The sequence below is a fragment of the Tenebrio molitor genome, chromosome 5, assembly GCF_963966145.1.
Source record: "Tenebrio molitor chromosome 5, icTenMoli1.1, whole genome shotgun sequence".
NCBI lineage: Eukaryota > Metazoa > Arthropoda > Insecta > Coleoptera > Tenebrionidae > Tenebrio > Tenebrio molitor.
Genome location: NC_091050.1, coordinates 16,865,892 through 17,153,114, shown reverse-complemented (window position 1 = coordinate 17,153,114; position 287,223 = coordinate 16,865,892). Strand labels below are relative to the sequence as shown.

The 287,223-nt window shown below is 34.1% G+C and overlaps 25 protein-coding genes and 7 long non-coding RNA genes across 49 annotated transcripts; 17 read left to right on the top strand and 15 right to left on the bottom strand.

Moving 5' to 3' along the window:
* Positions 1-263: 263 nt before the first annotated feature.
* Positions 264-1,529, bottom strand: LOC138131721 (uncharacterized). Its single transcript, XM_069048897.1, has 2 exons — positions 1,008-1,529; positions 264-945 (listed from the first exon to the last, which is right to left on the bottom strand). The coding sequence occupies exons 1-2, from the start codon at positions 1,452-1,454 to the stop codon at positions 298-300; spliced, it is 1,095 nt and encodes a 364-aa protein (XP_068904998.1). The 5' UTR covers positions 1,455-1,529; the 3' UTR covers positions 264-297.
* A 3,349-nt stretch (positions 1,530-4,878) lies between these two features.
* On the top strand, positions 4,879-5,214 carry LOC138130377 (uncharacterized). Its single transcript, XM_069046821.1, has one exon. It carries the CDS (start codon positions 4,879-4,881, stop codon positions 5,212-5,214), a length of 336 nt encoding a protein of 111 aa, XP_068902922.1.
* Positions 5,215-9,211: 3,997 nt separating this feature from the next.
* LOC138131365 (uncharacterized) lies at positions 9,212-9,951 on the top strand. Its single transcript, XR_011159794.1, has 2 exons — positions 9,212-9,625; positions 9,680-9,951. It is a non-coding gene; the product is annotated as an uncharacterized lncRNA (long non-coding RNA).
* Positions 9,952-12,388: 2,437 nt separating this feature from the next.
* Positions 12,389-14,347, bottom strand: LOC138131785 (uncharacterized). Its single transcript, XM_069048992.1, has 5 exons — positions 14,030-14,347; positions 13,675-13,959; positions 13,415-13,622; positions 13,002-13,360; positions 12,389-12,941 (listed from the first exon to the last, which is right to left on the bottom strand). The coding sequence occupies exons 1-5, from the start codon at positions 14,141-14,143 to the stop codon at positions 12,453-12,455; spliced, it is 1,455 nt and encodes a 484-aa protein (XP_068905093.1). The 5' UTR covers positions 14,144-14,347; the 3' UTR covers positions 12,389-12,452.
* A 5,586-nt stretch (positions 14,348-19,933) lies between these two features.
* LOC138130375 (odorant receptor 43a-like) lies at positions 19,934-22,922 on the top strand. The gene is made up of 5 exons (XM_069046820.1): positions 19,934-20,155; positions 20,203-20,699; positions 20,749-20,850; positions 20,906-21,008; positions 21,060-22,922. The coding sequence occupies exons 1-5, from the start codon at positions 19,934-19,936 to the stop codon at positions 21,228-21,230; spliced, it is 1,095 nt and encodes a 364-aa protein (XP_068902921.1). The 3' UTR covers positions 21,231-22,922.
* A 3,765-nt stretch (positions 22,923-26,687) lies between these two features.
* On the top strand, positions 26,688-27,786 carry LOC138131663 (odorant receptor 7a-like). The gene is made up of 5 exons (XM_069048808.1): positions 26,688-27,098; positions 27,144-27,245; positions 27,293-27,395; positions 27,449-27,607; positions 27,665-27,786. The coding sequence occupies exons 1-5, from the start codon at positions 26,728-26,730 to the stop codon at positions 27,713-27,715; spliced, it is 786 nt and encodes a 261-aa protein (XP_068904909.1). The 5' UTR covers positions 26,688-26,727; the 3' UTR covers positions 27,716-27,786.
* Positions 27,787-34,190: 6,404 nt separating this feature from the next.
* LOC138130372 (odorant receptor 82a-like) lies at positions 34,191-35,342 on the top strand. Its single transcript, XM_069046818.1, has 5 exons — positions 34,191-34,561; positions 34,611-34,712; positions 34,792-34,894; positions 34,945-35,103; positions 35,160-35,342. The coding sequence occupies exons 1-5, from the start codon at positions 34,191-34,193 to the stop codon at positions 35,208-35,210; spliced, it is 786 nt and encodes a 261-aa protein (XP_068902919.1). The 3' UTR covers positions 35,211-35,342.
* A 29,608-nt stretch (positions 35,343-64,950) lies between these two features.
* LOC138130117 (uncharacterized) lies at positions 64,951-66,954 on the top strand. Its single transcript, XR_011159498.1, has 4 exons — positions 64,951-65,424; positions 65,472-65,573; positions 66,644-66,746; positions 66,802-66,954. It is a non-coding gene; the product is annotated as an uncharacterized lncRNA (long non-coding RNA).
* A 1,789-nt stretch (positions 66,955-68,743) lies between these two features.
* Positions 68,744-70,467, top strand: LOC138131248 (uncharacterized). Of its 2 annotated transcripts, XR_011159743.1 has the most exons (5): positions 68,744-69,080; positions 69,248-69,437; positions 69,631-69,847; positions 69,904-70,124; positions 70,175-70,467. It is a non-coding gene; the product is annotated as an uncharacterized lncRNA (long non-coding RNA). The 2 variants fall into 2 exon arrangements; XR_011159742.1 differs by having other exon boundaries at positions 69,248-69,847.
* On the bottom strand, positions 70,136-71,092 carry LOC138131250 (uncharacterized). 2 transcript variants are annotated; one of them, XR_011159745.1, is made up of 2 exons: positions 71,070-71,092; positions 70,136-70,578 (listed from the first exon to the last, which is right to left on the bottom strand). It is a non-coding gene; the product is annotated as an uncharacterized lncRNA (long non-coding RNA). The 2 variants fall into 2 exon arrangements; XR_011159744.1 differs by lacking the exon at positions 71,070-71,092 and adding an exon at positions 70,732-71,062.
* A 3,891-nt stretch (positions 71,093-74,983) lies between these two features.
* Positions 74,984-75,871, top strand: LOC138130364 (odorant receptor 7a-like). The gene is made up of 5 exons (XM_069046808.1): positions 74,984-75,150; positions 75,198-75,299; positions 75,441-75,540; positions 75,596-75,754; positions 75,821-75,871. The coding sequence occupies exons 1-5, from the start codon at positions 74,984-74,986 to the stop codon at positions 75,869-75,871; spliced, it is 579 nt and encodes a 192-aa protein (XP_068902909.1).
* Positions 75,872-76,735: 864 nt separating this feature from the next.
* LOC138131778 (ATP-binding cassette subfamily C member 4-like) lies at positions 76,736-82,368 on the bottom strand. Its single transcript, XM_069048984.1, has 9 exons — positions 82,266-82,368; positions 81,993-82,211; positions 81,511-81,941; positions 81,309-81,465; positions 79,657-80,874; positions 79,271-79,607; positions 79,078-79,228; positions 78,803-79,033; positions 76,736-78,749 (listed from the first exon to the last, which is right to left on the bottom strand). The coding sequence occupies exons 1-9, from the start codon at positions 82,340-82,342 to the stop codon at positions 77,857-77,859; spliced, it is 3,714 nt and encodes a 1,237-aa protein (XP_068905085.1). The 5' UTR covers positions 82,343-82,368; the 3' UTR covers positions 76,736-77,856.
* Positions 82,369-95,734: 13,366 nt separating this feature from the next.
* Positions 95,735-96,978, top strand: LOC138130066 (uncharacterized). The gene is made up of 3 exons (XR_011159488.1): positions 95,735-96,253; positions 96,307-96,803; positions 96,852-96,978. It is a non-coding gene; the product is annotated as an uncharacterized lncRNA (long non-coding RNA).
* Positions 96,979-106,024: 9,046 nt separating this feature from the next.
* On the top strand, positions 106,025-106,482 carry LOC138130456 (uncharacterized). Its single transcript, XR_011159593.1, has 3 exons — positions 106,025-106,132; positions 106,188-106,346; positions 106,403-106,482. It is a non-coding gene; the product is annotated as an uncharacterized lncRNA (long non-coding RNA).
* Positions 106,483-126,180: 19,698 nt separating this feature from the next.
* Positions 126,181-127,664, bottom strand: LOC138131576 (brachyurin-like). Its single transcript, XM_069048650.1, has 6 exons — positions 127,527-127,664; positions 127,304-127,473; positions 127,078-127,244; positions 126,935-127,021; positions 126,747-126,886; positions 126,181-126,694 (listed from the first exon to the last, which is right to left on the bottom strand). The coding sequence occupies exons 1-6, from the start codon at positions 127,572-127,574 to the stop codon at positions 126,524-126,526; spliced, it is 783 nt and encodes a 260-aa protein (XP_068904751.1). The 5' UTR covers positions 127,575-127,664; the 3' UTR covers positions 126,181-126,523.
* LOC138131575 (brachyurin-like) lies at positions 127,574-128,937 on the bottom strand. The gene is made up of 7 exons (XM_069048649.1): positions 128,773-128,937; positions 128,685-128,718; positions 128,485-128,635; positions 128,271-128,437; positions 128,129-128,215; positions 127,937-128,076; positions 127,574-127,890 (listed from the first exon to the last, which is right to left on the bottom strand). The coding sequence occupies exons 1-7, from the start codon at positions 128,821-128,823 to the stop codon at positions 127,729-127,731; spliced, it is 792 nt and encodes a 263-aa protein (XP_068904750.1). The 5' UTR covers positions 128,824-128,937; the 3' UTR covers positions 127,574-127,728.
* A 5,176-nt stretch (positions 128,938-134,113) lies between these two features.
* On the bottom strand, positions 134,114-135,455 carry LOC138131008 (brachyurin-like). The gene is made up of 7 exons (XM_069047758.1): positions 135,307-135,455; positions 135,214-135,247; positions 135,016-135,166; positions 134,801-134,967; positions 134,659-134,745; positions 134,464-134,603; positions 134,114-134,417 (listed from the first exon to the last, which is right to left on the bottom strand). The coding sequence occupies exons 1-7, from the start codon at positions 135,355-135,357 to the stop codon at positions 134,256-134,258; spliced, it is 792 nt and encodes a 263-aa protein (XP_068903859.1). The 5' UTR covers positions 135,358-135,455; the 3' UTR covers positions 134,114-134,255.
* Positions 135,456-136,685: 1,230 nt separating this feature from the next.
* Positions 136,686-142,211, bottom strand: LOC138130362 (transmembrane protease serine 9-like). The gene is made up of 11 exons (XM_069046807.1): positions 142,051-142,211; positions 141,849-141,999; positions 141,546-141,799; positions 141,352-141,491; positions 141,131-141,299; positions 137,755-137,834; positions 137,670-137,697; positions 137,465-137,615; positions 137,161-137,411; positions 136,967-137,106; positions 136,686-136,915 (listed from the first exon to the last, which is right to left on the bottom strand). Exons 1-11 carry the CDS (start codon positions 142,130-142,132, stop codon positions 136,748-136,750), a joined length of 1,614 nt encoding a protein of 537 aa, XP_068902908.1. The 5' UTR covers positions 142,133-142,211; the 3' UTR covers positions 136,686-136,747.
* Positions 142,212-143,195: 984 nt separating this feature from the next.
* On the bottom strand, positions 143,196-144,496 carry LOC138131013 (brachyurin-like). Its single transcript, XM_069047764.1, has 6 exons — positions 144,346-144,496; positions 144,258-144,288; positions 144,055-144,205; positions 143,751-144,004; positions 143,560-143,699; positions 143,196-143,506 (listed from the first exon to the last, which is right to left on the bottom strand). The coding sequence occupies exons 1-6, from the start codon at positions 144,394-144,396 to the stop codon at positions 143,330-143,332; spliced, it is 804 nt and encodes a 267-aa protein (XP_068903865.1). The 5' UTR covers positions 144,397-144,496; the 3' UTR covers positions 143,196-143,329.
* A 15,368-nt stretch (positions 144,497-159,864) lies between these two features.
* LOC138132046 (uncharacterized) lies at positions 159,865-160,276 on the top strand. Its single transcript, XR_011159967.1, has 2 exons — positions 159,865-160,006; positions 160,065-160,276. It is a non-coding gene; the product is annotated as an uncharacterized lncRNA (long non-coding RNA).
* Positions 160,277-166,452: 6,176 nt separating this feature from the next.
* On the bottom strand, positions 166,453-167,767 carry LOC138131452 (uncharacterized). 3 transcript variants are annotated; one of them, XM_069048464.1, is made up of 3 exons: positions 167,693-167,767; positions 166,819-167,562; positions 166,453-166,735 (listed from the first exon to the last, which is right to left on the bottom strand). In XM_069048464.1, the coding sequence occupies exons 2-3, from the start codon at positions 167,530-167,532 to the stop codon at positions 166,544-166,546; spliced, it is 906 nt and encodes a 301-aa protein (XP_068904565.1). In that variant the 5' UTR covers positions 167,533-167,562; positions 167,693-167,767; the 3' UTR covers positions 166,453-166,543. The 3 variants fall into 3 exon arrangements, with proteins under 3 accessions (XP_068904565.1, XP_068904568.1, XP_068904566.1); XM_069048467.1 differs by having other exon boundaries at positions 167,731-167,758; XM_069048465.1 differs by lacking the exon at positions 167,693-167,767 and having other exon boundaries at positions 166,819-167,658.
* Positions 167,768-172,039: 4,272 nt separating this feature from the next.
* loaf (lost and found) lies at positions 172,040-178,563 on the top strand. The gene is made up of 7 exons (XM_069049674.1): positions 172,040-172,488; positions 174,486-174,709; positions 174,794-174,938; positions 175,864-175,986; positions 176,045-176,227; positions 176,489-176,756; positions 176,836-178,563. The coding sequence occupies exons 1-6, from the start codon at positions 172,380-172,382 to the stop codon at positions 176,665-176,667; spliced, it is 963 nt and encodes a 320-aa protein (XP_068905775.1). The 5' UTR covers positions 172,040-172,379; the 3' UTR covers positions 176,668-176,756; positions 176,836-178,563.
* Positions 178,564-178,708: 145 nt separating this feature from the next.
* On the top strand, positions 178,709-209,426 carry wb (wing blister). Of its 2 annotated transcripts, XM_069049672.1 has the most exons (31): positions 178,709-178,981; positions 182,491-182,810; positions 185,912-186,154; positions 186,860-187,114; positions 187,347-187,583; positions 187,655-187,954; positions 188,349-188,489; positions 188,543-189,504; positions 189,560-189,684; positions 189,739-189,908; positions 189,962-190,139; positions 200,266-200,372; positions 200,428-200,605; positions 200,657-200,796; positions 201,194-201,418; positions 201,484-201,666; positions 201,715-202,034; positions 202,609-202,861; positions 202,992-203,388; positions 203,442-204,623; positions 204,683-204,961; positions 205,018-205,223; positions 205,271-205,500; positions 205,551-205,769; positions 205,827-206,403; positions 206,458-206,846; positions 207,481-207,763; positions 207,819-208,112; positions 208,167-208,332; positions 208,392-208,751; positions 208,806-209,426. In XM_069049672.1, exons 1-31 carry the CDS (start codon positions 178,909-178,911, stop codon positions 208,943-208,945), a joined length of 9,132 nt encoding a protein of 3,043 aa, XP_068905773.1. In that variant the 5' UTR covers positions 178,709-178,908; the 3' UTR covers positions 208,946-209,426. The 2 variants fall into 2 exon arrangements, with proteins under 2 accessions (XP_068905773.1, XP_068905774.1); XM_069049673.1 differs by lacking the exons at positions 208,167-208,332; positions 208,392-208,751; positions 208,806-209,426 and having other exon boundaries at positions 207,803-207,997.
* A 1,354-nt stretch (positions 209,427-210,780) lies between these two features.
* Positions 210,781-215,112, top strand: Gcn5 (Gcn5 acetyltransferase). Of its 3 annotated transcripts, none has more exons than XM_069049409.1 (11): positions 210,781-210,929; positions 211,878-212,147; positions 212,205-212,298; positions 212,351-212,496; positions 212,549-213,131; positions 213,188-213,417; positions 213,675-213,883; positions 213,942-214,162; positions 214,218-214,454; positions 214,505-214,744; positions 214,804-215,112. In XM_069049409.1, exons 2-11 carry the CDS (start codon positions 211,902-211,904, stop codon positions 214,995-214,997), a joined length of 2,400 nt encoding a protein of 799 aa, XP_068905510.1. In that variant the 5' UTR covers positions 210,781-210,929; positions 211,878-211,901; the 3' UTR covers positions 214,998-215,112. The 3 variants fall into 3 exon arrangements, with proteins under 3 accessions (XP_068905510.1, XP_068905511.1, XP_068905512.1); XM_069049410.1 differs by having other exon boundaries at positions 210,797-210,929; positions 211,789-212,147; XM_069049411.1 differs by lacking the exon at positions 210,781-210,929 and having other exon boundaries at positions 211,786-212,147.
* LOC138132069 (serine/threonine-protein phosphatase 2A regulatory subunit B'' subunit beta-like) lies at positions 215,005-245,369 on the bottom strand. 7 transcript variants are annotated; one of them, XM_069049406.1, is made up of 12 exons: positions 233,725-234,060; positions 222,617-222,663; positions 221,331-221,624; positions 220,845-221,127; positions 217,941-218,543; positions 217,551-217,858; positions 217,076-217,497; positions 216,755-217,026; positions 216,509-216,697; positions 216,370-216,452; positions 216,243-216,267; positions 215,005-215,807 (listed from the first exon to the last, which is right to left on the bottom strand). In XM_069049406.1, the coding sequence occupies exons 3-12, from the start codon at positions 221,492-221,494 to the stop codon at positions 215,796-215,798; spliced, it is 2,361 nt and encodes a 786-aa protein (XP_068905507.1). In that variant the 5' UTR covers positions 221,495-221,624; positions 222,617-222,663; positions 233,725-234,060; the 3' UTR covers positions 215,005-215,795. The 7 variants fall into 7 exon arrangements, with proteins under 7 accessions (XP_068905507.1, XP_068905504.1, XP_068905503.1 ...); XM_069049403.1 differs by lacking the exons at positions 216,243-216,267; positions 233,725-234,060 and adding an exon at positions 245,345-245,369; XM_069049402.1 differs by lacking the exon at positions 216,243-216,267.
* Positions 243,641-254,823, top strand: LOC138132068 (ATP-binding cassette sub-family C member 4-like). 2 transcript variants are annotated; one of them, XM_069049399.1, is made up of 12 exons: positions 243,641-243,800; positions 244,731-244,992; positions 249,780-249,890; positions 250,002-250,347; positions 250,506-250,728; positions 250,782-251,077; positions 251,137-251,928; positions 251,980-252,129; positions 252,184-252,913; positions 252,963-253,193; positions 253,248-253,962; positions 254,026-254,823. In XM_069049399.1, the coding sequence occupies exons 2-12, from the start codon at positions 244,919-244,921 to the stop codon at positions 254,297-254,299; spliced, it is 3,942 nt and encodes a 1,313-aa protein (XP_068905500.1). In that variant the 5' UTR covers positions 243,641-243,800; positions 244,731-244,918; the 3' UTR covers positions 254,300-254,823. The 2 variants fall into 2 exon arrangements, with proteins under 2 accessions (XP_068905500.1, XP_068905502.1); XM_069049401.1 differs by lacking the exon at positions 243,641-243,800 and adding an exon at positions 243,862-243,909.
* Positions 254,824-258,123: 3,300 nt separating this feature from the next.
* On the top strand, positions 258,124-263,317 carry LOC138131991 (ATP-binding cassette sub-family C member 4-like). Its single transcript, XM_069049297.1, has 11 exons — positions 258,124-258,283; positions 258,348-258,801; positions 258,859-259,084; positions 259,145-260,202; positions 260,256-260,390; positions 260,451-260,641; positions 260,705-261,243; positions 261,296-261,526; positions 261,575-262,116; positions 262,170-262,330; positions 262,622-263,317. The coding sequence occupies exons 1-11, from the start codon at positions 258,210-258,212 to the stop codon at positions 262,878-262,880; spliced, it is 3,870 nt and encodes a 1,289-aa protein (XP_068905398.1). The 5' UTR covers positions 258,124-258,209; the 3' UTR covers positions 262,881-263,317.
* Taf6 (TBP-associated factor 6) lies at positions 263,198-265,608 on the bottom strand. The gene is made up of 6 exons (XM_069049304.1): positions 265,241-265,608; positions 264,959-265,189; positions 264,707-264,904; positions 264,477-264,656; positions 263,808-264,422; positions 263,198-263,706 (listed from the first exon to the last, which is right to left on the bottom strand). The coding sequence occupies exons 1-6, from the start codon at positions 265,481-265,483 to the stop codon at positions 263,353-263,355; spliced, it is 1,821 nt and encodes a 606-aa protein (XP_068905405.1). The 5' UTR covers positions 265,484-265,608; the 3' UTR covers positions 263,198-263,352.
* Positions 265,609-268,272: 2,664 nt separating this feature from the next.
* On the bottom strand, positions 268,273-271,095 carry Wdfy2 (WD repeat and FYVE domain containing 2). Its single transcript, XM_069049305.1, has 5 exons — positions 270,938-271,095; positions 270,540-270,887; positions 270,212-270,458; positions 268,620-268,951; positions 268,273-268,569 (listed from the first exon to the last, which is right to left on the bottom strand). The coding sequence occupies exons 1-5, from the start codon at positions 271,093-271,095 to the stop codon at positions 268,434-268,436; spliced, it is 1,221 nt and encodes a 406-aa protein (XP_068905406.1). The 3' UTR covers positions 268,273-268,433.
* Positions 271,096-271,220: 125 nt separating this feature from the next.
* Exo84 (exocyst 84) lies at positions 271,221-274,103 on the top strand. Its single transcript, XM_069049303.1, has 10 exons — positions 271,221-271,357; positions 271,406-271,561; positions 271,614-271,813; positions 271,868-272,164; positions 272,215-272,341; positions 272,392-272,910; positions 272,965-273,095; positions 273,147-273,369; positions 273,418-273,605; positions 273,818-274,103. Exons 1-10 carry the CDS (start codon positions 271,264-271,266, stop codon positions 274,013-274,015), a joined length of 2,133 nt encoding a protein of 710 aa, XP_068905404.1. The 5' UTR covers positions 271,221-271,263; the 3' UTR covers positions 274,016-274,103.
* Positions 273,997-275,029, bottom strand: LOC138131998 (sperm-associated antigen 7). Its single transcript, XM_069049306.1, has 5 exons — positions 274,889-275,029; positions 274,684-274,840; positions 274,465-274,636; positions 274,257-274,416; positions 273,997-274,209 (listed from the first exon to the last, which is right to left on the bottom strand). The coding sequence occupies exons 1-5, from the start codon at positions 274,965-274,967 to the stop codon at positions 274,094-274,096; spliced, it is 684 nt and encodes a 227-aa protein (XP_068905407.1). The 5' UTR covers positions 274,968-275,029; the 3' UTR covers positions 273,997-274,093.
* Positions 274,889-286,216, bottom strand: LOC138131994 (neprilysin-2-like). Of its 4 annotated transcripts, none has more exons than XM_069049299.1 (10): positions 280,830-280,989; positions 280,131-280,267; positions 279,287-279,858; positions 279,061-279,237; positions 278,784-279,001; positions 278,575-278,733; positions 278,283-278,523; positions 278,066-278,234; positions 277,753-278,003; positions 274,889-276,406 (listed from the first exon to the last, which is right to left on the bottom strand). In XM_069049299.1, exons 1-10 carry the CDS (start codon positions 280,928-280,930, stop codon positions 276,068-276,070), a joined length of 2,364 nt encoding a protein of 787 aa, XP_068905400.1. In that variant the 5' UTR covers positions 280,931-280,989; the 3' UTR covers positions 274,889-276,067. The 4 variants fall into 4 exon arrangements, with proteins under 4 accessions (XP_068905400.1, XP_068905402.1, XP_068905401.1 ...); XM_069049301.1 differs by lacking the exon at positions 280,830-280,989 and adding an exon at positions 285,919-286,207 and having other exon boundaries at positions 275,757-276,406; XM_069049300.1 differs by lacking the exons at positions 274,889-276,406; positions 280,830-280,989 and adding exons at positions 276,946-277,404; positions 285,919-286,216.
* Between the last annotated feature and the right edge of the window lie 1,007 nt (positions 286,217-287,223).

Sequence of the window (287,223 nt, the reverse complement as noted above, 5' to 3'; positions counted from 1 at the left end):
GTTTTTTGGGATTAATTTTTTGCAAATGTCATGTGCGCAGTAGTAAAATAACCGCAAACGCCCTTAGCGACTCTCGATTCCAGATTCACTAATATTCAAATAGTAAATTTTTTTATATTTCTGATTGCCTAAAATACTTTTTAAAATTTCATTAAAAAAGTTAACTATTTTTCATTGATTTAGTGTTAGAAGTGGTACTTTTTTCACTAAGTGAAAAAAAGTTTTGATGTCATCAACTTTTTTTAACTGCTTTGTTTTAATCCATGAATGAAGGAAATATATATTTTACAAAGGAACTTATTTATTAAAATGAAAATTAAAAGAACAATTCGAACAATTTGTAACGTTAAATCCAGCTTTCTTTAGTCCAGTCATTTGATTCATTTGAAAATTTGTCGATGATTCCATAGGTACTTGTTCGCTTGGCACTTGGTTAGAAATTTCATTGGAAGAAATTAGGTTGGCGAGCTTTATTTTATTTTCCGTCGAATCAGCAATGTAACCTTCAGCTATTGAGGACGTCTTCCAACCTCCATGCCGTTTGAGATTGGTGATATCTCCTCCAGCATCCACTAACAAGGTAGCCGACGTCCTTCGGAAGCTATGGCCAGTGTAAGCTTTTATGTCGGCCAACTGAAGGAATTTAGCAATTAACGAAGGCGTTTCTTCAATTTTGTTGATCCCGACAGGTTGTTTGATACACTTACCTTTTTGGTAATTTATGAAGAATCGTCGAGTTTCAGTGTTTAGTGGTCGAAGTGCGGCATATTTTCTGTAATATTTAATAAACTCCACATTGCTTATAACAAACCTGCGATCAGTTTTTGTTTTCGTATCCGGTACTTCCACAATTATCAAGTCTTCTTTTTCCTGGATGTTATCTATCGTCATTTTCGTTAGTTTCTCCCGTCGCATTGCTCCAGAAATTCCCATAATTAAAAGCACCTGCATTATAGAGACAACTGTCAGTACATACAAATTATACGAAATAAAAAATTTAATTATACCTTCATGAATAAGTACGTTTCGTCCTCTGCTTCCAGTAAAAATTTGTTAACCTCTTCCCTTGTAAACGTTTTGGACTTTTTCGGTTTATAATTGTCCGACATCCGTTTTAAAAATGGCACAAGTTTATTAAATTTGCTGATATCGATATTGTGTTTTATATTAATGGTGGCTTTTAACATCGAGTAGGTGGACCATAATGTTGAAGATTTCACAGTTTTGCTTTTTGCGACGAAGTATGCAAGGAGGATATTTTCATTCACTTTTCCTGGACACTTTTTTCCTTTACACCATTCCGAAAAGATGTGGTAGGTGTGCTCATACACTTCTTTGGACTTTTTAGGTAGAAGCCCGGCAATTGCGGCATTTGCAGCTTCAGTAATTTCAGGATCATCTGAATCACTCATTTTTATTGAAACTGACATAAAAAAGAAAATTTCAATAAACATACAACGTTTCCTTAGTTACCACAACTGGCCACCGCACTTGATCAAAATTATCTATGTCAAAATCGAAGCACATAAAATTACGGTTAAAATAGGTTTTGATTTATATGAAATTTAAAAAAAATTTATAGACAACTCGTGTTAGAGTGCTTTTTTTTCACGCGTGTGGATTATTCAACTCGTCTACGACTCGTTTAATAAACTTCCACACTTGTGAAAAAAAGTTGCACTTCTAACACTCGTTGTCTAAATAACTATTCCCTAAATTCGTCTTCAGCTCTCCGACTATAAAGGCTCCAAATCGTTTAAAATCTTTTCTGACAGTATCGAACAAAAATAGTAGTTTGTTTCACTAGCGTTTTAAACTGGTTCATTCATGCCATAAAGAGTCCAATTTACACACGAACTCGTTCAATAAACTAGGTACTATTATGTTCTCTTTAAAGAGCCCTATAGTAAATTCAAAAAACTCTTGGACTGTCAAAATTAAATTTTAACTAAAATGTTTGTTTTTACTGTACTTTGGTATAAAAAATTTTCGCTAGAGTGTACCCACGTCAAAATCTAGTTACAAATATATTTAGGTTATGTGTTCCTTTTTAATTATTGAACTAAAAAGGTTTTGAACACTTGAAGCGAAATGCAGAAACTAAAAGAACTGGAGCAATTTCATCAAGTTTATAAAAAACACAAAGAAAAACAGAAGGTGACACACGACAAAGTGAAAACAAATAACAAACTAAACAACCAAAATCGAAAATCGCTTCCCATACCTTATCTGAGTCAGATTCCGCTAAAGATATACAGGGTGGTCTCGATATAACCTGCCAAAAAAATTCTGGGTTATTAGAAGGATCTAACAAATCCAAAAAACCCCTTTTCATTAGGTCCAAAACAATGGGGATAAATTAAGTCCTATCCACACCCATTCGACGCTGCTGACCACAAAAATACGTACCTACTCAGGAATCAATTGTTGGTGTTTGTAAGGATGTCAGTATTTAAGCAACATAGGTACCTGAATCGTTTATGACAAATCTCAAATCTGACAAAATAAATCAAATTAATGACATTTATTGAAAACGCTGTACACTGTGTGCGTTAATTCACCAGCTTATTTAGGTACAAAAGCTGATTTTGTAGACTGAGATGAATGAGTAATAAATAAAGTGGTGTTCCTCAATGTGTATGTAAATAAATGTAGAGGTAGTGTGCGCAAAATTGCGGAAGAACTGTGTAATAAGAGTATCGTCTTAATTGTGATTAAATAGCCAAAATAATGTATTGAATAAATTTATTTACACTTTACATATTCGTACTATGGCGGACAATAAATTTAGGCCGGCCTGTCATTGAGTTGACATCAAAATGTGATGCTGGCATTATGTTCAACTAACCCCATTTTCGATTTTTGTCATTCTTGTCATCGTGACAGCGATAATCAAAATTAAAATTGGGAAAAGAAGCGTGCACCAGAGAGAAGTGCTACTACAAATCAGTTATGCTAGTGCGTCATGATCTGTAAGTTACGAAAAAGGCGAAGGAAACGCCAAACAGCTTGAAAACCTTCAGTTTAACAAACTGACACATCAGTCATAATGACAATAAATGGTCGCTTGCATTGACTTTTTTGAAATGTCAGAAATTTGCCGGCCTAAATTTATTGTCCGCCATAGTACTTTCAACTCTAACTGAGAATATCTACTAACTAATGAAAGGTAAACTAGACTAGAAAAATTATTTTATTATAAATGTTCTGTGTGCCTTCCGTTGGTTGGCATTTAAACACATTTGAGTACGTCGGTACCAATTTTCATAAACAGAATTCAGCATTTCTGGATTTTTACGAATCTGGTTCGGGGCGTCTGTTACGCGTTTCTGGAGTTGGCCTTTTGTATTTATTTCAACTTCTTATACCAAATCTTTCGTGTGGCCAAAAAATTAAAATCCAGAGGGGTTAAATGGAGGATTGGGGACGCCATCGTATTGGAATCAGTCAGAACCAACCTCACGTAAATGCAGATGTAGGCTATGTGCAGGTAGGCGGGGTCAGAGGTCTAGGAAACACCACCGCTCGCAGTGGCACTAGCAGGAACCACTGGTGCGCGCAATCGTTCAATAATGTTTTGTTCACAATTTCAACTTTTTTAAATCTAAATTCATTCCCAAACGAATAGAAATATTCTCGAGCAGCGGCTGCACTAAAAGACATTGAGTACTGCAAACAATAAGTCAGCCGTTTATTTTAACTACAATAACGTTTATAATTTGAAGTTAAGCTATCATAAGCAACAATTTTCCGTTAAGTATTATTTAAAGAATATGATAATTTTGTACACATAAGTCTTCACGATTTGTTCAATAATTAAAAACGTTATTTTGAAAGTGGCCAAAGTCCATTTCTTTATTGATAATGTCCGAAAGTGCGGATCTTTAAATTTCCGACGGCGGTGATGATGGTAATTTTAATTAATAAGTAGGAGTGCATACTATGTAACTAATATTTAAAAAGTAACTTTCGATTTTTTGGACACTTACTTTAGTTACGAAATCATTATGTTTAATTAATGCAGCGAAAAAAATGGAATTTTAACTTAAAATATTAAATTATAAAAATTATTACACCCCTGGGAATGACTAAAACAACAAGGCTGTAAAATTCAGAAAGTAAAGACGAATTTGGAAATAATGATTAATTAATTATTATTGTTATGTAATTTAAATACTTAGTTAGAAGACCCCTGAAATGCATAAATTGAGTATGGTTTTTCAATTTTAACCATTTTAAACCATGTCGAATGGGCTTGAGTTCTTTCAAATTTTATAACAAATCCAATTGGTAATTTTGAAAGTGGCTGGTTTAACTCCATTTGTGGTAAGAAAATACATATTATTCACTTAATAATTGCTATTATTCTAATAGCAATTGTAAATTTAACTCTCTTACATACACTTAAGCAGTGTGACACATTGGTATCCTATATGTATATTTTTCATTTTATTGAAATGCAAATTGTTAAATATCTCAATTTAAATATAAATATGGACTTAGGTCAATTCAAAATAATCGGCTCAATTAATTGCCTTGTTATTGTAAACCCAAAAAAGTTCTTAATTGTGCCCGGAACGTTGTGTACGTCGAAAAATTGTGCGCTTCAATTATATTTGTGTAAAAATAGTATATTAAAGTATAAGTGGATATTAAGGTCTTTAAAACACGCGCGATTTTTCGAGCAATTTAGATTTGGAACGTTTTTACAGTGATTTTTTAAATTTCATTTATGTTTTATTTAAAATCGAAAGATGTTCTATATTATACACGTGTACACAACGATTAATTGTTGTCTCACTTTACTGAAAAATGTAGAAGCACAATCTTTTATTACTTTATTTAAAGAAACAATAAAATAAACTCCTCACAACAGAAATGGATTTCTGGAGAAGATCAGGAGGAAGATCAAGAAGAGAACGAATAAGAAATGAGAGAATTAGACACATCATAAAGGTTAACACCACAATAGTGGAAGACATTATAACTAACCAACTGAGATGGTATGGGCATGTGGTACGAATGGAAAGGGAGAGACTTCCAAAACAAGTACTATTATGGACACCACAGGGTAGAAGAAGAAAAGGGAGGCCAAGACGAAGCTGGACAGAAGTCATACGAGAGGAGTTGAGACAAAGGGGACCCAACGAAGAACAATGTAAGGACATAAGACAGTGGAAAATGGATATCGGAAGACGCCGTAGAACGTTGTAAACCGAATATAAGTACATAATGTGTAAAGCCCGGATTCTAGGTTTTTTGCCTTTTTGAATCCTTATTAGGCCTAGTGAAATTTTTAGTATATCTATGCGTTTCATAAATTTTGCAGTTATTTGACACCCCTTTGTTTTTGCCTAAAATGCCTAAACTTAAATTTAACAACCTAAAATTATATTTATATAACCACACTTTTTATTATTTAATTTTTATTTTGCTTTGCTACAAGTTTTGTGTCCAAATTTATTCCAAAGTCGACAACATGCCGAAATCAGAAACAAATTTACATGATTATTTCCTTCATGTGTTTAGCAACCAACTGCGTGACAAATATTGACCAATCAAAACGAGAAAACAAAAAATAACCCGATAAAATTTCTCTAAAATGTACATGTGCAATAATCTGATAAAAAAAATGTCAGTACCTGTTTTTTTTTAATTATTTTGAATAAAAAAAGATTGGAAATAATGCGTTTGGTTTCATTTTATTCAGGAAATAATCAGCCGAATACCCCTCGTCCATAAATTATTCGGTCAGAAGACCAATTATTAGCAAATAAAAGCCCTCGACTTCGTCTCGTGCTCTTATTTGCTAATAATTGGTCTTCTGACCTCATTTACGGATGTTTTCGTTCATTAGCAAAAAAATTTACGCTAAAAAATTTTGCACTAGCGATATATGTAATATGTGATAAATTAATGTAATAAATAAACTTAATCAAACTTGAGTTTTTTCAAAAGAAAATTTACCTTTGAACTGATTTTTTTTTGTTTAAAAATAAAAAAAAATATTTTAGGTTAAAACCTATTAATGACCTTTTTTCAGTTTTTATAGACTATTTTCCAAAAATTTTGCACCTAAAACTCACCTTTTTGCTAATTTTTAACGACCTAAAATCCGGGCTTTAATAATGTGCATCAGATTCCTTTTACAAGAATCAGGGTTTTATTACGTTCTGACACGATCTTTCAGCTCAGATGCTGTAGAGGCTACTTTTTCACACGTAAGGCTAAGAAGTGGTTCTAATGATGCTACGGATGGTAGAACAGCTGAGTATGCAATGTGCCAAATTTTGCGCAGTGGCATTGTCAAAGCATCGAAATTCTCGAATAAGATAGAAAATATAAATTTCGTCAGTTCTGCAAGAATACAAAATTTAATTAGTAGACAGAACCAATAAATTTGAAGATTTGTTAATACCATTGGGAATACTAATTCAAATTCAAGCATTCCGTCAAATTACTTTCCCTGTCGAAAACAGATCGCTGCCATAATCCAAAAGATTTTACCGCTCTTGGAAGTCGAGAAAACTTGTCAACAGATTAGTAATATTTTGTATCCGCATGTGAAACAAAACCCAATGTTCTGATGTTCCATTCCCACAGATGCAGTCTATAACATTGTTGTAAAAGCCATAGTGAAGCCAGTTTTAGACAATAATATTTGTCTGGACACAATTGATACAACGTTCATAACAAGCCAATGAGCAGGAAAATTTTAAAGTTGTAATTGTTTTTATATTGTTTGTTTTGTGTTAAATTTCTGTTAATTTAGTTGAATTGAAATGGGCATCATTCAATAGAAGAAAAATAACTTTCTTTTTATTTGTAATTTTTTGTGTTTTTATTTGTTAATTTTTATGGACGGGTTGTAGGTAGATCTTGGAACTAAACGTTTTTCTTTATAAATGATAATACTTCAACAATGATTACGTTTTTGATGCCAAGAAGCCGCATTACCAATATTGTTGCTGTTATACTGGATTATGTACATACTTTTTTTTAAAGTACTGTTACGTTTTAAAAAATTCCTGATCACACCAAATTGAATAGTCCGCGCAAACCCAAACATTTCCCCCGACAACTCTTTGCGGAAAGCGCTCGCGCGTTCGAAAAGGAAATTTTTTTGCGTGGATTAACGAGGTACGCGAGTTTCCTCTAGCAAGCCGTGAGTAAAGAGGGTGAAGGTTGGTGCGCCCAAATAGGGGTGGCGTTTCCAGAGCAGTCACAGTCAAGTAGGAACCACCCCGCTCGTCACAGACGGATTTAAGAGACCGCGCCGCCAGGAAGTTCCCTTGTGGGACGAATTGCTCGCTGCGGATAAAAATCACTCTCCCCTTTCGGCCTGGTAAGAAATTTGGCTTAACATTTTCTCCCCTTTCGGGTGCAAGCGGTACCTCAGATTAAAACACACGTGTACGCGTACAGGTCGGCAATAAGCGATCGGTGGCAGCTCCACCCTTGTGACGAATCTCCACCAGGTCGCCAGAAATCTCTCGACTAACTAACTACGTGGACCTCTGGCCGTTTCAAGCCCTACATCATCGTCTGAGCAGGACCCGTACGAGGGAGGTTTCTCAGTCAAAAGGACGTACTCGAGAGCAACCCCGTCCTGTCGTCCTCGCCACCTCCAGAGGGACAGCATCCGCCAATAGAGAACCAACCATTTTTTTTTTACGGTCTTATGTCGGCGAGGTCTCGGCCCGCGATAAGACCGATCAACGAAGTTCTTATACCATCTTTCGACATTTTTTTTTTATTGTTTGTTCAAGATTGAATTACTTTTGTTTGAAAACTTTACCATTACTATTATTTAATATTTTCTATTGTAATTGTAGTTTCAATTTTTGTAGTTTTATTGTTAATAATTTTTATTTTTGTAAACTTTGTATATTTTAAGTTCATTATAGCGAGGTCTGGGGTAAGATTGGTATCATTCACCCTCTCCTTCTGTTTGCGTTCCAGCGGCGCCGTCTTCGGTCTAATTCCTGGTCACGACGCTAACACCGAAATCGTTATTTTATTCGGCCATAGGGCCGGATAGAAAAATATATACCTACTGTTGCATTCAGACTGTCCAATTTGCCATAACAAGATTACCTACCTATACGTCAACTTTTTTTAAATGCCGCCAATTTAAAATCACACTATTAATTATTTCTACATGTGTGTATAATTTTTCAAAAATTTCTGACAGTCACATCTGAACATTTTGACAATTAAATTTCAAAAATAATTAAGAAAAAATCTACTGGAGGTCACTATATGACCTCACGTCACACGAATGTCACAGAATCAATTTCTCATGTAAATTGGGACGGCCATAATCATAGGTTTAATAAAGCTGGCCATGCATGCACATAGCCTGTAGCTCCACAAAAGTACAACGGGACGGAAGGACTCCTTCAGGAAAACGCTCGCCATATGGTCGCCTTGCCGGTCTTGAATTATTACGTATTCCGCCATAGAGTAAATGAAAATCGGCGTATTCTTGTTTTGTGAATTTCATAACTTTTTGAAGGATTCGCAAATTTAAAATTAAACTTGACAAATGTCCTGTTATTACGACCCAAAAGACCCAGAAGGTCGGGCCGGTTCCTGCACCTCGCAGGGTGCGATGTCGCGCAGGACTGGTCACTCCTCGTTTCCGGTTATGAATGATCGAGTCGTGGTTCAGTGGGACCTACAGTGTGGCTCGAGGAAGGCCGTCCTGGTTTCCGGGGAATAATGGTGTCGCCGGCGGAGCTCCTCCGGAGTCGGGGAGTCGCTTCCTCCCTGGCCGGGCTTCACCGGGTTGGTGTCTCCACGAAGTGGTGTGGCTGGGCGGATGATGAAACGGTGAACAGGAAGAGTCCTGAGAAGTCGGGATGAGAATCCTGCTGGTCGCCTTGCTGAACAGTGAAAATTTTCTAGCTGCGAGAGCCGCCATCTTGGTTTTGAGGTCGTACTTACTTGCGACGCTAGTACCGCGATTTATCCGTCTTTTGACGATTCCGGTTCCGATCCCTAACTGGATCGCGAGCCTGTCCCTTCGCCGGTTAATTTTAATCGGTCCTTTGACCTTCGCCTCCGGGACGTTATTTCCTTGAACGCTTGGACACTAAGTTTTAACACGGCGAAACGGTACTATGTGCTGATCGGTGGACCTTTGCACGGAAAAGAGAACGAGTTCAAACTGTTGCAAGCAAGTAAAAATTTACCCTGACAAAAATATTTGAAGAATTATCCAGTACACAGTACACCACCGGACGTGGCTGAAACTGCACAAGAAGTTGTTTCAGACCTATTATCAGGATCAGTCACGGGAAATTTACGAGTGCGCTTACAACCTTTTTTGACATGGTGCAATGAAAAACAAGTGTAATCCTATTCGGAAAGTGTTTTATTAGCATATTTTTCCAATTTATCGACCAAAATTAAAAGCGTCCACCATTTATCTCAATATTCAATGGTCAAGACGACACTCAATCTAAAAAATGGAATAAATATAGAAAAAATGTCAAAATTACGTGCATCTTTAAAAAGGCAGAATGATGGTTATACACCGAAGAAATCAAGGGTTCTAACAAAAGAACAGGTTGACCGATTCTTGAATTTTGCTCCGGACAATAAATACTTAATGATGAAGGTATGTATGTCTCTAAATTAAAGAAATGATAATTATAGCTTGTTTTAATGTTAGGAGTTGCGGGTGCCTGTCGTTGCGATGAATTGGTTTATTTGAAAATTGATGACATTGAAGATATTAAGTCAGCTTGAACCTAGTACCAGTAACAGTACAAAAGAACCGATTGCTCCAGAAATGATCCAAGAGCCAAGTACCACGATGACCTATGCCAATATTAACAATACCAGTGAAAATCTTCCTGCTGTTGACAAATCGAGTTTGATTAATGTTTTCCAAAGTTGTTCGAACTGTACTTTTCATATTAATATTAAAAACTAGTAATTTTAGTTAGTTCATTTTATAGTCTAGTATTGGTACTTTTGCCTCCTAGTATTAAAAGTACTTTTAATACTAGGAGGCAAAAGTGTTGCCTTAGTAACACGCAACTGTTTTCTACAGTTACGAAAACATCAACTTTAGTGACCAAAAACGGTATTAAAAGTGGCCACTTTTAAGACGGTTGGAGAAAAACATTTTTTGTGTATGAGTTCTACTCATCGTCACCTATTGCTGGATTTCTTCTGGCAGGTTATATCGGGACCACCTGTATTTTGGGTGGAACATCTTTAATTGTATAATATTAACCAGTCAGGTTTAATTAGGTTTTCAATTTCATAATGCAAGATGCTGTTTCTCCACATAGTTGGGTTAAAATCAGAAACGTTTTTTGTTAAAGGTATGGCTTTATAATACAGGCTGATTCACGTAGCCCGTTCATTAGAAACTTTCTGATTTACCCAAATCACATTAATATGAAAATTGGTAGTTGACTACAATCGACTACTCCAAGTTCAAATAAAATATTTTCAAAATGGTGGCACTTCCAGAAATACCGGAAATCGACGACATCTTTATTTTTTTTAATAGAAAAGCCTTATTTTGACTTTTTTTTGCAAAAAAGGAAGGTTGCAGGGCTTCATTACAAAATTTATAACTCTTGAACCATCTGAAATAAATAATTGAATTCCTAAAGACCTGGCCGATCTTTTCCGCCATTAGTGAGATTTTTATATGTTACATACGCCTAATGGAATTTTTCAAAATTGCTAATAAAAAAATGTCGAAAACTTTATTTTTTTAAATGGCAATCACCATTTGTGACACTAGATATAAATATAAAATTTAATTCTAAGCCTACTTTTATTAACATTGTGTATGCCCATTCCTAGCCGTTTTGGGGTAATTTTTATTTTTTGAGTAAAATATTCTTTTTTTTATCAAACAATTGTTTTCTTTGAATTTTTATTCAAAAATCACATGCAATAAACAGTAGATAACAACGAAATCATAAAAACTAAGTAAACTAACAAAAAAATATTTTCAATAAAATCATTTTTTGTTCGACACTGTCAAAATTTGAGAATTTTCTTTTGTCTAATAGCTATTAAGACAACAAGTGTTTTATAGACGATTTAAAAATCGAGATCGTAGTTTAAATCAGAGCGACCGCAGGCAGCGAGGATTTAATAGATCGAGATTTTTGAACTATAAAACAAGCGTTGTCTTCTAGATTTTTTCTAACACTAACATCTTATCAGAAAATTTAGTAAATATTTTTTTTGTTAATTTGCTTATTTTTTATTGTTTTGTTGTTGTCTAATATTTATTGCAATGCTATTTTTGAATAAAAATTTAAATAAAACAATTGCTTATAAAAAAGAGTATTTTATTTAAAAAATTGACATTACGCCTAAACGGCTGCAAATAGGCATACATAATGTTAATAAAAGTGGCCTTAAAATTTAATTTTACATTTATATCTAGTATCAGAAATGCTAGTTGCTATTTAAAAAAATAAAGTTGTCGACATTAAAAAAATTGCAGTAGGCATATGAAACATAAAAAAATGTTGTTTTGCAAGTCAATAAAGTAAAAATAAATTATTTATTTCTGATGGTTCAGAAATTATAAATTTTTTAATGAAGCCCCGCAATCACACTTTTTTGCAAAAAAGATGACGTAGGTCAAAAACGATGACAGATAAGTATTGACAAAAAGACATACTAAACTCAAAAGTTAACGTAGAATCGAAATGTAAAGTCAAAATGGGGCCTTTCTGTTTCAAAAAATAAAGATGGCATGGATTTCCGGATTTCCGAAAGTGTCGCCATTTTGAAAATATTTCATTTGAACTAGGAGTAGTCGATTATAGTCAATTGCCAATTTTCATATTAATATGATTTTGAGAAATCAAAAAGTTTTTAATGAACGGGCTACGTGAATCAGCCTGTATAATAATTTACTCTCTTCTCTCGCGCCAATAGAACCATTCTTAATTCGTTTTGAACTTTCCATTTTAATCTTTTTACAAAACATACTTAAATAATTTTGCAATAAATAAAATTTTGCGGAAAAATACGAAACAAAAATAATGAGAAAAGAAATATTTATGGATCCTATGTTGTGTTTTATTTTTATTTTGTTTAATTTGGTTCTAACGAGAGGCCGTACCTTCGGAGGTTTTCATAAATAGAATTAAAACGATTGAGCACACTTCACTTAAATTTTATTTAACAAATAATCGAGTGTGGTGGTGTTTGGTCCCAACTAGGGCCCGGATTTTAGGCAATTAAAAAGTCGGAAATAGGTGCCTAAAATAGTCCCTTAAACTACTGCAAATAGTCCCTTAAAAACTGAAAATAAGCCATACTAGGTCCTTAAAGTTGTGGTTAATTAAATTAAAAAATGTGTTTTTAAAGTTTTAAGTAGGTACACACAACAAGATATTTACTAATTATTTTTTATTAATTAATATACAATACTACAAGTTTGTTAGTTATTTACATTGTTACGTATTTACATTGCATACAAGATATTGCTCTAAATTTTCTACTTTAAAACATTGTCGGTTATCCACCAAAATGGACTTATATTTTGAAAAACTTCTTTCTACCTCGCAAGAGGTAATGGGCGCAAATTTGTAATAAATTTCTTCCATTTTGGTGTCATGTTCCGGCACATCTTCACCTCTAAAAATTCTTGCCAATTCTAGAAGAAATTTGTATCCAGGATTTTTTTCAGTAACATCTTCAAGTTTTTTTAATGCTACTGCTGCTACAGGGCCTGGAGATTTTTTTAGGGAGGTAAATACGTTTTCAACAATTTTGATTGAATCGGTTAAAGGTAACCCATTTTTTTCCAATTGAGTAATACTTTCGCAGATTATTTTAAAATTACTGCGAACATAAATTAATTGGTTTTTTATTCCGGGTTTCTTCATTATAGACTGTGCTTTTTGAATAGCAACAGCAGAACTTCCATCAAAGGACATGACAACCTGTGAGTAGTTAAAAACAGTTTAACAATCAATTAATTTGCTTATCTTTTATATACTTACTTCTTTAATGGAATCAAAGTGTTCGCTGTAAAACATAGCAGCCTGAAGCCATGTTCCCCATCGTGTTAAAATTGGCTGTGGAGGCAGTGGCATTTCTTTTAGTTTTTCTTTGTACATTTCAACTCTCAAAGGTGCCTTAACGAAAATTTTTTTCACGTTCGAAATTAAATTATCCACATCTTCATATTGATAGCGAATTTTTTCAGCCACTAGATTTAAAGCATGCGCTAAGCATGTGACATGCACAATTTTTGGATAAAACACCTTAAGGTGTCTACCAGATTTTATCATATATGGTGCTCCATCCGTTACAAACAAAAGAAACTTTTCAGCAACAACTCTGGTACTCCACAAGATTTCTACGCATAGAAATTTTAAATCAAAATAAATTTAAAAAAGTGAAAAACCCTTACCTAAAGATTGATTTACGAATCTAGCTATTGTCTCATGATTTGTTCTTTCTAATTGTTTAGACGCCAAAAGATAAGATTTTCCAGGTTCATCTTCTGAAAGTTTCCCAACCAGACAATTCGCCACATATCGCCCAAGTGCATCTGTTGTTTCGTCAACTGAAACCCATATGTTAAAAGGATCCAGCTCATTCCGAATGCGGTCAATAGTCTAAAAGTGAAAATAATTTTAAATTAAATATTAAAAGATAGTATGTTCATACATCTTTGTAGCATTTTGGTAAATAATTTTTCCGTAAAGTAGACTCATCCGGAATTTTTCTACCACAATATTTTGTCAGAAAATTCTGAAACGCAGGATTTTGTAGTTTGTGCCATGGTATATTGGCAGCTAAAAAGACGTTACAAAGTTCCATATTGAATGTACTATTTGCCGATTCCTCCAAGTTCTGTGTCAGCAACGTTTGCCGAAGCGGTGTCATAATGTTCTCTTTATGGATGGCCGTTTGCTCATGCTGTTGCAAGTGACATTTTTTTTCGCATATAAACTACAAAAAATAAAATTTTCAAATAAGTAAAAAATATAAAATGACATATTTTTAATTATGCTTAACTTACCAGTTTACCACAAGCTTTACAAAACATTTCTCGGGTTGATTTTATTTCATATAAATCTTTCTTGCTTGTCCACTGTAATATTTTTTCGCGTAAACTAATTTTTTGTTTCGGCATTATGTTCACTTTAAACAGGTTCACAAGAAACACGACCACTGCACGGAGATAAAGTAAACGAGAAATGACAAATTTGTAATGCTTATATTTACGTCTCCCACCAAATTTCAGAGGAGATGGTTAATTTTATATTTCTTAAATTTTTAGAAAATGACACCCTTAAGGTTTCTCTTATTGTTTCACTTCGGGATTTTAATTTTCGTTTTTATGGCAAGGATCATTTTATAAACGTTAAAGCTTCTAACAATACCTAAGTATCAGAAAACATTAGACCGCGTATACCTGCACCCCTTCGAACAGAGGCAAACAGATAAACTCTGTAATTTATGCCAGTCCAGTCTAATGGTTTGTGGTACTTAGGTATTGTCGGAGTATTTACCGCTGACATCATGGTCCCAACCGTAAAAGCGAAAAAGTAATTCCTGTATTGTACTGCACTTTGTACATTTCAGTAATTACATCTCCTTAAATTTTAAAATCATAAAGCATTGTAAATTTTATTGAGGTACCACTTTTACATTTTCAATACCGTAAACTTCCCAGAATTCGAAAATTGGGAAAAAACCGCAAAAATTAAATTGATTTTTGGTCATTTTAGGCATGTTCAGGCAGTTAAAAGGTAAAATAGGTATTTAAAGGGCATTTTAGGCCGAATAGGCAGAATCAAATATGGCTCTAATTACTCTAATTAAGCCAGAAATCATTTATAGACAAGTTTCATACATGTGCCTTAAAAAATAAAAATAGTCCATTTTGCCTAAAATCCGGGCCCTACAGATTAGACAGTTCTACAAACCTTGAGTCTAAAGTCTGATGGCGCCATCTTGTGATGTAAATCGTAAGCATGTCAGTTATCGTTATAATAGATAACTTTTTTTTAGTTTAAACTTGTCGAGAGCACGTTTCCCCAGTCGTTAAATGCAAGAGATCACATACTTCGCGATAAAGGAATTAATACAAAATTCTAAAGAGTCACGTGGTCATCAGATACTCAGCGAAAATAATATAATCTTTACTTTAGAACGATAAAAAACTAAATGCTGTTTGACTAATTAAATCACGACTACAAATAATGTACCAGAGTTAGAGAAATAATTTACCTTGTAAATGTTAAGCACGTGGTCACAAAATGGCTGCTGGAAGTACTGAATGTACCTCCGGCTACTTTGGAGATCAAACCCTGAGTGAATCAAAAAAGCCCTGTTTTCCGTTTCGCATTCGATTTTATCATCTCTGGCGCACCCCGCGTTTAAATTTAGACTTTTGTTAGGACCAGACCGAATGTACATAATTTGTTGTTGAATTAGAACTCTGAAAAAGAACACTAAATTACTGACTCTATACAATAATAAAAATCAGCAACGAGAATTAGACAGAATTAAAATGAAACAAACATAATTAAAATGAAACAAACTAACATTATTTTGAAACCTAAATTGGGCTTGAAACGCTGTTACGCAAGTGCCATGTCATGCAACTAAATTCCGTTGTTCTGCTACTTCTAAAATATGTTCTACATTGGTTTGATTCCCCAAAACTGTTCTAATTAATAATTACTTCGTAATTTTGATTCTCTCTCTCTCACCCACACATCTGATTTCTACGACTACCTGGCTTTACCGTTAACCTGTTGTCTCTGTTTTTTCTACCGACTCCTTTCCTATTTTGCTTTGTTACTTTTCTAACTAAAAGTGCAGACGATCCTAGTTATTTTCTACGATAAAGCGCTCTGTTTCTAATTTACAATTCTCGCCCTTTAATTACAAATATGCCACAAATTTGAGAATGCTAAAAAAAGTAAATTATTAACCTAATGAACATTAATTTTGTGGTTATCTCAATTTGAAACCTGCTAACATCAAATTAATTAATTCAATTATCCCCTGATTTTAACTGGACCACCCAAATTGTCGAACATGTAAATTATTGCAACCCTTCCTTTCCCCTGAACACTTGTTTCCCTTGGGCTATGGTTTGCCCCGGAGGCGTACCTGCATTTTCAAAGAAAGGTTGGCAGATTTCACTTGAGGAGTGTGTTGCCACTCTTGTGGACAAAGCAACAATAAAATTTACAATTGACCAGCACTTCCGTCGCAAATGAACGGTATTTAAAATATTTCCTTGAAATTATTTTAAAATTAAAATTCTTAATTTATCGAACCTATTCGGACCGTTACAATATCGACCGGGCCATATGAAAATAACTAGTGATTTAACCAACCTAACAACTGCAATTTTGATTTTGACAGTCCAGATGTTTTTTGAATAGACTTTATACACCTAGCCTTTTGTTTGCAGTACTTGTATGCGCATTCATGTTTTCAATACATATTGATCACATACTACAGAATTTGATAAAACACGTGTATAGTACTATAATTTGTTTCAAAATCAAAAATCCACCAACAGTGCATTCTACCTCAAAAATACAACCGACAACGTCGCCGACTTTTGTTTTTAGTGTGTCTGAAAGTGTCAGAAAAAAGTGGGGTTACGAAAGAAAACTGTTGTTGTACATACAGCGTGATCAACAAGGACTGAAGCTGTTGGCAGCAAATGACAGCAAAATATTCCCAAAGTATGAAAATTTTTTGTGCGTCAGTGTTGGCACCCACTGCAAGTTGTGAATGTCAAAAAATTTAGGTTATACGTACAAAACGACCAGAAACAGTATAAAAAGTAATTAAAATAGCCGTACTTAATTAAATGGCCAACTGTTTCGATATTCATAAAAGCGACAGGCCGTGCCCGCATGCCCCCCCCCCCCCCCCCCCGAGAAACAGAAACATGATGCAGGGATTGGATGTGGGAAAATTTGTAAGGGTGGAACTTTAATTTCTTCTTTAAAATGGTTAGGCAACTTCCATATGACAAGCTTGTACAGTAAGGAAAAGGAATGACGGGATTTTTAATGGTAAGAATTATTAGGCCCTGCATTAAACGTGCCCAACAAAGAACTTTGGATGCGTGTGTTTTAAATAAGAATCACATCTGTTTGGAGTGAAAGCTTTCGCACTGACTTTCGAGGGTTTTGTTCCATTCTACCTCGAACATTCTCGACTACATCTTCTGTAAGTGTAGATGTTCTACCAGTAGCTTTTGCCTTTTTCACATCACTGATTTGTAGGTAACGTTGCACCAATCTCGTGCAATGCTGCCTAAAGGCAACTAAGGTATATAACAACTGGCTCGGGGAACATTTGTTGAAATTGGTGAAATGCGTCATCCGTGCTCCGTGGATTACTACCAACCGTTAGCAGCATCAAAATTTCCAGTCCGAAAGTACGCCATACCAATCAAAATGTCTTGTTCTAGTGTAAAAACCATTTTAATAAATAAATTAATACAAAAATTAGACTTGATTTTGAACTTTGAATTTGCCCGTCAAAATTGACAACTTAAAATGTAATGCTACCAATTTCACTGAAATTTTCATCATGTTGTCATTGTTGCCAACAGCTTCAGTCCTTGTTGATCACTCTGTATATAATAATTATTTTCTTTTTCATAAATAAACTAAACAGTTCAATGTCAAATTTTGGCGGGAGGTTGAACCAACCCAAAAAAAAAAAACTTTTTCTAGGGATTTCTATTTTCCTGCCAACATAATTCAACAAGTGGTGGATTTTTTATTTTGAAACAGATTATATAATGTATTCCAACTTTAAAAAAACGATGCTTGGCCATGACAATCGTGACAGATTTCATCCTGTATATCTGAAGAAAAGTTTGGTTAGGAATTTTGAAAATTTTGAAGGCACAATGTTGCCATACTTATGTTCCGCTTTTTTACGAATCGACTAGAGAACCAGAGTGTGTCCGAATTGTCGAAGTTGTACTGTACACAGTTTAAAATTTAATCGAATACAAATTCATTGTTCTCACATTGAAGATGTCCATCAATCTATTAATCGCATCGTTACTTACATCGGGCCTATCTCGTTTAAAATGTGTGTAGCACTTTAACACACTACGTTTTGTCTCAAAAGACACAACTTTTGGCATTATGCATTAGTAAACCCTTTAAATTATTACTTTGTGTTGTTTAATTTAAAATAAATTAGAAAAACGTCAAAATGACATTTATTGATGACTTTATTTATTTTTTGTTTTAGAATCATCTTGCAACATAGGATTTCAAATTTAGTTAAAAAAGGTTTACAACCAACATGATATGAAATATAACTACTACTTTCCTCAGTACTGCCAATTTAACAAAATTAAAGCATGGCACCCTATTGTTTTTTTAAAGATGGAATAGATTATAAGTGTATATACCATTCACGATTGTTTCAAATTCGGACTATCTACGAAAATCTGACATTTTAGATGGCAGTATTGTGATTTACTAAATTTTGTTTGAGCAAAGAGTGTGCTGTCATACAAATTTTCATTCGTGTGTGGACAAGACTTGTACTATTGGGGACAAATTACTTTGGTCGTCAAAGTCAGTTGACTGACACAAAGTTGTAAAGCAAGCATTAGGACGATTAACCTTATTTTTTACTACTGTCAACCACTGTCACTGTCAAACTCATCATTGCAAAATGTTAAATACCGAAAAATGGACAACTGAAGGAGATATTCCTAGGAGGAAAAATAGAAAAGGTTTCCACAAGGCAATTTGGCCCATGGACAATCCCCCAGAAACAAGGGAGATGATTCTAAATTTTTGAATGGTGGATGGTGCCATATTTTTGACAAGAGAAAAGTCAATAATTTGAAATTGTCATCACTATTGACTTGACGTTAATGCTTGGTTTACATTAATTTGTTTTGAAATGACAGAAGAATGACGACCAAAGTAACGGGTGACTATTAAAATTTTCACTTAGGGTTGGCTATGGATCATTCTTTGTTTTCCGTTGCACCTTAGACACTGACAAATTTGACATTTCAATAAATGTTTTTCTCTGAATTTGGTTATGTTTCAATTGTACTGACTGTCATTTGTCGTTCGTTCTTGCGTGTGTCTAAACTAACAGAAAAAATAAAAACTCGTTCAAAGCCAACTCCAAGTGAAAATTTTAATAGTCACCCGTTATTTTGTCCCCAATAGTATCTCATTCGAATTTACGCAAACAAGTTTGACAAACATGCTAGAAGGTGTGTGTTGCTGACAAACTTGTATCACATACTTGCATGCGCAAGCAAGTCCTGCAAACAAAACGCTAGATGTATAGGGCCCTTAACAAATACCAGTGTGTGGTAAAATATAATCGCCAATATAATTATTAGAAGCAACAATTTAAAATATCTTCACTCGCAATTCAATAAATGTTTTCTTACCGTTTGGCAAACACTCTTGTTCTATTCTAAGATTAGCAATCCAACACTAAGGACCGATTTCACCAACGCCAGTTAACGTTAACTGTAGGTTAAAATGCTTCGTTACTTTAGTTACCTATTGTTATAACAATGTTTTCGTATATTTTAATCTGTAGTGAAATTTAACTCACGTTGGTGAAACCGGCCCTGAGAATTCTAAATACTTAAATACATAAAATATTTATCAAAATTTTCCTTCCGTTTCGTTTGATCAACTTTTAATTACTTCTACAAATAGAATTTTAAAATATACCGCTTTTAGGCAGGTCAACAATTAAAAATTCAAATTTTAATTAATAACTATTTGATATAAAACTTGATTGAAACCAGACATAAGATAATTAATTTTTTATTCGTCATCTGCATTTAAAATTCTTTCATTTGTCTTAAAACCGGAGACGCTTTGTTCCTTGAGTCAGTCGAAAACCAATCAAAAAAACAACACATTGACAGAGAGCAACAATGAATACTAAACCTGAAAGAGATTATTTTCGGTTCACTCTCAACTGTTACGACCAGAGCGGTCTGAGAAAATCCAGCAAGTTTCTTCAAAAATTTGTATCACTCTACATTCTCTATCCGGTGATGTACATTTTGCTCTTCATGATAATATATAATTTTCGTTTCAAGCACAACATCGTAGAATTCGCTGAAGTGTTCGGCTCGGCTGCAGCTTATGCAAACGTAATTTCTCCAATTTATAACAATTTTTATTACATTTTAAATTTCAGCTCCTCTTTAGGAAAACACTTATTTTGGCACACGGCAAAACCATCGAAGAGATGATCAGTCACAGGTCAAGTTTTTGGGCATACGACTTATTCGGAAAAGCTGTGGGCGACAAGCTCCGAGACAAAATGAATTTTTGTTTCTCGTTTATTCAGTTGTTATTGGTCAGTTGTACTTTTTCTCTCGTTTCTCACGCCGTTGCACCACTTTTTGTTGAAAAATACTTATTACCTCATCCGTGCTGGATTCCCGGAAACAATTTTACCATGAGAGTTGTCCTCTACGTTGTGGAAACCGTATTGTTCATGGAAACAATCTTCATGCTGGCGATATTCGATGCATTTTATTTGCTCATGTGTACAAGTCTCAAGATACAATTCAAGCTTTTACGCAAAGCGGTGGAAACCATCAAAATTGGAACGAATCCTAGTGAAGACCACGAAAATAGTTGCTGGATGAAGTTAAAAGAATGCACAATTCATCACAAGTTCTTATTAGGGTAGGTTTCATTTTCTTCTCTAGTTCTGAAAAAAATTGGCTTGTTTTAGTATGCACCAGAAGTTGAATAAAATTTCTTCAGAATATTTTGTTTGCCAGTACTTTTTGACGATTTCAGAAACATGCATTCCCCTGTTTGTTATACTAGATGAGTTAGTGTATATACATTTTAGTTATGCTATCATGTCATTAACAAACCAATTTCAGAAATACCAGAATAGTACAAATATTAGAGCATTTATCTATTGCAGTAATCATAAACGTCGTATGTGCAATGTATTTTCTTCCCGCTGGGGAAATAGAAATTGAAGTAAATTTTATTAACTCATCTGATCTTTTTTAATACCATTGTACATTCCAGGCCAGTAATCTAGCTTCAGCAGTATATAACATCGATTGGTATAATACAAAAAACTTGAAAATTAGACGATTCATATTGTTTTGGTTGCAAAAGACTCAAACTGCAGTGGAGATGACAGGAGCAGGAATAGTAAAAGTAAATAGACCTGTATTGCTTCAGGTGAGAGTGTGAAATCAAATATAAATAATATGAAATTTTTTGATTTCACTTTCATTTTTTAGATCCTACGCATTGGATTTTCAGTAACAACTATGTTAAAAGGATTGAAATAAAATATTTTTACGCAGTTCTTCGAAACGCACGATTCAATGTTCACTACAGTATTGAGTGGTATTTATTGTTTTTCTTATTATTAAATGTGGGAATGATTTGATGTATTACACTGAATTATAAATACAGTAATAAATCGCAAGTAGCAAATAAATATCTTTGTCTACGACAGTACAATATGTTCTATTTGTCCCAACCATTTCAGACCGGTAATGATTTTCTTATGTGATAATAGAAACAAACTCTACAGACGACCATATCACATAATGCAATAGTAATATCTATTCATTTTCTTCAGTAACGTCAAAGACAGTTTTAAGTCAAATGGAAATATCCTGTCATTGTTCCACTTTCACCACTGTATGCCAACATACAGTATGGAGGTATCTCAGCTATTCCTTGAACTAGATGAAATTTAAAAACAACAAAAATCGAATACAAGAAACTGCATGAATTTATCTCTTTTAGTAGTTGTGAAAGAAGTAAATATGTATATGTCACAAAAATGGTGGAGGCGCCAGGAAATTTCATCTTAAAATTATGATGTCCCGATTATTCGTTGGACTGGGTGAAATCTAAAAACAAATTTTTTTTATAATTTAGACAAATTAAATACAAGACCTGCATGGTTTGGTGTCAATCAGTGAACAGATTTCTAGCAAATAATTGAATATATCAACTAAAAATCTATGGTCGGGTTACAAAATTATTTCAATTGAAATGACGATATCTCAGTCATTCTTCGAGCTAAATGGCATATAAAATGTTTGATAGAATTAGTTATGACAAATAAAATGCAAAATGTTGAGTGAATTTATCTCTTTAGCCGAGAAAACTGTAAATATATGTGTTGCACAAACAGTGGAGGGACCAAGACATTTATTTGATTTAAAATGACGATATCTCTGTCATTCTTTGTAAATCAACTCTAAAAGCAACGTTTGGTATGTTTCCTTGCGACAAAATGAATACAAAAAACCACTTGAATTTATCTCTTTCAGTAGTTGAGAAACATGTAAATATTGTTATGGTCTGAAGGGGTTCGATAAATTAAGAATTTTTAATTTTAAATAATTTCAAGGAAACGTCCGAAGAACCGTTCATTGGTGGCGCAAATTCTGGTCAGTTGTAAATGTTATGTGCCTTTGTCGGTACCGTAATCCTTAAAAGTGGTACTGCATTACTAAAGTGAAATCTACCGGCTTTCTTGGAAAACAGTACGCGTCCAGGACAAACCGTGGAAAACAATGACAATGTTAAAGGGATAATAGTTATTTACATTAGAGTACAGGAGGTGAATTTTCCGGCGCGACAACTAATTTCGGCCACGATGGCGCAGCCGACATTTGTATTAGACTTTTCGGCTGACCAAAATATTGAATTTTTTTTTAAATCAAGACTAATTTTATTGTAGAATTTGACATCGTCAATAAAGAATCGAATGCTGTGGAATCAATTCCTTGACGACGGTGACCGATCATTTGTTTTTTTCCTAGCAAATTATTTGGTGTGTTTATTAGGTTACATTTTCACAAAACAATTAGGACGCCGCATTGATATCTGACACTGACAGTTTTTAAATCCATGGCAATGTATGTATTTCGTTAAGCATAATTATGGAATATTCATTCAGTTACTTGTTATGGAATGAAAATACATGCAAAACACATAAGAAGGAAGTGTTTCAGAATAAATATTCAATCTCAAGAGTGAGAATTTTTACTTTCTATTATTAAAAATTATTTCGGAATTATTACATTCACTAACGGTCGTGGAGAAACCCTGCCGAGGATGAACAAGAAAAGAAAAGTATCAATTATTTTTCAAGCGTTAAAATACATATTCAAATTAGAATAACACATTAATACAAAATATAACAGAAGCATAGAAGTCCCATAATCCCACACACCTAGAAATTCAAAATCTATAAAAAAAAAAATCAAAAATAGAATAAGAGAAAAAAGGAAAATACACAGTTCGTTATAAAATATAAATAAGATTTATAGTAAATTCAAAAAACTCCTGGACTGTCAAAATTAAATTTTAAATAAAATGCTTGTTTTGATTGTACTTGTATACTGGGTGCCCCAAAATTCGCGGAACAACTTAGCAGTACGTTGTTAACTAGTCATTAAAATATCAGGTAAAAATTTAAAAAAAAATCAACCTTCTTTTTTGTAGAAATGCAAATATTTCATCCTTGTTGTATCCTTTATCCATAGAAATAAGAAAGAAAAATCGAAGCCATGTTGTCATACGTTATTTGAGGTAAAACCAACGTAAAATCACTTGTTAGAAATGCTGGAAATAATGAAGTAAATAATTGCAAACCTGATCACAATCCCTCAGAATTATTATGCCACTGGCTAGTAAAAGACAAATAGTAAAAATCTTTTTTGATATTTAAAATAAATGAGATCAAAGCTGCATCTTTTGAGCCCCCATATCTTCAAATCTATTAGGTATAGAACTTTTTAATTATTTTTCTCATTATTTTCTAATATGAGCTGACATTGCCCCATTGAGTTGTTTCACGAATTTTGGGGCACCCAGTATAAAAAAATTTCGCTAGAGTGTACCGACATCAAAATCTAGTTACAAAATATATTTAGGTTATGTTTTCATTTTTAATCATTGAACTAAAAATGTTTTGAATTATTTATTGCTTCGAACACTTGAAGTGAAATGCAGCAACTAAATGAATTAGAGCAATTTAATAATAGTATATTAAAACATGAATTTTATAAAAGTTATATTAAGACACGAGTCAGATTTGCAGCACGACTGCCGGCGGCAGGAGTGCCTGTAAATGACGAGTGCTTTTAAGTTTTATAAAACGAATTTTTTATGCTATTTTTTCTAATTTGCATATTAAATACATGTTTTTTTACAAATAAAATCATTCTATTTTTGACTAAACACAATTGTCATTTTTCCCAAGTAAAATTGCAATTAAAGATGAATTATACATAAACGCGGCAAATAGCAGAGAATACCAGAGTCAATTTGCTGCCGGCAATGTGTGTTATCAACTGAAAAAATGTCCTAGATTTCGGACGTGTTAATAGCTTATTAACGGATTCTAAACGGATGCGTTAACAGCTTTGTTAAAACAGCAAATTAGGAAAAGTTTATAAAAAACACGCGACAAACTGAAAACAGGTAACAAATTAAACAACAACCAAAATCATCCAAAATAAACTAATCTGTTTCATTTATTCAGAAGAAAATTATTTAACACTTGATTAACACTTATCTCTCCAAAATGTTGATTTCTGAATCACAAGAACGAACACCAATTCTTAGTTAACAATACTGGAGCGGCTTTGGCACAAATTTGTAATTTTTTCCCGTTATTATCACTTTTTTGTTTGTTCCTCATTATAATTTGTTATGGCACTCTTCTCTCGCACCAATAGAACTACCCTAGTTCGTTTTGAACTTTCCATTTTAACCTTTTTACAAAATACACTTAAATAATTTTGCAATTTATTTGACAATGTTAATTTTAACAAATGAATAGTTTAAAAAATTAAAAAATCATAGATAACAACTGGGCAATATGAAAATAACTACTAATTTAACCAACCTAACAACTGCAATTTTGATTCTGACAGTCCAGATATTTATTGAATGGACTTTACAATTTCAAACAATGCAATCTGAACAAAAGGTTAAAACACATTAAAAAAGCAGTATAAAAGTAAAAGGCCTGCAAGATCCACAGACTCTCCACCCATCTAGCATTCATCCCGGAAATAAATTCTCTTTGACAATTGTGAGATTACAAAATGAAGCCTAACACCACATAAAACAAAAACCTTTAATTATGCAAAAACCCTAGCTATAACTAACGAAGAACTGAATAAGTAACTCGATATTAATTGAAAGGAAACACACTCATCCTATATAACAGTATTACATGTCACCTGCAATGGAGCTAAAATGCAACAATAATAAAAATATCAAGTAAAATATAGTTAAACGCTACATTTTTCTTGAACATAGTTCATCATTGTTTAACGTTATCCACGACGACAAAATTGGAAAAAATCAGTTGGAAAAACCATCAACATCCGAAGAATGACAGTTAACACCACGCCACATGGCAGCATGATACCCGCGCCGATTGTTTACATATAACTTATATTCTTTTAGTAAAAAAAAAATAACTGAAAACCATTTAAATTTATTTTCCGTTGTTTTCCTTTTGATACCTTTAATACGAGTAACAACATCTATCTAATAACTATCTAACCAGTAATAAACTAAAATAAATTTTATCAGCAACAAAATTCTCTTCGATAATTGCTTTTTTAAAAGTAGTTCCAGTTAATTTGTAGATTTCTCCTCGTTCTGATATACATTGATTAGGAACTGCTCCACCTGACAAATTTGTTATTGTTTTTAATTTTAAATAAACCTCCTAAAATCAAAGAACATTTACGAAATTTGTAGTGGCAAGAAAAGGAAAATTTGCTTCCTCTAATTACAAAAATTATAACATCTTCTATAAACCTTACCGTAACACCAGTCCGGTGTATCTTTTCTTTTCCCGAAGTATCTTAACATATTAAAGTTATTGTTATTTTATTTTCCAACAAAAAACAACTGATCTAAAAATCAGTAGTCTGAAACACATGCTCCGTTGTCAAGCGACTAATTACTTGCTTGTATGAAATCATTAAATAATTGATTGCAAGTTCGAAACTTTACCTCTCAATTAACATTTAATAAGTGCGCGAGATGAAAGTCTTCAAAGTAAGTACAAATGGAATTATAAAACATCAAAAGCATTATTATGAGGCAATTTGTCACTAATTAAAAATTCAAATTTTAATTAATAGCCAAAAACAATAGTCTTTTGATAGGGGTCCTTACATCATTTTAAATTTTTTATTTAAGCTCATTTTAAATTCGATAGAGTCGCCACAAAAGCTAGTTTCTTACATTATCCTCGGTCATTCTGAGGGCTACATGTCCCTGGTAACTTAGTTGTTAAGTTGACGATGGCTGCCAATAATGGAAAAAATTATTTCCAATTGATTTTCCGTTTTTACAACAGAAGTGGCCTAAGAAAATCTAGCACCTTGCTCCAGAAACGCATTTCACTTTATATCCTTTATCCGTTGCTGATCATTTTTTATTTCATGGTAATATTCAATGTTCGTTACAAGCACAGTGACATATTTGACTTGGCTGAAGTGTTCATCTCAACGTCTACTTTTGGGCCTGTACCGCTCTTATTTGTGTAAATCTACTTATGCATTTTATTTTTTAGGTGCTCTTGAGGAAAACACTTCTTTTAGTACATGGTACTTCATTTGAAGAAATGATCGAAGAGTATTCTCACTTTTGGACGTATGATCTATTTGGAAAAAACAAATTTGAGAAAAAAATGGCTTTCTGCGTTTCAATAATAAAATTATTTATCGTTGGAGGAACTGTTTCTTGTGTCACACATTTTCTGATACCTTTTTTTGTTAAGGGATTCTTATTGCCACACGCTTGTTGGATTCCCGGAAACAATTTTGTTGCCAGAGTCATTCTTTACGGCTTGGAAGCTGTCTTCTACGCCGAAACAGTTTTTATAATAGTTGTTTTTGATGGATTTTATTTACTAATGTGCTGCAATCTTGAAATACAATTTGCTCTATTGTGTAAAGCAGTTCGTTCCATCCAGTTTGGGCCAAATGCAACAACAGCACATGAAGAAACTTGTTGGAAACAATTAAAACAATACAGCCAGTACCACAAATTTTTGCTAAAGTAAGATTTTCGCGTTTAAAATAAAATTTAACACACTTTTTTCAGTATACACAAGAAACTAAACAAAGTTTTCTCAGAGTTTTTTGTTGGCCAGTATTGTTTTACCATCGGAGGAGCTTGCATTTCTTTATTTGTCATCTTCAATGAGTAAGAAGCGTTCAGTTTTGATGCAAACGTTTCAAATCCGCTTTCAGATCTTCAAGTTTATCCCAGATTACTGAAAGTGTATTTGTTGTGATATTAATAAATGTCCTGGTTACGATAACGTTCATTCCGGCAGGAGAAGTTGAAATTGCAGTAAGTATTGTACGAAAAATTATTAATTATTTTTAAGAAAGTTTCCACTTCAGGCTGACAACTTGACTTTGGAAATTTACAACATAGACTGGTACAATACAAAAAATTTAAAAATTTGCAAATTTGTGCTTTTTTGGCTGACACAAAGTCAGACTCCCGTACAGATGTCAGGTGCGGGGATAGTAAAAATAAACAGGCATGTGTTGCTTCAAGTAAGATTGACTGATTATTATTATTTGGTTTAATCCTGTTGTAAAATATTATTATAGTTACAGCGATTCGGATTTTCTCTAACAACAATGTTAACAGGTTTAAAATAAGTTTTTGTGTTAGATATGAGCATTGAAGAAGATGATTTGTTTAAGAAAATAAATGTTACACCAACATTCAGTTTACTTAGTTTCACTTATAATTAGCTGAGATTCTAATGTATTTTATAGACTCAAAAATATATTTACATTTACGAGAGTTTTTTTAAATTTAAAATGGTGATTGTAAAAATTGATATAAAGTACCGTAAGAGAAAAAAAAATGCCATCAAGGATAGCTATGAAAAAGAAAGTAGGTACCCTGCCTTTGATTAAGAAATTCGTCATGCATTTGTGGAATCTTGAAATGAGTTATTTAAATAAACAATTATGCAGCTTACAGTGCACAAGCGCATTATGGACTGTCATAGCTATCCTTGATGACATTTTTTTTGCTCTTACGGTATAACTTTGGGAAAAATAATTTAAATAAAAATAAAAATTGTCATCACTATTAAAGAGTCCTAGGTTATTTGCAAATTTTTAACTAATTTTAAACTGGACTGTTTCTTTTTATGTACGAATTTATTAATCTTTTAATGAATTTCTAATTAATGTTTTTAATTTTAATTTAATTCAACCATTAAGATTGCAATTGAAGGTATTACAGACGAAGAAAAGTTGTAACAGACAAATAGCCTTACTTTAATTTGCCAATTTAAAATCCTAAACACGAATCAATTAATCCTCCTCTTCCTTTTCACCATAAATATGGTAGATCTATAATTTTTGTTATGAAGAGGTCATCCAAGTCGTCAAGTTGCCGGTAGTGGGTCGTACTCGTAGTACGCGTTCTGTGGTTGACGCTCTTACAATGCTGCCATCGATAATAATAATTAAGGTAACAGCGAATACCAGCAAGATACTAACAGAAATACAACACCAAGAAAGAACCGTTTTGTGAACTTGACGGCTTTACATATTTGGGATTCCTCAACTAAAGTGCTTCAAAGGGAGAATTTAACATTTTGAAAAGTGATATTGTAATGTGGGATCATCCTGATCACTTTTCTCCTAGGATGATATTTTTGCGAAACAATACGAAACAAGTAATAATATGTTGTCGCCCAGTTGTCGGCCTCAACTACGTTTCGGCCTTCAATCTCTGGGCTAGGCACAAAAAGACTCACTTCTACTCTTAATGATATAATATACTATTTTTAATCATTCTTTTAGTATTATTTATCTTTTGTGTCCTCGTCCGCCGTGCGACTCTTTTTCTATTTGGACTTTTCTTTTTTTTTTTTTGGGAAACGAGGTGAGGTCTGAGGGGACGCGGACGGTCCCACCGATCATGGACGGCGTAAAAAATTAGCGTCGTGGACGATATCGGACTTCGCTTTAGGTTCCCCCTTTTTTTTATTGTTTTCGAATTCAATCTCCTTTCAAGAGTTTTTCTATTTTTTATCGCGGCGAGGGCACAATCTTTCGTTTTCTAAATAAAAATTCAGTGTGAGAAACTTTTTTGTTTAAAGTTATCAGATTTGTATACCGGGTGTAGAATTGGTTTACGACACGTAGGATTTTACATGTAAAAATAAAGAGTTTCAATTATTGGCTCCCCTAACAATTTTATGGCAAAATAGTAAAAATGAAAGTTAGAGAGAATTAAAATTACTGTCTAATTTCAATCTTAGTTTTATTCTAACATCTTGTGGTACTGAAAGAAAGGCAAGAAAAGAGTTAACACAAAAATACTAAAAAGTACTACTAAGCAATATTTGCTTCAAATTTCCCAGACCGACCAATTTCAGCCATAGAAACAATTCGAAGAATTGGAGAAAAGTTTGAACATTTAATGGAAGATACCTTTTCATTCGTCCTGTAGTCCTGTACGAGTTCATTTGAAGGGCAGATCAAAAGAAAATTAAATAATAGTGACAAATAATTTTAGAAGTCAAATTTCATTGCTAGTACTGCTTTTTCTTTCTTGCTTTTCTTTCAGTACCACAAGATGTTAGAAAAAAACAAAGAGTGGAATTAGACAGTACTTTTAATTAGCTCTAACTTTCATTTTAACCATTTTGCCATAAAATTATTAGGGGAGCCAATAATTGGATCTCCTTATTTTTACATGTAAAATCCTGTGTCTCGTAAACCAATTCTACACCCGGTATGTGCAGGACTGAGTAATAGTTATTTATGTTACAAGTGTTGAAAACGATCCATTGCTTTACGAACGGTAATATGGCGTGAGACGCAGTCGAGCGCTGTATGTGAGTGAGTAAAGCAATGGAGTTTTCACAAGAGTACCATACAATATTTTTTGTGCTGCCTTTTGTAATAAAACATATTTTTGAATCATTAACATAATAAATATTATTTAAACAAAATTATGTTGGTATTCAATTTAGCACTAAATATGTCAAATGTCAATCTGTCAGTGCTCGAATTTCAAATTCAAACGCAACTTTATAGCTTGCAAGGTCACCAACCGAAATTTTTATAAATAAAGCCCCCAAACCTAAAATTAACACATTTTAGCATTTTTTAAATATTTACGAAGCACCTTTTGTTTTATAACATTAGAGACATAATTGTCTTTCAGTAATACTTGATTTGCCACAATTAGTTTATTTTTTCTTGCCTTAGATTTCTTGTTTGTCCATTGCAGCACTAGAGTTTTCTCATTTCCATTGCCGCACGCTAATCGTCCACTTAAAATGCCAATTGCAACTACGGCAGCACAAAAAATATATTTATTTCTGTTAAACGACTGGGAATTTTCCTTTCTACCGGTTATCACCACCCACCCCCACATTTTTGGTTGTACTCTCGAGCCATCTCCAGTGGATCTCAGCCCGAAGTCTGTCAAATCGTTATTTTGGGTTAATTTCGGCAAAGAAGAAAATAAATAACGTAACAGTACGCACTATACTATACAAAGCGATCAAAAAGAAAATAAAACAGAGCGAGCGGAATTCTATGCAAATAAGCGTTCAATGCATGGGCATAGACAATTTGTAGTCTCAAACTGTACTTATTAATAAATCATACCTCAAATCTATCAAGATTCAAGAATGGGTAATCTACCAGCTTTATTGCCAAACGCGATGCCATTGGCAAGCAGATTTTTGGCAGAAATGTCAAAGAAACGTCAACTGTTGGATTTCAGCAAAGTTTACAGATGTTTGATGTAACTGCAAGCAACAATTATCCCAGAATAAGTGGTAAAATGGATTTTATCATTGAAGAAAACATTATTATTAGAACGATACTTTCGAAACGGGGTGAATAGGCAACCAATAAAACCATTGTGCATGGCAAGTATATTTCTGCGTATATATTGGTTGACTACAATTTTTATAGCGTTGGAAATACAAGATTTATATAACATTTATCCCTTATTAAGTTCTAGTTAAATACATTTGAAAATTCCTCAAACAACCGAACATAATTTTGATAAATACTTTTTAAATGTTTTCTACTTAATGTTGCACCATTGCAAAGTTGTTAGATATCATCATTATATTCAGGAAAAAATCAACCTGACTACCATGACGTTAATTGACGTCTTTCTTCTGATGATAAAAATGATTTAAAAAAATAGATAATTAAGCAAATTAAGATAGAATTGTGTTGTTCTTAAGTATATGGCTATAGTATTTACAACTATCGAAAATAGTTATTTATTTAACGAGTTCTTGTGTAAATTGGGCTTTATTTGGTATGAGTGGGCCAGATTAAAACGCGAGTGAAACAAGTCCAATTTACACAAGAACAAGTTGAATACAACGTTTTTTTGTTCGACGACCACCTTAAAGGCTCCAAATCACTTAAAATCTTTAAAATTAACTTGACGTTTCGTTTTGACAAGTTGTCACATTTATCCAAAATCCGTTCACATAGGACAAAATTCTCAAATTCTGACAGTGTCGAACCAAAAAAAAATAATTAAAACACGTAGCACAGAGGCGTAGAAACTATTTCAATGAAAAAGAAGAAAAAGGTACAATAATTTATTAAACAAATTCACGAGAGGGGTATTTCTGAATTTCTTTTTACCGCAACCCATTATACACATTGCAACAATATCTTGATTTCAAATTTTGCAAATAATTATAACTGAATCCACGATGGCTCTTAGTTATGTCTCTTTGACGTTAAAGCAAAAAATTTTTGTCAATTCGAAAAATGTGTTTTTACAATAACGACGAAAAGACTGACATGCTCCTCATTTATGGAGAGTGTGGAAAGAATTCTGTCGCCGCTGCCGATGTTTAGAAGCCGATGGTAGACACTTCGAACACCTTTTACATTAACTTAATTTGTTAATTTATTTGTTGCATTTTGATTAAATACAGGTTATCTGCCAATCTGACATTTCTCACAAATCCAGCCAACTTACATTGATTTCTAATTTAAAAGAAATAACACATTTGATTTAGTAGTTACTGCCATTGGTATTGTTCGTTGCGCCAAAAGTACCCCTCTCGTGAATAACCCTGTAGCATTTCCTTGCCAAAAAGTTTGAAGCTAATTAGGGCCAATACTTTATGTTGGGACACCCTGTAAACGTGGTATGCTTAGTTTAAGTACTGTCAAGGGGAATCCAAAGTAGTAACTACTGAAATTTCCATGTGAGGCACTACTGTACTATTTTCTAATATTTTTGGATTTTTGTAAATTGTAGGAAAACTTCTTTCCAAAACTAAATTTAAGAAAATATATGTAATCATCAAATAGTATATTACACACTGAGGCGGAAAGTATTCCATTCCTGTCGAGAGAACATTAGTTTACAAGCAAATTATAATAATAAATAAAAATCAGCCTCCGTAATATTATCGTTCATTTCGATAAAATATTAACACTTAGCAGGCGCTGTACGATTGACATTGTATTAAGTTTTGGTTCACAAAAGTCACACCAAATTGACATTTGCTCAGATTTTTCAACAAACAAAATATGTGATAGTGAAATAGAATGTATTTCCCCCCCCCCCCAGAATTGCGGGAATCCGCAAAAAAATTAACATTCAATCTCTTACCTGTAAAAGCAAACTACGAGAGATTTTTCGCGACTGATGCGAAAGTAGTGCCCCCACAGACCCACAGACCAGACCTGACCAATTACGTCTCATTACTATTACTTACCGGTTGAAGTGTAGGCGTGTAATCACTCACTTTCCAACCTTTAAGGGGTTCGAAAAGCTGTACACTACTAACCGATTGCTGAATAAAACCTGACATAAAATGTACTGTTTAAAAAATTTAAATTACCTAAGGTCACTTTGAAATATTTACTCTACTTTTTAATGACATTAATGACAATTGTTTTGTTAGAGGTTGCTTGGATACGTTGTAATTGCTTGCATGTATTGCAATGTTTTTTTTTTAAATTGAACATAGGGTTAATACTGTTGATGTTCAGCGAAATAAAATCCTCACTGTAAGTATGTTAATATCAGATTCACCGTCATCATTGAAAAGTTACTTCTTGTTAGGTATCAAAATGGACCTAATTAAATACTACTAACAAAACTTTGTTGAAAAAACATTATTAAGCTTTTAACGAGGTTAACTACGCTCACCTGACCACAGTTAATTACACGCAAGGCAATTTTTATTAAACAAAGAAAAAAATAATAAGCTGATCACAACAAACCTTCTCTTAATACTGTTGCCCAATGATTTTTCCTTTCGAAAGTACTTTTTCAATACAAACAATTTTTAATAAATGGATTAATTTAAAAATCAGTTGTTTCGATATAAGCCAACCAATGACTTGCTTCTCTTAAATCTTTAAATATTTGATTACCTTACTTCTCAATTAACATTTAATAAGTGCTTTTGTGCCAGAGACGATTCTTCAAAGCCATGAACAAATGGAATTATAAAACGTCAGAATCATTGTTGCACGATAACTGATCAGCAATTAAAAATTCAAATTTTAATTAATAGCCAGTGCTTTGATAAATGGATCGAGACCCTTACATCATTTTTAATTTTTCATTTTGCCTCATTTTAAATTCTACTGCGTAACCATAAAAGCAACTTTCTTACCATCCTCTCAATCACTCTCAAGTATACAGTTATCCCGTTAGTAGTAATTTCTCTAATATATTAGATTACTCAATTTGCAATGGCAGTGCAAAATGGAAAAAATTATTTTCAGTTGTGTTTCTGCTTTTACAACTTGACTGGCTTAAGAAAGTCGAGCACTTTCCTTCAGAAATTTGTTTCAATGTGTATACTTTATCCGTTGCTGATGATATTTTATTTTATGGTAATATTTAATCTTCGCTACAAACACAGCGACATCTTTGACTTCGCTGAAGTCTTCAACTCTCTTTTTGCCTTTGGATATGTACAAGTTTTCTCAGTGTTTTATATACCTACTTACACACGTCATTTTTCAGTTGATCTGCAGGAAAACGCTTCTTTTGGTACATGGTTCTTTATTCGAGGAAATGATTGAAGAGTATTCCCAATTCTGGACATATGACTTATTTGGAACCTCTGCCAAATATTCATGTGAAAAAAATATGGCTTTATCGCTTTCAGCAATAAAATTATTCTTGATCGGAGGAGCTGTTTCTTCTGTAGTTCATTTTACTGCACCCTTTTACATAGAAGAATATTCATTGCCACACGCTTGTTGGATTCCTGGCAACAGTTTTGCTGCCAGAATTAGTCTCTACACTTTGGAAACTATTTTCTACATTGAAATAGTAGTTATAGTAGTTGCGTTTGATGGATTTTATTTACTTATGTGCAGTAATCTTAAAATACAATTTGCTCTGTTATGCAAAGCTGTTCGTTCGATCCAACTTGGGACTAATAATAATAAAGTGCATGAAGAAGTCTGCTGGAAAAACCTAAAAGAATTCTGCGAGTACCACGTATTCTTGCTATCGTAAGACATTTATTTTTTTTTCTAAATATTAATAGCAAATTCGTTTCAGCATGCACAAGAAACTAAACAAAGTTTTCTCAGAGTTCTTCGTTTGCCAGTACTTTTTTACCATCGGTGGAACTTGCATTTCTTTATTCGTCATCTTCGACAAGTAAGAATTGTCCAATTTTTGACTACCCACATACCACAACCAAAACGTAAATCCACGATTTGACCAAATCTTTTTTAAGATCCTCAAATATGACCCAACTAATAGAAAGCATATGCTTTGCAGCGTTATCATATACGTTAGTTACTATAACATTTATTCCAGCTGGTGAGATTGAAATAGAAGTGAGTTTTATCAAATATACGTTTTGCTTTTTGACTGCGACTTGTTTCAGGCTGACAATTTAACATTGGAAATTTACAACATAGACTGGTACAATACGAAAGATTTAAAAGTTTGGAAGTTTGTGCAATTTTGGCTGGCACAAAGTCAAACTCCTGTCCAAATGTCAGGTGCAGGAATAGTAAGAGTAAACAGACAAGTATTGCTTCAAGTAAGGTTATTTAATATAATTTTTATTTAATAAACACATTAATAATTATATTTTAGATACAGCGGCTGGGATTTTCTGTTGCAACAATGTTAACAGGATTACAATAAGTTTATAACATATTTGTTTTAGAACATAAAATAAGTGAGATCCAAGTTTTAAGCAGAAATATTTAAGTTACGTAGTTTCTCTTGTAGTTGTGTGTCTCAGTATGTAGTCTTTTATAGCCTAAAAAAAGCATTAAAATAATTTACAATTGTTCGGCTTTTTTCAATTAAAATCGTTGGGTCGTGCAAAAAATAGTATATGCACCTCAGGAGTGAATGATTTTTACCCTCAGTGCGTTGTAGAGCCCTCGGGCTATAAACTGCACCTCGGGTAAAAATCAAGCACTTCACTCCCTCGGTGCATAATCTACTACTATGTGCTTTGCAACACATAAAATTCTATATGAATTTATTTCGAACACAAAAGCTTTCGTCTAAAATTCTTTCTACATTGAACAATTGGGGAACGGAGTCTCGTCAAGATGCCCTTTAAAAGACAGTTTTAAGGGAATTTTTGTATATTATTGGTTTCTTGCAGGGAGGATGGTAAAATTAAAATAAAGCGTGTTTAATCATTTCATTTAACAACTCGTACAATAACAATAAGATTTCATGGTTAAAACAGGTATTAAAGTACCTGAATAAATTCAATGCTTTAAAATATACTGCACATAAGAAGTTAAATATATGACAATATGAGATATCATCAGAGGTTTGACGTTTAAAAAAAATACTTGCTGAAAACAATAACAACAACAAATTTTATAGTTATATAATTAATAGTATACTTAATCTAAATCAATGATAGGATGCAAAATAAAGTAATAGTGATAATTATTTTTCATGATACTGAAAGGTTTCGTCTTCCTTGACCTTTCCTTGATGAAACTTTCCTCCCTCATTTGGTGTATTGTTGGTTGCCGCATTCCCTCGGATGAAATTTTTGCGGAAAAATACGAAACAAAAATAATGAGAAAAGAAATATTTATGGATCCTACGTTGGGTGTTATTTTTCATTTTTGGTTAATTAGGTTCTAACGAGAGGCCGTACCTTCAGAAGGTTTTTCAAAAATGGAATTAAAACGATTGAGCACACTTCACTTAAATTTTATTTAACTAATAATCGAGTGTGGTGGTGTTTGGTCCCAACAAATGATAGCAATAAATAAATGAATTTAATAACAGAAGTTGGTGGAAATTTGACCCAATGAGATTTGACTCGCGGCCCTCGAATTGAGATCTGACTCATGAATAAATGACTAAGCTGGGCAATTATAGGAATAGCATTATACGAGCTTGAGATGCGAACTATGTGATCTGATTTAGATTTGACTTATTTCCCCAATTAAATTGAACCCGACACGATGCCCTGGAACCTCTCAGTCTAGACTGGTCTAATAAAGGGTAAAATAAAAGGGGCAAAGGTTCTAACTTACAAGGGTACCTCTCTTCACGTGTCAGCTGTACTTAAAGGGTCACTATCCATCTAAATTTGGCGATGGCTCTTTGTGCTCTACGCCGGACCAACAGCTAATTGAGAACGATGGACACTGGCGGCAGCTTCCCCCGACCGAGAGAAAGTCCCAAAGCGACGAATAATGAATTAAGATGTCCCTTTTTTTTACAATAACTTAAACTGGTCGAGAGCACGTTTCCCCAGTCGGTAAATGCAAGAAGGTCACATACTTCGCGATAAAGAATTTAATTCAAGATTCTAAAGAGTCACGTGGTCATCAAATGCTCAAAGAAAATAATATAATTTTTATTTTAACGCGATAGTGAACTAATGTGGTGTGAATTAATTAAACCGCGACTACAATTTAAGTACAAGAATTAGAAAAATAATTTACCTTGTAAATGTAAAGCGCGTGGTCACAAAATGGCTGCTGGAGGTAACGAACGTACCTCCGGCTACTTTTGGAGATCAAACCCCGAGTGAATCAAAAAGCCTTCTTTCCCGTCCCGCATTTGGTTTTATCATTTCTGGCGCACCCCACTTTCGCAACCCCTACTTGACCAAGTGACCAATCAGCTCGGTTCTACTTTACGCCGATCGCGGCACCTTTTCGATATCTCTAGAACTTTTGAAATTACAGTTTCCGTTTTTGCACCATTATTTTAAATCTTTAAATTTTGACTTTTGTTAGGACCAGACCGAATGTACAGTTGCGGCATATAAAAGCGACCACTAAATTGATATTTTTGTCATCTTTATAATTTTTGGTAATTCAGGCTTTTAAAATGAAAGATTCTTGGGTAACAAGAGACCCATACGTGTGGCACAACATAATACTGACGGATGATGTCAATTTGAAAAATAGTTTTTTATTATAACTCTATACAATAATAAACCTCAACATCAAGAAATAAACAGAATTAAAATGGAACAAACAGAATTAAAATGAAACAACAGAATTAAAATGGAACAAACAGAATTAAAATGAAACAAACAGAATTAAAATGAAACAAACAGAATAAAAATGAAACAAATTAACATTATTGTGAAACCTAAATTGGGCTTGAAACGCTGTTACGTAAGTGTCATGTCATGCAATTAAATTCCGTTGATCAGCTACTTCTAAAAATTGTTCTACATTGGTTTGATTTCCCAAAACTGTTCTAATTAATAATTAATTTGTAATTTTTCATTCTCTCTCTCTCTCTCTCACTCACACCTCTGATTGTGATGGTGACATACCTTTTCAGTTGCCTGTACACAAAATCTAGTTATAAGAACGTCAACAACAAAAGTGTGATTATATTAATATAGTTAATTCACCTCTTTCCAAACAATAATTAACAATATTCTGCTTCTCTCTGGCCGTTAACAGTATTCTTTTACATTCCAAATTTTCTTCTTGTGCAGCCACTTCGTGTAAGTAATATTGTGAATGAAAGAAACAGAATTTATTAAACTTAACTTCAAATTTGAAATTTCTAATTTTTGCACGTAAAAATTACTAGTCTCTGAACGACAGTGTGGCAACTTGCAAACACTTTGACAGTGCGGGAGTTTAGTAAATGGACAATAAAAGTGTAAACGATTCTAGTTATTTTCTCCGCTCTGTTTCTAATTTGCAATTCTCGCCCTTTAATTACAAATATGCCACAAATTTGAGAATGCTAAAAAAAGTAAATTAACCTAATGAACATTGATTTGGTGGTTCTCTCAATTTGAAACCTGCTAACATCAAATTCATTAATTCAATTATCCCCTGATTTTAACTGGACTCCCCAAATTGTCGAACGAATAAATTTTGCAATGTTTCTTTTCCTGGAGAGACTCATCAGAGTCAGACTTCTGAGCACGTCACATCCTTTCCATTCGACCCTGTAGCACGGCTTTGTACCTGGCAAGTCAACCACGGACGCTCTCACTAAGTTCCACAACCTCGCGACAACCTCCCAAAAGAAATATGTCATGGCCATCTTCGTGGACATTTCGGGGGCCTTCGACAACCTTTGGTGGCCGGCTCTGCTGGGGAGCTTGGCTGGAAGAAACATTCCGCACCACCTCCTGGCCATAATTAAGAGAGAAGAGTGTCCTACCTAACAGCGACAATCGAGACCAAGAAGGAGTGCACCAAGGGCTGCCCGCAGGGGTCAGTGCTGGGACCAACGCTGTGGAACACGGCCCTCGACTTCTTTCTCAACAGCCAACATCCACATGGAGTGGAACTCATTGCATATGCGGACGACGTCGTAGCCATCATTCAAGATGACTGCAGGGCGCACTGGAAAGCCCGAGCACAATCCTTCGTGGATGGGCTCTCAGGCTGGGCTAGACACAACAAGCTGACAATCTCTGCGCAGAAGAGGAAAATCATGGTCCTCAAGTCACCAAACAGGACACACAACAGGGACATCAGGCTACGGGTACAAGGCACAGTCCTGGGCGTAGTAAACTCAATCAGGTACCTAGGCATTCAAGTGGACTCTAAACTCACCTACAGCGCATACATTAACCAGATGTGCGAAAAGACCAGGAGAACAATGGCAGCCCTCAGGAGTAAGGTCAGGAATACGTGGCATATCCCAGTGTCGGAATCTGTCTACACCATCTATAAAAACGGGATTATACCCATTCTAAGCTACGGATCCGAGGTGTGGGCCCACAGGATTCACACCGAAAGAAATAAAAGAAAAATAAACTCACTCACGGGCAGCCTTGTAGGACTATCACGAGAAGTTACGCATCGGTATCAGCTGACGCGGCTGGTGTGCTGGTGGGCTTACCTCCCCTCGACCTAGAGATAAGCAGGATTAATTGCCTGAAGATACTGAAGAAGAAAAACTCGGCACCTTTCATGGACGAACACATCTCCAGGGGGGACTTTGACTCCCTTCGGCACATCAGGCAGTATCTGGAAATCAAAACCAGAGACATATAGCAGGCGAGATGGGAGCATTCCAGCAAAGGCCGCACTACGCACCAATTCATCCCGGAAGTTCCCGAATCACCCCTTTTGGAGCACAGGCACGACAGGTCACAAGTCCTGACGGGCCACGGCAACATGGGCTGCCACCTCCGAAAAATTGGTAAATCCCAAAGTAGTTTCTGTCCCGGATGCCAACAGCTGGATGACCCCATGCACCGGATTTATGAGTGCCCTGTTTTTGACGCAGCCTGAAGAACTCTGGCTGGTGAATGGGGTGAATGGCCAATAGCCCCCCATCTGATTCCTCTGTCCGATACTGCGACCATCGGGCGTTTCAGCCCTAACGAGTGAACGGAATGGTCCAATGACCGAAATCCCCTGAATTAAAACCACAGTCGCTTATACCCTTCATCTTAGAAGCCAATGCCCTAGTGTAAGTGATAAAACCTGAACGTTCTGTGAACGGATGTGTGGTGTAATAGGTGCGAAATGGGCGTGTTAGAAATCTAGTTGCATAGTATACTGTAGGGACAAACTGTTCTAAGTACATACAGGTAATCTTAAATTAGTTAGGCTTAGTCACAAGCAAGTCAAAATTGAAAATACCAATACTGTGAAATGTGTTACCGTGCGCCCAATTTGGCGCTTCTGTTTCGTGAAAATAATCGGTGCCGAGTGGCATATTCTTTTTTTTTTTGTTCTCGATGTTCTTAACTGGGAAGTTTTTGACGACGATCACCTTTTCAATGTTCACTCGTTCTTTCAGTTTGATGTTGAATGAGACAAGGCAGTTCCTTGAATGTTGTTCGTTCGTACTCATTTTGTTAATGCCTTCTTGGCAGCTGTTCGACTGCTGGTGGCTTCACTGTCCCTTAAATTTGACTTGTTGAAGTCCAGCTCGAGACCATGCCAAAGAATTTGACTATTTCAATGCAATGCACATTTTTTTGATTTTCCCAATTTAAGGAGGGTTGTACTTCTGTTTGAATTTCCCAAAACCTTTCAAATTGATATAAAACCTTTATTCATTCTCTGACAGTCACACATCCTATAAAACTAAGTGGTTTTGTTAATTTAACTAGTCTCGCTGTTTGACTTTAAATTTGAGCATAATCAAAAAGTTACTTAATCTTGTAATGATTTGAATACATTACTTTTTCCGCCAAATATTTGAACCTGCGCAAAACGGTAACAAATGTGGTCGTGATCGTCATCGAATCGGAGGAGCCCTACGTTGTGATTTTCTTTTGGCGGAAAAGGTTCGGAATGCAAACGGTGAGGGTTCCAGTTGGAAGAGTGCCGCAAATAAAACACACATGTGAGGGACGCAAAATACCTTTTATTAAAAATGTCTGTAATAACTTTGATTAAAAAGAAATTGAAACGAATACAAAGGACAGAAATTAAGTTTAACGAAGTACAAGAAATTAACTAGTTGATTACATCACAAAGATAAACGACAAGATGAATGCAACAATATTTAACATAACAGAAAAACGGACACATGACAGACAAAATGACAGTTTAAATCTTGCAAAACAAGTAAACAAATTATAAGGCAGTTATTACAGACAGGGACGGATGAAAAACCCTCTTCAAAAAAACCGTATCCCAGGTATTACTCATATTTTACAATTCGATTAATGACAAAAACAATGTTTAACTCGGAACTACGCGGTCAAGGTACGCCTTCGGGAACTTAGAGCTGGAGGTAACAAACTCTCGGCCGCGAGGGGACTCAGAAGAATAATCTGAATCGGCTTGAGACCAGCGACGTTTCTAGATACTCAGGTTAGTAATGAACGTCGGGCTATTTCACCGACCAAGAAATAGTGACAAAGCGCCTCGGGGTTGTACGATGAGCTTCCTAAGCCGCTTCGAGCAGAGCTTGCTCCACCTTCCCCAACCAACCGTTTACCGACAAAAACCTAAGATCTCTAGAACCGCGACGGAGGTTTCACGTCAGCATCCCAGAGCCGCATCGAGCAGGACTTAGGTCCGCCTCCGCTAACGGCCGTAACTTAACCGTGGCCTCCCCAGGAATTTACTAGACAACCCCACGACTTCCTGATTGAAACCTAACTCCCATTGTGGCGCACTTACAACATTTTACTTTAACTCTTCCGAAACCTAGCGGTGCTTAACAACAACATAAAGAAAGCCCGAGTTTAATTCAATCGAACAACGCGTAACATTAAACGATGCGAAAATTCAACACAAAAAAGCGCAACATTAAACAATGATCAAATAAACAAAACAAAACGCAACATTAAAACAGGATAACATAAGCCAAAAACAACAAACCACAACATTAAACAATGAGGAAATAAAAGAGAACAAAACGTGAAGTTAAATAACGATAAAATAGAACCACTTTATATGGCTCAAATATCAATAAACAACATAAATCACGAATACAATAATCGCTGGTAATGTTAAACAAAAAGATGGCGGGTCGAGTGCCGTTAAAATAAAATGTTAGTGAAAGAAACAAAATGGACGCTCGCGGTACGGACGACGGCTCCGAATTTCCGAAATTACAAGATTACAAAAAAATGAACCTCCCGGGAGAAAACTTAGGGATAACGCTTAAAATTAACAAATGGGCGCTTCTTAAAGAAACAGCATGCAACAAAATGAAATCTACAACATACCCTTACCACGTGGTCCTGGTGCCAAAACAAAACACAAAAAAAAGGCAACGAAAGTGGGATAAATTACCCAGGTGAATTAAAAACGTTGAATTCTTTACGGGGACACAAAATATCTACTCAGAACGGTAGTGGAATTGTTCAGGTTTAACTTACAAATTTGAGAAACTTGGATCGCTCTTCGCAAGGTGTGTTCGTTTCGAAAAATTAAACAAAAAGTGACCTACCCCCATCAACCACCCGCGCGAGCCCGTTTCACCCCCCGCTATATTTCCGCTCGCAGTTCCTAGTCTAGCCGCTAGTACCTTCACATTTGGCGTGCTGTTGTGGCGGTACCGGAAATTTAAATTTGAATTTTAAACTGGGTCACTACAATCTAATGAAAATTTGCTTGGTGATTCTCTTAATCTGCAAGTTGCTAACACCAAATGCATTCATTAAATTTTTCCCTGACTTAAAAAAGAATTTAAAAATGTCGAACACGTGTTTTACTGCAGCGTTTTTCCCAGTGAACATTATTACACTTGTACCTAGTTCATGTTCTCTTAATTCAGAGAGTTGTGGAGTCCCATAGTATACCTAACGCCAATCTAGTACTAACAGGCGTAAAAATATTCATAAGTAAATCAAATTAAATAACTTACCGTTTAGTCATCAAAGTAAAGTTCCGGGTGTAGTCCGTCAAATAAAATCACTTATAATTTGAAAGACATCACTACATCATAGATAAATTCTGAATGAATGGTGTGAAAATATAGTAGGTAGAAACAAAGATTTCCTTTCCTAGGCCTTTCCTTTCATTACTAAAATAAGAATGTAATGTAAAGACACTTTATCACGCTTCAAATTTTTCTCTTAGGAATGTGTTTTTTATTTGTATATTTATTATGAATAAAATGTATATTTATTATAAATAATATGTAATAACATACGAATTTTTTTCTCATTTAAGCCTAATAATTAAGTAAATGTATAATTGCCTGCCTACAATTAAAAAGAACAAAATATATCCGTCTAAAACGAAAAATTATAAATTTTTCAACAGAAACAATTCAATAGATATACCTATCAGTAGTATCGTTGCAAGTCGACTAATTACTTGCCTGTCTTAAATGATTAAATATTTGATTATAAGTCGAAAACCTTACTTCTCAATTAACATTTAATAAGTGCTCTAGTAAGAGAGAAAAGTCTTCAAAGCTGAGATCAAATAGAATTGTATAATCATTGATGTACGAAAATTAGTAAGAACTTAATTAAAAATTCAAATCTTAATTAATAGCCACTACTTTGATAAATGTATCCAGATCTTTATAATAATCTGAATTTTTCATTTTAGCTCGTTTTAAATTCTTTTTTTTTTTTCTAACTATAAAACAATTTTCTTAGGACCCTCTTAATCACACTCAAGTGTACAGTAGTCTCGCTAGTGACAAGACAATGGCCGCAAAAAATGGAAAAGATTATTTTCAATTAATTCTAGACTTTTACAACAGTAGTGGCCTGAAAAAATCTAGCACTCTTCTTAAGAAAGTTGTTTCGGTTTATGTACTGTATTCTTCGTTGGTAATATTCTACTTCATGGTAATATTTAATCTTCGCTACAAACACAGCGACATCTTTGACTTCGCTGACGTCTTCAACTCACTCTTTGGTTTCGGACATGTACATGGTTTCTCAGTGTTTTATGTACTTATACACGTCATTTTTCAGGTGATCTGCAGGAAAACGCTTCTTTTGCTACACGGTTCTTTATTCGAGGAGATAATGAAAGAGTATTCCCGGTTTTGGGGGTATGATTTATTTGGAACACCGACAAAAAACAAATTCGAAAAACAGATGGCTTTCTGTCTTTCGATAATAAAACTACTCTTAGCCGGAGGAGCTGTTTCTGTTGTCGTCCACTCTACCGCACCCATTTATACAGGACAATATTTGCCGCATCCTTGTTGGATTCCAGGAAATAATTTTATCGCCAGAGTTGTTCTTTACGGTTTGGAAGTTATTTTCTACGTGGAATTAGTTTTTTACATGGTTGTATTTGATGGTTTTTATTTACTTATGTGTAGTAATCTTCAAATACAATTTGCTCTGTTGGGCAAAGCAGTGCGTTCCATCCGACTTGGGGCTAATGCTACAAAAGCACACGAAGAAGTCTGCTGGAAAAAGCTAAAAGAGTTCTCTCAGTACCACAAATTCTTGCTAACGTAAGATTTCTCTGTTTTGTGAAAATATTAATATCAAATTCGTTTCAGCATGCACAAGAAATTTAACAGAGTTTTCTCAGAGTTCTTTGTCTGTCAGTATTTTTTCACCATCGGAGGGACTTGCATTTCTTTGTTCATCATCTTCGATAAGTAAGAATCGTCCAATACTAGACTAGCCACAGAACCGCTAATAAAATCAACAACTTGACAAAACATTTTTTAGATCCTCAAGCGTTACCCAAGTGATGGAAAGCATACTTTTTGTTACGTACACAAATATTTTAGTTAGTATAACGTTCATTCCAGCCGGTGAGATTGAAATAGAAGTGAGTATTTTAGAAGAAATTTTTTAAATACATATTCTATGGCAGTTTCATTTCAGGCTGACAATTTAACTTTGCAAATTTATAACATAGACTGGTACAATGCAAAAAATTTAAAAATCTGCAAATTTGTTCTATTCTGGTTGGCACAAAGTCAGACTCCTGTCCAAATGTCAGGCGCGGGATTAGTTAAAATCAACCGACAAGTGTTGCTTCAGGTAAGATGAGATAATAGACTTTTTATAACATACTTGTACAATAAATATATTTTAGATACAGCGACTTGGATACTCTGTTACTACATTTTTAACTGGATTCAAATAAGGTTTCAAATTTACTTTTGGCAACAGTGGGAAAATATGTTAACAACACCAACATCTGACGTATATACAGGGTCATTATAAATGATTGTCCCATATCAGTAGGCGTTGATAACGTAGTTGAATGTGCCCCAAGCCTCATAACATGAGTGAGGCTAGTATCGCCGATAGGTAGCGCTGTCTACAGTAGTGGAAATTGTCTACTAGTTTATCTAACGTTGCGAGGCTGGCGGCACATCGAAAATTTGTGTGGGTTTTCAACGCTAACTGCGATGGGACAATAATTTATAATGACCTGTAGCTTCCCTTGCAGTCGGCAACGTTTGTCAGATAGTAATGTATTGTACCATGCTATTACAATTTTTCGAATATTTATAGGTAAATCAATATAAACAATTATTAAGTTGATAATATTAACAATTAGAGTATATTTGATGATTTCTTTTATCGTATTGCTAATGTGTTAAAATTTACATTAAGATATTGTTCACTAAATTTAATAGTGCTTTTCTCAATGTTTGGAAAAATAGCTTTAAAGCATAATCATATGAAGAGTTTTCTTTACACTTGCATATACTCTGTGAAATTAATATCAATATTTCAATTATTTCATTTGATAATTTCTTTTATTCTATCATGTATAAATATACGATAACGAAAAGTGTGATCTTTATTGTATTGTTCACGGGAATCGCATTCGCATCGAAGCAACGATCTCAAAAACAATTTTAAAAGTGTAGTACAGAAGAAAAATGTGGCAGCGTAGCTGGTAGTAGAATCCGGAGCTTCCACTTTCCGGGCACCAGGCTGTCCAACAATACATGCTTAATTTCAGTACTAATCAATTCCACACATACGCACCCTACTACATCTCGCCCCCCCCCCCCCCTGATAACACAGCCGCCCCCGGCTTCCAACCACCTCCGCGAACACCGGTGTAAAACTATCAAATGGTTGATGGTTGTAGTGTATAGAAAAATGTGGCGACTGACGCGAGAATCGAACCCGGGCCTTCCACTTTCAGGATAGATGGTCTCACCATTGAGCTTACTCGACAACACACTCTGCAGCAGCTCCACCACAACAATTTATCGTTGTCCTTTGCAGACTCGACGTTGCAAAGGTTTCGCCAGAATTAAACATTTTTAGTAACTAAGATACGAGAATATCTATTGATAGTACCAACTGCACTACTAATTGAACAAAACTTAGTCATTCAGCTAATGCCTACGTCAAAAGACGCTCTCATTATATCAATGCATTTTTTTACCTTATTTCGGACTTGGCCGATTGGTTTCATTGTGGTATCAAGATATGGGATCACATTACTCACTTCAAAATTTAACTGCCCAATGTACATTTCTGAATGACACATTGAACACAAATTTGTTTCACTCTGCAACACTGCTTGAAAAAAGTCCTTGCAAAATTGATTAAAAGTAATTTCTATAAATATGACTGTATTTCGAAAAAAGAAAAAGAAGTAATGAAGAAACTTAAAGAGTACACTCGATATTACAAATTCTTGTTGAAGTAAGATTTTCGTATTTTTTAAAAAAATGCTTTCAAATGTTTTCAGAATGCATGAGAAGTTGAATAAATATTCAAGAACATTTTTCGTTTTTCACAATTTTCTTAGCATTGGATAAAGTTTCTGCTTTTATTTCTATCTAATTTGTCAAAAGATAGAAATTATTTTTTACAACCGAAATTTCTAAACTTTTTATTTTTTTGAAAGCTATTTTTAATCAAACAATAACGAAAACTATCGTTTATCTTTTCCCACTTTTCCTTGTTAACTACATATGTCAACAGTATTAAAATAGAATTATTGTGGAACACGAGAATCTAAATGTGAAATAAGTAGATATGTAATAAATTTGTAAGATTTTACCACCAATATTTAATTTAGGTTCTTTCATTTATAATAATTATTAACATAATATGTTTGACGGTTATATCATTAAAATTTGATAATTTCAATAATGCAAAATATATTGTTTTAATCATCTACAATGAATCTGCCGATCTGACACTAATCACAGGATGAAAGGATTAACGCATCGAAAGCACAACACTAGACAATTGCTTTGATGAAATTCCGACTTATCGCGGAATCAGGCGATTTAAAATCAAAGAAATTCCTTTTCCAGAGGATTTCCCTTGCCATTCAACGTGGAAACGCTGCAAGCATTCGGGGCACTTTTCCAGATTCCGCAATATTATCGGAAATTTTTGTATTATAAAACAAAAATGTTATGTAATTACGTTTTTCGTATCCCACCTCTACCCGGCGGCACGGCAATTTTGCCGGAGTACATACACTATTACGGATAATACTATCAAGTAATAGTGCAGTGCTTATCAACATAATTACCGGCGTCTCGCCTCCACATTTGGACTTTTTTGTGTTTTATGTTCTGTGTCAATGTTAAGGAATTTCCTCACGATGTGACATGAGTATAATAATATACCTTTTTGAATTTCAACCACCAATGTGTTCTCTAAGTCCAAAATTTTTAAATTTTTAAAAAGAGATTGCGGTACTATTCCTGTTGCTGAAATTATAAATGGTAAAATCGAAATTTTTTCTAAACACCAAAGATTTCTCATAGCAACGGATAGTTCTAAATATTTATTAATTTTTGTATTATATGTCTGTGTTATATTGTGTGAATTTGGAACAGCTATATCTAAAAGATATGCTTGCTTTTGTTGTTTATTTAAAATAATAATGTCTGGTCTGTTATGCTGAATGTGAATGTCAGTTAAAACTGTGCGATCAAAATATAATTTGTAATTGTCATTTTCTAAACAACTTTCTGGTTTATAAATGTAATGTGGGTGTGTATCCTTTAATAAATTGAATTTAACTGCTAAATTCATGTGTATAATTTTTGCAATATATCATGACGTTTTTTATATTCGCTTTGAGCCAAAACGGTGCAAGAAGAAATGATGTGTTCAATGGTTTCCCCTTCAGTTCCGCAAATCCTACATTTATCGATGATGTTATTAATATAAAGTTTCATAATTTGAATTAGTGAAAAAATAAATTGCTGACTTTGCTCAACCACCGGTTTTGCGCTTTGTTGGATGCGGTGACATCAACGTCTGAAGCTTTATCACGTCATATTTCCCAGAAACTTGTTGAATCGATGAAACAGGTGGGCTCATTCACAATTTATAACCATTGCTTCCATGGAAATCCCTCCGTTGATTTAGACGTGTTTATTAACTACCTCTAAGCATTCGAAGATTGTGCAAATGTCTCAGAAGCGAAATTATCAAAAGGACATGTTATATTACTAATGGATTTGTCTGCCATGTGGTGGAATAGTGTCAGAGACGGCATCGAAATAATAAATGGTGCGATCGATCGTTCACGTAACGCTTTCAACTAGAAGAAACCAGCATATAAAATTTCCCGCTTTTAAATAAAATTATTCATTATTAAAATAAAAAAAAGAACCTTACATCGAGGTTTTATCCCAAACAAGATGAGAATTAATAAAATCTCATTCATCTTTTGCATAAGATTTTTGGCATTAAAATATGAAAGGACATTTTTTATTCTAATACATACGTATAATACAAAACATTTTTACGATGATAAACTTAAAACTCTTGCTAATAAGTGAGACAGAGTAAAAAATGGATTAGTTGCACACATAATTGTTTATAAAATAAAATTATTGCGACAAAAATATGCTAGGTAGCATTAATTCTCTACTGTAATTACTAATTACGTAAAACTTGGACAACCAGCTAAAAGTGTTGCTATGTTGAGGTATGCTGATTTAGAGCTTTTTACAAATATTTCGTTAAAATAATTCAATACGATGATGAAAATGTGAATACAGCACTACCGAATATGTTACCAGAAATACATTTTTTGTACTCATAGCCTTGAAAGCAACGCTTCCAACATCCAACGCTCGCTCCGAAACGAGTGCTTCCCGGTCGACTCGAATGTAAAAATTGCAAAAAACACTGGCCCTTTGAGGCATTCAAAAAAAAATCTGTCTTGATAATAATAAAATTTAGTTCATAAAATACAACTTCCCTGGGTTTTCCTCCATTAAAAAATTACGGAAAGATTTATAATCGTTGAAAATTGTTCCTACAAAATTCACAAATTATTGCAAAAATTGAAATATCAAGTGAAGCAATTGTTTCCAATAACCAAAGATCACTGCCTACTTGGTTTTATGATCGTTTATGTTTAATGTATTGAAACAAAAAAATTTAATTTAATTTTCGTACAAAAAATATTGTACGAACCACTTGCGTGAAGACATCTTCCGTTCATTCGCGCATTAATTAAAGGCACTCGCTCCTTCGTCGCTCGTGCTTTAAAAAATGCGCTCATGCGGGAACATCGTCTTCCCGCACTTGGTTAGTAAATAACTATTGTATTTTCTTTATTTTTTTAGAATATTAAACTAAAGTTGGTAAAGTACAGTCTGAAATATAGTTGTCCAAACTGTAAACGAAAGTGTTGTAGAATAAAATCCCAACTTAGGACGTATAATATTGATTTACAAACAACTACAACTTAAATCGTAGGGCTCAAAATCATTTAAACAATTTGAGGCTTCGAAATACAACATGATGAAATTAATATTTTTGATATTTGAACTTGAAATAATAGTTATTTAAGATATAAGTGTAAAAAGTGATCCTTCATTGCACGAATGGGTTTAAAATACGACTGAGGTACGAGGGAGTATTTTAAAGGATGCGAGTGCAACAATAGTATATTAAAGAACGAGTTTTATAAGGGTTGATTTGGCGCACGAGTCCCAAGTGTAGAAAACGAACCGTAGGGGAGTTTTCTATGGGACGAGTGCGCCAATGCCCTTATAAAACGAGTTTTTTATGTTATTTTTTAGAATTTGCACCCTTATTTTAATTTTTAAATAAAAAAATTAAATTTTCAAATTCTAGGGAATTTTGTATTAATTGGTAATTCAAGGTAACGGATGCAACTACATCTGCAACAGATGTTAAAAAGTAGACTTTGAACATTAATATTGGAAGTTTTTTGGTGTAAATGACAATAATACACTGAAATATTGATAAAAATTTTCTTAGAGATCTATTAAACCACGAGTGCTTTAATAGATAGCCATAAACGACTCCAAATTGAATACAATAATAGACCTATTAGAGACGTAAATTCTAAAAAGGAACTTTTTACACGTATGTTTTACAACATTTTATCTACGATCATGAGATCATCGCACCTGTTTCAACATAAATTTGTGTAAAATAATTATTATTGGTTCAATATTTTATGAATAACCAAAGTCGTTTGAGAACCACGTCGTTTAGCAACCTACTTCTAAACAATGTTTCCAACAAATTGTATTGTTGTATTCTGACAGTTCTGTGCCATAAAAGCCTGCACTAAAAGTTTTATGGCTCGATTCCGTCAGTTCACTAAACGTCAACTTTAACAACGATTTTTAGTGCAAAAAGCGCCTACTTTTACACGATCGTAGATAAAGATTTTAAAAGGAAGTCAACATTTCCAAAATGCTAGTAATAATAATAGTATTTATAATTTCAGCAACGGGAATAGTACCGCAATCTCTTTTTAAAAATTTAAAAATTTTGGACTTAGAGAACACATTGGTGGTTGAAATTCAAAAAGGTATATTATTATACTCATGTCACATCGTGAGGAAATTCCTTAACATTGACACAGAACATAAAACACAAAAAAGTCAAAATGTGGAGGCAAGACGCCGGTAATTATGTTGATAAGCACTGCACTATTACTTGATAGTATTATCCGTAATAGTGTATGTACTATGGAGGACAATAAATTTAGGCCGGCCTGTCACTGGCGTGACATCAAAATGTGAAGCTGGCATTATGTTCAACTAACCCCATTTTCGATTTTTGTCATTCTTGTCATCGTGACAGCGATAATCAAAATTAAAATTGGGAAAAGAAACGTGCTCCACAGAGAAGTGCTACTACAAATCAGTTATGCTAGTGCGTCATGACCTGTAAGTTACGAAAAGGGCGAAGGAAATGCAAAATAGCTTGAAAACCTTCAGTTCGACAAACTAACACATCAGTCAAAATGACAATAAATGGTCGCTTGCATTGACTTTTTTGAAATGTCAGAAATTTGCCGGCCTAAATTTATTGTCCGCCATAGTACTCCGGCAAAATTGCCGTGCCGTCGGGTGGAGGTAGGATAGTGATTTAAAGGCCATTTAAAGGAAAAATTAAAAATATTATTTTATTATTTATTATACAGGCTTAGTCACACAAGAGTACAGAGTGATCAACAAGAATCCAAATCAGAGCAAAAGTTGCAAATTATAGGTCACGTCGTAGCAGAATCATACGCAAATAAGCGTTCAAAGCATGGCCGTAGACAATTTGTGGTCTCAAACGCTACTTTATAATAAATCATACCTCTTGAATTTTAGACGTTGGAATTATAATTGTGCATTTTATTATTATTATAAGATAACGGAAACAATTTATAAAATAAATAAGAGCAACATTTTACATTTGTAAGAGTAATTAAATTATCAGCTTTATTGCCTAATGCGACGCCACTGGTACGGAGATGTTTCGTTGAAATGTCACATTTCAAAATTCAAGGTTGTTGTTGTTGACAATTTAAGTGAATTAACCTAGAAAACAAATCTTCGATTTCGGCAATATTTCCAGACGTTTATTAAATTGTAACCAATAATTATCCCAGAATAAGTTGTAAAATGGGTTTTACCATTAAAGAGAAGGCATTTTTATTACATTATTTTCGAAAGAGGGTGAAACAAGACAGTGAAGACTGGCCTTACTTTGTACCCCCTTACACTGAAGAATTTCAAGCCAGATGTCCGAACCTGATGGTATTGGTTATCAACAAGTTTATCAATGTCTTAAAATTATAATGCCTAATTTTAGTGAATCATAATCCATCATTAGGAAGAAGTCAGGTCAATTTTGAAGGAGGATATTAATTTGTTTCCCTTGTGTGTTGCAAGAAATAAAACCCACACATTACCTTAAACAAATTTTCATCATAAATGAATTTTGGCAATCCATTTCACCTGACAGCTTCATAAGTGTTTTTGGAAAATATGAGAGGCGAGTTTGACTCTTTCTGGACCACAATGGAGAACATTTCGAGCAGTTTTTGTGAAAACTTATTTTTTGACCTTGGAGTAATTTAAATGTTTCAAACTGCTAGAAAAGATACGAGTAAGTTCTCAATTAACCAAAAATGTGAGAATAATAACTTTAACACTTTTCTTACAGAAAACAACAAAACAAAGAATTATGAAAAATAATTACTTTTAAAATTTTGTAACCAAAGATTACGTGCCTTATGAAGGAATTTTATGTAATTGTTTGTTTTTTCCTTAATCAGTAATAAATAATAATTAATAATAACTTTCTTTTAAATCCATTATTCCTGAATTACAAAAAATTTATAAAGGCAATTAATAATAGATTTGAGAGAGGTAGGCAACCAACAAAACGAGTGCACAGCAAGTATATGAAAGTGTCTGATTAGTTTACGACGTACGTTTCGATAAAATAAAAGATGAGGTAGAGCTCGTGCCAACTCTCATGATCGATGACGCAGAAATCAAAATGCGTACCGAAGCGGCTGTACCATTCGAACTAAAAACATCGGTACCATTTTGTCACTCTTTACAGATTTGTGAGCTAATTTATGTTGATATTTATTTGGTGAGAAGGCGACAAGTCCTTAGATGATGTCGGACATTCTAATCCAAATCCTTGAACAGTGTAAAATGCAAATTTGCCGCCACCCTGAAAATTTGAACTAAACGACCAACGTTTTTACGTTTCACTTATCAAAATTGGGCTCCGCCTTCGCGCAACTTTTGTGAAGGTCATCAATCATGACAGTTGGCACAAGCTCTAGCACTCTTGATTTGGTACATGCCTAACATGGAACCCAAATTATATTTTACAGGCATTGAAAACCACGGTGCCTGTGAAATATAATTTGTGTTGCATGTTAGGCTCGTACTCTTGCGTAAATAACCCTGTATTTTTGTAATTGAATACAACTTTTCTATAATGTCATAACAAACTGTAGTTACTCGGCAACTTGAAACATATAACTTGACGGGAGTTTGCATATTTCCAACAGTTTTCAATTTTAAAAATATTTAAATTTGCCAACAAATTTGTTCACAATAGGAGGATTTAGTAGGATGCTAATTTTATGACTGACGGGTGTCGAAAGGGTACCTACTACAATATTGATCCTAGAATTCTGAATACTTCTGCAACTTTAACTACACCTCGCCCAAAAATTGTATTACTACGAGTATCGAACACCCTCAAACTCAGTTTATTCCTTAATTTTATTGAACTTATTGATATTAAAATATTGAAATATCTTCTAACAAATAACCAGATGGTTCCATCTTACTAAGTGTTTTGATAATTAATTATTTCCCAAATTATTCCTTCTTCATATAAAAAAAAGTTTTAAATCACACGTAAATTATCGTTACTTTATTCTTTTACATTATTCAAATTTCACCTAAAAAATAAATAAAAACTAGAAATATGTGATTTTACTTACTTGTAAATTAAAAGCGTAATAAAAAATGTAATTATGTTTATTAAATTGTTTATCTTACAAAGAATACTTTTCTAGTGTAAATTTCTAACTATTATCCATAATCCCATCATCTCCGTTTGACATTTTCTTTGATTTTATTTAATTAACAAATTTATTTACAATATAATATGACAGTCAGTAGTTCATAACACATTCTCAGCTACAAGTGGACTAATTAGTTGCTTGTATCAGATCTTTAAATAATTAATTACAAGTTCGAAACCTTACCTCTCAATTAACATTTAATTATACTTTTCCCGAATGAAACTTCTTCAAAGACAAGAACAAATAGAATTATAAAACATCAAAATCATTGTATTAAGAGAATTGTCCATCAATTAAAAATTCAAATTTTAATTAATGGGTAGTGCTTTGCTTTGATAAGTAAATCGAAGTCTTTAACGATACTTTACATTTTTTATCTTTGCTCATTGTTAATTCCACAGATCCATTATAAAAGGAAGAGTGTTATGTTATCAATAATCATTTTGAAGTAGACACCTGACTTGACAACAAGTGACCCCCGTTTTACAACTTTGCAATGAGTGAAAATAATGTTTATTTTCAATTCATTTTCGACTCGTACAGCCGAACTGGCTTAAGACGTACAAGTACATTATTTTATAAATTCTTGTCACTTTACGTCCTTTTTCCCTTACTGCTTATTTTTTATTTCATGGTAATATTCAACCTTCACTACAATCTTAACAATATCTTCGACTTTGCTGAAATTTTTAGTTCAATTTCTGCCTTCGGAAATGTATAAGTATATTAACCCTTTATCGACTTAAATTAGTCATTTTATTTTTCAGCTGGTCATGAGGAAAACTATTATTTTAAAATATGGGTTTTTATGGGAAGAAATTTTTGAAGAACATTCACGCTTCTGGGCATACGATTTATTCGGAAATTATGCAGGAGACAAGTTTCGAAAAATTATGGACATCAGTGTTTCAATTATAAAAATGTTTTGGGGCGGCGCACTTGCTTCAACTCTGGTCCATTTTACGACACCATATTTTGATAAGACAATGTTATTACCACAAGCTTGTTGGATTCCCGGCAATAATTTTGTTGCGAGAGTTATTATCTACGCCTTGGAAGGTGTTTTCTACGTCGAAGTGATCTTTTTGATAGGAGTGTTTGATGGATTTTATTTATTGATGTGTATGAATCTCAAAATACAGTTTTCTCTATTGGCTGAAGCCGTTCATTCGGTTCAACTAGGAACAAATCCAACAAAATCTCATGAAGAAATCTGCTGGAGAAAACTCAGAGAGTACTGTCAATACCATAAATTCTTGTTGAAGTAAGATTTTTAAATTTGTTAAAATATTGTTTACAACATTTTTTTCAGAATGCATAAGAAGCTGAATAGAATTTTCTCAGAGTTCTTCGTTTGCCAGTATTTTCTTACTATGGCAGGAACTTGTCTTTCTTTATTTGTCATATTCGATGAGTAAGAATTATATTTTTTAAATTATTTGTCACCGTATCCAAATTTCTACACTTATTTTTATTGCCTTTTTGATGTTTTCTTATCACTTAAACTGAAAAGGTTGCACACTACTACTCAGTCAACAACAAGGACCAAATTTTTGGCTGAGTAATTTTTGTATTTTTTTTTTAGCTTAACAAGTTCCGCCCAAATCACAAAAAATATAGTTTATCTAGTACTCCTAAACACCTTGTTGATAATAACATATATTCCGGCTGGCGAAATAGAAATAGAGGTAACTATTGGACAAAGAGTCTTACTAAACAAAATTTTTCTAACAAATAATTCTACTCTAGGCAGATACTTTAACTTCAGAAATCTACAACCTAGATTGGTACAACGCAAGAAATTTAAAAATATCCAAATTTGTACTGTTTTGGATGACACAAGCTCAAATTCCTGTTCAACTGTCGGGTGCTGGATTAATAAAAATAAATAGATCTGTTATGCTTCAGGTGAGATTAAATAATAATTTCAGTATTTTTAAGAAAAGATACACAACTAATCCTAATTTTAGATACACCGAATTGGATATTCCGTTACAACAGCATTAACAGGATTAAAATAAAATTATTGTCGAACACAGCGTAATAAGTAAATATAATAGTATATTATTATTCGAGTTTAATAAGACGCTTTATTATCACATGAGTGTGTTTAAAGCACGACGAGCGTAGCGAGTAGTGCTTTAATGGAACGAATGTGTTAATACGTCTTATTAAACGAATGTAATATACTATTTTATCTACTTTGCTTTTCTAATTCCTGAATTTCAACTACTCAACTTTTCATATTAGACTTGGGACCTCCGCTAATGTTGGTAACTTTTCACAAAAATGTAAGGTTATACTTACTAAATTTACTTCGTAGCTTGACTAGTTACCTTGACGCCTGACGTCAAACGGCTGATGTTGCCAATATAACAAAAGCTAAAAGTTACCAAACAGTTTATTATTCATTATTAAACTGTTTTCGATATAATAATGAGCCCATTTGTAACGCAAAGTAGATAAAAATTAGAAATAAATGAATTTACAAAATTTAATGTAATAATGTCTCTACTATAACATATTTTATTATTATTGTTAAACATATTATACGGGGTCTTTCGGAACTCGCGTCCCAGAGAAAATGAGGAAATAGGTGATCGCATTCGGTAATTTTGCGTTACTAGGATTTCATTACAAAATCATCTTTAAAATATGTGAATCAATTGAGTTTTTGAAAGATGTCAGTAGCAAATTAAATTTGTAATAAAAAAGGCAAAACATTTATTTACTTGGTTACAATAATGTTATCCACCGCTGATTATTATTTAGGGATGATAATAAATTTTGGGGAATGTGGGTGTAACGCTAGGGAGGCAGCAAGAGTCTTCTCAGAACGTTTTCCGGGCAGAAATGCCCCAGATCATTAGCTATTTATGCACCAAGGGCGTTACAACGATGATTACGCCCGGAGAACGATGAATCCAGCTCGAGGTCTTTAGCCCGAGAGATGGATATCGTTCGATGGGCGTAATCATTCGGTGACGCCGTGGTGCATACAAGATTTTATTTTTCACTATACGTGTTCTACAAAAAAAAAAAAAAAATGGCATCATTGCAATTATGAATTGATGAGGGCGTTATGAATTCATTACGCCCGCTTATTCTTATTACGCCCTGTATTATTCCCCGGTTGTTATGGACATGTTTACGTATTTCGTATCCTAGGAGTTATCATGCAATTATACTAAAGTAAAAAATAAAATATTTGAGAGCCATTCTAAGTGCTTATTCACAATGGACATAAGACATAAGAAATACATAAGAGATCCCTAAGAATAATTTGTAAATTTGGGCAATTGGAAAATAATTTGTGTGTTCATATAACTCGAATATGATTCTTCATACCTTTTTGTACACAACAATAATGTTCACTGAGGTCACTTCTCATAAGTTACATAAAAATTAATAGTATATCCACTGCATGTATCATGAATTTCTTATGCCTTATGTTAAGCTTACGTCCATTGTGAATAAGCACTTAAAGCTCGAGAGACCGGTAATGTTATGCCAGATCGAAAAAACATTGTTGGTGCTCCCAGAATCGCACGTACAGTTGAGAATGAACAAGCTGTCTTAGATGCTTTTCAGGATGACGATACTAAAAGCATTAGTGAAGTTGCGCGCCTGTTAGACATTTCCGATGCTTCAGTCCATCGAATTTTGAAAACTAATCGACGACACCCTTATCATTACACTCGTGTACTGTACCTACAGCCAGAAGATCACCCTGCCAGACGAGCGTTCTGCATGTGGTTGCTAAACAAAGAGATACTCGAACCAAATTTTCTCTAATCGATTTTCAACAGACCAGATTATTACAACATTCATAATTGGCATATTTGGGCAGAGAAAAATCCACCGGCTACTTTTCCAAGGGCATTTCAACGTCGATATTCAGTGAATTTGTGGACTGGTCTATTCAGAGATCGTGTCGTATGTTCACAGAATCAATTAATTAATTTCTCGATAATTTTATCCTTCGTCTCTTGGTTGGACCTTCTGAATCTCCTGCACGTTTAACAGGACACATCTGAGCAGAATTTATAGACATGGAACTTTCCGAGTTATTGGAAGAGATACCAATCACTTTTCGTATCAACGACTGGTTCCAGCACGATGGGGTACCACCTCAGTTCAGTAGAGAAGTGTGTGAAATTTTAAATCAACAGTATCGTGACCGTTGGATAGGATGAGGTGGTCCACGACATTGGCCCGCTCGGTCCCCCGATTTAAATCTCCTTGATTTCTTTCTTTGGGGACATGCGAAAAACGTTGTCTACAGACAGCCCATTAACACAGAGGAGGAGTTGCTCCACAAATGATTGTGGACTCTAAATTGAGCCTGTTAAGGAGGGCACGATTATGTTTACAGATGAATGGACGACACTTTGAGCATTTGCTTTGATTAAATTAAATTAATTGATTAGAATTAGTTCCATGGGTGCTATCAAGGCGGTCTCTATTTTATGTGCCCTTCATAAGAAAGATGGAGGAACTAGACCGATCGCTATAGGAAGATTGACTTCAAAGCTAGCCTGTTTTCAAAGTCGGGAAATTGTAAATTCGTATCGAAACTTTGTGAATAACGACCAAAACCGTGGCAAAGTTCTTCTTAAATTAAATTTCAAAAACGCCTTTAACTCAATCGAATGGGACTGTATTCTAAAAGAAGTGCAATGTCATACCCCACTTCTTTACCCTTATCTTTATCAATGCTATAGGATTCCTTCAACTTTATTTTTCGGTGATCATTTAATTTCTTCTTCTGTTGGAGCCCAGCAAGGAGATGCTTGCGGTCCTATAATTTTTAGTCTTGCAATTCACCCAACTATTTTATCTTTGGACTCTCAACTGAATATATGGTATTTAGATGATGGAACCTTAGCTGATTACCCAGAAGTTTTGTCCGACTTTAAGAAAGTTATCAATTTATCCAGAAAAATTGGTCTTGAATTAAACTTTAACAAATCCGAATTCTTTTGCTGTTCTGGAGACACAGATTTAAAAGTCATAAAGGAATTTCAAAATTTAGCACCGTGTATTAAAATTTGTGACCGAGGAAGTTTATCTCTTTTAGGTTCTCCAATCTTTGACCAAGGTTTCAAAAACACATTTGAAAAAAGTATAATTACAGTTGAAAATCTTTTAAATAAAGCTGAACTTCTTAGCAGACACCTGGCTTATACTTTAATCAAGAACTGTCTTTTTCATAGCAAAATTTAATTTTTTATTAAGAACAACTCCATTTTGGAAATTTTCTAATTATGTTAATTCAATTGATTCTTCTTTAGAAAGAATACTTAATTTAAGTTTAACTTATTTACAAAGGTGTCAGTCCACTTTACCGATTAGATTTGGTGGACTGAGAATTCCCCGCATTTCCGATATTTGCCTCCCTCCTATCTTCAATTCATGGTGTTAAAAAGCTTGTTTCTCTATTATTAAATTCAAAGGTTAATGAGCTTATTATTCACCATTATGATGAAGCTTTAGCAGTCTGGGATGCAGAAAATAAGAACGAAAGACCAACAATCCCACAATTTTAGAAGAATTGGGATAATATCAATATCAAACGAATAATTGCAATGACTTAATCTTTAATTCACCTAGAGACTTGGCTCGTTTTAAGGCTTTGCAATGCAGAGAATCAGGATCTTGGTTACATACAATACCTTCTCCTAATATTGGTACTCTTTTAGATAACACTTCCTTCCAAGGTTGAATTGGTTTAAAATTGGGTTGTAATCTGTGTACACCTCATATTTACAAATGTGTAACGAAGTTACTAAGAAACGCTCCCGGTGGCGGAAAAATTCCGCTCTTTCGCCGAGCCGGTGCAGAAAATTAGCGCGGAACCAACTGCATGAACCGCGTCGACCGAATCCGCTCCGGAACCCGTGTTTCTTCCGGCCGACAGCACCCGGACTCCGCGCTGAGCCGAGCTCCCCCACCGCCCCAGCCGCGAGTCGCGGGCCGCGCGCAGTCCCACCGTGGCAATAAAAGGACCGCGCCGAGCCTGCAGAGCTCATTCCGATCCCGGTCCTCTTCCAGCTCCTAGCCTAGCTCCAGCACCGACTCCGACTCCGCTTCCGACCCAACCAACAACCCGCTTTCTCCGCTTTCCTGGCCCGTTCCCTCCCATTGCGAGGGAACCCCGGCTTTCCCGCTTTCTCCGCTTTCCTGGCCCGTTCCCTCCCATTGCGAGGGAACCCCGGCCTTCCCGCTTTCTCCTGGCGCGTTCCCTCCCATTGCGAGGGAACCCCGGCCTTCCCGCTTTTTCCTGGCCCGTTCCCTCCCATTGCGAGGGAACCCCGGCTTTCCCGCTTTCCCCGTCTTCCTGGCCCGTTCCCTCCCATTGCGAGGGAACCCCGGCCATCCCGGTCCCTTTCACCTTCCTTTCCCTCCGACCGGAGCAGGAAGAGGCCGCAGCGTCTAGGTCCGACCGGAAAGACCGAAGAGCCAGCAGAGTCCAGGTCCGACCGGAACAACAGTAAGTACGAGCCGCGCTCTCCTCCGACCCCCGCCCGGAGCACTCCTCCAGGTCACGGACACCGTCCCCGAAAGGTTCCGGCGCCACCAGGTACCTACGCCCCTTTTTGTACATAGTCTGAATAAAGGCCCCCCTTGTTGCGACACCTGTTTGTTTTATTACCCCTTTTCCGCGCCCTGACAGCCGACCCCCGGACACCGTACGCTCCGCAAAAGCTACCCCGGCCGTGTGGCGTCCCACCACAGCCGCAAAAAGGGACTGGCGCTCGAGGCATACCGCGACCGACCCGAACGGCGTCAAATCCCGTGACGTCACTGCCGCTAGTGAACGTCACAAATGGAACGCGAAAGTTGACGAAATTGGCATCCACGGTCTAAGTTGTTCAAAAGGCAGTGGATGATTTGTACAAAACTGCCTCTGATGAAAAAGTATCTGGTTACATAGGCAAAATTTCTGAGTTCGCTAGAGGAACAATTATAAATTATATATGGGGTCATTATAAATGTTTGTCACAACTAGTGGGCGTAGCGGCGCACCTAAAGCATAGCGCACAGCCACCTACGATGGGACAATTATTTATAATGACCCTGTATTATTGTAGGTTAATTGCGACCGCTCGTCACTAGGCGTGCTGTCGATGCAATAAAATCACCAATTTGACAGTGGGAGTTATCGAAGATTTGGGCTCTGTTAAGAAGAGACCGAAAAACTAAGCAATTGACTTGTGATCAGCGCAATGGAATTTTACTGTTCTTATTGCAACATTTATTTATTACAAATTATATTATTTATTATAAATTAATTAATTAATTTAAATTCCTTTATCGCAAAAAAAAAGAATTCTTTTGTTTTGTATACTATAATTTGGGACAGAGGAAGTACTATTTTTGTGTACGCTCCCAAAAATTGCTATTTTAATTTGAGTTCCTAAAATGAGTCTTTTCCGGACTCAATCCCAAAAAGTTGTCAATACAACTTTTCCGGATTATTTAGGTAAATAAAACATAATGGTTCAATACAACAATCTGGTTACTATGATGGCATAGTAATTAAAATTAAAAGTTGGCATGGTAATTTAAAGTTCACTCTTTTCGAGAAATATTTGCTCTGATCATATTAATCATACATAATAAAGGTTTGAATGTGTTTTTAGGAGCTTTAACAAAAAAAATGTTTGTAACACGTACCTAAAAAGTTTTTGCGGACTCATTTGCTCACAGCAACGATTCGTCCGCAAAAACAATGTTTTAGGTATCTACTTGTAACAATAATAACTATTCTTTTCCCTCTTTTTTTCGAATACTGCAGTACCTTCCCAACCGTTCCGTGTTTATTTCTTTCTTTCCAACAGTTGTTGGTGTTCTCTTCTCAGCTTACCAAAAGCACGTTTCTTCTTGTTTTTGCTTTTTTTTAAGTCATATTAAACGCATCTACGGTCTTCCAAAATAAGGAAAAAAATGCAGTGATTTGTAAAATTACCCGAACCTAATCAGAGTCCTAATCATACAGGCTGATTCACGTAGCCCGTTCGTTAGAAACTTTCTGTTTTCCCAAAATCGTATTAATATGAAAATTAGTAGCCGACTATAATCGACTGCTCCAAGTTCAAATGAAATATTTTCTAACTAAAATGGGGACACTCCTGTATTTTAGGTACTTGTAACAAAAATAACTATTTTCATTCAAACTTTTCCATTGAGCATGTTCAACTCGTAAGAAAACTGAAGGTTTACTAGCTCGTGAAAATGTATGAAAATCCATTCGCTATCGCTCGTGATTCACACATTTTTCACTCATTAGTAAACCTTCACTTTTCTTTACTTGTAAAACAATTTACTATTCCTATTTAGTTACAATTTAATATAAATAAAATAAAAATTCCCCTCAGACAACTTAACAATTTTTGCAATTTTCTTGGTTTTCTTTGATGTTGAAACATTTTAATTACTTTTTACTATTTGAGTGATTTATATGAAGGAAATAATGAAATCTCATGTTTCATTATCATTAGTCATTATTTTCTGGTGCACCTAGAATCTACATATTAAAACCATCCTAAAGTCTTAACTGTTTTTCACTCGCTATTAATTAAATAACTATTCTATTTTTCCTGTTGGTTGGTGGTTTATTAATGAGAACTTAAATTAAAAGTTACAACACTTAACCCACAATTAGTTTGAAAATTATCTAATTTCCGTCATTTTATTTACATACATAAGAACTTGATGTGTTTATTTACACATTATTAAAATTATTTGTATAGTCCTTCCTCAGTGTCTTATTATTTACTGAGAACATAATGTATGTTTTCACATGTGAGGGTACTCCAGTTTTGAATGGTTACTGTTTTGAACCATTTATTTATCCTCACACTGTTTCTCTCTTGGAACACGTTCTCTATTCGAATAGCATTTAATAATTTTTTTGTGCAACCGTATGCGAAACGAGCATTTCACGTACCTAAAACAGGCCGCAAAATCCAATTTCGGCCATTGCTCTTAACGACGGCCGTTAAAGTAAACCATTTTTATATCTATAGAATACCCGACGATTTGCAACATGTTTTGCACGAAGGTCTGCACATTTGCGGTATAATCTTACAAAATCATCTGGATTGGTGACAGTGAAAGTTGCCAGTTTTTGTGTCAGGAACAGTCACTATTAGTACAGAATTTTCATCCTGAATGTCATCAATAGACATTTTGGTTAATTCGTCTGGTTAATTCGCATGGCCCCTGATGATATTCCCATGATTAAAATAACCTAAAAAATGTGCAGATGAAATAACTTACCATATAAGAACTTAACATTTACTTATCTTCCACAATAAATAGTTTTCATCACTAGCTTTTTCTAAAAATAAATTGATCTGGTCTCGTGTCAATAACTTTTTCGCCTGATACCCAACTGATTTTGTTTTCAAAAAGGTACCAACTTTGGAAATTTCGTTACATTAATGCCTTCCTGTATGTTCAGCATGAGCTTCAACCTTAAACTTTTCAACATTTTTTATTTTTCCAGTAAATAAGCCAAAACATTTTCCGACAGTCCGACACCGTTTTCACATTCTTCTTGTTACACCAGTCTCTAAAGTCACTGTAATATTTTTCATACTGCAGTTTGGATTTTTCGGGTCTTAAATTAGACACCGCACAATTTATAATATTTTTTAACTCTGGAGCAGTACACGAAACTAGAACATCGTAATTTTCTTGCGACATTTTTACTATTTTTTTCAAAATGAATTGTTTTATTTATGTCATTTCTGCAGCGACATGCCGACATGTAAGCCGACTTTATATTAATTGACAGTGAAATAAATTTCACTTTATACATCTTGGCCGTGAAATCCTTTAACATCCTCGAGATTGTTAATTTTTATCTCGGTATGTTAAAGAACGATTGCGCGGCCTTGATATACTAATACCTTTTGTTTCTAAATTTAAATCTTTTCCTATTAAGTCTTTATAACATCTATAAAATAGAACGACAGATCACCTTCGCTATAATTTTCCTTGAAGTTCGGAACTTTGTACTTTAATACATTTTTCGTTATAAAAATGGATATTTGAATTTACCACCGAGAACAAAATTCTGCTTCTTTCATTGTTTAAAATTCTTACAAAAATATTTTGCATAAATACAGAGTGTAACAGAAATAAGTACATTAATTTTAACTGGTAATATAACTCATCAAGAGTAACAACTTTTCTAAATTTTTTTTTTTCGTAAACGTTCTCGTTAATGAGTTAAAATTGTTTAAAACTTTCCAAAAATTTCGCTACCCGCCACTGAAGACCAGAAGTGACTATAAATGTGACGATCGTTTCTAAGCATTTTTACGAAATCAAAATACTGCCCATTATCAAATCAGATGTGTGATTTTACTTACGGAACCAGTACAACAAATCCTTCACCACTATAAATTGCAAGAAGCACTAACCCAGTATAAGTATACCATTGTCATCATAGTCATTTTAAAATTTCTTTACCTAATTTAATTTATTCAACAAATACATAGATTTAAATCTTTAAAATACTTGACAACCTGTACATTGGAACAGGTGCTTAGCTACAAGTGGAATAATTACTTGCTTGTATCAGACCTTTAAATAATTAATTACAAGTTCGAAATATTACTTCTCAATTAACATTTAATTATACTTTCCCGAGAGTGGAATTTCTTCAAAGCCAAGAACAAATGGAATTATAAAATATCAAAATCATTGTACACGAGAATTGTCCAGCAATTAAAAATTCAAATTTTAATTAATAGGTGGTGGCTTTGATGAGTAAATCGAGGTCTTTAACGATACTTTAATTTTTTTAACTTTTCTCATTGTTAATTCGACAAATCGAGTACAAAAGCAAGAGTCTTACGTTGGCTGCAGTCATTCTAATGTAGAAACCTGACTTAATAACAAGTAACTCAGTTTTATTTACAACTTAGCAATGGTTGAAAATAATGATTATTTTCAATTCATTTTCGACTGGTACAGCCGAACTGGCTTAAGACGATCCAGCACATTTTTTTATAAATTAGTATCACTTTACATCCTATTTCCTGTACTACTTATTTTTTATTTCATGGTAATATTCAATCTTCACTACAATCACAACGATATCTTTGACTTTGCTGAAATTTTCAGTTCAATTTCTGCATTCGGAAACGTATAAGTATATTAACGCTTTAAGGACTTCTATAACACATTTCTATATTTTAGCTGGTCATGAGGAAAACCCTCATTTTAAAATATAGCTCTTTATGGGAAGAAATCTTTGAAGAACATTCACTATTTTGGACATACGATTTATTCGGGAATGATGCGGGAGACCAGTTCCGAAAAATAATGGATTTTAGTATTTCAATTATAAAAATGTTTTGGGGCGGCGGACTTGTTTCTACTCTTGTCCATTTGTTGACGCCATATTTTGATAAAACATTATTATTACCACACCCTTGTTGGATTCCCAGGAATAATTTTGTTTTGAGAGTCATTATCTACGCCTTGGAAGGTATTTTCTATACCGAAGTGATCTTTCTAATAGGAGTGTTTGATGGATTTTATTTACTGATGTGTAGTAATCTTAAAATACAATTTTCTTTGTTATCTAAAGCAGTTCATTCGGTGCAACTAGGAACAAATCCAACAAAGTCTCATGAAGAAGTTTGCTGGAAAAAACTCAAAGAGTACAGTCAATATCACAAATTCCTGTTGAGGTGAGATTTCTATTTTTGTAAAAATATTATTTCCAATTATTTTTCAGAATGCACAAGAAGCTGAATAAAATTTTCTCCGAGTTTTTCGTTTTTCAGTATTTTCTTACTATGGGAGGAACTTGCCTTTCTTTATTTGTCATATTTGATAAGTAAGTACATACTTACATATTTAGAACGTATCAATTATTTGCCTTAGCAAATTTCTACACTGAGTTTTTAATGTGGTTTAGGTGTTTCCTCGCAAGATGCAAACTGAAAATTTTTTTTTGTAATATCTAGTTGTTAAAGGTGGCGTTCCGGACTGTTTGTCACCATGTAAACAACCTCATAACGGCCGGAGTCCGTTATAGGTGTCCGTTATGAGCGGGAGCGGCCGTTATAAATGACTAAATAACTATAGCAACGTAAATCAAAACTTTATTTTTCAACTTTTTTTACAATTGGTACAATAATTAATGTTTAATGTTATGGGACACACCTTGAATTAATCGAAATCCGTATGCCACTAGCAGATGTAGACGAGATCGAAGATGATGCTTCAGAATTTTAACACCAACACAAGCGCGATTTTGTAGGGAATAACGATGACTTCACTTGCTCTGCGGCCATCCGGACATCGGGAATATCTTGATCGCGATTTTTTATTCATTTCAGTCGTTTATTTTCAACGGAAAGTTAAGTCTTGAACAAATCTGACAAACAGCAGCAAATGGAGACAAGATTGAAGATGATGCTTCACTAACACAAGCGCGATTTTGCAGGCAATAACGATGACCTCACTTCCGGACATCGGGAATATCTTGATTGCGATTTTTTATTGATTTCAGTCACTTATTTTCAACGGAAAGTTAAGCGTTGAACAAATCTGACAAACAACATTGAAACAATTTTTTTTCACAAACACCGGTTGACATGACGACGTCCTCCGCACACTTATTAATCATTCGGTTTTTTCGATGGCGTTGAAAAAAATGTTTTTCAAAAAGATAATTTTGAACGAATCGTAGAGATATTACAAAAACTATTGTACAATACACGTCCGTTAGGGCCTTTACAGCCTCGCCAGTATTATTCGACTCGCTCTGCGAGCTCGTCTCACAAAATTTCTGGCTCGGCAGTAAAGGCTATCCTAACGGACTTCTACTGTAAAATACTAGTACCCTACTATTCAATCAACACGAACCAAACATTTTGCAGAATGAAATGTTGATTTTTTTAGATTGACTAGTTCCGCCCAAATGGCAAAAAATATTATATATATTATACTTCTAAACTCCTTACTCATGATAACGTATGTTCCGGCTGGTGAGATTGAGATAGAGGTGACTCTTGGATATACAGTTCTCGGATTTTTTATAAACAATTGTCCTGTTCTAGGCTGATACGTTAACTGCAGAAATCTACAACCTAGATTGGTACAACGCAAGAGATTTAAAAATTTGCAAATTTGTGTTGTTTTGGCTGACACAAGCTCAAACTCCTGTACAAATGACGGGCGCTGGGATCGTAAAAGTCAACAGACCTGTCATGCTTCAGGTAAGATTTAATAATAATTTCTGAGTTTTGTAGTTCACTAGAAAATACACAACAAATCCTAATTCTAGATACATCGAATTGCATATTCTGTTTCAACAGCATTAACAGGGTTAAAATGAAGCACTTGTGGGACTCACCGAAATACATTTAATAATAAATCAATGCATTTGCAAAAAAAATGTAATAATGCCCTAATAATATATTTTTTGTATAGTTAATCATGTGTATATCGTAAAGCATTGTTAAGATCAATGTGATCTATAAATTGAAATATTTAAAATTGTAAATTTTCGTTATTGCTGTAAGAAGCATATGTACCAGTTACCAATAAGACGTAAGGATATATCACCACATTCCTTAAATGCATTAGAAAGTCACAAAGTACAGTCGACGACAGGAAAAGAAATTTAGCTAAAATTGAATTGAGTAAACCGGGCTTACTATGATAAATAAATAAATATTTTAATATAACCATGGAAAGAGTAAGCCGACTTACATTAGCGAAAAAACATTGTCTTACTTTTTTCTATCCGCGACTGTATATATTTCTTTTACTGAAGTGAAAACTTCTTTAGGCGCACCACGTACATTAATATTCCCGAGCAGTGAATTGATTTCATCCGTCACAGCGTCACATCTCACGCTCCGATATGAAAGGCTCCTTCGTGTGAGTTACGGAGAGCCGAGTTTAGCCGAGCGAGCGAGAAACAGTCAGCTGTGCGTCACTTCCAAATATTGGAGAAATTTGTGTAGCAAAATGAGAAGCGAAAAATGGACAAGTTATCATAATATAGTTTATTTTTTAATCAAAGAACCACAGCACCGCAATTTACACCCAAAAATAGAGCTGACAACATTGTACACTTTTGACATAGGGTGAAAAATCTCATCATATAAAATTGAGGTTATTAGAGATATTAGTAGCGCAGCATGTTAATAAAGTTAATAACAACTAATCTGAGAGTTTAATAAATGTCTTACTTTGCGGGGCATTTTTAATAACACGTTCAAATTTTAGCTGCGAGTTTGCGTACTTTCAAGGACATTAAAAATGACGACGTTGGCTGGTATAGCCAATAGATATCATTAAATTCCCTAAATTTAGTAAAATTTTATATTTACAAACCTAAATCAACAGGTCCTGGTTCTTTAATTAAAAAATAGACTATAGTTGCTATTTATATCTCAACTAATCAAAGTGTAAATGAAACCATCGAATTCATCCATGAAAATTTGCTCATTTATACAACAGCAGGGTCTGCTCTGCTCAATCGGAACTTACGAGTACATCAGTTACCTATGATTTTGACTTTGTCTTTAGAAAGTTGAGATTATTATTAGGTTCCAATCTTCTTTTTTTATATACCGACTTTTGTTTTAGTGTAGGTATTATGAATATCCTGTTCTCAGCACATTGTTTCCTGTAATCGGGTTTTTCCTGTAGGAAATATATTTATTTATTATTTCCCTCAACCACCCGGCGGCACGGCAATTTTGCTGGAGTACATACACTATTACGGATATTAACGGGTGACTATTAAAATTTTCACTTGGAGTTGGCTTTGAACGAGTTTTTATTTTTTCTGTTACTTTAGACACGCGCAAGAACGAAAGACAAATGTCAGTTAGTACAATTGAAACATAACCAAATTAAGAGAAAAAACATTTATTGAAATGTCAAACTTGTCAGTGTCTAAGGTGCAACGGAAAACAAAGAATGATCCATAGCCAACCCTAAGTGAAAATTTTAATAGTCACCCGTTACTATCAAGTAATAGTGGTCCTGGGGGCCTACCACCGACTCGTGTGAGATTTCTCACCGGTGAGTTTTGTCACCAAAATGACGTCATTTTAATGAAAAGTGCTAAAACCCTACTATTGACGCTGTGACTTTTCTCACCGGTGACAAAAGTCGAATGAAAACGCGTGAGATTTTTCGATCGCTTTATTATGAGTGGAATTATGGTGAGATTTGACATTTGAAGTGTGTTCAATTCAAATGAAGAATACTAGTTGGTTATAATGAATAATATATGAAATGTTTAATTAAACAAAGTGAATATTTAATATTTTTGGTTTATTATTATTAAATATCAGATAAAATTTGAAGAAAAACGCAGGTAGGTAACCAACCAAACGCTCTTTTTCTACATCTTGATGAGACTATTATTACTTGCACTGTTAATTCTACGTTTCTTTCTTTAACACACCCCATAGTGTGCCCAATAGTTTTTGTACTTGTAAATTGTAAAATATGCATTACAATATGCTTTGCGTGTTTTTTTAGGTTGAAGTGGACTCTGTGGATTATATTTGTTTGGAATTATTCATCTAAAAGTGAACCATCCCTCCATCTATGCCTCTATGGGCAGTAGATCTAGTTCTGGCGCGAAGTCGGTGGTAGGCAGCCCCCCTGCGCCCTGCGTGTGTTCTGCGGCCCTGCCCTCGCCCCTCGTTCCTAGATCCTCGTTCGCGGTGTGAGTACGCCGGACGCCGGTTGTCTCGCTTTTCGTTCGTTTTCAATTCTAATCCATTTCAATCCGTTTGTATTGTAATCAATGCTATCGTTACCTTTTGTAAATTCAGTTTGTCAACTTTGTGTGTTGTTAATCTAATTCTAAATGTTGACGTTATCCGTTCGTTTTTCTCTTCTTCACCCACGCGTTTCAGTTGTAGGTACAATTCGCAACAATATTCTTTGTGTTATTTTGCCAGTGGTCTGCAATCAAACTTGTGCATAAAATGGATGATTTAATGATGCTCAATTTAATTGAGAATTTGGAGAAGTAGATGTGTTATTGAGGCGAGCTGCTGGAGTTATTTAATTTTATTGTGATCTTATATGCGTCTGAAAAGAAGACCCAGTGATTTATCTATCCATACTCAAGTAATTAAGCTAATAAGGTTTTTTTTTGTCTGCATTATTTTTTTATTTGTTGGCAGCACACCTTCTATGCTACGAGCAGCTATCAGGCTTATGTTGGATGATGTTGGATACAGTTGCTTCATAAGCATTTCTCAACAAACTGTGAGTGACGCACTTCATGAAGTAGGTAACAGAAGCCTTGAACCAGACCAAAGTAGGTACTAAATACTTATATTAAGTATCCTAACAATTTGGAAGCCCTTAGAAGTGTCAGACACAAATAAATTCATCAGTTTCAGTGAGCACATGTAACTTTTATGCATTTTTTATTTATCGTTTTATTTACAGGTGGAGTTTCTAATGGTCGGGTTTTTTGGACGTGGAGATCGACGAGGAAAAGGATTTGGTGCTGAACAACTATTAGGACTGGCAGGCTCTGAAGTCACTGAACGAATTGATTGGGTTGGAGGATGGTCAGAACCAGGAGCATTCAAAACAGCAACTGGTGTCAACACTGCAGCAATAAATTCTTCAGTTCACTGTTCACTCCACCTCCTGTTTTATTGGCTTTTCTCTTATTCACAGCATCTTCTTATTGTCTTGCCAGATCTGTAGAAATTAAAATAAAATGTTGAAATTAAGCCTTGGATATTTTAATAGTATACAAATGAGCTGTCACCACCAGTTTTCAGGTGCGTGGCTGACTGTTTGAAGCACTTAGCTTGCTGAGTACTGCAAAATAGGCTGAGCACCTGAAAAGTTACCTATTGACAAAAAATCGGTTCTAATTTTTTGATGTTATGTTTGGTAGATGTCAAATTTGTATATTTAATTATATTCCACTTTGCACCCTTTGAACGATGTAGATATATATAAATTCTAAAGTAACGAATATGAAAAATTACCTTTCTTCACGCTTTCCACTCTTTTTGCGGAGAATTTTCCAGAAATTAATTCTGGGTGAGTCCGCATAAACTCGACCAAAATTTCTTTTTGCTCTTTCGTCACTTTTATGATTGATTATAAAGTTTCAAAAATCGTGAAAAATGATTTGTTAAATGTCAAAACCACGATCGAAACGTATATGTTGCTAAGCAACGAACGCGAATTGCAACGTTGCAATATCTAACAGATGAGAAAACTCATCGGTGAAATTTCTCATCTCACGCAATGTCAATAGTAGCGTTTTTAAAAAATGAGTGACAAAATGCACGTGAGTTTTTTCACTGGTGAGAAAACTCACCGAAGTCGGTGGTAGGCCCCCTGGTAGCAACGAAAAAAAAACCCACGAACGCGGGTTAATTTTCCGTGGGTTGATTGAAAAGTTTAATTCTCCAAAGGGAGCACAAAATATCTACACGGGACGGTAGTGGAATTGATTTCTCGTTCGACTCACGGTTTCCAAAAAATGGATTGCTCTCAACACTGTGGATTCTTTTCGAAAACAAAAGCAAAAACACACCCTCACAAGTCGGAACCCGCCAAAAAGTGGTCTCTCTCCCCCTATCTACCCTCTACCTGCCATGTTGCCAACCCCTCCCTTAGTTCCTCGTCTGTCTGAGAAGGCGTCATTATTTACTTTTGAACCGAACCCAGAAGTAGAATTTCTCTCCTACTGGTTAATAATTTAATAATAACAACAGTCACCTAGCAACGAAAGATTGTCGCGTCATTATTTACTTTTGAACCGAACCCAGAAGTAGAATTTCTCTCCTACTGGTTAATAATTTAATAATAACAACAGTCACCTAGCAACGAAAGATTGTCGCTTATTTTATTGGTTAACGCAGACGATTTTCATAGCAACCGTTTAGAAATGACAACTCGGATCCGATGCATCTGACAATAGTTATTCGAGGCCTTAAAATCCTCGCTGCGCTCGTATTTCAATCTGGCCTCTCGGGCAATTAGAAAAGCCCAATTTGCACAGAAACGAGTTGCATACAAACTTTTATTGTTTGAAACGACGCCCCAAAGCTTCCAAATCTATTTAAAATGATTTCGCATTTGCTTTTGACAGTTTTGACAAATTTTTCGAGAAATGTCACTTTGAATGTGTTGTCTAGGGCAACGGTTGGTTATCTGCTACTTTTTGCTTTAGAGCAGTTAGCAGGCAGTTTACAAAGGAGAAAAATGAGAATTTATAACAGTTGAAAGCAATAAAATAATTTTATTAATAATTATTATCAGAAAGGGTTTTAACGTATCTACCGAGTGACTATAAATGCTTAGGAAAATAGTGGATTGCCAAGACTAATGCAGTTGGTAGTACAAATCTTCTCGTGCATCATCTGTCATCATTTCTATTTAGGTTAGGTTAAGTCACGAAGTACCGGGTGATTTTAAATGATTGTGATTTTTTTTTAAGTTGGGAACATTTTTCATAAATTATTTTGGCAAACCTGATACCTTAATCAACACATTGGCGTACGTACGTCATTTTGACATTTTATGTATTAATAAATTGTGTCAAATAGGCGAGGACGCCTATGTTTATGTCAACTATCACATTAAAAAGCAGAATAACCAACAATAATATTACCAACCTGTGAAAAAAAGTCACATCCATTTAAAATCACCCGGTACCTTGGCATTGAAAAAAAGATTACAAAACGATCAACAAACTTTACTAGATATTACAAATACAGCTAAAGAAGATGTTCAAAGTGTTAACCTCCTTGCTCTAAACCACGTGGAACTCTGATAAATTATCGGCTCAATAATTCGCCTTCGCGACATTGCAACCCATACGCCGATTTTAAGTGGGTGCAGTGGCACTTGAATTACATTATGTGGATTGTGAGCAGACCATGTTCTATAATTTTGTGAGTTTATGAACCCAGACAAATGGAACCATGCTTCAGCGGAAAAAAAGTGATGTCTTGCTGGTCAACATTATCAAGCAAATTATTGTTATACCAATTACAAAACTGGATTCTTTGGAAATAATCAGGAGGGTGAAGTTATTGGACCATTGTAAATTTGTATGGGGGTAAATGCAAGGACTTTTTTAGGATCTTTCGAGAGGATTGATAAGGAGGTCCTAAAAAGAGGGAAAATGTAGGAAATGTTAAGAAAACAGGTGATTTGTCAATGGAAACCTATTTGTTGGGATAAACGACGTATGGAAATATGAGGATGTTCCTCAACAATTTCTTCAACATTTTTCACGACGTCAGGTATAGCAACAGGGGGACGACCAGTAGATTTGCCTTTTCCCACATTACCAGTGCTTACAAAGCGTTCAACTATTCCCACAATGTTGTGCAAAATTAGGACATTTGATTTGTTCTTTGGGATAGGTTTCAACAAATTGTTCGTAAAGTGACTGCTGTGTGAATACAGCCAATGGCCATTTTCATTTTGCAATCCACTGTGAAAATAAGTCATTACAATAAATGTGTTGTGCTCTATTGTAAAAACAATTTTTAAAATAAAGTTTGAAACTGTCGATTTAGATTTTTTTGACGTTTGTTTCAATTTTGAAAATTGCGTGTGTCATGCCAACGATGTTGCCAACTAAAGATTTCAAATGTGTTACCAACAAAACAAAATAATTTTTAATCATTTATAGTCACTCGGTATTAAGTCCATTCAAAAACATCTGGACTATCAAAATTGCAGTTGTTAGGTTTTTTAAATCATTAGTTATTTTCATATTGCCCGGTCGGTATCTATGATTTTTTATTTTTCAAACTATTCATTTGTTTAAATTGACATTGTCAAATAAATTGCAAAATTATTTAAGTATATTTTGTAAAAAGGTTAAAATGGAAAGTTCAAAACGAACTAAGCTGGTTCTATTATCGCGAGAGAAGAGGGCCATAACAAATTATTATGAGGAATAAGAATTATAAATGTGTACCTTCTCTATTTGAATAGTCCGTAGTCTCCTCTATTGTATTTAATGTTTTTTCTTAATTTTAATTCTTTTCTATTTTATCACCTCAACAAAAGATAACAAGAAATCTCTTCCGCAATAAATTGCTTTAAAGTTCTAGAACATAATACAATTTCTTTTGGTTGTTAAAATTAAAAATATTAACTATATTAAATAAAATATCTAAAGGATATTTTTTTCTAGACGCCGTTTGTTTTCAATTATTCCTTCTTTCTTTCCTTAAAAGAAAAAGAAAATATCCTCGCTAACTTAATTGTAAAAACTTAAAAAAAATCCCCTATGTTTCCTTTACTCAGTTACATAAACAGTCTAAAAAATGTAATCTTTTTGTCAACATATTTTTAAAATAACACTAATACTTGACATCTGTACCTTATAAGTTTATAACAGATGCTTGGCTAGAAGTGGACTAATTACTTGCTTGTTTGAAATCTTTGCATAATTGATTACAAGTTCGAAACTTTACTTCTCAATTAACATTTAATTATGCTTTTGTCGAGTGAAAATTCTTCAAAGCCAAGAACAAATGGAATTATAAAACATAAAAATCATTGCTATACGAAAATTGCCCAGTAATTAAAAATTTAAATTCTAATTAATAGGTGCTTTGATAAGTAGATCGCGTTTCCAAACGATACTTTGAATTCTTTATTTTCTCCCATTCTTAATTCGAAGGGGTAGCCTCGAAGCAAAAGTCTTATGTTGTCTGCAGTCATTTTAAGACAAAACCTTGACGTGATAACAAGTGGCTATTATTTACAATGGTCAAAAACAATGATTATTTTCAATTTATTTTTGACTGTTACAGCCGAACTGGCTTAAGACGATCTTCTGGATTTTTTCATAAATGTGTTGTACTTTATGTTCTGTATCCTTTATTGCTCATCTTTTATTTTATGGTAATATTCAATCTTCGCTTCAGACACAACGATATATTTGACTTTGCTGATGTGTTTAATTCCATTTCTGTATTTGAAAATGTATAACGGGTGTTTTTTTAAATTTGGCGTCGAAGTAGGCGTTGAACTCTCGGTTGTGAGCGCACTATGCAGGTTACGGATCACGATTCACGAATCAGCTGTTTAAATCTTACGCTTTTACACGAGTGGTGCGATCTCAATCGACTCTCCAACGCTTACTTCGACGCCAAATTTAAAAAAACACCCTTTAGATTCGTTCAGATTTTAAGCATAGATACAATATTGAATTTTTCAGCTCGTATTCAGAAAAACACTTGCTTTAAGACATGGTTCTTTATGGGAAAAAATATTCGAACAACGTTCACGCTTTTGGAGATACAGATTGCGCTGTTGTCGAAAGCGGTTCGCTCAATTCAGCTAGGAGCAAATCCTACAAGAGGTCGCGAAGAAGTCTGCTGGAAAAAACTCAAAGAGTATAATCTATACCACCAGTTTTTGTTGGGGTAACATTTTCACATTTCATTAAATACTATTTGAAAAGGTTTTCCAGAATGCACAAGAAGTTGAACAAGGTTTTCTCAGAGTTTTTTATTTGCCAGTATTTTCTTACCATCGGAGGAACGTGCCTACCTATATTTGTCATATTTAATAAGTAAGAACTTAGATTTTTAAAATTATTACTTAACATCTTCTGACTTTTATTCAATTAATGACTAAAATGCAAGATTCTCGTAGAATGATTTATCTCTTGTTACATTTTACACATTATGTACAATTTCTTATGATTTTTTAGATCGTCAAGTTTTGCCCAAATCGCTGAAAGTGTATTGTACTTAAATGTAAATGTCTTATTTATCATAACATTTATTCCGGCTGGCGAGATTGAAATAGAAGTAAGCACTGAACACACAATTTTCGATTTTTTTCTAACAAATAATTCCATTCTAGGCCGATACTTTAACCTCGGAAATTTACAACATTGATTGGTACAATGCAAAAGACTTAAAAATTAGCAAATTTGTACTATTTTGGCTAACACAAGCTCAAATTCCTGTACAAATGTCGGGCGCTGGAATAGTAAAAGTCAATAGACCGGTCATGCTTCAGGTAAGATTTCTTAACAAATTTCTGAATTTTTTACAGTAGGAAATACGCAAGTAATTCTGATTTTAGATACAGCGAATCGGATATTCAATTACGACGGTATTAACAGGATTAAAATGAGAGTATTGTAAAACAACGAAATCAATCTGGTTTAATTTAAAAACATTGCAAAACATTAGCACGAATTTATGTACTCCTAGCAACAATTTATGTCTTTTTATTTGTTTTATTACCTCAATGCTTCACAAAACATTTTTCTAGCATTCTGAAACCTGTTTATCCGAAATAGCAAAGTATTAATTTCAGTTTGAATTAGTAAAACAATAAATTGGAGTTTCGCAGTTATACTCATTTTGTTAGTGACCATGTCACTCCTCAAGCTTTATAAATTTAGTTAAAAACCAATGTGACGGATTTCGTTGTGACTTGACAGCATTAAATAGGGATTCAGTTTCAATCGTCACTGTTGAGTGGAGGATATCTGCCTAATACAGATCAACAGAATAAACTTTTTTATTTTTCTATTGATACATTAGCTCGGACTAGTACATGTCACCTCTTATTTGAAATATAATTTCTAAATAAAGTAGCAACATATTTTTTGCCGCTAAATGAACAAACTGAAGAACACCTCAACCAAAATCACCTAAGTATATTATTCCTTATCGAATTGTACAGCGCACATAAAGCATATTGCAGAGTCAAAGAATTTATACGCGCCATATAATCCTCTTCGAAGAAGAATACTGTACCTGATAATGAACGTATTGTGATCGCATGTCCTCTTGCATCACCTTTATATATTTTATAATAACTTTTGTGTCACAGGATAAAAAAATATTTCTTATAAAGGTAAATTATTTTCTTTGAGAACATGATTTAAAAAAAAAACTCTCTTCAAAAGCTTGCATTTAGTTTGTTTTAATTCATTATCGCGGAGTATATGATCTTTTGGCATTTAACGATTGGGGAAACACGTTCTCGCCAAGGTGACCTATGCTAAAATTGTTTAAAACATTTTCATTCATGATTCGTTCCTTGGGGCCCTCGCTGTCGGGGAGACTCCGCCAGTGTCCACCGCTCTCAATTAGCTGTGGTCCGGCGCAGTGGACACAATGAAGTCACACCACCCATTAATGGGGTTATGGATCGTTGATCAAACAGCTGACACGTGAAAAGAGATTCTTACAAGTGTCATGACATTTCCTTTTTACGATTCATTATACGATACCAACTTGAGCGAGAGGTTCCATGGGTATCGCGTGGGGTTAAATTTAACAGGGAAGAGAGTTCAACTCTTAACAGGATCATATAGTTCGCACCTTCAAAGTTCGTTCATTGGTTCTTAAAATGACCTTATGTGACGCATTTACCTTATTTATTCTAAATAGAAAGAAGAAATTTGGGATTCGAAAGTATTTTAAAGCATACGAGTATGTCAGCAAAATGCAAAAGAAAACAAATTGCAAACTACCGCTTACATATAAAAAGTTAAGAAAGTACAAAATATTTTTGAGTAGAATAATTCAAATTTATCTAATCCCGTGGGATAAATGATACTTATCCCACTAATTTTGAGTGGGAAAAGAACTTCATTACCTCACACATTTTCATTACCTCACTCAGTGAGGTAATGAGTTTCATTACCGCACTCAGTGGGATAAATGACTTTCATTACCTCACTCAGTGGGGAAAGTAAATTCTTTTCCCACTGAGTGCGGTAATGAAACTCAATTATTTCACTGGTGAAAATCAATAGATAAGAATTATTTTTTTAATTTGGGGCGGTCTTAGATAAAATTTTGTACATAACACGTGGGCTAAAGCATATTACAGGAAACTCGTGTGATTACAGATGAACTCGGGCTAACGCCCTCGTCATCTGCAATCTTCACACTCGAGGTTGTTGAACTAACTAGTTATTTAATAATACCACAACCACTAATTAGGAAAGTTCTGAAACAAGGCAACGTCAAATTCTTTAGATTGGACGGAAAGAAAAAGTACCATAACTGCGAGATATTATAAAAACTACTTTAATTAAAAATTGGGTTTTGTAAAGACGAATATATAAGAGGTTTCGACGCCCGTCCTAGTTGTAAAATTTAAATAGCTTTTTTAAACATTTTGTGAAATAGTCCATTCTCATTCTCCAACAAACGAGATGGACTGTCAAACTCAACAATATCGCCTTCGTCCAAAACAATGACTTTGTCATATTCCAAAACGTAATCTAGCTTATGCGTTATAATAATGACCGTACAACACTCAAGTTCTTCCAATATTATTTTATGTATCAGTTTTTCAGTTTTCTGGTCCACACTTGCTACCACTTCATCCATAATTACAATTTTACTTTTGCGAATAATTGCTCTTGCCAAACAGAGAAGTTGTTTTTGACCCAGGCTTAAGTTAGTGTCAACGGTACTAATCCTGTGGTCCAAACTAGAAAATAGTATGTCCAAATTGACCGCCTTAAGTGCATTCCAGATTTCAGCATCTCCATATTTTCCGGAAAAGTCAATGTTTTCTCGAACTGTTCCAGTAAACAAAGCTGGATCCTGAGAAATAACAGAAACATTCGATCTGAGAATCTCTAATGGAAGAGTTGCGATGTCGACTTCGTCTATAAATATTTTCCCTTCAAATTTTTGCAATCGCAGAATCGTGGAAATAATCGACGATTTTCCAGCAGCTGTTCTGCCCACAATGGCGATTGTGTCTTGAGGCTCAACTGTACAATTCAAATTATGCAAGACATAATTTTCGGAGTCGTAGGAAAGGTAAACATTGCTAAATTTTACTTCGCCTCTCTGCGGCCAACCTTCAACCAAAACACCGTCTTTGTCTTCTTGAGTCTGTTCAGTGTATTCTAGGATTCGTCCGACTGACGTCAATTCGGTTTCGAACTTGCTACCGAAGCAACATGCAACGTCAATAGTTTTCTTGAAGATGGCAGCTTGCGAAAGCACTAGACCAACATGTGCGGCGGATATATCTAGAAGACAAGTGTATTTGTCAAATAATTCTCACCAAAAAAGATTTTTGTACCAGTGTCAAAAATCAAGAATTGTAGAAGTATGGCAGATGTAAAGAATATAAAGTAAATGTGCTCGATGAAGGCCAGAGCTCTGAACCAACATAAATAGAGATAGGAAGCAGAAGTGTAGAGATTCTGGTGGCTGTCAAATTCGTCGATTAGAATATTTTCTACCTTTGCACATCGTATTGTTGGCAGTCCTTCAGTGGTGGCATTTACATGACCAACAAATGAACTGCGAGCTGAAATTTGTTGATTATAAAAAAAATCGGTCATGTGTACTCACTCGAAAGTTCTAATTGCTTCAGATTTTTTCCAACTCTTAGGAAGAATATAATCGTTGCGATGGGAAATGTACAAAATACAACAGAAATTGTAAGGAATTTTAGATTTACCGATCCCATTAAAATTATTACTCCAATTGTTCCTGCAAATGTCTAAATCCATTTTATTAAAAACAATATTATGTAAGTTCTCACTTCCAAACCGAGGTACATTGAATAAGGTACTCTTTCGTCAACGTATACTAGGTCTTCTGAAAATCTGTTTAAAATGTTGCCAACATAGTGACTACTAAAGAATCCCATAGAAGCATTTACTATCTTTTCGAATAGTAATCCATGGAGACTTATTGAAGCCTTTTTTGCAAGCAGATAAAGTATGACAGGTCTTAAGAATGACATTAGTGCTACTGTTACTGAAATAATTGGAAATAAATAAATCATCTGGTCACGATTTCGCATTGAATTTTTATAACTGTCACTATCTGTGTTATTGTAAATTGAGCAATTTAAAATTGTTTGTTCACTACCAATCCTGGAATAGGTTTATAGAAATTTTGTCATATATACGTGGTTCACCTTACCAATTATTTTCTAATTTTCGTAAACCACTTTTGGAAATGACAACCACACCAAATACAATGCAAATAAAAGCAAACATAACCGATCCACCACCATGTGCGATCAGTTTCCTATAATTTGCCAAATTTAGGGTTTCCGGCATTACTTTCTCTTCATATATATTGCCTTCAATGTCTTTTTCTGAAAGCAAATTCGTAGTTTCATTAATATCTGCTTCAACGACACCATCCTCTTCTTTGGCCCAAGCCGGACCTAGATTACGAAGTTCTTCTTGAATCAAGGTTGCAGGTAAGTTTTTATTGAATTTTGCTGTTTGACTATTTAAAACTTTGACGTTATTTGCTCGATCAATATGTCTTGGGTTCTGAGAGACCATGACCACCAACTTGTCTTTCAGAAATTGTTTAATACATTTTTCAAAAATATAGTCAGCAACAAGTACATCCAAATTTGCCAAACAATCGTCTAATAAATAAATTTCAACATCTCGATAAACAGCACGTGCTAAGTTTATTCTACTTTGTTGGCCTTTGCTTAAGTTTACTCCTCTGTCAGCGACGATAAAATCATCACCTCCAGGAAGAGATTGTATATCGTGCAGAAGAGCACACACTTGGAGTACCTGCAGATATCGCTGTTCATTATACTTTGCTCCAAATAAAACGTTTTGCTTAATCGTGGATGCAAAAAGCCAAGGTTGTTGAGAGGCATAAGAGATTCTACCTTTGACACTCAACACTCCCGCAACTGATTGATACTCCTTTAGTATAACTTGCAAAAGCAAAGATTTTCCGCTTGCAGTAGAACCAGTTATGACATTCAGTCCATTATCAGCTTCAAAATTGACATTTTCTAATATTTTATGATCTTTGCAGAACACATCTAAGTTTGTTAAAATGATTCTGGCAGGAAGTTTCTCTTCATTCTTGTATTTAGATGGCGAGTGTGCATCTATAGTTGTAAGAACTTTTCCAATTCTTCTAAGTACTGCTATTAACTTTATCAATTCGTGGATACCTTTGGGAATTGTTATTTTAAAAGCATTAGACAATGGTTGCATACTGGCGATCAAAAAGAAGATGGTCTCAACTTTGATTTTATTTCCTAACCATATGGAGCTGGTTATAAAAACGTAAGTTGATGTGTTCAGTATTGTTTCCGAAATGGTAAATTTGGCAAAAAGCACTAAGTATATTTTGTAAATAAGGGACACTTCTTGTCTAAAATTGTGAAAAAATTAATATTGACTAAATAGTTATTTTAACGGAACGCAGTAATTAAACAAAATTAGAACTCAATTAGTTATTTTCATAATATGAGTAGCGGTGTCAGATCACTTTTCAGGTATGAGACCGAAATTTGAAGAAACAGGCCGAATACCTGAAAACTGACAGCGCACGAATAGTGAATAACATATTTCGTGTTCGTTTAGGGAAAGTCTTAAAAAACATTAATTTATTGTACATTTTGAGGTTATCTGTCAAGTTAGGTATATAACCGGGAAAGTTTATGTATTTAGTTATATACCACTTTCCCGGTTATGTATCTCAGGAAACGAACACGAAAAAAGTTATTATCCACTAGAACTAGAACACTAGTGCTGACAAAACAAATGGATTGATTTAATCAGAAAAAAAATGTCTAGTCTACTCACGTTCTAATTTTAGAAACCTTTTTCCGATAACTATCGCCCCAAATATAGCACTTTATAGTTGTAACGGCATCTAACATTTCCTTTGTAGCCTGACACCTGAGGTCTGTTTTCTTTAAAGTTTTGATTTTCATTGAGGCCAATCGTTTAGCCAAAAACACTATAAAATTAATTTTAGAAATAATTAATTTGTTTTTTTATACACCTTGAATTAAGATGATAATGCAAAATAAACCGAGCAAAATGGCAACCAAGGGACCGATTTCCACATAGACTATATAGCAGATAACTAAAAACCGAAGAGAATCGCACCACAAGTAAGTCGTGTAGAATACAGTAATGTCGAATTCGTTGACATCTCTAGTAATTAAAGTAATTATTTTGCCAACCGATATATTGTCAAATTGAGATAAGTTCATCTTTAGCACTTTTCTGTAAATCAAAGATGTTAAACCTGTTCGAATTTTTACTCCCAGCGCTTCAAGCTTGAGTATAAAATTATCTCTATACAAATGATCTGTAAACTCAACAACCACAAAAGCACCTCCGAAAAAGCATGCTTGAGTTTTGTTAAAGTTGTTGTAGTTGTGGGAAAAACAGGATACAAATTTTCTTATGAGATTTGGTCGCAGAATTCTGCAAACGATGAAAATCATTAATTTGTAACAATATTTCTAGAATTACAACGTTATTGTTATGGGAATGACTTGAGAAATTGCGAGCAGCAGATATTCTTTTCCGAAACATCTCCATAAAAGTTTAAACATTGATGGATCATTTTGAAACTTCTGTTTATTCCAATTTGTTTCTAGTTTATCTCCCAACATTTGAGATTTGAAAGATGGAAGAACTTCGTAAATATCAGCTTCATTTTTTACCCCTCTTATGAAGATTTTTCTCATGTGGCTAAGTTTTAAGAAAATTTTTGTAATAGTTATAAAAAAAAAGAATTTCACTTACATGAAAAGAAATTTTAAAAAGAAATTTGTTGTTTCTTCCGGGTTAACCGGTCTTTGTTTTATTTTAACGTGATCCATTATCTAACATTAACTAACAAAGCGGTGCGACAACACTCAAATATTATCAAACTTAAATGTCCTTGTATTCCTTTTTGTTGTCAAGCATTAAACCATGATAACGTTCAACAAATTGTAACACAAGTTGTATCATTAAAACGAAAGATAAAAAAAAAAGAAACCATGTTTCGTATGTATTTTTATATGTAAAAAATGTAATTTAAAAACACATTTCAAAGAACCTTGAAATTATTTTCAGTAAATAGCTTGCACGTACTATTAGTAATTGTTATGTAACATGCTTGGTTGGTAATTATCTTTAATTCTACAAATTTCCACGCTATAGCGATAACACTTGCAGACGATTAATACGTTGTTTTGACACTACTAGTGTAGAGCCTTAGGAAATATATGAACTGGAAAATTCTAATACATAAAATGGAAGCAACAAGTGTTATTTCTTTGCAGACTTCACCAACAGTACTTTTGCTGTTATTTTTTCAACACGATCAGCACGAACGTAGATTAAAAATTAAATTTTCCTTGAAATGATAAGTGATAACAAAAGTAAAGTTATGCATTTAAAGGAAATTTTATATTATAGAGTGTCAGCTAAAGAGACGACTTGTTTATAAAATTGAGGAAAACCATGGCGTACTTAACCACAAATTTTTCTGAACGTTCCTCATTGCACTTTTTTATCACACCCAACCATAAATTTCAAGAACAAAAATAAACAGTTTCATTGTAGAAAATAACAAATCCCCTGCACGATTTAATAAAGATTTCAAATTTATTAGAAAGGTTTTGGGAATTTCAAACAAAAGAACGACGATTTTGGAATTTAGATAGTTAACAAAATTGCCTGTGTGTGTGCATTGCAAAAGAAAACTGTTACTTAATTATTCAGTTACCTTTTTATTGCATTCCATTTGTGTTGCATAATTGTTATACAAAAATATAGATTCACTAACAAACTTGTAATACAAGAAACATTTGTGTTAATTCGGACTTGGTCCAAACAAAATTGAAATTTAGAATTTTCGTAGAAAAATGGAAGAACAGAAAGTTCTAGAAAAAATGAAAATGTAAACCTGATTGAATAAATGAACTAATAAATATGCTTTTGTAAACTGTTCTCGCAAGTTGCTTGTTCATATACTTTGCACAAGTATGTCAATCAATCAATATGCTTTATTTGCCCTGCGGGCTTTCAGATTCCTGCTTACAATATAAACATAAAAAATAATAATTCCAAAACACAAGTATGTAATTTTAATTAAAAAATTATACGAAAATACCGAAAAATTAATTCAATCCGTTGTAACAAAACAAAGTAGAAACGGAGAAACGGCAGAAAGAAAACACAGAAATAAGGGTAACATCATTTTGTTTCGTCACAACCAAATGTGTGTGAGTGTGAAAGGGAGTGAATAAGAATTACAAATTACTTAAGACGACTTTGGAAAATTCAAACCGAAGTGGAACAATCCATAGAAGTAGTAGATGAACTGAGTGCTAGAATCGTCGCGGGGCTTCACGTTAACATCCCAGAGCCGCATGAGCAAGGCCTAGGTCCGCCTCCGCTAACTAACCGTTAACAAATATTACAATATCACAAATCCAAGGCAACATAGGTAACGCTACCTTCTCTACGTGAGTCAGACGATGGCTACTAATTTGCGAAACTAGCTAATTGCCTGAAAATTGCATATTCCGGGAGAAACTTAGGGATAAGGGTTAAAATTAACAACTGGATGCTTCTCGAAAGAAACAGAATGCAACGAAATACCACACGGTCCTGGTACGCTAAAAAACAACGAACGCGGATTAATTTACCCTATGTGGATTGAAAAGTTTAATTCTTCAAGGGGACACAAAATATCTACACGGGACGGTTGTGGGATTGATTCACTGCTCAGAATGTAGATCACTGTTTAAAAAAATGGATCACTCTCCACACTGTGGGATCTTTTTGAAAAACTCCAAAAATAACTAACCACCGCTAATCCCCCGCTCTTCTTCTCCCTCTCAACAGGCTTGCCAACCCCGTCCCTCAGTTCCTAGCCTATCCGGTAGTACTTTTGTTTTTGGCGTGCTATTGTGGCGGTACCGGGAATTTAATATTAAATGTGTCACTACAAGGTTAAACCCTTAGCACTTACATAAGAGCGTTTCAAGCCCAATTTAGGTTCTATTTATTTAGGTTTCATTAATTATTATTTCTTTTTTGGAGCCCTCGCTGTCGGGAAGTCCCGCCAGTGTTTACCGCTCTCACCTACCGCTCTCAATTAGATGTGGTTCGGCGCAGTGCACAAAATAAAGCCAGACCACCCATTAATGTTGTTATGGTTCGTTGACAAAACAGCTGACACGTGGAGAGAGATCCTTATATGTCTGATGATCTTTCCTTTCCCTTTTACGATTCATTATACAATACCAGCTTGACCGAGAAGTTCCATGAGTATCGCGTGGGGTCAGTTTATCAGGGAGATAATTTAAATCTTAACAAGATCACATTGTTTGCATCTCAAATTCTTATAATGCTGTTCATGTTCGTAAATGTATTTTTTCTACGACACTGTCAGAATTTGAAAATTTGCTCAGTGTAAACGGTTTTTGATCAATGTCACAACTTGTCAAAACTGTCAAAACGAAATGTCAAGCTAATTTTAAAGATTTTAAGCGATTTAGAGCGTTTAAGGGGCTCGTCGAACAAAAAAACCTTATATTCAACTCGTTCGTGTGTAAATTGGGCCCTTTATGGCACTCGTGGGTTTTTAAAACGCTCGTTTCTATTATTTATTCTTCTTAGTCACTTAGGGCGGGTTTCACCAACGTGAGTTAAAGTTAACTACAGATTAAAATATACGAAAACTTTAACTGACGTTGGTGAAACCGGTCCTTAGTCAATTGTCATTCACTAAAAACTTTAACCAATTTCCACCAAGGCATTTATTAAATTCACTTATTCATTTAGTATACCTGTTGTTGAGATCAAACATCATTACTTATTAAATAAAATGTTGGTGGGGGCTCAATCTTTGAACTACTTTGCAATTTCATCTCCGATTTATTCACGTTTCCACAATGTTTTATCCAAGCGAGTCATTTTTACTTTTAAGAGAGTGTATTTGCTATTCTTCCCTTCCTTTCTTCAACGACAGACTAAATACAATATTTTCAGATGCCCTCTTCTATTTGTCGTTTTTATATGACCTTCCAATTTATTTAGTACTTATTTTCTTGTTCAGATACGAAAGATTTTTAATTTGTTATTAGTAAATACTCTAGACATTCAGTTGTAAAAATGTAGATAAAATCCTTAACGAGTTTACACTTCTGGCGATATTTGTCTTCTTTCTATTGAAAGTAAACCTAAAACAAATTACAAGTGCAATTATCTAATTTTAGTTATATTTTTATACATATAAAAATAATACTTTCCACCACAACACCTGTAGTAATACTGACTTCATATCCTACATATTTTGTTTTTTTTTTTTAATTTAAAATTTCTATTGTATTATTTATTCAAGAAAATAACTTATTAAAAACAAGTGGCTTAGATCACATCTTTGTTGTAAGACGACTAAATACTCGCTTGTGTCGAATTTTTAATTATTGATTACAAGTTGGAAACTTTATTTCTTAATTAACATTTAATAATACCTTTGTTTGAGAGAAGACTCTTCAAAGCCAAGAACAAACAGAATTATAAAATGACAATTGCATTCAACAAAGAATTTTTGTAATTAAAAATGCACATTTCAATTAATAGAAAATGGTAGGATTATTGGATCGAGGTCCCAAAGTTTAAATGTTTTATTTCATCTAGTTTTAAATTCGTTGAAATTTTTATAAAAGGTAAAGTCTACCGTCTCTTGCAGTCACTTTCAAATACAAATCTAACTCGTGTCGACTAACGCCCAAATTCTTCAGTTTTTGTATTAGAAATTTGCAATGGCCGAGAATAAAAAGGATTATTTTCAGTATATTTTTGACTACTACAGCCGAACTGGTTTACGTCGGTCTTGCACAATTTTACAAAAATGTGTTGCAATTTATACACTTTATCCTTTACTGATCATTTTTTATTTGATGGTAATATACAATCTTCGCTACAGACACAGTGACATCTTTGACTTTGCGGAAATCTTTAGTTCAATTTCTGCATTTGGAAACGTTAATATGTTTGCGAACACGTTAGGGACAGTATAACACATTTTACTTTTCAGCTGGTCATCAGGAAGACCCTCATGTTAAAATATGGTTCTCTGTGGGAAGAAATATTTATCGAACATTCACGCTTTTGGACGTACGATTTATTTGGAACTACTACAGGAGACAAATTCCGAAAAATAATGAATCTTAGTGTTTCAATAATAAGAATGTTTTGGGGCGGTGGATTTGTTTCTGTTCTAATTCATTTAGCGACACCATTCTTTGATAAAGAATTATTATTACCACACCCTTGTTGGATTCCTGGGAACAATTTTGTTATGAGAGTCATTCTCTACGCTTTTGAAATTGTTTTCTATTTAGAAGCTCTTTTTCTAGTTGGGGTGTTTGATGGATTTTATTTATTGATGTGTATGAATCTTAAAATACGGTTTTCTCTATTGTCTAAAGCAGTTCATACAATTCAACTAGGAACAAATCCGACAAAAGCCCATGAGGAAATCTGCTGGACAAGACTAAAAGCGTGTAGCCAGTATCACAAATTCTTGTTGAAGTAAGATTTTGATATTTTTTAAATTTTATTTTGAGGAACTTTTTCAGGATTCACAAAAAGTTGAACAAAGTTTTTGCAGAGTTCTTTGTTTGCTTGTGTTTTCTTACCATTGGAGGAAGTTGTCTTTCCTTATTTGTCATTTTTGATAAGTAAGAAGTTTTTAATTATTTCTCACAGGAAGCAGATTTTTCAGTTCCTTTTCTTATTGCTTTTTGCGTATTTAAGCCTAATCTTAACCAATCACTTTGTGCAATGCTACTTTGTTTCCAATTTTTTAGGTCCTCAAGTTTCGCTCAAATGGCTGAAAATATATTTAATGTAATATTAATAAATATTTTGATTACCATAACATTTATTCCTGCTGGAGAGATTGAAATCGAAGTAAGTATTGAACGCAAAATCTTCTTTTTCTAATAAATCATTATATTCTAGGCTGATAATTTAACTTCAGAAATCTACAACATAGACTGGTACAACACGAAAAATTTGAAAATTTCCAAATTTGTCTTATTTTGGTTGACACAAGCTCAAATTCCTGTGCAAATGTCGGGCGCTGGGGTAGTAAAAGTAAACAGGCCTGTTATGCTTCAGGTGAGATTTGCAGATGCATTTTTTTACTTTTTTTCATTTAATAAAAATGCTCAATTTTTCAATTTCAGATACAGCGAATTGGATTTTCTGTTACAACAGTATTAACAGGATTAAAATAAAACTCCTACGGGACCTAACGAAATAAATGTGATTTAAATAGAGCAATGTAGTTGCAAAATTTTGTAGCACCAGTATAGAATTTGTGATTCTCAATGATAATAAAAATTAAAAAATTTTAATGATAATTATTATTAACATTATATGCTCATTATTGAAGTGTTTTTTCATAAATTTCCAAAACGTTTAAGACCTCAACACAGAATATTAATAATAATGTTAATTTAAAGCGGTGACATCTCGAAATCTTTTATAACAATTGAAGATTTTCAGCAAGCAGCGCCTACAGTAGAGTGGCTAACACGCTTTAAGTTGTCACTCCGTGAATCCTAGAATGCTAAAAGTTGGCATGTGTCAAATCGAAAGCTAATGCTACGCGTCGTGCTTTTAATAAACTTGTATCATAATATACTATTATGACGAATATAACTTAAATGAATAAACAGAACAGCAAACACACACTAAACAAAACGTTTTAATTTTTATTCATTATTATATTAAAGATAATATGAAACTGTCGTATTATTATTGTTATGTTCTGTTCCATCACGCATCTATTCTGTGACTATGCGGGTGATATTTCATATTATACTAGTTCTTGCAAGACGCGTTAGTGTTCGTCCAGAGCATCGTCTGTACCTTAGAATTAATGAACCACTTGGAAAGTTACAGAAATCTGTAATGGTCATCTTTGAGTTGAGCTATTGAACACATGAAGCACTGGTAATGGTCGTTTCTGGATACTTGACATGTAGAATACGAAAGCGTTAGAATGTTCATACAGGTGTCCCAGAACTGGCTCCCCAGAGAAAACAGGCATGTGGAAACAACAAAAGAGACTCTAAATTGACTAAAATAAATTTTCTGCCAGCTCAAATTACCGAGTTACAAAGTTTTTAATTTCACCAATCCCGGAAGCTCGTCCTCAGGTACATATTACTAAAAAATCCGATCGGTTGCTAAACAACAACAAAAAATCTCTGATATCGCACAAATCAATAAAATGTTTGGGCAACTGGAATTTTGACGTTTTCCGATATAAAAATTCGTTGACGTTTATCTGTCATCAACATCAAGACTTGACAATTGCAAAATTCGAAATAAAACAATAAAAATGGCGATTCTAAAAAGAACCATTTATTTAAATAGGTAACAATGTTAAAGCAGATGTTCGAAATGACCACCATTCATTTATATGCACAATTGTGCTCTACGTAACAAACTTCTTGTAGTAGCGTTAGTTATCATTTCTTCAGTAACTGAAACAAAGCCTCCCGAATTCAAACTCTCAGATCAGCCTCTGAATTTATGGGCCGCCGATAAATGATTCAGATCTGGAGACCTGGCAGGCCAATGATGCGGTTCTCCTCGACCGATCCAGGGCTGTGGATATTGGTTATCCAAAATTTCCCGAACGTTTCTGCTAAAATGTTGGAACCAGACATTTATGCGATAAGCAAGAGGTACAATTTCAAGTAAATCAGGTAGCTCTATGCCAATGAACTGAGCATATCTTGCCCCCGTTAATCTTGCGGGGAATTCAAACGGTCCAATCTAGAGCCGGGGATTCGGAATTTTAACAAATGGAAGGATCCACCACGCTTATACTTGCCAAACGATCGCCCAATAGCCCAGTCCACAAATTAACAGAAAACCTATGTTGAAAACCTCTGAGAAATTATTCTCTTGGATTTTCCTCTGCCCAGATATGAAGGTTGTGATAATTGGAACAACCTTACCGGCAAAATAGCGACTCATCAGAAAACAGTATCCGTGACAAGAAGTGTAAAGCATCGTTTTGGTTTATTAACCATAGATAAAAGTCTCGCCTAATTGGATAATGCTCTGGCAGAAGATGTTGTACTCGTGTATAGTGGTACGGATGCCTCCTATTATCAGCTAGAACTCTCTGCAGCGAACTCTTGGATAAACCCATTTCACGAGAAACTGTTCGAATACTCCGGGTGCCGTCTTCCTCAAAGACATTCAATACGGCTTCCTCGTGTTCGACAGTCCTTACATTTCTTGGAGCACCCCTAACTTCTTCTTCGAACTGGCTGCATCTGACCCGTTTCTCGACCCCGAGCGATTAATTTCAGGATTGTTTTGTCTTTGTGGAAATTGTCACGGTACAACCTTACTGCTTCACGTGCATTGTTCCCACATCGCGCAAAAGTAAGAATCATATCTACGTACTCAGAGGAAGAATACATGTTAAATGATACTATTCCGGACACGGAATCTTGGCCACGACTGACATTTAACTGACAAATATGTGTGAACTGGCCTTTATTGAATATAACCCAACTTTTGACTCGATAATGCCATTTCCCTGCTTTTTTGATGTCACAAGAAAAACTTCAAAGTGATTTTTAATAATTGTCATTTATTAATGACACTAATGACTGGTTTACATCATTTTTTTAGAAATGTCTAAAAAAATGTTGGCCAAGATTCCGTGTCTGGAATAGTACACTTGAATTAAATATCGCAGCGAAATTCTATAACAAATGTCAAACTGACGTAAACAATCATTCTAATAAATGTAGTGGACCAAATCAAATGGACAAAATTATAGAGGTTTACGGATAAAAAGGAAACCTAGGCAACGCAAAATTGCGATTATTCCACCTTAATGATGCTCAACTCTAATTGGTCAACTTCAGAATGTCTTTACTCGGTTATCATTTGAGATAGGACTTTTTTTCTTCAAAATACACGTTAATATATTCGCCCTAAGGCTCCCTTTTTTCTCTGGGGAGCCAGTTCTGGAACACCCTGTATATCATAGATGTGTAATTTTTAATTTACCTTATCTTAATGACGACAACTGCTACTGAGGTAATGCCACATTTGACATTCAACCTAGCAAAGAGTTTATTTGTATTGCGTTTCGAAACAACTTATTCAGAATGCCTATCAAACCACATTCAAATGGTCGTAACTTTAGAACGAATTGATAGAAAATCGAGTTTCCATTGGAGACAGCTTTCAAATAACTTATCACATGATATCCCTTGTTATTTGAAATTTCAAAGTTGATACTACCCTCAGCGTCATTTTTGCAGACTCATGTTACAATTTTGAGATAAAAAGCAGTAAAGACGAAAGCCTTTTATCCCCTTTGTTAGATATGTCTCTATTGCTTGATGCAAAAGTTAGGAGGTATACATATAAAAACTCAATGGGAGACGACAGCCGTTACATTTAAAACATTGTATAGAATAATAATTTAAAGCTAGTTTGAACTTTTGAAGGTTTGAAAGATTTATAGTTATTTACGAACCAAGTGCGGGAAGACGATGTTCCCGCATGAGCGCATTTTTTAAAGCACGAGCGACGAAGGAGCGAGTGCCTTTAATTAATGCGCGAATGAACGGAAGATGTCTTCACGCAAGTGGTTCGTACAATATTTTTTGTACGAAAATTAAATTAAAATTTTTTGTTTTAATACATTAAACATAAACGAACATAAAACCAAGTAGGCAGTGATCTTTGGTTATTGGAAACAATTACTTCACTTGATATTTCAATTTTTGCAATAATTTGTGAATTTTGTAGGAACAATTTTCAACGATTATAAATCCGTAATTTTTTAATGGAGGAAAACCCAGGGAAGTTGTATTTTATGAACTAAACTTTGTTATCATCAAGACAGATTTTTTTTTGAATGCCTCAAAGGGCCAGTGTTTTTTGCAATTTTTACATTCGAGTCGACCGGGAAGCACTCGTTTCGGAGCGAGCGTTGGATGTTGGAAACGTTGCTTTCAAGGCTATGAGTACAAAAAATAAATAACAACACCCTTATGCTGTAATTTATTAAATTATAATTAATAATATTGCCTGTCAGGAAAACTACTTTGTCCTGACACTGGTAACTCTTCAAATCTGAAAATGTGTGGTGGTACTTCGAAGGTATTTTTTTATGGTTTAATTAATTTAATTAATTCTTTAACTGATAAATGTTTGTCACTATAACGTCTCGCAGCCCAAGGAGAAGTTTGGTTTGGAACTACTGGATGTAGAAGATAAAATGTTAAAAACATATACAGGGTTATGATAAGTAAGGCACAAAATTCAGAAAACCTAAAGTATTAATAAAACACGTCAAACAGTTTTTAGAGTAAATTCTTGGTTTAAAGTATTATTTAATTTATTTATTAGTTATTATTATTAAAATCAAGTTCATTTCGTTCTTTATAAATTTACTTATTTTTTTTATGTAATCTCTATGTAAGCTCTATCAAATAATCTAATCGGAATCGTAGCTTCCCATTTGAAATGAAATGAAAAAAATATTAATGACGTGATAACTTTGACAAATTTGACCCATTTTTTTTTTCTATATACGTTAAAAGACGCAGAATTTAAAAAACTGTTTGACGTGTTTTTGCATTATTTCAAAAATTAAAACTGTGCGTTATTTTATCATAACCCTGTATACAGGGTGTATCTGAAATACGTGTGTTAATTTTCATATCAAAATTTAATTTTTTATTAAGAACAACTACTTTTTGGAAATTTTCTAATTACGTTAATTCCATTCTTTAAAGTCTTCTTTAGAAAAAATACTTAATTTACGTTTAACTGATTTACAATGGTGTCAGTCCACTTTACCGATTAGATTTGGTGGACTGGGAATTCGCCGCATTTCCGATATTTGCCTCCCTGCTTTCCTATCTTCAGTTCATGGTGTTAAAAAGCTTGTTTCTCAATTACTAAATTCAAAGGATAATGAGCTTATTATTCACCATTATGATGAAGCTTTAGCAGTCTGGGATGTAGAAAATGAGAACGAAAGACCAACAATTCCACAATTTCAGAAGACTTGGGATAATATCAATATCAAAAGAATAATTGACAATAACTTAATCTTTAATTCATCTAGGGACTTGGCTCGTTTTAAGGCTTTGCAATGCAGAGAATCAGGATCTTGGTTACATGCAATACCTTCTCCTAATATTGGTACTCTTTCCTTCTTTCCTTCCAAGTTTGTATTGGTTTAAGATTGGGTTGTAATTTTTGTACACCTCATATTTGCAAATGCAATGCGAAAGTTGATGAAATTGGTATTCACGGTCTAAGTTGTTCCAAAAGCAGTGGTAGATTTTCAAGACACACTGAAATTAATTCTATTATCAACCGGTCTTTAACTTCTATTCATGTGAATTCAACTTTAGAACCAAACGGACTATCTCGTGATGACGGAAAACGCCCTGATGGGATGACTTTAGTACCGTGGAATAAAGGTCAACCTTTGGTTTGGGACGTTACTGTCGTAGATACACTTGCAGACAGTTACGTATTGAAAACATCTGAAGTCTCAGGTTTTGCCGCTGAAATGGCTTGCAAACGCAAACATAACAAATATCGTTCAATTATTTCGTCAAACTACATATTTAAAGGTTTAGCCTTTGAAACCTTAGGCCCTTGGTGCAAAGAAACACTAGATTTCATTAATGTCATCGGAGACCGACCTATCGCGGAATCAGGGTATTCAAAATCTAAGAAATTCCTTTTTGAGAGGATTTCCCTTGCCATTCAACGTGGAAACGCTGCAACCATTCGGGGCACTTTTCCAGATTTCGCATTATTATCGGAAATTTTCGCATTGTAAATTAAAAATGTTATTTTATGTTAAATTTTAATAAATGATGTTTAACTATTAATAGGTAACTTAACATCAACAATGAATGGAATGGCTTTATCATTACGAAAATAATAAGCTCAGAGATATATTGCTAATGGATGGGCAATGGTATCAGAATGCAGCTGCGGCATCCAGAGAGTACGCAGAGTGATTTCCGGAAAGACATCATCCTGGGTCAGGCCAGTTACTGATCTAGTAGGTACAGCGGAGAAATAGGACCTGATTCAAAATATTATAAAACAATAAAAATATACAATCAATTATCTCCGTTAATACAAACATTTTACTAAGAAGATTTAGGCTAAAATTCTTAAGAATAATATATAGTACCTACCTCATATTACAAGGAACGCCTCAACTTCGAAAATACCCTGTATACCGATGTTATAAGTACTTCCCACAATACTTCCAAAATCGATTTCACATAAATCTGCACTAGTCAAACAGTAATACATCACATCCAAATATCTTTTTGACATTTCACAGCGACCAGTTTGCTAACGCCACGAGAGCGTTTTTGGCCTGAATAAAAAGATAACTAAATACGAGTAAACTCTGTCCACTCATAGATTGCTTGACATAAATGTTACTAAAAGTGTTCGCTCTACGCTACAACAAATAGATTCGGCGCGAAATTTAAAAAATGGAAAGAGCAGGTTTACACGTGATGTTTTATTATTATTCTGCATGTTTGCATTTAGGAAAGACGAAAGAAAACTTCAGTATAGTAGGAGTAATAAATATATTGGGTTTTATTAATACAGAGTATTTCACGAGTGATAATGTGCCCGACGGAATTAAAAATGTAAGGCACAATTCATTTTCTAATTTCCGAAAAAAGCTGGCTACTGAAATTAAAATATCCAGCTTTTTTCGGAAATGGCTAAACACAAACAAAAGATTTATTTAATGCATGAACAAAAATTACCTCTGAATCATTTTCGATGTTTGTAATGTCACTTAAAGTGTTCATTATGCTAGATTCTTGAGGCACGCACTCACTTCACGAATTCAAAAAAATCAACAAAAATCGCAACGGAACAGATCAAAACAGCAGCACGATCAAAACTAATAACTTTTAAAACCAGAGGAACGCAAAACATAGCTCTGAAGATGAAAAATCACAAATCTAAATGCTTAAACCACTTGACAGCACTGACAGTTTCAAATTTGAAATGTCATATAATTTATTTTTCGCGTGGGTTTTATAAGAACCAATGAGAATCAGTGGCGCGAATGTTTCGAGGTATTACCAACACAATCTACGATACTTTGATAATATTTTAATGTTATGGTTTGGGGATTTTGTTATCTAAGGATATTTAAAAAAGTGCAATCTATCAGTGGACGGAGTTTACTAACTTGCAAAAACCTCTCTGCCCGACACGGTGCTCTGCCTCGAGTTCCCCTATGAATTTTTTGAACTCTAATGTGTGCAATAATGTGCTAATGTGAGTATTTTTATTACTTAAGTACTGGGGTTAATTAATTAATAATTAATTTTTGCCATCGTTAATCTGTCGCTAACTTATTTATACAGCAATCCTCAAAAGTTTGGAGTAGTGGAAGTATTTTCTTCTTGGTTAAAGAATCTGAACAGGTCGATTTTATTTTCTTAAAGGAAAAATTCTTCCACAACCTTCATTGTTCTATTCTTTTCCGTTTCCGCATCTTTTTAAAAGGTAATTTGTTGCAGACGTCGATAGACAATTAAATTCTGATTTATGTTCGTGTATTATAAATATGTATACGATCTTTGGACTGACGGTTCTTGAGATATCGATTTTTAAATCTGAAAACAGATTTCCACCACAAATTAATTGTCACAAAAAATTACGAGACTGCAAAAATTCCAATTTCCACTCCTAAAAATTATGAAAATATCTGAACCCGAATGTGTCAGAAGCACTAATACACATACTTCCTGATCAGAGAATAATTGTAACTTAGAAAAATATTTAAAACAAATATTTTAGAAAATTTAAATTAAATTTGCCACAAATTTTACCTTTATACGTCATTGTCATTTTAAATCACCTTAAAAATAAAAACAGATTTTAGTTACTAAAACAAAGAAAACATTTTATTCATAAAAAAAATGATTCTTACCAGTACAAAAAAGGTAACAATAATATTCCATTGTAGTCCTTATTTTATAAATAATTTACATTCCCTTTTCAACACAAATTACATTTGAAATGTTTATTCAAAAATCTGTAGTATCGTTCTAGGTGGACTAATTGCTTGCTTGTATCAAATCTTTAAATAAGTAATTGCAAGTAATTGCAAGTTCGACTTTACTTCACAATTAACATTAATAAGCGCCTTTGATGTGGGAGAAAATTCTTCAAAGCCAAGAACAAATGGAATTATAAAACATCAAAATCATCGTTACACGATAATTGTCCACTAATTAAAAATTTAAATTTTAATTAATAGGTAGTGCTTTGATGAGTGATCGAGATCCCTGACGACAGATTGAATTTTTTATTTTGTCTCATTGTTAATTCGACTCAATAGGCACAAAAGCAAAAGTCTTGGGTTGTCTGCGGTCATATTAAAGCAGAAATTTGGTTTAATAACGCGTATTAACTCTGTTCACATTTAGACATTTGCAATGCTTGAGAATAAAAAGGATTATTTTCAGTTTATTTTTAACTGTTACAGACAAACTGGTTTAAGACGATCTAGCACATTCTTTCATAAAAGTGTTGCACTTTATGTTCTTTATCCTTTATTGATTACCTTTTATTTTATGGTAATATTCAATCTTCGTTACAAACACAGTGACATCTCTGACTTTGCTGAAATCTTCAGTTCAATTTCCACATTTGGAAATGTAGGTTTATTAAGATTTTAGGCACTACTATAATCTAATATTCCACTTTTCAGCTGATAATCAGGAAAACCCTTATTTTGAAACATGGATCTCTATGGGAAGAAATCTTTGAAGAACGTTCTCGCTTTTGGACGTACGATTCATTTGACACATCTACCGGAGACAAATTTCGAAAATTGATGGACCTTTGCGTTTCAATTATAAAAATATTTTGGGGTGGTGGATTTGTTTCTACTTTAGTTCATTTGACGACACCATATCTTGATAAAGAATTATTATTACCACACTCTTGCTGGATTCCTGGGAACAATTTTGTTATGAGAGTTATTCTCTACGTCTTGGAAGGCATTTTCTACGTCGAAATGGTCTTTCTAGCAGGAGTATTTGATGGATTTTACTTATTAATGTGTAGTAATCTTAAAATACAATTTGCTCTGTTGTCCAGAGCAGTTCGTTGCATTGAAATAGGACCAAAACCTACAGAAGACCATGAAGAACTCTGCTGGAAAAAACTCAAAGAATATAATCGATATCATAAATTTTTGCTAGAGTAAGATATTCGTATTTATTAACACGTTATTTCCAAACTTTATTTCAGAATGCACAAAAAGCTGAATATAGCTTTTTCGGAGTTTATAGTTTTCCAGTATTTTCTTACCATTGGAGGAACATGCCTTCCTTTATTTGTCATATTCGATGAGTAAGAATTTTTAAATTATTTTTTAGAACAGAAAAGCCTTCTCAACTTATCTTTATCGTTATATTCTAAGAAAGATCCAAACTTTAAATTTTGAATCCTACTTTGAATTCTTTGATGTATTTTGCAAATGAGTTTTACATTTAGGTCTTCAAATTCCGCTCAAATAACTGAAAGTATAATTTATTTGCTACTACAAAACATTGTATTTACAATCATGTTTATCCCGGCTGGTGAGATTGAAATAGAGGTGAGTATTGGACACACAATTTTCACATTTTTATAACAAATAGTTCTGTTCTAGGCAGATACTTTAACTACAGAAATTTACAACATAGATTGGTACAATACAAAAAATTTGAAAATTCACAGATTTGTGCTCTGTTGGCTAACACAAGCTCAAACCCCTGTACAAATGTCGGGTGCTGGGATGATAAAAGTAAACAGACCTGTTATGCTGCAGGTGAGGAAATGCATATCTAGGTTTAGCCAATATAGGAAATACGTATAACAAATCCTAATTTTAGATACAACGAATAGGATTTTCTGTTACAACAGCATTAACGGGATTAAAATAAAATGATTATGGGACACGACGAAATAAAAATTGTTGAAATCAAAAATAGAGAAAATTTTAGCACTAGTACCTAAGCAAATTACGTTGTTTTATCTTATAATAATAAATGTACACAAATTTATTATTTTTTATTATCTCAATTCTTACCGAAAGTCCTTCTATCCTTATATCTAGATAAAATCAGTCCATCAGAAACGCATGGCATAATAAAAAGATGGCACATGAAAGTGGAACACCCAACATCCCAACAATTGATTTGATTACTTTTAGTTTGCATTAGTGAAAACATTATTTGAAATTTGAGGTCACTCATTTGGCTATACCCAAGTGAAAAATCCTTTTTTAACTTTTCCATTGATAGGAAAATAATAGTACAATTAAGACAGGGTTTTAAATATCAATTTGCCTACAGACCATTAAGTTGCCTTCAAGAAGAGTTCAGTGTAGACAACTATAGAATACATTTTTTGCTTGTTTACCACGTCTGTTTCCTAAACGGTAAGTTCTGTTTACTCGTTGCTAACGATAAACTCGACGGTAAGTAATTTTGGTGTTCTAGAACGGTAAGTAAATTTATTCAAAATTAACCAATTACACTAGTTTACAAATAATTATTTTTTTATATACCTTTTATCGAAACCTTGTTTTTATGTTTAGTTGCCTTCTATAAAACACAAATGATAGTCAAAATCTTTTTATCACCTCACAGTTTTTTCCTAAAAAATATAATATTTCTGCTTCTCTGCACGAATGCCTGCGATTTAAAGTTCATTGTTTTAAGTCATCTGGTATCAGAAAGTGTCCTAAATTGTACAAAATGTATAATAGTAGATCGTGTAAATTACCTTCTGATTGTTTTTGTTGCGTTTGTGGACAATTTATATTTGCAAAAAAAGGAAGACCTACATCAGAAGCACTGAAATCAGGATATCTGCATTAATTTGGTTTTGCAATAACAAATCAAGAGAAGAAATGGGTTTCACACGTTTTTTGTGAAAGCTGCAGGATAACTCTAATACGATGGGTATCTGGAAAAAAAAATTCTTCAATTTGGAGTTCCAGTATTTTGGCGAGAGCCCGTGAATCACGAAAACGACTGTTATTTATGCATGACACGGACATTAGGTATAAATTCCAAAAACAAACATAAAATTCTTTGTCCTGATGTTCCGTCTGTCACAAAGTCGATTCTACATTCAGAAATCCTACCCCATCCTGTTTGTCTTTGAAAGAAAAAAATGCTTGGATATAAAGATAAAGTTTTGTCAAAGGATTTTTAAGAAATAAAAAAGGTGACTAATATGGGGAAATTGTCCCGCAATTATTGCACCCATCACTAGATGGGTGTAAATATGTCTCTTAAAATACACTCACTCGCATTTGGACTTCTTTCGTGAAAACTTAGGTAGCACGAGTAACGAGCAGGGAGAGCGGTTTCATCACGATCTAAAATTTTTTAGCGATCAGCACAAAGGCTTTTGGGCTGAAAGTATGTTAGGGGATTACTGTTGGTCTGTTATAAGGGAAACTGATGCAGAAAATTATATGAAACAAAGTAAAATAGGTCATTTTTGATTTTGTTGATTTAGAAATTACTGTTGTATTATTATTGTTAAAGATGAAATAGTTTTTTAACCTGACGTGATAGAATTTTTTGAACATTTTTTCTGAACTCAGTGCCCCAAAATCTACAAGAAATTACAATTTTCAGCTAAGGTATATAAACCGTGTAAACCAGTGTTATTATAATAATTTTTATGTAGACAGAAGCTGAAGATAAGATGTCACTTTCTGGAATCTTATACAGGCTGTTTGATGAAAAACGCCTCAACCCATAACTTTTTTATTTATTACCCGATTTCAATGAACAAAAAAATCAAAGATATGGTTTTTCAAGCGCTACAAAACAGCCATAAATTTTTTTTTTTTTGGCGTTATCTTCAATAGCTAACCATAGTCAACTTTTTTTTTTAAATGGACACATGTAGTTTTTTATGCTTAGTCTGGTAAGGTCTTTTTTTTCTGAATCCAATGATGTATTGAAAGTTATCATTTGGTTCATAGCTAACTGAAAAAAAATAAAACAATTTTATGTGGCTCAGCTTATTATAAAATTTTTAAGAGTGCCGTGAAAAACAATCGGAATACAAAGTACGATAAATGTCATCTAAACGTCAGCTTAGAAGTTTTCATCTGCTTTTTTAAACTTTTTTTATTTAAGTATAAAATAACAACATTGTCAGTCATGCAGGATAGCAGTCATTTGACTAGTATTTTATGTTCGAGTGTAATAAAAATCATAATGAGTCAAAAACAAAAATTTAATAGAAAAAATAATAATAATAATTATTATTATTCATGTTTTCCAAGAAAATAATAATAAAACTCTTCAAGATTGCACCTGAAAATTTTCAAACTCACACTTGACATTTGTTGCTATTTGTATTCCAATTGTTTTTCACGGCACACTCGAAAATTTCATTATAAGCTGAACCACAAGTAAAAATTGTTTTATTTTTTTTCAGTCAGCTATGGACCACACGATAACTTTTAATACATCATTAGGTTCAGAAAAAAATACTTTACCAGACTAAGCCTAAAAAACTACATGTGTCCATTTAAAAAAAAAAGTTGACTATCGTTAGCTACTGAAAATAACGCAAAAAAAAATTTCATGGCTGCTTCGTACCGCATGAAAAACCATATCTTTGGTTTTTTGTTCATTGAAATCGGATAATAAATAAAAAAGTTATGGGTTGAGGCGTTTTTTATCAAACAGCCTGTATACAGCTCTTGTAGTGGGCCTTCCTTGTCAGTGCAATGAAATAACATTAGCGGACTTGTCGCGACATTAGCATTGTCAAAATTTTCATACCCCGAATTTTCCTTGTCTTCTTGATTACATACCTACTGAAGTCGTTGGTTTCGAAAATTCTTTATTTGTGACGCTATGAAGAATTTTTCTTGCAAATTGAATCTTGTTTTCGACACAATCTTCAATGCCACCTTCAGTTGTACTTGAAGACTTCCAGCCTCCGTGTCTTTTCAGTCTAAGAAGGGCGAAGGGCATCACCTTGATTAGCTAACAATGTAGCTGAACTTCGAGGAAACGAGTGACTCCTACTCCTAGCGTTCTTGCGGGTTTCTCAGAAATCAGAGCCGAACGCACCCCACATTCCAAGTTTCTTCTACATCTACTTCGTTTTCGGAATCACTAAGATCACTCATTTTACTGCTTCTTTATTTACACGACTGGTTTCAATTTTTTCACAAAAAAACTGCAATGGCGGTAACTGTTTGTACCTCTACGGTTTGTACATTGCTATAGAAGCGCAATACAAAAATCGGCATTATGGCAACAAGATGTAAGGGTAACACATATTGCATTGCCAATTCTAGATATGAATGCTTTGTAATAATTAATAAATATTCAATCATCATAAACATCACGAACGTTTAAGGCAATGTACCGATCTCAGACAATAATTGGAGTCGTCGCTGCGCTCCTCCTCCAAACAATTGTCTTCGATTGGTACATTGTCCTTACCGTTCTTTATACTTAATATACTAATGCTTATTATGGTTAAATAGATTCTGAAACTACAAATAAGGATGTCATAGTTTACAAATAAACAAATCAAATTCTTGTAATATGATTAAATTATTGTTTTGCTTAACTTAATCGTTTCATTAATACTTTCTAAGAGGAAAACCCCACAATTTTTTGAATGTGGACACCTTTTCATACATTATTGTAATTTACTGGTCAAGATTAAAATTTGGAAACAACTAAAAGCAAACTCAAAATATGAAACGGCGAGTTAACAGTTGTATCCAAGCCAGGTGTTTGATACAACTGTTAACTCGCAGTTTCATTATTCTGTATTGAATTTTGAAGCGCCACTTTGACAAACCAAATCAAGATGTCAATGGTGTTGCCAATCTAATTTTAAAGTCATAGCCAACTTTAATTATAAATTTAAATGATCTTACGGTACCATATCTTATCTTTATATTTGATTTATCAATTTTCCCGTTGCAAGTTTCCTTGGCTGTTGCGTCAGAAAAGACGTACGTTTGTTTATTGACGAATAGTCAAGAAAAAAGACATTTTCTTTTTCTTTTTCTTAGGTCCTATTCAAGATGGTTTGGTCTCTGCAAAATTCACCAATGAGAAGCGAAGGAAACTTCTAAGATGCACGAATGAGCGACAATGAAAGATTCTGACGTTGTGACTTCTGATCAACAGAGGCCGCCGCGCGGTATATTTGTTAACGAATACAGTTTCCTTTAGATGGGTAGGTCAGCGCTTGACGCGGGAGGTGCCGACTGTAGTTGGATAAGAATTTTTTCAGAGGTTTTCTTCCTCGATATAGACTGCACAGTTCACAGTAGGCCTTTGCAGTAGGCGAATGCTGCTACAGATAACCACCCCTCTGAAAAGCACTCGACCTTGACAATATCCCATCCGGGGGAAAATTAAACTAGGGGTCTCGGACGGGGGTTATATAGACTGCCTCTTTTCATGAAGCCGCTGCTGTGAAAAACTCAAAAGTCGTAACAGAGGCCCAGTGTTTTTAGTGTTGTTCCTTTAGACGAAAATTGAAATTAAACTGCAGCAACATTTTAATACTTATTTACAATACGAGCGAGGAAGGCAAAGCTTTTGTTCACGCGAATTGTGTGTTCGTCCAAGAAGAGCAGCTGAGGGGACGATGCAATTCAAGTGAACGAAAGCGACCTTACTCTCGAGTGCTGTATTTGCTTTTGTTCGATAACTCCTTAGAAAGTGTAAAGTCTGTAACTTTGTATTCAAAATTTTAAATCAAATTAAAACAAATCAAATAAATAAATAAATCACATGTTTGAAGGGATCTGTTGCTATGGAAAAAAAATAAATACAAAATAAAAAAAGTTCTGTAATGTCAATAAAGTGGTTGTTTGCACTTTGTGGGAAATGGATAACGAAGAATTATATGATATGTTCCTGACAATGTCCTGGAAGAGGCAAGTGCCGCGAAGTACCAAATGTTGCCTACAAAATCAAAATTACGATACCAGAAAAAATTGGAAAAAAATTACACAACGGCAGACAGAAAAACAGAAATAAACGAAAATGTTATGATGGCATATAAGAGCAACGCGATCGCGGTATTCAATGTTGAAGAGTAAATCCTCGTCGAAAAATAGTCAATTTTGACTTAAATTGTAAATCATTTTACAACAGGAGAGAAAATACCATAAATAATTCCATTAGGTATACCCTCTAATTTTATTGCCCCTTTGTTGTGCAGTACCGACTCAAGGAAGGGCAAACAACAGGTAAACTAACAACCCCTCCTTATTTATGGAATTATTTAGCTATAAGACAATTTTCTCTCCTATTGTAAAATAATTTACAATTTAAGTTAAAATTGACGAGGATTTTACACTGTTTGTACTTTAAAATGCTGACATCTCCAGATAAGAGGTTTTTAATAAGCTATTATTTGTTTTAATATAATAAATGGTACAGGTTCAGCAGTCTTTCCTCCTTTTTGAAAATAAAATGTAGAAACTATCAGCCGAAAAAAGCTGCGCAACTTTTTCAAGAAACGATGTTTGCAAGTTTTTACTGGAAGCGGCGAACCAAGAGTGGATCCTTCAAAAAGGTGTACTATTGATGGGCATATTCGGTGGGTGTCGTTGTGATAAATTATGTAAAATAATTAATTGTAATAGTTACTACATATTTTCAATATAGAAATTCTTCTCATAAAATCAAATTTCAATTATGCGTGAGCGAAAGACAGTGAGCGAAACTGAAACCTTCACCCACTGCTAGCTATGGATACAGACTCACTTTCTAATAAGGTATAATTAATTTTCTCAGATTTATTTACTAATTTATTAAGGGCAGTATTCTGTTTAATAACTCTAACGGGATGGGTTCTCAGGATGTAGTTGAAAAAAGAAATTTTCATTCCGCACACAATTATTTTTGCTTCTTTTACAAAAAGTATTCGCCCAGTATTCTTCAGTCCAAAACAGGTGACACAATTCAATGTAAATAATGGCCTTTCTTCCTGTTCTTCTTGTTGTAAATTGTTATTGCCATAATAATCTGTTAGGCCAAAGTCAAATTAGAGTATGTATGTTATTTGTTGAAGTAGAGTAAATATGTAATAGATATAAGCCAATAGTTAAGGTTTCAAAATACATATTCGGTTTTAATAAAATATCATAAAAATATTCAAGACAGAAGTTATTTTTTACTAATTTGTATATTTAATTCATAATAATAATTAGTGTTAATTAGATAATTGCTAATTTTTAATTTTGTATAAATTTTAAAGTTGCTTCAGATTTTCAATAGGACGTACAATAATTGACCATGTTTTACCTATAATTGGTACCTACGTGGATTTCCATCAATATTTTTTATCTTTCCTGTAATATTCTCAAACCTACAAAGAAAAATAGGAGATCTCCTCCGTTACAATTTGTTTCACACTGAAACTTTTTGACAGATTAAATTTAATTTTTAATGTTAAATAAAAATAACTATGACAAACTAAGAACTAAATTTATTCTACGTACCAACAGCAATTCCTGCCTCTCGAGTAACAAAAGGCAAAGCATAAAATATTCTAGATAATTCCATTACTATCTAGATTAAATTTTTGACGGGTTTTTACTCCATCAAGTTTATATCTTATTGTAACAAGCAGTCCTCTAAAGAACAAGTAACATTTAATCACACCTACTCGTAAAAACAACTGAAACAGGCAAGAAAGTTGTAATAACTTCCTAACATACCAGTAAAAGCTTCCGTTGTCGTTTTTTTCTAATTTTATGTATTCAATAAATATGTTTAAAATAAATATTTATTGTTTGGAACACATGCTTAGGTACAACAAGTGGACCAATTACTTACTTGCGTCTGATCTTTAAATAATATTAATAATTGGTCGCAAGTTCAAAACTTAAAAGTTGAACGAGCGAAAATTAAATACAGATGGGATTATAAAACATTAAAATCATTGCTATACAAGGATTGACCATTTAAATTTTAATCAACAGGTTCTTCGAAAAGTAGATCGTGGTCCATAACGATACATTAATAAGCGCTTATGTGCAAGAGAAAATTCTTCAAAGCAAGAACAAATAGAATTGTAAAACATCAAAATTATCGTTACACAATAATTGTCTACTAGTTAAAAATTTAAATTTTAATTAATAGATAGTGCTTTGATGAGTGATCGACATCCCCGATGATACATTGAATTTTTTACATTCTCTCATTGTTAATTCAACGGCGTAACTATAAAAGTAAAAGTCTTATGTTGTCTGCAATCACTCTAAAGTAAAATCTTGACTTAATAACAAGTGACTTCGTATTATTTACAGTTTGGGATGGTTGAGAATAAGGACTACTTTCAGTTAATTTTTAACTTGTACAGCCGAACTGGCTTAAGACGATCGAGCACATGTTTTTCGAAATTCGTTTCACTTTGTTTGCTTTATCCTTTATTGATCATCATGTATCTCATGGTAATATATAATTTTCGCTACAAACACAGTGATATCTTCGATATTGCTCAAGTTATTAGTTCTATTTCCACCTTTGGAAATGTACAAGATAAGCTTGTTAACATTTTACCAACTTATGCAACATATATTATTTTTTAGTTGGTCTACAGGAAAACGCTTATTTTAAAACATGGTTCTTTATGGGAAGAAGTCTTTGAAGAACGTACACGCTTTTGGACATACGATTCATTTGGTACATCCATAGGAGACAAATTTCAAAAACTGATGGATCTTACTTTTTCAATTATAAAAATGTTGGCGGTCAGTGCAACTGGTTCTGTTTTTCTCCATTGCGCCACACCATATTTTGATACAACGTTGTTATTACCACAAGCATGTTGGATTCCTGGAAATTATTTTTTTATGAGAGTTATTCTCTACGTCTTAGAATGTATTTTCTACAGCGAAACGGTCTTTTTAATAGCAGCGTTTGATGGATTTTACTTACTAATGTGTATTAACCTTAAAATACAATTTGCTTTGTTGTCTGCAGCAGTTCGTTCGATTAAGCTAGGAGAAAATGCCACCAAAGACCACGAAGAATCTTGCTGGAAGATACTCAAAGAGTACAGTCAATATCATACGTTATTGTTGAAGTAAGATTTATATATTTCTTCAAATGTTATTTTCAAAATCCTTTTCAGAATCCACAAGAAGCTGAACAAAGTTTTTTCAGAGTTTTTTCTTTGCCAGTGTTTTCTCAACGTTGGGGGAATGTGTCAATCTTTATTTGTTATATTCGATGAGTAAGTAAATTATTTCTTACAGCAGGAGACTTTCTAAACTTCTTAACTTTCACTGCTTTTTTGGTGTCTTCCAAATAACTAAAAATTTTGAATGTTACTTTAGATCAATCAACAAAAAAAAAATCTCAGTACTAATTTTTTCCATTGACCAGTTTTACATATGATTTTTTTAAATTTATTTTAGGTCTTCAACTTCCGTCCGCGTGATTGAAAATATAGTTTATTTAGTATTAATAAATGTAGTATTTACGCTAACATTTATTCCGGCTGGCGAGATTGAAATAGAGGTGTGTATTGAATACATAATTGTCAAACCTATAATAACAAATTATTCTGTTCAAGGCTGATAATTTAACCTCAGAAATCTACAACATAGATTGGTACAATGCAAACAATTTAAAAATTCCCAAATTTGTACTGTTTTGGTTGACACAAGCTCAAACTCCTGTACAAATGTCAGGAGCCGGGATAATAAAAGTAAATAGATCTGTCATGCTTCAGGTGAAACTTAAATTAATTTGAAAAAAATCAAAATACCCAGTTTATTCTAATTTCAGATACAGCGACTCGGATACTCTATTACAACAGTCTTAACAGGATTAAAATAAAATTATTGTAAAACACTTTTAAATAATTGTAGTTAATTAAAGAAAGATAAATAAAGAAATAACATATTTACAAACTTTTAGCACGAATATAGCAACTTACGTTCTTTCATTTATTTACATCAAAATTCCTTAAAAATCTTGCTTTGGATTAGATTGTCAATGCTCCTAACATATTTCTATATGTCTATAACAGAAACAAATCACGAGGTAAATGTTTTGCCTCAACAAAATCCAAATACTGAATTAATTTGATTAAATAAAATTTGAATTTGACACCACAAACTCGAGTTTGACATCCTTCTTTTTGGAACATCTAAGTGAAAAATTTTCTTTTATATATAATTTTTCTTCTGCGTTGTAAATGAGTAAATTAAATTTTAATCGAATGTATTTATAGTAGATATTAAAATTTATTTAATTTTATTTAACCAACGAAGACGTTAAAGATATTAAACAGAAAATCACTAGTTTGGAAGACATGCTTAGCTACAAGTAAACTAAGAGAAATTTCTTGCTTGTACCAACCATTAAATAATATATTAGAAATTCGAAACTTTACTTCTCAATTAACATTTAATTATGCTTCTGTCAAGTAAAAATTATTCAAAGCTAAGAACAAATGGAATTATAAAACATCAAAATCATTGTTAAGCGACGATTACCCTTTAATTAAAAATTTAAATTATAATTAATGGGTGCTTTGATAAGTCTGTAGATCGAGGTCCTGGCGGTACTTTGAATGTTTAATTTTCCTTCATTGTGAATTCAATGGAGTGGCCATAAAAGCAAAAGAATTATTGAATTTTTAGTCACTCTGAAAGAGAAACTTGACTAAAGAACAAGAGGCTCCGAGTTATTTACTCATTTGCAATGGCTGAAAACAACGATTATTACTTTCAATTTATATTTCACTGTTACAGCCTAACTTGTTTAAGACGATCTATCACATTTGTTCACAAATGTGTTGCACTTTATGTGCTTTGTCCTCTACTGATCATCCTGTATTTAGTGGTAATATTCAATTTTCCCTACAAACACAGTGATATCTTTGACTTTGCTGAAATCTTTAGTTCAACATGTATCTTTGGAAATGTATAAGTGTGTTAACGCTTCAAGGACCTATATCACCCATTTCATTTTTCAGATTGTGATCAGGAAAACCCTAATGCTAGTATATGGTTCTTTATGGGAAGAAATCTTTGAAGAACATTCACAGTTTTGGCTATACAATTTACTCGAACAATCTGTGGGAGACATGTTTAAAAAGATAATGGATCTCAGTGTTTTAATTGTAAGAATCTTTTGGATTCCTGGGAATAATATTGTTGTGAAAGTCTGTATCTTGGAAAGTGTTTTTTGCATGGAGTCACTCTTTCTGGTAGAGGCGTTTGATGGATTTTATTTATTGATGTGTATTAATCTTAAAATACAATTTGCTCTATTGTCTAAAGCAGTTCGTCCAATTCAACTAGGAACAAGTCCAACAAGAACATATGAAGAAGTCTACTTGCAGAAATTCTTGCATCAATTCTTGTTAAAGTAAGATTTTTTCCATCTCTTAAAATATTATTTTTACAATCCAAAAGACATTGAACGAAGTTGATTCCGACTTTTTTGTTTGGTTGTGTTTTCTTACCATTGGAGGAACTTGCTTTGCCTCATTTAAGTAAATAAAATGCAACCCAAAAATTTTAAAATCAATCAACAACAAAACACCAAAAATTGATACAAAGTATTGTTGTTAATATTTAATGTTTTCAGATCCTCAAGTTCCGCTCATATGACCGACAATATATTTTATTCGGCGTTAATAAACGTCTTCTTCACAATAACTTTTATTCCGGCTGGTGAAATTGAAACAGAGGTGAAAATCGAACACAAAAATTTCGAAATATTATAACAAATAATCCCACTCTAGGCTGACACATTGACTTCAGAGATTTACAACATGGATTGTGACAAATCTGATTTTAGATACACCAAATTGGATTTTCTGTTACAACAGCGTTAACAAGATTAAAATAAAATTATTGTGGGTACAATAAGAAAATAAATTTAACATCAATGTACACACCTACAATTTGAGTTAATTATTTTACATCAACTATTATATGCTTCTATTTTATTGTTTATATAATTCTTTAATTTTCTGTAATCTCTCAAACACAAATTGTAAGACCAACGTATTTGCACGAAATCAGAACACTTGACAATAAATATGTTTCATTATAAATTGCATTAATGAATTGGAAAGAATATTCGTGGCAACCCTATCAAATAAAATACTTGAATCACAAAGATGAAGCAGATATGTCGTTCTAGCTTTTATGGAACACAATGCTAAATCACGCAGAAATTTTGATACTTGGTAATACAAACGGGTGTCTCCATAGTCACCCTCTCTAGTAATATCAAGAATCCACATTGATAGACTGTGAGATCGATCCAACTTCGTCAGTTCTACCACTGAATTAAATTTAAAAAATCTCTGTTATAGCCTATAGGAGTAGTGAACATTCATCTGCGAACACAAAGATTGCGGGATTCATTACCAATATTCGAATATTGGTAGACAAATAACAAGTGCGGAGGAGGAGGTTGTACCGGGTGATCAAGAAGGACTGTTTAAGTTGGCAATACAATTAAGAACATTTTTTTATTCAGCTATTTACAACACTGCAACCGAATATGCTTTGTGGGTTTATTTGACGGATATCTGACGTAGCATTAATAACGACAAAATGGTAGGTTATGAGAGTAAAAATTAACGGCAAAAAGAAATCAAAGTTGGAATTCGGAATAATAATCTAAAAATTTACTAAAGTAAATTCTCGAAGTGCTCCCCATTTTGCTCTAAACATAAATTAACTCTTGTCTCGAACGCTTCACCAGCATGTTTAATTTAATTTGAAATGTCAAATTTGACTTGTCACTGATGCGGCTGTCAGTGCGAAGCCGTCAACAACCAGAAGTTACTCCAGTGGTACCATTTATAAATAAAATTCAGCATTACCAACTTAAACAGTCCTTCTTGATCACCCCGTAGTTCATCAACTCTACGCCTAAATATTTGGCTTTACTATACAGAGTGATCAATAAGAACACAAATCAAGGATACTACATCTTATTCTGGGATAATTGTTGCTTAAAATTACAGTAAACATCTGTAAACTTTGCCGAAATCGAAGAGTTGTTTTCTAAATTATCATTTTAACAACAACAAACCGTTACTTTGAAATTTGACTTTTAGTTGTCATTTCAACGAAAAATCTCCGTACCTACCAGTGACGTCGCGTTTGGCAATAAATTACAACAAAAGAAGAAACTTAGTAGAAACAAGAGAAAAGCGAAAACCTGGAAAACCAAAATTTCTTTATACAGAAAAAAAAAGGAAGACCTAGGAAATTATACGTGCAAACATGTGAAGAAGAAATAACAGAGAAAGAAGGTTCAAGAACAAATGAAAAAGAAATAACTAATGGAGATCCAAGAACAATTACAGAACAGAACATTTTTGCGACAAGAATCCGCAGAATGGAAAGAAGCAATGAAATAGTTATTTATATCACATTTTGCAAGTGCAAGCACGGTTTGTGGGGCAGAGGCGCCAGCCGAAGCTCACAAGTGCGAGCACTTGCAAAACATTTTCTGGCCGTGTAATACACAAAATTTTTTCGTCCGACAATTTATTTAAAGCAAAATATAATAATTTTTGTTAAAAAATTACCAGATAGGGAATTTATTTTTCTTCCATTGGCAACATAAAGGATTCAAGAAGCGACTGTCGTTATCTGAGTTTAAATAAAATTGCTAGTTAACAAAATCAAAATAAAATGTCAATATTATGTTAACTATTTAGATTTGCTTGCATTAACTTCACAAATTTTGTGAAAACCAGGCTGCCAACTCAAATCTAACTCTCAAACACTCCCCTAGGAACCAGGATCGAGCCTACTTTCCCTTATATACCACTCTAGGAAATGCTAGTTTCTAGACGATTTAGACGAATGAAAAAAAATCAGTGTTTCTAGACGGACGCCGAAAAAATTAATTTAAATCTTTAAAGAAAAATAAAACATGGAAAATAGTTGATCCTCCAAGTGCTCCAAGTGATCGAAAGGTAACAGGTTGTAAATGTGTTCTGAAAACAAAATTTAATTCGCTCGTCAAAAAGCAAGATTAGTTGCAAAAGGTTATGTCCAATTGCCAGAAATAGAATTCCAAGAAACTTTTGGCCCTGTTTCAAGAATAATTTTACAGTGACATATCGTACATCACTTAAATCAGAATAAGACCCTCTTTCGAATTTAACAAAATAATATAGAAATACTTTTTAATAATAAAAAGTTGACAGTCTCTGTTTAAATCTAATAACTCATTTTTTTTTTAATTATGTAAAAATGTTATGTTTAATAAAACAATTGACGAACTAAAAAGCCAGCAATTCGATCAACGCTTTAAATTGAGATAGGTAGACTTCGTCCAGCGAGAGATTGGGAGATTGGGAGATTTTAAATTGTATTAAATTAACCCAACACTACAAAATGAACTAGAATACATTAATTAGAGGATAATTTCAGGACAAAAAGGATATATTACGTGCGCTAGGTACTACGGTGTGATCAAGAATTACTGAATCTGCTGGTAACAATGAAATTTGGAAAATTTGAAATTTCCCATGAAAGGTTCATTTTTGTAATAGCATAAACATAACTGACTTAACCAAAAATATTTTTAATGTCGTCTCAAGTTAAAAAATCCTCAGTGCCAATTACGAGACAAAAAACACCAGTACTTTTCATTTGTTTCATCGCCAACAGACTCAGTCATTGTTGATCAGTGATCAGTGATCACAGAAAATACAGCGTGATCAATGATCACGCTGTACTTTCTCTACGTAGAATTTAGTGATTTTTATGTCAAGCAATCTCTCGCTGGACAAACTGTACCAATCGTCACCATATAACCTGTTATAAAGGTTTCACTGTACTGCTAGAAAAAATGCAACTTAAAATTAATTAACTTCTTTTAATTTCTACCTTTAAAGATTTTGGTAGTTAATGAAACCTCGTTCTTCGTTACTTTCTGATATATCCAAAATTATGTGGATTACCCTCATATTGCAAATATCTTCCACACCCAGCGATTAATTTCATTTATTATTTTATTATTTTTATTATTGTTGGCGGCTAACAGGCTAGACGCCCAATTAGAAGCCCTGCCAAAAAGAAAACGATACAAAAAACACAATCACAACACAACAACCATTACACACAGAGCATCCCAACACTCAAACTACACTCGTCTGAGTAGGATCGTCCTGGTTCATGAGGAGATGGAGAAGAATTTTTTGATTTGCGATATGGTGCAACAAAAAATATCGATGAGTCTCGACGCTCTGGTAATTGCGCAGCATTCGAATAACAGGTGTCACTGCCCCAAAAAAGTTAAGGATATTGCTGTTTGTGAACAAGAAAGGAAGAACAGGGATCATAATCGATACACATGTGTAATTCAATTCATTTTCAGCCAAATCAATACAGAATGGAACTTAAAAAAAGTAAAACCTTTGAAATTAAATAAAATTAAAATTAAATTAAATTACTTAAATAATTTTTGTTTTAATTTCACATAATCGGTATTTCGTCCTCGTACTCGTATAACTTCTCTAATACGACGAATTAACTTGTCAATCTCTTCCTGGGGGATCTGTTGCCACAAAATAGGGAACAAGCACTCAATTCCCGAATATTCTCTGGATAAGGCAAATAGTCTGCGAGAGTGTTTCCAAGGTCTCAGGCGGGTTCAATGGGGTTGAAGTCCGGAGATCGTGCAGGTAGCTGAAAATGTTGAATTTCCTGCAAATCTAAGGTTTCCAAAACTAATCGTATCCTGTGCAGACGAGCGTTACCATTCACATATCGAGAATATCCTTAACTTTTTTGGGGCAGTGTAAGTCAAACTTAATTTTCTATTAAATTAATGTTTTTCGTACCTAAACAGTTGATAACATTAAATAAACAAAGAGAAATTTGTGTATCCTGGTTCACAACAATTTATTTTAAATTTCCAGAGCATCTTCCTTTTTCATAAATTCAACAATAATTAATCTAACCTTTATTTAACCGTTCACTTACAACTGTTATTTTTAGTTTGTTGCTATTACAATTCACATAGTAAAATCTTTGCCGTCTTTAATATTTTTCAATATAAACAGTCCTATATGGGAAGAAATCTTTGAAGCACGTTCATACTTTTGTCCATACGATTCATTCGGACAGTCTGTGGGAGACAAGTATGTAGTCCTATTTCTCAAAACTGTTTCTTCGTTCTTCTCTGGAGAAATATGCCAACCCACTTCACCGTAAAATTATAAATTGAATTTTTCCCAATTTTTTACTTCGTCGACTTTGTATCTTACTGAAATTTTAATTATGTCTAAAAAACAAAAATATCCACATTTAAGAACACCAAAAAAAACATTAATAATGCTAAATTCAATTTATTAAAGAATACACAACCACATTATAGTTATACACCAGAAAATTGTTTGGAAAATGACAGTTACAAGTTATATTTTGATAGAACAATTTTAACTGACATTCATATTAAGCATAACAGACCAGACATTATAATTTTAAATAAACAACAAAAGCAAGCATATCTTTTAGATATAGCTGTTCCAATTTCACATAATATAACACAGACATATAACACAAAAATTAATAAATATTTAGAGCTCTCCGTTGCTATGAGAAATCTTTGGTGTTTAGAAAAAAATTCGATTTTACCACTTGTAATTTCAGCAACGGGAATAGTACCGCAATCGCTTTTTAAAGATTTAAAAATTCTGGATTTAGATAACACATTGGTAGTTGAAATTCAAAAAGGTATATTATTATACTCATGTCACATCGTGAGGAAGTTCCTTAACATTGACACATAACATAATACACAACAAAGTCAAAATGCGGAGGCGAGACGCCGGTAATTATGTTGATAAGCACTGCACTATTACTTGATAGTAATATCCGTAATAGTGTATGTACTCCGGCAAAATTGCCGTGCCGCCGGGTGGAGGTGGGATACGAAAACTAATAGTTCCCAACAAAAAAGCTTTAATAACACTGTCCTGTATACCATTGTCCTTCTTAAATAGTAATCCTGCATTAAAATGTATTTAATTTTATTTAACCAACAAATACGTTTAAAATATTCAACAATTCAACAGAAAAACACTAGTTTGGAACACATGCTTAGCTACAAGTAAAGTAATATCTTGCTTGTAACAACCATTAAATAAAATATTAGAAATTCGAAACTTTACTTCTCAATTAACATTTAATTATGCTTCTGTCAAGTGAAAATTATTCAAAGCCAAGAACAAATGGAATTATAAAATATCAAAATCATTGTTATGCGAGGATTACCCATTAATTAAAAATTTAAATTCTAATTAATAGGTGCTTTGATAAGTCTGTCGATCGAGGTCCTTGCGGTACTTTGAATGTTTAATTTTATTTCATTGTGAATTCTACGGATTGGCCATAAAAGCAAAAGAATGATTGAACTTTCAGTCATTCTAAAACAGAAACATTAGCATTATTATTCAGTTGCAATGGCTGAAATAGTATATTATATATTGAGGGAGAGAAATGCATGATTTTTCCTAAGGTGCAGTTTGTAGCCAGAGGGCAAAGCCCGAGGGCTACAAAGCACCGAGGGAAAAATGAGCATTCTCTCCAGAAGTATATATACTATTTTTTTCACGGTAGGGAGTAGAAACAGCACAAAAATCTCAAATTTTAAGAATAAAAAAATGATGACAAATGAGTTGTCATCTTTCGATGAATTTAATGGAATTAGTAGTTGCCTTGACAACACAATTAGATTTTTGTCACAACAGTCAAAAAAAATGAAAACTCCCATTAGATTTTTGTCACAACTGTCAAAAAAATGAAAACTCCCTAGGGAGCAAATATTTGCAAATATTTGCTCCCTAGGGAGAAAATGCTCTACTTCTGTCACGATGTTGACATCCGAAAAGTTGATTTCTACTCCCGATCGTGAAAAAATAACGATTCTTACTTTCAATTTATATTTCACTATTACGGCCTGACTGGCTTAAGACGCTCTACCACATTTGCTCGCAAATGTGTTGCACTTTATGTGCTCTATCCTTTACTGATCATTCTGTATTTAATGGTAATATTCAATTTTCGCTACAAACACAGTGATATCTTTGATTTTGCTGAAATCTTTAGTTCAATCTCTATCTTTGGAAATGTATAAATTTGTTAACACTTCAAGGACCTCTATAACATATCTTGTTTTTCAGCTCGTCATCAGGAAAACCCTTATGTTAAAACATGGTTCTTTATGGGAAGAAATCTTTGAAGCACGTTCATACTTTTGGCCATACGATTCATTCGGACAGTCTGTGGGAGACAAGTATCGAAAAATAATGGATCTCAGTGTTTTAGTTGTGAAAATGTTTTGGGGCAGTGGACTTGTTTCGGTTCTAATCCACATAGCAACACCGATTTTTGTGCAAGGGATGTTATTACCACACCCTTGTTGGATTCCTGGGAATAATTCTGTTATGAGAGTCATTCTCTACACCTTGGAAAGTGTTTGTTACATGGAATCGCTCTTTCTAGTGGGGGTGTTTGATGGATTTTATTTATTGATGTGTATGAATCTTAAAATACAATTCGCTCTATTGTCTAAAGCAGTTCATTCAATTCAACTAGGAACCAGTCCAACAAGAGCACATGAAGAAGTCTGCTTGCAGAAATTGAAACAGTACAATCGATATCACCAATTCTTGTTAGAGTAAGATTTTTATTTATATCTTTGAAAATATTATTTTAAAAAAAATTTTAGAACCCACAAGACGTTGAACAAAATGTATTCCGAGTTTTTTGTTTGCTTATGTTTTCTTACCATTGGAGGAACTTGCCTTTCCTTGTTTGTCATATTCGACAAGTAAGAAATATTTTTTATTTATTGCTATTTGGTGTCTTGTAAACAAAATACAACCTATAAATTTTAAGCTCTACCTTTACTCAATTAATAACAAAACACCAAAAATTGAAACAAAGTACTGTTGTTTATATTTGATATTTTTAGGTCCTCAAGTTCCGTTCAAATGGCCGAAAATATATTTTATTCGGCGTTAATAAATGTCTTGTTTACAGTAACGTTTATTCCAGCTGGTGAAATTGAAATAGAGGTAAAAATTGAACACCAAAATTTCGAAATATTATGACAAATAATCCCACTCTAGGCAGACACTTTAACTTCAGAGATTTACAACATAGATTGGTACAATACAAAGAGTCTAAAAATTCGCAAATTTGTATTATTTTGGTTAACACAAACTCAAGCTCCCGTACAAATGTCTGGTGCTGGGGTAGTAAAAGTAAATAGACCAGTGATGCTTCAGGTGAGGTTTAACAACACGTTTTTAACTTTAGCGTTTAGATAGAAAATATAGAATTAATTCTGATTTTAGGTACACCGAATTGGATTTTCTGTTACAACAGCATTAACAGGATTGAAATAAAATTATTGTGGGTACAATGGAAAAAAATAGAAAAAGGTAAAACAAGACAATTGCAAAATGTTAACATCAATGTATACATCTTCAATTTGAGTTATTTCTTTTACATTAAACATCATATACTTCTATGTTATTGTTATTATAATTCGTGAATTGTCTGTAATCTTTCAAACACAAATTGCAAGACAAACGTATTTTCACGAAATCAGAATACTTGACAATAATTATTGTTTCATTATAAATTGAATTAATAAATTGGAGAGACATTTCATTCATCTGTCACTTAATGTGCATCAATTAATGAAACAAACTTAATTTTAGTGATTTCCTTGGTTACAAAAGAATTGCAGCGGATATTGGATTAATAAAAATATCATCGACAATTTAAAATAAACTAGTTTGTTAATGAAGGCGAATAATAATCGAAACTGTTTAAAGCACGAACGAGTGTAGTTGAGATTATTAATCGCCCATTAACAAACGAATTAATTACAAAATTTTTTCGTTGACCCCAAACTTTTTTTTTTGTAACAAAATTTCAAATTAAAGCCAAATCAAAACCAATTTCATCTTATTAGATAAAGATGAAACCTTATAAAATACCTTCATCCATTTTTTGTCCTCAGGGTAGGTAGGTCATTTTTAAATTTTTCAACACTTCCTATTCACTTTTCCACAAAGAGTGTCAGAAGACGTCAACTCCATTCACATTCAATTTCACGTAAAAATCACGGTTGCTAAGAAAACCTAGTTACCTTTGAAAAATATGACATGCGAATTATAACCAAAAAGGTCGACTGTTGAAAAAGTGAATTTGTAATTGTGCCGTTATGGAGCTATAAAATATAGAAAACCCTGCTGCAGTGTTGGTAAGTGCAAAACAATGCATGTTCGAGGTTGTTTATACATCAAAATATCATCAAAACGTCAAAATCGCAAAAATCGTTGATTAATGAAAAATAGTGTATTAATGCGGTCCATTAATACACTATATTTTAGACAAAATAATTCATTAATATTGAAATTAACAAGCGGTCAACGGAAAAATCTCATAAGGCGCTGTGATTTTGTCCTAGGACTTGAAGTACTTCTACTCCGCTCAGGAAAAAAATTAAAACTTTAACCGTCTTTGTTGAAATACACAAAGGCGCGATTTTCGACCGCTTGAAGATAAACTACTATTTTACACCACCTCTATACAGGATGATTCACGGAGCCCGTTCGTTACAAATTTTCTGATTTCCCAAAATCGTATTAATACGAAAATTGGTATCGTCGACTGCTTCAAGTTCAAATAAAATATTTTCAAAATGGTGACACTTCCGGAAATACCGGAAATCGACGCATCTTTGTTTTTTTAAAATGGAAAGGCCCCATTTTGATTTCATATTTTGATTATGCGTTAACTTTTGAGTTTAGAACGTCCTTCTGTTAACACTTATCTGTTATCGTGTTTGGCCTGTCATTTTTTTCGCAAAAAAGCGGGGTTGCAGGGCTTCACTAAAAAATGTACTTATAATTCCTGAACCATTGGAAATAAATAATTGATTTTTTTTACTGAAGACTTTTTTGCGCTATTAGCGATATTTTTTTATGTTTCATACGCCCGTTGCAACTTTTCAAAATTGATAAACAAAAAATGAAAACTTCAATTTTTTAAATGGTAACGACCATTTCTGATACTAGATATCAATGTAAAATTTTATTTTAAGGCCACTTTTAAACATTGTGTAATTAATTCTATTTCCAGCCGTTGTGGCGTGTTTTCAACTTTTTCAATAAAATATTGTTTTTTTTTATCATTATCAAGCATTTGTTTCATTTGAATTTTTATTCAAAAATGGCATTGCAATAAATAGTAGATGACAACAGAATAATAAAAAATAAGCAAATTAACAAAAAAATATTTTAATGTACATAATTGTGTCCACCGTTTTCATTAAATAGTATCGTGTGTTCCAATAAAAACTCACTCGCAGTAAGCCATGACTATAGAGATAGATAGATAGACTGGTCATGTCGATTTTAGGATCACTGGAAGTAGTTCATTTGTTACTTACAAATTTTCATCATATTGTGAGTCACAGATAACCTATAAATTTACTTTAGTAGTTCATTTCAGATCTGGTACTAAGACATATTTCACTTTTGTCATGGCTTGCTGCGAGTGAGTTTTTTGTGGAACACACGATATATTACACTATAAGTGATGAAAGTGCCTAATTTTTCAACGAGCAATACATGATATACTCTCGAGAGCGTGAGGATAGTATTGCGAGTTGAAAAATCGCACTTTGATCACGAATTGTGTATACTATTTTTTCCAACGTCGCTTATGAAAATGAGTCTCAATTTTAAGTTTTTTTATAATTATTTTACTCCCCTATTTTTTGAATCTTCCGGATCTGGAGTTTCAATTAATGCAAATAACAGTGTTTTAAATTTTTATATTAATAAGTAGATAGTAAATTGTTAATGTAGTAGATTGTTAAATACATTTTCCTCAATTGAGTTTACTTTCTCCATTTTCCTCACTAGTGATGCAAACGCCTATTTTCCTCACTAAATTGAGTGATGAAAGTATCATTTTCATAAGCGATGTTGGAAAAAATATGTTTTTGTTAATTTGCTTTTTTTTATTAATTTTGTCGTTATCTACCGTTTATTGCATGCGATTTTTGAATACAAATTAAAATAAAACAATTGCTTGATAAAAAAAAGAATATTTTATTTATTTGTTTATTTATTTATAGATAAAGTATAATTAATCAACTTAAGTACATAACATTTTTGGTTTACAATACAAAAATTTCCGATAATAATGCGGAATCTGGAAAAATGCCCCGAATGCTTGAAGAGTTTCCACGTTGAATAGTAAGGGAAATCCTCTCGAAAAGGAATTTCTTTGATTTTAATTCGCCTGATTCCGCAATAAGTCGGTTTCCAATGACATAATGAAATGGATGGCTTCTTTGCACCAAGGGCCTAAGATTTCAAAGATTAAACTTTAAAATCCGTAATTTTACGAAATAATTGAACTATATTTGCTATGTTTGCGTTTGCAAGCCATTTCAGCGGCTAAACCTAAAACTTCAGTTTTCAGAATGTAACTGCCTGCAAGTGTATTTACAATAGTAACGTCCCAAACTAAAGGTTGACCCTTAATCCATGGTACTAAAGTCATCCCATCTGGGCGTTTTCCATCATGCCGAGACAGTCCGTTTGGTTCTAAAGTTGAATTATTTATTTATTGCTATGTTTATTTATTTTATTTCATCCTGTGTCAAATTTCAATACTTTACGTCATCAGTTTGAATCCGGGAAAACGCAAAAAACGGCCGGACGCCGGTTAAGTGTTGCTATTGGAAACACAAAAGTAACCATCGCAATAACAATTATTCAGGTTTAAGAAATGTTTTATTCAAAACTACATCAAAATACAAATTAACAATTTAACTATTTCGGCCACAAAGAAGATGATGCACTTACTTTCTCAGACTAAAAACGTTAGTTCACAAATAAAATAATACAAACATTTAAACCAAATCTAAAAAATAGGCCAGCCAGCATAACCTCTTCCGTAATTTTCTTCACATTATTTTCTGATTTCCATTTACAAAAATGGCTGAATTGTTTTTGATACCTTTCACCAGACTTGCTACACTTGCTAGGTATTAATTCAGCACAGGCTTCTGCAGATTTTCTTACAATTTCTGGAGGATTTGCTTTAGAAGTCATTTTGACGCACCAAACTATTTCAACAAAATAAACAATTTCCAAACAGCCGTTGCTAATCATGTTCCAGAAATGTTACTAGATTTAGAGTTTTTGTTGAATTATTTTGAAATTAATTTCAATGTTTCTTTCAAACGAAATTTGAGGCAGGATGAAATAAAATACATAACAACATTCGTCCGTGAACTCTTTTTACAGTACTCGTTTCGAGTTTCAAGACTCGGCTCCTTAAACGTCTAACTCGTACTGTAAACTATGAGTTCCCGGACTTATAACGTTAATTACTATATTGCTATCCTTCGCTATCTGCGAAGCTGGAAATCAACTTGTAGAAGTTAGTCCCTATAATATAAGTCACTTCGAGAAGTCAAATCAAGTCAAAATCATCCACAGACATTTTAATTTTATTTTCATTATCCTTCAGCCACCATGTTTTCCACTTATCAAATTATTCATTATTTAGATACCTACAAAAATGTCTTATATTTTTAAGAAAATAATTACCAAAAAACGTCATTACAAAAACGTAAAAGTAAAAAAGTAGATCAAACTTTTCACAACTTTTCACTTCATCTACTTTGCACTTTATTCTAATGCTAAGAATACCTAAAATAAGTAAATAGGTACATACTGCATTTATACACTAAAGCAACTACGAGTACATTATTAAAAGTGGTAATACTGCCCAGCGTAAAAGTTCTAATGCCACTAAGCCAGCATAACAATGTATTCGTTAGATAATAATCCTAGATTAAAATGTACATATTTAATTTTATCTAATTCCGTGGAATAAATGATACTTATCTCACTAATTTTGAGTGGGATAAGAACTTCATTACCTCACGCATTTTCATTACCTCACTCAGTGAGGTAATGAGTTTCATTACCGCACTCAGTGGAATAAATGAGTTTCATTACCTCACTCAGTGGGATAAATAAATTCTTATCCCACTGAGTGCGGTAATGAAACTCATTTATTTCACTGGCGAAAATCAATAGATAAGATTTATTTTTTTAATTTAGGGCGGTCTTAGATAAAATTTTGTACATAACACGTGGGCTAACGCCCTCGTCATCTGCAATTTTCACACTCGCGTCCTGTAATATTGCTTTTATCCCACTAATTATGTAAATAACTATTATATAACCAGCAAACACGTTTAAAACAAATTCCTTATTCATTTTTGCCTAGTTTATTTATTGATAAATCAGTAGTTTCGAACACATGCTTAGCTACAAGTGAACTACCTATTTGCTTGCACCAGTCTTTAAATAATTGATTACAAGTTCGGAAATTTTCTTCTCAATTAACATTTAATTATGCTTTCGTCGAGTGAAAATTATTAAAAGCCAAGAACAAATGGAATTATAAAACATCAAAATCATTGTTATATGCGGATTGCCCAGTAATTAAAAATTTAAGCTCTAATTAATAGGTGCTGCGGATCGGTCCATAACGATACTTTGAAGTTTTAAATTTCTTTGATTGTTAATTCGACCCAATGGTCATAAAAGCCAAGAACTTGTGCTTCCTGCACTCATTCTAGAACAGAAGTTTGTCTTAGTGACTCCGTATTTGCAATGGTGGAAAATAATGATTATTTTCAATTTATTTTCAACTATTACAGCCAAACTGGCTTAAGACGATCTAGCAAATTTTTTCATAAATGTGTTGCACTTTATGTGCTTTATCCTTTATTATTCATTTTTTATTTCATGGTAATATTCAATTTTCGTTACAAACACCGTAATATCTTCGACTTTGCTGAAATTTTTGCTTCAATTTCTATCTTTGGAAATGTATACGTTCATCAACACTTGAAGGACTTGTATAAAACATTTCATTTTTCAGTTGGTCATCAGGAAAACACTTATTTTGAAGCATGGTTCTTTATGGGAAGAAATCTTTGAAGAACGTTCGCGCTTCTGGAGATACGATTTATTCGGACATAGTGCAGGAGAAAAATTTCGAAAAATAATGGATGTTAGTGTTTCAATTATAAAACTGTTTTGGGGCAGTGGATTTGTTTCTATTGCAGTCCATTTGGTGACACCGTTTTTTGTTCAACGAATGTTATTACCACACCCTTGTTGGATTCCTGGAAATAACTTTGTTTTGAGAGTAATTCTCTACACCTTAGAAGTTATTTTCGACATGGAATCACTCTTTCTAGTAGGAGTATTTGATGGATTTTATTTATTGATGTGTATGAATCTCAAAATACAGTTTTCTCTCTTGTCTAAAGCAGTTCATACAATTCATATAGGGACAAACCCGACAAAAGCCCACGAAGAAATCTGTTGGAAGAAATTGAAACAGTACAATCGATATCACCAATTCTTGTTGAAGTAAGAATATCATGTTTCATTAAATATTATTTCAAAACTATCTTTCAGAATGCACAAGAATTTAAACACACTTTTCTCGGAGTTTTTTGTTTGTCTCTGTTTTCTTACCATTGGAGGAACTTGCCTTTCCTTATTTGTCATATTCGATGAGTAAGAAATTAATATTTTTTAATTAATTTTCACAATTGTAACATTTCCTCTTTGGTATTTTCTAAACACAATACAGACTACAAATTTTTAACTCAATCAACAACAAAACGTTAAAAATTGAGTGCTGTTGTTTTGTTGAATTTTGAAATTCTTTTTTAGTTCCTCAAGTTCCGTCCAAGTTGGTGAAAATATATCATATTCAGTATTAATAAACGTATTGCTGACGATGACGTTCATTCCAGCAGGTGAAATTGAAATAGAGGTAAGAATTGAAGGCACAATTTTTAACTAACAACTATTTTTAACGAATAAATCTAATCTAGGCTGACACTTTAACTTCAGAAATTTACAACATCGACTGGTACAATGCGAACGATTTAAAAATTTGCAAATTTGTACTATTTTGGTTAACTCAAGCTCAAACTCCTGTACAAATGTCGGGCGCTGGGGTCGTAAAAGTAAATAGACCTGTCATGCTTCAGGTGAGATTTAAAAAGACAATTCACAGTTTTGTTCAGAGAAAAATGCAAGTAACTATATTTTTAGATACAGCGAATTGGATTTTCTGTTGCAACAGCGTTAACAGGATTGAAATAGAATTATAATGGGACACAACAAAATAATAGTTATTTTTTCTATAATTGATTCAAAAAATTGAAATTAAAAATTCAAAAATTTTGAAGGAACTCTGAAGTTTCAATGCAGTGACCATGTTGCTAGGTAACTAATAAAAAACAGTGCGTGAAATGAAAAACAGAAATAGTCGTATGCGTGAAATTGCATTTCACACACTGTTTTGCATGGATTCTATGGTTTCGATCTTACTAACAATGCCAAAAAAAAATACACGTCAGAAAATGACCCACTTCAGGCACAGATAACTATGCGTGAATTTCAATTTTTTTGAATCAATTATAGAAAAAAGTAGTTTATTTTAACTAAAAAAACAATAATAAAGTTGCAAAATTTCAACAGCAATATGCATACAAGGAAATTAAATGTAGTACGCATAGTAGGAAGTAAAAACGGCAGCACAAAAACGAAATAGTAGATTATGCACCGAGGGAGTGATGTGCGTGATTTTTACCCGAGGTGCAGTTTGTAGCCCGAGGGTTCTGCAAAACACTGAGGGTAACAATCATTCACTCCTGAGGTGCAACGATTTTAATTGAAAAAAGCCGAAAATTTGTAAATTATTTCTAACTCTTAGGTTAAGTTAGTGTCATGTTAACAGTTAAAAATAATTTTTAACCTTTCGGCTTTTTTCAGTTAAAATTTTTGAGTCGTGCAAAAAATAGTATCTGCACCTCGGGAGTGCACGATCGTTCCCGTCGGTGTTTTGTAGGATCCTCGGGCTTCGCTTTCAGGCTACAAACTGCACCTCAAGTAAAAAAATAAAATTTTATTTTTTATTTATTGAATATAACCCAATTTTTGACTCGATAATGTGATTTCCCCGCTTTTTGGATGTCACAAGAAAAACTTCGGCCTACAAACTGCACCTCCAGTAAAAAAAAATTAATATGTATCAAAAAGGTTGAATTGGCTATGCTTTTTTGCCCAAGGGAAAAAAAGTTGACCAAAATCTTGAGTTGGTTATGTTTTTTATCCAATGGAAAAAAAGAGTCACTTTACTCCATACAATCTCAGGGAGTAAAGTTGCTCATTATATGGAGGTCGTGCAAAAAGTGTTTTTCTCCTTGTTAAGACCTAATTACTGTCGACAAGAGCTCCTCCAGAGAAACGTATGCTGCCGTCCTCATATATGGATTTTTGTAGCTAAAAATACTGAATTGCTCTTGGAACATCTTCACCGATTTATTATTCGTTTACTTAAAAATTATATCTAGATTGAATAAATTCTATTTTTAATATTGGCTTAAATTAATTGAATCATGGGATCAAATCCTGCCAAGAATGTTTAGTATTGTCCAATATTATGTGAAGAAAAAATTATGTACTTTACACTAAGTACAGTAAGTACTTCAATAGAGATTCGAGTTTTATAATGATAATAATTTATTACGAGAGGAAACGAACACACATAAAAGACGAATAAAAAATATTCGCCAAATTAATTTAGAATATTACAAAACTAAAAAAATAAAATTTTGCAAAATGTGTTTTCTTCTGGTATTCAAAGGTTCCCAATTAAACAGAAAAAATAGCGGAAGAGGCACAAATGGCGGCGATGAAAAGAGACAACAAAACACTCTACGTAAACGAGAAAATCAGAGACCTCAGTGACACAAAAAGGAACTGTAAAATCATCAAAGACAAAAACCAGCAAATACTAACAACGCTGGACGAGCTATTAGAAAGATGGGTAGAGCATTTTAAAGAAATATTGAACATAAAAAGAGAAAGAAAAGAGAGAATAATAGAATCGAATGTAAACACAGAACCACCCAGCATAGAAGAACTGATAGTGGCAATAAATAGTTTAAAGAACAATAAAACACTTGGAATAAACCAAATTTCGGGAGACTTACTAAAAGTAGACGCACACACATCCGCTGCCATATTATTACCACTATTTATAAGAATTTGACAAGAAGAGGTATTACCAAGACATTGGAAGATAGAAGTAATAAAGTACCAAAGTAAAGAAACTTGAAGACATGTAATACGAGTAATTGGAGAGGAATAACGCTACTGAGCACGCTAAACAAGCTCTTCTGTAAAATGATAGAATAATAGGTAAAATCGACAAAGGCCTAAGGAAAGAACAGCATGGCTTTAGAACAGGACGCCCCTGCATAGACGTAATCAACAATGAGAGAGAAAAATTGAAGATTACAAATTAATTAGGACGGTTTTGGGAAATTCAAACGAGAGTAGAAGAATTCTAAGAAATTCAATGGAATTGAATATGTATAGCATTGTAAGGGTCAAACTCTTAGCACTTGCCTAAAAGCATTTAGAAGCCCAATTTAGGTAGGTATTATACTTAAAAAAATAGAAAATGGTCTAATTTTATTTCTCTTTGCTTTCTTGTTGCACAATTATAATTTTATACCGGGTGGCCCAACATTTACCATTTTTGCGATTGCACATTTAATAATTGTCGAATTAGAGTTATAAGCCTGCCTCATTATTTTATTTATTCATTTTCGCGTCAGGAGGCGATTAAGACCCAGTTTCTGGAAACAGTTTTATTTCGCCAGTTAGTTAACTCTCCGATAAATACAAAAATCATGTAATGCACATTTTTTTAGGATTCTGTGATAACCCTGTTAGGAGATATTAATTAAAACAAGATGACAAAAAAAATAATTTTTGTACAAATTTGTACCTTTTTATATAAATTTTCCTACAATCGATGTAGAAAGTAGGTCTTTGCGCTTGCATTTGACAACGCAAAGTTGACGTTTTCCGAGGACTGTCACTTTGTCGCTCACGCGCGAAAAATGTTAAGGTACTATATCACAAAGGTATAGCCAACGGTGCAGAGATATATCTCCCTCTCTTTTAATTTCGAGCAATGTTAAGTTAATCTGTTTGACAGGATACAAACATCCCTTAAAATTGTGTATACTTCTTTGTCACACTCACGGGATTTATCGATAATGTCCTCTCTTTTAATTTCGAGGCGAAAAATTGTGGAGCGGAATGGCGCTAAATTCTAAAGATATAGTACCTTAAAAAATGTACAAAACGCTCGCTCTTCGAATTTTTTGTTAAAATCAGATGGCCAGTGATTATTGTAACTAGGTATTACATTGATTTGGTTCAAATAAAATAATATGTAGTAGTCATAGTTGCGATTGTAGGAAAAATCTTGTGTGTGTTGCGAGCGCAAATGTACATTGTAGATTTCGAGAAAATCTCTCAATCTCTTAATCGACAATGTATCACTTTGCGCTCTTAATACACAAATAGCTATTTAAGAAGGATTTTTTTTAAATAATGTTACACTACGACCTCTCGTAGAACTTACCTAAATTAAACTAATGGATAAAACACAACGTAGGATCAATAAATATTTCTTTCTCACAACTTTTGTTTCGTATTTTTCCGCCAGAATATCATCCGATGGAAAGCAGCAACCAATAATACACCAAATAGGGGCGAAAAGTTACATTGCGGATTGCACAACAACGTCAAAAAATGTCTCAAAGAAGAATAGAAAAAAGTCGAGACGGTTCAATATTGATTAAACAAGTCTGGAAAAAACCACTTCATGAAGTGAATAATAATACGTATGTATTATCACTAATAAAGATTAATATCAGATATTACTCTAGATTAATAAATGAATTTCAAAAAAACTAATCATCCGTTTCCTTCGTTATGTTCGTCATCCATTCATAGTAGGGCGCCGTTCTTGTAAAACCGGAAGGATGAATACTTTCACAACCATCCGAACTAACAAAACTAGCAATACCAACAAGAGCGTAAGTTCTACCATTTTGTACAACCATTCCACCCCCATTGTCACCCTACAAAACAATAATCAACACCAAAAGAAAAAAAGAATTGCTTACAACTCACAGTACAAGTTCCTTCGTTATAATTTCCAATTGCACAAATCATTTTATCAGTAATTTGATTCCCATAAGTTATCCGGCACTCTGCATTTGTGATGACAGAAAGCACTGAATATTGAAGACTGTTGCTAAGTTCAGCATCAGCTAAAGATAATTAGTGAATTTTAAATTAGTTGAGAGCAAAATTCTTACAATCGCTGGTTTGTCCCCAACCCAACACATATACACTAGCGTTGTCCGATAACGTTCCCTCTCTTGGATGTATTGGATGAAGATAAACTACAACGGTACCAAATCGATTCTTCTGGCAAATATCTTTAAAAAAATAAACTTACTGTGGTACTCTACAGACATACGCAACTTTATTAAGCCTATGTCATTTTCTATAGTTTCTGGATTAAAATCTGGATGCAGGATGTAAGTGGAAGAAGAAACAGTGACTCGATTGGGATCATCAGAAACCAACTCATTTGATCCTAATTGAATTGTGAAGACAACACCACTAGAAAAATAAATGCAAAATTGGTCCTCGTTGTAAGTGAAAATTATTTATATTAGTACTTATAAACACAGTGACCAGAGGTGGCAACCCATTGATTGGCAGTTAGAGTTCCTCCACAGAAGAACCTACTGGTACTGGTTTGTACTTGAATAGCTGCGGCGAAAGGGAACTGACCAGCTCTAGCATCTTCACCACCTATCACTCTTGTTTGTGAAGAAGTTCCGTTGGTCTAAATATTATATCATTAAATATGTTTCATTTGACTTATTGCATTTAGTTTACCTGATTTAAAAAGCACGTCAACGTTAGAAGTAAATAGAACAAAACCATTTTACGTTTTTTGCACGATTTATTGCTGGAATAACTAAGATATGATTACAAAAAACTGTTTGGCAAACTGCTAAATCCCATATATGCGTTTATCTTTTATTGATTGGGATTAAAGAATTCCTAAGTGTTTTTATCTTTAGAATTTTGATTAAGGTTATGATCTGGTTATGTTATTAATCCACTCGGTGTAAGGCCGGACTCTTGTAAAACCAGAAGGATCGGTACTTTCGCAGCCGTTTGCGCTAATAAAGCTCGAAACTCCAATGAGTAGACAATATTTCCCATTGGTTATCACCAAAGGCCCTCCATTGTCGCCCTGAAACATTTTCTGTAAACATTATTTTCAAAAACATTTCACTTACAATGCAAGTCCCTTCGTTGTAATTTCCGCTGGCACACACCATATTGTCGGTGATTTGGTTTCCATAAAATATTCTACACTCTTCGTTTGTCAAAGTAGTAACATCTACGTATCTGAGATCGTTGGAAAGAGTGCCATCAGCTAAAAATAAGTAAAAAATAAAGTAAAAATATTTTTAGATAGAGGAACTTACTATCACTAATCTGTCCAAATCCCAGAGCTACAGTTTCTGTGTTATTTAGAAAATGTGATGCCGAAGTATAAATAGGTTGTATGTACCCTACAAGATTTTTTCTAAAAGTGGTACCAATATTGTACTTATTATGTTAAGTTACCATTTAGCATAACAGGCATTCGGAGTTCTATAACAGCAATATCATTGTCAATAGTGTCTGGATTGAAGTCTGGATGTAAGTAGTATGTAGAAGTTGAAACAATTATACGATTTGGGTCGTCACCCTCCAGAGTGTTAGATCCCAGCTGAATGGTGAAAAGGAGAGCGCTAAAATGACAGTCTAGAAGAAAGCACTCAAGAGAAAATTTATTCACTTGTAAACGCAGTGTCCTGAAGTTATGATCCATTGATTCCCTGTTAGAGCTCCCCCACAGAAGAATTTGCTGGCCTCAGTTTGGACATGGATGGCCGCTGAAAACTTGAACTGAGACACTCTTGCAGGTTGTCCTCCAATTATTCGCGATGCTGAAAAATTAAATGAAGAGAAAGGAAATTACGTAGACAAATATTTTACCAGGACTGTTTCGTAAACTCCAAGGGGTCGCGACCTGAGGAATTAGATTTGCACAAATAAATTATCGAAAAAAAATCTGATAACTTACCTGGAGCAAAGTGAAAAATACAAAAAATGAAAAGATGACAAGAGTTTTCATGTTTGGTTGTCAGTTCGGTGCAAGAAACAGGACGCTATTTAAAGAAACCTTTGTTTGCTAATTTGGCTTCAATTCAGCAATTTAGTGTAATTCCTTTTATCTCAAATAAAATACTTAATAAATTGTGTCTAGCGGATATTATCAGTAATTACACAAGCCCAATTACAAGCTAAAAATTTATTTTTACCTGATACCTTCCTAATTGGTCGACAATTGCTTTTATTTGTGTGCGACTAGTACCACCAAGATATTTTTCCTTACAAATAATTTCAAAATCTTGCAGATTAACCGATTAGTTAGAAAGAAAACTCATAATAAATCGAAATTTTATAAACTTTATTTTTCAACATCTTGACAAATTAAAATTTTTATCATGATTTAATCTTTTCTAAAAATCAAATACATACAATTTTAAGTTAAATTAATGCATAATAAAATTTATGTACATAATACCTTCAATTACTACTCCAGATATTATGTGTTTGTAATTCTGCTAAATAAATAATTTTTTCTAATTTTGACATATAAAGTGACACTTTTCAAAATTAATTGACGTTTGGAAACGTCACACTTTTCGTAACTGGTTACGAAAAGTAAAATCTTTCCTAACTGGTTAGGAAAAATTTATTGTATCACCAGTTGAGACTGCCATATTTTTTGTTTTTAAGCAAAATAACCGTGCCTACTTACCTACTTGATATTTTAACACAATAATAATTTATTATTAATGAAATTCATTACTTTGTTTAACGTTTGCAGAAACTTTTTTTTTGTCAAAATTAGAAAAAATCTTGTATGTAACACGTTAGGAAATGCAATTTTGTGTAACTCCTGTGATTTTGCGGGATCTCGCTGCGCTCGTCCCGCAAATATTCCACTCGTTACACAAAATAACGCATTTCCTAACTGGTTACATAAATAGCTAATTGAATTACTTTACGAGCCTCTAAAAAGAAGATAAATGTTGGCCATATTTATCTTCATTGTGTCACTGTAATTTACATTTTGAAAATCATCATTTAAGACCCGATATCATATTAGTTATTTCTAATCGAAGTGATTAGGATCAATTTTAATAACTGTTATCTTAATCTAAACTTTTTGAAAATATTTTAGTATTAAAGTAAATAGCAATATTGAAAAGAAGGTTGAATACTAAGGATAAAAGAATCAGTGCATTTACAGCGATTGCCATCAGTAAGTTTGAAAATCCAATGAGTAAAGAGTATTTGGTTATCACCAAGGTTCCTTATTATCACCGTTACATATTTTCTGAAAATGTTGAAAAGTTGATTGAAAAAAAAATGCAATTGCAGAGAAAAATATTTTACTTTTACTCTTTCGTAAATCTGAAGGAGTTGTGATCTGAAAAATTATTTTACATTTTAAAACTAAAAGTATCTAGAATAAGCAAAAGTTCCACTTACCTGGAACAAAGTCAAAAATGTAATAGTTATTTGTACAACTAGTTATGCAAGTCATACTTTTTTTCATGAATTTGCAGATTGATTAACGAGGGCTTAGCCCGAGTTAATCAAGCAAATAAGTAAAAATTTAGTTTAAATCCTTTTATCTCAAATAGAGTGATAAGTTCTATCTACTGGAAATTTCCAGTTTCCTAGTAATTATACAAGTCCACTTCCACCTTCATTTTTTTCTTTTAATTTTATAAAAAAATATCGACATTTACAATTTCAGTTCATCACAGTTATTGGAATAAAACCGGTGGCACCACAAATATGTTTCAAATCTTCTAGAGTAATCGTTTTTGAATTGAAACACTTTCAGGGACGCATTGGAACCTTCTTATTTTAGAAAATAACGGGTGACTATTAAAATGTTCACTTAGGGGATGGCGGGATGGCCGGGGTTCCCTTGCAATGGGAAGGAACGGGCCGGGACAAGGGGAGAAAAGCAGGATGCAAGAGAGGTTGGAGTCGGAGGTTGCTTCGGGAGCGGGACTGGAATCGGAATGAGCTCTGCAGGCTCCGCGCGGTACTTTTGTTGACTCGGCCGCGCGATGGTGGGGCTGCGGAGTCCGGGTATTGTCGTCCAGAAGAAACACGGGTTCCGGGGCGGATTCGGTGGACGCGGTTGAGGCAGTCGGCTCCGCGCTAATTTTCTGCCCCGGCACGGAGAAAGAACGGAATTTTTCCGCCACCGGGAGCGTTTCCTAGTAACTTCGTTACAGGACCGTGGTTGTGGTAGTAGAAGGTGTGCACTCACCACCCGAGATCACGCCGCGGCAGGTGGTTTGCCGAGATCGTGAGTGTACACCCCGCCCAGACCTCCCCGTGGTGCCACCGGGTCTACGGTCGGTCGTAGCAGACTTTATGGGCAAATCGGGCGGTTCAGAAGGAGGTTTATCTGCTCCGCTCATCGGATGATGTCCCCGAAAGGTAGACAGGGGTGGGTGGCCTTAGGTCACTCACTTTTGAACTAGGGGAGCAGACAGCTCCCCGAAGTAGCGACATGGCAAAGACAAGGAGACGATTTAGGTTTTAAGAGTGGTAATAGCGATGGCCTGTGGCAGAAGCCGAGAGTGGGGCCTTCGGGCCAACATGAGCCGTCCCCGGAAGGTGGACGGGGCGCGGGTCTTCGGGCCCCAGAGATTAGGGGAGCAGACAGCTCCCCGAAGTTGACGGGTTTGTTGTGCATGGTTCATGAAAATGGCTTATGAGAGGATGACGTGAGGGTCCCCTTCGGGGGACCGATGCGCGTGACACACTGCAAGGGTCCCCGTTTCGGGGACCGATGCGCGGTGTAACATCTTTCTTGCCTTCGGGCAAGAAGAGGACGGGAGAGACTGCGGTCTAGCCCCCAAGTGTGGTACGGGTAAATGGCAGACCACAATCTGTTTACCCATAAAGCGTTCCGGCAGACTACCCAATCCCACCGCTCCTACGGTAACGGGCGTCGCGGTTAGCAATTTATGTGTTGGACTAAGGGGGGAGGGAAGCCCAACGGCTTAGCCGGTGCCCTCCCACGGGAACGGACTCTTAGTGGCAACGTGTATACGCTCACCGGTAGGTAGCAATCTTCTAGGACTTTTAGTCGTTACGGCAGACAAGTCGGGCCAAGGCCCAAGATCCATATTCAGTACCGTGGTTGCGGTGGTAGAAGGTGTGCACTCACCACCCGAGATCACGCCGCAGCAGGTGGTTTGCCGAGACCGCCCAGACCTCCCCGTGGTGCCACCGGGTCTACGGTTAGTCGTAGCAGACTTTATGGGCAAATCGGGCGGTTCAGAAGGATGTTTATCTGCTCCGCTCATCGGATGATGTCCCCGAAAGGTGGACAGGGGTGGGTCGCCTTAGGTCACCCACTTTTGAACTAGGGGAGCAGACAGCTCCCCGAAGTAGTGACATGGCAAAGACGAGGAGATGATTATGGTTAAGAGTGGTAATAGCGATGGCCTGTGGCAGAGGCTTAGAGTGGGGCCTTCGAGCCAACATGAGCCGTCCCTGGGAGGTAGACGAGGCGCTGGTCTTCGGGCCCCAGAGATTAGGGGAGCAGACAGCTCCCCGAAGTTGACGGATTTGAGGTGCATGGTTTACGAGAATGGTTTATGAGAGGATGACGTGAGGGTCCCCTTCTGGGGACCGATGCGCGTGACACACTGCAAGGGTACCCGTTTCGGGGAGCGGTGTAACATCTTTCTTGCCTTCGGGCAAGAAGAGGACGGGGAGACTGCGTGCGGTCTAGCCCCCAAGTGTGGTACAGGTAAATGGCAGACCACAATCTGTTTACCCATAAAGCGTTCCGGCAGACTACCCAATCCCACCGCTCCGTGGGCAACGGGCGTCGCGATTAGCAATTTATGTGTGGGACTAAGGGGGGAAGAAAGCCCATCGGCCTAGCCGGTGCCCTCCCATGGGAACGGACTCTTAGTGGCAACGTGTATACGCTAACCGGCTAACCGGCAAGCAAGTCGGGCCAAGGCCCGAGATACACATTCAGTCAACCTTTGGTTTGCGACGTTACTGTTGTAAATACACTTGCAGACAGTTACGTATTGAAACGTTACTGTTGTAGATACACTTGCAGACAGTTACGTATTGAAATCATCTGAAGTCTCAGGTTTTGCCGCTGAAATGGCTTGCAAACGCAAACATAGCAACTAGGCAAAAATGAAGAGGGGATTCTTTCTTTTTTGATTTTTTTATAAATACAGCTCAAAATTTTTAATGAAACGTGTTAGAAATATATTAATATACACATTAAATGTAATGTTTAAAGTACCTGTAACATTTTTAATTTAATTTTTTATATAGTTCAATCATTTCGTCAAATTACGTGTTTAAAGGTTTAGCATTTGAAACCTTAGGCCCTTGGTGCAAAGAAGCCATCGGTTTCATTAATGTCATCGGAAACCGACTTATCGCGAAATCAGGCGATTCAAAATCAAAGAAATTCATTTTCGAGAGGATTTTCCTTGCCCATTCAACGTGGAAACGCTGCAAGCATTCGGGGCACTTTTCCAGATTCCGCAATATTATCGGAAATTTTTGTATTATAAAACAAAAATGTTATGTAATTATGTTATTAATATAAAGCATTCATTCCTTTCAAAATAATAATCAATTGTAAAAAACATTTAAGAAGAAATTCAACACTTCACCTGTATCATTTGTCGAGTTGCTAGTATTTTTTTGCTTTCTTTATGCATAGAGATTAACGTTATGATAATGCTTATACGACAACAGAATGCCATAAAATTCTAAAGCAACCATAAATCGCACACTGTTATAACGTTTTTATTTACAGGCTATTCGTTCCTTTTGATTAAACATGAGTTTTGTTAAAGATTACATAGTAGTAGTAAATTGGGCTTTTTTGGCATGAGTGGGCCAGTTTGAAACGCGAGCGGAACGAACCCACACGAACGAATTGAATACAACGTTTTTAGAATTTACGTCTCTAATAGGTCTATTATTATATTCAATTTGGAGTCGTTTATGGCTATTAAACTACGAGTGTTTAATAGATCTCTAAGAAAATTTTTATCAATATTTCAGTGTATTATAATTGTCATTTACATCAAAAAACTTCCAATATTAATTTTCAAACTCTACTTTTTAAGATCTGTTGCAGATGTAGTTGCATGCGTTACCTTGAATTACCAATTAATACAAAATTCCCTAGAAATCTGGAAACCCTTTGACGAGCTTGACTTCAAAATTGTATCAAGGTTGCTGAAATCAGAACTCGGAAGTAGTTGAAATCTTCTAAAGACTAGATAGATATCTTCATATTTTAGAAGAAACTAACAAATGACAAAACAATTGAACACATTTTTCGCTGATTATCTTTTATTTCAATTTTGCATTGAAATTACAATTAGTATTAGAAAGAATACTCGTAGTTGCTCTTGGTGGTACCAATGATTAAATACAAATTATCGTATTACATTAGGTACCAAAATGCGGAATTTATGACGAGGTTACGTTTGTGATCCATTCCCTGTAATGATAAACCCTTGTAAAACCAGAAGGATCGGTACTTTCACAACCGTTTCCGCTAATAAAACTGGAAACTCCAATGAGTAGAAAATATTTGCCGTTGCTTATCACCAAAGGTCCACCATTGTCGCCCTTAAACATTTTCTGTAAAATATTTTTTGGAAAAAATTTCACTCACAATGCAAGTTCCTTCGTTGTAGTTTCCACTAGCACACACCATATTGTCGGTGATTTGGTTTCCATAAAATATTTTACACTCTTCGTTTGTTAAAGTAGTAACGTCTGCATATCTAAGGTCGTTAGACAGATCACCATCGGCTAACAATCAACAAATTCTGAAGAAACCTTTTTTTAGATGAAGAGACTTACTAACAATCACTAGTCTGTCCAAAACCAAGAGCTATAGTTTCTGTGTAATTTCCATAGTGGACTGACGCAGCATAAATAGGTTGTATATACCCTACAAAAAAATTTCTAGAGGTGGTACCACTATGGTACTCATTTTGTTGAGTTACCGTTCAGCATTACAGGCATTCGAAGTTCTATCACAGCAATATCGTTGTCAATAGTATCTGGATTGAAATCTGGATGTAAATAGTATGTGGAAGTGGAAACAACTATGCGATTTGGATCGTCGCCCTCCAAAGTGTTAGACCCCAGCTGAATTGTGAAAAGGATAGCGCTAAAAGGGCAGTTTAGATGAACGCATTCAAGAAAAAAATTTATTCACTTATAGACGCAGTTTCCTGAAGTTATGATCCATTGATTTCCTGTCAGAGCTCCCCCACAGAAGAATTTGCTGTCCGTAGTTTGGACGTGGATGGCCGCTGAAAACCTGAACTGAGACACTCTTGCAAGTTGTCCTCCAATTATTCGTGAAGCTAAAAAAATATTTGAGAAAAAGGAAACGCTGAAGAAAATATTTTACCGGCGCTGTTTCGTCGAGTTGAAGCAGTTGTGGCCTGAAAGATTCATCACGATTTGGAAAATAACATTGACTAGGGAAAGTCTGAAAGCTTACCTGGAGCAAAGTCAAAAATGCAAAAGACGAGAAGAACGCAACAATATTCATCTTTGATTATCAGTATCGTGCAAACAGAAGAAAAATGTTTAAAAATCGTAACAACAATATCGGTAGAATTCGAAAATTTAGTACAAATCCTTTTATCTCAGATTAAATAATAAATTCTATGTTTTGGAAAATTACAGTACCTATTATAACTACAGGTGTCCCAAAAATGGCGTACTAACAATGCACTACGGTGTAGAAGAGATTACCGTAAACGTCAGAAAAATTCTATTGGACTTATTTGCTGATTTGGCGGTCTTTGAAAGTGGCACTTAACACGTCAATTATTTTGAAATATATGTATGAAATTGTCAGGACAGCTACCTCTAATCGTACATATCATCACAAAGTGCAAGATCAGTCACTACCAATATTTAATCCTGCATAATAGAGAATTTAGAAGATTTGGAAATCGAAAAAAATGTTTTCAGACGACCACTGTGAAATATGGCACATTTCACACGGTTTTTCCTTAGTGAAAATTTAAAATTGCAAACGATTTCAACACGAACACGAACGAACAGCCTAACCGTGTACAATGAAAAATTTGAGAAATCTGATTGGCCGACAGCTGTGTGTTTTTATATTGTACACGGGCCGATGATTAACGATGTCTATCTCCGAACAACGGCATAATTATTTGGCCGCAGCTCTGTCGAATGATATTTGAAGATTGAAGGGATGCCGAATATTAGCGTTTTTTTTTGTGGTCGTCGAAAAAATATCGTGTATACCACGTGTTGAAAATTCGATTTCACACTCGTTTGCTTAAGCCACGCGCCTACGGCTTGTGGCTCAATTCTGCAAACTCGTGTGAAATCTTTCATTTTCAACTCTTGATATACAATATACTATTTAAATCCACTACAGTAACAGTGCAAGGTAATGATGTACAAATATATCTTTGTTTACATTGTATTACCGTTAATAATAATAATAATAATAATTAATTGATATTTTTGTCGGAAACATTTTTTTCATGTACATTTAAGCATCCTCGATAAGGTAGTAAGTAGTTTGTACGCTATTTTGGGACACATGTATATAACTCCACTGGCAACTCTTTTATTCTATAAAAAAAAAAATCTTAGTTCTAACAAAACTTATTCTTACTGTATCAGATTTTCAAAAAATGTCTGTAATAAATTTTCTCTGTTCAAAAACACAAAAAAATCCCCAAAAATTTTTATCGTAACAGAACACGTTAAGTAATAAAATGATTAACTAGTTAATACCTCCAATTGCTACTAAAAACTTAATTTCTTTATCATTCTGCTAGATGAATTATTGTTTTATTACTTTACGAAGCTCTAGCAACAAAACAAATAAACTTGTATTGTGTTATCTTTATTTCTCTTTATTACACAAGATACATTACTACAACTATTATTTTCTACAATCCTGTCACACTTTTAATCCAATCTATGTAAGGATACGTTCTTGTGTATCCCGAAGGATCGGTAGTTTCACAGCCGTTCCCACTGAAGAAACTCGAGACTCCAACGTGCTGTAAAGAACTAGCTCCAAGAGGACGCACCACCAGAGGACTCCCACTGTCACCCTTAAAAAAATTAATAAGATAAATTTAATAAAATAAATGTAGACAACTTACGTAACACGAACCCTCATTAGTACTTCCTCCAACGCAAACCATACTGTCAACTATTTGAGATCCGTACGTAAGCTGACACTGTTCGTTGGTCAAAACACCAACATCCACATAGTTTAGTATTGGTGCTAGATCATTGTTGTCTAGAAAAGTGAAGAATAAGATTTTAATCCAAATATGTGATTCCCATTGCTTACCGTCTTTGGTCTGACCCCATCCAAGAACAGTCGGGGTTAGAATTACTGGCAAATTGATCTCGGCTAGTTTGATTGGTTTAATATAGTCCGAAGATACGGAAACTTGAAGCTTAAGTAAAGCGATGTCGTTTACAAAAGTAGTTGGGTCAAAGTCGGGATGGATGGTGAACTCTGAAGTGGTGATAATTACACGATTGGGATCTTCTCCCTCTAAAGCGATGGATCCCAAGCTCACAGTTAGAACAACTGCCCTAAAATAAAAATTAAATTACAGTATTGGTCCGTGATTTTCTTGTATTGTTACCCTGATAAGCATTGACCGGAAGTCAAAATCCATTCGTTTGTGATGAGTGCTCCTCCGCAGAAATATGTTGAGTTGTCTGTTTCGACATTAATTGCAGCCATGAATGGGAACTGCTTGTCTTTGGCTTCTTGTCCTCCAATAATGCGTGCCCCTATATGTAAACATGTGGTTTAATTTTTCAAGCAAGAGTTATATCGTTCTTTACCTATATTTTTGGCAGACACCACAGATTGCTAAAAATGAAATAGCGCGAGTAAAATCGCTAATTACTTTAAGAATACAGAACGTACCTCGTTCCAAATGGAAAGCAAACCAAGACATAAAACACCAATTACTAGTTTCATCTTGCACTCTTGACACTGTTTCAAAACTGTAAATAATTGATTTCAATAATTAATCAGTTCTTTGTGGTATATAAACATATATTTATCTTATCTTACCAGTTTTACAATAATGATTAGTCTTAAGGTAATAATTATATTTACAGTTCTCTGTAGGTACTTTTAGTGGCAATTATCTTTGGATTAAGCTGTTTTTCGGTCACTTGTAAAATAATTATCCCTTTTAATTGCAGGTATTTAATAAAATTTTGTCTCTTTATACGGAAATACAATAAAAAAAAAATTTAATGGTGAAATGGTTCAGATAGGCCGCTTTAGAATTTTTTGATGTTCTCAGAAAATTGTAATTAAACGTTCGCTACCGCGGGGCTCATATATGAGTCGGGCGGTTTTACATTATAGACCGCTGGCTCATCCATGAGCCGAAATAGTTATTTACCTAACGTATGCGGGAAGTGAAATTTCCCGCGTGAGCACTTTATTTGCGGCACGACCGTAGGGAGTGCTGCATTAGTACGAACGCGGGAAATTTCTTCCCGCAAAAGTTAGGTACAAATATTTTTTGTAACGAATAACTCGAAAATATTTTAAAACAAAATAAAAATAAAAATAATTTAACATTTTCAAGGCCCTATTATTACTCTTACCTTTTTGTATTGTATTCTTGTTTGTTTTATAATAAAATTACTTATTTATTGTGGTGTTGCGAATTAATTTGACAATTGTAAATGTGACGAAGCGTCCATTTTGTTTAAAGTTTCCGTTTCCGTTTCCGGCATTAAACACCAATCTTACAATGCAATTCCCCCTAGCTTCTGCTGCAAAGTAAAAAACACCGCGTGCGGGAAATCGTTGTTTCCGCACTCCGAAGACAACCGGGAAATACCCATTTTGAGGCTATGTGTACAAAAATGTAATTGTACATCTGTAAAATTTTTCTGTCTAGGCTGTTGCTAGAGACTTGATACTGAGGAAAGGTCTAGATCTAGACTCTACTAGACGAATGTGTGACTCACATGTGTGTCGCGCGGTCTCGGCTTTTCTTTAGAGGTTATGTTGTTTTCACAGTTCATTTCTTCGCTAACAAAACCTCGTTGAATTGATTGTAAATTTGGGATTAATTATAATTGTGCCATGTCTTCAAAAAGACAACGTCTAAGAGAAACTGAATTGCAAGAAGAAGCAAATAAAGTTTTTGAAGGTTTGAATTCCGGCGATGAAGATAATGACAATCCCCCAGAAGAACCATATCAAGATTCTGGCAGTGATTAGGAACCGTCTTCACCTGAAGAGTCAGATTCAATGTTTGATGAAAGTGAGAATAATCACGATGAAGAAAATAACGAAAATGAGGACCAAAATTTTGTTGTATAAATTTTATAGCATTCAATTTTTGTTTTTGTTGCAAATGTTTACAGAATAAACTTTATTTTGTATGGGAATCAATTTTCCTACTTTATTTTAATTTTCTTGGAATCCAAATTGACCAGATTCATGCTCACATATGGGACACATGATCTATTGGTCAAAATTATTACTTACTATAGATAGACCATTGTCTCATTTATGAGCCATAAGTACAATAAACAAAAATTAACAATTTTTTGACAAGAGAATTTTCAATCACAATTTTTTTTAATGGCGGTAGCGAACGTGTTAAGAGCCTCAACTTAGAACACAAAAGTCATCGTGGGGCCAGCTAAGACAAAAATGGAATTCTAACCTAATATACACGTAACCGGATTGTTCCTTTGGACATTCGAAGCACAATAAATTTTAAAAGGGAAATCGATTCGTAGGGAAAACGAACAGCCCCAGTCTCCGAAATAATACAACAGTTCATTTTAATTTTCTTTTATTATCTGCAAATTTAATCATTCACACGAACACGCCTTAGCATTGAATTCCCAATGAACACTTTACAAAAATCGTTGTTCACTTTCACTATGTACTATGGCGGCCAAAAAATTTTGGCCGTCATTGTCTGTCAATTCAAAAAAAAAAAAAATTGTAATCCCTACTTTATTGTCATCATGATTACCGTCTTGATTATGAACGTTGTTTTTTGGGTGGTAAATTTCAAAACTCAAAATTATTTTGTCATTTCTACTACACAGAACGTTTACCTCAGGTTATCTATGTACGATTGCTCTAATTTTGTTCAATCAATCCGGATTTTTGGAATATATGAGCTTCAAACAGTTTAAATTGATTGTCAAAATGACAAGAATCGAAAGTAGGGTTACGATTCCTAAAGGTTTATTTACACTTTTCTTGAATGTCAAGAAAGTGACGGCCAAAATTTTGTGGCCGCCATAGTACAATAAGTTTAATTATTTTTCAATTGACCGCTTGTTAATTTCAATATTAATGAATTCTTTTGTCTAAATTATAGTGTATTAATGGACCTCATTAATACACTATTTTTCATTAGTCAACGATTTTTGCGATTTTGACGTTTTGATTAAATTTTGATGTATAAACAACCTTACACTTACCAACACTGCAGCAGGTAGTGCAGCAGGATTTTCTATATTTTATAGCTCCATAACTGCACAATTACAAATTCACTTTTTCAAAAACTGACATTTTTGGTTATAATTCGCATGTCATATTCTTCAAAGGTAACTAGGTTTCCGTAGCAATCGTGATTTTTACGTGAAATTGAATGTGAATGGAGTTGACGTCTTCTGACACTCTTTGTGGAAAAGTGAATAGAAAGTGTTGAAAAATTTAAAAATGGCCTACCCTGAGGACAAAAAAAGAATGAAGGTATTTATAAGGTCTGATCTTTATGGAAAAAGATGAAATTGGTTTTGATTTGGCTTTAATTTCAAAATTTGTCACCAAAAAAAAAAGTTTGCGGTCAACGAAAAAATTTTGTAATCAATTCTTTTGTTAATGAGCGATTAATAATCTCAACTATTAAAGCCACTCACTCGCTACACTCGTTCGTGCTTTAAACAGTTTCGATTATTAATCGCCTTCATTAACAAACTAGTTTATTAGATAACTATTAATTATTTTCATCTACAGATGTAGCAATAAAATGTAAGCGTAAATATATTAAATTAAAATCTGCGATTTTCAAAGGTCAAAGAGGCTACAAGGCATAAAAATCATTTAAACACAACAAAATTGCCACTTGAGGAGTTATTACCTCACAAATAAGACAACAAATCAAGTGCAAGATGAACACTGACAAGTGGAAAAGAATTAAAATCACTATTCCAAAATATTTTTGTGGTAAAATCTTACTTACGAGTATCAAAAGAAAACATATTTTTTATACCTTCTCTTTATTGCGCTCAATACTTTACATCTTACTCAATGCTTGTCACATTTTTTATCCAATCGACGTAAGGATACGTTCTTGTGTAACCCGAAGGATCAGTACTTTCGCAACCATTTCCACTGAAGAAAGTCGAAACTCCTACGTGTTGCAAGAATTGCCCGCCGATCAAACGCACCACCAGAGGACTACCACTGTCACCCTTAAAGAACAAACTTTAAACTGACTTAAAAGTTTACATTTGTGAGATTTACAATGCAAGAACCTTCATTGTAATTTCCTTCAACACAAACCATATCATCAGTAATTTGGTTACCGTAAGTTATCTTACATTCAGCATTTGACAGGACAGCCAAACCAACATAATTGAGTCCGCTGGATAATTCAGGATCCGCTGAAAACTCCAATTTGTTAAAACATTATATCGTGGATCAAAAATGGTTAGTACCGTCGCTGGTTTGTCCCCATCCGATAGCAGTAGGTGCTGCAGAGTTTGGCAGATTAGTTGAGGCTAGTCTAATTGGTTGGATGTAGTCTGAAAGCTCAACAGGCATTCGGAGCTTGACAAGTCCAATGTCATTAACGGAAGTATCCGGATCAAAGTCTGGATGTGGTACTACATGTGAACTGGCCACAGTAACACGATTGGGATCAGTTCCTTGCAAGTTGTTGGAACCAAGACGTATGGTAATAGTGACTGCCCTAAAATCCGCGATAAACTATTTGTTAGTTTTATTTGGTGTGAAGTTACCCGTTGACGCAGTGAGCCGATGTTAAAATCCATTCGTTGGTAATAAGAGCGCCCCCACAGAAGAACTGAGTGGTTGCCGTTTGAACATTTAAGGCTGCTGCGAATGGAAACTGGGCGGCTCTTGCTTCTTCACCCCCAATAATACGAGCCGCTAAGAATTTTCACATTAACACAAACAATTCAATCAAAAATTAATTTTTACCCTTGTTGCTCTTGGCGTAGACGGGAAGTTGCTTGGCCCAGATGGCAACAACGCACAAGACCAAAACAGCCAGAAATTGCATGTCGATGGGGTGAGAATACTTATTCCGCTTTAGAAAAGCTTTTCAACTAGATTAGCTTCATGCAATAACTACTTTTATAGTGGAAGTACCCGCAATAAGATAAATAAATATCTATCTTATCTTAAAGTATTAATTCGTTATGGTAGCTGTCTGGCCGTTGTAAAGTAATAATACCTACTCATGGTTTTAAATTTATGCTACTCCTCAATTAGTTGCTGTCTCTGTAGTGATTAAATAGTTATTAATCTCCTCTATAAATATTATCAATGTTGCTTGTATTGCACAAATAATAAACCTGGAATGACCTAGTTTTTGCCCTGACCTACACATAACTGAAATTGTATGATTTTCAAAGAATATAAGACTTAAATGCTACCATTAGCATTATCAAGTATCGTAAGTAATTTCCCCAATTAGTACAATTTTGACCAACGCATTATGAAACTCTTATCAAGAAATGGACCGTTGTTGCAAAAGGGTTATTCATACAATAAGTGCATCAAATAGTATGAATGGGAAGTTTTTGGTGTAAAACGTGATAAAGGTAAAATAAGTAAGTAAGAACAAAGGAATTCTTATTGGAAAATACGAAAATCTAAAAGTTTTTCCAAGCGTACTCCAATAATATAAAAACTTGAAAGGAAAGTAACTATCTCAAGGAATGGCTTTGCAACTTCTATAAGAGAGAAATTCTATTCGAACAACCACAAAGTAGGTATCACTTCACAATTGCAATCGATAGATCAAAGGATTATCAAAATTTGATGAACTCTTTCTGATGTCTGATTTGAACGAGAATAAATTTAGCGAAAGCACTATCATGATTTAGTTATTTATTTAACGAGTTCGTGTGTAAATTGGGCTTTTTTTGGTATGAGTGGGCCAGATTAAAACGCGAGTGAAACGAGCGTTTTAAAGGCACACGAGTGCCAAAAAAAGGTATCACCTCACAGTTGCCATCGATAGATCAAAGGATTATCAAAATGTGATGAACTCTTTCTGATGTCTGATTTGAACGAGAATAAATTTAGCGAAAGCACTATCATGATAAATTGATAAATAATTTTTTCTCTTATTCATAAAAATTTTATTGGTCTATTTTTATTACAATTATAAAAATAATGTTTCCAGTCCTGAACCAAACTATCCAATTTTGACACATTCTTTATATCACTTGGTGATTCAAAATGAACGTACTTAGAACATGGTGATGTTTGCCGTCTCTCTGATCCAGTCAATATAAGCGTACGTTCTTGTGTATCCTGAAGGATCAGTGCTTTCACAGCCGTTGCCACTGTAGAAACTGAACACTCCAACGTGCTGCAAGAACAGACCTCCAATCAAGCGTACCACCAAAGGACTGCCACTGTCACCCTGCAAGAAACAAAATTTACACTGATTTCACATTTTACATTTGCCAAACTTACAAGGCAAGCTCCTTCGTTGAAATTTCCTTCGACACAGACCATATCGTCGGTAAGTTGATTACCATAAACCATTCTGCATTCTTCGTTTGATAAAACAGCCAAACCCACATAATTGAGTCCGTTGGACAACTCTGGATCATCTGAAATATACGTTGTCAAAAATACCTTTTTCAATTAAAATCATTCAGTACCATCGCTGGTTTGTCCCCATCCGATGGCAGTAGGAGCTGCAGAATTTGGTAGAGGAGTTGAAGCTAAGTTTATTGGTTGGATATAATCTGTAAATTCGACAGGCATTCGGAGCTTGACAAGTCCAATGTCGTTAACTGAAGTATCCGGATCAAATTCTGGATGTGGTACTACATGGGAACTGGCCACAGTAATACGATTGGGATCAGATCCTTGCAAGTTGTTGGAGCCAAGACGGATAGTAACAGTGACTGCCCTGAAAATTCGCATTGAACCGTTTGTTAACATTATTTTGAGTAGATTTACCCGGTGACGCAATGAGCAGATGTCAGAATCCAGTCGTTGTTGATCAGAGCGCCCCCACAGAAGAACTGACTGGTTTCTGTTTGAACGGTTATTGCTGCTGCGAATGGAAATTGACCGGCTCTTGCTTCTTGTCCTCCGATAATACGAAGGCCTAAAAATGTTCATATTAAATAAATCACATAATTAGAAGGTAAATCTTTTACCTTTGTTGCTTTTAGCATGAGCAGGAATTTGCTAAAAAATTCATTATTCATTAATTCATGTAAACACTAACAACTCGAAAATGTATACCTTAGCACAAATCGCAGCAACGCACGAGATTAAAACAACGAGAAATTTCATGTTGGTGGAGCGGAGTATTTATTTGGTCTTAGAGAAGCCTCTCAACTAGATCCACTTTACAAATTGACTACTTTTTATAGTAGAAATATTTGCAAATTTATTTATCTTATCTGACATCGTTGTAGTAGCTGTCTGATCATTGTTAGATACTTATAACACTAATGATTTTGAATTTGCGACTATCTATAATAGGCTGCTTTCTCGCAGTGATAAAATTTAATCATTATGGCCCTTAAGCACCTCTACAAACAAATTTTTTGCTAAATAAATACTAAACGAAAAACACTAGTAAGAGCTTATATTAATAACATAATTACATAATAGTAGTTTATTTGACGAGTTTGTGTGTAAATTGGGCCTTTTTTGGCACGCGTGGGCCATTTTAAAACGCGAGTGAAACGAATTGAATACAACGTTTTTTTGTTCGACGAGCCCCTTAAAGGCTCCAAATCGCTTAAAACCTTTAAAATTAGCTTGACGTTTCGTTTTAACAAGTTGTGACATTTATCAAAATCCGTTCACATAGGACAAAATTCTCAAATTCTGACAGTGTCGAACAAAAAACATTTTTGTTTTATAATACAAAAATTTCCGATAATATTGCGGAATCTGGAAAAGTGCCCCGAATGCTTGCAGCGTTTCCACGTTGAATGGCAAGGGAAATCCTCTCGAAAAGGAATTTCTTTGATTTTGAATCGCCTGATTCCGCGATAAGTCGGTTTCCAATGACATTAATGAAATCGATGGCTTCTTTGCACCAAGGGCCTAAGGTTTCAAATGCTAAACCTTTAAACACGTAGTTTGACGAAATGATTGAACTATATTTGCTATGTTTGCGTTTGCAAGCCATTTCAGCAGCAAAACCTGAGACTTCAGATGATTTCAATACGTAACTGTCTGCAAGTGTATCTACAACAGTAACGTCCCAAACCAAAGGTTGACCAAAGTCATCCCATCTGGGGGTTTTCCGTCATCCCGAGAGAGTCCGTTTGGTTCTAAAGTCGAATTCACATGAATTGAAGTTAAAGACCGGTTGATAATGGAATTAATTTCAGTGTGTCTTGAAAATCTACCACTGCTTTTAAAACAACTTAGACCATGGGTGCCAATTTCGTCAACTTTCGCATTGCATTTGCAAATATGAGGTGTACAAAGATTACAACCCAATCTTAAACCAATACAAGCTTGGAAGGAAGTGTTATCTAAAAGAGTACCAATATTAGGAGAAGGTATTGCATGTAACCAAGATCCTGATTCTCTGCATTGCAAAGCTTTAAAACGAGCCAAGTCTCTAGGTGAATTAAAGATTAAGTCATTGGCAATTATTCCTTTGATATTAATATTATCCCAATTCTTCTGAAATTGTGGAATTGTTGGTATTTCGTTCTCATTTGCTACACCCCAGACTGCTAAAGTTTCATCATAATGGTGAATATTAAGCTCATTATCCTTTGAGTTTAGTAATAAAGAAACAAGCTTTTTAACCCCATTAATTGAAGATAGGAAAGCAGGGAGGCAAATATCGGAAATGCGACGAATTCCCAGACCACCAAATCTAATCGGTAAAGTGGACTGACGCCATTGTAAATCAGTTAAACGTAAATTAAGTATTCTCTCTAAACAAGACTTTAAAGAAGAATCAATTGAATTAACATAATTAGAAAATTTCCAAAATGGAGTTGTTCTTAATTTTCACAGTAATTTTTATATACTGGCATTATTCACGTAAGGTGACAAGCCTGACCAGGTAAAAATTCAACCCAAAAGACAATCACAAAGCAATCTTGATCACTATTACATTATCTGGCATTATCATAATGCACATAAACATAGACAGCTTTTAACGTCAGCCTAATGAATGTTAAGTTCTGACAGAAAAATACCTCTCTCAATAAATTATTATTTAATAACAATAATAAGCAATTATTAAAATCACAAAAATAATGGATACGTAGGATCATATCGGTTGTCACCTATGGAAATTCAATTGTTTGCAACAAACATTTTTCCAGCGTAGAAAATGACACAAGAAACGTCTGACATTTTAACGAAATAAAATTAGGTTAGAAAATATTTTTAATTTTTGTAGTGCATTCTACCTATTCCAAGGGAATATACTTTCCTGACTTTGACTTCGACTTCGGCGAAAATGTTCAGCCCAGATTTTAATGGCTCACCTTACTATTCTTTCTTTGGAAGAAGTGTATACATTATCATTTCCAAAAATTAAGAAAAGAGAACAATTTTAATGTTACTTTGGTTAATACATTTACTGATTTTTGACCGGTTTATTTTCTGCTTATTTCATCTTTTGGCGCTACAAGTAATTTTGTCAAACATAAAATAGTAATAAAAAACAATTTCTGTAATAATTTTATAGTTTATTTTGTAATTCTTATCTCATCCGTTTTTGAAAAGGTCAATATTTTAGAGTGACTAGAGCATAGTTTAAGTGTTTAACTTGTAGTGTTTTATTGACTTTTACTAATCCATAACTAAGAAGTTTACGCACAACGGATGATAAGATTGTTAGATGCTTGTCGTTTTCTTAGATAATCTTACATTTATGGTACTTATGATTATTACAAGTGGTATTTGTTATGATTATTTAAAATAGATAAATATATAAAGTAAATTAAGGATGGATTGTGTATTTCAAAGTCAAATCATTTTATGTGATTATGTGATTATGTCTTAAAATAGTAACATGCAGAGAACCAACATAATGCGAGTTTAGCGTAGTAAATTCAGGATGGATTGGGAGTTTCAAGGTCAACTAATTTTATTTTTTGGCTATGTAATTATGTCTTGTAAATAGCGACATGCAGGGAACCAATATAATGTTAATTTAACAATACTCAATCTATCGTGAGCGGTGTACACATAATAGTAGTTTATTTGACGAGTTTGTGTGTAAATTGGTTTTTTTTTTTGGCACGAGTGCCAAAAAAGGCCTAATTTACACACGAACGAGTTGAATACAACGTTTTTTGGTTCGACGAGCCCCTTAAAAGCTCCAAATCGTTTAAAATCTTTAAAATTGGCTTGACGTTTCGTTTTGACAAGTTGTGACATTTATCAAAATCCGTTCACATAGGAGAAAATTCTCAAATTCTGACAGTGGCGAACCAAAAATAGATTTTTGAGCAACATTTAAATTTTACCTAAGAAGTGAGCTTCTTGAATTGAATAATTGGGAAAACGTGTTCTCGCCAAAGCAACCTTTTCAAAGACCATTTTGAAAAGATTTTTGTTCCTTCTTCTCTCGTCCGAAGGAGGATTACCCAATGTCCATCGTATACAATTAACTTAGGATCCTGATGTAGAGCATCAAAGGCATCGTTAAAGGTAGACCCAGATGACACCAACAAATGTAGCGTCCCACCCTGTTTCAGATTTGACAGAGTAGTTTCAGGGAACACAATTCAAATCTTTACAGGGTCTCATGGTTCGCCCTTCAAAACCTAATTTAGAAATTAACTTTAGCGGAACGTATCGGTACTATTACTACACTTGTATTTTAAATATTTTTTTATTTCGCATCATAAGTTTAATTAAATTTAAGTGACGTGTATTCACTTATTATTTAAATAAATAATAGAGTGCCGTGACAACTGTCTAAATGTCAATAAATTCGCTCTCTAATAAAAACGCGCCAAATGTTGTTGCAAGTGCTTCACTGCAATCCAATGGTGCTATAGAAGTTAGAAAACGCAAAAAATGGACTATGGAAATGAATATTTTCATTATACGGGAATATTTTCGGATCACGAAACTACAGGATGTTGTGAGTACTTACAGGCTTGATTTATTTAAAGCGTTCCAAAGTAAGTACCCCCAGTTTCCTGTTACCATTCAAAATTTAGCTGACCAGAGGAGAGCCATTATGAAGAAAAACTATATCCCTTCGGCAATTTTAGAAAAGATCAAAAATGATGTAAAGTTAGAATTGTCAATTAATTATTCTGACAATAATGAAGTTTCTAATAATTTAGTTGAAAATTCTGTTGAACCGCAAAGTTTACCAAATCATAATGACTCTTTCTGTTGTCAAAATAATTCAACACCAAACAACACGATACAAAACGACATAAATAATTTAGACTTGATGATATACATGTTATTAATCAAAATTTTTACTACCATCAAAATTTTAAAGAACAAATTGAAGATGAATTTAATAGAACTCTGAACGAATTTGAACATATAGAACCATTTAATAGACCACTATTACCTAAACAACAAAGCTCCAAAAAATTCTTTGCAATGATTGAAATTTTAAATCAATTCATTTTACCTAAATTTGTAAATAACACGACAAGTTTTAAAAAATTACACAGTATTATATATAGTGGAGCTTTAACAATTATCAGATTAAATGGTTCAAAAGAAATTGACCAGACAAATAATATAAAAGCTAAAGAATTACCAAAATGGGAACGAAGGCTAAATAAACGCATTAACAATATCAGACGAGATTTAGGTAGAATAACTCAATATTTAAAGGGTATAAATTCTAATCATCTAAATAACTGTATTCAATCGATTTTAAATAAAAACAGAATACATTGTTTAAAATATAACGAATATAATGAAACATTAATAGAAATTAAAGACACTTTATTACAAAAATTGAATATTTATTCTAAACGATTAAAAAGATATAAAAATAATAAACAACGGAAATTTGAAAACAAACTATTTAGAAATAATGAGAAGTTGTTTTACAAAAATTTAGCAGATAATAAAACTCAAAATAATAATGGTATACCAAATATAAATGAAATTAAAGAATTCTGGTCAAACATATGGTCAAATGAAGTTCAATTTAATAATCAGGCAGAATGGATTCCTAATTTAGAAAATGAGATACCAGATAGTAATAATCCACATCATATTCAAATTAGCCTTGAAATTTTAGTTAAAAATATTAATAGTTCACATAATTGGAAATCCCCTGGAGGTGACCAAATTCATAACTTTTGGTTAAAAAAATTTACTTGTATTCATAAATGCTTACTTGATCACTTTAACGGATTTATTAGGGAACCTAACACATTTCCAGAGTTTTTGGCCCATGGTATAACATATCTGAAACCAAAAGATTCCGATACTAAAAATCCATCAAAATATAGGCCAATCACATGTCTGCCTACAATTTATAAAATTATGACATCTTGCATTAAAGTAATAATTTACGACCATTGTCAAAAATTAAATATACTTAATGAAGAACAAAAAGGTTGTGTTAAGGAGTGTTTTGGTTGCAAAGAACAACTTATAATAGATACGGTAATAATGGAACAAGCTAGAAAAAATAATAGAAATATTTATACCGCATTCATAGACTACAAAAAAGCCTATGATTCAGTACCACATTCATGGTTAATTAAAATTCTTAAAATTTATAAAATTAATTTGGATTTGATTAACTTTTTATCACATGTAATGACATTTTGGAGAACTACTTTAAATTTATCAATAAACAATACTAAATTAAAATCCGAGCCTATTCAAATTAAACGGGGAATTTATCAAGGAGATTCTTTAAGTCCTTTATGGTTTTGTCTAGCCATTAATCCTTTGACAAATCTATTAAATAGCACTGGATACGGTTTTAATATTAGACATAATAATACCACACTATCAAAATTAAATCACCTTCTTTATATGGATGACATAAAACTTTATGCATCTAAAAAGAATCACATTTTATCTTTATTAACAATAACTGAAAATTTCTCAAATGATATTAGCATGAGTTTTGGTATTGATAAGTGTAAAACGCAATCAATATGTCGCGGTCATTACGAAAATTTAGAATATATATCTAAAGAAGGAGAAATAATTAAAAATTTAAATAAAGGAGAATTTTATAAATATTTAGGTATTAATCAATCAAATCATATTCAACATTCAATTATAAAAGAAAATTTAGAAAAACAATTTTATTTAAGAATTAAATCTATTTTAAAATCAAAATTAAACGGTAATAATTTAATTAAAGCAGTTAATACATATGCTGTTCCATTGTTGACCTATTCTTTTGGTGTTATAAAATGGTCCAAAACTAATTTACAAAATATAAATATTCAAACTAGAGTTCTCTTTACAAAATTTTGTAAACATCACCCCAAATCTGCTATTGAAAGATTTAATTTACCACGCGAAAATGGTGGCAGGGGTTTTTCAAATCTAGAAATTCTACAACATAATCAAATTGCTTCACTAAAAAATTATTTTCTTAATAGAGCTAGTGATAACACTTTTTTTAATGCTTTGGTTTCAGCGGATAAAGGCTACACACCTTTAAATTTAAGTGATAATATAATTTCAGATATTGTTGAGCCAAATATACCTGACACTATAGCAAATATAAAACAAAAGTCTTTACATGGGAGATATTTTAAAGAGCTAGAACAGCCAGAAATTAATATTCAAGCTTCTCATGCATGGCTTAAAAAATCAAATATTCATCCTGAGACTGAGGGTTTTATATTTGCAATACAAGATCGTGTTATAAATACAAGAAATTATAAAAAACACATATGCGGTTTACAATCGATCATTGATAAATGTAGGATTTGCGGAACTGAAGGGGAAACCATTGAACACATCATTTCTTCTTGCACCGTTTTGGCTCAAAGCGAATATAAAAAACGTCATGATATATTCGCAAAAATTATACACATGAATTTAGCAGTTAAATTCAATTTATTAAAGGATACACAACCACATTACATTTATAAACCAGAAAGTTGTTTAGAAAATGACAATTACAAATTATATTTTGATCGGACAGTTTTAACTGACATTCACATTCAGCATAACAGACCAGATATTATTATTTTAAATAAACAACAAAAGCAAGCATATCTTTTAGATATAGCTGTTCCAAATTCACACAATATAACACAGACATATAATACAAAAATTAATAAATATTTAGAACTCTCCGTTGCTATGAGAAATCTTTGGTGTTTAGAAAAAAATTCGATTTTACCATTTATAATTTCAGCAACAGGAATAGTACCCCAATCTCTTTTTAAAAATTTAAAAATTTTGGACTTAGAGAACACATTGGTGGTTGAAATTCAAAAAGGTATATTATTATACTCATGTCACATCGTGAGGAAATTCCTTAACATTGACACAGAACATAAAACACAAAAAAGTCAAAATGCGGAGGCGAGACGCCGGTAATTATGTTGATAAGCACTGCACTATTACTTGATAGTATTATCCGTAATAGTGTATGTACTCCGGCAAAATTGCCGTGCCGCCGGGTGGAGGTGGGATAGGAGTAATAGAAGTAATCCTGATGTAGAGCACCAAAGCCATCGTCAAAGGTAGACCCAGCTGACACCAACAAATATAGCGTCCCACCCTGTTTCAGACTTGACAGAGTAGTTTCAGGGAACACAATTCAAATCTCAACAGGATCTCATGGTTCGCACTTCAAAACCTAATTTAGAAATTAACCTTAGCGGAACGTATCGGTATGAGAAGCTCCAATCGTATTCTTTACATGAACTAGAGTAAATGTTCGAAATGTCTGCCTTCAGCTTCCAAACATAATGTTACTCTTCGCTTCATGTTTTCAAATGACCTTAGCAAAGTCGGGACATCAATTAATTTGCAGGTATCAGTAATTACTTGCATTAATTCGGGAATTGTGCCAAGTCTATTCTTCAGGTATGGAAAAACGAAATAATCAAGGCAAGTTGTTGGTAAATGCCTTGAAAATCCGGAAACTTTTGTTGAAATTCCTCAAAAACTCTAGGTGTCGAATAGGACCATTCACCCTTCTCAATTTCTCAATTTCTGAAGTAACACTGCACAATGAAAATATTTTGCTCTAAAATGAACATATATAAATAGCAAATTTTAATATTCAATAATTAATAATGACAGTTACTATTGTAATGACATCTGATGACATTTGAATTAAATTGTTACGTGTTGCCAACTTAAGAGTATTAATCACGGCCTTCTCATTTTTTTTTATTTTCGATCGCATGGTAGAATAGACAATGCGATATGTATTACCCTTCATATCATGTTACGATCATAATATCAATTTTTGTATTACGTTTCTATGGCAATCTGCAAACAGTTACCGCCATTGCAGTTTTTTTGTGAAAATATTGACGCCAGTCGTGTTAAAAAAGAAGCAGTAAAATGACTGATCTTATTGATTCCGAAAACGAGGTACAGTTAATTTCAAAATTATCGAGTACACCTCAAAAATCAAGAAGCCGATTTATTACAGTTTTTTCCAGATGTAAAGATGCCTTTTTGAAATGTGGACATCATATTTTTATATAGGTTAGGTAAGTTTGACAACATAAATGTCCCTGATATTTTAGGACACCATAATATTGTTTGTTTTATCCTCTCTACACGGTGCTCTTCGTGATGTTATAATATTGGGCTACCCTCCGGATCGACCACCCTTCTTCTAATTTGGAAAGAATGACCACTTTCGTGTATTCGGTTAGATTAGGCATTTTGTTTGTCAAAATTGACATTGATCTTTGACAAAAAATGTAAGTGCATTTTACACTGTAGAAAATTAGGTGTACTCTATAATTTTGAAATTAACTGTAGATGTTGTAGAAGAAACTTGGAATGTGGGATGCGTTCGGCTCTGATTTCTGAGAAATACAGAGGTCGCTAGGATTAGAAGTCTTGAAGTACAGGTGAAGGCTACATTGAAGATTGTGTCAAAAACTAGATTCAATTTGCAAGAAAAATTCTTCATGACAAGGCTAATGTCGCGGCAAGTCCGCTGATGTTATTTCATTGCAGCGGCAAGAAGAGCCGACTAGTTATATAAGATTCCAGAAAGTGCCAACTTCTTGTCTTCAACTTCTGTCTACATAAAAATTATTATAATAATTGGTTGATTTTGCATAAATTTACTTACCGTTCTAGAACACCAAAATTATTAACCGTCGAGTTTATCGTTAGCAGTGAGTAAACACAACTTACCGTCTTGGCAACAGACGTGGTAAACAAGCAAATAGAGTAAAATCGCACAAAAAAATATATAAACGAATCTATTATCCGTCGTTGATTTTGAAGATACACATTTATAATGGATTAATTGAAGAGAGATATGAGTAATTGGAAACGGTAGTAAATACTTATATTTCTCTCTGACGACTTCCTCTGAACTTTGAAATTTGGACGCATACTGCAATTTATTATAGGCTTCTTTTCTTGTGATAATTATTGTGGATTATTTTGTGATAAACACGAAAAACCCATAACTCACCTCAATATCTAAGGCTAATTGATCTATCCTACATTAATTACATTTTTTTTATGATAAATATACAGGGGTATTCACGAGTAATAATGGGCCTAACAACGTCCCGACGGCGACGCAACCAAATAAGCATATTTCTCAAACGAGTAGATACCAATTGATCTTTTTATTTTTTAATGAATCCAAGACTGCTTTCATTAAGACAATTTCCAGTTGTCGTTACGTGACATCTATCATGTATTTGTGTTTAAATAGGAATAACCTAAAAAATTTACATTAATTTAGATGTTAACTTCATGTCAAATTAAAAAAAAATAAATAAAACCAATTGTTTCATTTTTTTAAATAAATATAGATGATCCACGAAGGCGATGAAAGTGTATAACTGGTTGCGTTTAAATGTTTGTAAGGCCCATTATCACTCGTGAATAACCCTGTATGTAACTTTAATCTTGATTATGATTGGTATTTTTTGAGTGGTAAATTTCAAAACTCGAAATTATTTTGTCATTTTTCACTACACAGAAGGTTTACCTCAGGTTATCCATGTACGACTGCTCTAATTTTGTTCATTCATGTCGGATTTTTGGAATATCTGAGCTTTAAACAGTTTAAATTGATTGTCAGAATAACAATATGCATGTCAAAATGACAAAAATCGAAAGTGGGGTTACGGTTCCTAAAGGTCACAAACAAAGTGAATCCTTTGATCCCTTATAAACCATTAACTTTTGTATAAATAAGGCAAAGGTTAAAATATCTGCACAACTTTCAAAATCAGACCGTTTATCAAATGTTACGAGATGTTTTTCAGTTGGAAAAAAACATGTGTGACTGCGTTGCTAATGAGTAAAGTGTTGCTAACGATTAAAATGGTACTTTACTTTATTGATTTCTACCTTTAAAATGACTGTTTTCCATTGAGTACATAAAAAAATAATTGATTGCCAATATTCCATTAATGTAATGACGAGACTGGCCTGAAGTACTTCTAAAGATAATAATCTACAAAGTAATTTTTATTAGATATAACTTATAACTTAATCTCTTATCTGAAACTGTTCTCTTCACATGTCTGCAAATGATTACAGTTATCACTACTTCCATCTCATAAACAGAAGAACGCCTCACACTACACTACTAGTGTTCAAGCTTAAGTAGATTTACATTTTTTTTTTATTCCATTATAGTATTCTAAAAAATTTACTTAAAAAAATAAAGCAAAAGTTAAAATACAATTAAAAATGCCGGTTTGAAGCACCACACATGACTCGTATTTCGAAAATCATTTTCAAAAGTAATTTTTAACAGAACAAGTTTTAGTAGAATTTAATCAAGGGCGGCTTCTCTGGGTAGGCAGATGAGGCAGTGCCTCACCAATATTTTACTAACCAAAATCTATTTTAATAAATAATTTTTGATTTTTTTAATATAAAATAGCTATTTATGTAACCAGTTAGGAAATGCGTTATTTTGTGTTACGAGTGGAATATTTGCGGGACGAGCGCAGCGAATTGCATTTCCTAAAGTGTTACATACAAGATTTTTTCTAATTTTGACAAAAAAAAGTTTCTTCAAACGTTAAACGAAGTAATGAATTTCATTAATAATAAATTATTATTGTGTTAAAATATCAAGTAGGTAAGTAGGCACGGTTATTTTGCTTAAAAACAAAAAATATGACAGGGTCAAATTGATGATACAATAAATTTTCTCCCTACCGGTTAGAAATGTAGGCTGTGGATACCTCATTTGAGGTGAGAAAATTCAACTTTCTCGCTAAGGTAAGAAAGTTAATCATAAAATGTTTATAGTAAAACTGTACCAAAATACAAATGTCAAAAGTGTCAAAAGTGAAATAAGTTATTGATAAATGAAAGCCAATTCAATGAAGTAAGTTGGTAGGTCAATCATATAATCTGGAAAATAAACAGATAAGCTAGGTAGGTAGATTACTTTACCCTGTTTATATCAAATTTTCGAACAAACCTCAAATCTTCAAATGCGATGACAAGTTAATTAAACAAATAACACAGCCTACTATTCAATTCTCAAAATTTTCGTTTTAATCACGAATATAACCATCTTTTTTGACTTTTTTCAACAAAGTTGTGCCGGTAGGGAAAAAAATTGTATTCAAACCTTGTTAAGAAAGTGTCCTTGCAGACCTTAGGCACTTACAAACCTCGTCTACGACTCGGTTTATAATCTTTGCCTGTGGTCTGCAAGAAACCACTTTCTTACCTTGGTTTGAAATATACTATTTCCTAACCAGTTAGGAAAGATTTTACTTTTCGTAACCAGTTACGAAAAGTGTGACGTTTCCCAACGTCAATTAATTTTGAAAAGTGTCACTTTATATGTCAAAATTAGAAAAAATATAAAATTAAATAATGTCAGAATGACATGTCCGCTAAAGTGTCAACATCAACATGTTAGGTTAAGGCAGATGTCATTCAAGATGTCACATTCGCCATCGATCACATGAATCTATGTATTTTTATTTTTTTTTTAATAAAATAACAAATGGCGGTTCTGAAAACAACCTTGTTTATTCTAATGCACGTGAGCTTATCGTACAAAACAGGAAAAAAAGGTATAACACAAGCCAAAAGGGATTATGAAACGAAAAATAAATACAATCAGAGGAAGTGCTCAAAGTGGCCACCATTCATTTGCAAGCATAACCGTGCCAGTCGCAAAAGATTCAGTTTAGAATTCGTAACCATTTCAGGAGTAATTGTGGCAAAAGCTTCCTGAACGCAATTCCTGAATTGTTCTCCTGTAGCAATAAGGCAATAGGACCGCACAGGCCAGTGTCGTGGACCACCACAACTTATCAATCGATGAAGATACTGTTGATCCAAAATTTCTGGAACTTGTCGACTGAAGTGTGATAATGCGCCGTCGTGTTGAAACTCCGATAGCACAAAAAAGATGTGGAATGTCTCCAAGCAAATTGGAAAGTTCTGCGTTCAAAAATTCTCCATTCAAAGTTCTGGGTGAATGTCTCGGGCTTACCGTGCAGGAAATTCAAAAGATCCTACCTAAAGAGGGAAGTTAGCTAACATGTAAACTAATTTCTATTGAAGACATACTACACGATTCCCTAATAGACCAACCCACAAATTTATATAAAATCGTTGCTGAAATGCTCTTGAAAATAGAGCATGCGGATTTACTTAATTTCCACATTCTCCGTAAATTATCAACATTTTCACATAATCCGCTGCAGAATACATGATGAAAGAGCACGGTTGACCACGACGGAGGTACTAAAGCGTTTTGAAGTGATTTGAATGAAATTTTGACACTGACGTTTTTCAAAAGTTTTATAGCCGGTCAGTTTATTGAAAACGTAATAAAATATGCAACCTAGCAACAATTACGGGAAATAGACCTGGATGGCTTAAAATGCTTTGATTGGTCGAATCAAACTGTTCTTTTCTTGAATACCGTTCAACATAGAAAAATTTTTCATTTGTCCTTTTATGAAGATTTCTCCTTTTTTCTCTGGGGCGCGAGTTCTGGGACACTTTGTATGTATAGTTAAGGCTGCGAACCGAGAGAAAAATTGTCGCCGAGGTCGCTAGCGGCCGAGGCAAACAGTCTCGAGATCGTCAAAGGATTTCGTAGCCAAGGTGTACACAACATTTTGAGTGCAACCGAAAATTTGTAATTATAAAATGAACAAGTAAAATTTCCTTCACTGTCAATAAAAATATCGCTATGTTGCTATAGAAACGACATAAATAAAACAAATTGGCGGGAATTTCAAACCGGATGAAAACTCTGTGTTAATAGTGGCCGCTCTTGACACAAAAACTGGCATAAATCAAACTTTAACTGCAACCAATCCAGATTTTGTAGATTACACCGCAGATATGGAGATAGATATGTTGTAATTGTGATAATAAATTATAAATATTAAAATGACTTTTACTTTTACGGCCATCGTCAATTTCGCGGCCTGCTCTGGGCACGCGAAGTACTCATTTCACGTACGGTTGCTCACAAAAAAAAATGTATTTGTACACTTTCATTTCGTACTTTGAATTGATTTATTACAGAAGAATGTAACTGTGCACGTTTTAATTTGACTATTTGTATTTGAGGTGTTTTGCATTCGACCCCGTCGCTTCGAACTGTAGAGCGTAGAGACAACGCAAAATTTGCTGCATTATTTCTCCATCTAAAGCTACGGTTTCTTAGATATTGATAATACCTTTGAAATAAAAAATTTAAATCACGACCTGCTGTATTATAACCGGCCTGTTCAAAAGTGTAGTTTGAGCGATCCCAGCAGAGCGCTAGTGTACGGGCGCTTTTTAGGGATATTATTCATCTTAAGTTTCAAAAAGCATCAAAAAACAAGGAATTTTTTGACTTCAAATTAAAAATGTCACCTGAACAAGAAAAATTCTCGCTGAGAAAAACTTTAGTTGAATAATATCCCCAAAAAGCGCCCTTACAGTAGCGCTCTCAAAGAAGTCAAACTACGCTTTTGAACAGGCGGGTTGTCAGGGTCATAATAAATGATTGTCCCATTGCAGTTGGCGTTGAAAAGGGAAGTAGGGGAACGGGGAGCGGGAGGAACAGTTTATTCATTATTTTTAAGAACCTCACACACTAGAGGCGCTGAGACTCGTATACTATAATTTAACATTGGCTTTTATAGGTTGCTTGTCATCTATCCTATACTCTCTGATACTATATACTATACTTGCGGCACATTCAACTACGTCACCAACGCCTACTGCGATGGGACAATTATTTATAATGACTCTGTAATACAGCAGCTCGTGCTTATACCAGATCAGATCTGTGGATCGGACCACACATCAATAACGAATTAAGACTGTTAAAGTCCGTATAAAACCTAAGAGCCGTGGGCGATGCTAGCACAACCCTAACATGACCCCGAATAGGCCGAACTAAATAACCGTATTTAGTCGATGATAAATCGGCTGCTTACGTTGACAGCAGGAAATTTTATTTATTTCAAAAATCAAATTTGTGTAATTCGATACTGGGGAATTACACTTTAACATTCCGTCAAAATTTAACACCCGCTAAAAATTAACGCATCGCTTACAGAATACGCCCTAATGGGAGCTATTCTGTCATTTTTAAAGGGGCGTTAAAATTCTAGCGTCCTTTAAAATTTAAAATTTCAAGCCCTGATTGGTCGTTGGTCATTGCTATTACAACTTAATTTAACTGCCTTTAAAATTTAGCGGAGCAGTTACAGAATACGCCCCAATATCTCCGTATGCAACTAATTATACATTTAATTGCAGTAGTTGAAGAATATGCAACTTATTATACATTTAGTTCGGCACGTCGCTGTAATCGCGCGTCGCTGAAATTTGAATTAAGGTCACTATATCAACACACTACGTGTTAAGGTAGCGCCATTACATTCCTGGCGTGAGTTTATTGTGGAACAAAGATAATAAATGCAAATGTCGTAAGTGCGACGAGGAAGACATCAGTTTCAGGGAATTTAGTTTGGCAAAATGACAACAGTCTTTAGTGACACTTCAAAATTTTCAAACGTGACTCTGTTTTGTTTATCCCCAGATTGAGTTTATTGTGCGACAAGGATAACTCTTGTCGGAACCTTTATCAGTTGCATTTGTCGTGAAACAGACAAAATATCGGTAGATGTCACCACCTCGCGCTTTATAGCATAGACAACACAATAAACCTATAGAACGCAAACTCCCATAGTTTTTTGTGCCCCGACGCCATCTACTGGCTTGTGGTAGGTGCAAAATAAGACACAGCCAGCTGGATATCCTGGCTTTTTTATTTATTTTAATTTAAAGTAAATTATTTATGAAACTAAAAGACTACATTTATTTTGAAGTTTGCATTTTTAATCTTTTTCGATACATTTCCGTTGTATTTTTATAAATTTTGGTTTGGTATTTCTTGCATCCTCAGAAAATTTTGCTGTTTATTTTCATCGAATTGTGCAAGAAGTTTTATACGTTTTCGGTTCATTACAGTCCGAATTTTGGATCGACATTTTGCCTTTTTAAAATGTTGAATATGCTGAGTTTTTCTTATTTTCTTTTTGAAACTTTCACATCATAAGAATTTATATCTTCAACTTCATTACTACATAAAACAGGAGTTACACAATTATAGTGTCTTCAGTATAAACGTCGTAGATCAGTAGATCGGATGAAAATTCTATAAAAAGTAGTTTTCAGTTAAAATATAATTATCAATATTTTTTTACAATTACTGAAAGTAAATCTGGACTGGAAAAGGAGGGAAGTTGTATCGAGGGTACGGCCACATTCGTTCGTGCCGAAGTCTTTGCTGGTAAAATGAAGTCCACACACAGTGTAGCTGTTAAGCTGTTATACCAACACTTTCATAGGCTCCAAAGATGATGACTGCTTGTTACCAGTCTTTTTAATACATTCCATAAAACGCCCAGGATATTTAATTGGATTTGGAAATCTATGGCGAGTTCTACATGGTTTATAATACCTTTGCACGGTGCAAAGTCTCACAATAGTAAACTTATTACTTATGACCCTTATGACTTGACATGTCAAAATATAATTTTTTTAAATTTTGGCATAAGTTTCCGCGATTTTTATTTTTATCAAAGCCAGTAGATACATATAAAGTACCGACACGGGTGACAGCTTCGGATGACAGCACCACTAACGATTAGAATTCCGCTCGAGGCGCTACGATCGAAATTTAAAAAGTCCATTTGAAAATTATTCAGCAATAATGCCGTCTTGTTGTGCCCTTAATTGCCGAAACTTTTCTGGAGTAAGCTTTTACCGTTTGCCTATATCGAATAAAAGCCGATATAAGGCTTGGATTCTAAATATTGGACGAAGAAAATTATCCGAAAACGTTCGACTTTGCGAAGTTAGTATTTTCATACAAGAGCATTCATATCTTTAAATTTCGTACATACATAGTTTAATACATTTCGCCTATTTTTAGAAACATTTTACACCTGATCAGTTTGAAGGGAGATCTGACAAAAAGGTGCTGAGATGGAATGCGATTCCAACATATGTATTTTTTTAATATGTGAATCTATCTTTTTCAATCATGGTTCCGTTTTGCAACAAAAAGACATTAAAACACTCCGTGAAAATCAAAGGCAAATTTTAAAAATATCTTAAATAGCGACATCTGTTGACGGACCCATCGCTACTGGTGCTGTCAGTGTCACTAAATGTCACCCGTGTCGGTACTTTATATGTATCTACTGGCTTTGATTTTTATAAAACCGCAGCGTCCCCTGGCGGCTTGTGGTGGGTGCGTTTCCAAAAAAACAGGGAAAATGCATAGGAGTTTGCGTTCTATAGGTTTACTGTGTTGTCTATGCTTTATAGGAAACTGTAATAGTATTACAGAAATTACAGAACAGAGAACTATGTCACAGAAGGAAAAATCACAACCTACTGTATTTTAATCGGCCTGTTCAAAGATGTAGTTTGAGTGATCCCCACAGAGCGCTAGTATACGGGCGCTTTTTGGGGATATTATTCATCTTAAGTTTTTGTCACCCAGAATTTTTCTCGTTCAAATGACATTCGAATTTAAAATCAAAAATACAATTGTATCAGAAAGAAAATATCAATTTATTTTACTCTAAAATCATATCTAAACCTATTTTTCCGCATTTTTATTCTTTGGAAACGCCTAGCCCATTTTGTGGCGCCCTCATCGGCGGAAGTTGGCTCTTTCTCGGAAACATTTTCATAATGCATTTTTTATGGAATGACCAGGCCGGTTTACAGTACAGCAAGTCGTGGGAAAAATTTATTCGAACTGTCAAAATTTAAATGCAAATTGATATCACAAAATGATTTGCACTGATTGTGATTGAAGTTCTTATTGTACAATTTCGGGCATCATTTTTCTGTCACTTCAAAAAATTGCGATCTAAATCACTATTTATTGTCAACGTGACATTCAAACGTCAAATTTTGAAATTTATTTTCTGTCCCCGTCAGTCGCATGTCAGTCATAATGTAAAGTCGTAATGTAAAGCCTAATTGTATAGGTGGTTGCAAAAAAAACGGGAAACGAAAATTTTCCTAATGTAAATTTGGTTTTGCCCATTTGTTAATTAATTGTCTACCTGGTGACAATACCAAACAAATAATTTTTAAAAATGTCATTGAATTTGACGTTAATTCTTCTATCTTTCGTAGGAAGGTTTCACACTATGGAAAAATTGTAAAAATGTGTCAATTTTATTCTGACAATTCCCGTTTTTTTTTGCAGCCAACTGTACTATATACATTATTTTGACAATCAATGACGGATTGACGGTTGACATTTATTCGAGTTTTGAACCCTCCCTAAGTATTACAGTTTCCATTCATTCGCGATTCAAGTGCCTTTGCTGGCCATTTCACATCGATTGGCACGACTTATCAGGATGAACGACGCTTGTAACAGTACGAGTTAAAACATTATGGACGAGGCGACGTTGAGTATCCTTATTATTACAATTGGACACACAGTACTTTTTTATTTTCATGTTTGTAATGTAAACCAGGTATCGCCAGTTCCGCGCAAATTCAAATAGTTGAAAAATCAAATAAAACCCGCGAAGATGAACAAATGGCCAAGTCGTGATCGTCATAGAAACGGAAAAAACCCTAGGAAACCCCTACGTTGTGTGTTTTATACAAAATGGCGGAAAACTGGCTCGAGATGCAAATGGCGGACCTGTAGGGTGGACAAATTTCAAAATAAAAATACAATCGGTGGAAGGACGCCTGCATTTAATTTGCAAATATGCGAATAAATACGTTCTCGTTTTCATTTACAGCGGTGTTTGATGTAAAACAGACAAACAAATACATAACAACACAATTTATGAACACTAGCCATGAGATTGAACAAAACACAACAAATACAACAAATAAATGAACAACAGGACAACGAGAGACTAAAACATGAAAATAATAACAACCACTGTAAATGGGATGAGTAAAACCTCCAAAACTCATTCACAAACGATGGCACACCATAATCTTTTCTAATCGTTAAATTTTATATAACATGACATAAGAATGAATAAAAAAACTCAAATTTACACTAATTAAGGCCCTAACTGAATCTCTCGCAACCCTCGTCTTCCCCGGTAACACCTCCCCCAAACGTGACGTTATTTTAGTTGTCGCCCCCCGATCTCTTACTTCTAAACTCCCGCCCCATTCACACAAATCTCTACGTCACCCAGCCTAGCTCCCCAAATTGGTTGAGAACGACACACTTCCGGGTAGTACGTCATGGTACTCATGGCGATGCCCCGAGATAACAGCGACGGCAACTCCAGTTGGGTCCCTTCGGCTCGCCACGCTTATTTCCCCAATTATTGTTATTTGCCCCGCGTCGACATCCTACTTCCGGCCAAACACGTGCTCACGGTTTTTTTTTCGGTAAATGGATGGCCGTTCGTGAAATGGACTTTACCCGCTCCCCACCAATACCTATGAACCCGTAATTTCCCGACTCGGCACCCCCCACTATGCACCACTTTTGGTCACGTGTCAGGTCAGGTCAGGTCAGGTCCGGTCAAGTCGGGTTTTAAGTCCTTAAAGTAGGATTAATATTTACTCTTTGTTGATAATTGACAATTTTTACAAGTGGTGCATTGTGGGGGGTGCCGAGTCGGGAAATTATCCCTTCGTCAATACCTTATCGTGCATGATCGAAATACAGGGTTATTCTAAATGTTTTTTGACAGAAGACAGACCCAAAGAGTAGTGTGGCGGGAATTAATCTGCAGAGATGCAACGGTTTTCTACATAACGTGAAACAATTGAGATGGAGAGTTTAGTATTTTTCACTGCTTTATGTTTTGGAACTAGAATTTAAAAACGTACAACCTATCACCGTACGGAGTATACCTGTATTAAACTGCGCAAACCGTTAGCGTCACACGTGATGTTACACTTATACAGCTTGACCAGAACCATATGGCTATGGTTATAGGTACGGTACACTACTACAGGTACAGCCCGGACTTGCTGTTCACTTGAAGCTTGAAGCGCTGATTTTCGCCCGTTTGTACACGATCTAAACACTTCCAGACCCAACAAACAAGTGCAGTCCGCTAGTGGGAGGGATTTCAGTCCACTGCGTCACCCGCCAAGCTGTTTTGGTTGAGTCGACCTGTACGAGACAAACATGTAGGCTGTGCACGATTCGTGAAGATCGAACCGCGCCTTTCATTTGATATTGGCAATACACAAAATGGACGATTCAAAGAATTGTATGTACTACAAACAAATCACTCAATTTTCAAATAAGCAGCTGGAAAGACAACCGTTCAGTTCGAGAGCTGAAAATCGAGAGCGAGCATTTCCTTTTCAAAAAGGGACCAAAAAATAACCCCCACTCTCCCGCGGTCGGAACTTCTCGATTGTCGCTGTATTACAAACTGATAATGATAATAAAATAATGAAACAACTTGTTTACGAGTATAGAGAAAAATAATGAAAATGAATTGTTAATTATTCTAACAGATGACTTATTAAAATTGTCCACTAGAACTTATACAGTGCGTTCGTAAAGTTCGCAATAAATTCGATAAAACTGTAAGTATTAATTTTTGAGAAAAATCCTTGAACAGGTCAACTTTGTTTTTAAAAAATGCATATTGTTCAGTAGTTTGCTTATATTTTCAGCTTGTCATCTCCTAATAATGACGTCATCAATAATTTTTTTAAATGACAACCCCCATTTTTTCTTATTTTTCTGGTACGCCTTCGTACTAGCTAAACGACAATGAAAAAAAAAATGACACCTTACATAACAAGTTTTTTGAGAAAATGACAAAGTTTACTTCAAAAAATTTAATTTAATTTTTAACTTTTTTTTTCAATAGATTTAGTTACAATGGAAGGTTTATTTTAATAGACCAAACAGTTTAGAACGATTTACGGTAGAGAATTCCCACTGAAACGGAACAAATAAGCACTGACATTATTGAACGCATAAATTACCGAATGGAGTGCTTTAAGATCTGCTTCTTTGTAGGTGTGATTTATGATTTTAGTCAATATTTCTATTCGGGGTAAAAATACTATACTTCTACCGAATTCTTTCGTCAAATCACGTAGATTACTTTTAATTTGGACTGGTTCACACCGGAGATTTCAATTTTTGAATTTTGAACTTGACCAAGTCAGTTTCAGTTTGCACACGATCTTGCTGACAACTTGAGAGACAGGAATGATTCTTGTACCGTCTTATTCCTCTCGTTCTCCTGATTAAACAGTTGAGCCTAGGAGAGTTAGTTGTCTTCGAGGCCTCATTTTTTTGGATTCCCTAGCCACAAAAAGGCGTCTGTGGGCGGAACTTTCCTATTTTGTAATTCAACTCGTCCACCACATAGATTAACCCCGATTTTGGACCGCTCCAAGTCAGTTTCGCTTTACACACGATGTCGCTAATTTTTGGAGATACGGGAATGCACTGTTGGAATCCTCTCGTTCTCCTGATTATTTTTATGCAATACATATAGTAATTGCGACTATAATTCCCTCCTTTTTTGGATTTCTATTACACAGTAGGTATACGATACCTACTCTGATGTATGTGTTACGTTTCAAAACTTTCCCGCCATCACCATCTCGCGGAAGATACTCGCGCCTTCCGGAGCGTGGTTTTTTGGAGGGCACGACCGTCGTAGGGAAAAGGGAAGGGTGAGTGGTGGACGAGCAGTTCCGATATGAAGGTGTGAAGACGTGATGGGGTCCCAGAAGTAGGGTCGTGTGTCCTCTGTAGACCGACGCCTAGCGCCGGGGGCGGATTAGGACCCCTCAATTAAAAGATCTACAGTGGCGACCGACGCCGAGATGCGGATAGATTCTCCCCCGGATCACTGGGACGCCGTCCCCACTCACCGAGGAAGCGCCTCCACAACCCCGCACTGAAGGGAGAACCTTCGATGGTGCGATGGTGGTCCCCCTTTTCGGGACTGTACTTCGAAGACGAGGGGTGACCAGTGGAGAAATGCCTATGTGAGGAGTTTGGTCTGAGCTCGGTCAGCTTGTCGGCTTTGTCGTTCAAACTCCCTATATTGGTCTCTATCGCCGCTATTATTTCCCCTTTTTAAGTCATTGGGTTCTTTCCCTTGATATGCGATGTATTCGTCTTTTCCAGCAGTCCTGCTTTTCTAATCTTAACGATTTGCGAGGCTTCTTGTACGGCCCTGCTCAGTTCTTCGCTTTTTTCGGTGATAACAAGCTTTCCCTCGCTTGTGCTTCTGGCTCGTATTATAGTACCGCCGGTAGAGTTGTTACCGATTTTGAATTTGATGCTGTTGAATGGTACGAGATCTTATATAGTCTTTGTCCTCGTGGTCTACCACCCTCTCTTCTTCGTGCTGCTGTTCTTCGGTATTATCTTTGTTCGTTTTGTTGTGAAGATTCTAAGACAAGTAATTTTGCCTTGGAATACACAGTCAGCTATTTCCGGGAGGCGTTCGGGAGTTATGCATTTGACATAGTATATTGCCAATAGTTGTTAGTCACCCCTCGACGTTCTCTTCCTTGAGTTTTTGTAGCTTATCCCATCACATGGTCATCGTCGGATCCTTTGAAGGTGATTTTTGTGACTATCTGCTGTGATTCTTTCGTGGAAGTTGTCCGTTTACATCGAAGTGCGCCAGCTGGGAGAATCGGTTTCTGTACAGTTTCAGAAAACTGTTTTCAAAATATTTAATTCTTCCCATACTTTTCAGCGACCCTGTACAAAATATAAGCCATACAAATATTTAATATTTTACTCAAAATTAACAACAACAATAGACGGACGCGATAGGTATACATATTAATATCAGAAAATATATACTTCTAATCTTTATATAATTAAATTCAACTCTTTGCGATTAGATGGACGAAGCAGGATTCGAAATGGACTTTCCTTTAAAACGACGTTGCTTAGTTTTCCGTTCAGCAAATCGATTAAATTGTCTAAAAACTTTACCTCCCTGAGATCCTTCTCCAATAGTTGTGCACTTTTAATTAAAGCAACTAGACGAAGTGTTTCTTTCTAAAAAAATATTAGATATACATATGTATACAATCTGTTATATGTACTTTCCTACCTATTTAATTTGAAAATTAAAATCTTACCTCAAAACTTTCTTTTATTTTATAAACTTGCAAACGAAGATCCGATGTTTCTTCACATATTCTTTCAATGTTTGTGTCAACATTTCTCATTATTTCAGAACAATGACTTCCTAATTTTTGACAAAGGAATTTATATTTTTCAGTGTCTGAATCCTTATAATCGGTAAACATATTTCTGTTATAAGGAGTAAAGTCTGTGACATCACACTCAGTTTCTGTTAAAAATAGGTCCATCACTAAAGAAAATGCGTTATTATTCTTCACTCCTTGATAATTCTGAATTCCATCTCGAATGGCAGTCTCAACACCAGTTAAAAATTTCAAATTATTGCTATTCCTAAAATCTTCGAAGCTGATCATATTTCTATTAAAATTCTTGTACATAGCAAAATGAATAACGGAAAGTAGCATTTTACTTTCTATTGTACACGGATTAATTAGACCGACAATTTCGTCTTTAGGAGGAATTTTTGTGTTCATGTTTTCGATGTTGTTTGTTTTTCCATGCTGCAAGTCAACATTAATCTCAACACTTGCAGGTTCCTGTATTTCTATTATGTCTCTAGACAAATTGAAATATTTTCGTAAATGTTCATTAGCGTTTTCATAAAATGAAATACTTTCGTCAATAATTATATCATTTATATTCCACCCAAAATCAGTGTCTGTTGCATTATCGATAAAAGTGCCATCATTTTTATAAATCTTCATCATTAACCATTCCCATGAAGTAATTGCGAGAATCTAAAAATATAGATAACTTATTAGATATCTCCATTAAATGAACGAATGATTATGCTATTACTATTAGGTACATACAATTTTATACAAATAGGTTCTAATAACCTGCCTATTTACAACAATTACAACTTACCAAAGAATATTTTCTCAAACAAAGTGAAAGTTACTTACGTATAATGATCAACACAAAACAATAACGGTTGCGATTAGATTCTTATCATTTCGATGATACATAAAAATTATCACCTTTCTTTATCATTTGTGAAATGTAATTATTGTGGTTTATAGGTGAGAAATACCTAACTGATAATTACTAATAGATGGTCTCGTAATCCAAAATTGACATATTTGGAATTCGAGACCCCTGTTGGTTACCCAAATTTTAGATCTTATCAAAAGTTTGAACTATATGGTTTTTTGAATTTACCAACAATTTAATTTTTTCTTTAGAGTGATGATTTTCTCATAGATAAAATTTACAAAGAGAAAATATTTTTTTAATTAGAGCACCTAGATAACGATTGTTTTAGCGCACGACAGAATAAAGCGCGAAATTTTTAAATGTCCTGCGAGTTTTGTTACATCTAAAAATCGCATGCTTGTTTTTCTACTTTTTTTGTATTTTCTACTACTACGAGTACTATTACATTTTTAAGAAGATACTTTAATTGAATTGAATAGTGAATATAATTTTAATTTTTATTAATAGAGAAAGAAGCTCTCTGTTACAGATTATGTCGTTCCTTTTGCATTAGTAACGTACTACAATCTACTTTGCGAAAACATGGTAAATTGTAAATTATATATTTGAAATTTATTCTTTGAATTTCCAGCAAACCAAGGAAAACTCATCAAACATTAAACAAGACTATATCATCAATTACCTTATAAACCAATAAGAATCTTTGATTTTCTTTAGTTACCATGTACCAATAACAGCGGTAACCACGGCGATTTCGAATATACGAACCTTTGGGTGATTCACAATGATTGTGGATAAGTATGGCAACTATGTACGAAAATGTATGTAGCAACTGTGTGGGTGGGATAGAGTTGACATTTATACCATTGCACATTGATTTGACTATTTCCTTCGAAAAATTTAAGCCAATCAAAAAGCTCGAATATTTGAATTTTAGCCAATAGCGATCGAATTACAGCGATAATACTGCACTAGTGTAATTATCGATAATTTGCACTAGTGCCATATTTTCGCGTAGTCCTAATTAAAAAATTATTTGGTATTAATTTTATATTTCAAAAAGAATTATGTTTATTTGTACTTACTTATCATGTAAATTTTTCTCAGGAAATAGTCTGCCAAAATATCCTCTCGTGCATGTCAAATTGTCGATAATTTTCTCTCGTACGCTCGGGATATTACTAGCGATAATTTTCAAAACTGCACGATTATGAACTGTCAAAGAAATGTCAACTCTATCCTACCCACACAGTTGCCACATAAATTTTCGTACATAGTTGCCATACTTATCCACAATCATTGTAAATCACCCAATATATTCGACGTGTTACCTGAAACACCACTCAATCTGCGATCTCGTGGTGTTTCCGGGCAACACCTCTCGTATAATCAAGAATTTTCCATCGTCTAGTTGTATAATACAGCGTGTCCCAAAATTGGGGCACTAACTACTCACTGCCTTATGGACGATATTTAAATGTACAGTTAATTTCAAAATTATTGAGTACACCTAATTTTCTACAGTGTAAAATGCACTTAAATTTTTTGTCAATGATCAATGTTAATTTTGACAAACAAAATGCCTAATCTAACCAAAAACACGTACTCATTCTTTCCAAATTAGAAGAAGGGTGGTCGATCCGGAGGCTAGCCCAGTATTATAACATCGCGAACAGCAATATTATGAGTGCTCTAAAACATCAGCGACCTAACCTATATAAAAAATATGACGTTCAAATTTCAAAAAGGCATCTTTACATGTGGAAAAAACTGGACTACTCTATAATTTTGAAATTAACTGTACATGAGAAAAATATGAAAAAAATTCTTCAGGCTTACATTTTCAAATCGGGGAGGGTTAAATGTAAAGAAATTCGGCATCGTTGCATGTACGTAGTATGAATAATAAAATTTACCTAGACTACATTGAAGATTCTGTCGAATACAAGATTCAATCTGCAAAAAAAATTCTTCATGGTGTCGCAAATCCAGGATGTTCGCAACCGACGACTTCAATGTATAATCAAGAAGACGAGGAAAATTACAATGCTAATGTCGCGGCAAGTTCGCTAATGTTATTGCATTGCAGCAGCAAGGAAGGCCGACAATAAGAGCTGTATGAGTTTCCAGAAAGTGCCAACATTTTGTCTTCAACTTCTGTCTACATAAAAATTATTATAATAATTGGTTAATTTTGAATAAATTTACTTACCGTTCTAGGACACCAAAATTACTTACCATCAAGTTTATCGTTAACAACGAGTAAACACAACTTACCGTCTTGGCAACAAACGTGGTAAACAAGCAAATAGAGTACTATCCCGCAAAAATAATATTTCACACTAAAAGTTCAATTTTGATCGTTTCCTGAGATACATAACTTGAAATTTGTTAAAGATAACCTCAAAATTTGCAAATAATTAATGTTTTTTTAAGACTTTCCTTAAACTAGCAGGAAAAACTGTTTTGCATATTATTCAAAATCAAACGATTCACTATAACAGACATTAATAGAATTTTCGTAAATTTACTCGAGCAAACACCTTAACCGCCTCCACAAACTTTGTTTTTTTTTCATAAACAAAATTGTTTCTCTATAGTCTATAGTAACGTAAACAGAACAATTTTTATTCCACTTTTTAATTTAGAAATAATTATAGAAAATTGAAAATATGCAAATTTAATTTATTTTTCCAAACTTCAGTAGAAAAAATCATGTATGCAATACGTAGGAAATCCATTTTTTCCATACACGGCGTGTTTGATCTCGGCTATCGCCTCGATAAAAAATCCCATGCCTAATACGAAAAAAAATTACATTTCCTAACTTATTGCACAAATAGCTATTTTAAAATTAGTTACAAAAAAAGAAGAAATAGAGAGAAAGAAAACCAACATTAGTCTCGAACATTAGACTGTCTTATAAACCATTACCAATTTGTAATACCTTATACGATAGTTGAAAACTTGTTTTAGACTAACATCGGCCTAATCTATCAAATGCAATCGAAATTATTTAAACTGATAGAAATTAAGAAAAAATACATTATCACATGCGTTTATAACATTGAAAGATAAAAATAAAAGATAAAAATAGAACTTCAGTACTAACAAATATCTATGGTGTAAATCTGTAGGTATTTTGATGCATTACGTACAATTACAACGTTTGTTCAACGCTTGGTTTCAATAAGCTGAATTGTCCAGCTTACAGAGCTGATTTGGTCTCAACGTAAGTATTTTTTTCTTATTTTAAAAACTGAAATTCTCAAAAAAGTGCTATTTACGATTTGTTTGTTATTTATAAACGGAGAATAGTATATTAGTTGTAGAGTATGTAGTATATTAGTGACGATGATTTTGTGGATTTTGCGATTGATATGTCGAAATCTAAACTGTGTTTCAAGCTGAATTTCTTGGAGCGTGGAGTTCAAGTAACGACATACGATTTGGGATTCATGGATAACTCGATTACAAATTAATTTGATCGCTCTTTATGTAGCCGCTTCTTTTCCTGCGTTTCCGATTTTGTGAATTCCCATAACCATCCGAGAGCATCTTCCATTTTGATATTTTATAAACAATCCTCTTTCTTCAAATCCTTCAGGTCTTTGGGATACATATTTTTTGTACATATTTATATACGTCTCACCAATCACAGTGAAAGTATGGCTTTTGTTTGTTTTGCTATCAGGAATTTTTACTAGTACCTAATATAGAGCCCTGTTCTTCGATGGCATCCAGCTTCATCTTAAATAGCTTATCGCATCTGCATGCTCCAGAAATTCCAAACATTAATATAACCTGATAAATTGTTAGGTATTTTAATTATTTTTGTAATAAGACGTTATACCTTTAGTGCCAAGTATTTCTCATATGGAGCGTTAAAGATGAACCTATCAAATTGTTCTTTAATTAAAACTCATGATTTTTCCGAAGACAGGCATTACGTTTTCGTAAATAATCTATTCAACGATGTTGTCTTTTATGTTAAATTTTATACGTATAAGCGCTTTATGTGCTTAGGCTTAAGCTTCACTTATACTCCTAATAATATATCTAATATACTACATATTATATTTTCTTCGGTAAATCAAATTCAACGGGAAAACATTTAGATGTTTATCCATAAGTACGAGTATGTAGTTGACAAAGTAACTTTACTATGTAAACAAAAGTTATAAATTAATGTGCAAATAGAGTAACAGATGAAGTTGTTGGTTCACAGAAGCAGAAGTAGATGTCTCTCGGTCAGGTTTAAGCGTCGCTAGCGTCGTCATCGATTTTATGATTTGGAGTCGTGCGCGAGCAACGCTTGTAAGTGCTTTTAAAATCACAATTTAATACAGATTCGTATAGTTACGACTAACACACATATCTGCCCAGCGCGTTTGTAACATATCACTTGAAATTCTGAAAAATTATGTGGTTCTATTCTTTTGGAAGATCTAAATTATTCAATTGAATAAACAATGCTCTTTTACAACGTATGTAGTTGAATAATTTCAACTTCGTAAAATGTTAAAAGTAGCCATGTCCAGTGGATTAAGTGTAACTTAAAGGGTTGACTCGAAAATGGTGTAATGGTAATCATAATGGTGAAACATAAGTGAAGAAGATGATGAGGCATCGAGGACCTGGCCCTCCGAGCTACAATGTGTTCATTTCAGTCGTCATTTTTATCATAGCATGTACAACATACTCAGCCTCCGAGAAAACCAAATATTGTAAGTATGCTTATTAAATTTTTTGAAATGTATGTGATATGTTATATCACACCTCCTTTAATATAAACCATTCTTTTATTTATCATAAAAAATGATTTTTGTTAAAAGATGCCAATTACGTTCTGTGTATAAATTGCAAAAAAGAAAATGTTTTTTTTGTGTAACAAATAAAGACCCAAATTATTAATATTAAAATTAGTGATATCTATTACAAATATCTACATGTAAATGGTGTCCGTTGGCCAAATTGCAATCTTCCGCGCAATGCGCATTATGGTCCATTCAGTTATTAAAGCATCAATTTTGAATGTAAAAAGATAACTTAGGACTTCTAAGACTTGATCTTTATTAAAGGTTAAAAATTTAAGAATCTACACACGCATATGTATACAGAGTATTTCCTGACCCGACGGAAAAAAAATGCAACCAACAATACATTTCTAATAAAAAACTGGATATTTTAATTTCAATATCCAGCTTTTTTGGAAATACCCTGTATATATGTACAGGTGTTCTAAGAAACTATGCCTTCAAATTAATCTGATTAAAGTATGCTATGGTATTTTTTAATGTTAAGGTATCTTATTATTGGATAATTATTTGATCAGAGTGATATGCATAACACACTTATGTAAATAACACTCATTCTATTGTAAACACATCACTTCCCCAAAATGAACATTATATTACCATTCTGTTTATTTAATAATATTTTTTATTTGTATAAATATCGCAAATCTTTGAAAGCACTTGTTAAGTTGATATGTGACCCTCTTTAACCTCAAGATAAAAATTATCTAATATTTCGAACAAATCAACAAAATTCTACATTTGATACCAAGAATAAGTAGAGTGAAAGCAATAGTTACGAATTTTACCTTGGAAAAGAACACACTCGTTTATAAAAAAGGAAAATTTTTACGAAGATATTCTTAAAAATGCATCAGAAATGTAGGTACTTTCTTCGTTTTCTTTCCTTCTATATATTTCCAATTAGTTGAATATTTAAAATTTAGCGATTGTTTTTTAATATTCTTTGAGAGGAATTTAAATTTCCTTTTTCTTTTCTAAAAAACGAGGTATTTGTGTAAACCTAAGCGCACTAAGTAATTATCCAGTTAAACTAATCGAAGTCATTGAAGTAATCATATCTTCTAAAATTCACGGAGTTATGTACAGGTAATTGGTGTTATCAAGGTAGGTCTCTCTATTATCCCCTGTCGCGATCAATAAAGAACCAATCAAGCGGACGGGCGTCAAGCTGAAGAGGTAAAAAAGCATACAGCAAGAATTAATGGCAATGATGATTTTTTAACTAAATTAAAAATCTTTAGAATTATTTAAACGCTGTTCCATAATAGCGACGGCTGCAAATTAATTACTTCTTTTCCTAATTTTTTGCATTCAATTTTGAATTATTATAATTGGTTACTTGGAAACGATTTTTTTTTTAATTTCCTATGCTCGCAGATATTGAGTGATTCAAAATGATTGTGGATAAGTATGGCAACTATGTACCAAAATTTATATGGCAACTGTGTGGATGGGGTAGAGTTGACATTTGTATGACATTTCATAAGCGTGCATTTGATTTTTTGTTTGACACTGTCAGAATTTGAGAATTTTCTCCTGTGTGAACGGATTTTGATGAATTTGACAACTTGTCAAAACGAAACGTCAAGCTAATTTTAAAGATTTTTAGCCATTTGGAGCCTTTGGGAGGGCTCGTCGAACAAAAAAACGTATTCAACTATTTTTTATACCATTGCACATTGATTTGATAATTTTCAAAATTGCCGCGACTATGAACTGTCAAAGAAATGTCAACTCTATCCTACCCACACAGTTGCCACATAAATTTTTGTTACATAGTTGCCATACTTATCCACAATCATTTTTGAATCACCCAATACATTTGATACATGATACATGTGTCTAGACAATGTACTACTATCTTGGTTTGTTACCAACACATTTTTAAGAAAAGTACATTTCAGATTCCATGCAATCGTTATGCAAGAATCACTTTCTACAGCAACTGTACAGAAAAATTGATGGCGCTGTACTTTGGTCACAGAATGAAAGAAACTTAGATTGCATAATCACTTTTCAAACACACTCCATATTGCAACGGTTTATGTTACGATTTGATATTTTACAACTCGACTGTAATGACCACCTATACATTTACGATGGCGCACATACGGTTGGAACTTACAAGGTAAAGAAAAATATTATCAATTACTGAATACATTGCAATGTATATGAAAATGGAATGGTAGTGTGAATATATCATGTGTTACAGTTCGACCTGTCCTGTAGAAATACGGAACAGACACTTGGGGCCATGTTTACTCAGACTAACTACGTCACGCTCAAATACGTAACGGACGGTTGGGGAACTGATTCCAATGGTTTCAAACTCGTAATTACTGCAGTAAAGGATCCGAGTGAGTAATTATTTTAAATCATTTTTTTATATGTTATAATTTTACAAACATTTTCCAATGACATATAGGTGATTCACGAGTAATAATGAACCTAACGAAATTTGTGGTGCAACCAACACTACACTTGCACCGATTATGTGGATTTAAAAAAATATATTTCAATTTTATATAACATTGTCAACATGCCCGACAAACTAAAAATCTATGGGGCATGTATTGTTGGTTGCATCATTTTGTTAGGATCATTATTACTCGTGAACCACCTTATAAATGACAGTTATTACTACTTTTTTCACAATACCTACATATTAATCAAAAAAACTCAACGAACAGAGGTTCGTCGACAGTTAAAATGATCAGGAGTAAACTAAAAATCTGTTTGTGCAACCATACGCGAAACGAGCATTTCGCGTATCTAAAAACGAATTTGGATTTCGCGGCCGTTATCAAAGAAAACGTAATACATTAAAAATGACACAATTACAAGCTAGTGACTAAAAACTACTCTTTCTTACCACTTTTCTGTTTCTTTTAATGAGAAGTGTTAGACTCCTTCGCTCGCACTTTATCTTTTCGTAAATAATAAATATTATAGATTTAAGTACATAGAGACTACTACTTATTTTGTGTAATACCTAGTATATTTTGATGAATTGTTTGGTAGGAACTTTTTTCTACAAATATCAATATACAGAATGTCATGTCGTGTGAAAAATTTTGGTGAAATGTATGAAAAATGCAAACCATTTTTGAAGATCTTCAAGTATGCTCACACAGAGAAAAATTATTTCCACATACTTGTTGGTCATATTGTATCATAGTTTTCTTACAAGTTCATCAATTTGATTTAATTCGTTAAAAAGTAATGCATGCAATTCAGACCCTTAGTTTTTATAAACAAAATAAATTTATACACTTTATGTAGAACACGCTTGTACGGAGTTCCGATGCAATCTTCGAGAGTTCTGTATAGCTACAGATTTGGTTTGCGACGGTATTAATCACTGTGCTGACGGTTCCGACGAGTCGTCCACCACGTTATGTCAGAGTAAGTTGCAATACACCTCTCGGATTCACGTGTGCATCACAATATTTTAATTTTTCAGACACCGAGGCAGAAACAATACTAGGACTGAAAAGAACGTGGTTTGTAGTGACATTAATTAGCGCTTTCTTAGTTATGTTGGTCTGCATTGTTGTCGTTTTCATCTGTATTTGTCGAAAAGGACTGAATGCCAACGCTAGATCCGGAAATGGAAATGTTCCACAACCAAACGCTCCTTATCCTCGTGAGTATCTGTTGCAGAACACTTAACTTACTCCTTACGATTCTTCATGAGCAAGATTTCATCGCTAAATACATACATTCTAGGTACCTAGTCTAGAAACGATAATACCATTTTATTTAAACAATTCGAAATACATACAAAGTTGTGTGTTGTAAGCACAATAGGTACCTGCATCAAAATAAATCTAAAATTCACACAAAAGCAGTTTCCTTAATGCTAATAGAAAAAGATTTCATGTGCAAGTTGATTCTCATTTTCCAGTGCAACAGATGTACGGATGGAACGGAGCCATGAAACAGGGAGCTAGTATGACAACTTTAACTAGTGCCGGTGCCGCTACAGCAACTGCCGTTCAGGAAAACTGGCGCCACCCTGCGGGCCCACTAGGGTTCCGCCTCAGCACGCCGGCCCGGGCCCGCCTCTACTGCCAGGCAAAGTGAGACCGACGGCGCCTAACGCGCCCCTCAACGGTGGAGACGCCGATCTAGTCTCACAAAGTCAAAAAGACGAATGGTTCGTCTAGCAGTAGGTCGGTTATAGTACAATAAATTAATTTCCGGTCGAAAGTTGGAAGACAGTTTTTGACGATTTGTTGATTTTTTTTACAGAAGCGGCCGAGTCGTAGCCTGCAGGGTGAGCCGAGTGCAGAACCCAGCGCTCGGCCAACAGCACAGTTACCCACACTATCAACAGTCAACCACGAGACTTTTCTTGACCGTGTGTTTGGCTGTGTCGTAAGGACTCTAATAACATTTACCAATGCATAATTATTATATTGAGAACTAACAATAAGAAGCAATGTATTTTACACAACTCCCTTTCTGAATTCGACACTCAAAAGCTGTTACCTATATCAATAGTTGGTGGTATTAACTCACAAAGGAATAAATTAACATGTGATTTACTTATTGCGTATGTACCAGGCATATAGTCATTTTGTTTGGAATTATAAAAAGTAAAATTTTAAAGGAGGACGAGATTAAGATCACATTTCGTGTGAAAGACAATACAAAAAAAAAACAAGAAAAATATTAGCCTAATGTAGAACATTTAGTGAAGATTTTTTTGAAGGGGAGGGAAACTGAATTGTTTGTTTATTGTGATGTCACACAGCTCAGTACTGCCGATAGAGGGCGCATAGTTCGTTGCTGGGATCATTAACCAGTCGGACGATGCGCCGTTGAAGAATGCTTAGGAAACGTATTCGAATCAACGCACACAGCCAATAGACAAATACGAATGACACTAGTACTGTATGTTTAACTAGTTAAAATAAATGTAACTTAGTGGAAAAGCACTGTACTTGTATAGCACCATGGCTGCCTTAATCATCGGCAGCCTCCTTTAGAACAATAAAGCGAATTTTCAATTTGTCTATCCAAAAACGAGTGTAAACTTGTATGTATAGAACAATAAGCTACTGCAGATAAGCGGTATTTTAGTGTAATTTTTCTATATGGATAAGACGCCACTTTGATTCAAACAACGAGTCAAAGCCGCGTGTGTACCGTTAAACGACTAACTCCAATGTTGTTCTATATAAAATTTCGTACCATTTTTTACTATAGCAGACCTGACGAGTATGTTTGTACACATATCCTTTAGAAATATTTAGAAAAGCTTCGGGACAGCTTCATTTGTAAATCGACGTAGTACGCTTACTAGTCTTGTGGGCAAATTTTATTCTTATCGTGACTTATTTTTTAACGCACTTTATAGTCAACACATTTCGGTACCAAACAACGGTAACTAAATATCTCGCCAAATAAGTTTCATAGAAACAGAAACATATCAGGGACTTCCAAATGTGCTGGAAGTATTTTTTAAACTTACATATCGAATTTGCTCACAAGAGATTTATTTTTGTGTAAAAATATTGTCACTACAGACAAAACAGTGCTGCAGATGTTTTAAGAAAACTAATTATTTAGGAGGCGTTTAGGTCTACATTTTCAGGCTTTGAGTATATTCACATAGGTATACCGAACGTTATGTGATTTTATTGTTTATTTAAGAAAAAAGGTATACATACCTATAACTGTATGATTGTTGCTTTTTAACTTTTTCACTTGACATTATTAACTAAATTTTTAGCATCGCGTCATCCTCTTGAGTTGTATTTATGATGAACCGCTTTCTTTGTCCCCAAAAAATTAAATGTAGGTATAACGTGGTATGTCATCATAGATACAGCTTAAATAAATTCACCCTTTCTCACAATGTTGACCAATCGTTAGACAATTACAGTCCTTTAGCAAATCTTTAATTAAAATGTCCGTGTGTGTTCTTTAATGGAGTACAGAAAATGTTTCTTTAATAAAAAATAAATCTCAAAATACTGATTTGTTGTAACCCCTACACATTTCACCATCACAAGGCAACCAGAAATACACTGCCCTAGAGAAGAAAGAAGAAAGCACAAAGATGCAAGGAACGGTTCGACGCATAAGAGGCGGGCATTCAGGTTATTTCTGTTATTGGAAGGTAAATTCACCTCAGTCTCCGACAGCAGACTGTGGGGTTTGTGTTTGAAGACATTTTAAAATAAGTACCACGTGCTTTTTATGTAAACATTACAATAATTATTTAAAACTGTGTTTTCTTCATTATGAATTATAAAATACGTGTTTATTCAAAACCAGTTTATTTGTGCTTTGAGTGACTGTTAAAATTAAGTGGAAATGTGGTTCAGAACGACTGTGTTGTTGGTGTGTACATTTTTTCTAGCAAATGCCGGAAGATTCAAGACACAAGGTAGCTACATACCTGCTATACCTACCTATAACGTATTTATTTAAAATGGGAGTGTGATGTCTTAAATAAGACGGCAACTTTTTTTTGAAAATAATTTCTATTTTTGTATCTCCGTACATCAAGTGCGAAAGTACAATATTTTATTTGTACGTTGATATTTTTTATAGATATTTATTTTACAAATTATATGTTACTATGTTGACACTACATACTATACTTGCACAAAAAAAAAGATTAGGTATTAAGAACTTACAACAAACAAAATATTTACTACATATACCTACATAATTTCGGCATTTGTCTTGATGATATATGTATGATATTTTTAATTGTCACTTCTACCAAATGATAAATAAAGGGATAGAATAGATGCATTAATTTATAATTGTTTAGTGGTCCTTTAATGTTTCAGGTCTACGAATTATTAAAAATAAGTATTTAATTAGTGCAAGTGCATTACAGATTATAATAAATTATTAATTAATTTTGCAGTAAGTTAGTAGTGATCTGTTACGAATGATTTGACTTGGATCATATCATATTGTGACGATAATTATGGAATCAAATTTTAAAATAATTGTTGTCAATCTGAAGGATGACGAATAGTATTTTGAACGTAACCAAACCGAACCAACATTAACAAGCGCCACATACAAATATGATCGTGTTCGATTGCATTTACATTCTTCTAAAACCGTATTAAAAGCAATCTGAATTGAATATATATCACCTGACACGAAAAATGTTTTTGCACATGGTATACTAGACTAGTATATCACGAAACTTAGATACCGTACTTATCAAATGTGACAACGAAGGAATACTGAACAATTGTAGTGATAATATGTAATTCTGATATATGGATAATTATTATTAACACTTAATTATATTTTGTTTAGAACTGCCACAAACAAACAGTTAGTAAAATGCACCTATATATTTTTATTTCACCTCTGTTTATGTCGAATATTTAGTTTTTGTTATCTTTTAAAAGATAGAGATAAAAAGAACAACATGTTGATTAACAAAAATACATAGAATGACCTACCGATAAATAATTCTATATCTACAGTGTGGAATAAAATGACTTACATCTAGTTACCTTTGCATTACCTTTGTAAAAATACGAAATGCCGCTCTACAAAAAAAAAGAAAGCCTAACCTCAAAATATATATCCAAATTCCAAATGTGATTTATTGCGAAAGGATGATATGAATGCAAAGTTGAGATTGAAATTAAAAAGGAGCTAACAAAAGCAAGTCACAGCTAGTGTTGAAAGTGGCCACCAACATTTGTTAATTCAATTTAGTAAATTGTAACAATTGTCAATTCGATTGATGACATTTATTGACAGAACTAATAGTTCGGCACTTCGAAAAAAAAAGGTAGAGCGGTACAGGAAAATTTACATGTGCAAAAATTCCAAAGGTAACTAGTTGTAAATCATTTTATTCCACACTGTAGATGTATGTACGTACATTATGCCTACAATCTAGAGATGTTTTTAGGCTTCTAGTAGAATAATCCCTTTATACATAAAGATATTATATGTATGGTAATTTAATTTAAATAGTTCTATGAATCATTATAAAAGGGAATTTAAGATTTTAGAATTAGTCTTATCAAGAGTAAAATGTTTTGTTGATTTAATGTCATTACTCATCAGAATTATGTAGGATAATGGTTTAATTAAAAGCTATAATCACAGCAACATAAATAATTTCTTAAAAGAAATAGAGCTTGATTAAATGTACGTCTAAACATGGTGGTTATTGCGTTAAATACTTCATATCTATTGTAAACTGTATTGTTAAAGGTTTCATTTTTTTAATATGTTCATGTTGGATTCAAATTGAAAATTATACATATGAGTACGTATATGAATAGGTGGCTGTAGTAGTTTTAACCGATAAGATGTAGAAAGAAATTTAATGTACGTGTGTCGAACAGTCAAGTTACCTAATAAATACCTACGTGTTTATTAATCTCTTTTTCCATAAAATTAAGTATCAATTGAAACTTTTTGGATGGTAATAATAGATATATGCAACAAAGTGGCAGATAAACTTTAACGTTACATATTTGGAACGTACATTAAAAAAATAATTTTCACTTTGATCAAAGCGATAAAAAAAAATTTTAATCCTAGAAATGATACTAAGAAGTTACAGTACCGTAGATATCTTTAGAACAGTGTCTACGGTGTCTCTGTTTTATATAAAAGAAAAATCATAACAAAGGTATTTTTGAAATGTCATTTGGAGTAAAACTGCAAGTAAAACTGATCTCTTACGGAATGATTCCCTTTATGGGTACATACAAACAAGACGACATAACGCAATATAAGAAGAGAGTCATCGACCCAAAGGCTTACACACGACCTCTCTTACCCACCAATATTTTCCCATATCGGGGTAACAAGGACGGAATCTTCTGGTCGGGATCTTTTATTATATACGGTGCGCCAGCCATTTTCAGACGGATAGTTTGCAATTAAATGCAAAATTTATTTTCAAACTAGTAAAGAAGTGGCTGCTGACAAGAAACACAGACTTAAGAATATTTGTGTCCGTTTTCATTAAACCGGCAAAAATATAAAAAAATTTAAAAAATCAACTCAAATGTAAATTTTAGGAGTTTATAATGAATAGTTATGATTATGGGCCTAGATAAAAGCAAGAGAAGAAATGAAACAAATTGAGTCATAAAAATTTTAACTTATGGGTTTATAGTAGGTACAGATACAACTTAAGTAAAATACTTAAACACATCAAAAATATCGTGATAAGACTAATTATAAAATCTTAAACTCGCTTTTATAATGATTCATAGAACTATTTAAATTAACTTTCGCAATGGGTTCTGCAAAAATTGATGTATCATTCCAAATTCCCTATGATACACTGATAGATAAGTGATAACGGGAAATCATAGAGTACGTGAAAAAATTGCATAGCATTCGCAAATATAAGCATCTGCCGTCTGTGGTATTTATATACCGTACGTAAATAAGCTAGGTACCTACTGAGGTTCATCTTCAGAAAATAATTTTATTTTTATCTTCTTACATATCTCAGGTTTTATTGAGATAGGTCATGTAATCTTTACTTTTATGAACAATTCTGGAAGATTTAATTATGTACTTTAAAGTGACATTTAATGTTTTCATTCCTATTTTTCAGTAAATAAATGTGACATTTTTCGTATAATGTACGAACACATCGGATAATTGACGCTATACGTATTCAACAGAATGCAGATTAGGATTAAAATCCGGCTATTTCATCACAAGTATGGTCTACGAGCACGTAACCTGCGATTGACTAAATTTCAATATCATATGGAAGTGACTAAATAGTGCTCACTATTTTATTCCAGCTTCTTTTTCCAGTTTAATTCCTCTTCTAAATGAAATAATTTTTCTAAATAACGACAAATATACTAATGATTGTTTTTAATACTTCATCTGTTGAAATATAAGAATGTATGTTAATTTTACTATTTCCAGGAATTAAATATTTTAAAAACTACAACGTCATTCAAAGAAACGCCTCAAATTTGGGAATGTGGCCGTCTTCATTTAATTTAGCAACGAAAGCAGCAATATTTGCAAATGCAACTTGCGGGGAAAACGGTCGTGAAGAATTCTGCAGACTAGTGGAAGATGGAAAAGGTCGATGTGGGGTTTGCGATCATTTTAGTACAGATCCGAATAAAAAACACCCGATTACTTATGCGATCGATGGTACGAATCGATGGTGGCAGAGTCCGGCTTTATTTTATGGAGCCGAATACGAATATGTTACAATTACTGTTGACCTTAAACAGGTAAGTAAATTGTTCCAGACACTGTCGGCACCTTCTAGAAACGCACGTCGTTGTATTCAGTAAAAAATTTGAGGGGATTTCCTGACAGACTTACACTACCATAAATACTTCTTCTCGGGTACCCGGTGAGATCAAATAAACATTGTCTCGAACGTAACCCCATAGAAAGAAATCCAATGGATTCAAATCTGGGGATCTAGTGGGTCATTGAATATAGGTCCGTAAGTACCCAGCCATCGATCACCAAAATGATTTGAAAATTCAAAATTCGTGTGTGCATTATGGTGAACCACGATTCTATTCAAAAAATACTGCTAGTGGCATTTCATCCAGAAAGTTGCTTATTTCGTTTGATATTAGAGCATGATATTTTGCTTAAGTAAGACTGCCATCAATAAAAAAGGGACGCACTATGCCACACCACACAGTAATACTTAATCGTGTTTGGAAATTTTCTTCCAGAACAACATGATTGTTTTCTCGGCTGCGATGACGATGGTTGTTTCGATTAAATGCACCATTTTTGCCGAAAATGCATTAATTTGATCAAAGCACGCGACGGTATATGTATGATCTCTTAACTTATTAGTTATTAATAAAGTAAGTACAAAATTCAATCCTACGCTGAGAGTCATTTCCAATATTTGGAATATTTTGAACCGTTTGTTGAGGAAGTTGCAGATGGGGACCAATTTCTAGGGTAGACGTGTTTGGGTTTCATGTTTCTTCAACATGAAGCAAAACATTTCATTCTAAATCTTCATGTTGGACTTCACGAGCAGTTTTTCTAGGTTTTTGAATTACCCAAAATTTCTTAAATTCCCAACCAGTCTTTGAAATTTGTCGGTACTTGAGAATACCTGATCAGGAAAACGTTATTTAGAGTCGCAAAGCTCTTGCACTGCTATACTATTTCCGCATTCAAAATAAGTTTGTATCATGTCCACGCATTCTTCGTTATCCATTGTAATGGCGAAACGTTAAAAATCGTTGAAATTTATTACCAAAAAATCAAACTGTTTTGTACCTACTGAGTACTTCACAATTCAAATCGAATAAAAAATAAGCAATATACAACATCAAGTTTTTCTCGGTCACCCGGTATATACATATGTACATACAGGGTGAAATTGGAATGCATCATAATATGTAAACCATAGCATAGTAGTGAATGCACCGAAAATGTGGTTAAACGAGACGCTTCTGGAAGCTCTAATAAATAGAAACATGAATAGCCGCAAAAACGCTTTAAAAACAGAGAGTTACAACACCTTACTATGAATAAAATTCTGTAGCCGAAAAACACCTTAACTACACAGAGCCGCAAAAACGTATAAGAATACTAAAGTCCATTCAAAAATCAAAAAACCACCACTTGTTGCTTTAGGTTGGTAAAATTTAAAAAACTCTAGGTAGTTATTTTTTCATACTATGTTGGTAACTATAAATTATGACATTTATTTGATTCAAAATAAAATTCATTTGCTTTGAATTTCGTTGAAATTGTTTTGTTATTGCTCAACAGGTTTCATTTATTTATTAGTTCATATTATTTTTACGTAAGCATGCCCAGAACAGAATTCACACGAACCTCCGATAAATTTGAGTAATTTTACACTTAACCTAAAAATTACAATTCTCACCAAATTTTACACTAGACAGCGTTACTGATAGTAATTATCGAGGAAAATGCGACGTTGGTGGTTTTTTGATTTTTGAATGGACTTTATGAATGAGAACACGATACTAGCACCCGCGATAACAAAACTTTTTGCACCTTTTTTACACTCGATAACTTTTTGATATTACTATTCTTCCTAACGTCGTATTCAACTTTTGTGCTTGAACTGTACATGGCATTTCTACCCTCATTCGGATGTATAGCGCAAAACTGAATCCACGTGATTTTCACAATTGGTCTGAAGATCCTAGGGTTTTAATATTTTGACGTATTTCGATTTCAGCCTGTATATACTTTCCACGGCGAATCAAAACTTGAAAAGTCGATGCACACATACCAGTAGAAACAGCAATTTCTCTTCTCTTTCGAATGCAAAATTATTGATAATCACTGTCAATTTGCGACTTTCACGAGTTGTTAACACCAGTTTATCCATAGACAATAATACTGTTTGTGATGGTAAATATCTGTCGACAAGAAACGAAAGAGTGTAAAACTAGTCGTTAAAATAAACGAGGCATCAACCCCCTATAGCCCTGATTGGTATGTGTCAGTCGTACGTTGCTTGAGTGCTTGCTAAATCTGGGCTTACGGCATTAAGGACATGATCCATCATTTTATATGGCTACGGATTCTTGAAATCTCACTAAGCCATGTGTATAACTGTAAGGTACCGTATATGGTCAATATCACAACCATTTTTGTGTGTATATTACTCTTATTATTTTTACTTTATTGATTCCCCTACAGCAGACACATCTTTTTGTAAAACTGGCACTTGTTTCGACAGCAAGCTGCCATCATCAGAGCAACAATAGAAAATTAATACAAATATTTATTTTTTCGCATTGCTATTGTAAGCACATACATAATGTAAACATAAAACTTTTATGCAACAATACTGGATAAACCGTTATACAGGGTGTATTAAAAATGGTGCATAATATTTATGTCACGCGAATCTACGTTGAATAGGTACCAAAAAAAAATTCTAATTTGAATTTGGTCTTATACGAAAAGTTTTTAGATTATTATTATTAAAAATTACATTCATGACAATCCTTGTTACTTTCTGACTTTCCTAAAATTCGAAAAATCACTCTAGTTTAGTTGCTATGTTGCAATAGCTTCAGAATGTATTAACAACATTTTTAAAATTAGTGCTGGAATATTAATATGGAAATTAAATGTATTTCTCCATTACAGTCGAAGCAAAATTTCAAGTTTGACTCCATGAGGAGAGGGTTAACTGTAAATTGGCACTAGAGCTTTTTTACTTGTACCTAGAATCACGTAATGTAAATATTATGCGCCGTTTTTAATATACCCCTGTATTTACAAGATTTTCTTTTCGATAAATTCTGAAAACTTCGACTAACAATCATTTTCCTTTTCTTGACAAAATGTTTAACTTTTTCAGGTATATCAAATTACTGACGTGATAATTAAAGTTGCAAATTCACCTAGACCCGGAACGTGGGTATTGGAACGATCGTTAAACGGTGAAAATTACAAGCCCTGGCAATATTTTGCTAGAAATGACAGAGAATGTCTAGAATACTTCAAAATACCCGGTACAAAAGGAAAACCCCATTATTTTACGGACTCTGAAGTTATCTGTACATCTTTTTATTCGAAACTTACGCCGCTAGAAAATGGCGAAGTAAGTATATCAATTTATAGAGTGTGTCACAGATTTAGACAGCCTAATATTTTCGTTATCTGTGCGAACAGAGATTTGAATTTTTTTCACAGTTGTAAAACTTCTTTAGGTGCATATTTTCAGATACTACTTCAACTGTAAGTACCAAACACAATCAACTGCGATCTCGCAAATATGCTGTTCTAATTCTCAATATTTTGCATCGCGTTGGAAATATGGAAAGAGATTATCGGAAAAAGTAGTTCAGAATCCAATTCTGACTCCACGTAGGTTCAATAAATGTGCATTTTGACTTTTCAGTAATTTTTCATTAGTTCATTGTTTCAGAATCACTTTGTTCCAATATCTGTCTTAATTTTTGTTGAATAAAGAATAAATGTGTTTTTTTCTTTGACAAATTCTTCGTGTTTTTACTTTATTCCAAATTTTGCGTTGAAACTCGATGTGTGGTGTTAAAATTGGATTCTGATTTCTGAACAACTTTTTTCGATATCTCCAAAGCGGAGCAAATTATCTAGAATTGCTCCTATTCGCGAGATCACGGTTGACTGATACAACATACAATTGAGTTAATACACCTGAAAAGATGTAACTCATGCGCAAAAATTCAAGGCTTCACTCCTGAAGACAACGAAAATTTCATAGTGTCTTCATCTTAAGCGCGACACCATATGTAAATATTTTTGGCTTATTCCTTTTACGTAGATTCATGTATCCTTGATGTTCGGCCGACCTGGAGCAAACGAAACAAGTCCTGAACTGCTACAATTTACCAAAGCCCGTTACGTGCGATTCCGTTTAATGGGGTTGCGAGGCACAGTTGAGCCGCGTCCTCGTTGGTTTTTGCAAGATGTTTGGAAAGGGAAGAAACTTTTTTACACGATCAGGGATATTAGTATCGTTGGACATTGTGTATGTAACGGACATGCGGAAAATTGCAGATACAATGTCGCTTCAGGGGTAAGTTCATCTAGTTAAAAAGCACGGTAAAGTAAACACGTAGAGTAAAGAACTTTGAAACTAAGTGATGTTGGAATTTTAAAATAGTCAATAGTGACGTTGCCACATTTTTAATCTAAAAGCACTGCAGTCAACGTGACGTTGCCACTGATACATACTTTCACATTTTTAATCTAAAAGCAGTGCTTCTAAATGGGTGACAAGGTTGCATTCTACGATTTGATTTTTAAAGCGTCCCGAGTGCGAATGTGCCCATCACACTTGCGGTCCAAACTGCGACAGATGTTGTCCTCTGTACAATCAACGTCAATGGGGTCCTGGTACTTCCCGAGATGCTCACCAGTGTCTTCCTTGTAATTGTCATGGTCATGCCACATCTTGTCATTACGACGAAAATGTAGATAAAGCAGGACTTAGCATAGACGTAAGTGGAAATTATCAAGGAGGCGGAGTCTGTGATAATTGTGCTGTAAGTAAAGTTTTTCATTTATTATACAATATTTTATTATTATTTTATATTTGTAATTTTGGTTGTGGCAGGCGCACACAACTGGTGTCAACTGTGATCAATGCATGCCTGGTTATTATCGACCACAGAAAGTAGAAATGGATGCAGAGGAACCCTGTTTAAAATGTGACTGTGATCTACCGGGAACTTCCAAAACGTGCATACAGGAAGGAGAATTTGCAGGAAAATGTAACTGTCTACTCGGATACGAAGGCGACAAATGCGAGTTCTGTGCGCGAGGATTTAAAGGATGGCCTAAATGTGAACCATGTCCTTGTGACTCGAGAGGAGTTTTAGAAATGGCAGATTGCGAAGGAGATTGCACTTGCAAGGTGCGCAGTTGCTAATCATCTTCAGGGCCGCCGCAAGCAGGTGGGCGATTTGTGAAGTGCACAAAAAGTGCCGTAAAGCAAACAAAAAATTATGAAGGAAAAAGATGTCAGTAAACTTTTCACACAGCGGCGGCCCTGATCATTGTAGGTGTTGGATTCTCTCATGGGCTGTGACCTTGGAAATATTTGCGCGAAGGCGGAGCAATAAACCAGAGAGAGACAAAACTAACGTAACGAATGCCGATGTTTTCCGGTCGGTTTATAGCGCCTACTTGAGACCGCTATTCGTCGTTTGCTCAGATATGACTCATAGCCCATGAGAGAATCCAACACCCCTACCTACCTATTTCAAGGTTAATAGATCTACCCTGAATTTTCTTTATATTATCTTCAGGTTAATGTTGAAGGAAAATTTTGTGATAGATGCAAATCAGGGTATTTTGCACTAAAAAAAGATAATTCAGAGGGATGTATATCGTGTTACTGTTCTGGGGTTAGTTCTCTTTGCGAATCGGCTGTCATGAAACCGCCAAAGGTAAATTTTCAAAACTGTCCACGAAAACTTGCTACAACATGCAAATTTTTCAGATACAAACTTTAGATAATTGGTTTACAACTAACTTAAAAATGTCAGAAGTTGCTAAGCCTATACGAGACAGTAATGGTTTATTTTCATTAGGGGGTTACGAACTTCCAAATATTGAATCATTATATTGGATGGCTCCGATAGAATATCTCGGCAATAAATTAGAATACTACAGTTCTGTTTTCATGTTTAAAGTTCAGTGGGTTATAATGCGCGGTGACACCAGCGGTAAACCGACAAGAGGGCCCAATATTATAATGGTAGGTGAAAATGGTATGAGAATTGCACACGGAGATGATTTTTTTACCACTTCAAACGCGACATTTAAAATAAAAATGGTCGAAAACAATTGGTATCACATTTCTCCGAATAAAAACGAAGTATCAGCAACGTTAAAAAGAAACAAATCCCTCGGCGAGTCTGTAAATCGCAAACAATTTCTCAGCGTGTTGACCAATATTAGCCACATCCTTCTAAGGGCTACGTTCCACGCAGACCAAATTGAATCACTACTGGAGGAAGCGATGATATACGCCGACGGTGAATATGAAACGGTGGATGTGGAAAAGTGTTCGTGTCCTTCTGGATATTTAGGACTTTCTTGTGAGTCCTGTGCATTCGGTTACGTCAAGATAAAAACCAACACAACATTAAATCAAGAAGGTTATTGCGGAAAATGCGATTGTAACGGACACTCCGAAACTTGTAATCCAGATAGTGGGGAGTGCTTTTGTCAGCATAACACAACTGGAGAAAATTGTGAAAGATGTAAAGCAGGATTTTACGGCAACCCCCTAAGAGGAACTAAAGAAGATTGTAAAAAATGTGCTTGTCCGCTCGAGAACGATGAAAATAATTTTAGTCCTAGTTGTCAGTTGGATTATTTGAGTGAAAATGACGAAGAGAAAAGCAACTATGTCTGCACCCAGTGTCCGAAAGGGTACACGGGTGATCACTGCGAGATGTAAGTGTAAAGGTAAGTAAGTGTGTACATTGTATTTTTTTAAATTATTTTTAAGTTGCGACGATGGTTATTTCGGAAATCCCTTGATAATCGGCGCCACGTGTAAGCCGTGCAACTGCAACGGATATCCATGTGACAGGATAACGGGGCAATGCTTAAGTTGTAAGGGAAACACCGAAGGTGAATAATAAAATATTGTATAAAAACATCATGTTGTGTATCATTTTCTTACAGGTTGGCGTTGTGAAAAGTGTAAACCTGGATTTTATGGTGATGCTTTGATGTCCAACTGTATATCATGTCAATGTGACCCGATCGGAGCAGTTTCAAAAAACTGTAATAACGTAACTGGTCAATGCACCTGTAAAGAACGTTTTACCGACAGGACGTGCAACAAGTGTCAGGTTGTGTAAATAAATGAGTAGAGAGTCTTGACGATAATTGAATTTTTGACCAGGTGGGATATGGCAATGTAACAGCATTATGTACTCCCTGTGATTGTCATCCTGTTGGATCGAAATCTAACATATGCGACCAACAAACCGGACTGTGTGAATGTCGAAAGGGTGTTGATGGGTTTCATTGTGACACTTGCCAAAATTTGCACTATGGTTTGTCCGAAGATGGATGTAAAGGTAGGAATTATTTTTATTATAAATTTTTATACTTTTGTACAAACATTTCGAGCTTGATTACATTTAAATCATAGCTGACGTGTCCTTTTGTAAGTTTACGGGAAAAATTGAAATCCGTTTGATTCGCATACGTGCTACTTAATGCGAGTTGTCAGTCAGTTGAACAAATTATTAATAATTTGTAAATTCATATATCCTGTAAAGGAAATTGCACGAAAGCGGTTACTTAAGAAAAACGAAGAGAGAATTATTATGATAAGTAGCTGAAAAACCAAGAATTAACAGTAGTATACAGGCTGGATGATAAATTCCCCCCAAGCTGTAGATCCTTTATTACAGATCGCATCCCAACTATCCGTATGTCAATCGAAATGGTTTAAGAAATATTACATGTTGATCGAATTAGCTCAGTTTCATGGCCTTTTACAGCAATTTTAGCAGCAATCTTCACCTTATTATAATTTTTTTTTTTGCAAATCTGGAATAGTTTTTTTTCTCTACCGGTTAGAAATGTAGGCTGCGGATACCTTATTTAAGGTGAGAAAATTCAACTTTCTCGCTACGGTAAGAAAGTTAATCATGAAATGTTTATGGTAAAACTGTACCAAAATACAAATGTCAAAAGTGCAATAAGTTATTGATAAATGAAAGCCAATTCAATAAAGCAAGTTGGTAGATCAATCATATAATCTGGAAAATAAACAGATAAGCTAGGTAGGTAGATTACTTTACCCTGTTTATGTCAAATTTTCGAACAAACGTCAAATCTTCAAATGCGATGACAAGTTAATTAAACAAATAACCCAGCCTACTATTCAATTCCCAAAATTTTCGTTTTAATCAGGAATATAACCATCTTTTTTTGACTTTTTTCAACGAAGTTGTGCCGGTAGGGAAAAAAATAGTATTCAAACCTTGTTAAGAAGGTGCCCTTGCAAACCTTAGGCACTTGCAAACCTCGCCTACGGCTCGGTTTATAATCTTTTCCTGCGGTCTGCAAGAAAGCACTTTCTTACCTTGGTTTGAAATATATTATTTATTCTCAGTGTAAAGATGTTCAGGTGTTCATTTAAATTTATCCGCAAAGTTGACGTAGAAGAGTCTATTGTGAACGCACCACGGATTTACGGATCATGGATTAGCTGTTTTAAATCTAACCACACTTTTTGCGTTGTTTGTGTTTTTACTCTGCAGAGTGCAGACGAACGAGTGACTTACCTGAATTTTATTTAATAAAGTGATTTCCAATCAAGAATACAAAGTATTCGCGGCAGAATCGTATTTATTTTTCCTCATTTCTTGGAGTTTCGGCAAAACGTCTGTTAGTATGATTGAAGCTACGAGTACGCCGCACTTTTTCAGAAGTTTTATTTTCAAATAGCCGCCGCTTATCTTTTTTTTTGTGATCATATTGTATATGTCGCTTTAAAATTATCAATAATTAAAAGAATAGATATTTATTGTATGAGTGTTTTAGATAGCATTTTATTCACGCAAGAATGTTTAAACGCGAGAGCTTGCTCAAGCGTTTAATTTTCTTAAGTGAATAAAATGCATCTAAAACACGCATGCAATCCAACGTTTTATCTATCCACAATCACACTCATTTAGAATCAGCATCGCCGAAATTTTATCTGATGTCATCCAAAATTAATTTGACATTTCACTCTGACAGCAGCTGTCATCTCAAAAATCATTGAAATTTCGCATTAACTAATTATCTTGTTTTATGACTTATAAAACACTAAAGTTTTATAGACCACATTAAAGGTTGCCAAGCAATTGAATTATGACCTTATAATATAGTGATTGTGGATAAATAATATTAAAATCGATGAAACTATGTTAATAATGTCGACATTACTCGTATCAGATGGCTTTGACCTTTGATTTTATACTAAATACAAAATTTCGCAGTTTTTTTTTACACTAAACGCTGTTCAAAAATCAAAAAACCATTGTGGTGCAAATGACTTATCTGTCACTGTGATAAGACTGATAAGTAATAGGAAATGTCATGAAAAATGTGTGTTATTTGCACTACAATGGTTTTTTGATTTTTGAACAGCGTTTAGCCTTGTGTTAACTGTTAGGGCTGAGCAAATGTGCAACGAAGAGGTCGATACGACTCAGATTTATTTTTGAAATAAAAGAATTCTTCTTTTACATTATAAGCGTACGAAGAACATTACCTTGACCAGTCAGAAATAAATCAACCAATTAGAACCAAATTTGCATCGACTTTTATTAATTATTATTATTGTACATCACTAAACTAAGAATAAATAACTCTTTCAGAAAAAACATAAGCGTACAGGGTGAATCAAGTTTTGCCGCCCGTACGATTAACCCTATTAAAAAATTAATAAAAATTACGAAACTTTAGAATTAGTTACATTTCCTTGATCAATGTGTGCAATCAATTTTCCCTTATCACTTCATTCAGAGCCAAAAAATTTAAAAAATCCATTTTTTGCAAAAAAATATTTTTTTCGTACACGCTCATCATTCACAATTAATTCAAACACTCAAAGGGTGTATTTTTAAAATGTGCCGAAATTTTACCTACGAGGTTATTTGACAACGTAGAAGACCAAAAGCAATTAAAAAAAATTGTAGCTCAAAAAATAAATATAATTTTATTTTTCGACATGGAATTTTTTAGATATGTTTTCCGAGTTCTACATGAAGCCAGTAGCTCGTGGTTAAAATTTGTGCACGCATTTCAAAAACACCCTGTATATTAAATTATCTATTTTGTTTAAACAAAAATGGATTACATATTCAAGTGGGGAAAACTTCTTATTAAAAAATGGGATATATGTATGTGCCTAATTAATCGGTCGGAAATAATGAACATTACATTATACATACTTTAAGACATTAAGGGCCACTTTATAGAAAGATAATTAAAGATATTTAATTCGAATTAAATTTTAATGCGCGATTAACCCATGAATCCGAAACTTCGATTGATTCAATCTGATCACGTGTTCAGTTAATCTCGCATTTGATTACGATTAACTTAATTTCGCTCCTGTAAACTGACCCTTAAAGTTATTTTCTTTAATAACAAGTTAACAACTATCATTTATTGCAATTTAAAAGAAGAAAACAACCATCACTACTTACATTTGTCTTAGACACTGAATATTATTTGGACGAATTAATGCAACTTCTTTCATCCGGTCTGTTATCTGTCAGATGGCATGTTTGTCAACATTATTTTTAGAATAAAGTAGCACTTATAATACCATAAAGCCGAAACATCATATAAAAAATTACAATACTGCATGTACTCGTACATATTATCTTAAGAAACAATAAAATTTAATTTATTAATAAAGTTGAGATTAAGACAATAATTTTTGGAGTAACAGCTTTAAAAGTCAGCATAATGTAGCGATCTTGTGTTGCGAGTCCTAAGCAAGAATATTTTTGGACCCCGATATTTTTAATATACAGGATGAAATTGAAATGCATCATAATATGTAAACCGTAGTATCTTCAATAAGTGAATAAACCGAAAATGTGGTTAAACATTTTAAATTCATAAAGTCCAATTTGACTGGATTCCATCCCGAACGAGACGGTTCTGGAAGCTCTAATAAATCGAAACATGAATAGCCACAAAAACGCTTTAAAAATAAAGTCACAAAACCTTACTATGAACGAAATAACCCAAATACCTACACAGAGCCGCAAAAACATGTAAGAATACTATGAATGCACCTTTTTTGCATTGCACTCGATAACTTTTTAGTCTTACTATTCTTCCTAACGTGATATCAGTGGCGTACTCAACTTTTGTGCTTAAACTCTAGATGGCATTTCTGCCCTCATTTGGTATAGCGCAAAACTGAATGCATGTGATTTTCAAAAATTTATGGTTGCCGCTCCACATAAAAAAACATCAACATGATGTGAATAAGTGAGTACACACGGGAGTTAAATTGGGTGCAAAACAACTCAATATTTCTGAATTCAATCGTTAATTTAACAAAAATAAATAAAAATCTCATCACCGCACTTTTCACCTAAAAGATGACAGTGACAGCGACAAAACTGACAGTTCACGGCAAAAATGTAATAGAGTAAGGCCGGTTTGAGATATGACATTTAGTGGGGGAACTCTGCGCGGACAAAATATTTCAGTGGCGTAGCGAAACCGGTCACACCAGAGAATAGTGGTCACAGTAACAATCAACTGATTGGGAATCTGTTGAACACCCAGCTATCTTACGAAAGATGGACTCGTCCGACTATTTTCCATCTATGCACACCCCCACCAACTGTCATATCTCATCCCGGCCTTACTTTAACATGAGCATGGCCTACTTCGACTACAATAATTTAGAATAATACTGTATATAACAATGTTGTAGTTGCTATGATACGAAGCTGTTGATTGGTTTGATCTATATAAAATCAATGTTGTTCGATAACAATATTACTAAATTTTGAAACAGAATCGCGCTAATTAACATTCACACTACGATGCGTTCCGTTACGAAAACGCATGGTGTATGTTTGTGCAGCTAAATGCCGCGTTATTTTCTGCGGCACCAAGAGTCAAATACATATTACAATATTCATCTGCGGTAAAACTCATTTTGACAAAAATTTGAAAAGTGTTACAATTTCATTGACATTTTTTTTATAAGGATGTTTTTTTTTCGTTGCTATGATATGTTAGCAATGTTACCGCGTTTGAAAACTACTCCCCCACACCAAATTTCATCATATTTAACACTGACGAAGAAACGGATTTCAAACGTATTCGTGAAAAGAAATTTTGGATATCTGTTGAGGGCACCTTTATTCCATTAAAAAAAGATCAATATGTAAAAAATGTTTATTTTAAAGAGTTCTCTTGGGGATTAAACTTTTTACATGAACTTCCATAACACCCTGTATACAGCTTCTAGCTTCGCATCATTAGACATTCATTTCGGCTGTCGTTTTCGTGTATCGGAGATTAAATTTTTGCTTCATGAATGACTTAACAACTTGTTACTTCAGAATCCCTTCTTTGAAAGAGGTAACTTCTTCTTATTAAAAATTCGAAACGACAATGAAGACACGGAAAATCAGGCCGTTTTGTTGTCGTCTTTCGATTGTTGATGGATTCTTAATGATCCAATATGTTTTGTACCACTATTTAAGCAGTAAGCAGAATAACATGGAGTCAGTATTAAACTGTATTTTACCAAGGAAATTATTATTGAATTTTAACGGGAAAGAAAAAAATTCAATATGAAATAAGTACGTATACCTAATAAAGTGTATTATTTAAATGCATTAACAAGAAACGAAGAAGTCAGTTCAAAAACGTTTTGAAATGAAATAACTATAGGTAACAATTTTTAGAAATTAATAGTACGAGTACGACGCGACGTCTAAATTGCCATTTTATAATTTTCCGGCGTCCGAATTGATTCAACTGAAAAGTAATGCAACACAAAAGCGTCATTGTTATCGTGAACTGAGAGGCAGAAGTACAATATCTAATGTTGGCTATTCAAATTTATTCGGCCTACATCCCGTACGTAAGGTCTGACATTACTTACATTACCTTGCAAGTTGATGGCGGTGGCACACGCGATATGCTTGTTGCGTTGCTTCAGTTCAATCTCGCGAGTTGTCGCGGTAAGATGTGTCTTAACGTAAAGTACCAACACGTGTGAGTGCAGTACCTACTTCAAGTTCAGAGACCAACAAAATATGTCTGTTCATTAAACGAACTGTACAATATAATCGACAAATTCATCTGTTAGTGACGGTCCCAAATTTCGAATTTATAAAAATACTTCCGACTTATTTTTACTCACCATCGGTACCCGTTTGTATATTTAGAAACAGTGTTTATTATTTAACCACCTTTTGACGGCAAGTTCGTTTTGAAATTTGGAAAGCACTCGTCTCGCAAAATTTTCAATAACGCCAGAAATTTTTCGGTCTGACAATGACGGAACGCGCTTATTTAACCCCCAAAATAACGTAACGGATGAGAAAATCTCGCTTTGATATTTTAGCATGTGGACGAACATTCTTATAATTTTAAGCACTGTTGTAATCCCGGTTGTTGTTAGTGAAGATGTTCCAAAACAAACAACGTTACGAACTAATTATTTACGAAATTTCTACAACAATCGTGAAGATCACGAAAGACATGCCGATTATTTCATGCAAATGCGACAAATAGAAACTGAAACAACAGGAAGTCTACACAGCCAAAGAAGTACTCACAAAATTAGGCACAGAGCAGAGCGTAAAATTAGCAAAGTAAAGAGATGCAGGCGTTATGCACAATTGTACTATCAGAATTACATAGGAACTAACTGCTACTATGCAGTCTGCAGGCAGAGTTACTGTGGATATTGTCCAACCTCCAGCTGTAGAAGACGATGTCCATACAACTGCGTAACGAAAGGAAATGATCAAAACGCGGTGACATCTAACCCAATGGACTATTCCACTACCCAGCTTTCGAAAGGTTTTCTTTTTTGTTGCTATTTTAACAACATTCTTTCAGTATTATTATTATTTTATTTATTGTACCATTTTATCCAAAACCTCCACGGGATCGTATATAAAAGGCAACTTTTAGCAAAAACACGTTATTTGTCTAGTTGCATTTGTAATAAAGAACATTGACTTGTTTTTCAACAAAATAATGTACCTATTAAGGAATAATTGCAACAAGAAAACACCGCCCAAAATTCATTTTTTCTCTGTTTACACAATGCAACATGGTTTTTATTTAAGAATTCCCGACATTACGTAGTACAAAGAAATTTCCGCATCGTTTTCCTCGCTATTTACACATGATGATAAGAAATTCCATTTTAGACAAGTTTTATGCCACCACTAAAAATAGTCAAGATCTTCGAGGTTTCGATGAAAAGTGTACTCTTAAAATAAATCCTTTTTTGTCCTAATTTCAAATTTTATTAGTAAACGAACAAAAATTCTTGGTTATCCGTATTTACTCGAAGCTTTTCAACACTCTGTAACTTTCCTATCATCTGTAACAATATTTATGTATAATTGATGTATCAGAAGCGTCGGGAAATTGATATCCGGCTTATCCGATTATAGATACAATTGAAATAACAAACATAACATTAACACTTTTGATTGCGTTAAGAAACTGAGAAATTAAATAAACCGTCAATACCTCACTATCTGCTGGTTTTACGAAGGAGAAAGTACTTGTACACACATTCACCAAACCTACGCTCGTCGGAAATCTTTGTCTTCTTAAATGCAGAAATTGTTAAAAACCTAAAAAGCCATTGCTTGTGTTTTCAAGTGTTAATTAAAGAAAAAATTAAATCAAAATGAGATCTGGTAGCTGATTTTTTGAATTGAATAAAACCTTATTCAGTTAATCATAATGATACAACAATTACCTGAAGCCTTGCAGCCTTAATGTGTGTTACGGTAATAGTTATTTATGCAACGAGGTTCTGTGTAAATTGGGCTTTTCTAATTGCCCGAGAGGCCAGATTGAAATACGAGCGTACCGAGGATTTTAAGGCCTCGAGAGCAATTAGAAAAGCCCAATTTGCACAGAAACGAGTTGCATTCAAAATTTTATTGTTTGAAACGACGTCCCCAAAGCTTCCAAATCTATTAAAAATGATTTCACATTTTTTTTGACAGTTTTGACAAATTTTTCAAGAAATGTCACTTTGAATATGTTGTCTAGGGCAACGGTTGGTTATCTGTTATTTTTTGCTTTAGAGCAGTTAGGAGACAGTTTACAAAGGATAAAAATGAGAATTTATGACATTTGAAAACACTAAATAATATTATAACATTACTCATGTAAATTTATTATTTATTCATATTATGTGAATTTTATTTTTCTATCAATAGTGATGTACCACTTATCAGTTTTAATTTGAAAAAACCTATATCACATTATTCTCAAGGGGAACATTGTTTCACAATAAACTCGATTACGCATAACAAATATTGTAGGAAATTGTGTGTTTAGAACTTAAAACTTTTGATAATAGATTTAGGTCGAATTAAAAGTTAAAAATTTTAACCTCGATATATCACACCATTTGAGACAGTTATTATCTATAAACAAATAAAATCTATGTATTTGTCTAGACTCCTACATGTTATACTATTCGCAAACTAAACTAACAATAAAATGCAATTTCAAGCGCTTTCGAACAATTTAAGAAAAACGGTACTACAAAAAAAATGCAAGCAATTTCTTCACCATCTTCCTCCGCTACGCCGTTTATTGCTTCTAATAATTTTAAATTAAATACAACCAATTAAAAATGACATTTAGTACTTTCTTATAGTTATTTATTTAACGAGTCCGTGTGTAAATTGGCCTTTTTTGGTATGAGTCAGCCAGATTAAAACGCGAGTGAAACGAGTGTTTTAAAGGCCCACGAGTGCCAAAAAAAGCCCAATTTACACAAGAACGAGTTGAATACAACGTTTTTTTTGTTCGACGACCCCCTTAAAGGCTCCAAAAAATTCTCAAATTCTGACAGTGTCGAACAAAAAAGTTATTTTTGTATTAAGTGGGCAAAATGATTGTTTTTTGTTGGGGCATGAGAATGAGTTTTTGGTCGAGACCGTCAGGTCGAGACTTCAGACTCATTCGAATGCGCCAACAAAACAATCATCTTTCGCACGAAATACAACCGCATTTTAAAATTTTTGAATTTTTTAATTTTTGTAAAATTTCCTTGGATGCTAAAATATAACTATTTTAGCATCCAAGGAAACTTTTTGACAAATATTTTTTCACTATCAAAAATGACATACTTTGCGACTTGATAACGATGCATAAATGTCACGTTTTTTTGACGGTTGTAGAAAATAGTAGTTTATTTGACGAGTTTGTGTGTAAATTGGGCCTTTTTTGACACGAGTGGGCCATTTTAAAACGCGAGTGAAACGAGTGGCAAAAAAGGCCCAATTTACACACGAACGAGTTGAATACAATGGTTTTTTGTTCGACGAGCCCCATAAAGGCTCCAAACCGCTTAAAACCTTTAAAATTAGCTTGACGTTTCGTTTTGACACGTTGTGACATTTATCAAAATCCGTTCACACAGGAGAAAATTCTCAAATTCTGACAGTGTCGAACAAAAAAAAAAATATTTTTTGATAAATAAAAATTTCAATTTTAATTTGATATGTTTAAACAGCAATTTGTCTTGTCCTTATGTTTTTTTCTTATCAAATAGCAAAGTTGGTAGACAAACAACTTATCTTCAGACACTCCTTGATTTAACAGTTATGCTGAAATAAACGTACAATCATATTTACCGAATAATCAAATAAAAAATAATATTTGGTGAGCCATAACTTGTTCACAGAACGAGTTTCTAGTTACGACCTTACTACTTTTAGGATCGAGATTACGAGAGTTTCCTTTTATAATCAAATGTTTCACTGTTATGTTTATTTTAATGCAGTTGTTTTTTGCTTTTAATGTAACAAAAGGGAAATTAATGTTGTTCACCTTTACTCATACCCATAACAACTTCTAAGCTTTAAGTACAATCGTGCTTGGCACAGCGAACAGTTTCCCAAAGGAATTTTTTGAAATATTTTTGTCACCAAAATGTATTTATATGTTACATATTTACAATATTACACTGCTGGAAACAAAAAATGAACAATTAAAATGTGGATGACAGTATGTATACTCAACAAAAATATGTGTTTTAATGAATTGTTGATATAAACTCAAGTATCAAAAGTAACAAAATGAAATAAATCGTTTATTGTGTATCCGTTCAAGTCATCTCAGTTTAATTTGCGTGGGCCTGCAATATGGACAAAACAAGGTCATAATGCGTGGCAAATAAGATACTTTTTTTTATTCAATTCCTTTTTGCTAACTATTGTATATTAAAATCTTTACAATTATGGACGTACTTTTTTTTAAGTATCTGTCTAAATATGTGCAAAGCTGTAACTTTCATATTGTATCCATCATTGTGTGTCCATCATATTCAACTTAAATACTTATAATGGAGAAACAAATAAGTATTGGTACTATATTTTTCCAGTATCATTCACTTTTTTTTTATGTATCATTTTTAATATGACTGTCTATTGCCAACACGTGTTACAGAATGCAACTGTGACAAGCAAGGTTCTCAAATGCAAGCATGTGATGAGAAAACAGGAAAATGCAGGTGCAAGCCACATTACACAGGTCCGAAATGTGATCGTTGCGAGGTAAACTTAGTTATCTTAAAAGTCGTGCCAATAAAAATTGTATAATATTATTAAGGATGGCTACTGGAAAAATAACTCCGTTTGTATACCTTGTAATTGTGATGTAAATGGATCAAGAAGTACAACCTGTGATCCTGACACCGGTCTGTGCCCTTGCAAACGTGGCGTCGAAGGACAAAAATGCAATTCGTGTCAAAACAAATATTACGGGAGCGTCACAGTAGGATGCAAAGGTTCGATTCAATAATTAAGCATTCAACGATTTCAAATTCGATTTTTTACAGCATGTGACCCTTGCGAAAAAGAAGGACACATATGTCACCCGGAAAACGGAAAGTGTGTGTGTCCCCAATTGACAACCGGGGCAAAATGCGAACGTTGTGGTGCAGATGCTTGGGGATATGAACCGGGGATTGGGTGTAAAGTAAGTATAGTTTATTAATAATGTCTAGAAATAATGCGCCAGGCTACAGGGTTGAATTCATATTGATACAGATACCTACGTAATATATTTCCAACGTATCGAACTGAACTAGTTTTTTATTTCGAATTTTTTTGAAATCAGATTCGTTTTTCGAAAGAATATTCCGTGCAAAGGATTGTTAATCAACTTTACAACATCTGTCAGTTTCTACCTATCATAGATATGTGAAAGCGAACGACAACAACAAAATGATAACAATTCAATTTGTGCTAGAAATGAGATTTCGAAGTTGGTTATACTACCTTTAATATATATACATTAACAACGGCTTCTGTACCTATTGATGACAGTTAAAAAACTATAGATATACATAGATAGATGATGGTTGTCGTTGCAGTCTTGCCGATGTTCCACCACTGGAAGTGCTTCAACACAATGTGATCTAGTTACGGGAAGATGCACTTGCAAGATCGGTTTCGAAGGAGAAAAATGCGACAAATGTTCTTTTGGCTATTATAATTATCCAGACTGCACAAAATGCAATTGTAACGTTGCAGGAACACGACCTGAAGATTGCTCTAATGGGTCTTGTAAATGTGACCACCGAAAATGTAGATGTAAGGTCAGGACAGCGTATTAATTCTTATTTATTTCGATTCATAACTATCAACTGTCGTTTTTGTGCAGAACAATGTCGAAGGCCCAAATTGTGACCGCTGTAAGAAAAACACATATGACTTGGATCCTAGCAATCCTCAAGGTTGTACTAATTGTTTCTGTTCCAATAGATCTACAACGTGTAGAGCTTCTACTTTTATATGGGACCAGATAAGAACTGCTAGTGTTGAAAACGTTAACCTTCAAAAATGCGTAAGTTTGTCTCAATGTCATCGCTTAAAATAATATTGAATCAATTAGGTCAACAAAATGCCATGTTGGAGTCTTCCGAATAAGTTCACGGGTGATCTGATCCCTTCTTACGGAGGATATTTCAGAATATTGTCAAATTCGTCACAAAATCGTGTTTACATAATTGGCAACGGCATAACTGCAGAAGCTAACACGGATCAAAGAGGAGACATAAGAATCACGAATGTTGACTGGAAATTAACATCCGATTCTTATCCATCCAAGTTGCCAAAAGAGTGTTCTACATATTTGACACGACCTTGTTTTATGCTTATTTTACAAAACGTATCCAAAATTCTAATCGAACCAGTGACATCGAAACAAATTAAGTAAGAGCATTTAATTTACAACGTACCATATACAGGGTGTCTCAGAATGAACCAGCATAATTTTAACCACGAGCTACTGGCTTCATGTAGAACTCGGAAAAAATATTTAAAAAATTCTGTCAAAAAATAAAATGACATTTAATTTTTGAGGTACAACTTTTTTTAATTGCTTTTAGTCTTCTACGTTGTCCCACAACCTCGTAGGTAAAAATTCAGCACATTTTAAAAATACACCCTGTATATCATATTTTATAAAACGTACACCAATACGGTTTCCTTGTTTTATATCATATTTCCTAGAGGTTACTTCGCATTGGCGTACATTTTATAAAATATGATATACAGGGGTGTATTTTTAAAATGTGCCGAAATTTTACCTACGAGGTTGTGGGATAACGTAGAAGACATTTTATTTTTGGACATAGAATTTTTTAAATATTTTTTCCGAGTTCTACATGAAGCCATTAGCTCGTGGTTAAAATTATGCTGGTTCATTCTGGGACACCTGTATTGTTTTTATATACGTTACTTGAATTTTGTCATAATTTTTAATGTCCTCGTTGTGTAATTGCAGATTCAGCGAAGTGCTTTTAGATAAAATGTCGAATACGGTGGGTACATCTCAAGCCAGTTCAGTCGAAAATTGCTCTTGCCCAAAAGAATACACTTCTTTATCGTGTCAGGATCCCAGTACTGGTTATTTCAGATATTATCCTAAAGAATTCGAGCCTGAGTACAATTATATTGACAAAACTATAGGAGTAGCGAAACCCTGTCAGTGCAACAACAGATCGAATATTTGCGATAAACAAACTGCTCATTGCCGGGTAATTATCCCAACATTAATCTATGCATATCATAATTAAACCGATGAAATCGAAACAAAAACCTCTTTTCAAAATTGTCCTTTTATTGCTTTCCGGTTATTGCAGTCTGTACTAGGTCTAATAATTTTAGGATTGTGTCGGCTTTACAACTGGATCGCATTGCGAATTGTGCAAAGAAGGTTATTACAGAAATTCTTCAGGTGGTTGTTCTCCATGTTTATGTCCATCAGAAGAACAAAATTTTGCAAAAAATTGTACCATTATTGGAGGAACCCGCAAACAGTTCAAGTGTACGTGTAAAACAGGCTATTCGGGGTCAAAATGTAATGAATGTAGTAAAGGATACTGGGGTAATCTCCTCCAAAAGGGAGGCACGTGCAAACCGTGCAAGTGTAATCCGCACGGGAGTGAAAGTTTACAGTGTGACAAAAGAACGGGACATTGTAAGTGTAAATCAGGCTTCACAGGAGTAAAATGTTCAAAGTGTTCGAGTCCTAGACAAATTATACAAAACGGTGTGTGCGTTCGTAAGTTCACTTGTATTTTTTTTTTTGCAGTAAAACAGTTGCATCTGTTTCAGCATGTGATGAATGCACACAAATTTTGTTCAATACGCTGGACGGCCTGTCTAAAGGTTTGAACGAAACACTAGGTATTTTTGAAAATGGTTTAGGACCACCTTGGACATTACTGAATTCTACTCTAAACCGTTACGGTTTGTTAATGTTACGTTTTAAAAATCTGGAAATTGCAAAAAATTTATTACAAAATATAAACGTTCCCAAAATAGAGAACAAACTTGAGCAAATCAAAGAAAAAGTACTTGAACAAAATCGAATGTTAACTTTACAAAAGGACTTTGCTGATCGCGTCCAAGAAGAATCCATTATGTTATCAGAAAACATTCAAGATTTAGATAATCGAAGTAACATTATAATAAACAATGTTAACAAATTTGGTCAATCTCATATTGATATCCGTGAGGCACTTCAGGAAGCTGAGGAACTATTAAAAGACATTTACAGTATATCGAAGGAAATACCATCGTCTGACCGTTACGAAGACATTTATAACAAGTGTGACCAATTATTTAAGGGTATTAATGATACTTACAATGTGGACTTGAATTCGAAAAAAATTATGGCAAAACTGGACGAATTAAAAAGCAAATTAGCAGATTTAGACATTATTCTACGCCGAATCAGCATGATTAACGAATTTGTCAAAAATAAAAACAAGCAAAATGCAAATGGCATTGTCGATTTAAACACAACTATAAATGAAATTAACAACAAGAACTTAATTATCAACGATGATGTTGGTGACCTGTTGAAAAAGATAAACGTGACAGACGACTTGTTACGAGAGATGAAAAAAATTTATAAACATTTATCGCAACTTGATGTTGAAAAAGCAACTAACGACATTGACAAAGACGACGTTGCGCAAGTTTACGATACATTGTCTGTCGTCAGAGAACACGTCAAGAAACTACAAAATAAAATAAAAAATTATAAGAATCTGTTCAATTTCACATCTGAAGAGTGGACAAAAATTGATGCGAGCGGTGCGTACGACAACATCGCCAAGGGAATCCAACTAGCTAGAAGAGAAGCTGACCACGCGAGAAACATTACAGTGGATATATTAAACAAAATATATCCATCTGACGACGATTCGTTATCTGATAAGGCAAATTTAGCAAAGGCATTTTCTGACAGAATTCAGAAAAGAGTCATCAATTTGGAAAATCTCACCGATGGTAATTTAATTTTTAAGCTATATATGGTACTTGTAAATGCATTAATTTTTGATTTGTAGATTTAAGAAAAAACACCGAAAACCTGGAAGATTTAAAACATGACATTCAGATCAACGGAAAAAATAACAACGAACTGAACGCGTTTTTACGTGACCTGCGTCAGAATATTAGCAATCAGACCAAAGACATACACAACTTAGAAAAAATGAAAAGCAACGTGAGAAATATTTCGTCGTTAATTTCTTCAATAGAGCAAGGAATAAAAGACACCAACGTGACGATGCAATACGAAGTGACAAAAACTTATCAAAAATATTTAGACCTCGTGTCCAGTGATGGTGAGTGGTGTTTAATGTGTCTATAAAAATAAAACAAATGGACAATATTTTTTTAGAAATTGTAAATTTTCTAAAGAATATCAATGCAACAAAGAAACAGTTTGAGGAAATAACAATATTTTCAAATCTCACCGCAATTGATAGAATCAAAGATGCAAATGCAAACAAATTCAACAATACGAAGAGAAACCTTGAGATTATTCAAAAAGAGATCAGTCAACTGATCGACAACATTAATTACGCAAATGAACAAGTAGAAGCGGTAAAAATTACAATCCTTATTTTCAGCGAATGATTTTGTGTTTTTAGGTCGAATACGGTGTTGACATAGGAAAATGTGAAAGATATTATAAATTACAAAACGACATCTTGCGATCGTTAGAAATAAATTTCTCGTGCAACGGGACTTGCAATCTCTTTGAACTTAACAATTCTGACAATGAAAAAATCAAAATTTCCTACGAAAATAATATGATAAATGTTTTGTGGAAAAAACATACTCGAAAAATAAATAGTAGTAATTCTGTTATATTAAAGAGGTATTTGTAATTTAAAGAAACTACTGTAATTATTTTATTTTCGCTTTTAGGGTAGGATCCATGATTGAAATGAAGACTGAGAATGAAACTCTCTCGTTTTACGACGACGAACCATTTCACATTGAAGGCAAACATTATTTAAAAATCGGAAAATTGACAAACAAACAAAATGTTTCTGGACAATGTTTGCGAAGAATTGTTTTGAACGGTCAAACGATAGGTTTATGGAAATTTGATCGTTCGAAAGGAAACTGTTCGGCATGCTATAGGTAAAACATGTATCTGTTTGTTCAAGTTTTTCTTTACAAAATTTGTTTTTATGGAAGAAACGTGAGCACCGACGGCCTCGTGGATGTTTTCTTCCGCGGTAACAGTTATCGAAGTGTCCAGAAAGATTCCGTGGAGAAGCTACGTCCAGATAACTTAAATTTTGTATTTTCATTTGCCACATTTGACGAAAACAGTTTAATCTTTGTGTCTCAAGATCCAAGTAGCAACTGCTCCTTTGTAGCCCTGAGACTGTCTAATGGAAAATTACGCGTGGAAATTAGACATTATGACGGTAGTGAAAACTCCTTGATTTCTGAAAAGAAATACAATAACGGCGTGGACACGAAAGTCGAAATGTCTATGGTGTATAATAGAAATAATGGGCAACAAACATATTTTTTAAAAGTCCTGGTACCACAAGGAGAACAGCCAATGTCAAAATCCATTCCATTGAAAAGACAAAATGTGCACAAAATTAAAAAGTCAAACATTTTTATTGGCGGAGTTCCAAGTGTGTCCGATCGAAGTTGTCTTCCAGCTAATGTTATTCCATTCTTGGGAAACCTCAATGTCACCGGTTTGGATGTCGGAAGTCAGAGTACCACGTCTTACAATATAGAACCGCGTACAAATGTAGGTATATCAATAAATTTATATCGATATTTCTTCTGAAACAATCCATTTCAGCTGGGATTCTACAAAGCGTGGTTTCCAGAGGGAAAAGGCTATATTAACCTTGAATTTCAACATGACCTGGAGTCTCCCCAATCAATCAGTTTTTTACTTAGACCTGTAGAAGTTCATGGCGTCGTCATGAACATAAACAATGCCATCAACGTTTCCCTGGAAAATTCTAGTATCGTATTCAGGATACAAAATAAAACAGAGCTAGAGTTTAGACCAGTGTGCGCTAATTCTAGCCAGTTCATAAAGATCACGCGAACCAACATCAGTGTGAATAATGATATCAAAAATGTGACACTTGATTTGGATTTTAACAATAAAGGAAAGATTCGTTTTCTTTTGGGAAAGTCGACTTTCGTCGGCAGCGTTAGTGATATTTTTGTCGACAACAGGTAAAAATATACAGAAAACATTTACAACACTTTGTAGGTTTTAAAAGTGATCTGACCATCTTGAAGATGGGGAAACATATTCTTTCGCCTTTTTTTTTACAAGATTGTAGTAAAAATTTAAATGAGTGCTGCACAGTTGCATTAGGTAGAGGTCTTGGATTCTCTCATGGGCTGTGACCTTGGAAATATCTGCGCGAACCGGTGAAAAATCTGTAAATGAAAACTGAAAACGTCGACTACTTTCAAATTCAAATATGTGCATACATATACATATACAAATAGACAAGAGAGAGGCGAAACTAACGAATGACGATGTTTTCCGGTCGATTTGTACTGCCTACTTGAGACCGATATTCGTCGTTTGCGCAGATATGACTCATAGCCCATGAGAAAATCCAAGACCTTTAAACAAATAAAATATTGGTAGGCAGTTTTGAAGGAAAAAGGATAAGTAAATAAATGAACACCATACGGGATGTTGAAACGTACAATAGAGACTACACTAAAAAATAAAAAACGTCTTGAATATCAATATTTTGTCCTCAGTTTGACCGGAAATTTAATTTTTCATTAAACTGAATCCCTTCAAGCGTTGGGTAGGTACTAGTAAAATCCTCACTTTTCCTATTTTCAGACCCGTATTGTTTGATTCGAGCACAGTTAAAAAATTTGCCAAAGTTGAAATAGGCAGAGACCATTTATCGACTTTTTCATTCAAGAACAAATGTATGACGGACATGCAAAACACTGAACGATATTTTCGCATACCAGACTACAAAACTGAACCTCAGGCGTTTAAGTTTGGCGATAAACCAAACAGCTTTGTTTTTATAAAAAACTCTTTGATGGGAAAAAAATGCGTACTGGAATTTCAGTTTCGAACGTTCTATCCAAACGGTCTTCTCTTTTTATCTGATGTGAGTAGATTTTTATTGAAATGTAATTTAAAAATGCAGTTCATTTTATTTTCAGTCTCATTCGTTCAGAGGAAATACTAGTTTTTACACAATTTTGGAAATTCGAGGAGGTGACTTGAGACTGCAAGTCCAAGGTCATAAAACTAAGGCGATGAATATAAGTAATAAAATTAACGACGGTCTGTGGCACAATGTACAGGTTGAACAAACATTTGGCAAAAGGAAAATAAGAATAGTAGTCAAACTGGATAAAAAGTGGAAAATCAAAGACAGAATTCCAAGGAACAATTTTAATGGAGGTTTATACGTTGGGGGCGTAGCAAGCAACGTTGCAATTCCTAAAAAAATGGTAATTTCAAACAATCATATTTTTTGAAATCTTGTCACTTGTGTTGCGTTCCAGAAAAATGAATTGCATCCGTTTCGGGGTTGCATACGTTCTTTGAAAATCAACAAAAACCTACAAGTTGTGAAAAACAATAACAACATATTCTACAATAACATCGGTCAGTGTTTCCAAAAAGTTGAAGAAGGGGCATACTTTGGAGGTGACGCCTTTGCCATTTACAGTGAGTAAATATTTCCTGGTAGGCCGTCATCTTGCTTATTAAAATATAAAAAATTCCAGAATATGATTTTAAAGTTAATAAATTTTTGGAACTCAGTTTCGAATTTAAAACCGGAGAACCGAACGGCATACTTCTGAGTGTATCTAATTTAGGAAATAGTCCCGCCTTATCGGTCGAATTACAAAATGGTGCCGTTGTAATGATGATAGATATGGGAAATGGAGTTATTTCTAAAGTAACGAACAGCCCTCACTCCGATTTGTCTCTTGCCAACAACGAATGGCACAACATAACGGCTTTGTATTCGAGTTCTGAATTGACTGTAAACGTTGACGGCATACGAAAGAGTTGGGTACAATCTGACATTAATTCGATGGTGGACGAAATTGAGGCACCTCTGTACCTGGGAGGCTTGCCAAGTATGATCTATTGTCAATTTGTCTTTGCAACTTAGTAGGCATTTTTTTTTTTAGATAATGCGCCCAGTGGAACTCTGGAAATTAAAGAAAATTTTAAAGGCTGCATACGTAAGTTTAAGATTGAAGATAACATCAAGGATTGGACGGATATGAAAAAATTGAGAAACGTCCAACTAAACTCGTGTCTGGCGTAATTCACATGTGTGCCTATACAAATTCACTAAACTAACAGCCTTAAGAATGTTAACCTATGAAGGGTGAAAATGAACAAATTAAGTAACATGTTCAGTCACTCTGGTCTCTGGCCTCCGTCCACACCAAACCACTGTAAATCACAAAAATCAACGCTTGTTGATAAACATTCGCCAATGTTTGTTACTGTTTATCAACAGTTGTGCACGTCTTTAGGCCTGAATTTGCCCTGAAATTGTAAAACTTTACTGATTTTTTTACAAGCGAGTATTTAATGAAAAGTATTATTATTTATTACTCTCTATTGTAGCGTTAAGGAATTTCCGTATATGTAAATATTTGATATACTATGTATATAAATAATTTCCACAATTTTTGTTTAGCATGCCATATTGTGTTTGATATGTAGGCGAAGAATGTTTACATTTTTTGTAAATAATTTGTACTTCCAACGAACCCATAATAAAATGATTTCCAATTAAATGTATGTCTACTGTTTTCGTTCATCAGAATTTGTTGAAAATTGACCTCCCTTAAAATATAATTATGTATATTTTATCTGTTATAATTTACTAAAAACCGGAAAAGTTCATATTGGTAGATTCTTTACGGTAATCTGAGACAAAAATTATGTCGAGACTCCAGTCGTTTTCAACTTGGATGTTTTTGAAGTTTCGCAAAAAAAAGTCAAGACTAGTACCGTGAGATCATTTATAATAAAGTTGGCTATGACCATGATAGAAAAATGTATATCGTGGCTATGACTTTAAAATTAGATTGGCAACACCATTGACATCTTGATTTGGTTTGTCAAAACGGCGCTTCAAAATTCAATATAGAATATGAAACTGCGAGTTAACAGTATCAAACACCTGGCTTCGATACAACTGAACTTTTGTATTGAAATTTAATAAAGCGTCATTTTGATAATTCAAATCAAGGTGTCAGCGATGTTGCCAATATAATTGTAAAATCATCGCCTCCTCTAATTATAAATTTAAATGATCTCACGGTATTTTATGGAATCTATAGGTTAGCATTGCTAACAAAATAAATCCCGATAACTGCAATGAATACTAATAAAATGGCACTTGCCTGTCTGTCACCTTTTTATTTTTTCCAGAAAATAATGCGAAATGATAATTTACTTTGAACGTGAACGTAATTCTGAAGTTGCAGTCACGGATCGTGAGTATACGATTCGGTTTTCAAATACCTAGAAATCATCCGAAAAAAAAATGTTTTTTTAAACTTGACAATCCAACTCGAAAATTCTGAACCAATTAAATTGCAGCCTTTTTCAAATGTAGACCAATCAAATTGATTTTATAGTGATTACTATTTAATTCCCACCTACGTGTTCAGACAATCAGAGCACTTGCTTTCATTTGATGTGTCATTTATTCAAATCGGATAAAGAATGAGTAAGATACAGGGATGTTGATACAGCTTACAGCGTCAAAGGTTTTTCGTCAATCAGCCGGTATAATACTAAAAACGTTTCGCCTAATATGATATAAATATTAAAAGTAGCGATTGCCATAATGCTTTAAAATTGCCGAATTGCTGAAAGCGCTAAGTTATGATATTGTGAACTGAAACACTCAAGAAAAATTAATCACTCGACTTTCGGTCCTGTGTCTTACTCTTAGATGCCTAATAATAACATACAAGTATAATAAATATCTAATATTTGTAATAATCATCATATGTAATTATGTAATACATAATTATTAATAACAATCAATACATAATTATTACTTATTAGATAAATAAGAAAGAGGAAGTTTAAATTTGCCGCTTGATGTTTATTTAGATAATGGACAATAGATGGAGCTGTTGTTTGTGTTTTTCTATGTTTTTCATCCATCGATATTTGCAGAATTGTAGTTGTATTTTTGTTTCTGTGTTAAGTTTAAGTGAGAGGTTAGGACATAAAATTTTGCAAAGCGTAAACAATGGGAAATTTGTGAGTGTAATACCTAAGTAAGTGAATGCAATTAAAAAATGTTGTTTTTATAAACATTACCGAACCAAACATTTGTCAAAATAGTGTTTAGTGTTATGATGTTTGCTACATGAAATTTCTAAAAAAATTCGTAATAATTCAGCATAAACCAGGTTCAGTAACAAATTGTTCATGTAACAAACCGTCATTGTAATTTTGGATGTTCTCTGGACCATTTTAAATTTTTGATTTATGAATTAATTGAAGAATAAATTGTCAAGATGCTGTTTTTTTTTAATAAGAGTAAATGGCACTATTTTAACGGCGCCCTGTATTTTAGCGTTTATTTTCAACTTTGTGATCTCCTTTCCACTAAGAGCATTAACTTTTATTCTCAGAAAGATACAGTAGGCTTGCCGGTTGATGTTTTTTGCAAACTTTAAATTTCTTTGTGAACTATACAGGATTATTCACGTAAGATGACGACCCTGACCAGGTAAAAATGCAGCCCAAAATACAATTCATAAAGCTATCTTTTTGCATTCTTTGTAAAATGTATTTTGGGTTGCATTTTTACCTGGTCAGACTCATCATCTCACGTGAATAACCCTGTATATACGTAACATAAAAAGTTTTTTTTTAATTAAAATGAAAAATGTATTTGCTGTTTCACTACAAAAACAATTGTTGACAGAGTAGTCTAAATTTTCCAAAATTCGGTGTAATATGTTACCTACCAGTAGTTCATACAGTAGCGGACATATTTTTTTTAATTCGTTGATTGCAGAACCAAAAAACTCATATTCGATTCTTCAGAATTAAAGCTACATAGACAGATGATAATTGCAGTTTGTTACAAATAATTAAAAATACAATAAAAATAAAAACCTGTTACAGAGGATCATATTAGATGGATATTATGGAAGAAATAATTGTCTCAAAGTTTAAAAAATGTATGAAGAGATGTCAACATTTTCATGTTGTAGATACTGCAAATTTCGCTGTTAACAATGACAGAGCAAAATCAATTCAATAGCAGTAATAACACTAACCACAACATGGAACGCACAGAAACACCAGCCGTATTGGTTAATAAATGTCAAATCCCAAACCAGGGACAAACTGCTGGACTAAATAAAGCTCCACAAGCATCTCGACAAACAAATCTGCAGAGGATACAACAAAAAAAACAAGCCGTTTTGGCATTTCCCTATAATAAAAAATTACTCAAGCTAGCGATATACTCAAAATGTCAGGTAATTAATTATTAATCAATGAATAATAAACTTTAAACTAAGGTATTCATCGGTTAGAGTGAAAATTGCAATTGTACAGGATGGAAAAGAACTGAAGTAACAATTCAAGAACCGACTTTTTCCGATCCTTGTAAATGTGAACACACCTTAGGTAAGTTCTTCTTGCAATAATGACATTTACTTATGATTGTGGATGTTTATAGAGGCGCACATTTCACACTTACGCAATAAGAATGAAGACGAGTTGAATCGTCTTTTAAGAATGGTAGTTGACATTGATAATATGGGTACTGCAATGAGTAGAGAAGAGAATGTGGAAACAAAGAAAGTTTACACCTATTTATTTCATGTAACACAGTCGTATATTGTGATGTACTTTACATTAAACAGCACGTTTTTAGTTATTAAGAAAATGTATTTTAACTCTGGACAATCCAGTAGTTGAAAGCTCTCTAGGTCAGCCTCCATTTGAAAAGCCGTGTATTCACAAGGCAATCACAAATTTGTTGGTATATAAATTTTCCCATTTGGCACAGCAAGAATGGAAAACTATGTGTGAAGTAGCCCGAATTCTTCTTCACTGTTTAAACACTTGGGAGTTTCCGTCTCCCGGCAGTCAAAAACATATTGTAAATCAAGAAGAAGCCACAATTTACAAGATGGAACACACACGGTGGCTGGTATTTTGCAATGTGCCCACGTTTTGTGATTCCCTCAAGCATTATGATACAACGATGGTGTTTGGACGCACATTATTGCGTGCCGTTTTTAAATACATGAGAAAACAAATAATGGACCAGTTCAACAGAGAAAGAGATAAAATGCCCCAAGAACGACGTGTGATGCTGTTAACTCACTTCCCACCTTTTTTAAATCAATTAGATGAAGAAATTTATGCACACGAGTCTCCAATATGGGATCCCGAATTTAAACAAGGTCCGTCCGTTCATTTTCAGCCGTTGTTGGATTCTGGAAGAGTGAAATGTATTTAAGATAACCTTTGTTGTGGTTTTATATTTGATAAAATGTATTTCCCTTAGCAAACACTTCAATAGGTAAAAGAGGTCCTAGTGACTTAGAAAAAACAGGTATGAGCGACAAAGACAGTAGCCCGCTTACGTCAAAAACTAGTAAAGCCAGTGAGACTCCCGGAAGAGAAATTAAAAGGAAAAGATTAGCACAAGATGAGCAGTTTGAGGATATCGCAATGGACACAGTGGCGCAAATAATTGCCACCATTGATGATCCAAATTATATGACGGGACCCGATGTAAGCTGTATTATTATTTCTAAATGAACCACAAAAAAAAATTTACGACGGTAAATGTTTAAAATACATACTTCGAGGCTCAAAACTATTGTTGTCCCCCCTTTAATATAAAATACTGTTTGATTTTCCCTGCAAATGATGAGGACCTTATCTTAACTTTACAGTGTAAAACATGTTTTTGAAATCCTATAAACGAAATGTTGAATGCTGGTCGCCGTGTTTTTGACATCCCTCTTTATCATACCGTTAATTTTTAGCTAATATTTTCTGAAAACGCTCCAGCTACAGACGAGGCCCCAAAATTAGAAGAAAAACGAAAAGTCATTGAAATGCACGTGATTGGAAACAGTTTAACTGAAACAGTATCAAAAGAAACGATGCTTTGGTTTATTGGATTACAAAATGTTTTTTCTCATCAATTGCCAAGAATGCCGATTGAATACATCACTCAATTACTTTTTGATCCGTAATTTTGCTACATTTTTAAGAACGAACACAAGTGTTTTATACCGTATTGTTGTTAGGAAACATCGGACCATCGCCTTGATTAAAGAAAATCGACCGATCGGAGGAATATGTTTTAGACCTTTTGAAACACAAGGTTTCACGGAAATTGTGTTCTGTGCGGTTACGTTTAGCGAACAAATCAAAGGATACGGCACACATTTAATGAATCATCTCAAAGATTACCATATTCGAAAGGGGATTTTGCATTTTCTAACTTTCGCAGATGAGAACGCTATCGGTTGGTACACAAAATGACGTGAAAAACAAATAGTAACTATTTTCTATTTTTTAAGGGTACTTTGAACGGCAAGGTTTTTCAAAGGACATTAAACTAAACAGAGCGATTTATCAAGGTTATATTAAGGATTACGAGGGAGCCACTCTGATGCATTGTGAACTGAATCCAAAGATCATTTACACGGAATTCACTTCCGTGGTTAGAAGACAAAAGAAATTTGTCAAGCAGTTAATTTACCAACAACAAAGAAATGTTTCAAAAATACATCCAGGTCTAACCTTCTTCAAGGAGGGTATAATTGGTCCTGTTACTTTTTGCACATGACAAAACGTCGCATTTAAGGTGTCAAAAGTATTCCAGTGGAATCAATTCCTGGCCTGCAGGAAACAGGCTGGAAACCTGCCGCCCGAGCAACCAGAGGAGCGCAGCAGTTGGAAGAATCTCAAGATATTGAAATTCTGGCTGAGATGTTGAAAAACGTTTTGGCCGCTGTAAAATGTCACGAGGACTCGTGGCCTTTTAGATTGCCTGTGGACAAAAATGAAGTGCCGGACTATTATGATCACATCAAATACCCAATGGGTAAGTAAAACGTCGTGAAATTAAATGTTGATGTTTGATTTGTTGAACATTTTATGTAGACTTGAAAACGATGGCCGATCGATTGAAGTCACGCTATTACGTGTCTAGAAGATTGTTTATTGCAGACATGATGAGGATTTTTAGAAATTGTAAGATATACAATTCCCCAGAAACGGAATATTATCAATGTGCTGTAAATTTACAACAGTATTTTCAAACGAAGATGAAAGAGGTTGGGTTGTGGGATAAATAAAGGTAACTTAAGAGAAAAAAAAACCAATATATTAAGTAATCTATATAAGAAACAGTTTTATACAATATTACATAATGAAACAAATATGAATAATAAAAATGACTAGTGAAATTCATACTGACTTTAATCAGGTTATTAAATAAACTATATTTTAGATTTCGCGAAGAAAATTAACGAGTAAACAGGCATGGTGCTAATCTTCCTCGCGAATTCAACAGCTGCACCCAAAGACTAACGAGAATTATAATGACCATTTGTCAAAAAATAATAACAAAAGTAACAGTCAAAACTATTTTTAAACAGTACCGCTAGATAACATTAATTAGTACGGAAGTTATCAATAACACGTGATAAAAAATACCTTGTAACCGAGATACAAATTAGTTTTCCTAAGATTCTTCTAAACTGATTAATCATGGTCGTAACAAACATTTTATTTCATATTAATACCAAAACAACAATTCAAATACATACATACAAAATACTCTCCCGATATAAAGATCACTTTCGTATATTTGTGTCCACATAAATTAAACTTACTTAAATCGGATTTCACTTTTTCCGATAAACTGCAACTTATAATACTATTTTACTTGCGAATTTGTGCGAACAGTGCCTCAGATTATGTTTAATGAGTTTTTATAACAATTTTTTAAGTCCTACGACTAGAATGTTTTCTTATAACCAAGATACTTTTGTTAAATACTGCACTCATCGCTTTCATTTGATAATTGTTCATCGTCGTCACCATCTAATACAGTATCCAAATTCTGCGACAACAGATCTTCTTCAGTACCTTCATCGAATGAGCTGGAAGTTCAACTTGTTATTTATTAAGAACATTAACCAAAATTTTAGAAATGAAATCGGCATAAAGTAAGCACCCTAACAAGAAGTGTTTTGTAACCATCTGCTTTTGCAAATAAAACTGTGGGATAATTTGTCGCAGAGATATTCCTTATTCAACTTTGAAAATACTTACATCCGCCCTCGTGTTTTGATCGATGTTGCGTTACTTCCCAAAAATTCATTTTATTTACTATAGATTTTTTTAAGTAAAATCGATTTATTGTCGGAAAGGACAAAAACATGCGGTAAGTTTTAAAATGGCTGATACATTGTTAAGTAGATGATGGCCCAGCTGAATCATGCGTGGAGAGTTTATTAAAGATACCACAAGTTAAATACATGTTCGTAAAAGCAGAAACGTTAGTTCAACGCTTTGTAAAATAAAACAATTCTTACCCTGTCAAAGCCACAATCGTACTCCCTAAATACAAGCACAGTATCAATATAAGGAACCAAAACAAATCGCCACCAATACCAAGAATTCCCATAGTAATTAAAACAACAAGAACTTATAGATACTCACAGACTGTCTTGTTGATCATTTCCCCCTTCTTCCGCGACCAGTAATTCGTATTCTTCTGCTGCATATCTGTCCCAATCAGACATCTAGAACAATAATGCAAAGGAAGTAATGGCAAATCTAAGATAGAAAATGAAAATACCTCTTGCCCGTCGATATCGTGATCTCTTTGCGACGCGAAAGGATCTCTCTGTTCATGATCCAAATATTTTTCTAGGTTGAAAAAGGTGTCAAAAAAAATCGGTGTCATTCTGCATTTTTTCAAGTCACTTAAAGTAATTTTTCCAGGGCATTTAGGTTTCACCATGTCCAACATCTGACAGAGGCAATCCTATAATTACGGGAATTAAAATTACCAAGCCACTGCAATTAAAAATTACACGTGTACCTGAAAGGGCAAAGTTTCGATACCAATAGCTTCCATTCTTTGCATTTGCTCCTCATAAAAGTACTCCAGTTCGTACATTGACAAATAGCCGTCACCGTCGACGTCCATGCAGCGAAACCAGTATTCTATTGCTGTGGGGTGTTGTTTATCTTCTTCACTCAACAGAAACCACACGAATTCAGTGTACGACATTTTTTCATCGTGATGCGACTTTTTCTGACCCCGTGTCACACAACCGCTAAATATCCGGTCGATAATTCTTGAAGAAAGGGCTACGAAATAGAAAATTAACTTTATATGAGGCAAACAACTAGAATTTACCGTGATCGTTGTGCCTGGTCAAATCTTGTTTATCTATAAAAAGGTCATGATCCCGATCGAGTTCCCAAAACTTACAGTATATTACATAAAAATGTTCGTAACTAAAATATTGAGTAATTTGATTGATATCTTCTTCTTCTTCCAAAATTTGAATGACGCCGAGTAGATTGGATCGCCTCAATTCCGGAATCGTGATTTTACCGGACCACGATCTGTTAACGCAGTAATAAATTCTAGCAATGACGGTATGAACATAACGGGAATGAAATTCCGTGGCTTCTTTCAAAAATGTCAATCCTGGATGGGTTTCTACGACGTCCTGAACTAGAGGAATAAAATCTTCAGGTGCTAACCAACTTCGTCGACCCCTTGTTAAAATGTATACGAATTTAGAAGCAGCATCGTGCGCACCGGTCGTCATTCTACAACAAGGAAAAGTCAGAAACGTAAAAACACCTTCCTGAATATTTCCTACCCCGACCAAAAAGTCATAAATTGTTCTTGAGTACAATTCCCTTTATCCGCGCAAGCGGCTAAATACAAAGGTGTTTTCCAATAGAGCGGCAACTGACAAGCAGTGGTGATCACAGAAAAATTTTCTCTTGTGGCGCGATCTCCGATGCTCACGAATACCGTCGTAAGTTTACTCTTAACGGCATCCAATTGTCCAGGAAGCCCTGGCTTGCCCGTAGGAAAGTGGAAGCGAGGAATATTGACATTTCTGTGGGCACGAATGTGTCTTTGTAGCGTAGTGTGTTGAAGAACAGGCTGCTTTGGAAGAATCTACAATGTTTAAAACGTTTTTAGATATTCTTTTTGTAGAGAAAATCATTAAAAAAAATTGTTATATGATCTACTGACTCACTTGTGGTTTGGCGAGTTGCGTCGCAGGGGTCCTGACTCTCTTGTCTAAAAGTAAGTCACTCGGACACCTCTCAAAAATTAAGACTCTTTCTGCTACCGATCCCCGTGTCAGAAATGGTCTTATCGGATTCGATGTTGTCTGCCGTAAATGTTGTCTTTGTATGACTGTTAATTCTGGATGAGGTACTTGTTGCTCAACTCTTCGAGTATTTCGCAAACCCCATTTCGTGTTTATTTCTTTATCTGGATCCTTGTTAATTCTTGGCATATTATTAATGTTGTTTGTTGTTTGCTCGTTGACGAGTACTCCATTTTTGAGAGCATTGATTAAACGTTTTTCCTCGAGAGCCACTTGGTCAATAGTGGTTGGTCTATTCGGTAATGTGTTAAATTGTGATTGTGCTTGATGATCCGCCGCCGATGGACGCACCTCTGAAACTGTTTTCTTCACTGTGTCTGTTGAGATTACCCTATTTTTTAAAGGCCACGTTTGAAGGCCGAGCGGATTTACATCTTCTGGCAGTGTCATCTCGATTGTTTCAGCGAAACGCGGTTTGGGGGAAATTTGAGGTTTCTGACTAACGATGGGTTTCGATGGAGGCTGCTTAAATAAAATTAACACTTTAGAGTTTTCGCAGAATTAATGACTGGTCGAAAGTTGAAATAAGGCGCGTAAGTACGGAATACAATCCTTGGCCTCATTTTCAATTGAGGGATTTCGAGATTTTTCTATCCCGGGAATGGTTAAAAAGGGAAATATCCAAAATAAAATGCATTCACGGTGTTGTGGCATAATAGGAGGCCATGGAAATTTTGCATTTAATTTGATATAGTAAAGCTCAAAGCTGTCTGTTGAGTGTTGAATTAGGTTGTGTTTTTCTAAGTTTTAGGTTATAAATAGCGTCAATGTTAGTGCATTGTTCTCAGTTTGCAATAGAAGAATACTCAAGACATCACGGGAAATGTTATGTTCATTTTGGTAGGTTCGCATGTCGACACTTAATTAAAAAATAAATCATGGCCTCCCATTATGCCAAAACAACGTGAACGGTATTTAAAGTCCATTCAAAAAACATCTGGACTATCAAAATTGTAGTTCTCAGGTTGGTTAAATCACTAATTGCCATTGCCAAATAAATTGCAAAATTATTTAAGTATAATACATTTAGGGACACGGAATTTCGGGCATCATTTTTCTGTCATTTCAAAAAATTACGATATAAATCACTCTTTACTGTCAACGTGACATTCAAAAGTCGAATTTTGAAATTTATTTTCTGTTCACGTCAATCGAATGTTAATCATAATTGTCGCAAACGGTAAAATTGAGGTTAAGAATGTAAAGCCTGTTTTACATTTTTTTAACAGTGTGGACAGTGATGCCCGAAATTCCGTGTCTCGAACTGTACATATTTTGTAAAAAGGTAAAATGGAAAGTTCAAAACGCACTAGGGTGGTTCTATTGGCGCGAGAGAAGAGAACCATAACAAATTATTTATAATTATTATAAAGCCATACCTTCAACAAAAAACGTTTCTGATTTTAACCCAACTGTGGGAAAACAGCATCTTGCATTGTGAAAATGAAAACCTAATTAAAGCAATGTGGGTATTAGAGATGTTCCACCCAACATATCTTTAGCGGAATCTAACTCAGACAGGTACAGGAAGCGATTTTAAATTTTGGTTGTTTAGTTTTTACCTGTTTTCAGTTTGTCGTGTGTCACCTTTTGTTTTCCTTTGTGATTTTTATAAACTTGATTAAATTGCTCCAGTTCTTTTAGTTGCTGTATTTCGTTTCAAGTGTTCAAAACATTTTTAGTTCAATGAGAACATAACCTAAATATATTTTGTAACTAGATTTTGACGTGAGTACCAAAGATTAGGGATAATCTTTGGTGGGTACACTCTAGAGAAAAATTTTTATACCCAAGTACACTCAAAACAAGCATTTTATTTAAAATTTAATTTTGACAGTCCAGGAGTTTTTTTGAATTTACCTACTATAGTTGGCAGTTTTGCGTACTGAAGGAATCGTACAATCAAAGCATTTTTTTTCAATTAAGTATTTCTAACTGCGTTGCTTTCAAGAAGAGTGTATCTGTCGGTTTCCGTTAATCAATTAAAAAGTTTGAGGATTATGTATGACTATAATCACGGTGATTTTCTCTGGTTGTAAATTCATATCTACGAGTGAACATAACAGACATTTCCCTTTTGTGTTGTGGAGATTTTCGGAACTCTTAGAAAAGAAAGAGGCAGAATCCCGTATCCCCGGATTGTATTACTTACGCGTAAATAAATGTAATCTTTTTTAGGTACACATATTTTGTTGAAAATAATTGTGCGCATTAATCAATCTGGGATAGTTCAATTCGATCTTGTGCTATAAAACGGTCTGTAAACATGCAAAACTGTAATTTATGTACATACATACCATTTTGGTGGAAAGCCTTATCCTTCGTTTGTGCTCTAACGAAAATTAAACGGCTTTCAACCCATAGAATCGATAATTACTTTAATAAAGCTAAATTTACATGGTAATATTTTTGATGGCTAGGTGTGAACGTCAATCTTCACTAAGCTTGATGGAAAAAAATACGCCAATTAATCGCTATTTTTAGTTTTATCGTTAATTGTAAACGAAATTACCGGTAAATTTGACCTTTCATTATAGCAACTGATTTAAAGAAGATTTCAAAGATGATTATTCACATAACAACTACTTGGTCAATAACAAAGAAATTATCATGTGCGGTTTAATATTTTCTCACGGCTTTAGAACAGTAATCGCTACTATACCAAACAATAAACTTACAAGCTTGTGTTTGTAATGACCCTTCTTAATTAATAATTTAATTTTGGACTGTACCGGCACAAGTACATAGGTATTATTTATGTCTTACCTCAGTCGATGGTGCAGACCCTGACTTGATTGGTGCATTAAAATTGTTCAATTTGACTGAAGGTTTTTTAGCACTGCTTTCTGGCTGCGTTGTATTTTTTTCAAACTTCTGAAGGGCATATTGTATACTTGAAGGCATGGCTTTATTCCTAGCTGCCAGTCGTGCTTTATCTTCAACAACAAAATTTTTCACAAGATTTTCCAAACGATTGTTATCCATCGTAGGAGCCTGAGCCAACAGTTCGATTGATGGTTTCACTGGGGGTTGGGGCTTTAGCATCGACCTAAAATAAATTTAATCAAAACGCATCAATTTTAATTTACATTATAATGAGAGCTTGATGTTGGGCGGTTTAATACGTCGTTTAAAATAATTAAAATTAAATTTAGAATTTCCGCATTCCAGAAACACTATGGAAGATTGAAAGAGTGAATACTTTACAAAATTAATTATTATATGTGCAACAAATATCAGTAAGAATCTCACCCCAACTTCGTGCTGTCGCCCACAGCATGGCATGTGATCAAATCTGCAGGAGCCAATCCTCGCGACTTCCAGTTTTGATAAATCGCTTCAGCTTGTTCCGAAATTTGTTTCGCTATAGCTGCAATGTCTTCGTCGGGGTCTCTTCTTCTTGCCGTTGTAGCCATTTTATTGCTATCAACCTCTGCATTAAACGTCTTACTTTGTAGTAATGAATGATGAAAACGTCCGCGAACTATCCATCATTTTCTCAAGACGGATTTCTGCTACTAGGACAGTGATGGTAATTTTTAAATGCTGTAAAAAAGAAACAAATAACAACCTATAAAAACTGTGTTACTAATTTCATCAAAGAAATTATAAAATGACAATAAAGAGAAAAATTCACTGAATTGTATTTTATTTGAACAAATCACACCAAACTGAAAACATTTTAAATCTAATTATAGATTACGGAACAGACATGCGTGAAAACTGTTAACAATTCGTTGTTGAAAAGTTGATGCAAAAGGCAGTCAGTTGAAAAACACTCCCTACATGAATATTTACCAAACATAAAAACTATATTCACAAAAAGTTTAACTTTGAATTTTTTTTAAATATTAAACGAAAAATAGAGACAAGCAATTTTTAATAACATTGGACAAACATTTGTTATGTTTTTTTACGAATAAAATTGTTTCTGTCAAACATTAGGTTTTGAACGTTGCCGAGAGTTTGCGGGTTTTCCAACCAGTTCAAGACGCTCTATTTCTGAAACGACGCGGAATGCTGCCAAAGATATCCCCTTGCCCCACCGCAACATCTAATCACCTTTAACGAACAGCAACATAACATGATTTTTTTTTGTAATTTCGCAAAACAAAATATACTTAACAAAAACGTTAAATTGTCCGATATACACATATGTATCTGCATAAACACAACAAATTCCTGCGACTCATAAACGTTTTTACATTTATTTACATTGCTGTACATTTTATGAATTTAGCGTATAATGCTTTCACAAAAGGAATTTTATTTACAAGAAAAAACATCTGACATCCTAAAAGTTACTCAGGTTCCTGAAAGCAAGACAGTTTATGTGGGATCATTTCACGTTAAATCGGCAATCGAGTGCGTTTTCATTTTTTAAATAACCCTCTACTTATGACAACAAAATTGGCGAATCCTGCTACTAACTCCTTGTTATAAATAGATTGATTTTGTTAGTTTTATGAAATACTCCTACTATTAGTTCTTTATTCGATACAAAAACAGTTTAGCAGATTTGCTTCATTCATACGTACCTTTTTTAATATTAAATGTTTTTAAAGAAGTCATGATCCATGTTTTCCTGCAATAAAAAAATAACTGATAAACTTCTAAACACATAAATAGGGAAAAGTATTTTATTTGAAAATACAGTTTACAGGACACTACTTCCGGGTACATTTTTAGACCAACATTAATTAGCCCTTTATAAGAAGAGTGGTTTCATCGAATTGTTGTAATTTGGGTTCAAGTACAGGGTGTCTCAGCTAAGAATTTCGAGCTTAATATTTCGGTTATTTTCCAACGGATTTTTGTGAAATTTAAAATGCAAATATTTTTTCCGACGACCACTATGAAAAATGCGTAAATTCGCACAAATAACTATTATTGAAAGTTGGCTATTGCATGCAAATAGCGAACCCGTGTGCAATGAAACTGGTTAGCCAATCAGATACCTTCTAGCCTGTGCGCAATGAAATCATTGCACACAGTTGTAGTAACAACCATGCCACCAATGTATGTTTTGTCCGCAGCTCTGTCGAATAATATTTGAAGTTTGAAGGAATACCGAATATTAGCGTTTTTTTTTGTGGTCGTCGGAAAAATATCGTGTATACCACGTGTTGAAAATTCGATTTCATTTCATTTTCAACTCTTGATATACTATAGATGGTGAAGAGTAAAATCCCACTCATTCAATAACCCAAGTCTTAAAATAGTATACAGGGTGGTCCAACACTTACCATTTTTGCGATTACGCGGTTTCTAATTATCGAAAAAATTTTACGCTTGGCTAGGAAGAGACACACATTATGGAGCTATAAACCTGTCCCATTATTTTATTTATTATCAATTGGGTTTCGCGTCAAGAGGCGATAAAGTGAAATTAATCAAAATTCAAAAAAAAATTTTTAATCTAAATAGGTTCAAACTAATACAGAAAACAGAAATCTGAAAATAAAAAAAATTAAAACGCATCACATTGCCGATTTATTTGCAATTAAAGAAGGTGCCGCACAACTGACAGGAATTTATGACGCAGTTACACTAAGTGCCTAATCACAAACCAAACCAGAAGTAAGACTTACAATACCCCATCGCCAAACTGCAGGTACTTATCCTGTCAGCGCCGAACTCGAATATTTTACGCCTAGCAATTTCGGCAAACATTCTGAAGAAATTTTCAAATAAATTACGTAATGAAGTTGAAATTATTCAATATTCAGTTTTCTAAAATATCTATTTTTCATTTAAAGAAAAATCTTTTACTTGCTGCGAATCGTTTCTATCATAAACTGGAATTTCACCAGTACTGACCTGAAAAATGGTTTCGGGGGAGCCGACAGCCCTGCGTCAAAAAGATTTATTGGGGGGCCATCACATTACGAGCTGTCCTATTCAGCTCTACCATAAACGGTCTTGGATTCCAGCTTTCTTTAACTTGATATTTGATCGCAATTTTCACTATTACCTAATTATAATTCAAAGTCGGAAGTGGATCAATCAAAAAGGTGAGGAGTTCTGTAACTAGTAGAGAAAAAAAAAGCTTTCAATATTTAGACCAATTTGATATTAAATCGCTATAAAGTTAGCTCCATCACAAAAATTTAATTGAAAAAAATTGATCATGCTCAATCATAGAATATTAATTGTAGATTGTGCCTACCGAGTTTCAGAATTTTTGGACAATTATTAAACGTGTAATCGCAAAAATGGTAAGTGTTGGACCACCTGTATTAAAGAACGAGTTTTATAAGGGTTGATTTGGCGCACGAGTTCCAGGTGTAGAAAACGACCAGTAGGGGAGTTTTGTATGAAACGAGTGCGCCAATGCCCTTATAAAACAAGTTTTTTGTTATTTTTTAAAATTTGCACCGTTTTAATTTTTAAATAAAAAATTAAATTTTCAAATTCTAGGGAATTTTGTATTAATTGGTAATTCAAGGTAACGGATGCAACTACATCTGCAACATATGTTAAAAAGTAGAGTTTGAACATTAATATTGGAAGTTTTTTGGTGTAAATGACAATAATACACTGAAATATTGATAAAAATTTTCTTAGAGATCTATTAAACTACGAGTGCTTTAAGAGATAGCCATAAACGACTCCAAATTGAATACAACAATAGACCTATTAGAGACGCAGATTCTAAAATAGTATATTAAAGAACGAGTTTTATAAGGGTTGATTTGGCGCACGAGTCTCAGGTGTAGAAAACGACCCGTAGGGGAGTTTTCTATGGGACGAGTGCGCCAATATCCTAATAAAACGAGTTTTTTATGTTACTTTTTAGAATTTGCACCCTTGTTTTAATTTTTAAATAAAAAATATAAATTTTCAAATTCTAGGGAATTTTGTATTAATTGGTAATTCAAGGTAACCGATGCAACTACATCTGCAACAGATGTTAAAAAGTGGAGTTTGAACATTAATATTGGAAGTTTTTTTGTGTAAATGACAATAATACACTGAAATATTGATTAAAATTTTCTTAGAAATCTATTAAACTACGAGTGCTTTAATAGAGAGCCATAAACGACTCCAAATTGAATACAATAATAGACCTATTAAGAGATGCAAATTCTAAAAACGTAATTTTTACATGCCTTTCTAAAATCTTGAATCACTTAAGATTTACATCAAAAAATTGATCGTTAATAAAAAATGCTGTAAGGAGAAACTCGTCCTTGAAAGACGTCTGGTTTTCAAGAAAAAAGAAAAAACCCGTGTTAAACGTGGCTGCAAAAACGTAGACGCGTATGAAACAAACGCGCACTATCTCCAAATTTTGGTCACCCCTCTTCGCACAAACGCAGGTGACATATTTCACGTTTATCTTTCTAACCGTACAAATACTTACAAAGTTAAAGACAACATTTGGACGTAATTTATTATATTAGATCCTTTAATTCTTCCATAAAGAACTAAAACACGATCGGGATATTTTAGTAAAGTAATTTAGTTCACGTACCTACGCATCCTATGTTTTCAAATAAATTGACGACTCTCTGAACCTTAAATTTTGCAAAGCCTACATTTGGATAGTGTTCCACAAGAAAACGAACTGTGTTATTGAAGTTCTTACGACACTCTCCATAGGCAAAAATTGTTTCCTTTTTCAACAATATTGAAATTTCTGCCATTTTTAGAGTAGGTATTTTATTTTCAATAAATTTACAAAATTTGACTTTTCTAATAAAGCGCACTTTTGACAGATTTTAAGGGGTGTACATAATGTTGCTTGGCAACTTTTCATCAATTATTTCAAAAGGTGACTGCTCAAATACCTTCAAAATTTAGATTACATTTTTAACAACAAAATCTAATCTTTTCGTTGAATCAGACGAGTGCTTTAGTAAATTGTTTGTGTAGACACCTATTTTTTAATGCTTAACAATTTAATAATAATTCAACGTGGAAACGCTGCAAGCATTCGGGGCACTTTTCCAGATTCCGCATTATTATCGGAAATTTTTGTAGGTATTGTAAACCAAAAATGTTATAACGGGTGTTTTTTTAAATTTGGCGTCGAAGTAGGCCTTGAACTGTCGATTGTGAATGCACTATACAGGTTACGGATCACGGATCGGCTTTTTAAATTCTAACGCTTTTATACACGAGTGGTGCGATCTCAATCGACTCTCCAACGCCTACTTCAACGCCAAATTTAAAAAAACACCCTTTATACTTAAGTTGATTAATACATAATTTAATAATAATTGCGCTTAATTTTCAATAAAGAAAACATGTGTTAAAATCACATTTTTTCACATGAGGTATTATATTACTAATTGAACCTTCACTCTCTAAAATATTTGTATTTTAAATTTCATAAAAATCCGTTGACAAACAACCGAGAGATATTAGGATCGAAAGTCTTAGCTGAGACAGCCTGTATACAGGGTGATTCTGAAATAAGTTTGGAAAAAAAAAGTAGAGTATCCTTCACACAAATTAATTCTGCGTAAATGACTTTTGGAGGTGAAATCAAAAGGATGAAAATTACCCTATATTCTTGTATTTTCAAGGCTTATGAATAGGGAAAATTTGTCCGAATTTGTTCACTTCATTGGCAACCATTGTTACATCAACTCCACAATAAAGCCGTAGGTGCAAATGTTTCTATGAAAATGATCGAGAGGAGTTTGTGATTGACGGGCACCTTTTACCTTTGATTATTATTATTGTTGCTGAACTACCAAGAACAAGATAATCAGGTAATCACCTTTAACTCAGCAGCGTACTAGCAATTTTGACCAAATTTTCAATCATTTGTATCTCGAAAACGAAAAAACTTTTATAAGAAAAATGTTTTGTCTTCTTTTCATTATCATCACCAATTACCGAGGTTTTTTTCCAAACTTATTTCAGAATCACCCTGTATACAGAATAATTCACATAACTTTCCGACCCTACCGAAATTTAAATGCAGCCACTAATATGTTTTTCATTCCTAACTTGATCCAAAAACATGAATAATTTTAAACTTTTGAATGGTTTGGAGATCCCTAAATTATAAACATTTTAAAATGGCAGTAATCGACAGTATATTTTTATTTACGAAACATTTTTTCAATTTGAAGAACTACTGTTTGAGATCCACCGGATTTCTAAATTATAAAGGCGGCAACAAAGGCATTTTCCTTTACAAACCTATATTAGCTTGGTCTTAATAATTACAGATACGAACAGTGGCTCTCAAACAGCGGAAACAGAGTTTAGTCAGTTTAGTTCAGCATAATAAAAAAAGCAAATTGAAAAAAATGTCACAGAAAAGTTGTTCATTTAATCTAGCTGTGCATCTCAGAAAAGTTAAACTTAAACACCAAACACCCTCTATCGACCCTTTCGTCACTGGAGCACAATTTATTTAAGAAAAAATATTTCAGAATTATACAAAAAAGGATTGTCAAGTGACTGTCCACAATGCCAGGAGTGTCCAGATTTCATACTTAGTAAATAAAGGTTTCAAGTTATTATTACTGACTGCATTTAAATTTTGTTAGAGTCGGAAAGTTATGTGAATCAGTCTATAAAAAAACAAAAATTATACAGGGTTATTCACGTAAGATGACGAACCTGACCAGGTAAAAATGCAACCTAAAATACAATTTTTAAAGCTATCTCGATCCCTATTACATTATCATAAGGCACATAAAACATTGATAGCTTTTAACGTCAATCTAATGAATGTCAAATTCTGACAGAAAACTACCTCTCTCAACAAAGCAATTAAAATAGCAAAACTAATGGGTAAGTAGGATCATGTCGCTTCTGTCATCGTTTTCAAATACTAAATTTTAACGAAAAATGCAATGATAGACATACAGCGTGATCAACAATGACTGAGTCTGTTGGCAATGAAACAATTGAAAAATACTGGTGTTTTTTGTCTCGTAATTGACACTGACCGGGTTTTTTAACTTTTAACTTTTAACTTGAGACAACATTAAAACATTTTTGGTTATGCCAGTTATGTTTATGCTATTACAAAAATGAATCTTTGATGGTAAGTTTCAAATTTGCCAAATTTTGTTGTTACCAACAGATTCAGTCATTCTTGATCACACCGTACCTTTCAAAGTAATAATGAATAATTTTTAAATACCAAAACACAACGAATGCTTTGATTGCTTTGTAAAATGTATTTTGGGTTGTATTTTTACCTGGTCAGGCTTGTCATCTTACGTGAATAACCTCGTACTGAAAAATATCTTACATATTTTGAAAAGTTTTAAGAGAGAAACTATTAATCCATAGCAGGCACATACACATGGGGTGCGGTGAGAAAATAATTTCCCACATGGACTCTTTAATACAGATAGATATTACATATTTTTCAAATAGTACAGTTTTCAAGATACATACAGGTGTCTCAAAATTCGCTAATTCCGAAATCAGAGCATGGTAGAGAAGGACCCAGTGGAGCTCGAAAAATACTTGGAAAAAAAAGTTCGCTCTTCCTGAAGAAGATATAAACACTTTAATTTTGTTCAATACATAGCAGCCTTCATATTGACAGTGACAAAATACTATTCTAGCTACGTTGCCGTTCCATTTTTAAGAAAAATTACAAAAATTTAAGATTTTTTTACTCCAAAGTAAGTGCTTATTCACAATGGACATAAGACATAAGAAATACATAAGAGATACCTAAGAATAATTTGTAAATTTGGGCAATTGGAAAATAATTGTACACAACAATAATGTTCACTGAGGTCACTTTTCATAAGTTACGTAAAAATTAATAGTATATCCACTGCATGTATCATGAATTTCTTATGCCTTATGTCAAGCTTATGTCCATTGTGAAAAAGCACTAAAGCTATTCTTCAAAAAATTGTTTTACGTTATTATTTTCCACAATCATCTACATCATAAATAACAATAAACACTGAACTTTTCAGCCTGTATTTGAAGAAAACGCACTTCAGACCAATGTATCTTTGTGGAGGGAGTCCCGATTTTTTTGAGACACCTGTATATGATATTGAAAAATAACTAAATAAAAAAATATATTCCGCACATTTACTATAAAAAAAAAACAAATTGTCAAAAAATAGGACGTGTTTCACGTAAGAGTACAAGCCTGACGATCTCTAAATGCATCCCAATACATATTCGATTTTCATAAGTAACTATGTAGTTGTAATTTTTTGACAAAAAGTAGTTTGGAGATCTCTGATTTTTTTTAAATTTCCCCTTTTTCACACATTTGTGGAAAAGCTCTCCAGCGATTGTGTTAGACAGGGGTGTCCAAAACCACAATTTATAATTCTTAATGAATCTAGTTGCCATTGTGAAATGTATTTTGTGTTGCGTTTAGACTTCGTATTCTTATGTGAAACAACACGTTGTATATGAAAATAGAAAAAAAGGAATGTACTACTATTCTGATTAAATTGGACATCGAGCGATCCATTGAATTTGTTATTACTGGAACTGAAGCCGTAGGTCGATACACTTATTTGTGTGGAGTCAAACGAAGGGCCCGTTTGTGCTTAGAACAAAATGGTGAACACTTTCAGCATCTGTTGTAACATTGTTTAATAAAATAAACATTACCATTGTAATTTTTCTCTTAATCCCTCGAGTCCTTAATTCGCCATTTTCAGTTTTACAATTTGTTACACAGTCTAGGACTGGTTACAAATCTATGAGGGGCATGATGACCAACTCAATAGACCGGGACCAATGACTTAACGTGACTTCCAAATCACGAGACAGAACATAGCCTTTTTTTTTAATTTCGCCCTGGATCGGAATCGAACCCGCGACCCTCGCGTCCCTGAGCCGAAACGGACTCCCTTAGGCTATATTCTGCCTTGAATATTGAAGTGGTTAGAAGCAAAAGCGCCGAAGTGTCATTTTGAACATTCCGAGATACAGGGTGTCCCAAAAATGGCGTACAAACTACTTACTACCTTATCGAGGATGTTTAAATGTACATGAAAAAAATATGGAAAAATGTTTCCAACAAAAAATCAATTATTTTTATTATATAAAAAAAAATACAATGTAAACAAAGATATATTCATACATCATTACCTTGCAATGTTACAGCAGAGGAAATAAAATAATTTTTTCTATTTTTAAAGCTTCTAAAAAATTCTCTATTATGCAGGATTACATATTGGTAGTGAGTGATCTTGTACTTTGTGATAATATGTACGATTAGACGTCGCTGACATGACAATTTCTCAAAATAATTGACCTGTTAAGTGCCACTTTCAAAGACCGGCAAATAAATCTGCAAATAAGTCCAATAGAATTTTTTTAACATTTTTCTTGCGTTTACGGTAATCTCTTCTACACCGTAGTGCACCGTTAGTACGCCATTTTTGAGACACCCTGTATAAGCCCTCAAAGTTGAAAGTCTGGTTTAAAAACAGTTTTAATAAATTATTAAACAACTTGACATATTTTTCTTCAAAAATAGCACTTAAGTCGTTTTGACTTTTAACCGTGTTTAAAGAACACTAACAAGGTGGGTTAGGAAATTAATTTACTATAATTATTTATGCAAAAAAAAAACATTTTACTGTTACAAATATGTCCAAACAATTCATTCTCTAAAATGATTTTTTTTATTTTATGCGTTTAAAATTAATTTATGACCTGACCTGACCCCATCTTCATTGATTTGGATTTTGGTGTATAACATTTGAGACGAGTATAGTAGTAGTAGTAGTAAATCCCATTACCTGGGACATAGGGTAAAACCTTGACTAAAGTCGATATTTTAAAACGACCTTTTGCTTCCTTCATTGGTTTATTGCCCGCTAACAAAGATTGTCGTAAAAGTGGTGAGTAACCGATCCTCAATAATCCGCAGGTACCATCGAGAGTTTTTGTTACAGGGTAGGTAAATAATCCCCTAGTAATGAGACCATCATAAACGACCCAAAATGTTAACTAGTGTTTAAAAAGTCGTTTCAAAATATGGATAGACGGACTTTAATTGCACTGCAGTGATTAGTGTATAATTGTTGAAGACAATTGATTTGCAGCAATTTTTGTTTACGGTTTTTTTCATAACCTCGATCAAAATATTATTTTGGAATCTAATAGAGAACCAACCGACCCCTGAGATCTACCACATTTTTCAAGCAAATCTTCCCCGAAAATAAAATATTGAATGTGCATCTCAGCAGCTAAATTTTTGTGAAGGACTTTGGAATGAAATTCAAAATTTAAAAATGGACTACTGGAAATAGATATACAGGTGTCCCAAAAAAAAAGACGAGTCCATAGCTCCCTTGCCCTTTGGGCTACACGTGATTTTATGAGGCTATTTTGTACCCTATTCACAGCCATTTAATTTGGTGTACAGTTGGTTACAAAAAAACGGGAACTGTGAGAATAAAATTGACACATTTTTACAATTTTTTCATAATGTGAAACCTTCTTATGAGAGATAGCTTAGAATTATGGTCAAAATTCAATGACATTTTTAAAAATTATTTGATAGGTATTGTTAAGTAGACAATGAATTGACAAATGGACAAAACCAAATTTACATTAGGAAAATTTTCTTTTCCCGTTTTTTTCGCAACCAACTGTAGGTATAGATAATTAAAATTCTCCGATAAATAAGGGAGCTATAAACTCGTCTTTTTTTAGGACACCTGTCTAAAAAATCGACTAAGTTCTGGGGGTTCAGAAAAGTTACTTTCTTTGTTACAATTTTTACATTACGCCGTAAACATTTTCAGGTTGTTAACTTTCTCCTTGACAACACCCAAACCTGAAATGACTATAATATCCATCGTAACTTTTTTAACTCGCTCAATATCTAATTAAGTATTTAAAATTTGGTATGAGTTTCGTTGGCCCCAATTAAGCCCGGTGTTATTTAAGATACGAGGACACATCCACGTTCTCACTTTATTGGCCATAAGTGCAACCTACGTTTGACACTGGATGACCTGATAGCATCACTTTAGCAAACTTACATACTTTTCTGTTTATAAAGTACCTATCTACATATCTCACTAATGAATACTTTTCTATTCACTTACTTAAAATTTAAATGTTGTGACGGTAAAAGTGAACTACTTTTTTAGTTTTACTTTCCATATACAGTAAGTACGCACATCACACATTCTACATGCCATGTAGCGTAAAATATTGTCAAATTGACTTGTGAGCCTGTCCAACCCGGAGATCAGATTTACAATGTATAAATAGATCACCTATTTCGACTTTATTAAACTGCATAGCAAGGAGGAAGGAGTATCTGTTAAAATATCACCTCCTTCGGAGTTCAATGTCCCAAAGTAAATTCGTGTAGTGGTTGCTGCAAGTTTGCGACCAGACAAATAACAATATCCACGTTATGGGCAATATCATGTTAAACAATGCACCACACAATAAAGATCAGTTTGTCTAGTAGAATGTAACTAATTGTTCATGTATTGATTAGAAAAAAATAAAACAGAAACACAAATGACAAAATAAACCTCTGCTTTTATCAAATAAATAAAGAAGACTGCACGCTGTGAACAGCAGGTGCATCAAAAACCTTAGTCCGTAGTCCATTGCCCTTTAGCAACACATTTTTTGGCAGCTCGTTATGGCATTGAGGATCCCAAAATAAAATTGACGGCAGTACAATATGAGAAAAGAATAAATAAAACGAACACAGGAAACTCAGAACTGAAAAGAAAATAAAAGGAACACTGCCTACAGCATCCACCAAAATCATTTTTATTATTTCGAAAATGTATTCGATTGTTCCTTCCAAAAGTTGTACGATAATACATGGTGGGTATACCAACATTTTATTAATCATTTCTAAACATGTACAGCTATAATCTATATAACAAAATTTTGCAATAAAATGCTGCAGATAGATCAGATTCCTATACCTACATATGTCACGATTTCGGATTAATATTTAATATAATACCAACTGTAATTTTTACCGATTCCACTTGTTACTCGTTTACTCACAGCCAGTTAAAGCGAATTGATCAGGTCAGGACTAAACTATGTATAAACTTGATCACTTTTCTGTAAAATATTGTGTTTGAACAATTCGATTAAAAAAAAAACAATAATTCAACTCACAGAAATGTCTTTAATAAAAAAATCAAAACGCCGATCGACATCTGTGGTGATTAAATTTCCGAACAAGATGACCGCACGTAGAACTAAAACTGATTTGTAAGAGACAAGAAATGCTACGCAATGTTTGAAAAGCCCACAATTTGCACGTTGCCGTTCCCAAAAAGGAAGCGGAGCTCCTCCTACCACAAATAAACAACTAAGTAGGCTACATGTGCAGAACATCTGATTGCAAAAAACTCAATTGCCCCTCGTTTCGGGCCACGAGATTTAATCACAGGTGAATTACTACTAAAAACATCAACAAGGAACACGTGTTAATGTGTTAAAATTGATAAAGGACACGAAGGAAACACAGATACGTAGTGTATTCACCAGATTTCACATATTAGAATAAACCCCAAAATGTAGTTAAGATGAAAATAGCAGAAAGACGACGACAACTTATTTATAGATGTAAGCTAAAGATATGCACGAATGAGATTTTAGAGTCGTCTTTGTGAGTTCTTCCGGTGGCAAGTTCTAGTTGTGAAAGGGTTAATAAACGATGGATTATGAAAAAATGACCCACCTATAATCACATTCACGCAGGTGGAATAATCCAAAAATGAACGACAACAACACTAGTTTTAAGACACTGTTTGATCACTTAATAATTAATAAGAACTGCGACTTTTTAGACTGATACTTTGTTCAAATGGTGTTTTAACATTGGCAATATTTTGATACACTCTTTGCACCAAGTGTTTAAACGGATTTAAACACAAATTCTTCAAATTTATGCCAACAATACAACAAACTGAACTCTCGGCAGTTGTGCTGTTGCTATATTATCAACATCACATCACCATGTGCATGACATCACTGTTATACAGAGTACACAGTACAGGGGATAGAAATGCAGGGAATAATAATAATAGCACGAATCTATATGATACTCGATTTCGTAGTTGCATTCGAGAGGCACCTATGGTAAAGATTTAACAATCAAGTCTAAATATTGACAGAAGTTTTATCTCGTGGCGACATCTATTGAGCGGAATTTAAAATTGAAAATGGTACCTGTAACGTACATTTTCGAACAGGCATTGATGCACTCGTCCCATACAAAACTCCCCTACGGATCGTTTTCTACACTTGGGACTCGTGCGCCAAATCAACCCTTATAAAACTCGTTCTTTAATATACTATTTTCCTATTTTGCGCCTATAACACAGTCAGTATAACACTCAAACGGGTTTCAAAAAGATACGCGTTTCAGGAACATTTACTTATATTTTTAATGTTGGCAGTGACTCTTTGTTATTATTATTATTGAGGTGTTGGGTTGTTGCTACATGATCACTGCATTTCACGACACTTTAAATTTAAAACTTACCTATTTACCAGCGTTACCAACCCTTATATTTGCCAAATATAATTTTCTTAGCATTATGTTTTGAACTTTTTTTAAATTTAAGCGGCAAAATCGAAAAAATATTGTATTATACTCGTTTTATAAACCATTTTGTCGCACTTGTTTGCTTTATAGCATTCGTCGCTGCGCTCCTCGTGCTCTAAAAAACGCGTGCGAAAAAATGGTGTCTTATAAAACGCGTATAATAGGTAAATAATTATTATAGCAATTGTCAAGTAAACAATTAATGTTTTCGTAGGTCCTAAAATTTTATGGTACCTACTTTAAGTTAAAAATCTTACGGGGATTATAAATTCTAGTTTACTACTTGCAGGTAATATTTTATGCAGGGTTGTATTGTACCCCCTCTACGATTGTACCACATTTTGTTGTTGCAGATTTCCATTGTACGGCAAATGACACGCGCCGCTTCCCAACCTTTTCAAACCCAACTATTGTGCCCGTTAATCGCTCATAATAGGCAATACAATACAATTTTACGATCTACAAACCCAGAACTAAATTGAGAAAACAGTAACTGACAAATGGCCAAAAACAAATTTACATTAGAAAAATGTTCATTTCCAGTTTTTTTTTGCAACCAACTGTACGTACATACGTACAAATAAGGAGCTCCAAGTTAAATGGCTATTGATTTATAAACAATATTTGGTAAAAAAAATAGTGGTATTTTAAAATACCTTGAATCACATGGTTCTACCGGGATATCAAAAATTATCTTGGTCAAAGGTAGTCATGGATTTTCAAATAATTGTTGAAGCATTCGTGTCAATCATTTTTTGAATGTCAAAATCTGTCAAACAGTTTTACTTTTTATTTTTTTCCCGCACTTTGCAGTAATGCCGAAGGATTTTTATGCATGCCTTACAAATTGTGTTGGTGTGTTTCGCGAAACTGTCTCTGTGACTGGTAGGTAGGTGCTGGTAGGCCAATCGTTCGTACCGAAGAAATCGTCACACGATTGACACGAAATAGGTTGAGACCTCGGTTGAGACTGACGTTTTCCAATCCATGACTATCTTTGACCAAGATAATTTTTGATATTCCGGTACAGTTGGCTTCAAAAAAAACGGGAAATTAAATTTGACCTAATGTGAATTGGAAATTTAATTTGTCAATTTATGTCAATTTGTGTGTGTTTGACAGTAGTATTTCTGACACATTTGTGCAGTTTTTTAACCTAAATTCTAAAAGGCCGTTTCAAACTATAAAAATTTAACAAAATCTGGCAGAACTTTTTCTGACAGTTCCCGTTTTTTTTTTGAAGCCAACCTCAACAGGAAAATCCCAATTAAAGAGCACGTATAATTCGACCTATACAAATTAAATATCAGACAAATCCAACGATTTTAACACTTCAATGCTACAGGAGAACAGATCAACGAGATCACCGGCAGAGTTGGAAATATTAAGCATGTTGTTCAAAGGAGAAAATTTAAGAAAATCCGTTCTTGGAGTTGATAAATAGAATAAGTTTTTACTACGAGTAGTAATGGAATGCTTACCAACACAAAAATTAATCTGACTGAGCGGAGAACAGCAGTCAATCAAGTTATGAAGGATTTTATACAGGAACAATAATATTTGGCAACGAAAATATATGTGGCAACTTTATAGGTAGGTCAGAGTTGACATTTCTTTGACAGTTCATAGTCGCGCAATTTTAAAAATTGTCAAGTCAATGTGCAATGGTATAAAAAAAACAAATACACACTTATGAAATGTCATACAAATGCCACCATTGCCAACTCACACTCACTCACACAGTTGCCACATAAATTTTTGTACAAAGTTGCCATACTTACCCACAATCATTTTGAATCACCCAATAGGTATTTGAAAATGTTTTCGAACGATGACAGAACCGACATGATCCTACTGACCCATTACTTTTGTGATTTTTCGTGCCGCCGGCCGGAATTTGGTAAATTACAGATCTCGAAATCGCCCAGAAACACATGCATTGCCGGCCTAGTCCGGCTAAAAGTAGGGATTTTGAGTTGTCATCGGTTTCGGTTGGCATTTGTTATCAGAATTCTATCAAACGTCAATGTTTGTTCCGTGGATGGCTCGTTAAAAATGTTTTTCTATTTATAACAACGTACAAACTACAAAGAATCAATATTTAACTAAAATTAGTTAATTAAAATTACGTTTCGAGCCACTTCTTGAATATGGGCTGGTGTATTTATTACAACAAATGTTTCAGGAAAATGTCAAAAACAAAACAAATTAATTAAATTTAATAAATGTCAGGAAACAAGAGCGATGATGATTTTAAAATTTAAATGTTTAAATGTAAGTGTTGCCAACACAAAAAAGTCCCTAATACCAATTATTAAAACAAGTGCTTTAACTTCCATTTAACAAAAATCCGCAGAAGTCTGCACGAAAAATTTTGTGTATCACATGTCCAGAAACTGTTTTGCGAGCATTCGTACTGACAATACTCGTCTATCGACTCGTATTGCAAACCGTACTCCTGCTCGCAAACGTGCAGTTTCTGGCCTTGTGATACAAAAAACTATTAATTGCTTATTATTGTTATTAAATCATACTTTGTTAAAAGACGTATAAATTGTATTTTGGGTTGCATTTTTTAGCTGATCAGGCTCGTCATCTTACGTGAATAACCTTGTATTATAATTTAACGTGTATTTATGTACTATCTGGCACAAGAATAGGTGTTTTAAACAGATATTTTTAACTTATATCAAACTGTTTATGTTGTACAGGCTGATTCACGTAGGTAGCCCGTTCGTTAGAAACTTTCTGATTTCCCAAAATCGTATTGATATGAAAATTGGTAGCCGACTATAATCAATTGCTCCAAGTTCAAATAAAATATTTTCAAAATGCCGGAACTTCCGGAAATACCGGAAATCTACGCTGGCTTTGTTTTTTTAAACGGAAAGGTCCTATTTTCATTTCAAAGGAGAACGCACACTTTATATGTAATTCTAAAGACCACTCAAATGGGGATATTTTGATATCAATCGACGTGTCTTGAAATGACAAATATTTGATACCATTGCACCAAAACGCTAACTATAAATACAGCCGCAATCTATAATTGAAAATCAAAAACTTCCATTTATATGAGTGTGAAAGAGAGCGGTAGATACCCTTCTCGGGTTAGTTTTGGGACTCCATAAATAAAGATTGTTATTTACGGGGGCAATTGACTTCTTAAGAGGGTTCACAGTAGGACGTATAATTGCAAAGATGACACTGAACCAGTAAAATGCCTTTAAAAGGGAGTTATTTTATTTTTAAAAATGCAACACAATTGAAATTATGTTATTTAAATGCAGGGCAAAATTATGATAAACCTAATTGTTGTAAAAAATAATTCATAAAAATAATTGGTAATTGTTCACTTTAACTACTTCTGGAATTTTCGCGTTTTTTCTGGTTAGACAGCCTCAGGGCGTCCTCCTACATCGTTTCCCACCAGTCAAACGTTGTGCAAATGAAAATTTTCCTTACCCTTTAGTTATACTAAGACTTGGCGCGACCTTGAGGCGACCTTGAAACACAACAAGAGAGGAAAAAAATGGTATTTGCACAAGGTTTGAATGGTGGGACACGATCTAGGAGGACGCCCTGAGGCTGTCTAGCCATAAAAAACGCGAAAATTCCAGAAGTAGTTAAAGTGAACAATTACCAAATAAGTTAAATATACGAGCTATATTCTAAAATTGTGACTTGTTCTAACAGAAGTAACACTTGCTCTGGAATTATAAGATAATACAACTTTTAACAAGTCGTTAGATAAATCACATTTCACTTAATTAGACAAGTTATGAAGTCTTATTTTTATTTTCCCTCCACCACCCGTTTAGAGTTTAGAACGTCCTTTTGTCAACAATTATCTGTAATGGTTTTTGACCTACATGTCATCTTTCTTGCAAAAAAGCGGGGTTCCTGAACCATTAGAAATAAATAATTGATTTTTTTGTATTGAATTGCTAAATGTTTGGCCGATCTTTTGTGCCATTAATGACATTTTTTATGTTTCATAAGCCTACTGCAATTTTTCAAATTCGATAATCGAAAAATGTCGAAAACTTCTTTTTTGAAATAGCAACTACCATTTCTGGCACTAGAATGATTTCAAGGCCACTTTTATTGGCGTCGATTTTAAATAAATTGGACAAAAATGAATATGGAATTTTTCCATTTTTGAATTTTTTATAGCTACAGTTTAAAATTTGTAATGAAATGTGTTAGAAATATGTATACAGTGCGTTCGTAAAGTTCGGAATAAATTCGATAAAACTGTAAGTATTAATTTCTGAGAAAAATTCTTGAACCAGTCAACTTTGTTTTTAAGTGCATATTGTTCAGTACTTTACTTATGTTGACAGCTTGTCATCTCCTAATAATGATGTCATCAATCATTTTTTTAAATGACAACCCCCATTTTTTTCTTATTTTTCTGGTACGCCTTCATACTAGCTAAACGATCAATGAAAAAAATTGATACCTTACATAACAATTCTTTTGAGAAAATGACAAATTTTAATTATTAATGACGTCATTATTAGGATATGACAAGCTGTCAACATAAATAACGTACTGTAGGTACAACATGCAGTTTTTAAAAACAAAGTTGACGTCTTCGAGGATTTTTCTCAGAAATTGATACTTACAATTTTATCGAATTTATTCCCAACTTTACGAACGCACTGTATATGCTGTATATGCTCATTAATGTAATGTTTCAAGTACCCGTAACATTTCAAATTTATCTAGTTTTTAAGAATACGTGGGAGGATTGGGGCAATTATTTTGCTTTCCAAGAAAAATTGTGGAATTCCCTATTCATTTTTGCCTAGTTTATTTCTGAAAGTGTCGACATTTTGAAAACAATTTATTTGAACTCGGAGTAGTCGATTATAGTCGACTACCAATTTTCATATTAATACGAACGGGCTACGTAAATTAGGTACCCTGTATTTTTTTAAATAATCGTACCTCAAATATTCTTAAGACTATTATTGTTAGCGTACGATTACAATCCGTAATCCTTTAATCCTGGCTAGTAGCAGAAAATTTTGTATCGCTGTATTTTAATGATAAAACTCAAAGTACATATGTATATACGAGGCTAATTTGTATGCAAACCAGAGTTCAGTCACACAAACACTAAGGTAGGTACGTTTATATAATGTCATGCAAATAGCGTTGTCATACCATACCGATACTCTAAGAAATAAATGAAATTGATGATCACACTATACGAATCGGTGACACAGAACTTGTTAAATACAGGTAATTCAAAATCATGAAGGTTAAATACCTACACGTTACAGACGGTTCTAAATATTTGCAAGATGTGAACTATTTTCTGAAAAATCGACTGGTGAAAATGTTTTTTTAAAAAGAATTTAAATACATACCGCTTGGCCATCTGTCAGGAAGTTGGTAAAGCTCATTTTGAGAATTTAATTTAATGAGATATTTTTAATTACATACAGTATATCCCCGGATTGAGTTCACGAGGAAAAAAAAAGTTTCTGATTTTACGCAAAAACTTCAGAGGAGTAACATTTTTTTACTTAATTTGAAACCCCCATTTCTGTTATTAAAAAGTCTTCAACACAGGAAGACTTAACACTAAAATAAAAGGAAATTCAGAAAAAATATTTTACTTTTTTTTTAAATCAAACGATTATTGAATATAAAACTAATATATTGTTAATGATGCTGTAGCGCTGTTTTAGTTGTTCAGCACTATTAGGCAGGTCTTCACTCTATATATTTTTTTTTTGTAAATTAGTCATTGATCCAGTTTTTAGAAACTTTTTTATAAGCTTCTGCACACCCATGCGTGATAGATAAGTGTTGGGAAATTTTTCATTCAATTTTGTAATTGTCGACGAAAACCGGTCCAACACTGGATTAAATCAATTCTTTGTTCTAAAGACAACATTTTTAAATTATTTCTAACAGTAGTAAGTTGTTTGTGAATAAAGCAAGGCCAATTGTAATAAAATTAATAATATAAAATAGTTATTTTTGTATTAAGTGCGCAAAATTATTGTTTTTTGTTGGAGCATGAGAATGAGTTTTTAGTCGAGACCGTCAGGTCGAGACTTCAAACTCATTCGAATGCGCCAACAAAAAACAATCATCTTTCGCACGAAATACAAACACTATTTTTTCTACAACCGCATTTTCAATTTTTTTAATTTTTGTAAAATTCTCCTTGGGTGCTAAAATATTTGTCAAAAAGTTTCCTTATAATATAACTATTTTAGCACCCAAGGAAACTTTTGACAAATATTTTTTCACTATCAAAAATGACATACTTTGCGACTTGATAACGATGCATAAATGTCACGTTTTTTTGACGGTTGTAGAAAAACTAATTATAAGTCCAAATTTTAACATAAAATAAAGTTTTTACGTAAAATTAAAAACATTTTTTTTACTCTTGTGATGAACTCAATCCGGGGACACACTGTATCTGTATGTCTATTAAAATTTACTCATTTCCTTTTTTGTTTTAAGCCATTGATTTACAAAATTACTGCATCATTGGATAGAGGATAAAAGGACCTTTCAAAAAATATAAGATTTGATCCCTGTTGCCCCCTTGCCCCATCACTGGATGGCATAGAAAAATATGTATAATTTATGTCAAAAAAAGACCATTTACAAATACAAATTGACATATCCGAGAACGCACACTTTATATGTAATTCTAAAGACCACTCAAATGGGGATATTTTGATGTCAATCGACGCGTCTTGAAATGACAAATATTTGATACCATTGCGCCAAAACGCTAACTCTATAAATAAAGCCGCAATCTATAATTGAAAATAAAAAACTTCCATTTACTTTATATGAGTGTGAAAGAGAGCGGTAGATACCCTTCTCGGGTTAGTTTTGGGACTCCATAAATAAAGATAGTTATTTACGGGGGCAATTGACTTCTTAAGAGGGTTCACAGTATGATTTATAATTGCAAAGATGACACTGAACCAGGAAAATGCCTTTAAACAAATATTTGTCATTTCAAGACGCGTCGATTGATATCAAAATATCCCCATTTGAGTGGTCTTTAGAATTACATTTAAAGTGTGCGTTCTCCTTTCTTTAAAAAATCAACGACAAGCAATTCAATTCCTTACTTTCTTATGCTGGCACTGTATCCGTCGATATAAGAAAAATCAAAGCCCACATTTTAATCTTAAATCAGTATCATCATGTACGAACAAAATAAGCAAATTTTCGTTTCTAATCGAATGAAAATAAATACATATAAATTCATATCGTGTGTTCCACAAAAAACTCACTCGCAGCAAGCCATGACAAAAGTGAAGTATTGGGTGATTCAAAATGATTGTGGCCAAGTATGGCAACTATGTACGAAAATGTATGTGGCAACTGTGTGAACGGGGTAGAGTTGACATTTGTATGACATTTCATAAGCGTGCATTTGATTTTTTCATTGCATTTCACATTGATTTGACAACTTACAAAATTGCGCGACTATGAACTGTCAAGGAAATGTCAACTCTACCCTACCCACACAGTTGCCACATAAATTTTCCTACATAGTTGCCATACTTGGCCACAATCATTTTGAATCACCCAATATGTCTTAGTACCAGATGTGAAATGAACTACTACAGTAAATTTATAGGTTATCTGTCACTCACAATATGATGAAAATTTGTAAGTAACAAATGAACTACTTCCAGTGATCCTAAAACCGACATGACCAGTCTATCTATCTCTATAGTCATGGCTTACTGCGAGTGAGTTTTTATTGGAACACACGATATACATAGATAAAGAACCAATATCCGATAGTTAAACGTTCCGACACAACAATAAATTAGTAAAGTTACATCAGAAATGTTACTTATGAATGACACCGTACCACAATTACGTTATCGCGAAATGTAAATTGTTAATTATTATATCCTTCTCGTTGGTGACTATGTACTAAAATACTCGAATGAACATATTACAGTACATAACTACAAATATGTACCTACATGTATGTATCTATTAAAATATTAGAAAGTTCTATAATGGTTTGATTTTTAACGACTACGAGTACAACATAAGAAATCCAGGAAATTTATTTTAAGTGAAAACGAGATGCGCGTTCAATTTATACTCTACTTTATGATCGTTAGGTATATTATAACGATCGGGTTATCATTCACACAAGACAAAAAAAAAAAGTGTTGAGTATGATGACAACGAGGTGCTAAGTCAGAGATTAAATGGATGACTGGCACAAGTTTCATTTGCAAAAATTGTAATTTCATAATAAAAAAATAAATACTCATAATACTTATTTATACACGTTCCGGGTATGCAAACAAGATAAATCTCTCTCAACAATGACATTTAAAAAATATTTAAAATCGTAATAGTCCCACAAAAGAACGTATGCATAATACGAAATGCAAACCTAATAAAACTAATAACGTTTAAAAACGCTTTGCGAATTAGTAATATTAATAATCATTCCTATTTCATATTTTTATCAATCTGATAATCTGAATATCACGGATCGAAAAGTGCTGACGTCCCGCCATAAACAAATTGTCCTATTTCATATGAATGGAGTTTGGTCATGCGAATAATGTCAACAGCACATAATAGTAAATAGTATCAAATAGAGGATAAAGCTGAACGCTGAGGTTTTGAAGGTGTGCACATAAAATTGCGTTCGATGTACTTAATCGAATGTGTATAAAAATTGTATAGGTACATAGTTTAAAATAAACTGGAATTACTATAATTCAATTTTTACATCATGTAGATTTTTAAGTGCGTTAAACAAATTGGTAATTTCATAACCAGATTAATCGTTTTGTGCACAAATAAGTAAAAAGAGTAACCACTTAACTATTGATCGAAAAATTAACGATAAACCAGCAGATTCAGCAAGTTTCATTGTGCGCGGTGCTACACGTTCTTTATGAAGATATTTTAGCACATTTAGATTAGATGCGGTATGTAAACAAACGATGAAATGTTTGGCGAATCGACATGACGTTTATTTCAGTTTTAACGAACGCATCCATTTCATGCTTTCTGTAGCTCAAGCTCAGTTGGCGGCGAGTTGTCTTAGGGAGAGCACGTGAAGTATTCAGTGCAACAGCTGTTTCGCGGGTAACGTGATTTTTACGACAATCGCTAATTACATTTAATATCTTGTCATCGACTTAAAAAAACACACTTAAAAAACAAAGGTCAGTGTAAAAATTAATTTGTAACAGTAAACAATAACGTACTAACTTTTTTTTGTTAACTGAATACACACTCGTGTGTCTACCGTCACTGGGTAACCTTGTGATATAGGTAATTGGTTTTCTTTCATCTTACAAGGATTTAATTCGGTCCTTTAAAAATATCTGAAAAACTGGCAGGAATTCTGTTTAGACGTGTTCTTATGCAACATTTGGTCGAGCAAATTCCTGCATCTGACACGTTATCGAGCGCATTCAAACAACTAATACGTTTAAAAGTTATCGCTGTAAATATTAAAATTACGTAATTATTTAATAATTGTGTATAATCGTGATTGCATGCAGAAAAAAGAAGCAGTGTTTATCATCGTTCGTTAAATTTTTTTTACAGATATAAATACCTAGTGTGACTCCCTCCGTCCGATAAGTATTGTTATTTAATCGCGAAATTGTTCGGAACCTTCTGGTTATCGTCATAATTACTATAACAGTTATCGTTTTCCTGCAAGTCATCTCAATGGAAATATACATTTTTGATGTGTCAGAAGTGAAGGCGACTATTCGTGTCTTGTCAGCTTCTAAACAAAAGACAAAAACTTTAGGCGCAACGTTATTTTCGATTTTAAACGCGAATAATTAGACAAATATTAAAATGAATCGTGCGGACAATTTTCCTGCCCGCATCAATTTATTTGAACTTAATGCGTGGCACCGAACAATTACTGTCGTCGTGTTGAAATAGCGATCGCATTGTTGATGTAATGTTTACCATTTGATCTTTTAATTGATTTGATAGTCCATACACAATATCTTGAATTGATCAATTTTTATATAGCATTTTTTTCTTACTGCTGTCCACGGGTGCATTATTTAACAATAACAAAATTTTAACAATTCAGTAAACTCGATCTTAACTTTTTTTTTCATTTTCAGTATTAATCGCCAGCTGCCAACGAACTTAGCCCGAGACTGAAACAACTTCTGAACGTGAATGTCGAAATCGTAACAGAAGTAGTCCAATTTAGCTCAAGAGAGATAAAATAAATAAATTGTGAAGTGGATGTGTAAAACAATAAATAAACTGAAGAAGTGTGCGGTATTCTAATCTCAATTCGGCCACGATGGATTTTACCAAAGAACAATACAACCGCAACCCCAGGGAGAAGGCGAATCCTCTCTCGGTGTTGTTTTTCACGTAAGTTGTTAAGACAAAATGTAACCACCAGACAGTGAAATGTTAGTGAATATTTGAAATTCCTAAAAGTGTTGGACAGTAGCCAAATACTGTTCTTAGAAAGAAACGCATCCGCAAAGGAAAAACCACGAAACGAAATCAGAAAAACAGTACTGAATGGTCATGAACAAAAACGTGTTTCTCGTAGGGAAATTTGTAAATCAAATTATGATAGCGAACAATTTACAAAATGCTAAGCATGTTGTAATTACCAATATGAAAGATAAAGGCGGCAGTCACTAATTTCGCCTTTTCTGGGATTACCCGCAAACATGTGATGCGTCAACCGAAACTATGAAGTTTTTTTACCTACCTGTTAAAATATGTGTGTGTCGGTAAAATAACCCTCATTTCCTATGAATTCTTCCACGTAACATCATACGAGGTTGTCTCCTTAACGATCACGATATCTTCGATATACCAAGAGGCTTGGTGTTTTTTTTCCATTCACAGTTTTTTTGGTTAGTTGTGTTTTCTAAAAATAAATCTCAAGCTAGATAAACAAAATGCACATTTAGCACAAACGGTGCTAAGAATTCGTCAACAGATGTTCCAGATTAGGTGCGTGACTGATGACTTTCACCAGCAGAAAAAAACATGGGGTTTAAACACATCAACCCTAAAATAAATATGTGTTTAGCACACTCGACAGAATTCAATGGGTTTATGGGACTAATCTACTCCGAATAACCTTGAATTGAGCCGCACACTCGGTTGGTATTTGCTCTAGAACCTTATCTGGCATTAAAATGCTTAACGTTTTGTAATGAGAATTATAATTTTTTGGTAAATATTTAAAGTCACTCCTTGCACCATCTACACATTATAACATGTGAAACCAACAAAATGTTCACTGTTATTCTTTATTTTATCTTTTTCAGGAGTCCAAATGAAAAATAACAATCGTAAATAAAATGTGATTAATATATCATAAGGAAATTAATTATGGCAAACTAGGTAGTAAAAACAATAATGAATAAAATTGTTTATTTTCATAAAATAATAATATTCAGAGCAGATAGAACTTTACCCGTACAGAGACAAGGCTTATTAATCAGTTAGGAAGATTAAAAAATATGCGTTTTGTGTAAGGGCGTCTTTGCAAACACTTTCGGTGCAGTTAAAAATAGGTGATCACTATCACTCGTTGTACTACAGACCACGTCAAGTTGCCCACGATAATAGATATTTATGCATTAAGGGAGATATGAACATGATTTTTTCCTGAGATTAATGTGGTTATAAACCGAGGGCCTTTGGAAAAACATGAATATCTCCCGTAGTGCATACATATTTTATTTTTTAGTGTCTACTTAAAAGTTAAAACTTTCTTAAAAATATTTTGCAGGGAAGATTGCGTGAATACCTATATGGTTGCTATAGTTAGGTTCTCATGAGTTTGTTGTAAACAATGTGGAGGGCGAAAAAATTTGAAATATCCCAAGGGAGTTATTATAAGTTGTTTTTCACAATGTGTTTCTTTTCGTCATAGATACACATTATAAGAAAACAACAAACAACTCATAACTCGCCCTCCACATTCTTTACAACAAACTCATGAGAACCAAACTATATTCACGCAATCTTCCCTGCAAAATATGTTTAAGAAAGTTTTAAGTTTTAAGTACAGACACTAAAAAATAAGGTAATTGTTCACTTTAACTACTTCTGGAGTTTTCGCGTTTTTTCTGACTAGACAGCCTCAGGGCGTCCTCCTAGATCGTTTCCTACCATTCAAACCTTGTGCAAATGCCTTTTTTTCTGTCTTGTTGTATTTCAAGGGCGCGTCAAGGTCGAGCCAATGTCTTAGTATAACTAAAGGGTAAGGAAAATTTATTTGCACAAGGTTTGAATGGTGGGAAACGATCTAGGAGGACGCCCTGAGGCTGTCTAGCCAGAAAAAACGCGAAAATTCCAGAAGTATGTAGTTAAAGTGAACAATTACCAAAAATAAAATATTGTATGCACCACGGGAGATATTCATGTTTTTCCCTTAAAAATCATATTCATATCTCCCTTAATGCATAAATATCTATTTCACGTAGGTCCAGATCAGTATGTTATTTCAGAAGGAATAAAACAAATAAAGTAGTAATGAAAAACAAACTACGGTCGATAGACAAATAAAACTGGGACACTTAAAATGTAATCTACACTGACCGGCACAAAGAACGACTCATTATGATTTCTTTAATAAATGATCTTGAAATATTTGTATTGATAACATAATTACATAACATTGAAATTATATTTGCGCTTATTTTTCTTTATTATAGTTAAATTTTAAATAATCGGGAGTGCTATGGTCACCATGGCAACCGAATTGTTTTGTTTAAATCAATTATTAGAAAATTTGCGCTACTTCCATGTTGTGTTTTTGTCAGTTGATTTACGTGTTAAAAGACTTAATTTGACAAAACGAGATACTAATTCAAAATGCTGTTCAAATTTGGCATAACATAAAAATTTTTCTAAAAAATTACTTTTTTCTATAATTGATTCAAAAAATTGAAATTCACGCATAGTTATCTGTGCCTGAAGTGGGTCATTTTCTGACGTGTATTTTTTTTTTTGCATTGTTAGTAAGATCGAAACCATAGAAACCATACAAAACAGTGTGTGAAATGCAATTTCACGCATACGACTATTTCTGTTTTTCATTTCACGCACTGTTTTTTATTAGTTACCTAGCAACATGGTCACTGCATTGAAACTTCAGAGTTCCTTCAAAAATTTGAATTTTTAATTTCAATTTTTTGAATCAATTATAGAAAAAATATTGTTTATATTTCGTGCGCGAAGATGTTTTTGTGCATTCAAAGGCTTATACTGCCTCGACCTTCGTCTCGGCGTAAAAGACCTTTTCATGCACAAAAAACACTCTCTTCGCGCACTTAATATAAAAATAACTATTTTTTTTCACTAAAATTATATTTGCTGTGTTTAATGTTTTGTTTGTCAATACAACATGATATCAAAAAAAATGTCTAAGACAATGAATTACTTAATTATGTATATGTATTAATAAAATTCAAACTGAATCGTTTTTTGTGCCGGTCAGTGTATGTAAATCAGACTATTGAATTGTCAATATATTTGGCAGTGCCTATATAATATGTTGGTTGAAAAAAAAACGGGAAATTTTCCTAATGTGAATTTGGTTTTGTCCACTTGTCAGTTAGTTGTCTGCTTGACAATACCTATGAAATATTTTTTTAAATGTTGAATTTTGACCATAAGTCTAACCTATCTCTCGTAAAAAGGTTTCACACTATTATAAAATTTCAATTTTATTCTGACAGTTCCCGTTTTTTCGCAACCAACTGTACTACATAAATCGTGTGATGTAAGTATTCTAAGTTGCATTTGGGGGAAAAAATCTAATCGAGTTTACAAATGTCTGTGTTAAATGTCACAAACTTTAAATAATAAAATAATGTGTAAATATCAAATCAGAAAAAATACGTAGTTGCAAAGCAACCTTTCCGAATGCCTGTTACAGTAATTCTTCAACTTGCTTCAGCTTTTTGGTTACTACTCAGCCCCACCGAAAGGTGGTGCAATGGTTTCGTTACTTTCATTATTAAGACTGAAGTTAAAGAAACACTAACCATCAGTAAAAATCGCATCAAAAAATTTTCAGTAGTTTCTTAGTTATAAAGGCCCAATGGGTGCATACATTGATACACATTTTTCCTTTTATCATAATATATTGAGGGGATATTTTAGTATGGTGTTTTTAATTGTAAAACGAAATTTGGCCGGAAATAATAATAATATGTAATCTGAAATAAGTTTGAAAAAAAATGTGGAATATCCTTGATACGAAATAATTCTGCGTAAATGACTTCTGGGAGTTAAATCAAAAGAATGATAATTACCCCATATCCTTGTATTTTCGACGGCTAAGAATAGGGAAAATTTGTCCGAATTTATTCACTTCATTAGCAACCATTGTTACATCAACTCTACAATAAAGTCGTAGCCTGCAAGCACACTGCTTTGTAAATGTTTCTATGGAAATGATCGAAAGGAGTACCTAATGTCACGTTTGTGACTACGGGCACCTTTTATCTTTGATTATTATTGTTGCTAAACTACCAGGAGAATTAATTACTAATAATTTTTAACTCGGCAGCGTACTAGCCATTTTGACCAGATTTTCAATCATTTGTATCTCGAAAACGAAATAGTAGTTTATTTAACGAGTTCGTGTGTAATTTATTGGGCCACTCATGCCAAAAAAAGCCCAAATTACACAAGAACGAGTTGAATACAACGTTTTTTTGTTCGATGAGCCCCCCAAAGGCTCCAAATCGCTGAAAATCTTTAAAATTAGCTTGACGTTTGGTTTTGACAAGTTGTCAAATTTATCAAAATCCGTTCACACAGGAGAAAATTCTTAAATTCTGAGTGTCGAACAAAAAAAACTTTTATAAAAAAAATTTTTTGTCTGACTTCTTCTTATCACCAATTACCGGTTTTTTTTTTCAAACTTATTTCAGAATCACGCTGTATATTTACTAAAAATTAATCGAAAAGTAAAAAGTATCTGTTTATTTTGAAGATTTTGAAAATTCGGTTGGGTACATCTATTTTTGTATAATAAATTGCCGCCCTTACAATGGAAAAATGGTAAACCAAATCGATATGTTACATCGACTTCTGGTTCGCTAATTTACATAATACATAATAATAGAGATACAGACAAGTTCTTTTTATCACTTGGTAATTTATGTCTCTTTTAGTTACACCATAGGAATGTTCAAAAAAGGTTACAGTAAAGCACTTGATGTTGATGATCTGTACAGTCCAATTAAAAGTGATAGAAGTACGATTTTGGGTGACAGATTAGAAAGGTGAGTATTGAAATAGGGCTCATAACTGTGATTAACTGTATTCCAAAGTGGTTGGAAGAATCGATTTTGAAGTTAAGACATTTATTAAATTGAATACTGCTTTGTTTGTAGACAGTGGAATAAACAAATGGAAAAAATAAAAAAATCAAAAAAACACAGATCGCCGAGTCTTCTAAAAGTATTGATAGCAACGTTTTGGCCAGAATACCTCGGCTTAGGTATAATTTTAGTCGTAATGGATTTATTAGTACGACTAACTCAACCTATGATGCTTGGAAAGCTTCTGGATCATTTCCGACCAAATAGCACCGTCGATAAGACTGCAGCTCTGTGGTATGCCGGAGCTATAGTAGGATTAAATGCTTTAAGTGCCTTACTGATTAACCAGTACATCATGAGGGCCTTTCATTATGGCATGAAAGTTCGTGCAGCTTGTTGCGCCCTCATTTACAGAAAGGTGATAAAGTTTTCTATTCACTTGACACAGTGGATGATCGATATGGTAATACGAAAAACGTATTCGCTTCAGTTGCGATTATCCAACTTGTTTTATTTGTTTTTATGAAATACAAAACCATTCCTGCTGTTTTTCACGGTTGCTTTGTTTGACTGCAGGCCCTCCGTTTAAGCAAGACGGCTCTGGCAGATACCGCGTCTGGAAAAGTTGTTAATCTACTATCGAACGATGTTAGTCGATTCGACATCGTTTCAATGGTCATCCATCATATGTGGGTTGCCCCTACGTCAGCTCTGATCGTCGCGTATTTGCTTTACGATTCAGCGGGGTACGCTGGAATTATTGGAATAGCACCTGTTTTCCTCGTGGTACCTTTACAAAGTACTAATTTCGGATATTTTCGTATTTGTATGAATTAAGTGTTGCTTTCGTAGGTTACACTGGTAAACTTTCTGCGATTTATAGAAAAAAAACCGCTCAGAAGACAGACGAAAGAGTTAGGCTAATGGATGAAATCATCTCGGGTGTGCAAGTAATCAAGATGTACGCTTGGGAGAAACCCTTCACGAAATTGATCAAATTTGCCAGAAAAGCGGAATTAAAAATAGTAACGAAGTCCTCCTACGTAAGAGGACTCTACATGACTTTTAACTTGTTCACGACTCGAGTCGCGCTCTTTTGTACTTTACTAACGATGGCCCTGACCGATCAAGAAATTACAGCGGCTAAGGTGTGCGACAAGCTTGTGCAACGCATAAACGTAAATAATAACCGCACTCTGAATTTTAGGTATTCGTTTTTATGTCGTATTACAACATTTTGTCCCAGACGATGTCGAGTATATTCGTTAGGGGTATATCTGAAATAGCCGAAGCGCTTGTGTCTATAAAACGATTGCAAGGTTTTATGAACAACGAAGAATTTGTCAAAGTCAAACACCTGGAAGACAACAACGATAACAAAATAAACGCCGACAAAGCTACCGTTTCTTTGCACGGCGTGAACGCCAAATGGAATCCTTCCTCGTCGGATAATACTTTAACGGCAATAAATTTAACCGCTAATAAAAGAAGACTCTTAAGTATAATCGGACCCGTTGGTAGCGGTAAAAGTTCACTACTTCAGACGATTTTGGGTGAACTCGAAGTGGTCTCTGGAGACTTGCAAGTTAACGGCACAATTTCCTACGCATCTCAAGATCCATGGGTCTTTGGGGCAACCGTTCGACAAAACATCACATTCGGTCTTGAATACAACAAGAGACGATACAATGAAGTGGTTCATGTTTGCGCCCTGGAAAAAGACTTTAAGCAATTTCCAGACGGAGATTTGACCATTGTCGGTGATCGCGGAGCGTCACTGAGCGGAGGACAAAAGGCCAGAATTAACTTGGCGCGAGCTGTCTACCGAAATGCCGACATTTACTTACTCGATGATCCGTTATCGGCTGTAGACGTTCACGTATCGAAACATCTTTACGAAGAGTGCATCAATGGTTACTTGGCAAACAAAACTAGAATACTTGTAACCCATCAAGTCCATCATTTGAAAAACGCCCACGAAATAATTATATTAAATAACGTAAGTACCTATGTGATGCTCTAAAAACATCGTCACAATTTTTCTTCACAGGGCACCATCGAGAATAAAGGCACTTTCGAAAACCTGGCCAACAGTGATACTCTTTACGCCAGGTTGCTCACGTCAGAGCCTGAACAGCCCGCCGAGGACAAACAGAAAGCTTTTGAAGCGGCAAAACTAGTAAGACAGATGTCAGCTCGGGTAATAGTTGTCTTGTAATATGAGATACAGCGATGATCACGGTTTTTTTTTTAGAGCAAAACGTCTTCACTAGCTAGCGCTATTAGTGACTTAAGCATCCCGGATAGTATACTTCAAGAAGAAAATGAGCAGGGCGAAGAAATAAAATTGAAAGATTTACAAGAAGAATCGTCCAAAGGCAAAGTACGCGGTTCACTATTTCTACAATATCTTTTAGCTGGTGGTAATTTTCTTTTCGTGACCGTTGTTCTGATGTTGTACCTCATAGCACAAGCCCTTGCTAGCGGGGTGGATTTCTTCGTTAGTTTTTGGGTGAATATTGAAGAAGCGAGAAACGTAACAAACGCCACCGACATTTCTTCCACACCAGACTGGTCGGCCGAGTTCTGTCTCTACATTTATGGAGGACTGATCGCAGCTTTATTCATATTCGCCTTAACTAGATCGATGTTATTTTATAAGTTAGCCATGTTGAGCTCGCAAAAATTACACGACGCTCTCTTTAACTACGTTATTGATGCGTCCATGAGGTTCTTCGACACGAATGGAAGTGGAAGAATTTTAAATCGATTTGCCAAAGACATAGGAGCCATAGACGAGCTTTTACCGAAGGCTATACTAGACGCCAGTCAAATCATTTTAAATATGGCAGGTGCTCTAGTGTTAGTTACTTTTGTGAATCCGTATTTCTTAATAATAGTCGGCGTGACCGGTATTTTCTTCATGCTGCTTCGTATGGTTTTCTTGAGGTCATCTAAAAATATCAAACGCCTTGAAGGAATGAGTGAGTATTTTTATCAGGAAAAAAAAACGAACTCAATAACACATTTTAGTGAGGAGTCCCGTTTTCACGCATTTGAACGCCACACTTCAAGGCTTGACAACGATTAGAGCTTTTCAAGCCGAAGATATTCTAAAAGCAGAGTTCGACAAGCACCAAGATTACCACACGAGTGCCTGGTTTATGTACATAGCAGCAAGTTCAGCTTTCGGATTCTATTTGGACATTCTTTGTTTCATCTTTGTAACCTTCGTCACGTTCAGTTTCTTAACTTTCGGCGAAGGTTCGATATAGTTCCGTCGTTGTTGGCACTTTTTAAAATAAACTTTTTGTCTAGGTCTCGGATTGCGTGGTGGTGAAGTGGGTCTAGCTATTACACAGTCAGCCGCATTAACCGGTTTGGTGCAATGGGGAATGCGCCAGTCTGCCGAAGTGGCTAATCAGTTGATGTCTGTCGAAAGAGTGTTGGAATATAAAGAACTACCAAAAGAGAAACAACCTGATAAACCCAAAGCTCCACCTCAATCTTGGCCAGATAAGGGCAAAATAACGTTTAAAGAGATGGGTTTGAAATATGACGTTAACGCACCTCTAGTACTTAAGGAATTAAATATAACCATTGATGCTAAAGAAAAAGTGGGAATTGTTGGACGAACTGGTGCCGGAAAGTCTTCTTTGATTGCTGCTTTGTTCAGGTTGACAAATGTTGTCGGAGAAATAGAAATCGACGATATAAACACCGAAGACTTACAACTTCAGATTTTACGTTCCAAAATATCTATTATCCCTCAAGATCCTGTTTTATTTTCTGGAACGTTGAGATACAATCTCGATCCTTTCGAAGAATACCCGGACGAGCTTTTGTACAAAGCCTTGGACGAAGTTGAACTCAAGGACCCCGCTAACACGATCAACCGCCTAGAAAACAGAGTGATGGATCGCGGTTCCAACTACAGCGTCGGTCAAAGGCAGCTGATTTGTCTGGCCAGAGCCATAATCAGAAACAACAAGATTTTAATGTTAGACGAGGCCACAGCGAATGTTGACCCTCAGTAAGTACCTACGACACTTCCAACGTTGAAAAATAATTCACTTAACTAATTAATAATTCACAGAACCGACGCCGTCATCCAAAAAACCATCAGACAAAAGTTCGCCGACTGTACAGTTTTAACTGTGGCACATCGGCTAAACACCATCATGGATTCCGATAAAGTTTTGGTGATGGAAAGCGGATCTATGGTCGAATTTGACCATCCCCATGTCCTCTTGCAAAACTCGACGAGTAAATTTAGCAAAATGGTTGCAGAATCGGGCAAATCGATGGCAGAGCAATTGAAAAAAGTCGCCAGATCGAGCTACCAAAAGAAACATACCGTCCCAGAATAAACATTAAATTGCTGGTTGTCCATTCCACAATTTTTGTTAAATTTGTCTTTCTTGGCTTGTCATCCACAAAAAGTTAGGCCAAACCAAAAGTACTGCAACAGTAGTATTTTATCGTGTTCCTATTGTTGTTCTTATATATTGTAGTTTAATTAATTTTAAAATGATGACCACTTGATATTCGTAGTCTTCATGTTTACGTGTTTACACTTATTAAATGTTAACGTTTAAATTGCGGAGATACTTAAATTTAAAACTTAATAGTCTTTCCAGTAAGATGAGATAAGAAATTTTTACTTAAACGGTATTAGTCCGTATTATAAAAATAAGGATATATTTTTATAAGTGCTAATTTGTACATCGAATGTAAATACAAAAGGGCTAACTACCTTGATTACCAAAGTCGTCACGGCATTAAACGAAACGATGCCATTTTCGCCGAAATTCATGTAGTTAATAAATAAATATATGTTTTTAAATAAATTTTGTACTGAATGCAAAATATAAATTTTCCATGATTCCGTAAATCACGAGTACCTATCTATTTGATTTTACCTTCCACAGTGTTAATTTTAAAAGCACCAACTAGCGTCTCGCCAACATAAACAATCTTTCCGAAGAATGTTGAGTGTACCTATACGGCGGTTCGAGAAATGTTTTTCATGAAGAACATGAGTGATTCGCCTCTGGTGACCAGAATGCCTGGAATCTGTGTACAAGGACACGGTCTACGGAAAGCACACCTCGTATCTCAGTCGTAAATCATTTTTACGATGTAGCGAATGAGGGTGTTGCACTTGTTAGTGGAAGTTTAGATTTTATGGTAGCAAAGACACAGATGAAAAATGAAATGAATTGCAATGTAAAGATGCAAAAATGTTGACACTTCACGTCACTTGAGCAATGAGTTGAGAAACGTAGATATTCCTTCATTTAAAATTTTATTCGGGGCGAACCCAGAACAATTTGGTGTTTAAAACCTATTAAAAAATGTAAACAAGTATGAGTTAAAACTCCGATTGACTGTGCAAACATGCGGTTCTCGCCTGAAAAGCGAACCGACAACCGACTAATGAACATGTTTGAAATAGTGTCAAGCATGACCGTGGCACGCACGTGAGCCATTTATACAGGTGTATCTGAAATACGTGTGTTAATTTTAACCAGTGGAAGAACTCTCCAATTTATGAAATTTTTAATTATTTGCAAAATTTACAAAAGTTTTACAAGGTTTTTCCCCCCCCCCCAATTTTTACCTAACAAACCGTTTTATACAGGGTTATTCTAAATGATTGTATCGAAGTAGGCGTGAAAACTGAATATAAAATTTATGGTTGCCGCTCCACATAAAAAAACATCAAAATTATGTGAATAACTGAGTACACATCGTTCACACACGGGAGTTAAATTGGGTGCAAAACAACTCAATATTTCTGAATTCAATCGTTAATTTAACAAAAATAAATAAAACTCTCATCACCGCACTTTTCACCTAAAAAATAACAGTGACAGCGACAAAATTGACAGTTCACATGAAAGCGGCAAAAATGTAATAACATGGGCATGACCTACTTCGACTACAATCATTTAGAATAACCCTGTATGATTAACTAATCTCTATTTTCTTGTAACCATGAGAATTTTAATAATTTGTCATTATTATCAAATTGATTTAATTTTTTCTACAATGAGATCAACAATTACTATAACTTTGACACTTTGACAGTGTCAGATTTTTCGTCTCTGCTAACTTCCTAATAAACCTCAAACAACTGTCACTATTAATCAAATTTTAACGCAAAAATTTCCCAATTTAAAACAAGTACTGTCGCGAGCAAAAAAAACTGGTCGTCAAAATCATGTTTTGACCACGATACGCAATGGAAAATGCTCCATTGTAAAACGATCGTAAAATCATAACCTATCATCATGTTGTATGTATAACATTAATTATTTAATTTTTTGACACTTGGTTGACGTGGGCCTAATTAGGCAGGGAAAAATCTTTAATTTGTGACAATCTAACCAAATTTTGAAATGACATTGACGACCAGAATTTTTTGCTCGCGACAGTATACAGGCTGTTTGATAAAAAACGCCTCAACCCATAACTTTTTTATTTATTATCCGATTTCAATGAACAAAAAAACCGAAGATATGCGCTACGATGCAGCCATAAAATATATTTTTTTTTTTGGCGTTATTTTCAGTAGCTTACAATAGTCAACTTTTTTTTTTAAATGGACATGTAGTTTTTTAGGCTCAGTCTGATAAAGTTTTTTTTTCTGAATCTAACGATGTATTAAAAATTATCGTTTGGTTCATAGCTGACTGAAAAAAAATAAAACAATTTTTAATTGTGGTTGTTTATTATGAAATTTTCAAGTGTGCCGTGAAAAACAATTGGAATACAAATAGCAACAAATGTCAAGTGTGAGTTTGAAAATTTTCAGGTGCAATCTTGAAGAGTTTTATTATTATTTTCTTGGGAAACATAAATAATAATTTAAAAATTTTTTTTTTAATTATTATTATTTTTTCTATTAACTTTTTATTTTTGACTAATTACGATTTTTATTACACTCGAACATAAAATATGTAATAGTCAAATGACTGCTATCCTGCATGACTGACAATGTTATTTTATACTTAAATAAAAAAAGTTTAAAAAAGCAGAAGGAAACTTCTAAGCTGACGTTTAGATGACATTTATCGTACTTTGTATTCCGATTGTTTTTCACGGCACTCTTAAAAATTTTATAATAAGCTGAACCACAAAAAAAATGTTTTATTTTTTTTCAGTTAGCTATGAACCAAATGATAACTTTCAATACATCATTAGATCCAGAAAAAAAAAACCTTACCAGACAAAGCCTAAAAAACTACATGTGTCCATTTAAAAAAAAAGTTGACTATCGTTGGCTATTGAAGATAACGCCAAAAAAAAAATTTTATGGCTGTTTTGTAGCGCTTGAAAAACCATATCTTTGATTTTTTTGTTCATTGAAATCGGGTAATAAATAACAAAGTTATGGGATGAGGCGTTTTTCATCAAACAGCCTGTATGCAACCAAAAATACTTCCATTCATTCAGAGCGTCTGAACCTCAAGAGATTTGGACATACGTCCAAAATCTGAAAGGCTTCTTTTCTTAATTGTTGATCGCACGGTATAACAATGCAACTTTTTTTGACAAGACTCCGTTTCTATCACAACTGAAAATTTTCGCCCTTACCCATAAGCGAGTACACATTTTGATGGCTAATTTACTTCAAACTTTAAATCAATTTGTAAGGCTTTTTGGTAAAAAATTCAAATAGAATATACCAAGCTTTACTACGTGTTAAAATTAACACACGCATTTTAGATACAGCCTGTATGTAGTATGTACATTACATAAGTATGCGGTTCAAGCTTGCCTGAAAATAATGTATGTACGAGAACTTCTCGAACGCTATTTCACGAACCCTGGATTTTTCGGCAAGGATTACATTACAGGCTCGGCTGTAGGTACCTACGTACCACCTAAACGTTCACGTATGAAGCGTTCCCTTCCTTGTTTTATTTCGAATTTTTTGACAATAAAAAGAATCAATTAACGAATCAGTATCAGAACAACATTGAAAAATGGTCAGTCCGGAAATTTCTAGATCTTTGTGTGTACAAACTCGTTGTACTTACACTTTGTTTGTTTACGTATTATGTCGAGAAGGTAGGTATTCTTCGTGCTGTGCAACTCATCTGTACAAATATTTAATATGGTTTATTAGATTACCTCAAAGTAGAAAAACATCACAAAATGTAATTAATATTTCTTAATACTTTTTATCGCAAAGAAATAGGTGAGCTAGTTCGATAAGTTTGAACATCAGTTAGCCTAAAATCATTAGGTACAAGCAGAATATCTTCTATCATGGATGCAAGTTTAGTTCTGCAATTAGAAAATCCTAAAAATAAAGCAAACATCTTATCACAATTGTTTTTTACGTGAGTATATTTTATGCAGTGTATGTATAAAAAAATACTAATTACCCCCATGTAAATTGTACAGATGGATGATAAAATTATGCTACAAAGGAACAAAGAAGGGTCTTGAAGTGATCGATCTTTACAAAACCCTAACATGCGATCAGTCTGAAATGTTGACGGACGATTTAGAAAAATATTGGAACGAAGAAGTTGTTAAAACCAAATTGAAAATTAACACTCTTCCAAGTTTAACTCGTGCCATAGTTAAAACATTCTTTTGGAAATATATGGGTTTTGGGATTTTACTGTTTTTACAATTAATCGTGCTGAGATCATTTCAACCAGTCGTTCTGGCATTTTTTATTAATTCATTTTCTAGCGATAACCCAAATACCTTGAATGAAATGTATATTTTCGGTTCGGTTTTGATCACGCAATCACTTCTTATCGTAATTTCTATGCACCACATAGAATTTGGACAGGCGTCGATTGGAATGAGAATTCGAGTGGCCGTCTCATCTTTGATATATAGAAAAGTGTGTAGGAAGTTTTTTTTAGGTAGAGATAGAAAACAGACAACAATTTTATTGCAGATGTTGAAGTTAAACAAGAAATCACTCGGGGAAACGGCAGCAGGACAAGTAGTTAATTTATTGTCGAATGATGTTAACCGTTTTGATTTTGTCATCATAGCTTTACATTATCTCTGGATAATGCCATTCCAGGTAGTTCTCGTAACTTATTTGATCTGGAGACAAATGGGAGTGTCAACTTTAGCTGGAGTGCTTTCGATGGTATGTTTGACCCTTCCGGTACAAGGTAAACGTCAACTTTTCCATTGAAAAAACATCTACGTGTATTTCGTTATCTATACGTTAGGATATTTGGGGAAACTTACGTCGAAGCTACGATTGAAAACGGCGCAGCAAACCGACTACAGGGTCAAATTAATGAACGAAGTCATCGCCGGAATTCAAGTGATCAAGATGTACGCTTGGGAAAAACCTTTCGAACAAATCATCAAATTCGCAAGAAAAAAAGAAATAGACGTAATTACCAAATCATCTTATTTAAGAGGAATCTATTTGAGCTGCATGGTTTTCATCGAAAGAACAACACTATTTTTAACTGTGGTGTGTTACGTCTTATTGGGAAACTCCATAACTGCAGATAAAGTATTTTCGATTGCTCAATTTTACAACCTTCTTCAACTGGCGATGGCGATCTGCTATCCAATGGCTATAACATTCGGAGCAGAAACGTTGGTCTCAATCAAGCGACTACGAGAGTTTTTACTGTTGGAAGAAAAATCACAATCAACTATAGAAACCGTAGATACGAAAAACATCTTGTTCACGGAGGTGAGTGCTTCGTGGACGTCAGAAACGCCAACGATCAAAAATTTGAATTTACTGATTCGTGAAGGAAGTCTATGCGCAATCGTAGGACCAGTCGGTTCTGGCAAATCTTCAATTCTTCAAATGTTGTTGGGAGAATTACCACCATTAAACGGTTCTATCAAATTAGGTGGTACTATAGCTTATTCCTCACAAGAACCTTGGCTGTTTGCTGGAACCGTTCGCAACAACATTCTGTTCGGACAAGAGTACAACAGACTGCGTTACGGACAAATCATAAAGATTTGCGCCTTAGAAGACGATTTTAAAATGTTTCCACGGGGTGACAAAACCATGGTCGGTGAACGAGGTGTATCTTTGAGTGGAGGACAACGTGCTAGAATAAATTTGGCGAGAGCTATATATAAAGAAACCGATATTTATTTACTCGATGATCCATTATCGGCTGTAGACGTACACGTGGGTAAACACCTCTTTGATGAATGCATCCTCAAATATTTAGAAAGCAAAACTAGAATTCTCGTTACTCATCAGCTGCAATATTTGAAAAAAGCTGATCACATTGTGGTTATTGATGATGTAGGAAATGTGCAATATTAAATTAACAGTAAGTTACGCGTTTACTTTTACAGGGAAACATCCAAGCGCAAGGCACCTTCGATGAATTGATTACCAGTAATGTAGGATTTGCAAAGTTATTGATATCTGAGGATGATGAAACTGAAGAAGAACAATATGCCAGAAAACAATCTGTACGGTCTCTTAAAGCAAGTATTTACATTTATGCATTAGCAGATTTTAAATGTTCTTCATCTAACATGCTATAGAGCAATGCAAGTGATGCAAGCGAACTCACTAAAGCAGACGAGAATATGGAAGAAATGAATTACAACAATTCGTCACCATTCAAAGATTATATTAAAGCATCTGGAAATACGTGTGCCATATTGTCGTTGGCGGCAATTTTGATTTTTGGACAAGCTGCGTGTAGCGCTGCCGATTACTGGATCACCTTCTGGTAGGAAGTTTAAGTTGTTACTTTTCGATACCTACTTACTTAATTCTTTTTTCTGACCAACAGGACGCAACAAGAAGGTATAAGAAACTCTAATAACTCGCAGATTGTGCTCGTAGAATCCGATAATTCGTCGGATTGGTATGCAAAAATAACGGACGAAATACTGTTGGACAGCCAAGTAATACGCTTAATCAAAACAGACGTTGCGATGTACATTTACAGCGTAATAATAGTGACAGCTATTGTGGTGACATTATTAAGATCTCTTGCTTTTTTCAAAATGGCGATGAACGCTTCGAAAAATTTACATAATCAAATGTTTCACGCACTTTTACAGACTTCGATGAGATTTTTTGACACTAATCCTAGCGGTAGAGTGCTGAACAGATTTTCAAAAGACATGGGGGCCATCGATGAATTTCTACCACGCGTCTTGATGGACGCTATTCAGATATTGTTGGTGATGAGTGGAATATTACTAATGGTTACAGTTGCCAATTACTATATGGTGGTTGCTATAATTGTCATCGGAGCTTTATTCTTCAAGGTTCGCATATGGTACGTGGCTACGGCTAAAGATGTCAAACATCTAGAGGGAATCAGTAAGATGAACCATTTTTACTTTTCAACTTACTTATCTCGATATGTTTTTAGCAAAGTCGTATGTGTATTCTCATTTAAATTCATCCTTAAACGGAATAATTACTATCAGGGCTTCAGCGGCCGAGGCAGTTTTGTGTAGACAATTCGATATGCACCAGGACATCCATACATCGGCTTGGTTTTTAACAATAGCTACGAGGGTTTGTTTCGGATTGTGGTTAGACTTGTTAAGTGTTTTGTTTATAGCGATCGTCATATATAGTTTCGTCATTGCACATCACTGTAAGTGCATTGCCATTAAAAATCCACGTCTACTTGTTGATATTTCAGTTGGGGCGGTAAATGGAAGTCTGGTCGGCTTGGCGTTATCTCAATCACTAATCTTAACGGGAATGTTACAATTCGGTATGAGACAAACAGCCGAAGTGGTCAATCAACTGACGAGTGTGGAAAGGGTGATGCAGTATACGCATTTGGAAAGCGAAAACACTGTTGCCACCAAAACATTGACCTACCCGTGGCCCACACAAGGATCGATACAGTTCAGAAATTTATCGCTAAGATACTCAGAATATGATCCTCCGGTTTTATACAACCTGAATATTACTGTCACTTCTGGGAGTAAAATTGGAATTGTTGGAAGAACTGGAGCGGGGAAATCTTCTCTTATTGCGGCACTATTCCGAATGGCACTAATCGATGGACAGATTCTAATCGACAACATTGATACTAAAGATATTCCGTTGGATCGTTTGAGAAAAAAAATTTCCATAATTCCACAAGAACCGGTCCTTTTTTCTGCAACATTACGCTATAACTTGGATCCGTTTCAGGAGTTTGACGATGACAGATTATGGAATGTTCTAGAAGAAGTAGAAATTAATTCTGTGTTAAAATTTCAACTTCAATTCGATATCATTTTCAGGTAGAACTGAAAGAAAACATTCCCAGTTTGGACTTTGTCGTGTCTGAAGGAGGTAGCAATTTTAGCTTGGGCCAAAGGCAGTTACTGTGTCTAGCCAGGGCGATTCTAAGAAGCAATAAAATATTAGTTTTAGACGAGGCGACTGCTAACGTTGATCCGAGGTGATGAAGATAATACAGTTGGTTGCAAAAAAGAACGGGAAACGAAAATTTTCCTAATGTAAATCTGGTTTTGTCCATTTGTCAATTAATTGTCTACTTGACAATACTGATCAAATAATTTTTAAAAATGTCATTGAATTTTGACGTTAATTCTAACCTATCTCTCGTAAGGTTTCACACTATGGAAAAATGGTAAAGTAAAAATGTGTCAATTTTATTCTGACTGTTCCCGTTTTTTTTGCAACCAACTGTACGTAGTATGTACGAAGTAAACCTTATGAACACTTTCAGAACTGACTTCTTAATTCAAAATACGATCAAGAAGAAATTTCATAAGTGTACTGTTTTGACAATAGCGCATCGTTTAAATACGATAATGGACTCGGATAAAGTTCTGGTAATGAAGTCTGGTCGGATGATGGAATTTGATCATCCATATATTTTATTACAAAACCCTGAAGGATATTTTTCAAAAATGGTTGAAGAAACCGGCACCGGCATGGTTCAACACTTGAAGCAAATTTCACACGATTTCTTTCACAAACAATAAATCTGATATACTCCGTACGCTGATAGATTGCACGTTTTTAAATTCTAGTTCCAAAACATAACTCTCCATCTCAATTGTTTCACGTTATGTAGAAAACCGTTCCAACTTTGCAGATTAATTCCCGCCACACTTGTTTCTGTGTCTGTCTTCTGTCAAAAAAACGTGCAATCTATCAGTACGGAGTATAACAATTTACCATGTACAAACTGACTCAGAAAGTGATCACTTTATTACAGAAACTAATACTTTAATCCACTTAGAGTTCACTTTACTCATCAGCATCACTCATCAGGGATTCTTCCATAAAGAAGTACACATAGTTTTCCACTGTTTATATTTTTCTCTTAAAAATTATGTAAATATATTCTCTTGGTATAGACAACCGTAAAACCAAACAGATGTCATCTTCATGATACATAAAACGCTTAAAAAATTAAGTCTCTAAAAAATTATCACTGAACCTGAAAAAAATCTATACTAAATGAGAAAGATCATCAATCCCAGGCTGCGATTGCATCTGCTCTGTTTTCATTTTATTACTGTTCTGTTGGAAATTGCTTTTTGGTACGACGGCTATAGGTGGTTGATTTCCTTGAGACACATGTGTGATTCCCAGTTTTTGTTGAGCCGTTACGATTTTTTGTTGATTCAACGTATTGGTGTTTGAGACGAACTTGACAACAGTATTTTGCGACTGTGTAGAAGGTTGGATATTTCCACTAGGCGTTGGTGGACGTTGAGTAACAAACAAAATCTTCTGATTATTTATTTGATTCGTAACTCTTCCCGTCTGATTCATCATGATGGTCCTTTGAGCGCCTGCGTTCTGTATCATCAAATTATAAACGATAAACGTTTATTCTGATATACCGTTATATTCGACGCGATGTTAAAAAAATAAATACATTTTAAAGTTAAAAGACCTACCTGTTGTATTATTTGACATGGCTGACTGACTGTCCTTGTAATGGTGGCGCTCACGTTAGTCAGAGAAGATGAAATGTTACACGCAGTCGTCGTTGATGGAGTAGGTTGCGTTCTCGCTTTTAACACGGCTCCATGCAATGCAGGTCCTAAATATCCATATTCTTGTTTATATTCTTCTATAAAATCGGGTGGATTTTTAACATTTTTTAAAACAGGAGCTACCACTTTTATTAAAAGTTGTTTTATATGGTCTGAAGCTATTTTATCAATATTTGAAGTAATTGACCCTTGCAGATATGTTTCTATACGTGCTCCGATCAATTTTAATTTTGGTATTATAAAAATTCTTATAACTTCAGCCCCAAGTTCTGACAGGCCTTCCAATGCTCCATACAGTGATGACAAAGGTACTTTATCACTCTGTTGCAGTGCATTTGTAAACATCCGTGTAATTCTGGTTTGTATGTTGTTTGTGCTAGTGTTAAAGTTTTTGCAAATTTGGGACATTAATCGCGATGCAAAGTCACGAAGCGCCCAATGGTTGTCCAGTTCAGGTCTCATGCACAACTGTTTTGATACAATACATGTTGTCACGGATGGTATCAACTCATGCAACTGAATATAAACAAAGTAAAAAAAAACATTTTTAACACAACTCAATAAACTCACATATTTTTCAAGATACAAGGATTGATTATCTAGCAGAGCTTTCACCATTCTCATGAGATAAATAAGAAGAGCTAGATTATTTTGTACAACATTCACTCTTACGCCCTCAATAATAAAAGTACACATCCTTGGCAACATTTCATGCAATCCTGGATCAGAAGCTAAACTTTGTAGTGCTTCCTGCAATAAAATTTTTAATTCAAACTTATGAATCTCAAGCTAATACGTACCGCTCTTCTTGCTTCATCTGAACCAACACAAGCTTCAGTAATCTCTTTATAATACAATTGTTGCTCAACTGAAAGCTCATGTGTGGCTAGCTGTTTAATTTGCACTGTTTCTACATTTCTTAATTTTTGTTTGCCCGTTGTTGGTTTTCCAGAAGTTTCTTTTATTGGTTTTTTATTAATTGGATCAACTGACTCCAGCTTAAAGTAATGTTATAAAAATGATTACCAAAAAAAAAAAAAACCAAAACACACCTTTTGTATATGTTTAGCTACTGGTGGTGGATTCTCTGGTATTGTAGGTTGAACCCCATCTATACATAACCAATGTGAACGAAGTGACACCTCCAATGGAGCTTTAGCATTTAAATTTTGCAATAAGTCATTTAAAACAACTTCTTTTTCTTCAATAAAATGGAGCTCTCTTCCACCTCCAGAGGCGAATCGAAACGGAAGCGGTTCTGATGACTGAAAACCGTACTGGGGCTAAAAAAAAAAAAGTAAATTAGGTTATTCAGTTTTGTCACGTAGTTGTACCTCCAAATTTTTTGCTCGAAGTGCGGCGTCGATATCATTTTGCATCAGTTTTGTCCGCTTTGCATGATGTACAAACTTTGCAGCATCTTGAATTATATGTTTTAATTTAAATGAGATGTCTTCCGCTAATTCTTTGGCTGCATCGTCAGGCAAATTGCCGATTCCTATGCTCTCGGCAATAACCTTCATGGATTCAACTGATAGATTCGTCCCGTACAGATCGTTCTCATTGCTTTTCGACATTTTTTTTTATAATAAACTACAACAATACAATCAACAACACTAAATTGTAGTTTTTATTTACTTATGTGCTCCTGCACATAACCATAATTTAATGGTTACTTTTATTTACATTTTCTGTCCAAAGATGACGCTGCTGCCGAAAAATGATCATAGTCATAGATAAAATAAAGTAGAGCTAAAGTCAAAACGAAACATGACAGGGCGGAGCTTAGGATGCGCGCTCTCCAATTTACCCCTGACAGGGGCCCAGGGGCGTATCATACAACATACAGTCGTCAGTTTAAGGGCAAAAACTTACACAAAACGCAATTTTCTTCATCTGATGAAAGAAATTCTACACCGAGGTCATCTACTTTTGTTGTAGAACCTCTAAGAGAATAATAAAAACTATCTTCATCTTCATAACATTCCCCTAACACACTCTATATTATAGCGTAAACAAAAGAAATTTTTTTGACTCCGCCACTGTCATACTTAAGCTGGATTCAATTGATCTGCTTACCTGGTTTACCTGCATGTCACTATTTACAAAACATAATTACAGAGCCAAAATACAGGGTGTTAGTAAATGTTTGGGAATAAATTTCAGGGTGAACTCATGACGAAAAATATGGCTTAAAACCTAAATAAAGTTTTTCGTTAAAATGAGTTGTTTTCTCAAAAAATAAAATGTAGTTCAGTGTTGGAGAATTTCTCTAATTAGTTCATTTATCTGCCTAAAATCGCATTAGTTTTGAATTTTGACATACGTTAAAAAATTCAACTTTCCACGTTTAAATTTTTTCTTTAAACCATTATTAAATCGTAGTATTTCAAAAAAAAATACGGATATACCAGAATGCGTTTATTTTTATTTTTTTCTTTTTTTGAGAAAACTACTCATTTTAACGAAAAACTTTATTTAGGTTTTAAGCGTAGAGGAATATCCCTCTACTGTTTTAAGCCACATTTTTCGTAAGGAGTTCGCCCTGAAATTTATTCCCAACCATTTACTAACACCCTGTATAGTTACTATAGTACTAACGATGTAAAAAAAATACACGTAAGAAAATTACCCATTTCACGCATGGATAACTACGAGTAGGTATGCGTGAATATCAATTTTTTGGCGGCAGACTAGCTCGGGATGCAAATGGTGGACCTGTAGGATGGACAAACTTCGAAATAAAAATACATAAGCCGGCGGGAGGACGCCTGTATTTATTTTATTGATACATGAATAAATACATTCTCGTTTTCATTTACACTGTAATTTGATCTGGGACAAGATCACATGAGAAATTAAACAATGCAGCGATGCGACTTTATATGACACAACTATAGGAATACATAACTCGTCTACCGAACCGTTATCTCTGACCGAACCCTTGAGGGTAGAAAAAAAAACAGTTCCCCTTTTTCTTTGTTGGAACGAAAACAAACAACAAATAAAATAACAACAACGGTTGCTCAGAACCTAAACCCCCGTAATACAAGAACAAAGCGGCACCGTGATACAAATGATTTATCTAGCATAGACACTGTAAATGGGATGAGTAAAACCCCCAAAAATCATCCACAAACGATGGCGCACCATAATCTTTTCAATCGCCAAAGTAACACAATATGTTACATACCTACCTATGTTGTGTAGCCCGATTGTTCGGTACCTACTTCGCTACACTTTATATTTTTCTTTTGGGCTGCGAGTCGCAGAATGTGTAATAAGAAGACTAGAGATCGTCCTTAATCTATTTATTTAAAAGTAAAGTACAACATTCGTGACTAGTTTCAGAAGACGAACTCATGATGAACTGTCCCGACCACTGTGGTGGCGTCATCTTAAATATACCCTAAAACTACCTGCTAAAGCTAAAAGAAGGGTGTTAGAGAGTGGCTAGCAGTACCTACATCATACATAACACATGACATTGCGCAACAAGACTCAAAATTACAATAACTAACGATCTAACGAAATATTAGGCTCCTCTACCCTCAGCTCTTCTTGATAACAAGCAGTTTCCGATCGCGAAGTTGACCTAGCTCTCGCCCCCCGGTCTCCTAATTTCTATCCTAGCGACGTGGTCGTCCAAGTCCCTGCGACACCTAACTCGTAATGGGTGCAGTGCCCCAGCTTGTGTCGTCCAAATCGCCACTGTAGAGACCACAGCTGATGAAACAGAGGCCGTCCACCGAGGGCGGTTGAGAAGCTACACGGCTCAGGTCACATGTCATGGAAAAGCCTCGCGGAGACCACCCCGGCACTGTTAATGTGCCCCCATTTTTCATGGCAACGTGGTAAACCTGCCCCCGAGACGACTACTTAACTTCGGCCAAACACGTAGGTACTCACGGTTTTTTCCTTGTGGCAAATGGATGGATGGCCGTTCCCTAAATGGACTCCCGTTTTCCCTATTTAAATAGCTGATGCAACATGGTCTGTTAACCGTTCCTACCTTCCTAGCCCTAACTTTAAAAATGAACTCGCCCAACGGATTTTTACGGTTCACCCCTAAATAACTCTGACTTTAAACTCGGACGCGACCAACACTTGTCTCCTCCGCGATTGGTGAATGTCCTATGTATGCGGCTGAAAAAACGATGAATGTTTCAGCAATCCGTCCTCTACGGAGAGAATGAAAAACAGTTCTTCATCCTTTTTATCCTAAAATTGTTAGATTGTAGTATGCATTAGTTTGTGAAATCCTTTTTTGGTCATAGAATTCATAACAAAAACAACTGCACATCTGATCATCTGCTTTCAGCATAATCAAATGTCGATGACTATAAAGTGCAATTTAACTACCGCGTGAGATTATGAAGTGTTTATTTTCAATAGAACTTATACAATATAAATATAACGTTAATTAATATATATATATATTTTTTAAATTTTACATAATCGTAAATCATAGCACATTAATAGATTGTTGAATCACATTCCAGCGTGTTATTAAATCAACAGTCAAATTCAAAGCAGAGCAGAAATATCCCAAATCTTGATAAGCCGATCTTGTCCGACAGTTACTAATTTTTTGCGAGTTTCATCTAATCCCATACCTAGAATACTATGCTTTGCATCGTGGAATGTCGCTAAAGAGGGTCTCCTACAATCAACGTGTGATATACTATCTATCAGTTAATTTTCCAAACTTACTCTCTATCCCTTAACAAATTATGACATGCATCGCAAACTCTGACAGCAAACTCGAAACCCATCGACGGAATTGTAACTCTACCAGTAGAACATTTCTCGCAGACGGCTTTACCGCAATGTCTACAATGATGCTGTCGCAAACCGAGTTGCCGCTGATCCATCATGGCACGCAAATTCCAAAAGAACGGCCTGCCGCATAACTGGCACAGATCTGATTCAATCCATTCAGGCGTCTCTTGTCTGGACTGGTTCATGTCCCAGAACACCAAAACACCATCTTCACCTGCACTCACCAGTTGTTTTGTAGTGCTCAAATAACAAAGGGCTGACACCTACAACAATAAAATGATGTTGCTCGTCCAAAATAATTTATACCATAAAGGGTGTTATGGAAGTCCACGTAATAAATTTAATCAACAATAGAACTCTTTAAAATAAAGATTTTTTGTTCCGTACCTCACTAGACAGTGAGTCTGTATCCATGGTTACCAGTGGGTGAAAGTTTCACTTTCGCTCACTGTCTTTTTTTTTACATATTGATATTATTCAAATCTTTTTTTTTACATTTTTCTAACCTCTTTTCGCGCAGGGATGGAATAATAATCAATTGAAACGAAAGAGTGAGTGAAAAATTTTTGTGCGGTAAAAACGTTACAGTTCTTTGAAGAAGAATGATCGATGTTTTAATACTAACAGTCTACTGTTTTTTATTCGAGCATATTAATCGAATACATAATTCTTTATTCGTGCTTCGTTATCAATGGATGCGTAAACACACGAGCGGGTGTGAATTTTAGAGTTCAAATTATATTTAATTTTAACTCTGTTTGGATGAATTTGCGGAAAAAATGATAACTACAAAAAAATGTTTATTTTAACGAGTCCTAATCATGGCATTTATTATGTGGACTTCCATAAATGGACCAAACAAAGGTCTTCAAAGTTACAGTCGGTTGCAAAAAAATCGAGTACATTAAATTTTCTATAGTTTAATTCAGCCTTCTTGTCAATTTTGATGTTACAGAGACAATCAAAATGTCAAAACTTTTCATTTCTTACGTCAGACATAATGACATTCCTTGTCTCAGACATAACCTATTTGAAAAATTATGCCATTAAGTCAGATTTTTTTGAAACTGACTGTACTTATAAAAAACACAAATCACACTTAATTAAAATGCCGTTACTATTATTTAGTATTTTCTTAAGCACTAAAGAGTAACATTGTGCGTTTTACATTTTTTACGAGATGGTTTTTACATTAGACCATAAAAAAACTTACTACTTTGTGATGGGCAAGTGACAGTTCACTAATAACAGATACTTACATGAATTAAGCCAAGACACTGAGTTTTATTTTACTTAAATGCTATGTTCTTGATACAAAATCTTCTTTGCTTTGATATTTATAAGTAATATTTTTTAACTAAACAAGAAAATTTAGGTCAAACTGAGTTAGATTTAATCTTCTATTGACTGCAATTGTTAATGACGCCTTCTACATTATAACTAAGGCACAAAATGGTGGAAAAACATAAACAAGACTATTTTTACTACCAAAAACTTAGAAAAAACTTTTTTTATATATTCACCTTGTTATGATGACCTTGTAATTCATAAGCATTTCCCTGCTGACCCCCAATATCCCAAACAATCACAGTTTGATCATAAGAGCCACTAAACAACATCTGCCTTTCACTATCCCAGGCTAAAGAGCGTACAGAACCAGAATGTCCTTTCAATGTTGTAATAACACTAGGGCCTGAATTGTCTAACTTTAACATTGTAATTTGTCCTGAATAATCTCCAACAAAAGCATGTTTTGTTTGTGCATCGAATCTTTGATTAATTAAGGTTTAAATATTTAAAAGATTATTTTCAAGTTACTTAATTATATTATTCCAAACAATTAAAGGATACTGTAAAGAAGTACACCAAGCTTCTGCTGTGTAAACTCCGATATTTCGTCCAGTTTGAGTGCAATTATATGAAAATACTTTATCACGACTTACACTCAAAACCCATTCACAATTTATTGCAAAGATAATCTCTGTAACTCTAGCCTGATGTGCTAAATACTCTCTAACAGGCATCATTCTATTAAAATCTGATGCTAAGGAAAATTCAGATACTGTTCCATTTTCTTGACCGATGAAGAGTTGACGCGTTTCAACTGTATAAAATATAGAAGTGGCTCCACTCGGCATATATTGGCAAATGCTCGGCCAATATTGACCCGAGTCGCGTTTCAACCATACCCGTACGGTTCTTAAAGAATGATTTGGTAATATATTGACGGTTTGTTGGATCTGACTTACTTATCATCTGACACACTTATAACCCCATCTTCCCCAGGAATCAGAACTGCAGCATTTATTTCGTCACCACATCCTTCTAATTTTGCCAATAGTGCTGGTTTTTTCGTTGTACAAAACTTATCGTTTGATTGTGTTGCTGGTTTTATCTCTGCTGCCATTTTTATATGTTTTTTAATTATTTTAGCTAAACCGTATAATCTTTTTCTTTTGACACTTTTGACAGTTTTATTTAACGCAGTGGAGTATTCTACGCCAGTTCTGCCAATATTTTTTAATACGCGCTGCGACGCGTCCGTTTTGACAACACGGTTGTTAGGTTATGTCATATGTCAACGCCCCCTTTTTGCCTTACAGAAATGGAACCTTCAAGAGAACCCACGTTCGGGTTACTCAGTTCGAAAGATTTTGTTCCAGAAAAATGTAACTTAAAGATTAAAATAAACAATAAATTGAAAACATTATTTGTAGATGTCCGGGAATTGTCTCAGAGTTGTGTAGGTGGTCCTGAGTTGAGAAGACTTAGAAAGAGAATTCAAACACTTTCTGAGGAAACCAGCAGTAATTTAAAGAAAAATGTTTACCTCAACTATATGCAGTTTATTGATACTGCAAAAGAAATATCGAGTAACTTAAAATTTTAACTGGAATGTAGATCATTACATATTTATGCTTTTAGATTTAGAGAGTGAAATGTATCAGTTGTCACATTTACTTTCTGAACAGAAATCTTTGTTAGGTGCTCTATCTACTACCTCTATTTTGGGAGATGAAACACCTGTAATTACAGAACTAGAAAATAAGGATAAAACTAAAGAACAAGGTGATGACAATAAACAAAAATTAGCTTCAATTTTGGAGAAAGTTGAAGGCTGTCAGGTATAAAAACAGTACATTTTGTGCAATTTTAAATTCATTAGTTTTCACTAATAGGAATTATTAGCAGTCCCTGGAAGAACATATTTATACGAGGGTGATTTGCTAGAGGTAGATCCTGTAGATAATAATACTATTAAAACAGTGCACGCTTATTTATTTACTGATGGTTTTATGACAACATATAGAAATACTAACAGTAGGGGTTTAATGAAATATATTTATGAGATTATGTATGAGTTAGGTAGTTTGGCTGTTGTCAATGTTCGAGAAATTGGGAATAATAAGCATCAGTTTAAATTGCTCATTTTCCCAGATACTAGAGTTTTTCAATGTACAACCAGTTCAAACAAGGTAACGTTCAATATTGATTTAATGCTCCCAAATAACAGCTTTCATTGTAGAAAGAATGGTTAGACAAGTTTGACCAAGCAAAAAAAGCAAGATTAACTCAAGAACAACAAAAGCGTGAGTCTATTGCAGAAAAATCACCATCAAGATCTGCATCTATAGATTCGCCATATACCAATCGTAAGTTTTTCAAATAAACTATATACATTTAATGCTAATTTAACCAATAGCATTTGATGAACTCGAGGAAGACACCGTCACGGTCCATCCAGAATGGTTTCTAGAGATCCCTGAAGAATTAGACGTGTGTATTGCTCAAAGACATTTTGAAGACGCTCTCACATTTCTTCAGAAATCAAAAGATTACATCGTTCAGTTTGTAAATACGAACGGACAACCAGATCACGTGATTGTTGACATTCAGCGCAAAGTTGAACAACGGCATAATAACTTAACTGAAGTTTTAATGAAAGAACTTGAGGTTAATCCGGATAAATCTCAACAGGGTGGTTTGAGGGCCGCTCGACGCGCAGTTAGATTACTCAACCATCTCGGAAGGTCGACGCAATCCTGCGACTTGTTTCTAAAACTGTGCAGTAGCATTTTGAAAACGCAGTGTAAGAGAGTAAAGAGAGAATGTTCGACGGCTATGTATGTAAGACACTTATCCAGTGTTGTTTTCACTAACATGTGTCACATGACGGAAGAATTTTTAAGAGCATTTCCGAGTTCGTCTAGTTGTTCTTCAGGTACCTTCCTTATCGGCACACCCAGAACTGTCTTTCTAATGCAATCAATTTTAGCGTACGTCGTGTGGGCCAGTAATGAACTATCATTGTTCACAACTCACTTTATCAAACAAGTTTTTATGCCTCAAACTTCACTTTCTACTTTAACAGAATGTGTAGTTTTAGTTCGGTCACAATGTGAAAGAGTACTTTTTTTTTTCTTCATTTTTATAGATCAATCATTGGTTTATTTTTAGTTGTGTTCATTTGGGGTGGATTTATGTTATCAACTAGATGGCGCTTTGAGAACTCCTCTGACTCAAACTTTAAAAGACACAAGAGATAAATCGATAGAAATGGCAAAAGTGCGAGCTTCAGAGGATAAATGGATTCCAATGAATTTACGCTCAAAAACTGCTTTGGCTAAATTTTTACAGGAATATTCAGATTTGGGCTTAAAACTGGACAACTACGTTACAGGTTAAAGAACCAATTTTGTTAAACGAAAGTAGTACAATACATTTTTAGGAGACACTTGGATACAACTTACGAACAACACGATTGTTTTCACAAAATTGTTCTTAATGCTCCTCAATGATTGTTTGAGACTCCAAACTACAGAATTGCTGCACACAATTAACGATGTACTTTATGACGTTTTTGAAGCACAAATTCGTCACGTTGAAGCGTCACTACGAAATGAAAAACAAAACGAGGTAAATTCACTTTGAGTATGTGTTTTCAATATGCGAAATGAAAATGAGTAATTTTTTACACGTACAATTTATCTTCTTAAGACATTATTTTTGTAAATTTATATTCTTGCAAGATTCGGTTATAATGGACCAATTTTCTTGATCCCTCAAAGTCCATATAAGCGGATTCATTGAACAGTTTCACCTTCACCAGACGATTGTTTTTTTTTCAGCAAAGACAGTTTATCGCAAAAAATGCTGAATTTCTGTTGACCACACTTGAAGGATTGTGCCAGAAGAAATACGTGGAAGTGAACGGGTTTGAGTGTATGTTACTGCGGAAGTTGCAAAAAGAATATTCGGCTCTTACAAAAGGGGTATCACCCACTAGTAGGACTAGAAAAACGCAATATTCGTCAGAATTTTTATAATTTCATAATTACCGTCAATAAAAATAAATAATAACATGATATTATCTAACAAAATATGAAATAAAGTTGAGAATAAAATTAATTATTAGATGGTGTTTCAGTTGCTTCATGGTTAACTTTAAGGCGTTTTTTGGCCCGAATATCAGCCATCGTTTGTTCAATTGACCTGACGTCCTTTTTATTCTCACTGGGCACTATATTAATGAGTTAAATTTAAAACTGTTCTAAACCGAATACTCACCAAAGCCGTATGTTTTATTCGTCTCAGTTTTCTTGGCAGCTTCCAGTGCAGCCTCTTGTCCTATGAGGTGAACATATTTATCTCTGTAATTTGAATTTGGTGTGAATTTTTCTGGTTTCCTGTTAATAGCCTCTGCCTCTTCTAATTTCACTAATCTCCTCTATAATTATACAAATCAAAAATAATTTTATGAGAGTGAGCTAATTACTTTTTCTATTAATTGTTGTTTTATTTGCTCATTCCACGGATCACCACGTCTCCTAGCTGCTAATTCATCCTCACATGGGGCATTTTCTTTGCGGTAAACTCTAACATATCTGTCAACTCCATCAGTACCAAAAGCATAGGACAACAGTCCCGCTGATTCTGCAGCTTCATGTCTGTAAACAATAGTTTCAATCACTTGACAAAACTATCTGTCACATACACAATGCTACGATAAATCTGATCCATTGGCTCAAATTTCAACATGATGTTTGCAGAATCTTGAAAATGCGACACGAATTTTGACTCGACTCTCTCTTTAAATTTTTTAAGTCGCTGTTTTTCTGCCGCTTGTCGTTTTTCAGTTTCTTCTTTTCTTTCTGGAAACCTTTGTATAATGAAGGTTATAGAGGTTAAATCTTACTCACTTTTGATCAATAATCGTTCTTTCTCACTTAAACTCGGTGGCTTATCCATCGAACTCATTATTGATCCCAATAAATCCATTTTTAAAAGTTATTTTTAATATACATGTAACTCTTGTCCTCAAATTATTTTAATATTTGACGTCACGGTCACAAACAAACCCAAAAATAATGCTGTCCTAACCTCAATGTTTGTAATTGAAATTGACAGACACAGAGGTATAGACAGACTAATTTAGTAGATTTTTTAGAATCTTAATCTGTTGGTATTTGGAAACTCGAAGATCTCTGGTCCGTGCGTTAGTTAGTAGTATATTTTTACATTAAAAACTATCTATGTAGGTACTTATAAGAGCTTATAAGTAGGTAATATTAATTTTTTGAAAATTAAATCATGGATTTTTTAATTTAAAGGTATAGTTTTCTCATTTATAATTTGGTTTTATGGCAGTACAATTGTAATTATTAGGGGCTGGGGTTGTGGTTTTGGCAATAGACATGAAGATATTGTAGCCTACTCAGACAACACATAGCGGACCTTCTTTTACAGTCCTAGGATTTATGGCGGTAGTTGCCTATTGTCGGGGTATTTAACTCCCTGACAACAGGGCTGGTAGTAAAACCAAATTATAAATGGGAAAACTATAATCGTGGTACAGGTACACACACTCACTCTCTATGGTACACACGCATGAAGATGTCCATTGTCCATGATGTTTTATTGTTATTTTTGCAATCAAATCAAATCTTTAATAATTTTACTGATTATTTGCTTATTATTGTTTGTAAACAACACTCAGCAGATGACTAAAGGAGAACAAAAAAGTAATGGAATAAGAAAGGAACTATAATTCAAAATCAATTGTATTCATTAAAATTTTCACGTTTCATTATTTATTTAAAGAGTTAATAGTCACATCGTAGATATAAAATGTAAATTACACTATAATGTACTCAATAAAAATAAAAATTAAATAATCTTACATTCACCTAAACAGTTCACTTATGTAACACAAAAACTGTTTCAACGTTTTAAATAAAGTTTACATGAGAAAAAATCAAAGGAGGTTTTAATTAACCAATAAAAACCTCCCTGACATTTCTTGAATGACTGATTCAGTTCAGTGATTACACTTCAGTTTCCTTATCCTAAATTAAAATGTAAAAGTATCACAAAAAGTGTTACCAAACCTTGCATTTCTTTTTGGGATTCATTTTTGACCCAAGCGGACAATTAAAATCTTTGGCAAAAAATTCTAGATTACTGAAGGGACCAATAACTCTAAAATATCCTGGTGAGTGGTAGCCAGTTAACACTCTCAACTTTAGGGATTCAGGTCTATATTTTGCACACCAACTATTCGCCGCTGATATCCAGAACATTTGATTTGCCGTGTATTTTAATCCTGGCAGAATCTTTTCTGGACCGTGTCGCCTAGTCCAACTGTTGTAAGCTAGATAAGCTTCTTTGATGCCACCATTGTCGGCAATATTTTCTCCTTGCGTGTTTATACCGTTGAGCTAGAATGTCACACGAATTCGTCGTTATTTCGAAGAGAAAGCAGACTTGATAGAGAGAAAATGTATCAAATTGGTCATTTGACGCCTGATCCCCACTTATACTTTTCAACTAAAATTAAAATGCTAATACTTCACTACTACTACTACGATTATTACTACCACTGCCATATGTACAAAGATAGCAGCCCTTCCCATTGCGATTGATAGTTTTGTTATAGATTTCCTGTAATCATGGTCTCGAATTCTTAATAAAAATTTAACCTGTTCTTCTGTTCATCATCATTTGATTTAATTTATTAATAAGAAATATACATATTTTTCGTAGGTAGGTTTTACAATACATATTTCAAAAGGTTAATTTGCGAAATGTTTTGTATTTTTGTTAAAATTTGGAACAATGATTACGGAACATCTCTATATTAATAATGTGATTACCTTGAATACTAGGTGATAAATACAATCAAAGGTTTTAGAGATTCATAATCGTGTTGACAACAGGATAGGTTTTCTTTTGTCACCTGATAACATTAACCTCTTAATAATTGAGAGACGTTTATTGTTTATTGTTGTCTAAATTTAAATCAGTCGTAAAAAATTCCCGCTTACAAATAAAATGGATTCGTCTTACAGTGGACATCTATATCTACAATAAATTAAAGCTACCACACTTGACATTTTTTCTGTGGATTCATTTTGGAGTCTTTGGGGCAGTTAAAATCTTTAGCAAAATATTCCATGTTAGTTAAAGGAACTAAAACCCTGTACTTGTCAGGGGAATGTTCATCGGTAATAACCAACTGCTCTAACTCTTCCTCGCGTGTTTTTGAGCACCAAATACTAGCAGCCGATACCCAAAATAACTGGCGGCCTGTGTAACTAACACCGGGCAATCGTGCTTCTTCACCGTTTCTCGTCACCCACTTACTATAAGCTAAATATGCTTCCTTAATACCACCATTGTCTGCAATGTTCTCTCCCTGTGTGTTAATACCATTCAGCTGAAATTGTCAAATGCAAAAAAGCGTTGTTAGTGGATTAAGCTTCAACATACACATGCATTATTATAGTGGACATGACAATAGCATTTCCCAACAAAACGCGCTCTCGGGCAGTAAAATCAAAATCTGAGAACCTAATAGATACCTAATAAGTTCACTGAAACTCCTATTAATTTCACTTCATATTTTTTTCAGTGAACGGAATCATTTGAATCTTATTGCCTCTAGAGAAACGTACAATGCCCAGTATAAGTCGACTTATATGACTAACCATCCATGCAGTATTGTCAAATTTTATATGTACATAATTACATATTATCTATCACTCAAGATTCTGTAGTAACTCACGTTGATGTTTAATTCGGGAACCGTATAGTTGCCGTATTGGTCAATGATGCACTGTGCCTTTTCCAAGTAAGCTTTCTTAGTTTCTGGCGCCCACCATTCAACCAGATTACCATTTTTATCAAACTGTCTGCCTTGATCATCAAAACCGTGAGTAATTTCGTGACCGATGACAAAACCAATCGCTCCATAATTCATATAACGAGGACGATTTGCATCGAAGAAAACGCCTTGTAGAATTCCAGCAGGAAATTCTGCAATTGTTGCAGAAAACTGCTTATTAAGTTATTCATAATTAATCGTTTTGTGTACTAACGGATGCTGTTTTCTAGTGCGGAATAGAACGCGTTGACAACTGCAGGTCTGCCGTGAGTGATCCAATCGGTCTTGTTAACTGGTTGTCTTAACCGTTTAAACGAAAACCGTGTACCGAACAAAGTCAAATTCAAAATGGATCGCAAGTAGTAATTCTCGTCTAGTTCCAGCTAAAACTACAAGTTCTTACGTTGCAAATCAAATTCGTAACATCTTACATCACCGTAAAATTCTTCGAGTTTTCTGTCATTCATGAGCTCATCCGGATAAGCGATGTGGGTGGACATCGACTTAGCTTTGTCTAGCGCATTCTTTTTTGTTTCTTCGTCCATCCAGTCGACTTGCTTTAAGATGTCTTGAAATTCGGCTCGAATGTCGGCAACCATTTCTAGAGCGTTTTGTCTTGCTTGTTCGTTAAAATATTTTCGGACATAAAGAGCGCCGGCGGCTATGGACAAGCTAAAACTCACTTGTTATGTGTGACACATCTTGGATGATAACACTACCCACCTTCCCGCAGAGATATCGATGCATTCTTTCCACCTCGACTCCCTTTCAGTTCTTCCGGTTACCACTGTGGTGTATTCTAATTGGCGTTTTCTAAGAGCCTCGTTTAAATATGAAACAGATGAAGCTGCCGCTCTCCACATAATGTAATTGGCTTGAACTCTGGAAACAAACGATTAGAAAATAACATTATCGAGCGATACCGAATTTACCGTTTGGGCGTCCTACTAATCAACGCTTCAAAATCGGTCAGATATTTCGGAACACTAACTACCACGACCTCATCGTGGTTGATCTGAGTGTCTGGGGCCAAAAGAGTGTTCATATATTCGGCCCATGGGATGCTGGGAAATTTACGTTGTAATTCATCAATGGTCATGGGGTTGTACAGGGCAGTGGCGTTGCGTCTTTTTTCGCTGGGCAAAGAAATCTTAAAAAATTTTAAGATATCTATGAGGAAGATGTCAATCACGTATTTATCACACTTACATTAGCTAACTTAATTTCAAAACTGAGAGATTCTTTTAGTTCACTGGCAGCTCTTTCTTTGTCGGCACCAAATAAAACAGCTATATCCACCATGTACTCATAATAGGCGTTAACTAACTTATCTGAAAATCCCTTCGTCAGAAATTCTCTACGCAAACCTAAAGAAGCTTGATCCAACTGAAAATCAAGATTTTACAACGAGTTCATTGAACGCAGTCAAACCTACATCGATAATTCTCCTCGTTGAATTTTTTAAATCGATACCGACAGAGAAATCAATGAAATAATCCACACTGTAACCGACCCTTCTAAATTTATAAACTGATTGTCTCCAATCAAATTGTCCGTCGTTCCAATTATCGCCTTCCAAAACGGGCCAACCGCCAAGCTCTTTCAGAATCGTCCGAATAGTCTTTAAGCCGTCCTTTTCAATCAGGGTCTTGTTCATACAAGCTTTGTACAATTTTTTTGTGAGTTGAAAAGGTTTAGGTTCATTGGGCTGTATCGGTTCTTCTATCATCGTCCTCAGTTGTTCTTGTAAACTGTCGCTGATCAGACTGAACGACGTCACTGAAGATTTGTCATCGGGAATGTTGGTGGTTTTTAGAAAATTCCCACAAGTAAACTGGTAAAAGTCGTCGCAAGGATCGACTGTAGGATCCATGTATTTTAATACCGTCGACGCAGTGTGAATGCAGCCGGGTGTTAAACACACCTCGTTTTTAGATTCTTCCGGAAGTGCATTTACCAATACGGGACTGTTAGCACTATGTAATGCTTCTGCACTAAAAGTTGCACCTGAAAGTTTCACCATGAATTAGTTCTCGGTTCGCAATACGAGACGAAGAATAGAGTCGATGACCGACTTTCTAAATCGGATTCGATTTAATACCTACGACCGAAAGGAAAGGACGATGTGTTTAGCAACAAAAATATTTTCAACAAGTGCAAGTCATTTTCAAATAATTGTCGCAAATATGTTACGTTATTTAATTGGAACACGAACATGAGAATGAAAGTTCAATAAACATACTGGTCAAAGTACAAAAGAATTTTTGAAAAATACTAACGGTTTGCTTCCTGATTTCTGTTATATAATACTGTGGCAAGAGCGACGATCAAGGAGATTCCAACGAGGATGCTGATTCCGGTGATCAACGTCAAAGATCTTTCCATACTCGTCCGTCGTTTCCACCATGTCGGATTTCTACAAACATGAACATTCTCATTAAGGAAATACCAAAAATTATTAATTCATGTAATGGAAGGTTATTATTAACGCTATCATTATCCTAATGTATCATCAATGTAACATTAAATTAATATTTTCTCTGAGCATAACAATGACACGTAACTACAAGTACATTACAAAATAGACGCTATTTGCAATGAATTAACAATTTGCCATTAAACTTTAAGTAGGAACTTGTGTGTACACTGATACTTTGGAACTGCGTATATTTAAAAATATTGTTATGTAAACCTTGGTTTATTTATTGCCGAAGATGATAAAATTATCTAATGAATTTTTTTTTTAGTTGCGGAGATTAGATTTCTTTGTTCCATTAATAATAAAACAGCATCAGCGATGACAAATAAGCTTCACAATTAACCTTTCGTACATCTTTAAACGAAATCAGAAAAATACGCGACACAACAAGCAAGTATAGTTGCTTATTCAGCGTCTCAAAATTTTACAAAACTAAATCCATTCACGCAGTGATGTGACAGTTAAAATCTCCAAATAAAATAGATATGCATATTCTTACTTAAAAAAAATCCACTTGTGTGTTTTTTTAATTTGTTCATCTGACTGGGATATGACACTGTACACGATTTCATCATTTAATCGCAACATTCTGATTTTCATTAGCACAAGAAAATGAAAAGAAACATGTTTCGACTGAATGCCACTATTGTTCCACTAACTTGCTCCAAATTAATCCTCTCAACTTAATTTGCAAAATCAATAAACAAGTACGATAACGCCGAGATAAAAGAACAATTTTCATAATGGTGAGAAGTGAGGGAGAGAGAGAGAGGGCGAAAGATTAAAAGATTAGATGAAGTTGAATAAAGAGGTTTCAACTTAAGAAACGAACAAACCGACGATATCAAATTGATTTTATGTCAAATTGGGTCGTGTCAACCTAAAACATCACTTTTCCATTTTTTGATAATTTTTTTACTTGTTTACTTGCGAAGTTATGAGTATCATGTCGGCTTTCACTTTGATTGTACTTGAGAAAACAAAATAAACAGTACTTTTGCATTACTATCTATTTTTGTGTCATTTCATGCACACCACATCAAGAAGAGGGATTCCGTCAGGTCACAGTATAAGTTAAAACATTGCTTGAAAGTGTTTGTAGTGTGTGGAGTGTGCTATATGTTTTACATTTACCATAAATACCAACAATTTTAGAATTGTTGCAAAATTAAATCAAATATTTCTTTTGATAATAAATATTCATATCACATCTTTATTATTAAATTTTTACTTTAAACATTTCTTGTGGGAGATAACACGTCCTACATGTGTCCAAGCACAAGAAAGTTAAATAAAGAACAAAATTTATTTATAGAATTTTATTTTAATTATACTAATGGGTTTTATTTGTTTTCATCTTATTGTTAGATACCATTTTATCACAACTACCAGATACTATCTTGTGATTTATATCGTTTGAGTACTTTTTATTAGAAAATACGAAAAACTTTGAAACTGACCGTATCACCATGTAGAATGATACGTAGGGGATTTTTGTGGGTAAAAAATTAATACAAAAGTGAACACAAAGATAATAACGAGGCTATTTTAAAAATAAGAAAATTGATCTAATCCGTTTTGCGAAATAGTTATTTATGCAACGAGTTTTTGTGTAAATTGGGCTTTTCTAATTGCCCGAGGGACAAGATTAAAACACGAGCGTAGCGAGGGTTTTAAGGCCTCGAGGGCAATTAGAAAAGCCCAATTTACCCAGAAACGAGTTGCATACAAAATTGTATTGTTTGAAACGACGTCTCTAAAGCTTCCAAATTTTTTTAAAATAGTTTTGCATTTTTTTTTTGACAGTTTTGACAAATTTTTCAAGACCTGTCATAAATGTGACGTTGAATATGTTGTCTAGGGCAACGGTTCGTTATCTGCTCATTTTGCTTTAGGGCAGTTAAGAGGCAGTTTACAAAGGAGAAAAATGAGAATTTAAGGCCTGGAGGGCAATTAGAAAAGCCCAATTTGCACAGAAACGAGTTGCATACAAACTTTTATTGTTTGAAACGACGCCCCAAAGCTTCCAAATCTATTTAAAATGATTTCGCATTTGCTTTTGACAGTTTTGACAAATTTTTCGAGAAATGTCACTTTGAATGTGTTGTCTAGGGCAACGGTTGGTTATCTGCTATTTTTTGCTTTAGAGCAGTTAGCAGGCAGTTTACAAAGGAGAAAAATGAGAATTTATGACAGTTGAAAGCAATAAAATCTATATGTTGCTACCCTTTGCTCCACGTGAAAAATCATGAAACATAAGTTACTTTATAATGTGGATTTTGTAATGACCTGGAACAAATTACAAGTTCTAAAATTGTTTGTAACCTTAATAAATTTTGAAATTTTTTTGAACAGATTGCAATCATATTTCCCATCCTGATAATATTAACACCTTTTCAGAACTAATAAAAATGTATGAAACGTTAAAATATTCTAAAAAAGATGATTCACGATGTAAAACCTTACCGGTTACAGGTTTTTCCGAAGAATCCGTTGCAATTTTTTTTTTGCCCTAATCGAGTTATTTGCATGGCGTACATGTAATTGAAGCATTGACGATTAGGTACGCATTTCGATTTCTTTATTTCATCGATTGATTTCAGTTCGACATGAGAGTAATCAAGTTGAAAACGGATTTCCAGCATTCTCAAGGAACGGAAACAAAAGTGACATCCGGCGGAAAATGAAAATATGACTGTGACCGAGCCCTCCTCCTCCTGGATTTTTTTTTTGCAAATAAGTTTCTAAAATTAGTCACAGTTCACCTTCATGCGAAACAGTTCTCTGGGTCATATGTAACAACAAACCTTTGCGTTCCATTTTTTAAAAATCTCTTTTGTTCTTTACGGCTGTTTCCTGTCGAAATAATAACAACGAGCGATATCGCGGATCGTCAAAATGCGGAGTGGTTCTGCGATTAATCTGTCTCATTTGAATATTATCTAAAGGTTTGAAACGGGTCACTTCATGCTAATTTCTGATTATTTTCGGAATAAACTACATACATTTAATCGGGGGAGAGTGAGTGTGGAGCTCTCCCTTAGCGCATCTGTAAAAGGAGATGTTTGAATTTTCATCATATGACCCTTCCCTTCTTAACAATTTCCATAATACATGCAATGTTACTCCGCTCGTGGTAGAACGGGGAATTTAAAATTCCTTATCCGCAATATCTTTGAGACGGCGAAAAGCGCACGACTTTCTTCTTCATTTAGGTTGAATATTGCATTGACACACAAAAGATCACACGTGAAATGTTTGAATTTAACCTTGTGTATTCACGGGTTCACCTTGATTTTGGCCGGATGATACCTCTAATTAAAACAATTGTTTTACAAATGATTTTGTTAAATCTATAGTTCTTGTGCAAAATCCGTCAAACCTTTCAACTATCATCCATATTCTAACTTTGTACATGTTTACTACTTCATTGGTTTAACGCGGCCATATCGGTTTTTTAACGGAAATTTATTAAGCTCAATATAAATGTACATTGCAATGTATATTGCTTTTCACAACTGTGCGATCGTTTCAATCAAACGAGTGATTCATTCTTATCGAAGACAAACATTGCACAAAATAATTACCTTATCGCATATTAGATCTCATTTAATTGGGACAGAATGTGCCGTTAGAATGAAGTAGCTGAATTTAAGAAGACACTGTTAATAATTATTGTTTGGAAGATCTAATGAATGCATCATGGAATATTTCACCTTAAGTTTACTAATTTAATTTTCGTTGCTAAATATTTAAAATAAATACTATGAAAAGTGATAATTTTTTACTAAACAATTGACACGGTTTATAATCTTCTAGTAAAACAAGAAAATTATTGTTATTTCTTTTTGCAAAACGAGGGCGTTACAACTGCGCCCAAAACTGGAATGTGACTCCGTAAACATGTCCATCAAAAAGAGCGTCAGGTCGATTCTCTTTGGGTATGTTTCAAATACGGTGATTATTAATAAAGTCGATGTCCTAATTAATACTGAAAAATAACCCAACAGTTCGCAGACCTTCTGTCGATGCCACTGTCACAATAAATGCAAATTTATTCGAATTGCTTATTTATCTTAACAATTTATATAATGCGCTGCAAATATCTAAAATTGTCAAGCTTAGAACAACCGCAATTCCTTAGTACTAAATAGACGTACATTTTTGTCAGTTTTGAAATATGTCAACAAGACAACGGTTGATATGTTTTTAATAAATATTTTGTATTTATCCAAATAACATCCGCACATTGTTCCTGTGAAAAATACATATTATTATTACGTCAAAGACAAAGAAATTGTTATATTGTTGTAGCATTATTGTTTATAAATAATTGCGATGGCACGAAAATAATTATTACAGTCAAGTGTCGGTGTAAATGATCAACGTGTAAGCTAATTGATGATTTTTAACCTTCGACCGCAATAACATATATCGTACCACCGAAAAGAGGGGAATTCCTTCATTCTGTTTTTTACATGGTTAAACCAATGGTGGACGTTTTGGATGGGCAAAACCGTCTCAAAAACTACCCACAAAAATTACTCGATCAAATTCTGATCTCATCAGATCTAGGATGTAGAATTCTTTCGAAGTAAAAAAAAACTAAAAATTCTTGTAGTTACATTAATTACGTCAATTTAGATGGGATCTTCCGCTCGTACCTTAGGACATTATATATGCATTAACAAATAATTTTAACGCAAGAAGTGATTTTCTATCTGTTAAAAACGGCGACGTAGCCGATTTGTTTTGTAAAAAAACAGTGTTGTCGACAAATCTTATTGATTTAAGATGTTGTATGTCACGTTTTTAACAACAATTACGTATGTTAGTACATTTAATCATTTCGTCCTGGCGCTAATAACATACTTAAAATGAATTGATTAGAACAATGTTAGTTTGAAATTCGAAGAATGAACAAGTAATGCGAAGGTTCTGTGTACATTTTTTGTTTGTTTCTGACGTAAAAAAAATATTGTCAAGAAGTTCCAGTCCTAGTGCGCAGGTTAGACTTAAAATTTTACTCTGTCCACATTGTCGTACCTACTTCCAAATATGTGTTTATACTATTTGCGAGGTACAACGAAAAAATCTGCGGTTTTGCACTTTCCAAACAAATTAGTTTTTGATTAATTACCAGTTGTGAAGATCCTTCTCTTGCAAATCAGAGAATGATCAAGGTAATATTTAAAAAAAGACAGATATAAAAGAAGATGAGGTCAATTTGCATAATTGCAAAATAAAACCTGACAAAATTAAAACAATTAAAAATTATGGTTTTGGGTTTTTTCAGGAGGAAGGTCAAGGGCACAGGTGAAACCGTCATTTTTGATACCAAAATCGGGATCCGTTGCGAAATTCGGTCAATGAAGTAAACGGCGAAGAAAAAAGCGAATGGCATGAGATTTTCTCTCGATTTGTGCATTGCAAAACAATTTGTTTTAATAGCTGGGTGATTTGTAATTTCCATTTGCGTGCAGTTAATAATTACCTACTTTACCTATATTACCTATTTTCATTGTGATTACCATTAAGGTAACATCCTGTTGAAAAAAAAATAAAAAAAGAGCCAAAAAAGCACCTACTTGATAACGGTCTGTTTGACACTGGAAGTCATTTTGAAGGAACGAAGACACCACACTGATGAAGTTTATTGTATTTTTTGGGCAAGCACAAATCACAAATAATTCACGTGTTATACGGGCATCTCAATGGGTAGCGTGTTCAACGTCAGTAAAACGTATGAGTGTACAAAGAGTAATGTCTGTTATATGGGAAAGCTATGCTGGAGAAGCGCTTTACCACCGAACGATGCCGCTATATAACCTGCGAGACCACGACCCCCACCACCTTATAACATTTTCACCACGATTTGGATTGTTCAGTTAGCTATGTGATTTACTATTCAATGTGTTCAATACCATTGTCACTCAACAAATGACTTACAAGATACCAAAAACAACATTATGAAAACAAAACCAACATTCGAATTATCGCAAAACTGATAGTTCTAATACACACGAGATGTGTACGAATTACAAATAGATCACGACAAAAACATGTATAATATTTAGTGTTTATTTTTCTAAAGATAAAAAGTAATTATTGAAAAAGCGTATCTTATAATTTTATTTGGGATGAAGTCTGGGATTTTTTAAAAATTTACATACTTATACATGCAGTGGCGTAGATAAGGGGGGGGTCCAGGGGGTCCGGACCCCCCCCAGAGCTCATCCATATTCTTTCACAACTGAATAATACTTTTTTTAAAATGAAGGTGGCAAAAGTTAACTTCATTTCAGCCTGCTAAAAATGATAGTGGCAAGAAAATACTTTTACTAAAATATTTTTTCACAACTTTTTTGACAGTTTAGTTTAAAAAATCTTCCAACTTTGTTCCAAAAATGGTTTGAATATTTTCATCTGAACAAAAGTTAAGAGGGGGTATAAGTTTTACCATGCAATTACTTTTGGCACCTTTGCACTGTACCTATACATAAAGTATTGAAAAAAAAATCACGATTTAAAAATTGAAAGATCGACTACATAAAATGCATTCACGTTGTTTTGGCCTAATGGGAGGCCATGGAAATGTTGCATTTAATTTTAGTAACGGTGTCTGTTGAATTAGGTTATATTTTTTTAAGTTTGAGGTTATAAATAGCGTCAATGTCTAGTGCATTTTTGTCAGTTTTACTACTTTGCAATAGAAGAATACTCAGACATCGCGGGAAATTCAGCAACATGTTATGTTCAATTTAATAGGTCCGCATGTCAGGCACTTTAGTGACAGAAATCAAACAGTGTGTCCAACGTTAAAAAAATTAATCATGGCCTCTCGTTATACCAAAACAACGTGAACGTTGCCTGCTTGCCTAAGTACTGTCGCG

Coding starts and splice junctions, on each gene's coding strand:
- LOC138132069 (XM_069049403.1), bottom strand. CDS start 221,494: ATGGCTACAACGGCAAGAAGAAGAGACCCCGACGAAGACATTGCAGCT. Junction 221,128..221,330: donor GGCGACAGCACGAAGTTGGG/GTGAGATTCTTA, acceptor AATTTATTTTAG/GTCGATGCTAAAGCCCCAAC. Junction 217,027..217,075: donor GACCAGGCACAACGATCACG/GTAAATTCTAGT, acceptor TCTATTTCGTAG/CCCTTTCTTCAAGAATTATC.
- LOC138131778 (XM_069048984.1), bottom strand. CDS start 82,342: ATGGATCACGTTAAAATAAAACAAAGACCGGTTAACCCGGAAGAAACA. Junction 82,212..82,265: donor TTTTTAAAATTTCTTTTCAT/GTAAGTGAAATT, acceptor CTTAAAACTTAG/CCACATGAGAAAAATCTTCA. Junction 79,034..79,077: donor GAAGCAATTAGAACTTTCGA/GTGAGTACACAT, acceptor AACAAATTTCAG/CTCGCAGTTCATTTGTTGGT.
- LOC138131013 (XM_069047764.1), bottom strand. CDS start 144,396: ATGAAATTTCTCGTTGTTTTAATCTCGTGCGTTGCTGCGATTTGTGCT. Junction 144,206..144,257: donor TCATGCTAAAAGCAACAAAG/GTAAAAGATTTA, acceptor GAACATTTTTAG/GCCTTCGTATTATCGGAGGA. Junction 144,005..144,054: donor TCTGCTCATTGCGTCACCGG/GTAAATCTACTC, acceptor GCGAATTTTCAG/GGCAGTCACTGTTACTATCC.
- LOC138131663 (XM_069048808.1), top strand. CDS start 26,728: ATGGCTTTCTGCGTTTCAATAATAAAATTATTTATCGTTGGAGGAACT. Junction 27,099..27,143: donor TACCACAAATTTTTGCTAAA/GTAAGATTTTCG, acceptor CACTTTTTTCAG/TATACACAAGAAACTAAACA. Junction 27,608..27,664: donor ACAGGCATGTGTTGCTTCAA/GTAAGATTGACT, acceptor ATATTATTATAG/TTACAGCGATTCGGATTTTC.
- loaf (XM_069049674.1), top strand. CDS start 172,380: ATGATGAGGCATCGAGGACCTGGCCCTCCGAGCTACAATGTGTTCATT. Junction 174,710..174,793: donor ATACGGTTGGAACTTACAAG/GTAAAGAAAAAT, acceptor CATGTGTTACAG/TTCGACCTGTCCTGTAGAAA. Junction 175,987..176,044: donor GTCCACCACGTTATGTCAGA/GTAAGTTGCAAT, acceptor TTAATTTTTCAG/ACACCGAGGCAGAAACAATA.
- Exo84 (XM_069049303.1), top strand. CDS start 271,264: ATGTCAACGCCCCCTTTTTGCCTTACAGAAATGGAACCTTCAAGAGAA. Junction 273,096..273,146: donor TTCGGTCACAATGTGAAAGA/GTACTTTTTTTT, acceptor GTTTATTTTTAG/TTGTGTTCATTTGGGGTGGA. Junction 273,370..273,417: donor ACTGGACAACTACGTTACAG/GTTAAAGAACCA, acceptor ATACATTTTTAG/GAGACACTTGGATACAACTT.
- LOC138130362 (XM_069046807.1), bottom strand. CDS start 142,132: ATGCAATTTCTGGCTGTTTTGGTCTTGTGCGTTGTTGCCATCTGGGCC. Junction 137,835..141,130: donor AAATGTGACAAGCATTGAGT/AAGATGTAAAGT, acceptor AATTATTTACAG/TTTTGAAACAGTGTCAAGAG. Junction 137,412..137,464: donor TCCGGTCAATGCTTATCAGG/GTAACAATACAA, acceptor TTTTTATTTTAG/GGCAGTTGTTCTAACTGTGA.
- LOC138131452 (XM_069048464.1), bottom strand. CDS start 167,532: ATGATGAAGATTTATAAAAATGATGGCACTTTTATCGATAATGCAACA. Junction 166,736..166,818: donor AAATAAAAGAAAGTTTTGAG/GTAAGATTTTAA, acceptor ATATTTTTTTAG/AAAGAAACACTTCGTCTAGT.
- LOC138131994 (XM_069049298.1), bottom strand. CDS start 280,930: ATGAAAATCAGAATGTTGCGATTAAATGATGAAATCGTGTACAGTGTC. Junction 278,734..278,783: donor ATTAGTAGGACGCCCAAACG/GTAAATTCGGTA, acceptor GTTTGTTTCCAG/AGTTCAAGCCAATTACATTA. Junction 278,004..278,065: donor CGCACTAGAAAACAGCATCC/GTTAGTACACAA, acceptor CAACAATTGCAG/AATTTCCTGCTGGAATTCTA.
- Wdfy2 (XM_069049305.1), bottom strand. CDS start 271,095: ATGGCAGCAGAGATAAAACCAGCAACACAATCAAACGATAAGTTTTGT. Junction 270,888..270,937: donor ATAAGTGTGTCAGATGATAA/GTAAGTCAGATC, acceptor TCATTCTTTAAG/AACCGTACGGGTATGGTTGA. Junction 270,459..270,539: donor GCTTGGTGTACTTCTTTACA/GTATCCTTTAAT, acceptor AATTAATCAAAG/ATTCGATGCACAAACAAAAC.
- LOC138131721 (XM_069048897.1), bottom strand. CDS start 1,454: ATGTTTATTGAAATTTTCTTTTTTATGTCAGTTTCAATAAAAATGAGT. Junction 946..1,007: donor AAACGTACTTATTCATGAAG/GTATAATTAAAT, acceptor TCTATAATGCAG/GTGCTTTTAATTATGGGAAT.
- LOC138131991 (XM_069049297.1), top strand. CDS start 258,210: ATGGATGCAAGTTTAGTTCTGCAATTAGAAAATCCTAAAAATAAAGCA. Junction 259,085..259,144: donor TTTGACCCTTCCGGTACAAG/GTAAACGTCAAC, acceptor TCTATACGTTAG/GATATTTGGGGAAACTTACG. Junction 260,391..260,450: donor AATCTGTACGGTCTCTTAAA/GCAAGTATTTAC, acceptor AACATGCTATAG/AGCAATGCAAGTGATGCAAG.
- LOC138131998 (XM_069049306.1), bottom strand. CDS start 274,967: ATGGATTTATTGGGATCAATAATGAGTTCGATGGATAAGCCACCGAGT. Junction 274,841..274,888: donor AGAACGATTATTGATCAAAA/GTGAGTAAGATT, acceptor AAAGGTTTCCAG/AAAGAAAAGAAGAAACTGAA. Junction 274,210..274,256: donor GAATAAAACATACGGCTTTG/GTGAGTATTCGG, acceptor TCATTAATATAG/TGCCCAGTGAGAATAAAAAG.
- Gcn5 (XM_069049409.1), top strand. CDS start 211,902: ATGACAGAGCAAAATCAATTCAATAGCAGTAATAACACTAACCACAAC. Junction 214,455..214,504: donor TCTAACCTTCTTCAAGGAGG/GTATAATTGGTC, acceptor GTCGCATTTAAG/GTGTCAAAAGTATTCCAGTG. Junction 214,745..214,803: donor TCACATCAAATACCCAATGG/GTAAGTAAAACG, acceptor CATTTTATGTAG/ACTTGAAAACGATGGCCGAT.
- LOC138131575 (XM_069048649.1), bottom strand. CDS start 128,823: ATGAAAACTCTTGTCATCTTTTCATTTTTTGTATTTTTCACTTTGCTC. Junction 128,216..128,270: donor AATGCCTGTTATGCTAAATG/GTAACTTAACAT, acceptor AAAATCTTGTAG/GGTACATACAACCTATTTAT. Junction 128,077..128,128: donor ATTTGGACAGATTAGTGATA/GTAAGTTCCTCT, acceptor ACTTATTTTTAG/CTGATGGCACTCTTTCCAAC.
- Taf6 (XM_069049304.1), bottom strand. CDS start 265,483: ATGTCGAAAAGCAATGAGAACGATCTGTACGGGACGAATCTATCAGTT. Junction 264,657..264,706: donor CAGATGAAGCAAGAAGAGCG/GTACGTATTAGC, acceptor ATTTTATTGCAG/GAAGCACTACAAAGTTTAGC. Junction 264,423..264,476: donor CCTTGTATCTTGAAAAATAT/GTGAGTTTATTG, acceptor GTTTATATTCAG/TTGCATGAGTTGATACCATC.
- LOC138131008 (XM_069047758.1), bottom strand. CDS start 135,357: ATGAATATTGTTGCGTTCTTCTCGTCTTTTGCATTTTTGACTTTGCTC. Junction 135,248..135,306: donor CATTTTTGACTTTGCTCCAG/GTAAGCTTTCAG, acceptor TGAATCTTTCAG/GCCACAACTGCTTCAACTCG. Junction 135,167..135,213: donor AACTCGACGAAACAGCGCCG/GTAAAATATTTT, acceptor ATATTTTTTTAG/CTTCACGAATAATTGGAGGA.
- LOC138130364 (XM_069046808.1), top strand. CDS start 74,984: ATGGGAAAAAATATTCGAACAACGTTCACGCTTTTGGAGATACAGATT. Junction 75,300..75,440: donor ATATTTGTCATATTTAATAA/GTAAGAACTTAG, acceptor ATGATTTTTTAG/ATCGTCAAGTTTTGCCCAAA. Junction 75,541..75,595: donor CTGGCGAGATTGAAATAGAA/GTAAGCACTGAA, acceptor ATTCCATTCTAG/GCCGATACTTTAACCTCGGA.
- LOC138130377 (XM_069046821.1), top strand. CDS start 4,879: ATGGATTTCTGGAGAAGATCAGGAGGAAGATCAAGAAGAGAACGAATA.
- LOC138131576 (XM_069048650.1), bottom strand. CDS start 127,574: ATGGTTTTGTTCTATTTACTTCTAACGTTGACGTGCTTTTTAAATCAG. Junction 127,474..127,526: donor TGACGTGCTTTTTAAATCAG/GTAAACTAAATG, acceptor TATAATATTTAG/ACCAACGGAACTTCTTCACA. Junction 126,887..126,934: donor TTGGGGACAAACCAGCGATT/GTAAGAATTTTG, acceptor AATTATCTTTAG/CTGATGCTGAACTTAGCAAC.
- wb (XM_069049672.1), top strand. CDS start 178,909: ATGTGGTTCAGAACGACTGTGTTGTTGGTGTGTACATTTTTTCTAGCA. Junction 201,419..201,483: donor ACCGAAAATGTAGATGTAAG/GTCAGGACAGCG, acceptor GTTTTTGTGCAG/AACAATGTCGAAGGCCCAAA. Junction 202,862..202,991: donor AACAAACTGCTCATTGCCGG/GTAATTATCCCA, acceptor TAATAATTTTAG/GATTGTGTCGGCTTTACAAC.
- LOC138132068 (XM_069049399.1), top strand. CDS start 244,919: ATGGATTTTACCAAAGAACAATACAACCGCAACCCCAGGGAGAAGGCG. Junction 249,891..250,001: donor TTGGGTGACAGATTAGAAAG/GTGAGTATTGAA, acceptor CTTTGTTTGTAG/ACAGTGGAATAAACAAATGG. Junction 253,963..254,025: donor ACAGCGAATGTTGACCCTCA/GTAAGTACCTAC, acceptor AATAATTCACAG/AACCGACGCCGTCATCCAAA.
- LOC138130372 (XM_069046818.1), top strand. CDS start 34,191: ATGGCTTTATCGCTTTCAGCAATAAAATTATTCTTGATCGGAGGAGCT. Junction 34,562..34,610: donor TACCACGTATTCTTGCTATC/GTAAGACATTTA, acceptor AATTCGTTTCAG/CATGCACAAGAAACTAAACA. Junction 35,104..35,159: donor ACAGACAAGTATTGCTTCAA/GTAAGGTTATTT, acceptor ATTATATTTTAG/ATACAGCGGCTGGGATTTTC.
- LOC138131785 (XM_069048992.1), bottom strand. CDS start 14,143: ATGCCGAAACAAAAAATTAGTTTACGCGAAAAAATATTACAGTGGACA. Junction 13,623..13,674: donor TACCAAAATGCTACAAAGAT/GTATGAACATAC, acceptor TTTCACTTTTAG/ACTATTGACCGCATTCGGAA. Junction 12,942..13,001: donor ACTTTGATTCCATTAAAGAA/GTAAGTATATAA, acceptor AACTACTCACAG/GTTGTCATGTCCTTTGATGG.
- LOC138130375 (XM_069046820.1), top strand. CDS start 19,934: ATGAATACTAAACCTGAAAGAGATTATTTTCGGTTCACTCTCAACTGT. Junction 20,700..20,748: donor CATCACAAGTTCTTATTAGG/GTAGGTTTCATT, acceptor GGCTTGTTTTAG/TATGCACCAGAAGTTGAATA. Junction 21,009..21,059: donor CTGGGGAAATAGAAATTGAA/GTAAATTTTATT, acceptor TGTACATTCCAG/GCCAGTAATCTAGCTTCAGC.